We start from the raw sequence: 288,358 nt of genomic DNA on the forward strand, positions 1-288,358 counted from the left end.
ATATACAGCCTTGACATACTCCTTTTCCTATTTGGAACCAGTCTGTTGTTCCATATCCAGTTCTAACTGTCGCTTCCTGACCTGCATACAGATTTCTCAAGAGGCAGGTCAGGTGGTCTGGTATTCCCATCTCTTTCAGAATTTTCCACAGTTTATTGTGATCCACACAGTCAAAGGCTTTGGCATAGTCAATAAAGCAGAAATAGATGTTTTTCTGGAACTCTCTTGCTTTTCCCATGATCCTGTGGATGTTGGCAATTTGATCTCTGGTTCCTCTGCCTTTTCGAAAACCAGCTTGAATGTCAGGGAGTTCACAGTTCACGTATTGCTGAAGCCTGGCTTGTAGAATTTTGAACATTACTTTACTAGCATGTGAGATGAGTGCAATTGTGTTGTAGTTTGAGCATTCTTTGGCATTGCCTTTCTTTGGGATTGGAATGAAAACTGACCTTTTCCAGTCCTGTGGCCACTGCTGAGTAATGCATGAAGCCTCTACATGAATGGGGCTGCTATGCATCTAAACTTCATGCTGGCCCTAATTGTTCCGTAGATTGTTAAAAAGTGGAACAGTGAATGATGAACGTATTTTGGGGATGTTCTAAAATGAAAGCCTTAGTTGCTCAGTCTTGTCTGACTCTTTGCCACCGCATGGACTGCAGCTTCCCAGGCTCCCATGTCCATGGAATGCTCCAGGCAAGAATACTGGAGTTGGTAGTCATTCCCTTCTCCAGGGGATCTTCCTGACCCAGGAATAGAATCCAGGTCTCCTGCTTTGCAGGCGGGTTCTTTACAGTCTGAGGCACCAGGGAAGCCCCTGGTGTAGGGCTAAATTCATATATTCTCTTCCATTTTAAGATCTTGTTTAAGATGATAGAATATACAAGCCTTAGATCCACTGATCTAGATTTCTATGTTTTAAAAAATATTAAGAATTAAAGCTAGAAAACTAAAGTGACTATTTGAGATAAGAAATAAAGTCAGGCTTTTATTGGATGACTACAAGTAAAATTAAAACTTCTTAGGATCTCTGAGATAATTTCAAGGAGTTTTTAATTAAGCAGTAAGCTACTAACAGACTTTTCTCGAGAATTTTAAAATTTTGTGCCCAAGGCAAGTTTACCATTGGAAATGACATTGCTGAATTATTTTTCTTTAGGGTAACCTATTCTGGATCCCTCCTTAAATGTTCCGATTTTCTTTTTCTTCTAGGAAGCACAAAGTTGAGAGCTCCTTTCATTACAGCAACTATTCTTAGGCTTAGATTTTCTAAAGTAACTTTTGATTTTTGTCTTTGTGCTTAAAATCTCATTTCCATGCTTCATCTTTAATTTCAAATAACTTTAGGTACAGAAAAATAATATTTTTAAAGTAGCTCACATATTTCTATCACGTCAGTTCAGTTCAGTCTCGCAGTCATGTCCGACTCTTTGCGACCCCATGAATCACAGCACACCAGGCCTCCCTGCCCATCACCAACTCCTGGAGTTCACTCAAACTCATGTCCATCGAGTCGATGATGCCATCCAACCATCTCATCCTCTGTCATCCCCTTCTCCTCCTGTCCCCAATCCCTCCCAGCATCAGAGTCTTTTCTAATGAGTCATCTCTTCGCATGAGGTGGCCAAAGTACTGAAGTTTCAGCTTCAGCATCAGTCCTTCCAATGAACACCCAGGACTGACCTCCTTTAGGATGGACTGGTTGGATCTCCTTGCAGTCCAAGGGACTCTCAAGAGTCTTCTCCAATACCACAGTTCAAAAGCATCAATTTTTCGGTGCTCAGCTTTCCTCACAGTCCAACTCTCACATCCATACATGACCACTGGAAAAATCATAGGCTTGACTAGACGGACCTTTGTTGGCAAAGTAATGTCTCTGCTTTTGAATATGCTATCTAGGTTGGTCATAACTTTCCTTTCAAGGAGTAAGCGTCTTTTAATTTCAGGGCTGTAATCACCATCTGCAGTGATTTTGGAGCCCCCAAAATAAAGTCAGCCTTTGTTTCCACTGTTTCCCCATCTATCTGCCATGAAGTGATAGGACAAGATGCCATGGCCTCTTCACTTTCTGCCATAAGGGTGGTGTCATCTGCATATCTGAGGTTATTGATATTTCTCCCGGCAATCTTGATTCCAGCCTGTGCTTCCTCCAGCCCAGCGTTTGTCATGATGTACTCTGCATATAAGTTAAATAAGCAGGGTTACAATATACAGCCTTGATGTACTTCTTTTCCTATTTGGAACCAGTCTATACATTAATTAATTTGATTCTTGTCTTGCACAAGTATCAGTTCAGTTGCTCAATCATGTCTGACTCTTTGTGACTCCATGGACTACAGCACACCAGCCTTCACTGCCATCACCAACTCCAGAACTTGTTCAAACTCATGTCTATTGAGTCAGTGATGTCATCCAACCATCTCATCCTTTGTCCTCCACTTCTCCTCCTACCTTCAATCTTTTCCAGCATCAGGGTATTTTCTAATGAGTCAGCTCTTTGTACCAGGTAGCCAGACTATTGGAGTTTCAGCATCAGTACTTCAAGATTGATTTGAACTTCATCAAATCAGTATCAGTACTTCAGGAATGAACATTCAGAATTGATTTCCTTCAGGGTTGACTGATTTGAACTTCTTGCAGTCCAAGGGACTCTCAAGAGTCTTCTCTAAAACTGAAGTTCCAAAGCCCAGTATTGTGGTGCTCAGCTTTCTTTTTGGTCCAACTCTAAGAGCCATACTTGACTACTGGAAAAACCACAGCTTGACTAGACAAAACTTTGTCAGCAAAGTAATGTCTCTGCTTTGTCATATACTCTCTAGGTTTGTCATAGCTTTTCTTGCTTGGAGCAAGCATCTTTTAATTTCATTGCTACAGTCACCATCTGCAGTGATTTTGGAGCACAAGAAAATAAACTCTGTCAGTTGCCATTGTTTCCTCATCTATTTGCCATGAAGTGATGGGACTGGATGCCATGATCTTAGTTTTCTAAATGTTGAGTAGTAACCCAGCATTTTCACTGTCATCTTTCACTTTCATCAAGTGGCTGTTTTTCCCTCTTTTTCTGCTATCAGGGTAGTGTCTTCTGCATATTTGAAGTTATGGATATTTCTCTCAGCAATCTTGATTCCAGCTTGTGTTTCATCCAACCAGGCATTTCACATGATGTACTCTGCATATAAGTTAAAAAAGCAAGGTGGCAATGTACAGCCTTGACGTATTTCTTTCTCAATTTGGAACAAGTCCATTGTACCATGTCTGGTTCTAACTGTTGCTTCTTTACCTGCATAAGATTTCTCAGGAGGCAGGTCAGGTGGTCTGGTATTCCCATCTCTTGAAGAATTTTCCATAGTTTTTTGTGATCCACACAGTCAAAGGCTTTAGCATAGTCAATGAGGCAGAAGATGTTTTTTTCTGGAACTCTCTTGCTTTTTCTATGATCTAATGGAGGCTGGCAATTTTATCTCTGCTTCTTCTGCCTTTTCTAAATACAGCTTGAACATCTGCAAGTTCACTGTTCATGTACTGTTGAAGGCTTAGAGAATTTTGAGCATTACTTTGCTAGAGTGTGAAATGAGTGGAATTGTGAAGTAATTTGAACATTCTTTGGCATTGCCCTTCTTCGGGATTGGAATGAAAACTAACATTTTCCAGTCCTGTGGCCACTGCTGCATTTTCCAAATTTGCTGGCTTATTGAGTGCAGCACGTTCAGAGCATCATCTTTGAGGATTTGTAGTAGTTCAACTGGAATTCCATTATCTCCACTAGTTTTGTTCATAGTGATGATTCCTAAGGCCCACTTGACTTCGCACTCCAGGATGTCTGGCTCTAGGTAAATGATCACACCATCATGGTTATCTGAGTCATTAAAATCTTTTTTGTATAGTTCTTCAGAATATTCTTGCAACCTCTTGTTAATATCTTCTGCTTCTGTTAGGTCCATACCATTTCTGTCTTTTATTGTGCCCATCTTTGCATGTAATGTTCCCTTGGTATGTCTAATTTTCTTGAAGAGATCTCTAGACTTTCCCTTTCTATGTTTTCCTCTGTTTCTTTGCATTGATCACCAAGGAAGGCTTTCTTATCTCTCCTTGCTATTCTTTGGGACTCTGCATTTTGACTGGTTTATGTTTCCTTTTCTCCTTTTCCTTTTCTTCTCTTCTTTTCTCAGCTATTTGTAAGGCCTCCTCAGACAACCATTTTGCCTTTCTGCATTTCTTTTTCTTTGCAACAGTTTTGGTCACTGCCTCTTGTACAACGCTGTGAACTTCTGTCTGTATTTCTTCAGGCACTCTGTCTCTCAGGCCTGCCATATGGTCAGGGCACTGAATACAACAGTCAATACAACAGGTAGCCAAGGAGTGCGGGTGTAAGTCCTTTTGAAGGAGGTTGCCATTACTGTCATCATCCCCATCATAGTTTAGCCTCAGGCAAAATGGTAGGGAGGGAACACATCCCCACCCAGTAGCAGAAAACTGAGTTAAAGATTTACTGAGCATTACCCTGCCCATCAGAGCAAGACCCAGATTCCCCCACAGGCAGTCCTTCCCATCAGAAAGCTGTAACAAGGCATCAGAGGGCAGATAGAATTAAAACTACAATCACTGAAAACTAACCAAACTGATCACATGGACCACAGCCTTGTCTGACTCAATGAAACTATGAGCCATGCCATGTAGGGCCACCCAAGACAGCGGGTCATGATGGAGAGCTCTGACAAAATGTGGTCTGCTAAAAAAGGGAATGGCAAACCCCTTCAGTACTCTTGCCTTCGGAACCCCATGAACAGTATGAATAAGTATACTCATTCTTATTTTGTTACAGAAGAAAATGAATATTTAAAAATTAATAACTTTGCAAAATAACATAGGCAATAAATCAACTAAAATATTTTCATTTAAATGCAATATATTTTTTTGCTATATTACTCTCCTCTATATTAATTGATTAAAAAGTATTTTCTCTAAGAGTAACAAGGGTCATATTAATAGTTCAGTTCAGTTCATTTCAGTTGCTCAGTTGTGTCCGACTCTTTGTGACCCTGTGGACTGAAGCATGCCAGGCTTCTCTGTCCATCACCAACTTGTGGAGTTTACTCAGACTCATGTCCATTGAGTCGGTGATGCCATCCAACCATCTCACCCTCTGCCATCCCCTTCTCCTCCTGCCATCAATTTTTCTCAGCATCAGGGTCTTTTCAAACGAGTCAATTTTTTCACCAGGTGGCTGAAGTATTGGAGTTTCAGTTCCAACCTCAGTCCTTCCAATGAATATTTAGGACTGATTTCCTTCAGGATGGACTGGTTGGATCACCTTGCAGTCCAAGGGACTCTCAAGAATCTTCTCCAACACCACAGTTCAAAAGTACCAATTCTTTGGTGCTCAGCTTTCTTAATAGTCCAACTCTCACATCCATACATGATTACTGGAGAAAACATGGCTTTGAGTAAACAAGACCTTTGTTGGCAAAGTAATGTCTCTGCTTTTTAATATGCTATCTAGGTTGGTCATAGCTTTTCTTCCAAGGAGCAAGAATCTTTCCATTTCATGGCTGCAGTCATCATCTGCAGTGATTTAGGAGCCCAGGAAAATAAAGTTTATCACTGGTTCTGTTGTTTCCCCATTTATTTGCCACAAAGTGATGGGACCAGATGCCCTGATCTTAGTTTTCTGAATGTTGAGTTTTAGGCCAACTTTTTTACTCTCCTCTTTCACTTTCATGAAGAGGCTCTTTATTTCTTCTTCGCTTTCTGCCTTAAGTGTGATGTCATCTGCATATCTGAGGTTATTGATTTTTCTTCGGTAATCTTGGCTCTAGCTTGTGTTTCATCCAGTCCAGCATTTCTCATGATGTTCTGTGCATATAAGTTAAATAAACAGGGTGAGAATATACAGTTTTGATGTACTCCTTTCCAGGTTTGGAACCAATCTATTGTTCCATGTCCACTTATAACTGTTGCTTCTTGACCTGAACACAGATTTCTCAAGAGGCAGGTCAGGTGGTCTGGTATTCCCATCTCTAAGAATTTTCCACAGTTTTTGGTGATCCACACAGTCAAAGGCTTTGATATAGTCAATAAAGCAGAAGTAGATGTTTTTCTGGAACTCTCTTGCTTTTTCGACGATCCATAGTTTAGAAGATACTTTAATACCAGTCACCTAAGAGCAATTTTGGGATTATAAATTATGATTCAGAACATGCATAGGACTGTTTACAGCTCATGTTGGGAAATCCAGAGAGTAACTTATAGATATGATCTCTTATTAAAATATATTATTTAGCACTTCAAACGGACACACAAGCAATCATAGTCTAGCCACACACTTGCCAGGTAAAATAGAGAATTGAATGATTATAGTTTTGACATTTTAAATTAAATTCCCAGGAATCTAAGGTTTTATTTGTCCTCATTAGGAACCAGAGATCAAATTGCCAACATCTGCTGGATCATCGAAAAAGCAAGAGAGTCAAGGCTGTATATTGTCACCCTGCTTCTTTAACTTCTATGCAGAGTATATCATGAAAAACGCTGGACTGGAAGAAACACAAGCTGGAATCAAGATTGCCGGGAGAAATATCAATAAGCTCAGATATGCAGATGACACCACCCTTATGGCAGAAAGTGAAGAAGAAATAAAAAGCCTCTTGATGAAAGTGAAAGAGGAGAGTGAAAAAGCTGGCTTAAAGCTCAACATTCAGAAAACGAAGATTGTGGCATCTGGTCCCGTCACTCCATGGGAAATAGGTGGGGAAACAGTGGAAACAGTGTCAGACTTTATTTTGGGGGGCTCCAAAATCACTGCAGATGGTGAATACAGCCATGAAATTAAAGACGCTTACTCCTTGGAAGAAAGTTTTGACCAACCTAGGTAGTATATTCAAAAGCAGAGACATTACTTTGCCAACAAAGGTCTGTCTAGTCAAAGCTATGGTTTTTCCTGTGGTCATGTATGGATGTGAGAGTTGGACTCTGAAGAAGGCTGAGCGCCGAAGAATAGATGCTTTTGAATTGTGGCATTGGAGAAGACTCTTGAGAGTCCCTTGGACTGCAAGGAGATCCAACCAGTCCATTCTGAAGGAGATCAGCCCTGAGATTTCTTTGTAACGAATGATGCTAAAGCTGAAACTCCAGTACTTTGGCCACCTCATGCGAAGAGTTGACTCATTGGAAAAGACCCTGATACTGGGAGGGATTGGGGGCAGGAGAAGAAAGGGATGACAGAGGACGAGATGGCTGGATGGCATCAATGACTCAATGGATGTGAGTCTGAGTGAACTCCAGGAGATGGTGATGGACAGGGAGGCCTAGCGTGCTGCGATTCATGGGCTCACAAAGTTGGACACGACTGAGTGACTGAACTGAACTGAACTGATGTCAATCGTGACCCCAAATGGATCACACAACCTTCAGTTCTTTGATAGTTAACCATATCTTTCACTGCTTTTCATTTCAATGTTTCTGTTAGCTCCATCATAGATACCATAAATCATTTTTTAAAAAGATAAACAATAGAAGAAATGGGCAAATATATTAACAGGCAATTACCAGTATTATTTTACATTACAAGAAATATATAAGTGCATGCTTAACCTCACTAATAATCGAGTGAGTATCCATTTATTTCTTGACCATCAATTTGAAAAAACAAAAGGCCCTTAGTATTTGATAATATGAAGAGTTGTTAGGGTCTTGAAAAATGAGCATTTAGCTCTGTTTTGAACTCCAAACTGTGTTTGTCAAAATATATTGTGGAATACATGTATATATATGGCTGAGTCTCTTTTCTGTCCACTTGAAACTGTCATTGCATTTTTAATTGGCTATACCCCAATATAAAATAAAATATTAATATGACTAATAAATTTATAAATAGATACTATTTATAATAAATAATAAAATGTATTAATAAAATATGTATATATGTATATATGTGGGGCATAAATATATATATATATATATGAAGCATATAAGATTATTCTGTCTCATATATAAGGGTTATTTTTTAATTTTTGAGGTCAGCTATGAGATTCATATCTGAACCTGGCATTTTAGTTGTTTGTTTAATCTTCATGTCTTGACTGTAGAAAAAGTTGCTTGGCTGTTTCTCAGATGGGTGAAGAAAGATTAGCTCCACTCTGTTTCAATCTGCATTAGAGCCAGAGTCACAGGAAGGGCACAGGGCAGCCAGGCCTCTGAGAGCTTTTGTGTGCAACAGCAGGAACTCACGCCCACAATTTCATTTTGTTTGGTCTGAAAGGGCAGAGAGAATCATCAAATCGCCTGAATAGAGGGAACATTTTTATTGAACCATCTACTGGGCCAAATTAATTGAGCAGTGGAACATGACAGTTCAGTAGGTGAGATTATCAAAAGAAAACTGCCCCCCTTGGGCAAAAGCCACAGATAGGTGCCTGAGCTTTTCTGAGAGTCGTGATTGCTTCATGACAAAAATATAATTGCCCCCTATTGCCACATCGCCCTTTAATGAGTCCCATCCAGCCCCTAAATATGACAAATAGGAAGGGATGGTGTGCAAGAGGGTTGACAGTTACATCTGATTTTAGACTATATGAGGTTACACAGCTTTGAAGATAAACTGTCCTTTGTCTTGTAAAATCAAAGAATTATGTTTTGGTTGTTTCAGTGAGACTTTTGATTAACAGAAAATTTGAACATTTATTTTCTTTCCAATGGTCCAAATAAGTTAAATTAATCATGGAAGAACAAGAAGCCAAAAATAGTTTTGGGGAGAAGAATGTTTACCCTATTAAGCAGAACGAGCTTTGCAGTTTATTTAATTATTCCTTTATTAATTGACCAAACTTTTAGTACTTACTAAAGGATCAGACAAAATGATAGGAGTTGTCATTGGAGAGAATCACAGTTCTAGTTTGGTGTAAAATATATCTTAATTTTTAATATTTAAATGGCTTAACTGTCTAATCAGGATTCTTCCATGTGGAAGGAATTGAAAGCTGAGCTCAAATTGGCTTAAACAACAACGGACTTATTGGTTCACACATCTGGAAGTCCAGAGGTAGGGCAAGCTTCAGGGTTGATTTAATCTCACGTTTCCAGTGCTGTTTCTTTATGATTCTCTAGGCCAGCACTGTCCAATAGAACATTCTGTAATAGCAGAAATGTTCTATTAATATATTAGCATAATACCATGGTAACCCATAGCCACATGTGGCTATTGAGCACATAAAGATTTCTACTGTAATTAAGGAAATGAATTTTCAGCTTAACTTAATTTTCAGTAATTTCAGTTCAGTTCGGTTCAGTCGCTCAGTCGTGTCAGACTCTTTGCGACCCCATGAATCGCAGCATGCCTCCCTGTCCATCACCAACTCCCGGAGTTCACTCAGATTCACGTCCATTGAGTCAGTGATGTCATCCAGCCATCTCATCCTCTGTCATCCCCTTCTCCTCCTGCCCCCAATCCCTCCCAGCATCAGAGTCTTTTCCAATGAGTCAACTCTTCACATGAGGTGGCCAAAGTACTGGAGTTTCAGCTTTAGCATCATTCCTTCCAAAGAAATCCCAGGGTTGATCTCCTTCAGAATGGACTGGTTGGATCTCCTTGCAGTCCAAGGGACTCTCAAGAGTCTTCTGCAACACCACAGTTCAAAAGCATCAATTCTTTGGCGCTCAGCCTTCTTCAGAGTCCAACTCTCACATCCATACATGACCACAGGAAAAACCATAGCCTTGACTAGACGGACCTTTGTTGGCAAAGTAATGTCTCTGCTTTTGAATATACTATCTAGGTTGGTCAAAACTTTTCTTCCAAGGAGTTAGCGTCTTTTAATTTCATGGCTGCAATCACCATCTGCAGTGATTTTGGAGCCCAAAAAGTAAAGTCTGACACTGTTTCCACTGTTTCCCCATCTATTTCCTATGAAGGGATGGGACCAGATGCCATGATCTCAGTAATTTAAATTTAAGTAGATTCATAGACCTCGTGGCCACTGTATTGAACAGTGCAACTCTACACTATGACCCCTCACTCAGAGTGATTACATCACCATAGGCTTATAGTATGTTGGTTGCAGATAAACATAAAATCATTCAAATCAGAATGATTGATGATGAGAGCTCACTCAGAAAAACAAACATCCTCTTTTTACAATGTTGTTGCTGTCATTTACTAACTAAGTCATGTCCAACTTTTTATGGCCCCATGAACTACAGCATGCCAGCCTCCTCTGTCCTACACTATCTCATGGGGTTTGCTCAAAACCATGTCCATTGAGTCAGTGATGCTATCTAACCATCTCATCTTCTGCCACGTCCCTCTTCTCTTGCCTTCAATCTTTCACAGAATCAGGGTCTTTTCCAATGAGTCAGCTCTTCACATCAGGTGGCCAAAGTATTGGAGCTTCAGCTTCAGCATCAGTCCTTCCAATGAACATTCAGTATTAATTTCCTTTAGGATTGATTGGTTTGATCTCCTTTCTGTCCAATGGACTCTCAAGAGTTTTCTCCAGCACTACAGTTCAAAAGCATCAATTCTTCAGCACTCAGCCATCTTTATGGTCCAACTCTCACATCTGTGCATGACTGTTGGAAAAACTATAGCTTTGACTATATGGACCTTTATTGGCAAAATGATGTCTCTGCTTTTTTAATATGCTAAGTTTGTCATAGCTTTTCGTCCAAGGAGCAAGCTAAAAATTAAAGGCTTTTAATTTCATGGCTACACACCATCTGTAGTGATGTTGGAGCCCAAGAAAATAAAATCTGTCACTACTTCCACTTTTTCCCTTTCCATTTGCCATGAAATGATAGAACCAGATGCCATGATCTTAGTTTTGTTTTGTGTTTTTAAACATTGAGACATTAATTTTTTTATTTGTAAAAGAAATATATCTCCCTCACAAAGCTCTGTGAATGTAAATGATAAAATATATGTGAAAACATTTTTCAGACTGTAAAGCAATTCATAAATAATACTTAAATTGAGTGTGACTGCACAAGAGTAAGGACTTACAATACTTGGATAATTGGATTCATCTTCCTGGTAGTACTTGAGATGGCCTTTCATGTTCAGATTTTCTCTTGCATACATGCCAGTTTTAGGTCATCTTTCGAAAAACTCTCTTTATTATTGGTCAGTCTCTAAGCCATATGCGACTCTTTTCCATCCGTGAACTGTAGCACACCAGGCTTCCCTGTCCTTCACTGTCACCCAGAGTTTGCTCAGTCTCATGTCCTTTGAATCACTGATGCTATCTAATGATCTCATCCTCTGACCGCCCCCCTCCATCCTGCCTTCTCCTTCTGTCCTCAATCTTTCCCAGCATCAAGGTTTTTCCAAGGAGTTGGCCCTTTGCATCAGGTGGCCAAAGTTTTGGAGCTTTAGCTTGAGCATCAGTCCTTCCAATGAATATTCAGGGTTGATTTCTTTTAGGATTGACTGGTTTGATCTCTGTACTGGTCCTGGATAAGACTTGAGAGTCCCTTGGATGGCAAGGAAATTAAATCAGTTAATCTTAGGTTTTTGAATGGTGTTTTAAGTCAGCTTTTCCCCTCTCCTCTTTCACCGTCATGAAGAGGTTCTTTAGTTCCTCTTCACCTCTGTGATTAGAGTGGTATCATCTGTATATCTAAGGTTGTTATTTCCCCTGTCAATCCTGATTACAGCTTGTGATTCATGCAGCCCAGCATTTTGCATGAGGTACTCTGCATATAAGTTAAATTAGAAGGGTGACAGCATCCATGCTGATGTACTCCTTTCCCAATTTGGAACTAGGGGCATTATTCCTCATCCAGTTCTAACTGTTGCCTCTTGATCTGCCTACTCATTTCTCATGAGACAGGTAAGATGTTCCAGTCTTCTCATCTCTTTAAGAGTTTTCCACAGTTTTCTGTGATTCCTCACAGTCAAAGGCTTTACCATAGTCAATGAAGCAGATGTTTTTCTTTTCACACTACATTGACTAAAATTACATCACAAGCTCATTCCTGAACTGATCACTGGTAGAAAGGTGATATAATGATTAGTCAATCCCTGAGTTCATTCTTCTTTAGAGGGAAAGGAATGGTTTCTGCACTCACAGGGTGGGTGGGATGTATGACACCTAAATCATATTGGTATATACATAATAATGAGAGGGAAAAGTGATTGGATCCTGGGAGGGCAGCTAAGCATATCTCTGCTCACTCTCACTTTTTTTAGTGAAGTATAGTTGATATACAATTTTGTGTTAGTTTCATATATACAGCAAAGTATATATTTTCAGATTATTTTCCCTGATGGCTCAGATAGTAAAGAATCTGCCTGCAATGCAAGAGGCTCAGGTTCAATCCCTGTGTTGGAAAGATCCCCTGGAGAAGGAAATGGCAACCCACTCCAACTGTCTTGCCTGGGACATTCCATGGCGAGAGGAGCCTGGCAGGCAAAAGTTCATGGGATCGCAACGAGTAAGCCATGACTGAGTGACTAATACTTTCTACTTGTCCCTTATAGATTATTACAAAATATTGAGTATATTTCCCTGTGCTATATGCTATGTACTTGTTGGTCATCTATTTTATATACAGTACTATGTGTATATTAATCCCACACTCCTAATTTATTTCCCCCTCATTTGCTTCTCTTTTGGAACCATATATTTATTTTCTATGACTGTGGATCTATTTCTGCTTTGCATATAAGTTCATTTGTATCATTTTGTTAGATTCCATATATAAGCGATATCATTTATATGTCTTTGTCTAGTTTATTTCACTTAAGTATGATAATCTCTAACTCCTTCCATGTTGCTGCAAATGGCATTATTCCATTGTTGTTATAGCTGAATAATATTCCATTGTAAATATAAGCCACATCTGTTTTATCTATTCCTCTGTTGATGGACATTTAGGTTATGTCCAAGTTTTAGATATTGTAAATATTGTTGCAGTGAATACTGGGGTGCATGAATATTTTTGAATTAAAGTTTCTATGGATATATGCCCAGGAATGGGATTGCAGGATCAACTCTTACTCTATTTTCAGTTTTTTAAGGAGCCTCCATACTTTTCTTCATAGTGGATGTTCCAATTTACATTTCTATCAATCGTATAGGAGGGTTCCTTTTTCTCCACATACTGTCCAGAGTGAATAATCTGTACGTTTTTTAATGCTGGACATTCAGACTGGTGTGAAGTGATACTCATTGTATGTTGGATTTGCATTTCTGTAATGATTGAGAATACTGAGGTCTTTTTCATGCACCTTTGGCCATTTATATGTCTTCTTTGGAGAAATGTCTGTTTAGATTGCTTGCCCAATTTTGATTGGGTTTTTTTTTTTTTTTTTTAATTGAGCTGTATGAGCTGTTTTTATATTTGGGGGATAAATCCCTTGTCAGTTGCATTGTTTACAAATGTTTTCTCTGATTATGTAGGTTGTCTTTTTATTTTGTTTATGGTTTTCTTTGCTGAACAAAAGCTTGTAAGTTTAATCAGATTTCATTTCCTTATTTTGATTTTTGCTTTCATTACTCTAGGAGATGGGTCCAAAATGATGCGATTTATGCCGAAAAGTATTCTGCCTATGTTTTCCTGTAGGAGTTTTATAGTATCCAATTTTACATTCAGGTCTTTAATCCATTTTGAGTTTATTTTTGTGTGTGTAGAAAATGTTCTAATTTCATTCTTTTCCTTGTAGTAGTCCAGTTTTCCCAGGACTATTTTTTGAAGACACTGTCTTTTCTTAATTGTATTGTCTTGCTTCCTTTGTCATAGACTGATTGACCCTAGGTGTGTGTATTTATTTCTCCTCTTTCCATTCTGTTCCATCAATCTACATGTCTGTTTTTGTGCCAGTATGATACTGTTTTGATTACTATAGCTTTTTAGTATAGTCTGAAGCCACGGACTGGCTCCATTTTTCTTTCTCAAGACTGCATTGACTATTTTGGGGCTTTAATGTTCCCATACAAATTATTTTGTTTTTCTTCTACTTCTGTGAAAACTACCATTGGTAATTTGATAAATATTTCATTGATACCCAGGTTACCTTGGGTAATATATTCATTCTGACAATATTGATTTTTCCAATCCAAGAACACTATATTTGTTCCCATTTCTTTGTATCATCTTTGATTACAGTTTCTTAGATAATCAGTTTCTTAGTGTCTTACAGTTTTCAGAGTACAGCTCTATTCCTCCTTAGGTAAGTGTATTCCTCAGCATTTTTTTTTTTTTTGGATGTGATTGTGAGTGGGATTGTTTCCTTAATTTCTCTTTCTAAACTTTTACTGTTAATCTGTAGATATGCAGCAGATTTCTCTGTTAATTTTATTAATTTTGTATCCTTCAGTTTATCAAATTCATTAATGAGTTCTAGCAGATTTCTGATAGTGTCTTTAGGCTTTTCTATGTATAGTATCATGTCAACTGCTATCAGTGAGAGCTTTCTTCTTTTCCAATTTGGATTCTTTTTAATTTGTTCTTCTCTGATCACTGTGGCTAGGACTTCCAAAATTGTGTTGAATAAGTTGTGAAAGACGAAATCCTAGTCTTGTTCCTTGAGGAAATGCTTTCAGCTTTTCACCCTTGAGTATAATGTTAGCTGTGGATTTGTCATATAGGGGAATCTAACACCCACTTACATCAATGGACAGATCATCCTGACAGAAAATCAATAATGAAACAGACCTTAAATGATACCTTAGTCCAGATGGACTTAACTTATATTTATAGAATATTCCATCTGAAAGCAGCAGAATGTACATTGTTTTCAAGTGCACATGAAACATTCTCCAGGACAGATCACATGATGGGCCACAAAGCAAGCCTCAGTAGACTTGGGAAAATAAGAAACCATGTCAAACATCTTTTCCAGCCACAGCACTATCAGGTTAAAAATAATTATAAGAAAGAAAATTGCAAATAACAGCAACAAAGCCAGGCACATCAATGTGGTACTAAACAACCAGTGGATCACTGAAGAAATTAAAGAGGAAATAAAAATTGCTTATAGATAAATGAAAACAAATATACAATGATTCAAAACATATGGAATACATCTACTCATTCTTTAACCTGCATTTCTCACTAACTAGGCAGAATGAAGCAAGTGTCTGTGTTCTGGTTTATATCACAGCCTCATACCTAAACTCCTTATTCTATTACTCTGCAAACGGTATTGGGGTAAAGTTTTCCTTAAAATTTTTCTTCTCCATACTTGGTAGGGTTGCTAATAGGGACAGCAAGTTGCCCTGGCTCTGTGGTCCAGTTGTGTCCTCTGGTAATCAAAAAGAAAATCCAGAATTGAATTCACAAAAATCTCTGCACTCTTATCACAGTCTCATAAAGTTCCTGCTTTTTTTTTTTTAGAGCTGTACTTAGCTTTTTGGAATTATTTACCATACTAATCAGCTTAAATATTCCATATGCATGGGATTATTTCAGCATGGAACTGCTTGCCATGCTCTAGGCCTCAACTTAGAAATCTCTTCTAGGAAATCTCTGATCTATCCAAGTCTGGGCTATGTGCCCTGTTTTGTGCCTCTATATCATTCCACTCTCCTCATATCTTAGTATTTTTCATACTCTATTTTTTCACTGTTCTTACTTGTCTTAATCTTCTATTAGACTGAAAGATCTACAGTGGCAGAGTTGATCCCATTCACTTGAAAATTCTAAATGTCTACCCCTAATATCATAAGGATGTAACAACAATTAATAGCAATTTTGAATTAACATATGATACATGCTGAATAAATGAACTGGTTAAAAAGTTAAAAGGTGCATAGTCCTACATTCATCATACTATGTCACATAATGCGCATTGCTCTAATCCTAATAATATATTAGTTTGCACACATATACCATGAAGAAAGCTTTAACTGCTATATTTTAATAGTCTTCATATTCTGAAAATACCTTTTTTCTAAATTAAATTAGTTCTCAGTTTTTGATTTATCAACATTAACAAGACGCTCTTGGCTTAGAAGTCTTGTGGGACTTTGATCTTTCAAGAAACTAAAGAATTTAATTTTCAGCATCTCTCTGCAACATAGTGGAAGCTTTTTTTCCAGCTAACTCACCTCATATGAATGGCTGAAACTCATTTGAAAAGTAGAACAGCCATTGACATAGGCACTGAATGACCAGATATAAGAGTTCGACAGTGACTCTTACTCAGTCTTTATTCAATATAAGCATGCCTTCTTTATCATGATTTGCTTTGTACTGACTGCAAAAACCCAAGGCTTTCTCTGTATCATCAATTAAAAGCTTTAAGAAATTAAGACAATACAACAAAATAAGCTGGTGCCACCTGATGTGAAGAACTGACTCATTTGAAAAGACTCTGATGCTGGGAAAGATTGAAGGCAGGAGGAGAAGGGGAGGACAGAGGATGAAATGGTTGGATGGCATCACCAACTCAATGGACAAGAGTTTGAGTAAACTCCAGGAGTTGGTGATGGACAGGAGGGCCTGGCGTGCAGTCCATGGGGTTGCAAAGAGTCGATGTGACTGAGAAACTGAACTGAACTGAATAAAATAAGCTATGATTTATTGTTATTTATTAGGCAAGTCTGCTGGGTTATATGCAGTCAAGTATTTCTAGTGAAAGAAACAACAACTCTTATTAAAGTTCTTCATCTATGAAGAGGAAAGTTCACTTCTTACATGCAAAAGTAAGAATAGTTATCCTCCACCTCTCTCTCTCTCTCTATATATATATATATATATATATCCATATAAATATATATATATATGTATATATCTTGAAGACTCCTTTACTCTCTACTCTCATATAAAATGTGTTCGAGACACACCAAAGACAATAGCTGAGCATACAGAAACATAAGCAAAAAAGCTTATATTTGTCTGTAACGATCAGAAAATGTGCTGATGTAACAAATGTGTTGTTCCACCTATAGCAACCTATAGAGCAGTTACACTACAAATTCACAGGCAACAATTTTTTGCTTATGGGCTAACTAATATACATGTCCTGATGCTTAATAAGCATGTTTAGGAAAAAAAATTTCAGAAAAAATTTTTTTGTTAATTTTGCCCACCAATTGCACCGCACAGGCTACAAATTCAGCCTTAGAGATATAATGATTAAAATATAGATTACTTTGTACCAAAAAAATAAAGATAATGTATGTAAAGGTATTAACATTGACTTGAATAAGATTATGGAAGGTAGCTTCCCTTTAATAACAGAAAGAAGGGACCCTGGAAAATGAAGTTATCATTTAGTTACAAAATTCAATGCTTCTTCATTTATAAAAGCACTCATTCATTTATTCACCAACACATTTATTTCACAACTGTAATGTTCCAGACATGGAATGATCTCTTTCCACAAACAGGTCATGGTCTGCTAGAGGGAACAGCCATTAACAAATACTAATTATATCATAGAATTCATAGTATTTGATAGAACTGTATACCAAACACACATATTAGAAATAAATCATAATGACTAATCTTAACTTTCAAGCTAGGGAAGAGAGAACATTTTTGTATGGAACATGAGAGTTATATGAGTCTGTCAGGAACAGGTGATGGGAAGAATCTCTTAAGGAAGAAGATGTGTAAAAGGATGAAGGCACTCACTGCGTGATCTACTTAGGTAAAAAGAGGAGACATATGCAGAAATATATACTTGAAGATAATAGCTAAAGGATGGATCTGAAGATAATTTGGACCAGAATGTGAAGAACTCATTATAATCTATGGATCTTGAACTTATTCTACTGATAATAAAATATGTTTTGTGCAGTGTATGACAAGATAAAGTGTATATTGTAAAACATTTTTCTGGCAAAAAGGAAGACAATGATATGAAGGAGGAAGACACTGGGGAAAAAAAAGGATGGGTAATTACTTTGGGGGAAAAAAAGGATGATTACTTTGATATCATCACGGGAAGTGAGAAGCATTTGGATGAAGGTATATCAGTGGGGAATAAACAGGGGATACAGACACAGAGGACGTTTGGGAAGTAAGCAGTCTTTGTAGATTGTGTGAGGTTACGGTAGTTGGAAAGGACCCGGAGATGATTAACGGATTTGGTTGAGTGATAATGATTTTATACTAGATAGAAGACCCTCAAGAAAAGTATAGTTGAATAGAAAGAAATTTAATTTTAGATATGCTGAATCTGCCATATCTGCAGGACCTCTAGATGGATTTGCTCAGTGAGCTATGAAAATGTTGATCTGGAACTCAGGAAGACAGAGCCAAATAAACAAAAACTGAAGTGATAGCTGTAAAGATGAGGGCTTATTCTCTGCAAATGAGATTTTCTAGTGAGAGAGTGTGAAATGAAGAAGGAAGACCTAAAGTTCAAGGTACACATCTGGAGTTCACTCACTAACAAAGTAATTAAATATTAAACAAACAGTGGCTGTAGAGCCTCAGAGGACCATCAGAATGAATAAGGTTTGTTTGTTTCTAAAACTGAGTAGAGACCTCTGTAGGGCCAGTTAACAACAACAACAAAAAAAAGTGTGATTAAATAAGGAAAACAAAATAAAAATGGGCTACAGCTCCCAATTATAGGTAAGGAGAGGCTTCTCTTGACTTTACTGAGACAGTTTTCCAGTTCAGGCGATGGAGACATAAGCTAGAATGCAGTGAGTTAGATTGTTGGCCACTATTCTAAGAAGACTGACTATAGATAAAGGGAGGAGGCAGGAGGGGTGGGCGCCACAGAAAGCCTCTGGATATCACTGTGAATAAATGAAATACCTTGCTGTTCTTTTAGTTGCTAAGTCGTGTCCAACTCTTTTGGGACCCCATGGACTGTAACCTGCCAGGCTCCTCTGTCCATGGGATTTCCCAGGTAAGAACACTGAAGTGGGTTGCCATTTCCTTCTCCAGGGACTCTTCCCAAGCCAGCGATTGAACTTGCATCTCCTGCACTGGCAAGCAGATTCTTTACCACTGAGCCACCTGGGGAGCCTCAAAGGAAATATACCTGTAACAGATACTTAAATGTCAACCTTGGACAAGAATATTACTTTCAACATTGTTATGCTTGTTGTTGTTCAGTCGCTTAGTCATGTCCAACTTTGTGACCTCGTGAGCAGGGCAGCTGCAACCGACCAGCGCACTAAGCATGGCCGAGAGGAGCTACCCCACGTCCGAGGCAGGGTTGGAAGCCGGGAGAACCCCATGTGCGAAGGGCGGCGGCTAAGAGGAGTTATCCCACATTTGAGGACAGGGGCAGTGGCTGACAGTGCCAGGCTGTGACAGCGCAGGAACGGCTGAGAGGAGCTACCCCACGTCTGAGGTCAGGGGCCGGGGGAGGGGGAGTGGGGGGAGGAGTGGGGGGAGGAGTGGGGGGGCGGGGGGCGGGGGGGGGGACTGCCGAGAGGAGACATCCCGCGCCCGAGGCCAGGGGTGATGGCTGGGAGAAGCCACCCCATCCACATCCAAGCAGCGGTGGCTGCATGGGCACAGGAGGGCCTAGAGGAGCTATCCCACGTTAAAGGTCAGGAAGGGCAGCGGTGAGGAGATACCCCTCGTCCAAGGTAAGGAGCAGTGGCTGCATTTTGCTGGAGCAGCCGTGAAGAGATTCCCCATGCCCAAGGTAAGAGAAACCCAAGTAAGATGGTAGGTGTTGCAAGAGGGCATCAGAGGGCAGACACACTGAAACCATACTCACAGAAAACTAGTCAATCTAATCACACTAGGACCACAGTTCAGTTCAGTCGCTCAGTCATTCATTCGTGTCTGACTCTTTGAAACCCCATGAATCGCAGCAATGCCAGGCCTCCCTGTCCATCACCAACTCCCAGAGATCACTCAGACTCACATCCGTTGAGTCAGTGATGCCATCCAGCCATCTCATCCTCTGTCGTCCCCTTCTCCTCCTGCCCACAATCCCTCCCAGCATCAGAGTCTTTTCCAATGAGTCAACTCTTCGCATGAGGTGGCCAAAGTACTGGAGCTTCAGCTTTAGCATCATTCCTTCCAAAGAAATCCCAGGGTTGATCTCCTTCAGAATGGACTGGTTGGATCTCCTTGCAGTTCAAGGGACTCTCAAGAGTCTTCTCCAACACGACAGTTCAAAAGCATCAATTCTTCCGCGCTCAGCCTTCTTCACAGTCCAATTCTCACATCCATACATGACCACAGGAAAAACCATAGCCTTGACTAGATGGACCTTAGTCGGCAAAGTAATGTCTCTGCTTTTGAATATGCTATCTAGGTTGGTCATAACTTTTCTTCCAAGGAGTAAGCGTCTTTTAATTTCATGGCTGAAATCACCATCTGCAGTGATTTTGGAGTTGGACTGTGAAGAAGGCTGAGCGCCAAAGGAAGGAATGATGCTGAAGTGGAAACCCCTGTACTTTGGCCACCTCATGCGAAGAGTTGACTCATTGGAAAAGACTCTGATGCTGGGAGGGATTGTGGGCAGGAGGAGAAAGGGACGACAGAGGATGAGATGGCTGGATGGCATCACTGACTCGACGGACGTGACTCTGAGTGAACTCCAGGAGTTGGTGATGGACAGGGAGGCCTGGCATGCTGTGATTTATGGGGTTGCAAAGAGTCGGACATGAATGAGTGACTGAACTGAAACTGAACTGAAATGAGCTGCAGCACACCAGGCTTCCCTGCCCTTCACTGTCTACCAGAGCTTTCTCAAACTCAAGTCCACTGAGTCAGTGATGCCATCCAACCATCTCGTCCTTTGTCTCCCCCTTCTCCTCCCGCCCTCACTCTTTCCCGGAATCAGGGTCTATCCCAATGAGTCAGGTGGCCAAAGTATTGGAGCTTCAGCTTCAGCATCAGTCCTTCCAGTGAATATTCAGGGTTGATTTCCTTTAGGATGGAATGGTTTGATCTCCTTGTTTTCCAAGGAACTCTCATGAGTTTTCTTTAGCACCACAATTCCAAAGCATCAGTTCTTCAGCACTCAACCTTCTTTATGATCCAGCTCTTACATCTGTACATGATTACTGGAAAAACCAGAGCTTTGACCATACATATATTTGTTGGCAAAGTGATGTCCCTGTTTTTAATATGCTGTCTAGGTTTGTCATAGCTTTTTGTCCAAGGAGCATGTGTGTTTTTGTGTTTTTGTTTTTGTTTTTGTTTTTAATTTCATGTTGCAGTCACCATCTACAGTGATTTTGGAGTCCAAGAGAATAAAAATCTGTCACTGTTTCCATTTTTCCACATTTATTTGCCATGAGGTGATGGGACCAGATGCCATGATCTTAGTTTTTTGAATGATAAGTTTTAAGCCAGCTTTTTCACTCTCCTATTTCACCTTCATCAAGAGTACCTTTAGTTCCTCTTTGCTTTCTCCCATTAGAGTGGTCTTATCTACGTTTCTGAAGTTGTTGGCATTTCTCCTGGAAATCTTGATTCCATCTTGTGACCATCCAACCCTGTATTTTGCATGATGTACTCTGCATAGAAGTTAAATTAGCAGGGTGATGATATACAGCCTTGACACACTCCTTTCCCAATTTGGATCCAATCCATTGTTCCATGTACATGTCTAACTATTGCTTCTAGACCTGCATACAGGTTTCTCAGGAGACAAGTAAGGTGATCTGGTTCAGACATTTTCAGAAATTTTCCATAGTTTGTTGTGATCCATACAGTCAAGGCTTTAGAGTCAATGAATCAGAAGTAGATGTTTTTTCTGGAATTCTCTTGCTTTTTCTATGATCGAATGCATGTTGGCAATTTGCTTTCTGGTTCCTCTGCCTTTTCTAAGTCCAGCTTGTACTTCTGGAAGTTCTTGCTTCACATACTACTGAAGCTTAGCTTGGAAGATTTTGAGCATTCCCTTGCTAGCATGTGAAATGAGCTCAGTTGTATGGTAGTATGAGCATTCTTTGGCCTGCCTTTCTTTGGGATTGGAGTGAAAACTGACATTTTCACCATTGTTGTATGCTTCTAATTTCACCAGTTTTGTCAGTCTCTCCTTCATATTCTCCACCCAATAATTTGAAATAAAAATATCAAATGAATAAGTACCTGTGAGTAGACTGGTGTTTAACATTTTAGCATTATACCCTCAAATGTGCACCATCTATGACAATATTTAATTACATATTCGAGATGTTGGTACTGGGAAGCAGACTATCAACAGTACTTACCCATGATCATTAGAATTATTATCACAGAGATAATATGAAATAAAGGGGATATGGTTTTATTCTGAAATGGCCTTATTTTTCTTTTCCTTTTCTTTCACTAGCTGGATACATCATTTAATTACTGAGGGTACTACAAAAATAATGTCTGTGAGCTATGCCATAATTGCCTCCCAATTCCGTTGAGAATCAATTATGTTTTTCCTGAAATTAAAATTGAAACTAACATGTAAGAGAAATGGCTCATGTATAAGATCAAAGCCATGTAGTATGTTTTTCTATTCTGAATACATCTGTCCCCTTTAAAATGAAATAGCTTCTTTCAACTTGAACTTGTACTTGCATCTTTTAAATATTCCAAATCCATTCTCTGCATCTGCAATGGAAGGCAAATTCTTTGCTACACAGTTGACAATGTTCTTTTTAAAGGAGTGCTGAATCATTAACAGTTATGTAATTATTGATATGTTTGAATTACACATTTTGTCATTTGCTTTCTACTTGAGCTATCTCATCTTTATTTCTCTTTGTATGACTTCTTTTGTATCAGCTGAGTGTTAAATTTTAAGATTTGATTTTTGCTTCCATCATTTAGTTTATTAGCTACATTTTAACTTTTTGGAGACTTCCCTGGTGGTTCAGAAGGTAAAGTGTCTGCTTGCGATGCAGGATACCTGGCTTTGAGCCCTGGGTTGGGAAGATTCCCTGGAGAAGGAAATGGCAACGCACTCCAGCACTCTTGCCTGGAAAATCCAATGGACAGAGGAGCCTGGGAGGCTACAGTCCATGGGGCCCCAAAGAGTCAGACACGATTGAGCGACTTCACTTTCTTTCTTTCAACTTTTTAAATTTTTAATGTTTGCTTTACTGTTTACAGTGTATATATTTAACTATTGCAGCCTCCTCTAAAATATTGTACCATTTTACACATGGTTTACCAACTTCACATCAGCATATATCAGCTTTACTCCCCTTGATCTTTACCAAGTTTCATATATCTGACACCTGATTATGGTAGAAAGCTTTTTTATACATATCTTTGCTCTAAGCAATCGATTCTCTTTTAGAGGTATTACAGAATGGAAACAATTTTTTAGATTAACACATTTTTAAAAATTTCTTGGATATCTATTTTTTTAATAGTCCAAATTTCTATCAGGCGTCACTTTTTTGGTCTTGAAAACATCCTTGAATCTTTGTTGCAGTGCAGAAATTCTGGTTATAAATTCTTTGAGCTTTTGTTTTAATGGAAAAAATCACTACTTTTTATTTTTGAAAAGTGATTTTACTGGCTCAAGAGTTCTGTGCTGACTTTTTTCCCCAGTGTTTTAAAGAAATACTTTTTCAGCTTGCATCGTTTCTGACAACAAGTTTTCTATCATTTTGTTGTTCTTTTGTTATTGCAGTATCTTATCTCTTGCTACCCTTAAATTTTTATCAGTGAAATCACTGTTATCAATCATGATATGAATCTTCTTCACTTTCTTCAGGTTTTTCTATGCGGATTCCATTTTCTTCTGTCTTCAAATTTTCTTTGTGTATAGTTTCCTCTTCTTTTTTTGGTATTTCAGTTGTACATACATATTAGGCCACATAAACTTATTCCATAGATTTCTAATACTCTGTTCAATTTTCTTCATTTTCTTTGCATTTTATATTTGATAGTTTACATTTCTATATCTTCAAATTCATAAATATTTTCTTCTATAATCTCCAATTTGCCCTTAATTTCATCTAGAATTTTTTGCTTTCAGACATCACAATTTTTATTTCCAGAGGTTTGATTTGGCTCTTTGATTAAAATACATTTACTATCTCTACTCAGTGTTCAATCTTTCCTTTAACATCTATATGTTTACCATATAGAATACATTCATAATAATGATTCTAATATCCTTGTCTACTAAATTTATCATTGGTGTAGTTTGTGTTTCCTTTTCATTTCTTGATGTTTCCCTTCCTGTTAAGTTGCATTTTTCTGCTTATTTTCATGGCTGATAATATTTGATTGGCTGCCAGATATGATTTTATCTTGCTGGATTAGAGTATGTTTGTATTAAGTTTTGCGCTTAGATACCGCTAAGTTACTTGGGAAAAATTTTTATCCCTTTTGACCTTGTCAGACCAGGAGCAGAATTTTGACAAGGGCTAATTTTCCCTATTACTGAGGCAAAGCCATTCTTCAACGGCTATCCAACACTTCATGAACTAAGAGGTTTTCACTCTTCCTGATGGTTTAAAAAAAAAAAAAAAACAGACTTCTGTTATCAGGGTTACATCTGATTCTTTCAGTGGTTATTTTTCTAGCCCTGGTTGATTTCCCCACACAAATGGATTTATCAGTACCCAGCTGAGAGACTTGACACCTTCTCTAGACCTCTGAAATTCCCTTAGTATGTTTCTTTCATTTTCAGTACTCTATCGTGCAAATTCTTAACTATCTTGGCCTCCTCAAACTCCAAGTTCTGTGACTTCAATTTAGGGAGATGGGCTGATGTGAACTGAATTCCCGTTGCTGGATTATGGTCTGAAAATTATCACCAGGCAGTTAACTGGAGCATAACGGGCAAGAGGGCCTCACCTAACCTTTTAACTCCATCTCAGAGATCACTGATTTTCATCTCAAGAGGTCCAATGTCTTAAAACCACTTTTTAAAATGTATTTCTGATTTTTTCTTTGTTTCAGATGAGAGGTTAAAGCTACTTCTTTTAATTCCATCTTGGCTAGAAGCATAAGTATTATCTACTTTTCCTATGTTGAATAAAATAAATGGGGGCAAATTTCTTAATATTCTGCCTTCAGCATTGAGGGAAGTAGTATTCAATATTAGGCCAAGTTTTCAGGCAATGCTAAGTATTTCCTCATATGTTGAATTAAGTGGATGAATAAAGTGATTACTTGGGATTTCATAGTAATTAATTAATCTTTAAATATTAAATGAAAAAACTGATTTAAATGTACTCATGATAAAATATAATCTTCAACCAGTTGAAATATTGTGTACTTTGAAATTAATAGGGATTGGGAAAAAAGAATTTAGAAAATAATATTTTCACAAAAATAAAGAGGAACAAAACCTAGAAAACAGAGTAAACAGCAAATCAAAATAAACTGAAATTCCATTTCTGAAGTTCTCATATTTCTTATATTGAGCTAATTTCCTCCAAAAACAACTTCCTAAGTTGAATTTTTAGATGATAATAATTTAACAAACAAAAGTAAAAAACTAAGGGATTGATTCCAAAAGATGAAATCAACAAATGACACACCAATCATAGCAAACACCCTCTTCCAACAACACAAGAGAAAACTCTACACATGGACATCACCAGATGGTCAACACCGAAATCAGATTGATTATATTCTTTGCAGCCAAAGATGGAGAAACTCTATACAGTCAGCAAAAACAAGACTGGGAGCTGACTGTGGCTCAGATCATGAACTCCTTATTGCCAAATTCAGACTGAAATTGAACAAAGTGGGGAAAACCACTAGAGTATTCAGGTATGACCTAAATCAAATCCCTTTTGACTATACAGTGGAAGTGAGAAATAGATTTAAGGGACTAGATCTGACACACAGAGAGACTGATGAACTATGGACGGAGGTTCGCAACATTGTACAAGAAACAGGGATCAAGACCATCCCCATGGAAAAGAAATGAAAAAAAGCAAAATGGCTGTCTGAGGAGGCCTTACAAATAGCTGTGAAAAGAAGAGAGGCGAAAAGCAAAGGAGAAAAGGAAAGATATACCCATTTGAATGCAGAGTTCCAAAGAATAGCAAGAAGAATAAAAAAGCCTTCTTCAGCAATTAATGCAAAAAAATAGAGGAAAACAACAGAATGGGAAAGACTAGAGATCTCTTCAAGAAAATTAGAGATACCAAGGGAACATTTCATGCAAAGATGGGCTTGATAAAGGACAGAAATGATATGGACCTAACAGAAGCAGAAGATATTAAGAAGAGGTGGCAAGAATACACAGAAGAACTAACCAAAAAAGATCTTCACGACCCAGATAATCACAATGGTGTGATCACTCACTTAGAGCCAGACATCCTGGAATGTGAAGTCAAGAGGGCCATAGGAATCATCACTAAGAACAAAGCTACTGGAGGTGATGGAATTCCAGTTGAGCTGTTTCAAATCCTGAAAGATGATGCTGTGAAAGTGTTGCACTCAATATGCCAACAAATTTGGAAAACTCAGCAGTGGCCACAGGACTGGAAAAGTTCAGTTTTCTTTCCAATTCCAAAGAAAGGCAATGCCAAAGAATGCTCCAACTACCGCACAGTTGCACTCAACTCACACGCTAGTAAAGTAATGCTTAAAATTCTCCAAGCCAGGCTTCAGCAATATGTAAACCGTGAACTTCCAGATGTTCAAGCTGCTTTTAGAAAAGGCAGAGGAATCAGAGATCAAATTGCCAACATCTGCTGGATCATCGAAAAAGCAAGAGAGTTGCAGAAAAGCATCTATTTCTGCTTTATTGACTATGCCAAAGCCTTTGACTGTGTGGATCACAAGAAACTTTGGAAAATTTTGAAAGAGATGGGAATATCAGACCACCTGACCTGCCTCTTGAGAAAACTGTGTGCAAGTCAGGAAGCAACAGTTAGAACTGGACATGGAACAACAGACTGGTTCCAAATAGGAAAAGGAGTACATCAAGTCTGTATATTATCACCCTGCTTGTTTAACTTCTATGCAGAGTACATCATGAGAAACGTTGGACTGGAAGAAGTACAAGCTGGAATCAAGATTGCTGGGAGAAACATAAATAACCTCGGATATGCAGATGACACCACCCTTATGGCAGAAAGTGAAGCGGAGCTAAAAAGCCTCTTGATGAAAGTGAAAGAGGAGAGTGAAAAAGTTGGCTTAAAACTCAACATTCAGAAAACGAAGATCATGGCATCTGGTCCCATCACTTCATGGGAAGCAGATGTGGAAACAGTGTCAGACATTATTTTTGGGGGCTCCAAAATCACTGCAGATGGTTATTGCAGCCATTAAATTAAAAGACGCTTACTCCTTGAAAGGAAAGTTATGACCAACCTAGATAGTATATTGAAAAACAGAGATATTGCTTTGCCAACAAAGATCCATCTAGTCAAGGCTAGGGGTCATGTATGGATGTGCGAGTTGGACTGTGAAGAAAGCTGAGTGCTGAAGAATTGATGCTTTTGAACTGTGGTGTTGGAGAAGACTTGAGAGTCCCTTGGACTGCAAGGAGATCCAACCAGTCCATTCTGAAGGAGCTCAGTCCTGGATGTTCATTGGAAGGACTGATGCTGAAGCTGAAACTCCAATACTTTGGCCACCTCATGTGAAGGGTTGACTCTTTGGAAAAGACCTTGATGCTGGGAGGGATTGGGGGCAGGAGGAGAACGAGTCAACAGAGGACGAGATGGCTGGATGGCATCACCAACTCGACAGACATGAGTTTGAGTGAACTCCAGGGGTTGGGGACGGACAGGGAGGCCTGGCGTGCTGTGATTCATGGGTTCGCAAAGAGTCGGACTCAACTGAGCAACTGAACTGAACTGATGAAGGTGCTGTGCTTAACTCCCATATAAAACATGGAGAGGTCAGAGGAGCTTTTTTTCTCATTATGTATTTTTTAAATTTATTTGTTTAATTAAAACAAAGTTGTTTTACAATATTTTATTAGTTTCAGATGTACACATTCTGACTCAGTATTTGTATAGATTATACTTTCTTTAAACTTATTACAAAATAATGGCTACATTTCCCTGTATTCTGCAGTTTACCTTTTGGCTTATTTATTTTGTACACCATAGTTTGTACCTCTTAATCCCCAGCCCTATCTCAGTCCTCCCCATTCTCTATCTATGGATCTGTTTCTATTTTGTTACACACATTCATTTGTTTTATTTTTATATCCCCCATATACATGATAATATAGAGTATCTATCTTTCTCTGTCTGACATTTCACTAGACAAGATACTCTCTAGGTCCATTAACATTGTTGCAAATAGAATTTCATTTGTTTCTTTGACTGAGTAGTCCTGCGCTTTCTATCTGTGTGTGTGTGTGTGTGTGTGTGTGTGTGTATTTAACATCTTCTTTATCCATTCATCTGTATTTGGCAATTGGTTTCTTTCATATCTTGTCTATTGTAAATAGTGCTGCTACGAACATTGGGGTACATGTATATTTTCAAATGAGTTTTTTTTTTTTTTCCTTCAGATGTATACTGGCTGTGGAATTGCTAGACCATATGGTAGAACTATTTTTAGTGGCTGTACCCGTTTACAAACCCACCAACAGTTCTGCACATCAGAAGAGTGTTTCTGAAACTGAACAGACAAAAGCTGAGAAAGGAAGGCTCAGACAGGGAGAGTAGCATTTGTTAAGTACGGCACAGAGTCTTAAGAAAGAACGCCTCATTCAAGGCTGAAAGTACAGAGTTAAATCAGTGTAGTAGCCACATTGGATGCTCTCAGGAAAAATGACTCTGAAGAGATAGGTAAGGAGACAGATCAGAAGAGATTTTTAGGCTTGCCAGATCCCTTAGATTTTTGTCTTGACAGTGAGGAGGCAGCATGTATTCCTGTACCAAATAGGCTTGGTTTCTGCACTACTTATATTCACTAGTTATGACAGCCTTATGCAATTACTCAAACTTTCTGATTCTCAGTCCTTTTACGACTAGATTGGAGGTAAAAATACTCAACTTTCAGGTTTCCTGTGAGAGCTATGAGTTATGTAGTATGAGGTATATTGTCGCTACTTAGTATTAGCCAGTTATAGTTTTGTATATATAACATATAAACTAGCTCTCTATAATATTAACTGTTCTTTTCAAAGCAGAAGGGTAGCAAAGTTTTTTCCTTTAAAAATTGTTTTTAAAACAATTTTGCATTTGAGTTGTATGAAATACCAGAAACAAGATCAATGGAGATCCTTTTAATAATCAAAGTGAGGAATTTTATGGCTCTGAAGTACTGCAGTCTTGGGAGTGAAGGGACACGGTGACTGAGTGTATGCTGGGGGTGATAAGGTAAAAGGAGAACTGTAGGCTGATTTCAAGTTTTCTTTTTGTTGATTGCCTGGAAGGGGGTTCCATTAGCAGAAGCAAACTTGGGGGTAATAATAATAGCATCACTTACTTTGCCAGAAATCTAGGAATTACTTTCAAAGTATAACTATCATTCAGTCTTCACATTAGCATAGCTGGTTAAGTGCTATTTCAATTTTAAAATAAGAAAAATGAGCCATAGAGAGATGAATTTACTTATCCAAGATAATCCCAGCTTGCAGATAGTAGGACTAGCATTCAAACCCAGACAGATATGTTTCATTTGCAATACTTTAATCACTCTGTTGCTTAATCATGAAAATGTTATAGCCTATGTAGAGTGAATGGGGGCTTTCCTAGGTGACACTACTGGTAAAGAACCCATCTGGCAATGCAGGAGACATATGTAGACTCTATCTCTGGGTCGGGAAGATCCTCTGGAGGAGAAAATGGCAACCCACTTTGGTATTCTTGCCTGGATAATCCCATGGACAGAAGAGCCTGGCAGGGTTCAGTCCACAGGGATGCAAACAGCTGGACACAACTAAATCACTTAGCACCCAGAGTGAATGAGTCAATGTTCTAGATTTTTGTATTAAAACATTTAACTGCCCCCTCTTGAAACAATTTTCACAACAGAAAAAAATGACAGTAATCTCTCTTGAAGATTTTTTGGTTTTTTTTTTTTTTGGCCACAAAAGCTCACAAAAAATGTATAGTTACTTTTTTTGAAGAGCACAGTAAAATAAAATTAAAGAAACAAATATCCTGTGAAATAGTCCATGAATTTTGGAATAAAAAGCTGCATAATTACTACAGTGTTTACACCATGGTTTTTCTTTCACTGGTATCTGTCTCTTTTCTTTGCTCTCTATGATTCATACTTGGGAAGGACATAGAAAGTATGAGACAGAGAAAGAAAGGGACTGCTGAGAAGAGTGAAACTAGCTGTTAGAGGAAGCCAAGGGACAGAAAAGAAGGCAAATGGAAACAGGAAAGGGAAAGCTGACAAAATGGAAATAAAAAAAAAAAGAATAAAAAAGATTAAAAATGAGTGGAGTGAAAAGACAAATACTGTGTTGTGAAAAATAGTATGCCCTCAATAAATTGCAATCTTAAAAATAAGAAAATGAGTACAGTGTTAAGGTGTTTTAAAAATAGGTGCTTATGTGTCTATTTTATGTACGTTAAGAAGGATTTTAATAACATCACTTGAATACTCCAGACTCTGCACCATCAGGGCAAGAATAATTTATGAGAGTGCTGTTGCTGACCCGCCTTTGTATTCATTGAAATGTACACAAGATGATTTTTATGCAAATTAGATGCAAATTAATCCATTGTGACTTAAAGGCAGGAGCCAGGGATGACTCAGTGCTATGCATCCGAGTAGGACAGGCAGTTAGGAAACAGGAAACAGCATTAATTATCCTGTGTGTTACAGAAGAGGCCAAGTTGATGGTGATTTGACTCCTCTGGATGCTGTTCAAGGTGGATCTCTTTTCCAAATGCAATTTATCTGTTCTGTTGCGTAAACCTACAGTTAATTTATCTTTTGCCATCAAGATCCAAATCACACATAATATAATTGCCTTTGTAAGTAGACTATCCATCATGACTAATGATGCAAAGATGAACCAATGGCCAAAGGTCTGATGCACTTATCTTTTACAAAATGAAAGAACATTTTACTTTTTTCACAATGTGTAAGTCTCTAAGAGAGAAAAATGTTTTGAATTCTCAAAATAGTTCAGCTTTAATTAGTATACGCTGAACATCTCTAACTTTCAAATTGTTTGGATTTCAGCCACATATATTAATTAATTCAGAATGTGTTTTCCTACATGAGAAAGTTAAAACTGGAGATCAAGTGCCTAGGGCCAGCCTGCCTTAATTCTTTCAGTCCTCCCATATTATGGGCACCCTTTATGCACCAGGCAATATTGCATGTGCTTAGAATACTGCAGTGAACAACAAGGATGCGTCCTTGATCACAGAGAGCAATAAATAAACAAATAAATGCATAACACAGCCTTAAGTGCTGCGAAAAAAGAAATATCAGACAAAAAGTATTCAGAATCAAAGGAGATACAAGTTGGATAGATTTAAGATAGATTCTGTGAGATATTAAGCAGATACTGAGAGAGTCTGGGACTCAAGATGCTTATTATTTATTAATACTTGTGAAATAAAGGAGATGGCAGTAGAAATGGGCAGAGAAAGGAGTCCAATTGTGATATAGGGCAGACAAAGCTTCAACTAACCTGTTTGTGAAACTCTTGAGTGAACATTGCCCAGTAGAAGATCCTCACAGATGGAAAATCACAGGGCCTTTTTATTCCTGCCTTACCCTGTCCATGAATGTGGACTGCCACAGGAAAGGAATGAGCTTCTGTGAGAGGCAGACCTGTAAGGGAGGCAGGCCTTGGAGGAACTGAAGGCTAGAAGCTGGGGGTCTACTGACTATACTCCCCGAGCAGCATGTTCTTCCTTGAAATGGGATTTGGTGATGCATCTTCATATTTACAATAGGAGAACCAGGGAATATTTTTTTTAATGGAAATCTTCAAGAATAAAAAAATTGAACTTTAAATAGAAAAGGGTTCCCCAAGTGGCTCAGCAGTAAAAAATTCACCTGCAATGCAGGAGACATGGGTTCAATCCCTAGGTAAGAAAGATCCCCTAGAGAAGAAAATGGCAATTCCGTTTCAGTATTCTTGCCTAGGAAATTCCAAGGACAGAGGAGCCTGGTGGGCTACAGTCTGTGGAGCTGCAGAGTTGGACACAATTTATCAGCTAAGTAACAACAACAAAGTATAAAAATATGCTTTGCAGCTCTGGGAGATAGATAGCCGCTGCAAAGACCCTGAGATTAGAGCATATTTGATGTTTGGAGAACAAGAAGAGGCATAGCCAGTATGGCCTGAATAAAGAAAGACAGACAAATAATATATGAAATTGAATTGAAGATGTGGGCAGGGTCAAGGATTACTTGTATTAATTATGATTGGAGGGTTTTCACAAAGGGAATGAGCTCACATTTTAAATATCTCAGTGTAGAGAATAGAGTCAGAGAAGAAGCAGGGAGATAGGGTTGAAAACTATTACCATAACCCACCAAGAGATATTGAAGGCTTTGACTAGGGTGGTAGCTGCTGAGGTGGTAGGAATTGGTTAAATTCAGTTATACTTTGGAGTTCAAGCCAACAGAATCTGATGATAAAATGAATGTGGAAATTTCTGTATGAGAGTCATCAATGGCGACCCCTAGTTTTATGGCCAGGAACCCTAGGGGAAAAGGAAGTGCCCCATTTGCAGGTGGAGAGCACGTATGATGAGCAGTTTTACGTGACAATTAGAAATTAAAGTTGTTAGGCTTGGCAGATTTGAGTGGAGATACTGAGGCAGCTAGTGAACATTCAGATGAGATTTCACAGAGAAGTCACAGCTAAATATATAAACAGTATTTAAAGACATTGAAGCCTCCCTGGTGGCTCAGAGGTTAAAGCATCTGCCTGCAATGCGAGAGACCTGGGTTTGATCCCTGGGTCAAGAAGATCCCCTGGAGAAGGAAATGGCAACTCACTCCAGAATTCTTGCCTGGAGAATCCCATGGATGGAGGAGCCTGTTGGGCTACAGTCCACAGGTTGCAAAGAGACATGACTGAGCGACTTTCACTCACTCACTCATTCAAAGACATGGAACAAGGCAAAATCACAACACCAAAACAGTAAATGTTAATAATAAAAATAAGGACATGATGACTAACCCCATGGCTTTGTGTCAAGATAGGCTTGGTTATAGTGCAAAAACAAACAACTCCGTTATTTCTCACTCTTTACATATTTAGAGTGACTAGCTGGGGTTTATTTCTACCTTGTCTTTACTCTAGGATCCTGATAAAAGAGATGCCACTAATGTGAAATGTTGATGGTTACCATGGCAGAAAGAGAATGTGATAAAGCATGTACAGACTCTTAAAGCTTCTGGTTACAAGTAACACATGTTGCCTGCACTTAGGTTTTAGGTTTCAATGGCCCAAAGCAAATCACCTACCTGTATCTAATTACAAGTGGCTGGGAAGTGAAATCTTATCATCTATCCTGAAGAAAAGTAAGTTAAAATATTTATGCACAAGCCTAATAACTTCACAGGCACTTCAAAGTTTTAAAGTAGATAAAAGATGATCTGGCAAAGGATATTGAATAGAAATGGCTAAATATGTAGGAGGAAAGTAAGAAGCAAGGTAGAAAAAATATTTAAAGAATAAGAACAGAAAATATTTTATCATACTTCGCATCTAAGAAACAATAGCATTTCTTGTAAGAAGATGCGAAGCAGACTTGCAGCTTCTGGCTTCCTCATGTGAAGAACTTCAAAGTCACCATCCTCACACAAGTAAAAAGTTGAACAGATGGAAACATCAACAACTCATCTCGGATCTGTAAGAAAGAGGGAGACATAGGACTAACTACTGCCTCCGAGATTGAAGAAACAGGCAAATTCCAGGAGTCACAGCTAACCAGAGCAGACACACAGAATGGAAACCACTGTGGGGATCAGTGCTGGGTAGAAGCTGAACTGAAATTGACAAGTCGTGAAAGGCTAAATGTGGATAAGTCTGCGAGTTAAAATCTCCCAAAGAACAAGTCATAGGAAGGCCCCTACAGTCTTGTGAGATTTACTCCAGGGGCTTGACTAGAATATGTGAAACAAAGGAGAGACGGTCAGTGCAGAGCTCAAGGGAAAGACTTCAGGGAGTCTGGAGAGTGATGATAAAGATGGGCATACAAGGGAGAGGAGACAAGATACGAATATATTAGCCATGACAATCAGGGTGTTCCCTGGGGCAGCATCTCCTAACAAGCTGTCTGAGGCAGCCCACGGGGGCCATACGTGATCCAAAGCCACTCTATACCCACCTTGGCACTGCTGTCTGGAGCAGGCATGCACATCTCAGCCCTCCAAAATGTTAACTACACAGGACAGACAGCACTTACTCAGCATGACACAGAAATAATACTGGTCAATCAAATGACTGAACTAGAAAATTTGGCTTTCCAATATGAAAAGAACAGAGAAATTAGAAAGTACTGAAGTCAAGAAGTAGAAAGAAAATCCAGAGGCAGGATGGTTAAGAGAGAACTAATATTCAGACAGAGAAGCTCCTTTTAAACTGAATTTTGAGTTAAATACAAGATATATAATGTAAAAGAGAAAAAAAAAAAACTTTCAAATAGTTAAGGAGGGAATTTGTACAAAAGCTGAAAATAGCTGAATAGGGCTAATAGCAGTCAAAGTGAAGATGACGGGGCGCCTATGTACCTAGTCCCTGCTGTGAGGCTTGGCTGAAGGGCGTTTTCTGTTTTGTGAATACTGTGAGCTCTGTTTCCATGCCCTCTGTGTGTTCTAGGTGCCGATATAATTAGGGGCCTTTCAGAACAGGAGGGTAAGAATAGGAATGGTGAAAAAATCTTCCATGGACTGTGGGATCAGTAGATAAACGCAGCGGTGGCTAGATGCTTCTTAGTCATCATTGTTCTCCTCCATCCTGCCAGCTTTGTGTCCTTACCTTATTTACATTTGTATTGGAAAGGTCACTGAAGGCTTAGAAGAAGGCCATCTAATCACTATTTTGACATGGGATCAAAGCCAGGTTCTTCCCATGATCACTGCCATGGTATGACTTTAGACCCCCTTTTCCCTCTCCTAACTTCAGACTCAAGAGGCTCTGAATCCCATTGTGAGCTCTGTCTTGTAGCTGTATGATTTGTGATTATCTCCCCATTTAAAAAAATAAAAAATGTCCACTATCTTTCAGTTTGGATCTTTGTAGGTATTTGACTCATTGGAGCCATTTGGATTAACAACTGGAAAGCTTTCAATTCCTTTCATGTCTCCAAGGCTTGGGAGAAGGACAGGTGTGGGGTTGATGAGTGAGATTTTCATTCTGCCAGGGAATCAACTGAAGTTACTGTTGTGGAGGGAATATTTCCTCTCCCCAAAAAATCCTCTCTCTGAAAAATACTCCTCAGAAAGGAATTCTTAATATATTAAGAGTGAAGCATTTACTGTGCTTAAGTGTACAACAGAACCGCCTGTCTTTCAGACTCTACATAGTTCAAACAGATTTTTCTTGACACTTTGTTTGCTCAAGAGTTGAAGTCTTTTAAAATTTACTAAGGAAATAAAATTAACTTTTAGTATTAACTGAATATCACAGATAATTTTTGCATAGGCAAAAATCAGTTTACTCAACCCTTAAGTAATTGGTTTCCCCTTGAAGAGCTTAGTAGTAATTAACTGAAAAATATACAGTATTTTTAGCCATAAAATTTTAAATATGTAGTAGAACAAAGATAGGCAACCTTTATGGAAGATCTTATCTTTTTCATGTATTACAGCATATTAATTATTCAGGAAGGAATTGACTTACTGAAAATATTGTACTTCTGAGGTTTGCTAACCAGCATGTTCTGCTGTCTATGAATAATTTGATATTTTGTATATGAGATTTTCCTTCAGAACCAGAATCCTCAAAATTTCCAGGTGTTTTTCTTACTCATATCTTATTTTGAACAATCAACAAACACATTCCATAAGCTTGATCACCAAACCTAAGTCACAAGACTTGGCTACATATTTGGCCATCTCTGTGTATCAAATCAACTTCAAAAGAAAAGTAAGGATCAATCCTGAAGCTATTTAAAAGCACATGATATGTTCTGGAAAACACTGCTGAAGATGAATTTAAAAATATTATGAACAATGGAAATGCTGTTAGAATGAATCCTCTAAAAATGTCAGCTTTGAAGGAGATGATGTTCATTTTGTTAAAGAAATCCTAATGTTTGTTTAAAAACTCACAAATGTTAGAATGGAATTTTATAAGTCACCATTTTTGTATAATCCTAATGATGATGAAAGTCCCTCGGTTGTGTCCAACTCTTTTCGACCCCGTGGACTGTAGCCTGCCAGGCTCCTCTGTCCATGGAATCCTCCAGGCAAGTAAACTGGAGTGGGTAGCCATTCTCTTCTCTAGGAAATCTTCTCAACCCAGGGATCAAACTTGGCTCTCCTGCATTGCATGCAGATTCTTTACTATTTGAACCACCAGGGAAGCTCCTACAATCCTAAAGAAGATGCCTATTATAAATGATAAATAGAAAAAGTAGCCAAAGCATTTCAATGTGCAGAGGAAAAAATAAGCAGGACTCAAAATACCAAAAGTGAGGACCAGCAATATTTGGAAATGAGAATTTCTATACAAACTCGCTGTCTAAATGAACAAATTTGGGATGTACCATGCAATACACATATAGAGGAGTCTATATGTTTCAAAGTATACATTGGAAGACAGACCATTTATCTAGGATATTGGTGTGTGTGAATATTAAAAAAAAAAGAAACAGCAGTATATTAAAAATATTTAGAAATCCAAACCTCAGAATATTTCATAGTCCACCATTCCTTCTAAGTATGTCTATAATTAATAAGAAAAGTTTTTATTTTTAATATGGCATGTGTCTAGGGAAGTCATAAAGTCCAAAACATCTACAAGGAACAGTAACCCTACTCAGGACTCTTGGATGACATAATTATAAATGATGCTGAATTTCATTAAGTGCCTGCTATTTAGTAAACAACAGAGGAAACAACTCTGTTTCCTTTAATGTTTCCATTTCCTTTCCTTTAACATTTGCCAAAGGAGAAAAAAAGCTTTACTTCACTCCATCCAGAGATCTATTTTCTTACCAATCAGCTTTTTAAAAACAGCTAATGAAGGCACAATGTAGTGGGGCTGAATTATTATTTGCGTCTTTTTCCTCTTGTTCTCTAGTAGTTCACAATAACAAACGTTTTGATTTTACCCAAAGGTTTGAAAAGTATACGAGAATTTACTTCAATTAGATAATATCCCTATTTGGACTTGGCTGAGTGATAATTTTATAATGTAATATTTTTTCCCAACTCCCTAGAATATTAGCAACTAAAAATATGGAAACCAGAGATATTTTCTGTCTTAACTCCTAAAGGGTAACAGATATATAAAATCTTCAATATTCATTTTAATGTAGTGTGGGAACATCTGTTAAGCATGGCATGGCCCATTGTCTTTAGGCCTGGCCCAATGTAAAAATATGTAACCCTGTGTAGAATTATCCAGGGAAAGACTGGCCGCATAGGCAGAGTCCCATGATAAAGTAGGAGAGTGTTTTAACAGGTGGCAGGGAATAGTGAGGGCTTCCCAGGTATTGCTAGTGGTAATGAATCCATCTACCAATGCAGGAGACGTAAGAGACCTGGGTTTGATCCATGGGTCTTGAAGATCCCTTGGAGGAGGGTATGGAGACACACTCCAGTATTATTGCCTGGAGAATTACATGGAAAGAGGAGTCTGGTGGTCTACAGCCCATAGGGTCACAAAGAGTCAGACACAACTGAAGTGACTTAGCACACCTATAATAGCAAGCATAACAATGGGTCAGATTAGACAGTCAAGCCAGGGGCAAGCTTCCCCTGGACCATGATTCCCTTCAGTATCAAGTTCACTTCAGACATGTCTGTGGTCTCAGATATGAAGAAAAAATGTTACTGGAATGAAAACTTAGAGAAGGAATCCTGGATCAAGCATAGATATATGATCTGAAGTACTAGGTATAAACTCCTCTCTGGAATCAGGAAGAAATATAATTGGTCTGGCTATGCAGAGGTGACATAACTATCAAGCATACTCTATACTCCCCAAGCCAAATCAAACATCTGAATGATGCTTTGTATTTAGCCATGATCCCTTCTTGAATTACCATCATCTCTCTTCTTCCTCTCCTCTCCAAACATCTTAATTCATTGAAATCTTAACTTTGACTCTAATTTGCACTCACCAAGATCACCAACACCTTGAAAATTCTGATGTCCAATAGATCATTTCAGTGTTCACCTTGAAGCATAAGTCATTATAGAATGAAAAAGAAAAAAAATGAAATCGCTCAGTCATGTCCAACTCTTTGCAACCCCATGGACTGTAGCCTACCAGGCTCCTCCATCCATGGAATTCTCCAGGCAAGAGTACTGGAGTGGGGTGCCATTGCCTTCTCCAGGGCATCTTCCTGACCCAGGGATCGAACCCAGGTCTCCCTCATTGCAGGCAGACCTTTACCATCTGAGCCACCAGGGAAGCCCATTATAGAATAAGCCCACCTTATTTAAATCAACTGCTCTCTGAGCACATTTTTCTCCCTGCTTTTCATTCTCATTACTTTTCATTCTCAATTTCTTCATTGGCCCATTTCCTAAATTTCCAAGATTCCCCCTAGGGTTTTGGTAGTTCTTTTCTATCCCTGTAGAATCTCAAAGGGCAATTTTATTTGTTTTTATCTTATGGAGAAACAGCATTTTGTTTGAGACCTGAAAAGGACAAAAGCTAGCCGATAGTTGTCAAATACGTCATGCTCTGAAATGAAGTTCTATACCGCCTATTTAAAAGAGGCAATTTTGTGGTAAAACTTTTGATTAAAAATTGTTACTCTATCAACTTCCTGGAGGATATGAAATGTTGAAGTTGAAGAATGAGAGAAAATAGAGTTTATCTGAAGTGAGCATTCATTAGAATTCTATTTAATTTACTCTACTTGATGGTAGAGGGGAAGGGTCAGTGTTCCCCTTACTGCAAGCATCCAGTGGTTAAAAATGGTCTCCTAAAGTTTGCAGGAACACAAGTGCATGCTGCATGACTAAGGCATTTAAAGATTAGAACTGGCCACATTATCATAGCCTAAAGAGGTGGCTGCAATGCGAATCAGATGTGATTTCTCAGATGCTAAGAAATAGCTGTGTTTTTCCCAAGATGCAGAAAGCAAGGCAACCTCACTGGGAAAGGCCTTAGAATCAACGACTAGAGGTTTACATTTGTAGAATCTGAGGAGGGTGTAGTAAGTAGCCAGTGGGAAGAGAGCATCACCTAAGTCAAGGAAGCTCTAGTCATATGCTCTTGGGAGGATAGTCTTCAAGGAATCCATGGAAGTGTCCATGGGACTCATCTTGGAATATGATCCAAATCCTGAAAGCACAGATTACATGTCACTATCATCAAGTAAGATATATGGCCTCTTCTCCTTTCTGTCCCTCAAGTCCTGGATGAGGGCAGGAAGGAAGGGAAGTGCAAAATGAGTAAATGTAAGAAGTCCATCCCAACCAGGTAAGAGGAGGCACTCTGAGGTTAAACGAAAGCTGAAACTTGAGAATTATTTAGACTAATCATTGGTATGTGGTGGACTGAGTGAAGGGCATCCCAGGCGGTACAGTGGTAAAGAATCTGCCTACCAATGCAGGAGATTAAGGAGGTATGGGTTCAATTTGATCCCTGGGTCGAGAAGATCCCCTGTAAGTGGAAATGAAAACCCACTCCAGTGTTCTTGTCTGAAAATGTCCATAGACAGAGGAGCCTGGTGGTCTACAGTCCATAGGGGATCCAAAGAGTTGGACACAACTGAGCTAGCACTGAGTCTATTTTGGAAAAAAAAAAAAAAAGATGAAGTGCTTTTTTATTATCAAAAGGTGTTGTAGAGAGGAATCTGTTGAAAATATCATCCAGTGAGTGGGGAAAGAGCTTCCTGTAATTGTTTTAAGAGACAGTGATGGAAAAAAAAAAAAAGTTATTTTTTGCTTGTAAATAATGGAGTCTGACATTTGGATGTGAGTGATTACACTAACGACTCTCAGGACTCTGTCTTCAGCCCTCATCTCTCTTACTTGTATTTCTAGCTTCTTACGGAATATCTTTACCTCTTAGTCTCTATATTTGGAAGCACCTTATCCTAGCATATTCAAAATTAAATTCTTCTCTATAAATCATGCTTATTTCCCTATATTCTCTCTCAGCAATGAAAACATTATAATCCATCTAGGCTAAAATTTTAACACCCTCAAATCAATCTGACCCCTACTTGTTTCATATTCCTGACATTCAGTTCAAGTACTTCTTTTGTCTGCCTCATGAACAAGTTTCACCACAAATCATCTTCTTCCTTCATCTCCAAACCGTTGAAATTCTATTGATCAACATTCTTTGCCTTTGCTTCTGAAATATTTTTTTATCTGTGTCTCAGCCTTTAATCTGGTTATATTTTGTCTTCCAAACTACCTCTCTAGTTTCATCCTACTAAAACAAATGTGGGGATTGCATTCTTTGCCTATGCATTTTGCACAAGATACCTCAACCAGAATTTTTTTCTTCTGCTGGAGAGTTCTTAAAATCATACAGTAAGTCCTCATCAGTTCCTGTGCAATGAATGGGCAGGATGAGTCCTTAACTCTTTCTCAACCACAGCCCCTTCTCAACCACAGCCTTGTACAAAGAGCTTTCACAATACGCATCACTCTGAATTGTAATTATGCATCTTTACTACTCGTCCTTCCTCTGGAGAGTGAATTCCTTAAGCGCGGGAATCATTTTTCAGTCATTTTTGTTATTCTAATTTATGGTTCTTGGATGAATAAAGCCAACAGTGGGCTACCATACATAATGCTAGGAATTCTTACTTCACTTTGGGCTCAAGCTAGGGTTAGTCATAAGAACTGGAGGTAAAGTTAAGCCGTATACTTGATCCATTGACCCCTTTTAGGAATGGGTAAATGAGGGAAACGAGGGAGGCTAGAAACCAGAGAGATCTAAATAAAGACCTGCATTCAGCAAAACTAAAGGCCATTCATTTATGACAGTTTTGTTTTTCTTTTTCCAATAGTTTATCCTTTGAGTACTTAAAACTAGTTATTAGTTTAACACATTGTTATGAAATCATTATATGTCTTCATTATTCATCGGATTGTTTAAACATCCTTGCAGTTTGTTAATAGAAATCATTTGCATTATAATTTGTTGCTTTGCTTTAGCATACGCTCATGCCTTAAGAATATAGAGGAATGAAGCATTACATGAACGTTCAGTAAGATTTAAACAGAAATCTTGGCATGAGGACCTCAGCTCAGCCATGTGTAGAAATCAAACAGGGACTGCACTGAGAGATAATCCACCACAAACTGCAGTAATTCAAACACATATATAATTGCTTTTTACAATAACTCTATAGCTTTTATTTGGGATATCTCTGCAAGGAAAATTTATTTATGCAGTTTCCAGAGTCAGCATCTGGAAATGAAGCATTTATATTTGAAGAAAGAGTGAAAAGAGAGATAGAGAAGTTTTCTGTATATTCGACTTTTTTTTCGTTTTTGTTTGTCCTCACTCAATCGTGCCAACTCTTTGCAGCCAGCCCTCTTGACCCATGGAATTTTCCAGGCAAGAATGCTGGAGTGGATTGCCATTTCCCCTTCCAGGGATCCAACCAGTGTCTTTTGTGTCTTCTGTGTTGGCAAGTGGGTTCCTTACCACTAGCGCCACCTGGGAAGCCCCCTGTATATCCATATCTATTTGTATATCTCACACTGCTGCTGCTGCTGCTAAGGTGCTTCAGTTGTGTCCGACTTTGTGCGACCCCATAGATGGCAGCCCACCAAGCTCCCCCATCCCTGGGATTCTCCAGGCAAGAACACTGGAGTGGGTTGCCATTTTCTTCTCCAATGCATGAAAGTGAAAAGTGAAAGTGAAGTTGCTCAGTCGTGTCCGACTCGTTGCGACCCCATGGACTGCAGCCTACCAGGCTCCTCCATCCATGGGATTTTCCAGGCAAGAGTACTGGAGTGGGGTGCCATTGCCTTCTCCGGAGTTTTGACGTATATGTGAATCCCTGATTACACATTTGGCCCCAACCCTAGGGAGTATCTGGAAATATAATTCCTAATGTTATTAGGTTATCATTTCTATGAATTTCAGTCAGAATGTAGAGATTTCATCTAATATTCTAATAGAAAGTGTGTCTCCAAATGGCCCCCACACACTCCAAATGGTATGCAGTGGCAACAATCGCTGATGCATGAAGCAAAATGTATAACAGTAGCCTACGCAACACTGTTTCAGATTGCTGTAGGTATAAGTTCAGGTGACAGCTGTAACCTAATCACTCATATACAATTAATGCCAGTAATTTTATCTCTACAAATGAGCTAGTTAAGAACAGAGATTCTGTCCCCATACCTTCTAGAATGCCTAGCACAGTGATGAGAAAAACAAACCTGAAACAACTGCTTGTCTTTTAAAAATTTGCAAAATTTTGTGGAAACATAGTTAAGGACATGTTCTTCTCTTGAGTATTACAATTTCTTCTTTCTGTGCTTCTTTACTGCACTTTCTGGCATCTTGGTCATTTATTTACAACATGTGACTCTTGTTTCTTATCATTGCAGAGACCTTTTCTTATTGCTGTTGCTGCTGCTGCTAAGGTGCTTCAGTCGTGTCCGACTCTGTGCGACCCCATAGACGGCAGCCCACCAGGCTTCCCCGTCCCTGGGATTCTCCAGGCAAGAACACTGGAGTGGGTTGCCATTTCCTTCTTCAATGCATGAGAGTGAAGAGTGAAAGTGAAGTTGCCCAGTTGTGTCCGACTGTTCTTGCTGCTACCAGCCCTCTTTTATTTTTTTTAATTTTAATTTTTACTTTATTTTACTTTACAATACTGTATTGGTTTTGCCATACATTGACATGAATCTGCCATGGGTGTACATGAGATCCCAATCCTGAACCCCTCTCCCACCTCCCTCCCCATATCATCTCTCTGGATCATCCCCGTGCACCAGCCCCAAGCATCCTGTATCCTGTATCGAACCTAGACTGGTCATTCGTTTCTTACATGATAGTATACATGTTTCAGTGCCATTCTCCCAAATCATCCCACCCTCTCCCTCTCCCTCAGAGTCCAAAAGTCTATTCTATACATCTGTGTCTCTTTTGCTGTCTCACATACAGGGTTATCATTACCATCTTTCTAAATTCCATATATATGTGTTAGTATACTGTATTGGTGTTTTTCTTTCTGGCTTACTTCACTCTGTATAATTGGCTCTAGTTTCATCCATCTCATTAGAACTGATTCAAATGCATTCTCTTTAATGGCTGAGTAATACTCCATTGTGTATATGTACCACAGCTTTCTTATCCATTTATCTGCTGATGGACATCTAGGTTCTTTCCATGTCCTGGCTATTATAAACAGTGCTGCAATGAACATTGGGGTACATGTGTCTCTTTCAATTCTGGTTTCCTCGGTGTGTATGCAAAAATACCAGCCCTCTTTTAGAGCGTTACACGGAGGACGTCGACTGCATGGAATTCACAGTTTAAGAGCTTGGGGCAATCAGTTCTGTTTGCCTGATTTACTTGACAATTGGACTTCCCAGGTGGCACTAGTGGTGAAGAACCCACCTGGCAATGCAAGAGACCTGGGTTTGATCTCTGGGTCAGGAAGATCCTCTGGAGAAGGAAATAGCAGCCCACTCCAATATTCTTGCCTAGAGAATTACAGAAGAGCCTGGTGGGCTACAGCCCACGGGGTCTCAAAAAGTCAGACATGACTGAGCATGCAAAGTAACCACAATAGAAAGCAAGCATTTTAGTCAACATGTAAAATATGTATTTTTTAGGATTAATGACTAGTGTGAGCCCCAGCTTTTCAATGTCCACCTTCTCACCTCTATATCCCTATCTATTTCCCTCTACCAGTCTCCAATCCCTATTCCCTCTTAATTCTGTTTTTCCTACAAAATATACAAGCACACATATTCCCTATTCAGGCGTGCATGCACACGTGCACAAACACGTGTATCTAGCCACAAAATTATCATACCTGGGGACTTTTATATAAACAATGCCTAATAAAATTCACCAGCAGAGATCATTAGAATTGATAATTTTAAAATTATCAGGTGTAGGAAAAAAATGAACTGATGTGAAATCAAAACACTGTAAGAGGTAGCATATTTTTAGAAAGAAAATATCAGGATGATACACACAGCACTGTTCCAAAAATCTTTTATGTTTACAGCATTGACTGTTTTAATGTATGCTTTACTGATTTAATTACAATTATTGTGATTAGTACTTAAGCAGAGCTTGAAGAGTGTGAAAATAATCTTTTGCAATTTCTATTCTGTATTCTATGATCTCCACCTTCCTTTGAGGTTCTAACAATGTTCTACCAATTTCTGCTCATATTCACTACTGCCTTGATTTTTGTCTTTTATGCCTGAACAAGACCTGCCCTTCTATAATGCCCCGTATGCTATGAAATTTAGCTCCTGCTAATATCAGTATGTTTCATTCTTTGATTTTTCTTCTAGTAATCTTAATGGTTAATCTGAATAGACCAGGAATTTCCAAGACCATGGGGAAGTACATAGAATTATAAAGTAATAAAGATTTAATTTAACTTTGAATGGTGAGGACTGAGGCAAATTGTAGACATTCAGCTCAGTTCAGTTAGTCATATCCGACTCTTTGCGACCCCATGGACTGCAGCATGCCAGGCCTCCCTGTCCATCACCAATTCCCGGGGTTTACTCAAACTCATGTCCATCCAGTCGGTGATGACATCAAACCATCTCATCCTCTGTTGTCCCCTTCTCCTGCCGCCTTCAATCTTTCCCAGCATCAGGGTCTTTTAAAATGAGTCAGCCCTTTGCATCAGGTGGCTAAAGTACTGGAGTTTCAGCTTTAGCATCAGCCCTTCCAATGAATATTCAGGACTAATTTCCTTTAGAATGTCCTAGTTGGATCTCCTTGCTGTCCAAGGGACTCTCAAGAGTCTTCTCCAACACCACAGTTCCAAAGCACCTATTCTTTTGGCACTCAGCTTTCTTTATAGTTCAACTCTCACATCCAAGAGACATTAGACATGTCTAAAATGGAAAGCCATTATTCAGTTATACCTTAATGGTGTCATGTGAAAATGAAAGCCAAGTGTTGTAAGATCTTTAGATTTTTTTTTAAATACAAGTCAGAAATGTATTAATAGGTTTTCATGTGAAAATTCCAATCCTTTTGAAATACTGTTCCGGTTTAAAACAAAATGTACCTGTAGGCAGAATTTGACTATGTGTCACTAGCTTGCCACTCTATGATCGATGATTTTAAATAAAGAAAATACTTAAAGTATCTCTAAAGTTTAGTGAAAGAGACTAACACTTGAAGATAATTACAGTTCTGTAATGAGTGATAAAAACTGTAGAAACAAAGGATCAGAGGAGCCTAGAAGTGAAGGAATGGGACATTTTCCTGCGTATGGTATTCTCAAGAAGCATATCCTAGAGGAGATGAAATTAGATGAACAGAAGGTGTTTACGAAGGGAAGAACATGCAAGGTATTCAGAGAGTTGTCAAATGGGAAGAGAGGCAAGAAAGAGCCTGCTGTATGTATGTGCTTAAGGAAAGACAAAAATTTGAAGTTCTTTCCCCAAAGAAGTGGAATTGGAAATTCTAAACATGAAATCTTGTTTTCGAGGGAGATTATTTTATATAGGCCCGCCTCCTGAATTCTTCTTAATAACTTCAAAACATAAACTCCACTCTATTTTCCTCTGTTTTCCTTTCCAGGTGATTTTAATGTGACATTGCTGCTGCTTTAGATCAAAGGATACTCATCACATAGTTTTCTAACAAATTTTATGGTCAGAAAAATTAAATGTTTATATTTGGAAGATGGCAAGTTTATTCTTAGCAGATACTTCATTTAAAAATATGTTACTTATTGTTCTAACAATTCTACTATCTTAAAAAATATATTTATCTTCCTTGCAAGTTCAAGTGAGATAATTGAACATGTGGCTGTCTTAGTCACAGGAACACGCAGCTGTAGAAATGTAGTCAGCCAAGCTGGAATCCCTTCAAAGCCTTCACTGAAAGCTGTTCACATTGATGGATGGTTCCTTCTCCCTACAAAACCGTCTGCAGAGGCTAAGAGTATCTATAAATAGAAGAACCCAGGTGAAATCATATCACATATTTTACCAGGAGTAATATACACAAGTAAAAAGTTTTATGAAAATATCTAGTGCAGGTAGAAACCACATGTATTAGTAAAGAAGAGGTTTAGAGATAAAAGCTTGGAAAAGTAAACGTAGTGAGTAGATATTTTGAGCCAAACTTTTCACTAATTATGTTTTATATCTATATTGAAAGATTTCTGTATATATACAAACCTATTCACAGTCAAAAAGGCTGTTGCTGAAGTGTATAGCACATCACTGAGAAAAATAAGATTTATTCATTATCTATGGCCTCAAGTGGCATGCATGCAGTCAATGTGTTGATTTTAAAAACAGCTATTGTTTAACAATTTTAGAGTTGTTTGCAGGGACTGTTTTTAAAAAAGATGTATTTATTTATCCTTGGCCATGTTGGGTCTTTGTTGCTGCAGGGGGACTTTCCCTAGTTGTGTAGGCTTCTCTTTGTGATGGCCTCTCTTGTTGCAGAGTGAGGCCTCTGGGCATGCAGCTCATGGGCTGCAGCTGGCCACTGGTCAGTAATTGTGGCTCACAGGCTTAGTTGCCCTGCTGCATGTGGGATCTTCCTGGACCAGGGATCAAACCTGTGTCCCCTGAATTGTTGGGGTGATTCTTAACCACTGGACCACTAGGGAAGCCCTGCAGAGACTCTTTATCACACAGCATGTTATGGAGGATACCTTTATTAATGATACTGTCCTAACTGTATCATATACAGATTTACAAGAAAAGTCGGTTTTGGTTCATCTGCTTGTCTTTCTTGTGCTTTTCCTACCACGTTCCTCTTTTGTGAGTGTATGAATTAGCCAGTTGACTTCTATTTTGTTAGGAGTTTTTTTTTTTTTCCCCCATGGGATTTCCAGCTGATGGATTGATTATTTCCATTCTTGACAAAGTCTAAGCATGCTGATCAATACTTGCTGAACAGAATTGAACGAGCTGCGCCAGATAAGGGAAACAAATGCATACTCTGTGATGTTTTTCTACAGTGAAGAGGGTATTGAGTGATTTGTATATGTGGGTCTATTTCTCAGGGGATATGATGGTATAATCAATATTTCCTGTTGAAGACAGAATCCTCACGCTGAGTGGCTTCATCTAAGCTATGGCGGAAAGAAAGCAATGGCACCACCATTCCAGAAAAGATATATGAGTCGATCTAAGTGATAATGGCTTGGACTGCATCAACATTTCGGGGTGAAACGTCTGTCAATCAGCATCATATTTAATTTACATATCTGGGTGAGGGTAAGGTGAGCAGACTTGTGTGGCCTGAAGAGGAACTGCTCTGAGCTTATTTTATTTATCTATTACTCCAAGGTTACCCCACTTGTTGAATTCCATACTTTTCATTTATGCAAAAATGAGAGGGACAGGGGCAGCAGGGCTAACATCAAATGGCTGAAAAAGGAGAAAAAATCAGAAGTTTAAAGTGAAAAGTAGATGATGTCACGTATAATTCAGAATATCATAGATGAATTTTTTCAGTAACATAAAAAACCTTTCTGTTCATGAAGACCCATAAATATAGCTCGACAACTACAGCAGAGAGAGAAAAAGGGCATTTTCTTGGTCTTCTCCATTTCAGCCAAGACAAACATCCTGCTTTAGAAAATTAATAAAATAGTAGTTACGTTAATTTTTTTTCTGAGAATCTATAACTTTGCAGTGAATTTTCCTTCTGTACCAAATTCTAATGAAATTTAACTGAAACAGTTGTATAAGACTGTCACTTTAACAAACCGAAGAGAAAGAGAATAATGTAGTTTGGAAATATAAGGTGTTTTTTCCTCTTATCATTCTTCGCCAAAGCATTTGAAGGAACCCCAGACGTATTTAGATAGGTGAAATCCCTTCCCCTCCAATAACGTGTGCGTGCTCAGTCCTGTCCGATGGTTTGCGACCCCACAGACCCCCAGTGTTCTGTCCATGGAATTTCCCAGGCAAGAATCTTGGAGTAGGGTGCCACTTCCTACTCCAGGAGATCTTGCTGACCCAGGAATTGAACGCAACCTCTTGTATCTCCTGCATTGGTAGGCAGATTCTTTACCACTGCGCCCCGTGGGAATCATCCCACCAACATATCTCTAAGCCATTCAAAGGTTACCAGTTTAAAAGATTACAACTAAAAAAAAAAAAGCTAATTCTCTGCGTTTCTATTCTTTTAGCTTTTGTATCCGAGAGTTGATGCTCCAGTTCAACACTTAAGAGTTTCATGCCTGTGCATATTTATGCTGATAATGTTGTCTGCAGATAAGGGAATGGATATAAGAACTCGAATGTTCATTATTCTGATGTTAAACTGCAAATTACATTTTAAATAGATCTCAGATTGCTACGTGAGGTGACTTAGAGTCAGAGGTAGCACTGTTCAGATTGTCCATAGTCGATCGCGGCAGCTGGAGTTGAAACTTGCACCAGTAATTGTAAATGTGTTCTTCTAGAACAGGACTGAATGCCAGTGTTCAGAGTCATTGTTTTGATTTCAAGATCAAAGTCACCTTAAACATAGGGCATGTTCTTTTTGAACAGAATTAAGTATATAACATAAGTGGAACGAAGGTTTACCTATGAAGTTATCTCTGCAGTGAAACATTTTAAGTTATGGAATCATTCTTGAGCATTTATGTTTTCTTAGGAGTTGATGGAATAAACTACTTGTCCTTTGGAGGACCAAGTGCTAAAGCTGTATAATTACAGCTAGTAATCAAGGAAAGGTGGAGGCAGTTATATCACTCTTAGAAAAGTGTTTGTAATTTATACTGAGTTACAGTGGGTTGCACTCTACCAGCATTTCCAAATGAAACCTCTGTGGCCTAGCATTATTGAAAATAGACAAGGGCCTTGAAGAAAGTGAGGTGGGGAACAAATGGCTTACAAACTCCACCCCCCGCCCCCAATCTGAGGTCTTTTATTTACTCACTATCCTAGGCACTTATTCTACAATACTATGCATAAGATGCTGGACATAGGAGCTCACGTCTTTACTCTGAAAGATGATTTCTAATAATACATCTAACACAATCAGCCTCATTTCAAACATTTCTTTGGAGATATGCAAAACCCTTGAAGATGGAAAAAAGTATCATAAGAAAAAATTATTCTTCTACTCCTCCTCCAAAATGGCTGTTTTTTAAATCTATAATTCTGAAACTGAAATGTGCAACAAACATACCAGAAAGAGTTGATAAAACACAACTTGCTTGGTCTTAAGCCAAAAATTTGCATTTGTCATGAGTTTCCAGATTTATTTTCTTTTTTTTTTTTGCTTTTGATCCAAGGAGCATACTGTGAGAACCACTAGAGTAGAACAATACCATTTTAATTCAGGTTAGTTTTATGATAGAACCATAGGATTATGTTCACTTTATGCAATGTTTAATGATAATCTTTTTTTAAATATAAATTTTATTTTAATTGAAGGTATGTGACAGCAATGGCAGTTCAAGGAATATATCATCATACAGCTGATCGCTCTGCACATATATGTACATCTCCACGTTATGCAATAGGAGGAACATTTTCTCCGAGGCAAAATACTTGGGTATTGTTTTATTGTTTGGAAAATTTCTTGGAAAAAGTAGTCAACCACTCTGTGTCTCAATTGCAGCAGCATTACAATGGAAATAATAATAGTTTGCCTACTTTGAAGCATAGATTTGGAAGTGGCAATATCTTGAATTTTTTCTAAGTCTATAATCTAGATCATATAAATAACTTTTACTTACTTGATAATCCATGAATAGCATTTTTCCATTTGGTAAACATCAGTGGCCAAATATTAATAGAGACCAAACTATTAAAATTTGCTATTCCTTAAGGTCTTCAGCTGCTTCTATTAATTGATTCTGGGATTATCTCTTCTGTGCTTATAGATGTGTCTACTAATTATAATATTCCAGAACTGGAAAAAGAAATAAATATTAATTACATTCATATATGTTATCACTTTATGAAGGTAATCCCTCCAACTCCACTCTTACCCTCAAATTTTTAGCTCTTTAAATTTCATATCTTTTTGAAAAAGTTACACACCTTTTTCTTAGTTGTTGTACCTTCTCTTGAATCTGTTTCTAAACTACTTCTTCTCTCTTAAGGTATGCAATATAGGAACACATTCAACATTCTTATTCAAATGACTAATACGTCACTCAAGGATAAAAACATATTTATAGATTAATTTTTTTCTTAAGTGCCTTCCCAATGATTGCCATAGCTCTCTGTGGCCTTGTGCTTTTCAGAGAATATTTTTAGGAATGATACCCCAAGAGGAACCATTATCCTTCAGTATCCTTTGTGTATCTGTCTATGATTTCTATTTGCTAAATGAATCATAGTAGTTGACATAGGTACTTAGTTTACATTCTTCTGCCAACTCACGCATGAAATAGTTGTAGTTTATACTCCTCCACTAGACATATCATTTTCTTTAAATATCTAGGGCTATTTGAAAGTCTTGAAAATTCCCTAATTGAGCCTCTTTCAAGTCACTGTAGAGACTGTTCAGATAGATCCTGGTGGATTACCAGTTACGTGATACTTTTTGTATTAGTCAGAATTTTCCAGAGGAACGGAACTGGAAGCCAGTGGTGCAGTTGAAGGGTTAGAGAGAAACAATGAAAGAGATTTTGTAAATAATTGACTCATGATATGGAAGCGGGAGAGTCCAAAATCTGCAGAAGGCCAAAGATTTTGAGTCTGAAGGCTGGAAGGCTGCTGTACCTAGGAAGTGTTGATATTTCAGTTAGAAGGCTATCACACTGGAGACTTTTTTTCTTACTTGGGAAAGTCAGCCTTTTGTTCCAAACAGGCCTTCAACTGATTAGAGAAGGCCTGCTCAAAGGATGGAGGGCAATGTCTTTTATTACATCTACTGATTCCTCTCAGAGAAACATTCAGAATACTGTTTGACCAACTATCCAGATAAGCTATCCAGATAAGCTACCCCATGGCCCTGTCAAATTGACATATAAAATTAACCATGACACCTTGGTATCATTACCTCAGAACTGAAAAAATGCCTAACTCTCCTCAGCTTTATTTATTTTATTTTGGTCTGCAAGTCACTCTCTCTTCTAAAATCTTCCTACTTCATGTTGACCAACCATTGTTAACACTTTTAACTATATAATTTCATATCATTTAAATTTTGAGTAAAATATATAACCTGCTTCTTTCTTGGTAGGTTCTGTCAAATAATCATAATAATTGATAGGAATAATTTTTCTTTAGACAATACCATATTGGTCAGTTGGTAAAGAATCTGCCTACAGTGCAGGAGTCAGCCTGCAATACAGGATACCCAGGTTCAATTGCTAGGTTGGGAAGATCCCCTGAAGAAGGAAATGACAACCCACTTAGTTTTCTTGCTTGGGAAATCTCATGGACAGAGGAGGCTGGCAGGCTACAGTCCATGGGGTAGCAAGAGTCAGACACAACTTAGCGATTAAGTTCAGTTTAGCTGTTCAGTCCTGTCTGACTCTTTGAGACCACGTATACACCAGGCAGCACACCAGGCTTCCCTATCTATTACCAATTCCCAGAGCTTGCTCAAACTCATGTCTATTGAGTCGGTGGTGCTATCCAATCATCTCATCCTCTGTTGTCCCCTTCTCCTCCTGCCTTCAATCTTTCCCAGCATCAGGGTCTTTTCCAATGAGTTAATTCTTCGTATCAGGAGGCCAAAGTATTGGAGTTTCAGTTTCAGCATCAGTCCTTTCAATGAATATTCAGGACTGATTTCCTTTCGGATGGACTGGTTGGATCTCCTTGTAGTCCAAGGGACTCTCAGGAGTCTTCTCCAACACCAGAGTTCAAAAGCATCAATTCTTTGGTGCTCAAGTCTCACATCCATACATGACTACTGGAAAATCCATAGCTTTGACTAGATGGACCTTTGTCCTGAGCCACCAGGGAAGCCCAAGAATAATGGAATGGGTAGTCTATTCATTCTCCAAGGTATCTTATTAATCCAGGAATCAAACCTGGTCTCCTGCATTGCAGATGGATACTTTATCAGCTGAGCTACCAGCTAAGCCCCAAATGCTACTCACCTAATTATGACAGTCTATCAGGTATAATACTTTCAATCTGTTTGTCAAGGGATTAGATCTTATAGACAGAGTGCCTGAAGAACTATGGATGGAGGTTCATGACACTGTACAGGAGACAGTGATCAACACCATCCCCAAGAAAAAGAAATGCAAAAAGGCAACATGGTTGTCTGAAGAGGCCTTAAAAATAGCTGAGAAATAAGAGAGGCAAAAGGCAAAGGAGAAAAGGAATGATATACTCATTTAATGCAGAGTTCCAAACAATAGCAAGGAGAGATAAGAAAGCCTTCCTCAGTGATCAATGAAAGAAATAGAGGAAAACAATAGAATGGGAAAGACTAGAGATCTCTTCAAAAAATTAGAGATATCAAGGGAACATTTCATACAAAGATGGGCTCAATAAAGGACAGAAATGGTATGGACCTAACAGAAGCAGAAAATATTAAGCAGAGGTGGCAAGAATACATGGAAGAACTAACCAAAAAAGATCTCATGACTTAGATAACCATGATGGTGTGATCATTCATCTAGAGCCAGACATCCTGGAATATGAAGTCAAGTGGGCCTTAAGAAGCATCACAATGAACAAAGCTAGTGGAGGTGATGGAATTCCAGTTGAGCTATTTCAAATCCTAAAAGATGATGCTGTGAAAGTGCTGCACTCAATATGCCAGCAAATTTGGAATACTCAGCAGTGGCCTCAGGACTGGAAAAGGTCAGTTTTCATCCCCATCCCAAAGAAAGGCAATGCCAAAGAATGCTCAAACTATCGCGCAGTTGCACTCATCAAGCTAGCAAAGTAATGCTCAAAATTCTTCAAGTCAGGCTTCAACAGTACATGAACAGTGAACTTGCAGATGTTCAAGCTGGATTTAGGAAAGGCAGAGGAACCAGAGATCAAGTTGCCAACATCTGCTGGGTCATCAAAAAAGGAAGAGAATTCCAGAAAAACATCTACATCTGCTTCATTGACTACACCAAATCCCTTGACTGTGTGGATCACAACACACTGTGGAAAATTCTTAAAGAGTTGGGAATACACCAGACCACCTGACCTATCTCTTGATAAATCTGTGTTCACGTCAAGAAGCAACAGTTAGAACTGGATGTGGAACAACAGACTGGTTCCATATTGGGAAGGAAGTAAGTCAAGACTCTTTATTGTCACCCTGCTTATTTAACTTATACGTGGAGTACATCATACAAAATGTCGGGCTGGATGAAACACAAGCTGAGATCAAGACTGCTGGGAGAAATATCATTTATCTCAAATATGCAAATGACACCACCCTTATGGCAGAAAGAGAAGAACTAAAGAGCCTCTTAATGAAAATGAAAGAGGAGAGTGAGAAAGGTGGCATAAAACTCAACATTCAGAAACTACGATCATGGCATCTGGTCCCATCACTTCATGGGAAATAGATGGGGAAACAATGGAAAAAATGAGTTACTTATTTGGGGGTGGGGCTCTAAAATCAATGCAGATGGTGACTGCAGCCACGAAATAAAAGACACTTACTCCTTGGAAGAAAAGCTATGATCAAACTAGACAGTCTAAAAGCAGAAATATTACTTTGCCAACAAAGTCCGTCCAGTCAAAGTTTTTTCCAGTAGTTATATATGGATGTGAGTTGGACTGTAAAGAGAGCTGAGCACCAAAGAATTGATGCTTTTGAACTATGCTGTTGGAGAAGACTCTTGAAAGTCCCTAGGACTGCAAGGAGATCCAACCAGTCCATCCTAAAGGAAATCAGTTCTGAATATTCTTTGGAAGGACTGGTACTGAAGCTGAAACTCCAATACTTTGGCCACCTGATGTAAAGCACAGACTCATTTGAAAAGACCCTGATGTTGGGAAAGATTGAAGGTAGGAGGCGAAGGGGATGACAGAGGATGAGATGGTTAGATGGCATCACCAATTTGATGGACATGAATTTGAGTAAGCTCTGGGAGTTGGTGATGGACAGGGAAGCCTGGTGCACTGCAGTACATGGGTTCGCAAAGAGTGAGACATGACTGAGCGACTGAACTGAATTATGATGGTAAATAATGATATGAATAATACAAAAAGTTACAACATTTTTAAAATTCCTTGACTTTTTAAATTTTGAGGGTTATTTGGAACTAAATATTCATCTAATATTTTTTATCCTAAAAATTGAGATAAAGAATCCTTTGATTCTTTTGTCAGATCCATTTAATTCCAAGGGTCAGCTTTTTCACTACCATCATTGTATATCATGGGGGTTCTTGACCTAGCACCTTGCTGTTGCTCTATTTTTCGTTACATAAAGCTTGTAGATTTCTTTGGAATATTGAGTGTGGTGTTTCTTAAAGTCATTTTTAGTTGGCCTGAATTCCTTACTTTGTGAATTTTCTTGTTTTGCTCAGGAGGCCAATTGTACCATTAAAAATGCTACTCGCCCCTCTCACCCACAATGACCTCTTTTGCTTTGCCAGTTAGCCGTACAGGAATTTTGTTTGAGCACCTGGGTTTCTTGATCCTTGGCACACATTTTGCCCAGGCTTCTATTAATAATAAGGTGTTTTAAACAGTCTCCAGGTTTCTGGTAGATTATTTGCTTTTTTTTTTTCCCCCAACTCTTTGCCATTTTTCCCCTAATATCCACATTTTGATGTAGGTCTCTTTTATAAAATTAAGTTAGCATGTGTTCAATGTTTCTTGGCTTTCCCACTCCCAGCAGAATGTGAAACTTAATCATATACTGATCACTAATACATAGTGTTTTATATAATTTCTGATTCACTCCCTGTCTTTTATGTAGAACTCAGTCAATGCATTTCCTTTCCATATGGATTCTAAAATTACTTGACCGAAGAAGCCAATGTATTGGAGTTTATTCTTCCCAAAATGTTTTCTTCATATCTCTCCTTAGTGAGAATAACCTTGACATCCCAATGTGAATAATTAAAGTTCTATTTTTCATCTGTCCTAATTTTGAGCATGCACACTTATGGTTAATATTTTAGCATTGCTGCTGCTGCTGCTGCTGCTGCTGCTGCTGCTGCTAAGTCACTTCAGTCGTGTCCAACTCTGTGCGACCCCATAGATGGCAGCCCACCAGGCTCCACCGTCCCTGGGATTCCCCAGGCAAGAACACTGAAGTGGGTTGCCATTTCCTTCTCCATTTTAGCACTCTGTATATTTAAGCATCAGATGAAGAGAATTGAAGTAATCACAAATCTCAGTTGATGGAGCATTATCTTAATTTATCTCTCTTTTAATTGACTAATTAGTTGATCATTTCTCTTCCTTCCATAACCCTTTATCTTCTTCCTCCAGACAGGATATGATGTCAGGAAGTTTAATAAGTATCTTTTTGTGTATTTGTGTTTTCATAAACTGTATTGTTTTGTGTTTATCAAAAGTATATTTTGATACATGTTTCATTCTGCTTCTTGATTTTTCATCAGTGCTGTGTTTTTGGATAGTGCTGTTCATATGTTTAATTTGTTTCTTCTAAGTGTAATATAGTATTCCACAGTAGACATCTCTCACTTTCTTCTTATCTCCTTTCCTACTGATTGTGACTCAAACTGCCTCCAACTCTCCAACATCATTTAGCCCTGGCTTAGGTAGCTCAGAGGTTAAAGCATCTGCTTGCAATGTGGGAGAGCTGGGTTCAGTCCCTGAGTTGGGAAGATCCCCTGGAGAAGGAAACGGCAACCCACTCCAGTATTCTTGCCTGAAAATCCCATGGACAGAGGAGCTGGTGGGCTATAGTCCACGGGGTAGCAAAGAGTTGGACGCGACTTCACTTTCACTTTCACTATGGCATCATCTACCACTGATTTCTTGGTTGCAATTCATTTAGCAAAGAATTGTTGTGAAACCTCAAAGTGAACCTCAACGTGGTTTCACAGTAAAAATTTTCCTTTACCTCAGTGTTTCTCACCCTCAGCACTAATAAAATTTTGAACTGGATAAATTTTTGTTCATTTAGAATATTTGTGCATTGTAGACTCTTTAGCAGCATCCCTGGCTCTACCCGTAAGACAGCAGTGAAAGCGAAAGTGTGAGTCACTCAGTCATGTCTGACACTTTGCAACCCCGTGGTCTGCGGCCTGCCAGGCTCTTCTGTCCATGGAATTTTCCGGGCAAGAATACTGGAGTGGGTTGCCATTTCCTCTGCAGTGGATCCTCCCAACCCAGAGACTGAACTTCAGTCTCCCACATCACAGGCAGGTTCTTTACCCTTTCTGCCACCAGGGAAGCCCAATTAGGACAAGAAAGGAATCTCCAAGTGTTATCAAAAGTCTCCTGGGGGAGGATGGAATACAAGGTTCTCCCTTGTTGAGAACAACTGATGCAGACTCTCCAAATATTTAGAAGATACTTTTGGTAAATCTTACATAGCCTTTGTTGTCCATTACAGCCTGTGACTCAGGGACACTCTAACCTGGTTCCTCTTTCTGCTCATCCACTGTTGTTGTTCACAAAGCTAATTGCATATAGTTACTCATTTCTTGACAGACATTCCATTCCTCCTATCTGCTTGATTATATAATTTTTATATAGCCACAGGGAAGAAAATTTTGGCTTCTCTAGCAACATACTTTTCAGCAACCAGTCATTACATGTTCTTTATATATAATAATTGTTCTTATTCTTTTTAATTATGAATAGAAATTTTAATTGGCCTGAGGTTAAACAGAAATTTTAATACTTATCTTTAATTACGTCACTTCAAATTTGTAAATAGGAAACAAAGAAACAAGTCTATGATTTTACAGCCATATCTTGAATTTAATTATAAGCAGAATTATCCAATTATTTTACAGATTTGGCTTTAAGCTACTTTGATCTATGTTAAACACCTAGCCAAAAAGTCCTCAACTAAGTGGCAGATTTATTGCCAAAAGAATCCAACTATTCACAGATGCCTTCTCTTCAACTATCATCAAACACAAACAAGTAAAGTACATATTTAGGGTCTGAATTAATGTTTTCTCTCAGTGACTCCTAAAAGATATGGAATGTTACGGTAAATCTCCAACTCAAAATTTCTGAAATCATGTAAGTGTAATATTTTTAAAAGTTTAAATGAGCAAAAAGGTCACTGGATTGAGTCAAAACAGTTGACAAAATATTTAATAATTGAATTACCCCTTATGCATTACATGTTTTTGGCTTAAATTCTCTAGAATTTCCTTAATTGAAAAAAGGCAGATTTTCTTTAAAGATAAAATTAAAGTGAACACGACTCAAAGATATCAAAAGAAGGAGTTATTTGCAGAATTTTGACAAAAGTTTGATTCTCCTCATGTTAAACGTGCTTCTTGCAGTGGCAGGCTGTGATTTATTTAGACAATTTAATTTGAACCCCATGAGGCTTCTGGCAATAACTGGTGTTGCTGGTTTTAGAATATATATGTATTTTTTATCTTATTTATTTATTTGTCTGCCCCAGAGTGGGATGTTTATCACAGCATGTGGGATCTAGCTCTCTGACCTGGAACTGAACCTGGGCCCCTTGCACTGGGAGCAAGTCTTAGCCACTGGGCCACCGGGGAACCCCTAGAATTATCTTTGATCCCGGTTTGTTGCCTGTCCCTCGGCTCCTGCCACGGTACTAGCTTCCCACTTCTAGTTTGTCACTTGGCTCTCCTCCCTTTATTATCCATCCATTCCTGGGGAATACAAAAGACTTACCTCCTGACTTTTGGCCCAGCCTCCCTCCAACTAGCCCCGCACCCCTCTCTGGTTATCAGATTTTTCTTTTTAAGTATTCCATTAGTGGACCTAGTCACAACCTCTAGATTCATGGTCTTGTAAAGGGAATCCAGAATATATATTGCCTGTAATGATTCAGCTCATAGGTGAGTAATATCCATGACTAGAGAAGAAGCAAGTCCAGATAGTATGTGATTCTCAGCTCATGAAATCCCTCTGAATGGTATCCTCCACTGGGTTCCCATTTCACTAATATAATGAAATTCAGTGTCCTTGCTGAACACCCAATGCACTACATGATTTAACTGATCTGTTCCATCTGATCTCATCTTCTACCACTTAACCCCAGCACACTTAGCTCTAGCCGCACTGATCTTGTTACATGCTCATAAGTAAAAATAGACCTTGTCAAGTTGCTTTTCTTTCTGCTTAGAATATGCTTCTTTCATAGTAAATGTTTAATAAAAAGTTTTAAATGCATAAATATACTTTTCTCTGCTTCTATGCCCCGCTCATACCTCTATAACAGTTTTTGAGGGCTAAAAATGAAGTCACATACTCCACTGTGTGACTTACAATGCCACTCCACCTAAATGCTATGTCTATTCCTGGTTATTTAGTGGTTGTTTATCAACCTCTCTCCAAGAACAAATACATAACTGGGCATTAAATGAATATTTGCATAAACCTAAGAGGAGATTAACATGCAATAGTATATATAGTATTTTGAAATAGAGTATAAGAACCATGTGCTTAGTCGCTTAGTCATGTCCGACTTTGTGTGAGCCCATGGACTGTAGCCCACCAGGCTCCTCTGTCCATGGAGATTCTCCAGGCAGAAATCCTGGAGCGGGTTGCCCTTCCATTCTCCAGGGAATCTTCCCAATCCAAGGATAGAACCCAGGTCTCTGGCATTGCAGGCAGATTCTTTACCATCTGAGTCACCAGGGAAGTCCAGAAACAACTAAAATGACTCATGTATTTTGTACTATATCTATTTTCCAGTTAAATAAAATGAACTGTTGAGTCAAAAATGTTAAGAATCTGTGAATAATTTATTTTGCTATTAATTTTGTTAAAGTTAATAAACCAGTGTGTTTATTTATTTCTAAAATATAGATTAATATGTATAGAGAGATAAAATGGACACTTGGATAAAATAATAAATGGAAACATTTACAGCATTCAGAGTTGAAACCTATGATACGAATAGTGTATGGCTTTTTTCTTTAATAATTACAGGAAGTTGATGGACCCTTTAGAAGCAAGCTAAATTAATTTTGATTTATTCTTTTGATTCACGCTGAACTTTGCTAATATTGTCTAACACATGAGGAAGTGGTGAGCTAAATCTTTGCCCTAATCAGAAAGCATAATACTGATAGCGCATTGCAGACTCCCCTAGGGTCATAATGCTTCCAGCTAGCCACAGCCTTTCTCTCTGGTACGCAGATGGGCAGAGACACATCTCCCATAGGATGGAGATGAGAGAATACACTTGATATTCCAAGGGACGGTGTGTCCAATATAAGCATTTTCCTCAATGAAAAAGATACACACTTTATGATCATTTTTTCTGATGTTTTCATTTCTGCATTACATGGTCTGGGAGGAGAATGTTGACCACAGATTCAAACCCTGAGTTGTATAAACTACCTAAATAAAGAATTACCAACACCTGAGTGTTAATAGACAACAGTTTTGAGTCATACATGCTCCTAAACCTCAGTTCTGCCATCATAAGTAACTTTGGGCAAATTATTTCATTGCTCAGAATCTGGTTCATCATCATCAGTGAAATGATGGTAGATATTTAACTCATAGTGCTACCTCGGAAGATTATAACTAGGATATAACTGCATATTCTAATCAGACAAATTTAAAGTGCCTAGAAGAGTTGTTGACACATAGGGGGCACTCAGCAAAGTTAGGCCTTGAAAGATCACATCAACTATTATACAACTGCTGATAGATTCAAAGCCAAACAGGCAGTCCTGCCTTGAAGGATTTTGGTGTGGTGTAGTAGTTAGAAATCATGCCTTGATTGACTTTGCGGGATGAAGGTCTTGTTCTGTGCCTCCCTAATAATTGGTTCTTATTAAATGCTGATTACTGAATGATATTCAATGGTCCCAAGTACGGAGGAAAAGGATAAGGAAGAAAAGGGAAGGCCAGTCACATGCATTTCCCTTTCCATTTACTCACTTGTTGTTGTGCACTGGGAAGCCTTTCTACTGGAGAATTTGTTGATTCTTTCTATCCTAATGACTTGAGGGTTTTCTCAATAGCTATTACTTTTCCAACAGCTATGAGTTTAGCAATCGGAACCTTTCCTCTTTGTCTACTACCAGCCAGATTCTTAGTTAACTCTCCAACCTCCTGGGTTATGCCCTGGGTCATCACCACAGAACCCCTTTCCTCTAGATGTCTTCCTCCAATGCCATGCAGAGCGCTTTAGAAATGGAAAGCTTTGGAGAAATGGTTTCATAATAACTTATCTGTAACAAAATTTTGCTATGTGCTTCTCTGAAATTGTTACACTAAGGAAACCGGGTTCAGTATTTTTTTTTACTTTTTTTTTCCCCACAATCTCTCTGTAAGGCGCAAGGTGAGATGCTCAGAACATATTGAAACAATTTAAATGGAAAAGTCTGTCCTAGACCTGAGTGTTTTATCTCCTCCTCTGACCTGTATTCTTTTTCACAGAGGAAGGAAGAGAAGCGGGAGAGGAGATCAGCCCAAGCCACACATTGCACATTTCAGATATTCTTAGACCAGAGCTTTCAGAACCTAGTTGGGGGACACATTGCCCCGCACAATTAAATCAAGGGTCACATCCTGTGCTGCTCCCGGGGCAGCTGGGGCTCTGCCTTCTGTCTGCAGTGCTTTCACTCTGATTCGTGTGTGAAGAAAGGAGTCTATACCCTTAACAGCAGCAAAGGCAGACACCAAGTAAGATAAAATTACATTTTAATAGGGTGAAGTCTAATAGTAAAATGGTTTCTTTGGCAGGGAGGGGTGAGCGTGAAGGTGAAGGAAATGATCCCGCCAGTCTCTGTCACGCTGAGGTTGAAATGGATTTCAGGGATTCCCTGTTATTACTGTGCACTAGGAAGCTTTTATTCAGCTTCCCATGTGGGGATTTAGTCTTTCTTTCATTCAACACTGCCAGGGAGAGAATATTAATTTATGAAAGAGCAGTATTCTTCATATCATCTCTTAAGGGCGTTTTTCTTCCTTTTCAAGAGACCCTGTTCTTTTGCATCAATTTTCTTTACTATGTACTTGTTGGTAGACAGCCCTAGGAGAGTCTTTGCTTACAGTATCATAAATGTATCATAAATGAGTATCCCTCATTTTCTTCCAGTATCATTGATCAGAATGTCCCCTTCTAAACACATTGTCATGGTGGTGTGTGTCTCTTCTCCAGGTTGGGTTTTAGAGTGAGTTTGCTTTCTATTCCATCTCTGAAAATGTCCATTAACTTGAATGCCAGTTGGATTAAAAGGGGAAAAAATTCATTTTATGATTTGTACAGCTGTTTCTGAGTCCAGATTCTTATTAAAGGTACCCCAGTGGCATTGCTTCACCACAAGATTGACAGACTGGGGAAAGCTAAACATTTTCTTTTCTAAAGAACTGGTGGAAAACAGACCTATTTTCAGGATTGGCTTGTCCTTGGTAAAAAGTTTGAAACCACTGAGTTGCATCGTGGCCATAAAGCAAAAAAGCTGTTCCAAAGTCTTAATTTCTAGTCAGTGTTTAAGCAGCTGCAACAGGAAAAAAAAAAAAAAAAAGAATTTCTTCTGACCTTCCAAATCACTCCCAGAAAACTGATTTTGCTGAGCAATTTTACAATACTTATTTACTTTTCATTTTCAAACAGAGGCTCAGTGTCTTTAAAACCCTGTCTCTGAATGTCATGTGGTATATGCAGGATAATTTAGATGGGTATATAGCCTTGGTGGTAGGCTTTTGTTGAAGGAGACATTAAAAAAATTCAGAAACTAAGAGAAGGGGAACTTTAGGATTTTGGGGGGGAAATGCATACACATATGTTTCTCAAGGAGCTGACATAATTGAGATTTAGCAGTTGGGGTATCACTTAACCTGGCTCTTTCTTTTCCATTTTTCCTGCATTCCTCAGTGGGTTTCATTACCATTTGAGGCCAGCTCTGCAAGGAATGAAGAGGCATCATCTGCTCCCCAGGGAGGGATGGAGACTAATATAACATAATTTCTAGTGTATGAACAAGAGTGTAGAAACACAAGCCTCCCATGGACTGTGGGAAACTAGAAAACTTTTCTTTTGAAATTATTTAAACTCCAAATCTAAGGAGAAACACCATAAAACTGCATGTTACAATCCAAAAGTAATCTCCCCTTCCAAGAGAAAAAGGCTATGCTATGGTTCTAATTGATAACATACTTGTACTTTTTCCCACAACCAAATCTTCATCCTTCTAAACCTATTGGTTGTAGATTATCCTACTCCTGATGGTTTGAGAACACCTCAATTTCTTCCCAACCAAATGATTACTCACCCAAATAATTTGCTTATAAAAATTAAGTTTTTACACTTAATTTCTTAAAATGTTCTAAACAAGGTTTGTTTTCTTTTTTTCTGCTTTCTTTGCTGACGAACTGCTTATTAATCTATAATATTCATCCTAGTTTCTTCATGATTTAACTTTCTTGTCTATGCAATAGAAATTATAAACAGCTAAATATAAGTCTCAACAAAAATAATGCATTTTCTCCTTTTATGCTAATGAGTGGTAAATTCTGGCAGATAAAAGACGAAAATGGAGAGAAAAACTTGAAGTTGGACTTACTGAAAGTTTAGCAAATTGTTGACCTGATAGAGACCAGAAATTGAGGTAAGGATATAGAACATTAAAAGAAAGAGAAGTTACTGCAGAGAATAGGGAAAAGGGTGGGAAGTGGCTGTAAAATAGTACGAATTGCCTTCTATAAACCATGTAAAACCCCCACCTCATTACCCTATAGACATTGGGTCCACACACAATAAAATTTTTGTAATCTGGCATTTGAGAGGAAATTAGGTGCCAGTTTAATGTCAAGTTATGTTTAATAAAGACTTAGCTCATGTTGTCTCAGGTGGTATCCTTCTTGGTTTTTCCTTATCCTCCCATTTAAGACTTAGACATAAAAGGGCAGTGATTTCTATGTATAAATCATCATTGTTTAAAACAAAACAAAACAAAACAAAACCTTGGCATCACAGAGCTCTACCATCCCTCTCTTCACCAGAATGACCACACAGCAGAGTGGTCCTACCACTTGCTGTATTCCACTTGCAATCAGCATCCTCATCTTTGAATTACAAGAAAATATCTACTTTTATCTCTTACTAATGGTGAGGCAAAAGGATCAGTAAGCATGTATATATAATCTGACAATGTGAAGAAAAATGAGGAATAAACACTATAGCCACTCATTCATGTATTTAAGTCCAGCGTAGGACAGCTCTCCGACTTCCATGTCCTTGACCATCTAAGTTTTGGTTCAAACCTCACGCAGTGTGAAAGTGGATGGTAAACATCTAGCATCCCTCCCCTAGTCATTGTCTCCTCCCAGCTACATCAGTTCAGTTCAGTTCAGTTCAGTCGCTCCGTCATGTCCGACTCTTTGTGACCCCATGAATCGCAGCACGCCAGGCCTCCCTGTCCATCACCATCTCCCGGAGTTCACTCAGACTCAAGTCCATCAAGTCCGTGATGCCATCCAGCCATCTCATCCTTGGTCGTCCCCTTCTCCTCTTGCCCCCAATCCTTGCCAGCATCAGGGTCTTTTCAAATGATTCAACTCTTCGCATGAGGTGGCCAAAGTACTGGAGCTTCAGCTTGAGCATCATTCCTTCCAAAGAAATCCCAGGGCTGATCTCCTTCAGAATGGACTGGTTGGATCTCCTTGCAGTCCAAGGGACTCTCAAGAGTCTTCTCCAACACCACAGTTCAAAAGCATCAATTCTTCGGCGCTCAGCCTTCTTCACAGTCCAACTCTCACATCCATACATGACCACAGGAAAAACCATAGCCTTGACTAGATGGACCTTAGTCGGCAAAGTAATGTCTCTGCTTTGGAATATACTATCTAGGTTGGTCATCACTTTTCTTCCAAGGAGTAAGCGTCTTTTAATTTCATGGCTGTATTCACCATCTGCAGTGATTTTGGAGCCCCCCAAAATAAAGTCTGACACTGTTTCTCCACTGTTTCCCCATCTATTTCCCATGAAGCGATGGGACCAGATGCCACGATCTTCATTTTCTGAATGTTGAGCTTTAAGCCAACTTTTTCACTCTCCTCTTTCACTTTCGTCAAGAGGCTTTTTAGCTCCTCTTCACTTTCTGCCATAAGGGTGGTGTCATCTGCATATCTGAGGTTATTGATATTTCTCCCAGCAATCTTGATTCCAGCTTGTGTTTCTTCCAGTCCAACGTTTCTCATGATGTACTCTGCATATAAGTTAAATAAGCAGGGTGACAATATACAGCCTGCAACGTCTGATTCTGTGGGCTTAATCATCATCCTTTTCCCTCTTTTCACTTTTTCCCTGGTTCCTCAGACATTTTCATGCTGAGGGTGGCCTCTCAAATCAGGCTTATGAATCATAAACCTCTCAAATTAAAAGTGGAAAAGACCCAGTGATTAGTTATCTATTCACTAATAAGAATCCTTTTGTGGGTTTGTGCTTCTCTGTCCTTTACTAAGTTTTGTTTTGTTTTGTTTTAAGTATAGATGCCCAGCCTTCTGGGGTGCCGTGTGCTTCCAGCTACCTCTGAGTGAGGGATCCTACTGAGTAAGGCTTCCTGATGAAATGCAATGACTGCTGGATTTCGAGTTGACTTCAACTCAAATATTCCAGTGAGCTTGTGAAAGTCTCTGTTGAGTTTATGTTTTCATTGTTGAAACGATAAAGTAGAATCACATAGTATTTGAAATTCTTCTTACTTTATACTTCTATGTTTCCTTCTAAGAAGTCTACCTTCTCTATTTTGACTTAGCTCTCATATATTTTATTTAGTTATTTTCCCTATAGATTTATTTAACCAAGTGAGGATTTTTTTTTCTTCCTTTCTTAAGGCCAAGAAGTTTCTATTCAAATCTCTGCAGACTGATTGCAGAAGTATCCTGAAGAAAACTTAAGCATTGACCAACATTTATACATTTCTGGCAGCACACCAAAACTGGTTAAAGAAGTAGGATGCATTATCTCATAGGCTTACCTAATCTCAAAGTTATGGACCATCTCTGGACATGAGGGCTTAATATGGAGGCAAGCTGTGGAGTGACAAATTAAAACTGATAAGTCTGCTGTTCTGCCTCATCCTCCAAATATTTATAAGTTTTGAACTGAGCCTCTCACAGGAAGTAGGAGTCATTAGGAAGAGATGTTTTATATTACACTTGCTTGACAAGCATGTGTGAACATGAAGCATAGGAAATACTGGAAAGCATTAAAATCACCTGTTGTTCAAATTAAAATGAAATCTGGGTTCAGAAATGCTAGTTTTAATTTAATTATGCGGTGGGACCAAGTTTTTCTCACTTAGGAACCAACTAAGTGGGTGACATGATGACATTTTCTAGGTAAAATCAATAAAATGAGTAAAAATGTGTATGTAAGCTTTTTGAAATAATTCACTGATCCCACACGATCATTTGTTTCATTGATTCTCAAATGAAAAAGAAAATCCTCAAATGTTTTCAGAATTAAAGAGATGATAAGCATCTTTGTTGAATTCTCTCACATTTTCATTTTTCTTAGCTTAGTATGAAATGAGTGAGGTCACGACAAACTCTCTGCATAGTGATTTCCAGCTCTCCAGCTTTGTAGTAAAATAGAATCTTAACATAAACAAGCAAGGGAAAAGAACATATTGTGGCCTGGTTTCTCTTTTTCAAATATTTGAGATCAAATATGTATCTGTGAATATAGAAATCTATGAATATATACATGCGATTAATTGCATATAATCTTTCTAAATGCAGCGCAAAACTAAATTATGATTTTTAAGGATTGAATGTTTAATAATAGTTTTTCTTTTGAAAATGATAAGCCAAATACATAATCCTATTGTTGTTTATTGCAGTGAATGCCAGAGAACTTGTTACTGAAGAAATTAATTTCTTCTTTATTTTTGATATTGGATTAAGGGATCCTGCTCAGGGTGAGGAGAAAAACCTAGAAAAATAAGCGATAGTTTTATCATGAGCTGAACAAAGGCTTGTAGACAACCTTCATCAGGGCCTGTCTGTTTCCCTAACAAATAGATTGGCTGTAGGTGCAAAAGCAGTGGGAGAAAGCCATCTTCATGGAGCAGCCGATAAAGAAAAGTGTTCATTTATTTTTTTCTTTGTTACTTTCAACTCATGCATAATGTTGTTAGCTATTTTAGAAAACCATATTTCATACCCTTAGGAGTATCATTCAGTGCTCTTAGGATGGGGCAGCAGAATGGAAATGGCGTGACTCTGTTGAGTCAGTGACTCTTCTACAAAAATGAGTACTATGCTTAAGGAGCTCAATTCTAGGAGTCTCAACTTATGCCCCTACAACACAGTGTTAAAACGTCACTTCCTCTGGTGGATTACAGTAGGGAGTGTTGTTGTAAAGCCTGTGGCTCAGTGCTGGCACATGAAGATGTTAGTGACAGTGATGATGGATATCTGCTAGATACCAGCCGTTGGCCCAAGCGCTTTATGTGCATTTTCACACTTAATCCTTTTCACATTCCCTGAGGTTAGTCTTGCTCTCATTTCTCCTTACTTCCCAGAGTCGTCACAGAGCTCCTAAATAACAGAGCTGGACTCAGTACCCAGATTAGTTCAATCCAAAATCTGCCTTCTTTACCACCAGACAGTACCTGTTTCCTAGATGGCCATAGTATTTCTTGAAAATGAGTTATTATTTACTCTTCTCATTTTATCTAAAAAAAAAAAATAGTAGATTGAGTGAGTACAGAGATTCTCAAGCATAAAGGGGGGAAATTATACACATATCCAACCAACACACTCCTCAATCATCATTAATTTGCCAAATAAACTATCAAATGGAAAGATTATGGGTTTTCCAACTTTAATGAAAATGGACAAAGTGAAAACAGATCTCTTTTATGTTTGTGTTAATGTATTTTCTCTAATGTGGTTAGAATTGGAAGAGATTCAGAGCCTGGCTTAAACACAATGTAAACTGGTCATAAAAACCCACATGAATGTGGCTATATATACTGCTGACATGATGTTGACCAGTTGTCATATAAATTGGCTGCCTTATGTAGAGGGTTGGGGAAAAGTGCTCCATATGGCCTATATTCCAAAGTAGTATAACATTTCAGGATGACTACAGTCGGGCTCTTACAAAATCCCAGAGGCTAATCGATTTGGAGGAATGACCTCAGAAAATTCCAGCAAACTTGAAATAAGATATAAGAATCACTAAAAGATATGGGGTCTATAAATGACCCCTGCGAATAAAACATACCCTTCAGATTTAAGGATTTGTGAATATTGCTTATAATATTAATCATGAGGTATGTGTTGTGTTTATCAACTCTGGTCCACTTAAACAATTTCAACCTTTGCCCCCCATTCCTCTCTGGCGATTATTCCTGGTGTTGCTACCTGCAGAAAGCTCATGATCCAGTGCCTCCTGCCTCTTACAGGGTCAGTCATTACTGAAAAGGTGTGTTAAAGGGCAGATGAAAAAAAAAAAAAGAAAAAAAAAAAGGGCAGATGAGCTTCCAAGGTTTCTTCCTGGTGTAAGAAAGCTTGAGAGAATTTGAAAAACTGCAAGAAAATAGTTTATGCATTAATAGGAAAAAAAGGTTTCCCATAGAACAGTCAATTAAAAAGGAGTCCAAAAATATATGTGTGTATAAAAAGTCTAACAGTTCGTCATAGTATGTATTATTCTTCAAGAACACCATGATGTTTTTGCTGCTATCTTGGTATTGAAATTTACTGTTTCTATTCCTAGCATGAAATTATGAGAAAGGAATAAAGTAATAGAAGGGTATAGCTGACCCGGGCAAGGGGTAAGATGCAAGGACTTCTACTGAAGAGTGAGGATATGAACTTGTTAGTTTCAGAAACAAGACAATTAAAACAGGTGTGCATAGACCTGTGGCCTTTTCCTACCCTATGTATCTCCTTAATGGTGATAACTCATCTGGGGAATATTGATGAGTAATTTAAAAAGGAACAGAAATATTAACAAGAAAAAAGGTAATGGTAAGAGCTATTCCCCCAATATGAACCAAACATTTATAGTCACATTCTATATATTATTTTGTGTGAAAAAGATTGTTTCTCTTTTGCTTTCAGATATCTGCTGCTGCTGTGGCTAAGTCGCTTCAGTCATGTCCGACTCTGTGCGACCCCATAGATGGCAGCCCAGCAGGCTCCCCCGTTCCTGGGATTCTCCAGGTAAGAACACTGGAGTGGGTTGCCATTTCCTTCTTCAATGCATGAAAGTGAACAGTGAAAGGGAAGTCGCTCAGTCGTGTCCAATTCTTTGCGACTCCATGAACTGCAGCCCACCAGGCTCCTCCGTCCATGGGATTCTCCAGGCAAGAGTACTGGAGTAGGGTGCCATTTGCCTACTCTGTTTAGATATCTAGGTGTACCATATTCTTTAGGCTCTTTTGCAGTTTTTTTTTTTTTTTTTTTTTTTTCATTTTGGGCAGTTTTTAAACATCCTTGGAAATGAGTTTTAGCCATTGGAATGGAGGTGGAAATGATGCATAACACACAGTCTTTCCTATAAAAGCTTACTGTGTGAGATACTCTATGATTTATATTCATCTGCCTCACAGATACCTCAGATGATGTAGAGAAGGGCAGAACAACAAGATCTTACATATCTAAATTACTGCTACAAACATCACCACCAAATCAGGAACACCACTTAGACTTCTTTATGAATTACATTTTGTTCAATTAGTGGTATTTTGGAGTTTCTTTAATAATATTTAACCTCCCTTTATAGTTACAATAGTATAAACAATTATAGGTAAACCAAGACCCTTTGAAATTCAGTAAGTGATAACTGGCTCATGGCTCTTGAAAATGTGTGCAAAAAGTAACAATTATAATCCTTGTTAAATTTTATTCAAGTGTATCCAATGATATGAACTCCTATACTAGATTATCTAATCTCTGTACAAAACGCATGGGGACATCCACAAATGGGGTAAAGTGGTAGTCCAATGCAAACGTCCCAAGAAGCAGCAGGTGATGCTGGGAGATTTGCTCATAAAAGCAATTGCATTTAACCATCTGTAGTATGCCAGGCCCTACATGGAGTTCGGAACTGATGTTAGTATTCTAGCAACGCCATGAGGTATTGGTCCCTCCCTATTACAAATACGAAAACTAATATCTCAGGAGTTATATACTTTGGCCGTAATTAAGCAATTGATAAACGGAGTGTTCTGGATGCTAGGCTGGTTCTGCATGGCAGTTGGGAATACTGCTACTTGGGAGCTATAACAATATCAGAATTCACTTCTAATATTCCAGCTCTCAGGATTGTCTGCTCATGAAAGACGTTCCAGGAAGCATGTGGGAGCTTCGTTGTAGGAACCTGATTACTCAGTCTTCTCAGATGAGGAGGAGGAAGGCCTCGCTTCCAGCGAGGGAGAGGATGAGCAGGCATAGGGCGAGAGGTCACCTAGGACAGGGAGCCAGAAGGAAGAGCTCTGAAGAGAAACTCAGGTTATTCTGAAAAGGGAGGGATTTGGAGGTTCTCTCACTCTTAAATTCCCACTGAAGAAAAACCTCGACCTATTTTTTATCAAACGAATGTGAACAGGATTTTTCTCCAGACTGGAAACCCTGTCTTTTATGACTTGGAATATATGCAGATACTCTGCAAATTGCAGTGGTTTGACATTAATCTACAGTTACAGTGTCAGCTGGAGGCACACTGGTTAACTGGTCAGCTTAGGAATTGATAAATGATGCTTTGGCATACTACGGTAACTTGTCATTATTAAAAAGTGGTCAGAAATTGTATAACTTTACCCCCAAATGGTAATGATATGAAAACCCTGCAAAGCCTGAGGTGCTCAAGAGGGCTTACACAGTAATTGGTATGTTTTTCTCTTGGATTGCCTTGAAATTCTGCCACTGTTCCCTAAAGATAAAGAACAGAATATGCAATATGACTTTGGTAATTTTGATTGAATGTTCTCTGAGAAGCGCTCTCTGTAGGAAGAATACAACCCTCTTTACCATACGAACAGTTCCAATCAGGACTTCATTAGGGTAGTTAATGAGAAACTGACCTAATCTGGGATATTAACGTGTCTGTTGTTTGCTTTTTCTGAATCATCTTTGAACCATGGCTTAAAAATGTTTGTTAAGGATAGGGGTCAGAGGATATTGTTGGGGTTCTTGTATGTGTGTGTCTGTCCCAGCAGAGCTGTGAACATTACAAATGAAAGGTCATGGCCAAATTATCCTAGGCCTTAGTTCATGAGAATTAAGAATTAATTGGAAGGCTAAAAATAAGTAAGCAAAGCCCACTGGATGTACTGGCATCGTCTCACAAACTTTACTGAACACCAAGAAAATACATAAGAACAAGACACTCCCTAGTAAGCCCAAACTCAGCATCTGTCTTTTGTTTCTCTCAGGGATGTGTTCATGATGGTTTAGAAACCCAAATGAGGTGATAAAGCTCCCAGAGCTGAAAAGTTCCTAGCTTTTTCTTCCTTCTCCTTGTTACAGGGGCCACAGAGGGCCTTCATCTGTAAAGGTCAAATAGAAGCCTTGAGCCAGCTCATCCTTTACCTTCTAGACACTAATTTCCATAATTTCTGTATATGCTAAGTAGCTTCAGTGTCTAATCTTCAGTTGTGTCCAAGCCAGTCTTTGTGACCCCATGGACTTCAGCCTTCCAGGCTCCTCTGACCATTGAGATTCTCCAGGCATGGATACTGGAGTGGGCTGCCATTTTCTTCTCCAGGGGATCTTCCTGACCCAGGGATCAAACCCACGTCCCTCATGTCTCCTGCATTGGCAGGCAGGTTCTTTACCACTAGTGCCACCTGGATACTCCATGCAGATCCAAATTCCCTCATGGGCTTCATTCAACCCAAGGTTTTAGGCAAATTTGTATTTGTGTCGTAAGGCATGATGGCACTTAGTTGAGGCTAGAATGTAATGGTCCCTCCATCATTCCTGAAACCCTACTACTGTGCTCTCTGAAATTTAAAGTCTATCATTAGCAGAATTTCCTAGATTCTCAAAACCTTCTCTGGCTGCTCCCTTTCTCTCTGGCTCCAAGTGAAAACAACTGAGCATCCCTTGAAGATGATGCTTTCCTCGCAGTTCTGTGCAGTCACAGATTTTTCTTCTTCTCGAGCCCTTTACTTCTGGGCCTTTGGGCGGGCTAGCAGTCCTCTTTGCCTCTCATTCTTGCTTCCAGAACATTCTGTCTCTTCTCCCTCTCTTCCCCACCCCAGGTTTGAATCTTACCTCTTTTCACAGAACCCCACTCACCCTCCTTGTTGCTCTCACTTATCAATCCATAAGTCATGTCCCCTTGATTCTCAAAGACTCATTGCCACTCTCTCCAAGAGTACTCTGCTCTAATTCTTGGAGGTTTTAACGCCTGTAACACCCTAATCTCTTAGGACTTGCCCCCTTGCTTACTTTGTTTCACTTGCACTGGTCTTTGTTTTATTCTTGAAACATTCTCCTGCCTCAGAGCCCTGCCCTTGATGCTGTTTCTGTCTGGAATACTTTTCCTCTGGTAGCTATATTCCTCACCAATATCATATCATTATTGAAATGGCAACTTCTATTGTGATCTTCTGTGACCACGTATTAAAATTAACCCTCCTTCTCACCATACTTCCTATTCTCTTTTCTGCTTTAGCGTCTCAATGTAATATGCTATTCATTTTACTTATTTATTTGTTTATTGACTGATCCTCTCCCAGAATGTACGCTCCTTGAGGACAGAGATTTATTTCTTATGTTTTGTTCATTGCTAAATGCTCAGCATCTTTAACAGTGCCTGATACATATGTCACTAAGATATATGCTGAATAAATAAATAGTCTTGTTACTCATCAAATGATATCACCTAGGCCTAATGTATGGGTTTTGAGCCATAACTTTCTTCTTGCATGATCACTTGGTTGAAATTCCTACTGTGTCATAGAACTTATATATGTTCACCTGTCTTTCCATGAGCAGACATGAGCATGGCTTACCACGAAAAGATTTGTGGAGAAAATAATTAAGTGGGAGGGGTCTATATTAGTTTTCTAGGCTGCCATAACAAAATACCACAAACTGAATGGCTTAAACAACAGAAATTTATTGCCTCACAGTTCTGGAAGGTAGACATGCTAAATTAAGAGGACATTAGTATTGGTTCTCTCTGGGGACCGTGAGCAAGACTTCATTCTATGCCTCTCTCCTTGGCTTCTCCTGCTTTGCTGAGGATCGTCAACATTCCTTGGAATGTAGCTGCATCACACGGACCTCTGCTTTTGTCTTCACATAGCACTCACTTTCTATGTGTGTGTGTCTGTGTTTCCAAACTTTTCCTTGTTATTAGGATACCAATGATATTGATTTGGTGGTGCCAGTGGTAAAGAACCAACCTGCCAATGCAGGAGATGCAAGTTCGATCCCTGGGTTGGAAGATCCCCTGGAGAAGTACATGGCAACCCAGTTCAGTATTCTTGCCTGGAATATCCTATAGACAGAGGAACCTGGCATGCGGTAGTCCATGGGGTCACAAAGAATCGGACATGACTGAGTTGCAAACACACACACACACTCTTAACATCCAAAATGTATATCTATCTATATCTATCTATATTGGTTTAGGGCCCATCCTAGTGATATCAATTTTAACTCGATTATTTCTATAAAGGTATCTCCAAAGAAGGGCACATTCTGAGATACTGAGAGTGAAGACTTCAACAGATGAATTTTGAGAGGACAGAACTCAAGCCTTAACAGAGTTTATATCCCCAGTATGGAGCAATATGCTACTGGAAAGGATGCGTGTTTAATGATATTGAAAGTTTCATGGACAGCAACTAACTTAATGATTTAAAAAAAAAAAATCCTCTAGTTTAGACTCCCTGACTGCCTCACCTACAATTTCCACCACATTGCCCTCTTGAAAAAAGCTGTAATGAAGATGATTAAGATATGTAAAAATTAGTAAGAGACTCGGGTCAATACAGTATAATTTTATTGACTTCACTTCAAAATTAAGTCATCAGAGTTAAAGCAATTCACAGACAGGAAAGAAATTGGAATATTTTAATCCAATTTAACACAGTCCCCAGAGAGGTCTTGAGAGAGAAACCAACAGATGTCAGGCTGACCACGCTGACCAAAGGGGAAGCACCCAGGGGAAACGTCAGGGACGACGGGTAGCGAATGGCACGCTTGTTTTGTCCAAAGATACGGACTTTAATTTCTTCAAGAACATCCAAATATTAAGTTTATTTATTTTTTTCCCCAAGGCTGAAAACATATAACAGCTGCTGCTACCTCTGAAGTGGCAGAGAAATGATCTCTTAAGGCTGGGAATGTTTTATCAAAAGCCTAAATATAACAGTGAAAATAAGATGAAGCTCACATTACTTATATAAAATTATAGCCACATACGGTGAACAGATTTCTATGGTTGAGAAAAAATAGATTCTGATTTTTCTATGGTTAGACGATAACGATCATGCATTTGTTGTGCTAACATTAGTTATGCGTCATCTACGTATTAGATGCAAGCTATTTTCAGATGAGCAAGACACAATTCCTTCCCTTAAACTGCTCAAAATCTGATGAGACAGGAAGATTAAGCCTTTTAATACACTGAAATAAGTGACCTAAATAGGGCATTAGGGAAGTATGATAAAGGAGCATCCTTCTCACCTTAAACTGGAAAAAAATCAGGAAATACATCTAAAACGCCCAATTTAAAGTGAGTCACCAAGGGATGCTTACTTGGCCAAAGAAGCGTGGGCAGGGACTTTGAGGTGGGCAGGAGAAGCAGAAGCCAAGTCACGTGGGCACAAGGTAGGCTGGTGGGCACACAGGGCTAGAATTCATTTTTATATTTGACTCTATTCTAAAGACTACAGGAAGTCACTGAAGATTTTAAAACAGGAGAAAGATGTGATCATATCTGCATTCCAGAAAAAGTGTACCCCTGGCATTTACACGGAAAAATGAGTTGGATGAGAGTGAAAAAATAACCAGGAAGGGGAGAGCAGAGTGATCCATTTGCAACTGTTTTGATAGTGCAGATATTGTCTAAAACAGTAAAGGCAGAAGGGAAGAGAGTTACGAGACCTGCATGAGATAGGATCAACAGAACATGAAATTTGAGGAGGGTGAGTTAAGTGAGAAATATGAAGATAGCTCCCAAGGTTGCACTTCGGATCTTCATTGAGGATTTGCTGAGCTTGGTGTATTTCTCCTAGATCTATATAAAGATTTCTAACTATCATTGGATAGGTCTGAAACCCTGAACAGAGGCCATGGCTGTAGGTACAGACTGGGGAGTCATCTTAAAAACTGTTGATTTTGACGCAAAGAACAAAACCATCTACATTTAGATTAAAAGAATTCATTTGAATCAGTTCTGATGAGATGGATGAAACTGGAGCCGATTATACAGAGTGAAGTAAGCCAGAAAGAAAAACACCAATACAGTATACTAACACATATATATGGAATTTAGAAAGATGGCAATGACGACCCTGTATGCAAGACAGGAAAAAAGACACAGCTGTGTATAATGGACTTTTGGACTCAGAGGGAGAGGGTGGGACGATTTGGGAGAATGGCATTCTATCATGTATACTATCATGTAAGAATTGAATCGCCAGTCTATGTCTGACGCAGGATACAGCATGCTTGGGGTTGGTGCATGGGGATGACCCACAGAGATGTTATGGGGAGGGAGGTGGGAGGGGGGTTCATGTTTGGGAACACATGTAAGAATTAAAGATTTAAAAAAATAAAAAATTAAATTTTTAGTTTAAATAAAAAATAAAAAAATAAAAAAAATAAAAATAAAAAAAACAAGTAAGAGAAAGAACATAGTCTTTTTTTTTTTCCAAGATTGAAAATAAAAAGATAATGAAAAATAAGAAGGACAGTATTATGAAGCAGCCTGTTGCCAAAGGAGAAGAATGTTTAATAATATTGATTGTCTCTGAGAAGGCAAGTAACAATGATGAAAACATTCACAGAGATTGACACATAGGAGGTCACTGAAAACCCTGGTAAATGAAGTCATTCTCAAAAAATATCTTAAGGTAGCTGAATATAGTTAGTCTGTACGCTGATGTTTAATTCATATCTTTGATAGTAAAATAATTTGAAAAATATCTTCCCTCAAAGCTTATGTTCTAATATGGGTGAAGTAGAGACACAAGAAAATTTAAAAGGGGGAAAGAAAAGAAAGCATATATCTGCAAGAGAAGAAAATTTATTGGGAATATATTTATATATATTTTTTTATTTCTGTAGTTCTTTGAGTATTATTATTGTAAGCAGAAGGGGAAGAGGAAGGGGAAGAGAAGATAGAATATGATGAGAATTCATGAAGTTATAAGTAATGCAGAGTATGTGTGTCATCAGATATAAATAGAGCTTCCCAGCAGAGAGTTCAAGCTATTTCTCCTCTCTGTCATCCATTGCTTAGTCTTGTTTACTCTGTCCCTTTATCTTCTCACCCTTGTCTTTTTCTATCCTCTGACAGATTCAGCAATAAAATAACACTGCCGGATTAGTGGGAACACGATACACTATTGTAGTTTGGGCAAAGACAAGGTTCCACTGTAAATTCAGTGTAAATACAATTGGTGGGGGTCCAGCTTAGACCCTACAGCCTGTGAATTTTGGTGAAGTACTTCTGTACAAATCAGTGGCAAAGCCTTGCAAAGTAAAGGTTTTCAGGTATTGAAATTTATGTGTAACTGCTCATGTCTATGAACTACATTGAGCTTTACAATGTTGGGGATATTGTTAAAGGTTGTTAAAAGCAAAGATCCATAAAACACAGTGCTGTCCTAGAGGTGTTTACAGACATGTAATGAGGTGTCAGTTGTACACTAATAGCTATTTTATGTGAAAATATTTCCAGTGTTAAATTTCTGTTAAAGTGAGAGCCCGTATTAAGTCAATTTAGATGTCTCTTTTATGGAATTGATGTCCCAAAGGACTGTGAAGTTCCATTTGCCCATGACATCATCACATTGAGATATCTTTCATCCACATTCTACTTTCATGCTGTTGATGCCATCTCAGATCCATAAACTCCACCTACCTTTGGCTACTTGTTGGTTGAACTGATTTATTCTTGAGTCTGTCAGTAGAAGAGGCATGTTTTGACCAGTTCTATTTCTCTACAGATAAATCCTGAGGTTCTCACCTCCATTTCCATAGTAAACTTCCAAATTCTTCTTGATAATGAAAGAAGACATCTAAGAAGATAATAGGTTTTCTATAATGGCATAAAATCTTATTTCAGGGCTCAAACACCCACAAATTCACTATCTTAATCTAAGCTAACTTTGTCTTTTCCTATAGCTAGAGGTGGAAGAAGGAAATTGTAGAAGTTTTGTTAAGAAAGGGGGAATCAAAAATAGAGCATCCTTGTTTTGTCTAGATACTCCTGTTCAGTTCAGTTGCTCAGTCGTGTCCGACTCTTCGTGACCCTATGAATCGCAGCACGCCAGGCCTCCCTGTCCATCGCCAACTCCTGGAGTTCACCCAAACTCACATCCATCAAGTCTGTGATGCTACCCAGCCATCTCATCCTCTGTCGTCCCCTTCTCCTCCTGCCCCCAGTCCCTCCCAGCATCAGAGTCTTATGAGTCAACTCTTCGCATGAGGTGGCCAAAGTACTGGAGTTTCAGCTTTAGCATCATTCTTTCCAAAGAACACCCAGGACTGATCACCTTTAGAATGGACTGGTTGGATCTCCTTGCAGTCCAAGTGACTCTCAAGAGTCTTATCCAACACCACAGTTCAAAAGCATCAATTCTTTGGCACTCAGTTTTCTTCACAGTCCAACTCTCACATCCATACATGACCACTGGAAAAACCATAGCCTTGACTAGACAGACCTTTGTTGGCAAAGTAATGTCTCTGCTTTTGAATATGCTTTCTAGGTTGGTCATAATTCCCAGTATAATTACTTAATAGCATCCCCTTTTAGTAGCCAGAGTGTCCCACTCTGGGCAATAAATTATATACTCATGCTAATTTAAGTCTCTTTCTAAAATATAAAGAATTACCCAGAGATTGAGGCTCTCATGAATATGTGAGACAAATAGTAGAATCTATTTCTAATTAACATCTGATAAATGGAAGGGGCAGCTCTTTTTCTCGCTGTTTTTCATTGTTAATCTATTTTTAAAAAATGTGTTATTGTGGACAATTTCAAGTATACACATAAGTGAATAGAATACTTATTAAATCACAGCCAAATAATATTTATTCTGTAATTCTATCCATTCTTCTACATGATGTTTTTAAGGAATTTTATTTTTCAGAACAGATTTAGATTTATAGAAAAATTGCAAAATGGTACAGAGAGTGCCTGCAGCTTCCCAGGTGGCACTAGTGGTAAAGAACCCGACTGCCTATAGCGAAGACATACGAGACCTGGGTTTGATCTCTCAGTCAGGAAGATCCCCTGGAAGAGGGCCTGGCAACCCACTCCAGTATTCTTGCCTAGAGAATCCAATGGACAGAGGAGCCTAATAAAGAGTCAGACACGACTGAGTGACTTAGCATGTGCACATACACACACAGAGTGCCCATAGACCTCACACCTACTTTCCCCAATTCTTGTCATTTTACATTAGTATGACAGTTTTATTGGAATGAATGAACAGACTGGTTCCAAATAGGAAAAGGAGTACATCAATCCTGTATACTGTCACCCTGCTTATTTGACTTATATGCAGAGTACATCATGAGAAACACTGGACTGGAAAAGCACAAGCTGGAATCAAGATTGTCGGGAGAAATATCAATCACCTCAGATATGCAGATGATACCACCCTTATGGCAGAAAGTGAAGAGGAACTCAAAAGCCTCTTGATGAAAGTGAAAGAGGAGACTGAAAAAGTTGGCTTAAAGCTCAACATTCAGAAAACAAAGATCATGGCATCTGGTCCCATCACTTCATGGGAAATAGATGGGGAAACAGTGGAAACAGGCTTTATTTTGGGGGGCTCCAAAATCACTGCAGATGGTGACGACAGGCATGAAATTAAAAGACGCTTACTCCTTGGAAGAAAAGTTATGACCAACCTAGTTAGCATATGCAAAAGCAGAGGCATTACTTTGCCAACAAAGGTCCATCTAGCCAAGGCTATGGTTTTTCCAGTAGTCATGTATGGGTGTGAGAGTTGGACTGTAAAGAAAGCTGAGCACCAAAGAATTGATGCATTTGAACTGTGGTGTTGGAGAAGACTCTTGAGAGTCCTTGGACTGCAAGGAGATCCAACCAGTCCATTGTAAAGGAGATCAGTCCTAGGTGTTCTTTGGAGGGAATGATGCTAAAGCTGAAACTCCAGTACTTTGGCCACCTCATGAGAAGAGTTGACTCATTGGAAAAGACTCTGATGCTGGGAGTGATTGGGGGCAGGAGGAGAAGGGGACGACAGAGGATGAGAGGGCTGGTTGGCATCACCGACTCGATGGATGTGAGTTTGAGTGAACTCCGGGAGTTGGTGATGAACAGGGAGGCCTGGAGGGCTGCAATTCATGGGGTCGCAAAGAGTAGGACATGACTGAGTGACTGAACTGAACTGAACTGAGTCAATATTGGAACCTTCTTAATAAGCAAAGCCTATACTTTTATTCAGATTTTCTTAATTTTCACCTAAAGTTCATTTTCTTTCCAGGATTCTATCCAGGAAACCACATTAAATTTAGTTATTCTATTTCTTTAGACTACTCTTATCTGTGACAGTTACACAGTTTTCTTGTATTTGACGATCTTGACAGTTTTGACAGTACTGATCAGGTGGTGTTCTGTAGAATCTCTCTTTAATTGAATTTTCATGATGTGTATCTCTCATGATTAAAACAAGACTGTCACTTTTGGAGAGGAAAGCCACAGGGTAAAGTGTCATTTCCACTGCATCATGTTAAGGAAACATACTATCAACATGACTTATCATGGTGCTGTTGACCTTCATCACCTAGCTGAGGCTGCATTTGTCAGGTTTTTTCTTTATAAACCCTACTGTTTTTTCTGCTTAACATGCTGTCCTCTTTGAAACAGATATATTATGCCCAGCCCAGACTTCAGCTGTGGAGAGGTGTGCTCTACTTCCTTGAAAGCAGAGTCATCTAAATAAATTCTTGGAATTCTGTTGCATGAGAGATGTGTCTCCACCATTAATTTTTTGCTCAGTTATTTACTTGTATCAATATGAACCCATGGGTATTTATTGTATGTATTATATTACAGCCTAATAGAACTTTATTTCGTTGCTCAAATTGTTATGGCTTTGACCATGGAAGCACTTTCAGTTGACTCCTGTGTCCTTTGCATTTTTATTTTATTATTGGAGTAAAATTGCTTTAAGATGAAGTGTTAGTTTCTGCTGTACAACAAAGTGAACCAGCTTTATATGTACATATATCCCCTCCCTCTTGAGTCTCCCTCCAACCCCTCCCAACCCACCCTTTTAGGTCATCACAGAACACAAATCTGGGCTTCTGATGTCCTTTGATCAATGGACATCAATATTTTTTTCTAGCACTTTACTTTATGGCGCTACATGATATTCCAGACTTATCTTCTTATCTTATCCTTCAAGTCCTAGGAATGAACTCTGGTCATTTTCACTGACAAATGGTAGCAAAAGTCATGTTATGGCCTTAGATGTGTTCATTGCTATTGGGATGTCATTGCCCTCTCAAATGGCAGAGCAAGGAATTATATGCGTGCGTACTAACTGGCGTGGGCTTCCCTGGTGGTTCCGTGGTGAAGAATCTGTCTACCAATGCAGGAGATGCGGGCTTGATCCTTGGGTTAGAAAGGTCCCCTGGAGAAGGAAATGGCAACCCACTCCAGTATTCTTGCCTGGGAAATCCCATGGACAGAGGAGCCTGGCAGGCTACCGTTCATGGGGTTGCAAAAGAGTTGGACATGACTTAGCAAGGAAATGGCAACCCACTCCAGTATTCTTGCCTGGAAAATCCCATGGACGGAACAGCCTCTTAGGCTACAGTCCATGGGGTTGCAAAGGGTAGGACACAACTGAGTGACTTCACTCTCACTTTAGCAACTAATCAACAACAGCAACATACTATACACTATCTATAAATATTTCTATAGGTAGCCATATTTAAGCAATATGAATTCATGTGGAAATCTCCAACTCTAATCCATTACTATTAATATGTGGGTTATTCTAGCTTCCTCCCCTTTTTTTTCTGAAAATTCTTACCCTAAAAACGAGATATCTAATACGCCATCTGCCATCATTTACTTGTTTAGTAAGTATCTGTGAAATAGTGTTAGAACTGGTAACCCCGATGCATGGGAGTCAACTTTATCAGCTAGAGTCCAGTGCATGGGTGTACATACATGTAATGCATATGCAATGTATTTTGCCTTTGTTCTTATAGACTCTGTTCATTTCCAAGTTACATGGGTCTGCACTTCCCCCCAATTTCATTAAATGAGATTATTTAAGATATTTATAATACAAGTCGATTATTTCATGATTCTTCACTCCATCCTGGAATCTACTGACTTTTTTTTTTTAATTTTCAAACAGTGAGGTTTCCTCCTTTTGCTGTAAATTTCTATGAGTTTTCACACATGCATAAAGTTATGTATCCTGTATGCATCCCATGCAGACCTCTCACCACTCTAAAAACTCCCCTGTGCTTCAACCGTTCATTCTTCTCCACCTATATCTGGACACCTTGCAAACACCGATCATTTTACTCTCCATAGTTTTGCCTTTTCCTAGATGTCATGTAACTGGAATTATACAATGGGTATCATTTTCAGGATGGCTCCTTTCACTTAGAAATATGCAGTTATGTTTCATGTGTATCTTTTTATTGCTTGATAGCTCACTTCTTTTTATCACTAAATAATATTCTAAGGCATCTACTTATAAAAGTTTGTTTATCTTTTTACCTATTAAAGACCATCTTGGTTGCTTCCAAGTTTTGGCACTTATGAATAATGGTGCTATAAATTCTCATGCAGTTTTTGGCATGGACCTCAGTTTTCAAGTTGGTTGAGATAATACCTAGGAGCACATGTTGTATGCTATAGTAAAAGTATGTTTAACTTTGTAAGAACTCAGCAAACTCTCCCTAAATGGCTGGACTGTTTGTCCTCTGAAGAGTCGTGTGTGTTCTACTGTTTTTCATTCTCACCAGCAACTGGTAAGGGGTATGTAGTGGCATTGGGGAAGGAAATGGCAACCGACTCCAGTGTTCTTGCCTGGAGAATCCCAGGGACAGGGGAGCCTGTGGGCTGCAGTCCATGGGGTCGCTGAGTCAGACACGACTGAGTGACTTCCCTTTCACTTTTCACTTTCATGCATTGGAGAAGGAAATGGCAACCCACTCCAGTGTTCTTGCCTAGAGAATCCCAGGGATGGGGGAGCCTGGTAGGAGGCCGTCTATGGGGTCGCACAGAGTCGGACACGACTGAAGCGACTTAGCAGCAGCAGCAGCATGTAGTGGTATGATATTGTTTTAATTTACAATTCCTTAATGTTATAAGACGCTGAACATCTTTCATATGCTTATTTGTCATTTCTGTGTCTTCTCTGGTGAGATGATGTGTTATATATATTGTCTGTTTTTATTTAAATTGGGCTGTTTTTTTCCTTGTTGTTAGTTTTGAGTATTTTATATAGATTGGAAACATGTACTTTATTGGGCACATTTTTCCTCATATCTTATTCCAACTATTTTCTGTATGTATCTTTAAAAATTTTTTTAAATATTTATTTATTTATTTGGCTGTGTTGGGTCTTAGCTGCAGCATGCAGGATCTTCATTGCATCATGCAGGGTCTTTCCTCGTGGTTCACAGACTCTCTAATTGTTGCACAATTGGTCAGTAGTAGCAGTGCATAGGCTTAATTGCTCTGTAGCAGGCAGGATCTTAGTTCCCTGACTAGGGATTGAACCCATGTTCCCTTCATTGCAAGGCAGATTCTTAATCACTGGACCACCAGGGAAATCCCTGTATCTTGTTTTTAAATTCTTTTCATAGTGCATTTCATAAAATTTTTTTAATTATAATTCTAGCCTCATAATTTTAATTTCATGGGTTATTCTTTTGGTGTTGTATCTGAAAACTCAGCATCAAGCCCAAGGTCACTTAAATTCTTCCTCTATTGTTTTCTAGTATTTTAATAGTTCTGTCTTTATATTTGGGCTTATGATCCATTGACTTAATTTTTGTGCAAGTTGTAAGGTTTCTATCCAGATTATCTGTTTTTTTTTTTTTAATTTGGGCAACCAATTGTTCTATCCTCCTTTATTGAAAAAAAAAAAAAAAAACCACATACATTCTCTGTTGAATTGCTTTTGCTCCTTTATGAAGAGCCATTTTATTTATGTGGGTTTTCTCTTTTGGGGTTTTCTATTCTATCTACGTATCTATGTGTGTAGTCTTTCATCAATACCACACTATCATGATTACTGAGATTTAGAATAGGTTTTGAACTCAGGTGATAAACAAATTCTCTAATTTTTTCTTATTAAATATGTATTGGCTATTATGGGTCCTTTACCTTGACATGTAAACTTTAGAATCCATTTTTCAACATCTCCAAAATATCATGCTAGGATTTTAACTATGATTATATTGAATCTATAGATCAAATGGGGAAGAATGAATATCTTTACAATGTTGTGCATTTCAGTTCATGTAAACAGCATTCCATTCATTTAGGTTTCCTTTGGTTCCAGAGTTCTGTGTTTTTTAGCACATATATTCTGTACATATTTGACTGTTCAGTCGTGTCTGACTCTGCGACCCTGAGGACTGCAGCATGCCAGGCTTCCCTGTCTTTCAGTCTCTGGGAGTTTGTTCAAACTCATGTCCATTGAGTCAGTGATGCCATTCAACAATCTCATCCTCTGTCATCTACTTCTCCTCCTGCCCTCAATATTTCCCAACATCAGGGTCTTTTCCAGTGAGTTGAGTCTTTGCATCAGATGGCCAAAATATTGGATTTTCAACTTCAGCATCGATTCTTCCAGTGAAAATTCAGGATTGTTTTCCTTTAGGATTAACTGGTTTGATATCTTTGCTGTCCAAGGAACTCTCAAGAGTCTTCTCCAGCACCACAGTTGGAAAGCATGAATTCTTCAGCGCTCAGACTTCTTTATGCCACTACTCTTAACATCCGTACATGACAACTAGAAAAACCATGTTTGACTATATGGATGTTTGTCAGCTAAGTGATGCCTGCTTTTTAATATGCTGTCTAGGTTTGTCAAAGCTTTCTTTCAAGGAGCAAGCATCTTTTAATTTTATGGCTGCAGTCACCATCTGCAGTGGTTTGGGAGCCCAAGAAATTAAAGTCTGTCACTGTTTCCATATTTCCCCATCTATTTGCCACAAAGTGATGGGACCAGAGGCCACGATCTTAGTTTTCTGAATGTCGAGTTTTAACCAGCTTTTTCACCCTCCTCTTCCACCTTCATCAAGAGGCTCTTTAGTTCCTTTTCACTTTCTGCCATTAAAATGGTATCATCTGCATATCTGAGGTTGTTGGTATTTCTCCCTGCAGTCTTGATTCCAGCTTGAACTTCATCCAGCCCAGCATTTCCCTTGATGCACTCTGCATAGAAGTTAAATAAACAGGTTGACAACATATAGCCTGACATACTCCTTTTCCAATTTTAAGTCAGTCCATTGTTCCATGTCCAGTTCTAACTGTTGCTTCTTTCCCTGCATGCAGGCTTCCCAGGAGGCAAGTGAGGTGGTCTGGTACTCCCATCTCTAAGAATTTTCCTAAGTTCTTCCTAAAGCCATAGTCTGAAGCTTTTGCCTGTGTGGATCACAGTTTGTTGTGATCCGCACAATAAAAAAGTTTAATGTACTCAGTGAGGCAGGTGTTTTTCTGGAATTTTCTTGCTTTTTCTATGATCTAACAGATGTTGTCAATTTGATCTCTGGTTCCTCTTCTTTTTCTAAATCTCAGTTGTACATCTGGAATTTCCCAGTTCACATACTGTGAGACCTTGCTTGAAGGAATTTTAGCATCATCTTGCTATCATGTGAAATGAGTGCAATTGTGCGGTAGTTTAAACATTTTTGGCATTGCCTTTCTTTGGGATTAGAATGAAAACTGACTTTTTCCAGTCCTGTGGCTACTGCTGAGTTTTCCAAATTTGCTGGCATATTGTGTGCAGCACTTTAAACAACATCATTTATTTTTTAGAATTTGAAATATCTCAGCTGGAATTCTATCACCTCCACTACCTTTGTACATAGTAATGCTTCATGAGGCCAATTTGACTTCCCACTCCAGGCTCTAGATGAGTGATCACATCATCGGGGTTATCTGTGTCATTAAGACCTTTTTTTTTTTTTTTTTTCATATTTCTTCCCTTATTCTTGCCACTTCTTCTTGATATCTTCTTCTTCTGTTAGGTCCATCCCATTTCTGTTCTTTTTGTGCCCCATTTTGCATGAAATGTTCCCTTGTTATCTCTCATTTCCTTAAAGAGATCATTAGTCTTTCCCATTGCATTGTTTTCCTCCATTTCTTTGCATTGTTCACTTAAGAAGTGTTTCTTTTTTTTTTTTTTTTTTTTTGGAGTGAAATTTTCAACTTTATTTTTTTTTCTCATTTAATTTATTTTATTTATTTATTTATTTATTATTATTTTTTTAATTTTAAAATCTTTAATTCTTACATGTGTTCCCAAACATGAACCCCCCTCCCACCTCCCTCCCCATAACATCTCAGTGGGTCATCCCCATGCACCAGCCCCAAGCATGCTGTATCCTGCGTCAGACATGGACTGGCGATTCAATTCTTACATGATAGTATACATGATAGAATGCCATTCTCCCAAATCATCCCACCCTCTCCCTCTCCTCGTTTCTTATCTCTCCTTGCTAGCCTTTGGAACTCTGCATTCAAATGAGTATATCTTTCCTTTTCTCCTTTGCCTTCAGCTTCTCTTCTTTTCTCTACATACTTTGTTAGATTCAGTTTCATTTTTTTGTTGCTTTTGTGGCATTGTTATTCTTATTGCTCAAATATAAAAGAATAATCATTAACTTTTGTATGTCAGCCTTGTATCTTATGACCTTACTCTATTTGATTTTAGCTTCAGGAATTTTTCGTTAATTCTTTGGGATATTTCATATAGATAAAGACAGTTATATTTCTTGCTTTACTTTTCTTGTCTTATTTCATTAGCTAGGACTTCTAGAATAATATTGATAGAAGTTGTGGATGAGTACCTCTTTGCTTTGCTCCTATCTTGGGTGGGAAGCATTCAGTTTTTCACCACTAAGTATACTGTGTATAGACCCCACATTATGTTTAACTATACTTTAAAAATACTTGAGAACATATCAAATTGTTATGATTTTTGCTTCTAATACCTTTCCTCATATTTTGCTACTGATACACAAATTAGTAGCCTCCAAAGAGATATGAGTTTGTTTTAAAGCTAGAATAAGATTGGAAAGAATGGAAGGATTTTCTTCAAAATTGCAGAATACTAAGGATAAGTAACATCTGATCAGAAGCAATAAGCTGAAGCTGATCAACCACTCTCTGGGGCCATATTAAAGAAAAAGGGGAATATTTAAGTTTGCTTCCAGACTAGGAGTGTCTTCCTGGCAACAGCTATTTACCTGATCCCCTTGGAGCCATAGCCCATTCTTCAGAGTACTTTAATTTAATTCTATCTCAGGGAGACATTGTCAGTAATTAGTAGTTGAGTCAGTGGGGATTGAGGGAGTTTATCTGTTACACAGAGAATCAGAAAATGAGGAAAGGGATTTCAACTCTCGTTTCCTACAAGATCTGTTTCTCATATTCCATTTTGGAATTATGAATGAGTTTTACCATAGTAACATATTTATATTCGGTAGTTATTTTTCTCTAAAACTCTTGGTGAAGTCCTGTTCTGTATTTTAGGTATTTTGTGTTCATTCACAAATATTCATTGAGTGAGCTCTCTGAGAGGCACTAGAAACCTGCCCATTACCTAAATTATCCCTCTGCATGTACATGCTCTGAGTTCTGAATAGTTGGTTTCCATGTCTTGTTTTGGAGCCCAGATATCTAAATCAGCGCAGGGTCATTAAGAGTTCTCCCTTTGTAGGGATAAGGCAAAAATCATCATCATCATCTCTCTCTCTTTAGTTGCTAAGTCGTGTCCGACTCTTGCAACCCCATGGACTGTAGCCCACCAGGGTCCTCTGACCATGGGATTCTCCAGGCAAGAGTACTGGAGTGGATTGCCATTTCCTTCTCCAGGGGATCTTCCCGACCCAGGGATCGAACCCAGGTCTCCTGCATGGCAGGCAAATTCTTTACCAGCTGAGCTATAAGGGAAGCCCTAAAACCATCATACAAAAGGTCACTTCCAGCCCTGTTGAGCACAATATCTCTGGGCTTTTCTTTCCTCTTCCTGTCAGGCCAATCTATTCTGACCTAATATCAACAGTGTTCATTTTGATTTGTGTTACCTTGTGTGAAAGGGATATAAGAAAATACAATAAATTGTAAGGCATCATGTATCTTCCTGGACTGATTTGCACATGAAAAGTCTTCTCCTGAAAGAAGAGAAGTGATAATGAGGGCCCAGAGGGGAAACAGAAGTAAAAAGAGGAGCACAGATGGTTTGGACCAGAAGGAGGAGAAAGAAAGGGAGAAGGAAAGGAGTGGGAGAGGGAGAAAGAGAAAGAATTTGTAGAAGGATAGTCATGGTGAATGAGATGCTGAATAGAGAGGAGAATAGGGGAATTCCGTTGTTTATTATACAACATAACCTCTTCATTGCATCATTTTGGCAATGTTTAATAAGCATTCTATTGATTTTAAAGGTTTTATTCTCAACATTTGATTTTTTAAAAATTTTTATTGTATTGTGACCCCACTTAGGTAGGTTATTGAGTTACACTACTTTCCTTTCTGCCTGACACCTTGCATGTCAACTTTCTAATCAGTCTGATTGTCAGGCTTACTTTCAGGCCTGCCCCTAGAATCAATGACTCGCCTCTCTTGATTCTATCCCATCTTCCTGCTGAAAAAAGCCCATGCTCATGCATCCCCAACCCACATCCCATATTCTCCACTCCTTCATGCCCAAGGAAGAGGCTTTGACAGTCACTTGTACCAGATAGCCCATGCCAAGGGTTTAAGTTAAGAGTACTTTATTTGGGGAATTAGTTTAAAAGGGTTCAGAGGGCTAAAAAGCAAAAGAAGCGGCAAAAATTAACAAAGCAGGAGCTGCTAGCATTACTAAGCATGCAAAGACACAGGGAGAAGAGGCTAATAAAACTCACAGACTATATGGATTAACTGGGACTATTGAAGAGGCGACAGCCCATGTCAAAGACTGCAGGGAGCAGAAGAGGTAGAAAGAAATACTCTGATGCCTTTCTTTTTGCCACCTCCTGGGTCTCCCACCCATGCTTCCCATTGATCAGGATTAGCCAGAAGCCAATGGGAGAAGGATCTATGAAAGCAACTTGCAGGATCAGCCACCTACAATGCAGGGCAGAGCAGGAAAAGGTCATGGAAAGGATCTGAAAGTAAACCAGAAGTTACAGTTTTCCCCTGAAGAAACAGTTCTTGTGTCTACCCCTTGACTCAGTTCTCAGGTTTATTGCTAGCAGACAGCTCTGCACTGTATCCTCATGTTATATGCATTCTGTTCCAGCTGATGAGGATGTGCCAGGGTTTTCCAGGATAGAACACTTCAATGCTATGCTGAGATCACTTAATCACCATAGACAGTTTATGCATCAAAGCTGAAACTAGATTGGTCTCTGAACTTGGGTCCATCACAGAGACATCACTACTGCTGGTCTCCCCACAAGGCCATCTTCCAGATAAATGTACATAGCAACTTCCTGGTCTCATACTACACATGGAAGCCAGGTAACTGGGTCATACCCTCCTCTTGCCAGAGAGTCTGCTTGTTGAAGATACCTTATATCCAAGTAGTGCTGAGCAACCCCTTTCACAGCTTCATCCCTGGATACAGCCAGATGAGTGACTGGGGAAGAATCAATGACCTGTTCCCCTGTGGAATTCTGGCCCTAATTTTAGGACACAAATGAGGAAATGACTCAGTTGTGCAGGCCCAGGTCCAGGAAGGCTTCAGGGAAGTTCTGCATGCACAGCTGGCTGAATTGCCTGAGCTTTCCAGATCTTCTGAACTGGGAGACCTCCCAGTCAGCATCAGAATCACTCTAGTAATAACTTTTCTATTCTCCTTGATGCTCTGCCATTAGACCTCACACTGATGATATGAACACAAAATAAAGCTTCATAGCTTTGCCTGCCCAAGCTAACCACCTGCTGATGTCCATGGAGAGAATAATATACTAGGTGGGGAAGCTCTGCTTCCAACTGGACTGGGTGGCCAACTTCCCCATGTGTGCAGAACCCATGGCGGTGGCTCACATTCAGTAGAAACCTGCATCTACCCTTTGCTGAATTTTAAACCATACAAGAAGACCATCCTCTTATCCAGAAGATGAAAACAGTCCAGAACTTCCTTCTGTATTCTCTTTCAAAATCCTAACTGCTCTAGGACACTACTCCATTTAATACTATCTTCCTCACACAGGATACAAGTTTTACCTCCCAGCATAACCAAACCATTTTTTTTTTCCTTTAGAACAGTTCTTGGAGCTTTCAAAGCCCTCAAAAATTGTAATACTTGTCCACTATCTGCCACTCTTCTACCCTACACCGCTGCTAACCTATAAATTGGATCATGTTATTAATGAGCTTGAGGAGACTCGAGTTTACATAATTTCTACTTGTAAGATTAGTGAATTCAGTTAACTCTTCACCACAGAATTGTCACTGATGACTGTCCACTCAAGGTGCCTTCATGGATAACAACTTTGCTTCCTAACTGGTTTGTGCCCACATTTCTCCTTGAATAATAGCTCTCCAGCAACTGACCATCTGAACAGAGTACTTACTAGTTCTTTGGGCCAAGAGGGATCATCAGGACATCCTTTGGTGGACCCAAAACTGGCACAATTCATGAACAGGCACCTAAGTAAGAATTGCAAACAGGAGAGTCTTTCCACAAGGCTTTCCTTGACAGGTGCACTAGCGTCTCTGCTGGGAGTTGGCTTCCATTTGGGTTACAAAGACCACCAATTCTTTCACCCCACAATATTCTGCCTCTATGTATGCCAGGACCTATTTGTTCCATCACTCTGTCCCCAGGCTGTCTGAATGATCTCAGTTTCTTTAACAGACTACTCCCTCTCCAACTAAGGAAGCAGGAAGGAAAAGGATCTTTTCCCTGCACCTCAGCACTTCAGGGGCTCAGCTTATATTTCATTTGCACTCTCATTTTGAATGCACGTCCTCTGTTCAGATGGCTCTCATTTCTACCCTCTTCCTTTCATCTGTTCTTTCTCTGCTCAAGCATTCACTGTGATGTGCGTTTTTGAGGTCTAGTTGGATAAGTGTTCTTTCTAGCTTTAGCTTGTGGATTTTTTTCTCACCATCTCACTCTGAAATTTGTGGGCCAGCTTTGACCCAACACTGCCCCAGTCAAATTCCCAGGAACAATGTGACCAGGGGCCAGAGCTTTAGTCCTTGCTTGCATAGAAGGTAAGGAGTTAGGTTAAGGCTTAAGTAAGAAAGGACCATATTTGGCTTATATCTATAAAAGGGTTTGAACTACGAAGAATTCTGGTGATTTCTTTGAATCAAGCTCTTGAAGAGAAGTGAAGATACAAATTATTTTCTCATCTTCAGTTTCTTAGCATTCAGATTCCAAATGTAGGGACACACACACACACACACACACACGATGTTTCCCTACTATTTCTTCTACTTATCACCCTGGGAGGTTAATTAAATAGATATTGGACTTGGTTTTCCTTAAGGAGCACTACGAAAGCCCTCAAAAGCAATCTTCATTGTCTGTGAGGACGCATAATAGATTTAATAAATAAATTCTCCTTCTTGAATATGAAAACTTTGTTTTTCCTTACCTATGGGGTGAATACTATAAATTCCACTCTTGAACATAAATTTAAAATCCAAAAGGAAACATTTTCTTATGAATTAAACACTTTCTTAGTATAATTAGAGTTGAACTATTAAGATCCGTCTAGTCAAAGCTATGGTTTTTCCAGTAGTCATGTATGGGTGTGAGAGTTAGACTATAAGGAAAGCTGAGTGCCGAAGAATTGATGCTTTTGAACTGTGTTGTTGGAGAAGACTCTTGAGAGTCCCTTGGACAGTAAGAAGATCCAACCAGTCCATCCTAAAGGAGGTCAGTCCTGGGTGTTTATTGGAAGGACTGATGCTGAAGCTGAAATTCCAATACTTTGGCCACCTGATGCGAAGAGCTAACTCATTTGAAAAGACCTTGATGCTGGGAAAGATTGAGGGCAGGAGGAGAAGGGGGATGACAGAGGATGAGATGGTTGGATGGCATCACCGACTCGATGGACGTGAGTTTGAGTGAACTCCGGGAGTTGGTGATGGACAGGGAGGCCTGGCGTGCTGTGGTTCATGGGGTCACAAAGAGTTGGACACGACTGAGCGACTGAACTGAACTGAACCATATATATACCTCATCATCCATGATGTAATAATAAACTAAAACCCAGGAAGGTGATTGGAATATACTGTTTTGTTTTACACCTGCCTTCTCTGTGTCTTTTTCTTAACCAGCAGTACCTTTATTTCCTTTGTGTCTTTCTCCTTCAATCCAAACTATCTAATCCAGTGTTTCTAAAATCCTAATTTAAGTACAGATCACTTGGGTGTCTTGTTAAAATACAGATGCTGAATCATGAGACATGGGATGGGGTTTGCAATCTTGTAATTCCAATAAGCACTTAGGTGATGCAGATGCTCCTGGCTGCAGACCACGCTTAAGTATTTAAGATTAAGTACTTAATCAGTTTTTATGTATTACCTTAAGGCGTCAGAAGTATCCTTTCCTCTCAGATGTGGGTGCTTTTTTCAAGGAATAAAGCAGACATCAGGTAAGAGATCTCTTCTGGAACTTCAGATAGCAGCTCTAGCCTCACGGGAGCCTAGAGACAATTGCAGTGGCAACGCTGGGCAGCACCCTGGACTTCCTCTTCAAGTGCTGTGGCCAGGGTGACAGATACCCCAATGGGCCAGTTTTCTGAGGTCATTCTGATATCATGCAGATAAAGGTGCTTTTGTAAGCTAAACGATATAATTAAAATGACAGAACTAAGATGGTCTTATCATAGCAACCAGTGCAGAGTTTTAACTATTTCGGAACAATTTGTTTCCATTTCATTGTTAGCAAACAGTCATTAAGTGACTGACTTTTCCCTGATTTTGGAAACACTATCCTTTGCATACTGATGCAAAGTAGAAAAGAAATAGCTGTAGAGCCTTGTGAAATGTAAGAAAAGTATACATATGTTTCCATATTCAGTTCTTTTCCTCAAGTCAAAATTGTAAACTTTGATGAAAAGAAACATGTTTCCCCACAATGGCCTAGGGTCAGCAGGACTTCCCTGTCAAAGGATCAGTGGTTGGGGCAATTTCAAAACCTCTTCAAGTCCTCTAGGTTAGATTAGTTCAACTTAAATCTTAAAAAAAAAATGCTTAAAATTCATCTTCTTTTCAATATCCTGTTTTATTATTGCACTTTTGCAGCATCAATAGCATGGTACACATGGGCTTGAATATCTCTCTTATCAGCATCTCCAGGAGAAGGAGAGCAGAATTAATCTCCCATGCAAGATACTAAGAAACAAACAAACAAAAAATGACGAGCAAGATTAAAAATGGAAATGTACTACAATATGCGTCTAAATACCATTCAGAAAATACAGTGAAGCATCCATGTTTTTCACACTGTACCACTCTGTGTTATGAAATTACCCAGGGCTTTCAGTGTACCAGCTACTTCTTTGTAAGTGGTTGAGTAAATTTATCATCTCAGTGTCATATGAGCTCACTGCTGGCACTGTTTCAAGAAATCTCATTATTTTTTGATGTCTATGATGGATTAAAAATGAGAATATTGCTAGCCTAAGGGTTCGTTAGCCTTGCCTGTCATATTTGTCAGCTACAAAGCATCTCTGCCAGAGGGTTAGGAGGGCGTTTGGGATAGTGGGCCATTAAAACACGGTTCCATTACTTACACTCGGTTAGACTGAGGAAATGGAGGGTAACAAGTGTGAGAGTTGTCCCATGGGATCCATTTTCTTTGTTACACACTCGAAAAGGGAAAAATCAAGATGACAGCAGAAACAGCAAGAAGCTCTCTCAACACGGGATGGCCACATCTTACAATTTCTCACTGTCGGTGAAAAGTACTTGTTTGGATAACCTCACAGTCAACTCTGAGAGTTCTGTGGCCAGGCAACATTTTGTATGACCAGTCCTAATTCTTACAGTGACCTGACCTTGGATGGCTCTCTGGCCTCTTAGAGGCAGAACCAGTCTGTCTGAAGTCTTCGGAGTTCCAAGAACAAAGAATGTCATAGCATATGTTGAGAATAACCAGTGATGCATTATGATTGTATGTATTCAAAATATTCTGAAGAATATTTTAAATGCATAATAGCCTAGTGTAAAAGGACCTTTATTATTGCAATTTTCAAACAGCCATTATGTTTACACATTTTCAGGAATGTTATATAGTACAAGGTAAAGCAACTGATATCTACAGTGTCATCTACTGAAAAACTGATGATCTTATTCACAGCAATGTTATTTGAGCTTATTTCTTTTCATTATTATATAGGGGGTATTACTTATGGGCCAAACTACATAGGGATATAGGTACCTTTGGAAGTTTCTTCCCTGAAGTCCAGCGTAACCATTTATTGCAGCAAGTACTCTGTAACCTGATAGTGGCAAAATAATAATAACAAACCCATTTCCTGCTTTTATGAAGTTTAGAATTCAGTATGGTGACAGACATTAAATCATCATACAAACAAATATATATCATTTAATTTGCTCAATTCATTTTAAAGTGTTTGTTCATCTGCTATTTTCAAGATACTGTGTTGAGAGTTCTGGATGAGATAGGCATTTAAAACAATCCCTTGGCCGGCATGACACCTGTAGTCTTATGAGAGAGAAAGACATATTAAGATGCTTTATAACACTTTATAATGCATTGTATAAAGCTAAGATTCAGCAGATTCCCTGCTCTTCCTTTCTACCATTCCCTTCCCTTGTTTCCTTCCTTCAATTTAATTTTCAATGAATTATTGAATAATATATATTGAAGGCTACATACTAAGTGTAGTACAGATAGGTTCAGCTTCTCAATGATTATGTGCCAGGCACAGTGTAAATTATTTCATGTGCATTAACTTAAGTAGCTTTAAAATTGATACTATTATTATTCTCATTTTATAGATGAGGAAATTGGAACTCAGAAAGAATGTATTTTGTCCAAATAGGCAAGTGGAAATGTTGGCTTTTGAGGAAGATCTGTGTGACTTCATAATGTGTATTCTTATCCTCTATAAAACTGTATAGAAGATCTGTGTTGTGAGATGTTTTTCAAGGAAAACACAACTGTTAGTAAAAACTAAATAAAAGAAATTATTTCTAAAAAATGAAAGTATTTACCCAATGCTTATTACTCAATTTTAACTCCTTAACAGTGTGCCTAAATTGATTAAATAACAGTAAGAATGTTTTTAAAGTGATATGTTTCAGGCCTTTCGTTAAATACTGCTATAAAATAGCGTGCTTCTGTATATATACGACCTATATGTGTATGTGTACACATGTGCTCAGTCGTGTCTGACCCTGTGACCGCATGGACTGCAGCCTTCCAGGCTACTCTGTCCATAGAATTTCCAGGCAAGAATACCAAAGTGGGTGGCCATGCTCTCCCCCTGGGGATCTTCTTGATCTAGGAATTGAACCCACACCTCCTGTGTCTCCTTCATGAGCAAGCGGATTCTTTACCACACAGCTATCTGGGATAGCTATCTAGATATACACACATGCACACAAAAAAGACTTCAGAGAAAACTTATCACTCAGATTTTATTTCTGGTCTTAATAGAAGAGCTATTCAGTTCAGTTCAGTTCAGTTGCTCAGTCGTATCTGATTCTTTGTGATCCCATGAATCGCAGCACGCCAGGCCTCCCTGTCCATCACCAACTCCCGGAGTCTACTCAAACTCATGTGCATCAAGTTGGCGATGCCATCCAGCCATCTCATCCTCTGTCGTCCCCTTCTCCTCCTGCCCCCAATCCCTCCCAGCATCAGGATCTTTTCCAATGAGTCAGCTCTTCGCATGAGGTGGCCAAAGTATTGGAGTTTCAGCTTCAGCATCAGTCCTTCCAATGAACACCCAGGACTGATCTCCTTTAGGATGGACTGGTTGGATCTCCTTGCAGTCCAAGGGACTCTCAAGAATCTTCTCCAACACCACCGTTCAAAACCATCAATTCTTCAGTGCTCAGCTTTCTTCACAGTCCAACTCTCATATCCATACATTGGGACCCACTAATTGGCTGCGCCAAAGCCATCGCTGTAACAGTGCAGCCCTGAGAAAGTATGACTTTGGAGGGGTAGTGACAAGTACTGGGAAGAACATCCACTGCAATCTCTGTCCAACTTGACATGCACACCCAGGAGGATGGAGAGAGGCAAGTTGAAGTTTGTTAAAGATCCAAAGTATCTGCTTCCTTCTTTAAACCTTCTTTGAGGCAGCAAAGCAAGAAAGAAAGATTATGTTTCCTATTATCTTAGTTAACATGGAGGTCACATACAACTCTCTAAGTCAGATTTTCAGCCTGTATTAGTCACGCAACTGTGAAATATGATGACTTACAGCTCTTTCAGTGATGTTTTAGGCAAACAAAGCTGCAAATGACTTGCATAAGCCATGAGTCCTCACATACTGCTTCTGAGGGAGAAAGTCAGTGGAAAATAGTTTAGGCTCTATCTTGGGAAATGTACACAGTTTAGAAGGATGGACCTGTCACTTGGTACCTCTGAGGACCACACTCTGGCTGAGTGTGGACTGGCCACAGTAATAAGGTCAGGCATTCATCTGTATTTGAACGCTAAGAGCCACCATGGCTAGGCCTGTTTCTCTACATGGGCTGCAGACTGTACCTTAAGAAACACGTCACTCACACATACATCCCACAGCACAGGCCATTCACAGCCCTTCACTCCCTCAGGCTCTTGCCAAGAAAACAGAACTACTCACCTGAAGGAAGAATTACATGTCTAACCCTCCCAAGATAAGTAAGGTAATGATCTCTGCCTTAAAGCCTTCTTGGTTCCTAGACAACAATTGTAAACAAGTTTAAATGTGTCTTCCTCACCCTTACAGAGGCATCGTGAAACAGTTGTATACCCTGGATCCAATTTCATCCATCCAATGTTTCAAAAATTTAATTCCACTATACCAGCCTCCAGATTAATCTTCCTAAAGTTTCGTTTTGCTCATCTACCTGTTACTCAAATCTATTGCGGGAGACCTGGGTTCAATCCCTGGGTTGGGAAGATCCCCTGGAGAAGGAAATGGCAACCCACTCTAGTATTCTTGCCTGGAGAATCCCATGGACGGAGGAGCCTGGTAGGCTACAGTCCATGGGGTTGCAAAGAGGTGGACACAACTGAGCGACTTCACCATCACCATCACCCCATCCCCAACCCTTGCCTTCTTTATGTGTGACCCCTGGCTATTGGATAAAGTATAAAAGATCAAAGAAAGAGTATTCAATCTAAGTTCCTAGAATTGTTTCCCATAATATTCTCATGAGTTTGAAGACTCCTGAGTACAATGACCATGTTTTATTTCTTTGGACTGACTGCAATATTTGCATGGTACCTTAAACATAATATACCCTCATTAGCAATTGATATTTATTATTTGTATTATCGAAGTCACAGTATTTAAATACCATTAGTTATTTAGAAGCAAAAATATTCAGAAATTAGGATCATTCACTCCATCATTTAAAAAATAATGTACTTTTTTTTTTTTTACTTTATTTTGCTTTACAATACTGTATTGGTTTTGCCATACATTGACATGAATCTGCCACGGGTGTACATGAGTTCCCAAACATGAACCCCCCTCCCACCTCCCACCCCATATCATCTCTCTGGATCATTCCCGTGCACCAGCCCCAAGCATCCTGTATCCTGCATTGAACATAGACTGGTGATTCATTTCTTACATGATAGTATACATGTTTCAATGTCATTCTCCCAAATCATCCCACCCTCTCCCTCTCCCTCTGAGTCCAAAAGTCCATTCTATACATCTGTGTCTCTTTTGCTGTCTCACATACAGGGTTATCATTACCATCTTTCTAAATTCCATATATATGTGTTAGTATACTGTATTGGTGTTTTTCTTTCTGGCTTGCTTCACTCTGTATAATCGGCTCTAGTTTCATCCATCTCATTAGAACTGATTCAAATGGATTCTCTTTAATGGCTGAGTAATACTCCATTGTGTATATGTACCACAGCTTTCTTATCCATTCATCTGCTGATGGACATCTAGGTTGTTTCCATGTCCTGGCTATAAACAGTGCTGCGATGGACATTGGGGTACATGTGTTTCTTTCAATTCTGGTTTCCTCAGTGTGAATAAAATTCCAAGCTTCAGTAAATCCACTAGTACCAAACACAAGAGGCATTCTCCTATTCTTGGAAAAGTGTGGAGAGCTAAAAGTGAATTTTGAAAATGCAATAAAACATGATATTACATAGAAAAAGCATAGATGTTAAATGTACATTATTAAATGCACTTTAATGTACATTAATTTACATTAATGTACTTTTAACATTTATAAAATAAAAAGGTACTTTAATGTACATTAATTTATATTAATGTACTTTTAACATTTATAAAATAATGTACTTTTAACATTTATGCTTTTCCTATGTAATATCATGTTTTATTGCATTTTCAAAATTCACTTTTAGCTCTCCACACTTTTCCAAGAATAGGAGAATGCCTCTTGTGTTTGGTACTAGTGGATTTACTGAAGCTTGGAATTTTATACAGCAGAAACATTGTCTTTTTTCTCCCCTTAAACAACTCGACTGTAGTTTTTAAATAGAATCCAGTCACACCACCCTTTAAGTGGCCTAGAAATGTCCCTTCAGGGATGTTTTCTCCTTGAGCATATTGAGAATACAGTAATTTCCTGTAATTTCCTCTAATTGGTACAACCTGTCTTGCCATTTTATTAATTCTCCATTGAAAATGAAAACTCTTATAAAAATCTGAAGTGTTTCTTAATTTGTTTACTTTTATAAAGCAAAATGCAATTTTATTAATATCTATGACACAGTATTATAGATATAAGAATACAAGGAACAACAAACTGAAAATTTGTTGAAAATAGGCTGAAAATTTTTCATACCAAGATGAATATGGCAGTAGCCGTATTTCTGAAAATATTTGAATGAGGAAAAAATAAAGAGTTTAGCAACAGTCCCTGGCATTATATGACAAAAAATACAGGGGAAAAAATAAAGAAAAGGAAAAAAGAGGGCATCATTCTGCTTCAGTGAAGCATTTTCATACAATGACATAGCAAAGAAATTAAGACTCTTTGAGCCTGAATCTTAATTTTTTTAATAAAAAAATTAAAAAATGTTAAATAGTGGAGGATGGAACTGTTTTATACTCATAAATTAATGTGACCAGAACAATCATTTCATTTTATATGAGATTATTTTAAAAATATTACCCAAATATTCAATATTTATAATTATATAATTATTATGAAAGTTATTTAGTTAAGACACATGAAAAATGCCTGTTATAATAATTGCATCTTATTTATGAATATTATCTATACTGGACACATGCCTGCATGCTAAGTCTTCCAGGGGATCTTCCCGACCCAGGGATCGAACACACATCTGTTACTATCTAACCTGCATTGGCAGCTGGGTTCATTCTTTATTACTAGAGCCACCTGGGAAGCTCAGCTGGACACAGTGTGCAGTTAATAAGCTTCCAAGAAATCCTGATTGGCAAGATAAGGTCTTGAGCCCTTAATTCAAACACAAAAATAAATTACTACTTTCTAAAGCTGAGATCATTAAAACAGGGAGTAGCTATTTTTTAATAATTGAACAGATGCATAAATAAAGGCATGAATGAAGAATTCTGAAGCTTACTCTCTTTTTGTACATTTCATACAAGTTCTACACATAAATCTCATGCACAATACAACATATAAATCCTTTTAAAACTTTGATTCTCTCTTTGTATTTTATGGCCAAATCTGTGACTTTATTTATGACATCTAGAAGCACTATGAAAACAATGTGAATTAAGCCACACAATTGTCTACAAATCCTTCTGCAAACTTATTGATTAAAAGCCAAGTGGTGATTTATCCAAATATATTGGGAAATAATTGTTCTTTTTCTTATTTTGTGGCTGTAATGACTCTGTAGTTACTCATAAGACTCCAGAATGTAAATATTTAATTTATTATTCTCCATTCTAATATTTATTCTTGAGTAGTAATATAAATCTGATTATTTTTATTTTCTTTGTATATGTTATATTTTAAGTGTATATAGTAATAGATCAAAATATTAAAATACCAAGTGAAATATATAAAGTACACAAATGGTAGTAGCAATCAATCCTGCTAAGAGAGAAAAGTTGCAGAAAATCTGAAAGGAAAGGAAAAAAAAATTAAATAGGACTGATAGATTTCACTTCAAGCTGTCTAAATGAGTAATGAGTGTAATGAAATAACCCTTAATATACTCAGTGAGTTTTCATCAATCACTTCCTAAAGTCTCTGTAACTAAAAGTCAGTAACTTATTTCTGATAGCAAATTGTTTGAAGGACCAGGTCCACAGTGCGACATGATAGCACTTTAAAACCAGCATAATAGCAGCTTACTCTATATAGATGTGGATGCGTCTTGTGTGCAGACAGCATTGATGAAGCTGGGGAAATGTGTCTGAAGGAAGTGATTGATCCAGCAAAGGAAGTTTCTATATCTGGCTAAGTTATATCCTAGGTTGTGTGAAAACCTTGGAGTGGCATCTTACTAAAACCAAATCTTCAAGGATGTCAAAAAAGATGGGAAAAAGATATTCAAAAATGGGGAAGAAAGATCACAAAGATACAATTTTCTAAGTGATGCAAAAAGTAGATACTTGACAATGACTCTACCCCCAAAATATTATAATAGACTCTGACAAATAACATATTTAGTTCAGAACCCTCTCTTGGATCACTAAGTAAGTAAGTGTAAGTGAAGTCGCTCAGTCATGTCAGACTCTTTGCGACCCTATGGACTGTAGCCTACCAGGCTCCTCTGTCCATGGGATTTTCCAGGCAATAGTACTGGAGTGGATTGCCATTTCCTTCTCCAGCGGATCTTCCCGACCCAGGGATCGAAAGCAAGTAATTTCAAAATCATTTTACTTCCTCCTTTGTTGAGTTTGGTTGAGAGAAAAGCAGAGCATGATTAGCAGGTCTCATTTGACATTTGGAGTCAGGAAATCTGACTCCAAAAAAGACAGACTGACCTCTAAGAGACTGCTGAGCAGATGAACTCAGACACTTTCTGAGTGAAGATCAGATGTAAGTGCTGTCTCAAAACTGAGAGCAAGCATTTCACAAAGTCACTCTGGAGATCACAAGTCACTCTTCAAAGAACTCTAGTTTAGTAACATGTCTGGAAACTAGTCCATGAAGTCCTGTTCCTGATGAGGTTTAAAAGCTAGTTATTTGTTCTTTCATTTTCCCCACTAAATATTTACACCTTTTAATAAATTTATAGCAAAGGTTCATTACTTCATAGCTTATTTGGTAAAGAATCCTCCTGCAATGTGGATTGAATTATCGAAAAAGCAAGAGGGTTCTAGGAAAACATCAATTTCTGCTTTATTGACTATGCCAAAATAGTTTGACCGTGTGGATCACCACAAACTGTGGAAAATTCTTCAAGAGATGGGAATACCAGACCATCTGACCTGCCTCTTGAGAAATCTGTATGCAGGTCAGGAAACAACAGTTAGAACTAGACATGGAACAACAGACTTATTTCAAATAGGAAAGAATTCATCAAGGCTGTACATTGTCACTCTGCTTATTTAACTTCTATGCAGAGTACATCACGAGAAACACTGAGCTAGATGAAGCACAAGCTGGAACCAAGATTGCTGGGAGAAATATCAATAATCCCAGATATGCAGATGACACCACCCTTATGGCAGAAAGTGAAGAAGAACTAAGAGCCTCTTGATGAAAGCGAAAGAGGAGAGTGAAAAAGTTGGCTTAAAGCTCAGTTCAGTTCAGTCGCTCAGTCGTGTCAGACTCTTTGTGACCCCATGAATCGCAGCATGCCAGGCCTCCCTGTCCATCACCATCTCCCGGAGTTCACTCAGAGTCACGTCCATTGAGTCAGTGATCCCATCCAGCCATCTCATCCTCAGTTGTCTCCTTCTCCTCCTGCCCCCAATCCCTCCCAGCATCAAAGTCTTCTCCAATGAGTCAACTCTTTGCATGAGGTGGCCAAAGTACTGGAGTTTCAGCTTCAGCATCATTCCTTCCAAAGAAATCTCCGGGTTGATCTCCTTTAGAATGGACTAGTTGGCAAATAGATGGGGAAACAGTGGAAACCGTGAGAGACTTTATATTTTTGGGCTCCAAAATCACTGCAGATGGTGACTGCAGCCATGAAATTAAAAGACACTTGCTCCTTGGAAGAAAAGTTATGACAATCCTAGACAGCATATTAAAAAGCAGAGACATTACTTTGCCAACAAAGGTCCATCTAGTCAAGGCTATGGTTTTTCCAGTGGTCATGTATGGGTGTGAGAGTTGGACTATAAAGACATCTGATCACTGAAGAATTGATGCTTTTGAACTGCGGTGTTGGAGAAGACTCTTGAGAGTCCCTTGGATTGCAAGGAGATCCAACCAGTCCATCCTAAAGGAAATCAGTCCTGAATATTCATGGGAAGGACTGATGCTGAAGCTGAAACTCCAATATTTGGCCACTGATGCAAAGAACTGTCTTGTTTGAAAAGCCCCTGATGCTGGGAAAGATTGAAGGTGGGAGGAGAAGGGGATGACAGAGGATGAGATGGTTGGATGGCATTACTGACTCAATGGACATGAGTTTGAGTAAGCTCCAGGAGTTGGTGATGGACAGGGAAGCCTGTTGTTCTGCAGGGCATGGGGTCACAAAAAGTCGGACAGGACTGAGTGACTGACTGACTGACCCACTCCAGCGTTCTGGCCTGGAAAATTCCATGCACTGTATAGCCCATGGGCTTGCAAAAAGTCAGACACTTACAGTTCAATTTTAAATTTCAAGAGTCACCTTTCTTTTACAAACAGCATCATCTATAAATATTTCAAGATGACTTTTGCTGACTTCCTACTAGTTTTGACTGCTGTAGAAGCCAGAAATGAGCACTAATCATTCTATGATGTTTATATTCCAGTTTCTTCTCAGTCTTTATTCTGGATCAGTTACAGAGGTTTTGGGAATTCTAGATCGCTGCAAATGATTTCTAACATATATGTGTGTGTGCACACAGTTGTGTCCAACTCCTCATGATCCCACGGACTGGAGCTCACCAGGCTCCTCAGGCCATAGAATTTTCCAGGCCAGAATCCTGGAATGGGTTGCCATTTCCTACTCCAGGTCATCTTCCCAACCCAGGGATCAAACCTGTGTCTCCGGCATCTCCTTCATGGACAGGTGTGTTCTTTCTCACTGTACTACTTGGGAAACCCCATATTCGTATATGAAAAGAACTAATTAGTAGAGATCATGAAAAGCATGCTGAATGGAAAGTGTGCTTTAAAATAAAGCAATTAATTCACACAAATTACCCCTAATTTTATCTATATAGGAAACATAGTGTCATCCTTTTGATTTTCATTCGCTTGATTAAATTTTACTAAATAAGATATATGAGCATGAAGAATTTCTTCAGGAGCATTTTAATTTGAGGAAAACATGAATATAAAAAGACTGGATAAATGAACAATAATCAAACCCAAGCTATTTGCATTTAAATAATGGTAAATGCCTTAATTTTTGAATAAAATAGTAAACATGGTGAATAAGTACCTACACATTAATCAAGCTTTTTTAAAGTAAGACTATTCCATTAACTCAAATTTATCATGTTACAAAGACATGGAAATGTTAGACACTAACTGTATTTAATTTGAAACTCCTATTTCTAGACTTTGTCAAAGAATGTAAGTCTAATCATTAATTACCATGTGTGCATAATATCACTACTTGTTGCTTAGGCTGTGATCAAAATGCAGGGTAAGGGAGTAAGATTGGACTCACTCTTAAAATTAACAAGAACTGTTTGGGAATGTCAAGAGTCTAGGCCTGTGGGCTTCGTTAGCCTTCATTTTACTGTGATTGGAAGAGATAGAACACCTCTGCTTTTCCTCTGGTTTTGGGATAAGTATTGACAAGAATATGGAGCAGCTTGAAGCAGTTATTAGAAGGAAAGGTAGAACTTTAATCTGCAGAAGAAAAATTATAGCAGCTATACTAAAGAGTCATAGCCCATTAAATATCCCTTTAAAGAGCAAATAGCTTAGTCTTCTCAGATAATCTCTAAGGAGTAAGAGGTACTGCCTGAGGTCTTGCTTATTACTCTCTTTCAACACATTAATGTGATGAGTCAATAGGAGAGATGGAAAATGGCAGAAAATGAGACTGTATCATTAAAAAATGATCGGTGTTTCACTTGACTTTCTCTCCCTATAGAACCTCACTTTACACATATTTCCCTGTCTCCCATCTCTCCCTAAATCCTGAAATCCTTCACCTTTGCCTTCCATCATCCATAGTGCATTATTATTAACTAAACCCCTCAATCTCTCCTTTGAACATTCAGCTCATCCTCTTAAATCTGCTGGAAAATTACTTCAACTCTAAGGACATTGTTTCCCCTGCAGACCCAAGAAGTATCCATTTTCCCTCAAACCACTGGGCCTAGGGGCAAGGTACTGTTTTTCCAATGGTCTATTTCCCACTTTCACTGGAAACTCTTAGATCATAAAAGTATATCACTTGTAAAAGTATATCACCTCTACTGAATCATACCCTACATTTCTGGGGAATATTCTTTCACATCACTTTCCGTGAATTTTATATACACGTTGCTTGTCCCACCTCACTGGTTTATCCACTCAGTGCTACAGTCATACTCCAAACTTCATTACCACCACCCATGCCTTTCTGAAATTCAATCTCATACATCCTGCTCTTTAACCATCCCACCTATCTATCCATGCCACTCACCCTGGTACTCTTTTCACCCTCCTTCTGTAGTTGAAATTCCATTGTCAGTCACCATATTCACTCCTTTCTGTAAACTGTCTCTTTTGCCCAGTCTCCTTTCATGGCACTCTCTTGGCAAATTGCTGCTGCTGCTGCTAAGTCACTTCACTCATGTTTGACTCAGTGCGACCCCATAGAAAGCAGCCCACTGGGCTCCCCCATCCCTGGGATTCTCCAGGCAAGAACACTGGAGTGGGTTGCTATTTCCTTCTCCAATGCATGAAAGTGAAAAGTGAAAGTGAAGTCACTCAGTCGTGTCTGACTCTTAGCGACCCCATGGACTGCAGCCCACCAGGCTCCTCCTTCCATGGGATTTTCCAGGCAAGAGCACTGGAGTGGGAGTGGGGTGCCATTGCCTTCTTCGTGGCAAACTGCAATCCTCTTTAAATCAGTCCATGTATTTCATACCTGTGAGGCTAAATATCATGAAGGAAAACTCAGAACAATGTTAACTGTTCTCTCCCCAATGTTAGGGCCACAAATCCAAAGTTGGCTCTTAATACTACCGTACAATCATGTTCCAGAAGTCCATATACTTTCTCACTTTCTTAGATGACTATTTCATACCTCTTTTCTCTCCAAACCTCCGACATCTTCTTTCCTAGCTTCACATTCCCCAATACCTTGGTTTCTAACCACAGCCAGAAACGTTCACGAGAGAACTTCTATAGACTCCCCTCACCACATACACTTACCTTTCTGCATCTGAAGCCATATGTCTTCCTTACTGCATGCTACATAGGAGAATATCCATGACCGTAATTGGACCCAGCCCCACCACTTTTATACCACATCCACCCCCATTGCCTCATCAAGAACATCAAACTAGGACATCAAGCCCACACCTCTCTCTTCTCTTTCTATATCACCAATATGTTGCTCTCCACTGACTCATTCCTCTTAATCCACAAACATTTTACAAGAAAAAATACTTCTTTTGACACTTCTTCCCAACCATTTTGTTGTCGGTTAGTCACTAAGTTGTGTCCAGCTCTTTTGTGACCCCAGAAACTGTAGACCTCCAGGCTCCTCTGTTCATGGGTTTTCCCAGGGAGGCATTCTGGAATGGACTGTTTCCTTCCCCAAGGGATTCTCCCAACCCAGAGGTGGAACCTGCCTCTCTTGCACTGGCTGGTGGATTCTCTACCAGGGAAGTCCCCCCCAACTATTTACCACCTTTTTCTTTCAGTGAAATTATTTTCAGTAAAATCCTTCAGAAGAGTAGTTTATATTTCCTAATTCCTGTCCTTTGATTCTCCCTACCTTACCCTAGTCAGGATTTCTCTTACAGTCACAGAAGCTGAGCTTCTCTCATGTTTACTGATCCCCCCACAGTGTTAAATCTAATGGTTAGTATCCAGATCTCAGTTTACTTTGTCTATCAGCTGTATTTTCCAGAGCTGATTATTTCTTACTCCTTGACATACTTTCCGTCCTTGAGTTTTAGGACATCACAAACGATTGGTTTTCTCCCGACACACCAATATTTCCTTCCCTGATCTGCTTTGCTGACTCCGTCTCTTCTCCCTGATCTCTACGTGTTCTAATGCCATAGGACTGAGCTCTACGATCCTCTCGTCTCTTACATCTGCATTCATTTCTTTGGTCACTCATCCAGTCCCAAGGGATTGCATCTCCAGCGCAGCCATCTCAAATCCTAGACTTACACATTTGACTGCCTACTGGACTTCTCTATGTGAACATTTGATCAACACTGAAAACCCGATAGGGGCAAAACAGAACCTTTAGGTTGGACATCCCCATCTCAACTCATAGCATCTCTTGTCTTGCAATCACTCAGGTCAAAATCATTGTGTCATCCTTCTCTATCACATCCCAACAACACCTGGTGACTACTTTCAAAACATTCAGAGCTTGACCCTCACGCACCCCCCAGCTGCTGTCTCCTTGGTACGAGTCACTGTATATACTCTTGCTTGGATTACTGTAGTAGTTTTCACTGGTCTCTTTACTTTAACCCTGACTTCTTACTCTCTACTCTCAATCACACGGTCAGCATGAATGTTTTAAAATGTAAATCAGACCACAACAGGATTTTGCCCAAATATTGTTAATGGTCCTCTATTTCTCTCTGAGTATAAGTCAGAGTCCTTATGGTGGCCTGCAGCTCTGTATCTCTTGCCTGAACTTGCCTATACCCGTACAGATACGTTCTCCAACCTCCCCCACCTCATACATATGTATTATCCAAACTCATCTCTTCCTACTTTCACCCTCCCTCTCTCTCTTCCAGACAGTCATAGCCCTCTCTGTTCCCCCAGTTTTTCCTCTCCCATTGCATTTACCCCATTGCATTTATTAAACAAAGATCATGGCATCCTGTCCCATCACTTCATGGCAAATAGATGGAAAAACAGTGGAAATAGTGGAAGACTTTATTTGCGGGGGCTCCAAAATCACTGCAGATGGTGGCTGCAGCCATGAAATAAAAAGATGCTTACTCCTTGGAAGAAAAGTTATGACCAACCTAGACAGCATATTCAAAAGCAGAGACACTACTTTGTCAACAAAGGTCCGTCTAGTCAAGGCTATGTTTTTTCCATTGGTCATGTATGGATGTGAGTTGGACTGTGAAGAAGGCTGAGCACCGAAGAATTGATGCTTTTGAACTGTGATGTTGGAGAAGACTCTTGCAAGTCCCTTGGACTGCAAGGAGGTCCAACTAGTCCGTCCTAAAGGAGATCAGTCCTGGGTGTTCATTGGAAGGACTGATGCTAAAGCTGAAACTCCAATACTTTGGCTACATGATGCAAAGAGTTGACTCATTGGAAAAGACCCTGATGCTCGGAAAGACTGAGGGCAAGAGGAGAAGGGGACAACAGAGGATGAGATGGTTGGATGGCATTATTGACTCAATGGGCATGAGTTTGAGTAAACTCCGGGAGTTGGTGATGGATAGGGAGGCCTGGCGTGCTGCGATTCATGGGGTTGCAAAGAGTCAGACACAACTGAGCGGCTGTGTAACTAAAAAGGCTATGTTATTTAACTGTTTATTATCCTATACACTTAGTTGAATCAGAACCTGAGACAAGTTATCTATGGACATTTTTGAAGGAGGGGAAGGAGGAGGGGGTGGACGAGGGAAGGAAGGCAGGAACAGGAGTGGATCAAGTGGAAGACATATTATGAAGAAGATACCCCTGTGGGTACCTGGAAACCTTGAGACACAGCATTAAACATTTGCATAAGAAGCATGAAGGAACTGGGGTGCTTTGTTGCCAACTCCTACTCATTGGTGTTTAAGGGCTGCTCCTGGTGGAGCCCAAGAGAGTCCCCAGAGAAGAGGTGGAAATAGTTGGAAGATAGGCAGACAGTTATGGGAAATGTCAGTGTCAAGGGGCTACAGCAGGGCCTTAAGAGCTTTGTATGTTTCGGCATACTGTCTGTGTTTCCCCCCTTTAATAAAAATAGTCTCAAAGAGAGTATTAATGTTCATTCTTTAAATTCACGGATGTATCCGAATGACCTAGAACAGTCCCAGAGGCATTCAGAAAAGATGTGTTGAATGAATTTGCCTGCTTCCTGTATGTTGATGACTTTCTAGTCTATTTCTCCAACCTTTTTCTAATATCCTCATTAATGTTTCCAAAAGCCTCTTGACTATGTCCAAGCAGAAGTCTTCCATGCACTTCAAATATTGGAAATATGTTGCAGAACACATCTTCACACCACCAGTATCAGTCTCAGACTTAGTTATTCTACCACAATCTCTCTTCCTCTTATAAACAGAAATCATGGTGTCAGTGAAACTTCTTTCCAATTTGCAATTTACAATATAAAATTGACAATTTCTATCACTAACCTATGTCTTACATCAGTAGTCTCCTTTTCATTAATATGGCTTGTATTTTACAGTAGACGTTGGTGAATCTTCCTATGGAAAATTATAACAACCTCTCAAATACCCTGGGGCTTCCCTGGTGGCTCAAGTGGTAAAAAATCTGCCTGCAATTTGGGAGACCCAGGTTCAGTCCCTGGGTAGGGGAAATCCCATGGAGAAGGGAATGGTGGTGCTAGTCGTAAACAGCCTGCCTGTCAATGCAGGAAACATAAGAGATGCTGGTTTGATTCCTGGGTCGGGAAGATCCCTGGAGGAGGGCATGCCAACCCACTTCAGTATTTTTGCCTGGAGAAGAATGTGTGCTAAGAGTGTGTGCTAAGCCCACTCAAATACCCTGGGAAAAACTCTGAACTCTCGTTAACTTTAGATCTTCAACTCTATTATAATATTTCCAGAATGATACTTATAAAACATGAATCTAATTGGGTCATTTTCTTGCTTAAAAATTTTGGGTAACTTTAAATCATGTAAAGTACATATTTTAAATTAATTATTGTGTCAGGCAAGATCTTTCCTTTCTGTATAACCTTTCTTTCTCAGCCAGTCCCTAGTTTAATTCATTTATCAATATATTTAATTAATATATGCTGAAGTGACCACCATGTTCTACATCCTGACTAACCACCAACTATTACCTAGGTATCTTTTTTTTTCTGGAGTAGGCCTAAAGTAAACTCTTAAAAATATATATATTAAAATATTAATACTTCTATACTTGCAAATATATATATATATTTAAATGTATTAGTTATATATATACAACTTAATCAGAGTTTTCTACTATTTCTTTATTCATAATAATAAACATGTCATATTTTAGCTATGCTGATGCTATTATTTCAAAGAAATCACAACTTTTTTAGCTCACCTTATTACCTTCCAGGTGCAGAAATGTTTGGTCACAGTGAGGCTGGATCAAAACACCATTACTTCATTTGAAATGTATTTGATGATTCTATCCCTCTCTATACTTCAGTAATATCAATATAGTATTTAAGGATAAAATGTTTCATTTGTCAAAATGTATGTACTTTATTTTTGTGAAATCAAATAGACCTTAATTTATCAAAAATAATAAAAAGTAATACTTTTCTAAAAACTTCATATGAGAGAGAAAAAATAGTAATCTTTTCTTTTGGGGTGGGTTCAAGTCTCTAAGGTGAAGGCAATGGCACCCCACTCCAGTACTGTTGCCTGGAAAATCCCATGGACAGAGGAGTCTGGTGGGCTGCAGTCCATGGGGTCACGATTGAGCAACTTCACTTTAACTTTTCACTTTCATGCATTGGAGAAGGAAATGGCAACCCACTCCAGTGTTCTTGCCTGGAGAATCCCAGGGACGGGGGAGCCTGGTGGGCTGCCGTCTATGGGGTCACACAGAGTCAGACACAACTGAAGCGACTTAGCAGCAGCAGCAGCAGCAAGCCTCTAAACAGGGATTGGAACAAGGGCTTCTTTCTCAGAATGAATAAGCAGTTGTGAAGCAAGAAGACACATGTTCTTCCTTATGGAGCACACTTTTCAGTAGAAATGAGTGATAACAAGCAAACAAATACATATACAATTGCAGAGATTAATTATAAAAATGAAAAGAGCCTACAGAGCAGATCTTTCTGGGGATGGGTTTGATCTGAGACCTGATGTGGAGAAGGAGCAAATTTGTGAAAAACTAATAAGTGAGCCTCCGGGGCAGAGGAAATAATACTAAAAGGCACTTAGTTGGGGAGAGTTTACTGTATTCAAGGACTTTCCTGGTGGCTCAGACAGTAAAGCGTCTGCCTACAGTGCAGGAGACCCGGGTTCGATCCCTGGGTTGAGAAGATCCCCCAGAGAAGGAAATGGCAACCCACTGCAGTATTCTTGCCTGGAAAATCCCATGGACAGTAGGCTACAGTCCACAGGGCCGCAAAGTGTCGGACATGACTGAGCAACTTCACTCACTCACTATATTCAAGACTCAGAAAATTCTCATAGCTGGAGCAAAGCGGGCCAAGGAAAAGAATAAGGAAACTAATTTGGAAACAGAGACGGAGACTGGATAGGGGAAAAGTCTGCAAACTTTGGTAAGGAGTTTGCACTTTATTGTTGGCGCTCTCAGAAATTTTCAAAAGGGCTCCCAAAATAGAATTATTTCAGCCAGGTATATAAGCCTCATTGCTGTGACTTCTGTGTGAAAACTGACTTCAGAGAGATGAGAGTGAAAGCAGAGAGACCATTGTGAGATTACGGGATTATTTACAGGTGGGGGTGCCAAATGAGAAGCTGGACGTTCATGTCTGGAGTTAAATGTTATGCTAGTCTGCTTGGGATGCCATAAAAATGCCATACATGGGTGGTTTCAACAACAGAAATGTGTTTTATCGCAGTTTTGGAGTCTGGAAAGTCCGAGATCAAGGTGCTGTAATGTAGATTTTCCTCCAAGGGCTTTTCTCTTGGTCTGTAGGTGGCCACCATCAGACTGTGTGCTTGCCTGACCTTTTTATGTGTGCATAGAGAGTGAGCTCTTGGGTACCTCTCCTTACAAGCACACTAATCCCACAGTAATCATAATTATAATCTAATAATCTAATTATTATAATTTAATTATCTCCCAAAGACTCCATCTTCAAATGCCATCACCTTGATACCATAGCTTCAGCATGTGTATCTGGGGACAAAGGGAGGTGCAATCCAGTCCAGGATGAGGTCTGACTCAACACGTGAAAATGAGAATGAAATTTTAAGAAGGAAATCAGAATATAGAATATACATGGTTTCCAAGGATGAAAACATGAAGGCTTTTATCTTTTCATGATTTTGTGCAAACTCTTTCTTCCTTAGAACCTGAATACACTTTCTGATCATTATTTGAGGGCTATACATGTGCCAGGCACTTTTTATTCATTAACTGTAAACACAAAATTATGGGGTAGGTATTCAAGTTTTTCATTTAGAATAAGAATATTCTTCCATCGCCTTTTTCCCCATTTATGTATCAAAAATAATGAAATTATTAGTATGATTTCTCATACAAATTATCCATCTTGTTTTACATAATTTCTCTTTAATATCCTGGTCTTTGGGGTGTGATTTTCCGTAAAATCTCTGATGCACCGTGCTTAGTCACTCAGTCGTGTCTGACTCTTTGCAACCCCGTGGACTGTAGCTCACCAGGCTCCTCTGTCCATGGGATTCTCCAGGCAAGAATACTGAAGTGGGTTGACATGCCCTCCTCCAGAGGATCTTCCCAACCCAGGGATCAAACCCAGGTCTCCCCCATTGCAAGCGGATTCTTTACCATCCATCTGAGCCATCAGGGAATCCAAAGAATACTGTAGTGAGCACTCTGCCCCTTCTCAGGGGGATCTTCCTGACCCAGAAATCAAACCAGAGTCTCCTGCATTTCAGGTGGATTCTTTACCAGCTGAGCTACCAGGGAAGCCAGGAATCTCTGATATCTATATATAAAATGTGTATGAGTTTATCTGTATATATCCTATATCCATGTGTGTATGTTTGTCAGTGCAAGATAATGTCAGTGCAAACTGCTCCCATCGTTGCATTTACCATCGTATAATTCTTATTCTTCCTCTTACTTTATAGTAAACTTCCTCTCTTCAGTAACTTGTGTCAAGAAAAAAATATATTGACGTGTAGCTCTTGACTGTATTTATGCCCAGGAATGTAGTTTTTCAGCCACCCATATTCAGAGTTGGAGAATTCATACTGTATTTGTGGAGACATATATTGACATGTATATATCTCTATCTATTTCAAAATAAGTACATGTGTGTATACATTTTATATACTTGTCTGGGAAAATTAGGAAATAACTGTTTTCTGAGTTTACCTCTGTAGTGAAAATTCATTATTTGTCATGCACCTGGAAAATAACATATATTCTTGGAACAGTGTCCTTTATTATCTCCTTATAACCATAATATAGAGGTTTCCCAGGTGGCTCAGTGGTGAGGAATCTGCCTGCCTATGCAGGAGACGCAGGTTCAATCCCTGGGTTAGAAAGATCCCCTGGAGGAGGAAATGGTAACCCACTCCAATATTCTTGCCTGGAGAATCCCATGGACAGAGGAGCCTGGCAAGTTGCAGTCCACGGAGTCCCAAAGAATTGACACGACAGGCTTCCCTGGTAGCTCAGAAGGTAAAGCGTCTGCCTGCAATGCGGGAGGCCTGGGTTTGATCCCTGGTCAGGAAGATCCTTGGAGAAGGAAATGGCAACCTACTCCAGTACTCTTGCCTGGAAAAGTCCATGGATGGAGGAGCCTGGTAGGCTATAGTCCATGGGATCACTAAGAGTCTGACATGACTGAACAACTTCACTGGAGCAAGTACACATATACATATTATAAATTACGCCTTACTCTCCTGTTTCTAATTTCCATGGAGATACAAATCTTCCCACTCTCACTTTCTGATTTGTCTCTTTGTATCTTTTCTTCTTTAACCTCAGTACAGGAAATATGTTCAAATAATATTTCTGCTTTACAAAAGCTACCTCCAAAGAAGTAGGCATGATGTTTATATATATATATATATATGTATATGTATATATCGAATGCGATTAAACTCATCAGGCCAGTCTGTCAATTCTCAATAAGCTCTCAGTGGCTCAGGAGCTCATAGTCTGTGCTGAAAAGGTCACGTCGTGTTTCTAGTCATATTCCAGTGTGCCACGAGTCCTTTGAATCACAAGATGTTTTCTTTATATTGCTTTTTCCCATCTAGTTAAATCATATTCCTGGCATATGGGCATAAAGTCACATTTTCAGTAAATGAGAATGTTCTCCTTCACCTATCTTGTACGTTATTGCTAAGAATGTATAAGGAGGAACTGTGGGTCTATTTCACTGAAGGTGTCAGCCTGTGTCCTTTTACCAAAACAGCATAAATGACAGTGAGCGGAATTAGGAATCACATGTGGGCAGGTGAAAATGTAAGTACACTCAGGCTTTTAATTGATGATTTGTGTATTAAAGCAAATATTTACAGATAGATTTTTTTCTTCTCTTTAACATCCTTCCTCTGAAGTAAATTACTGAGCAAGGAAAAAAAACAAAAACAAAAAAACTGTTACAATGCTTTTCTAGCCCCATTGTGTATTACCAAGCTGGGGAAAAAAACAAGTGGAGAATAAACGAATCTCAAATACCCCTGCCTTACTGTGTTTTCTTACTTTGAAAGGACCCTTTCACTCATCTCTCTGTATCTGTAGGTCGCAGGTGTTGTTGAGATTTAATAAAGACAACTCCAGGCACAAGGAGTCTTTCTGAGCATGATCAGTAAATGTCCTTTGCTTTTCTGGGTAGACAGTGTATAGTCAGCCAATTTAGGGCTGCTCCAAATGACCTCCACATGACCTCCACAGCCCTCTGCAATCCTGAAATTCTGTAATGAGGAAACAGTTAAACAGAGCAAGTCTCCCGTGTGCACACCTGCTCTCTTTATCCCGAGGGAATGGCAGGATGATATATCTCAAAGAGGAACAGACTAGGAAACAGACAAGTTGGAGGTGGTGTTGGTTCAACATTCTGAAGGATTTGCCTCCAACTTTGGCTATGAAGATGCAGCTAGCAAAGAAGGGAGACTGGTAAGAATATATGTTTTGAAATTCAGGTTTGATTTACATGCAGTGTGTGAAATCATTTCAGATCTGTATATACAGGACTGTCTATAGAGTATAAACAAAGATGACGTGATGTCCCTGAAGAAACATTTACATTATTGTTAGAAAGAGATATTCTATTACTAGAACTATAAAGCACCTGGAACTTTACGATGAGATAATACTTTATATTTTAATAGTTGGGGCAAAAATTGCTTATCTCTTCACATGTGTAAACTGAACCTAGACCCTGAGGAATATTTCTTAGACATGGATATGCCGTATTCTGTGCTTGCTTTCTGGTTGTTAAATAAAACATGCAAAGTAGATTCAAATGATGAAGGCCTATTTTTATCTGATGAGCTGCTTACTTAATCATTTGCTTGGATCCAAAGGTGCAAAATACAAAATTCAGGCCAAAAGGATTTATTAAAGCCAAACTGTTTCTCTCCACTGATATTGTAATTTGTGGAGCTGAATATTTCTGAATAGTGAAACAATCATAGCAGAGATGACTTAAATGCATAGCACTGAACAATAAGATAGATCGTTTCTCTAATTTTTAATATAAACTTTGGTCCAGGAATTGGCTGACTATCAGGCAGCTGGAAAAGGGAAATGGCATGCTGTATTGTTGCTCTGAAAATCAGTGTAAGTGGACCCTTCAGAGAAATGTTTGCAGGCTGGAAGCTGGGACATCTTGAGAGCTTTTCCACTTGTAACCTTTCACTGTGCCCATTATGGACAGCGGGAATGTCAGGATGTACTAAGGGCAATTTTCTAGAGAAAAGTCCAAGGGGGTTGATAGAGGGAGCTAACCTTTCATATAACACCATTCCCCTGTCAGAGCTTCATAAATGCAACTCCACCAACCTGCTGTCCTTTCTTCAGACACTTGAGGGATGGTAGGGGGAGGGAGGTGGGGGGGTAGTTCAGGATGGGGAACACGTGTACACCCGTGGTAGATTCATGCTGATGTATGGCAAAACCAATACAATTTAAAAAAAAAAGAAAAAGAAATGAAGAAATAAAGAAGATAATTTTCACTTTAAATTTCAGCCCAGAGTTCTCAATCCTTTGTGAGGGTTAGTTATGCCAAGATGTGCATTAAAGTCATTTGTATCCTTCTAATATTGTCATGCGTATTCCAGAAGAGAAAAGAAAAGATAAAAATAAAGTCAACTGTTTTCACCAGTTTTATGTTTGCATACCCCCTGCTTATTCACAGCTACAGATGGTCCCAGTATTACTCTCAGGTGTTAATTTCTCTCTTCCATTTGTTCCAGCTGTTATTTTCTAGGCGGGCAGAAAGTCTCTCAGAAACAAGTGCTACTGAGACGTGTCTTCCCATCTGCAATACATAAAGGTTTATTTATCTTGCTATTGTGTGCTGTTTTAGTTAGCGCTTGTAAACTTTGCATTCTTCTGGGAGAGAGAGTTTTCTTTCCCATATTTCATTTGCTCCGTTACAATCTCTAATTCACTAAAGCAGATAATATTAGAGTGACAGCTATAAGGTAGATAGATTATTCTGGCTAATATGGTACGGAACTGAAATAGCCAAGCGTTATTTCTATCACTACAGGTTTAAATCTATTAGGTGAAAGATATCTTTTTATGCATAAACCTTCATAAATATTATTTTGACATCAGAATCATAAATTCTCTGTTTCTTTAATCATGTTTCTAATGAATTAGTGAGATTAATGAAGCCCACAAATAAATATTCTTGGTCTTAGTGCATCATGAAATGCAGATAATTCTCAATAATGGCCAAATGGAAAATTCATTTTCCTTTTACAGAAATGGAAAAGCAAAAAAAAAAGAAATGGAAAAGCAGAAAGCAAGGCTGGAACATCATCTCAAGGTGTGTTTAAGAAAACGGGCTTATCATGAACCCTAGCTAGCACTGTTTCCTGCTCCATTAATGCTTCAGGATGAAAATCTTCGATGTTCAGTCCCATTTTACGTCATCCCTATGCCAACTACCTACTGTAATGGCAGGCTCCAAAATGTATTCTGAGGAAGAATGCTGCCATTCAGGCTGCAACATAAGTGACATTTCCCCTTAGAAGAGACAGGTAGCATCGTATCAGTAATTATCGACCATGGGCAGAGTGGTGAGCACCCAGATTCTGGCTGTGTTACTTTGCTAGGCTGCTAAAACAAAGTACTACAAACTGTGTGCGCATGTGTGCTCAGCTGCTGAGTTGTGTCTGGCTCTTTGTGACCCTGTAGCCTGTAGCCCGCCAGGCCCTTCTGTCCGTGGGATTCCCCAGGCAAGAATCCTGGAGTGAGTTGCTGTTTCCTCCTCCAGGGGATCTTCCTGACCCAGGGATGGAACCAGCATCTCCTGCGTTGGCAGGTGGACTGTGTGCCTCACAGCCTTACAACAACAGAAGTTTATTATCTCACAGTCATGGACGCTAGAGCTCTGAAGGTTAGATGTTATTGGGGTGGGTTCCTTCTGAGGACTGTGAGGGAAGGATGTGTTCCAGGCCTCTCTCTTGGTCCTGTAGATGGCCATTTTCTCCCTGTATCTGTTTACATAATTCTCTACCTATGTATGTTTCTAAGTCCAACTGGTGGTTTCTATAAAAACACCAGTTATATTGGATCTGGGGCTCACTCTAGTCTAGGATGACCTCATCCTTTACGTCTGTACCAATTCAATTTTCTAAATAAGCTTGCATTCTGAGATATGGGGATCTAGGACTTCAACATATGAATTTTGGGAGAATGATTCAACCCATAACATGTGCTTTATGGACATTTTTTTCCACTTGCAAAAGAATATGAGAGGGATATTCAACATAATATATCCTTTTAGGGAAACAAAAATGGAAGCCCCAGAGGAATCCCATCACACTCTACCATAATGGATAAGGACTCACATGTCTTTCAGTAGTATGCAGATACGTGAATTATATCTATTCCATATCATATAGACTAGACATATGAATTATAAAATATTTATTTTAGAACACTATGCAGCAATTAAAAACAGAAACTACTGCCACTTTAACATACAAGTTGAATCATACAAATTTTAGTGAAGTTACAGAGCAACCAGACTCTCATGCATTATTGTAAAATGGCCCAGCCTTTCTGAAAAGCTTCTTGGCACTACCTACTGGCATCACTTGTTCTATAATACAGAAATTTTTCCCCAGATATCTGCTAAAGAAAAATTATGGCATTTGTGCAGCAAAATACATGTACAAGAATGTTCATGGAAACTTTATTAATAATAGAAAAAACTGCAAACTACTAACTTGACCTTCAAGATTAGAATGGACAAGTGAATTTTGGCATGTTCATAGACGAATATTACACAATAGATAAAAAGAGCAGACTACTGTGAGATACAATATCATAACTAAGTCTTACAGACACAATGCAGGCCAAAATATCAAAAATAAATAAATATATACCATAAAATTCTACTTATATGAAATTCAAACATGATTAATTTAATAGTGATAAACATAAGAATAAAAGTGAATAATTTTAGAGGTATGTTATTAACTGGGGGTAGATGCAGGCATGGGAAAAAACTTACAGTACATTTCATGTTCTGTACTTCATCCAGGCCATGTGAAATGGGTAAATGTGTATGTAAAATTCCAGCAATTTTTGTGTATGTGTTAACCTCAAAAAAGTTTAAACCCCACAAAAATTAAATAAAAATAAAAGAGATCAGATAACTTGTAAAGCACTTTTCCCATGAAAACATTTGGGATGTGTTCAGTCGCTTAGTTGTGTCTGACTCTTTGTAACCTCATGGACTGCAGCATGCCAGGCTGCAGGGTCCTTCACTATCTCCCAGAGTTTGCTCAAACTCCTGTATATTGAATTGAGGATGCCATGCATCGTCTCATCCTCTGTCTTCCCCTTCTACTCCTGCTTTCAGGCTTTCCAACCACCAGGGTCTTTTCCAATGAGTTGGCCACCCGCATCAGGTGGCCAAAGTATCGGAGATTCAGCACCGGTCCTTCCAATGAATATTCAGGATTCATTTCCATTATGACTGACAGGTTTAATCTCCTTGCCATATAAGGAACTCTCAAGACTCTTCTCAAGCACTTTCAAAAGCATCACAACTTTGGCACTCAGCCTTCTTTGTTGTCCAACTCTCACATCCATACTTGACTACTGGAAAAACCATAGCTTTGGCTATAGAGACCCTTGTCAGCAAAGTGATGTCTCTGCTTTAAAAATTCTGTGAAGGTGTGTCATAGCTTTTCTTCCAAGGAGCAATTGTCTTTTAATTTCATGTCTGCACTTACCATTTGCAGTGATTTTGGAGCCCAAGAAAATAAAGTCTGTCACTGTTTCCATTTTCCCCCATCTATTTGCCATGAAGTGATGGGACTGGATGCCATGTTCTTCATTTTTTGAACGTTGAGTTTTAACCCAGCTTTTTCACTTTCTTTCACCTTCATCAAGAGCTTCTTTAGTTCCTCTTTGCTTTCTGCAATAAGGGTGGTGTCATCTGAATATCTGAGGTTATTATTGCTATTTCTCCTAGCAATCTTAATTCCAGCTTGAACTTCATTCAGTCTGGCAATTGTTGTACTCTGCATATAAATTAAATACAGCCTTGACATACTCCTTTCCGAATTTTGAACCAGTTCATTTTTCCATGTCTGGTTCTAACTTTTTCTTCTTGACCTGCATACAGGTTTTTCAGGGGGCAGGTAAGGTGGCCTGGTATTCCCATCTCTATAAGAATTTTCCACAGTTTGTTTTGATCCACACAGTCAAAGGCTTTAGCTTAGTCAGTGAACAGAAGTAGATTTTTTTCTGGAATTCCCTTTTTTTTTCTATGATCCAACAGAGTTGGCAACTTGATATCTTGTTCCTCTGCCTTTTCTAAATCGAGCTTGAACATTTAGAAGTTCTCGGCTCAGAAAACTGTTGACACTTACGTTGAAGCATTTTGAACATTTCCTTGTCAACATGTGAAATGAGTTCAACTGTATGGTTGTTTGAACATTCTTTGGCATTGCCCTTCTTCAGGATTGGAATGAAAACTGATCTTTTCCAGTCCTGTGGCCACTGCTGAGTTTTCAAATTTGCTGGTGTATTGAGTGAAGCACCTAAACAGCATCATCTTTTGGGATCCAAACTAGCTAGCTGGAATTCTATCACCTCCATTAGCTTCATTTGTAGAGATGCTTCTTAAGTCCCACTTGACTTCACACTCCAGGATGTCTGGCTCTGGATGAATGATCCCATCACTGTGGTTGTCCAGGTCATTAAGACCTTTTTTGTATAGTTCTTCTGTATTTTCCTGCCACTTTTTAATATCTTCTGCTTCTGTTAGGTCCATACCATTTCTTCATTGTGCCTATCTTTCTATGAAATGTTCCCTTGGTGTTTCTAATTTTCTTGAAGAGATCTGCAGTCTTTCTCGTTTTATTGTTTCCCTCTGTTTCCTTGCATTGTTCACTTAAGAAGCCTTTCTTAGCTCCCATTGGTATTCTTTGGAACTCTGCATTCTGATATGTTTATGTTTCCTTTTCTCCTTTGCCTTTCACTTCTTTTCTTTTCTCAGCTATCTGTAAGGCCTCCTGAAACAATCATTTTGCCCTTTTGCATTTCTTTTTCTTGGGCATGATTTTGATGTCTGCCTCCTGTACAATGATATGAATCACCATCCATGTTTCTTATGGCACTCTATCTGATTTAATCCCTTGAATCTATTTGTCACTTCCACTGCATAATCATAAGGGATTTGACTTAGGTCATACCTGAGTGGCCTAGTGGTTTTCCCTACTTTCTTCAATTTATATCTGAATTTTGAAATAAGGAGTTCATGATCTGAGCCACAGTCAGTTCCCGGTCTTATTTTTCCTGGCTGTATAGAGCTTCCCCATTTTTGACTGCAAAGAATATAATCATTCTGGTTTTAGTACTGACCATCTGGTGATGTCCATGTTTAGAGTCATCTCTTGTTGGAAAAGGATGTTTGCTATGACCAGTGTGTTCAATTCTGTTAGCCTTTGCCCTGCTTCATTTTGTACTCCAAGGCCAAGCTTGCCTTTACTCCAGGTATCTCTTGACCTTATGCTTTTGCATTCCAGTCCCTGTTAATAAAAAGGACATCCTTTTTTTGGTGTTAGCTCTAAAAGGTCTTATAGGTCTTCACAGATCCATTCAACTTCAGCATCTTTGGCATTAGTGGCTGGGGCATAGACTTGGATTACTGTGATACTGAATGGTTTCCCTTGGAAACAAACTCCAAGATCATTCTGTCATTTTTGAGATTGTACCCAAGTACTATATTTTGGATACTTCTGTTGACTCTGAGGGCTACTCCATGTCTCCTAAGGGATTCTTGCCCATAGTAGTAGATGTAACGGTCATCTGAATTAAATTCACCCTTTCCTGTCTGTTTTAGTTCACTGATTTCTAAAATGTCGATGTTCACTCTTGCCATCTCCTGTTTGACCACTTCCAGTTTATCTTGTTTCATTGACCTAACATCCAGGTTCCTATGCAATGTTGCTGTTTACAACACTGGACTTTACTTTCACCACCAGACATGTCTACAGCTGGCCATTGTTTCTGCTTTGGCTCAGCCTGTTCCCTCCTTCTGAAGTTATTTCCCTTCTTCTCCCGTAGCATAGTGGACACCTTGTGACCCACGGGCTTCATCTTTCAATGTCCTATCTTTTTGCCTTTTCATGCTGCTTATGGGTTTCTCAAGGCAAGAATGCTCAAGTGCTTTGCTCTTCCCTTCTCCAGTGGACCACATTTCATCAGAACTCGCCATCATGACCCATCTGTCTTGGGTGGCCCTACTGGGCATGGCTCATTGTCTTATTAAATTACACAAAGCTGTGATCCATGTGATCATTCCGGCTAGTTTTCTGTGATTGTGATTTTCATTCTGACCAGATTAAAACAGCAAAGTTTTAAAATTTTATGTTTGAAAGTTAGTTGAAGTAGAATCTTCTACCCTCCAGTTTAGAGATCTTATACTTCTAGTTGTCAGACAGTCAGCTATATGAAGTAATTGGGGAATTCCCACTTAACATGAAAAACATTCCTTGCTCCCTACTGGCTTAAATTAGGAAGCAATGGTAGTAAGATGGCTGTTTTCTCACATTCTGCCCCACCCCAATTTCCTCTCAGACATCAGGCCCACACTACACTCTCCTCATTCAAGACACATAGGAAATTCCCATTTTATAATAGGTATTTATGGAAAATATTGGGCTCTGGGGAATGATTAAGACATTTCTATATGTTACATTTATTTTTAATCTTTTACATTTGAATCCAAAGTCAAGGCCCAGGCCTGGGGCATTTTCAGTTCATGCCAAAATACCTAAAGAAGAGATATTTTGATTTGAATGACTCAGGCTACTCACCAAATATTTACAAGTCCTTTCACACCCTTTACTCTGCAATGAAGAACTTGTAAATTTGGAGGCATTCCAGAATCATATAAATCCCTCTATTCTGAATTCCAATTCAAAGCTCTTGAAAGGAAAAACTAATCCCTAATTGAAAGTATTGGGAACATTGTTTATAAATGTCAGGGAATTCTAAATATTTTACCTAACATTTCCTATGGGTCTTCATAGAAGGAAGAATATATACAGTCACTAGGTTAAGAAGTTGAAGCTTGAGAAATTCTACATGCTTTTAACACTGAATTGTTATAGAGGAAGAAAACTCTTTTGGGATCCATCAAATAATACGCAGATATATATTCTGAGAAATAATACAGGGATTTATCCTTTGTCTTTATTCTCTTAATCAGTTGCTTAATTGCTTGCTTTCTTAGTAAGCAGCCACCTTCCAATGCATGTAACTTGTAACCTTGATTCCTCCTGATCGCTGCTCTTTTAAGTCCAAACCCACTCTGTCACTTTTTAAGGAAAAGAGCTAAAGTGCCAGGATATTTAAAGGATGAGAAAGAATATCAGAAAGAATGGGTCAAAGATATAAAGAATGAGTCAAAGATAATAAAGAATGGAAAAAGTGATTAAAAGTATCAGTCATTAGGCCCAAGGATTAATTAAATATGTCAGTTATTAAGCTGTTAACAACTTCTAATAAATAGTTTTACAAGAATGATATTGAAATAAAAACATTGTTTTATTAAAAAATGTAGAAATAACAGATGTTACAACTAAATTAAGTATGGATTCCCAATAGTCATTTCAAGTATTGCTGTAATATTTTTTCATATTTTTCTCCTTCAAATCAGTAAACTGACTGTTACTACCATTGACAAATGCCTCTAGCTGGAACTCATCCTAGACAATGATGGAATGATGGTGAAGTTGGGTCCAGTTACCCTTCTATTTGGGGTTTCCCTGATAGCTCAGTTGGTAAAGAATCCGCCTGCAATGCAGGAGACCTTAGCTGGATTGCTGCTATCCTCTGAAACATCAAATGTTGCTAACCTAGAGGGATTTGGAATAATGTGATGGCATCCTAAAAATTTATGAAGTCAATTCAAATGATCAGCCTTTTATGAAGGTACTTTAGGAAGACTTTAGTATTGAAAAGTTCAAACAACTTTGAGAAACAATGGGAGGTGAGTGTCCATCTCTGTATCTCCTTCTAATCATGCCACATAAATCTTTGCTGGCTCTTCTTTCATCCTGTTGGTTTTGTCTAGAGTATGAAAGACAAAAATGGTAAAAGTGTAGTGCTGTGGTAAGCATCTGCTAATACATACTCCGCTGTTTATGAATCCAGGACACAGGGCTGTGATAGTCTGCTGTGTTTCCAATTTTTCAGCAGCTATGAAAGCACAGGTGTATGTCTTCATGATACTGAGAAGTAGATATGTTATTAAATCAACTCCTTCTCTAGGGGTTTCTTCCCTTGAAGTTTCCTGTGACATATATAGGAGTTTTATGACAGGAAACAGTATAGAATTGGGCCCAGTGGGAATACTTTTATTAGAACCCAACATGCATTGAAATAAAGTCCTATAGCAGGTGGGAATGATTTGCAGACTCTCTTACTTTCGAGTGCCTCTCTGATTCCCAAGCGCTCACCTCATTCCTGCACACAATGCTGCCTGGGGAAGTCACCTGACTTATATAAGTAAGCCCCGATTGTGTTTTATTGTGCATGGCCAGTCTATTAAGGGGTAGATTCATTACGTACTAGAGACGAAGGTATTTCCCCCATCTCTCAGTAATCTGACATCTGAAGCACTAACAAGGGTTTTTAAATAATATATGAGCAAAGACTGAACTCTCTCCTCTCCAGGCCCCTCCTCTTTGGTTCTCAAGTCTGATCCTTGATATGAGAGCATGTGGAATTCCCCGCTGACTATTAATAAGTCCCTGGACTGCATGCAGAGTGGAGCATTGCTGAAGTCACTTTCCTCTGCAGCTGCAAAATGATAATCCCAGAATAGTTTATCAGAGAAAAAGAAAACACTGGACTTACGAGAGCACTTGAAGGGAAACAAAATTATTCCCACCATGTCAGAACTTTCAGTTAAAGAAAAATATTAGACAATTAGTGATGCATTAATTTTCTACCCTCAAATGCTAGTTTTTTTTATTCCTTTGTTCATACTGATATTTTCTCAGGACCCTTTGTGCCTTTGTGACTTAACATTACAAATATTTTTGTTTTTATTTCCTACCATGTGCTTGAGAAATATTGAATAATTTAGTTCAGAAAGTGTGAACTCTTTATTTACTAATTGAATTATACTTTGGAAATTTAGTTTGCACATTATTATTATTATTTTGGCTAGGTACCAGTGCTTGGGGAGGAGGAGTAAAAAAGGCAGTACTTCTAACAGTTGTCCCTTTGGTGGGTAGGAAACACCTTTCTAAGTTCTTATAGTCTTTGCTAGTAATTTGTATATGGATAATTGTCACTGTGTGAGATAGCTTGGCACATAGAAAAGTGAGAGTGATGTGGGAAGCAATCTGACTACTTCAACATCAAAGTTTTAGGTGAGCCTATATTTAAAAATAGTGCATGAGAGCAGCGGCGTTTCTCATATACTTTTCTGAGCTATCAATTTAGAAATGATTCATGTGAGTTTAAACAAATGTTCCTTTCCTTCCAAACAGAGGATAACATAATTAGAAAAAATTTAAAGCCAACAGAAGCACAGTAATAAATTTGGAAACAGGTCCATTATCTCACAGAATCTACATTTGACATGTGCCATTTGCACATAAAACAAAGCCACATAATTAGTGGCTGAAAAATACACAATACCAGAGATAGAAATGATTTAGTACAATATTGCGCTAGTAATGAGAATAATGATGATGTGCCATAAATAATTATGTAAAACCTACAAAGCTAGCTATGGAAGTTAATGTTTTCCCCAGAGTATTAGTCATACACTGATTACTATAATGTTCTAGCTTAGAATTGTGGAATATAAAAATTAATAAAGCATGGAAGCCTTCTCAAAGCACATTCGAGGAAACTGTTACATTCTGAACTTTGGAATACTGAGAAATGTAACTAGAAGAAAAGCGAAAAATGAAAACAAGTAGGAATCTCGAGGACAAAATGACTTGTTTTCTTTAATGCAAAATGAAGACAGAAAAAGCTCTTCTCTTAGAGCATTAAGTGTTTGTTTCTCAGAACATTAGTCCTGAAAGGCATTATACAAAAATAAAAAGTTAAAAACTGTTTATATACATATTCAATATTCATGGTTTCAGTAATTGTAATCATGCAGTCATTTTATATTCAAATTCATTTACTTCTTAATATTGCTTTAAATAGTACCAAAGTAAAGCAGAGTTTAAACTGTGACTGAAAAGATAGAAGTAAATCTTATGCCATTTTGTGACTTACTCTGTGTAAAGTAGCACACGTTAGGGAGTAGCATCATAACATGTAAAAAACACATTTGACACATACATTTATGTTTTGGTATGATCTTGCATCAACAAAAGTTTGTTTTATAATAGAGAGAAGCTCCTAGTTCCAGATTCTATCTGTAGATTAATTAGTCATAGTTTTTTACTGCCCTGTAACGGGAGAGACATCTGGGTTATTGAAGCAAGTTTAGATTGATCACCTCTGGGTGGAACTTTCTTTCCAAGTCCTCTATAAATCAAGTGCACACCCTTGTCCTGAATTATTACAGAGGCATAATCCTCATAACATAATTATAGTGTGTAGATCAATGAGGGAAATGGAAATTACTCTCAACTTACTGTTGAATAAATACTGAGATTATCACCTTATTTTCAATTATAACTTTTTTTCCATAAATTCAGTAATCATAGAATCTTCATGAAGAAAGCAATTGCAAACTTGCTGCCACCATTAAGTGAAGAATTGCCCTTACATGGGGTAAGAGGTCTCTCAAAAGAGTGACTGCTCATTTAGGAACTCTGAATTAAGTTTAAATTAAAAATGCATGTGGATACCATAGGAATGTTAAGCAAGTTCACTGTAAATATGCCATTATTTTCTTAGCTTTCTAAATTCTATTTACTAATATCTAATTCTAAAACAAACAGCAGCAGAGAAATATTTTAATATTTCTGACTTCAGCACACATTTTAGCTTTAGTTGCTTCCTTTGCCATGATTTTGAGTCAATTACCTATATTTTGTTTCATAATGGAGCAGAAGTCAAATCTTCAGAATTCTGTCCCTCAATCTTTCTTCATTTAGAGTTCTCCATTGACTTAAGCAGGGAGGTTCACAAATTTGTACTGTAAGTTAAATTTGATAAGCATATACCTAAAGACTTAATTCTTTGATAGGGTCACAAAGAGTCAGACGTGACTGAAGTGACTTAGCAAGCAAGATATTCAAATATGTCTACTTTATTTATTTATTTTTTAGTATTAATTAATTTATTTTAATTAGAGGTTAATTACTTTACAATATTGTATTGGTTTTGCCATACATCAACATGAATCTGCCACAGGTATACATGTGTTCTTAAAAACTTTGAAACAGTATCATTGTACTTCTTAAAATATTTAAACAATATTACATTTTAAAAAAATAATGCCCTTGAGCATTATTTATGTATGTCTTAAAGGGAAAGAAATCAGATGTAAAATGTGTTATAAAGAAGTTTTTTCTGTGATTTTTTTAAACCATGAAGTTTATATTTGAGAAAAGGTTCAGTTTACAAAGATCATTCTATCTATAACATACACCTCATTTTAAATGAGGTATATCCCAGATGGTGCTAGCAGTAAAGAACCCACCTGCCAGTGCAGGAGATGCAAGAGATGTGGGTCCCATCCCTGGGTCAGGAAGATCCCCTGGAGTAGGAAATGGCACCCCTCTCCAGTATTCTTGCCTGCGAAATCCCACGGACAGAGGAGCCTGGAGGGTTACAGTCCACGGGGCCACAAAGAGTCAGACACAACTGAGCACGCACACACATTTTAAGTCTGGATACATAGTAGACATGTCTTATTGCTTTCCCTTAAAGGAAGGTTTAACTTTCAACCTGTGTTTGCCCTGAAAAACACTGATCAATGTTTTGTTGACTTCATAATGGAGTAAAGCAATCTTTTTCTGCCATTTTTTCCCCCACGCTATGATGACATCGTCTAGAGAAATAAACCCCAAATTAAAAGAGTTTATGCCGTTGACTGAGCCAGTGCTGAGGTTCTAGGAACAGTCACATATTCATTCAAGAAATGTTTATTGAGCATCTACAGTAGAGCAGACACATTCTAGGTACTGAAGCGCAATAAGCAAAATAGACAAAACTCTTATCCTGATAGAGCCTGGATTCTAGTGAAGGAGATAGGTAACAATTAAAGAAAATATTTAGTATGTTAGATATAAAATTCCTAAGAAGAATCAAAAGCATAAAAATAAAAGAAGAATGTATGTGTGTGTCTGCCCATGAGTGAGACTTTACAGATATTAGACATGAAAAACTGCTTCCAAACAAATCAAGAAATGCATTGTGCTAATTCATTTTGTGCCCTGAGAAAAATACACCATTCTATTGAAAAATCAAAAGGAATGACTTTTGTTTCCATGAATTCGCATAAAAATGTAAGAATCATGGTATTCATGAAGTACCTTTGAAACTCATATAATAATGCAGCGTATAAATCTTTGTTATCTTTATTGATGTGTATAGGTTGGTTTTTAGTCTATCTTAATCATGATCTTCTTACAAAACTAGAAGATTCTGAGAAATTTCTGAGAACTAGAAATTCTGAGAAATTCTGAGTTGTTTCACCTAAGGAGGAAGTTTAAAATTGCAAATGAATTAAGAGTAAGGGATAAAAAATAATTTGGCTCCAAACTTGAGTCCACATGTGTTTGAGTGGATATACAACACACAGGAACAAGTGATCTTTCATACTATTTGGCAAACTAAATCTGAGCATCTTAATATGGGAACTGTAAAATATTATTGCATATTTTTGTAGCTCCAGATAGTACCTTGCATTATTTTTAAATAAAATTTTAATAAGTAATTTTAACTGCAGAGAAAAAAACTCATAGGAATGATATAAAATTTACCTAGGAAAATAGGGAACATTTGTCACAGAGAGACACTGGAAATCCATGCCTGCCTTTAAAGAGATGTCAGCATGTCGTGGCAAAGTCATCAAAATTTTAAGGAAGATGATCAGACTTCTTACAGTTTCTATATACCTCTAATTCTCCTACCATTTCCACTAGAATTTATAAATCTCCCAAATCTATGTTCAAGCCACTCTACCCCTATACTCTTTTAAAAAAAATCGGGTTAATTCTAGCTTCAGATGAAGAGAAGGACCCCTTTGAGCATAAATCCGGACTGTTATCTTTCTGATTGCATGAAGACATAAAGGGGAAAACTTTGACCTAGGCACTGCATCCAATTAAAGAGGAGTCAGATATTGAAGTAGTTGGCCCCTCTTTCAGCAGTATCTTTCCTGAAGATCTCTCTGCCTGAGATCCATTGGATTGAAAGTTTCTGTGAGGTGAAAGACTGCTCTTTGTTGCCTCCAACATTTGGGCCACTTCTCAACACGGGCCAGTGTTTCTGTAATATAACGTCTTTAAAGACCCTGGTGTTGTCTTAATAACTCTGGCAAAGAGTGATCTGTTTGCGAAATCTAGTGAAGTGCTTTGAACAACTGGCCCTTAAACCCTGGGGCCTACTGAGTGTGGTTGAGCTTCCCTAGCAGGTCACCGAGTCTCTGATTCTAAGAGTGTGACTAAGAGTTGTTTACAGTCTTACTCGCTACTTTTCTAAGAACCAGGGACCACAAGTTGAATATTTTTAAAAGTGTTTCATCTTTCAGACATGATCATTCCTGCTCAGCATATTGACCTCCCTCTTTAGAAATCAAAGGGAATTCCCGTGGGAGTTGCATTGCTTCCGCCAATCTCATTTTTCACTAAAACCAATCAAGAAAAGATTGTGTCATCCTTTATTTCTGAGCAGAGTTCTCTCTTCCTGACCGTGGTCTACTTAGCCAATTATCGTGAACAGATAGCTCTTTAATATATACGATTTAATATCAAGGATAATAATCTGTCCCTAACGAATTGGCTCATGTAGAAAAACAATCCTCTTAGACTTGTATTTTGAGAAAGGTAGCAACAGTTTGTTTCTGGAAGGAAGACATCCCCTCCAAGCTTCGTGCACTGATGTCTTTTCTAATTATGTGTGAGAAATACCCAGCGGTGCCTCACATCTTTATCGGTGGGGGAAGGCCCATTAGCGCTGAAATAGTGACCAGGGTCAGGTGGTTCAGGTAAGAAATATCAGGTGTACACACCTCAGGCCAGTCTCACGGGCAGCCTCTGTTCTAAATCTAGCTGAGAACAGAATGTCAGTGATGTGCAACCTTGAGGAGGCTAGTTCTAACAGTGCTGTGTATCCAAATTTATTGGAAATTACCCAGGGAAGCCTGTTTCAACAGGACTTCTAGCTGTAGGTTGTAGGTCCAGAAAGTTCAAGGGAGTCTTTGAACTTGGGGATGCCTATCATTCCCAGGTTTTGAAAGCTTCTAAGAACTTCTAGCTGCCAGTCACCAGGAAACAGAGGAAGTTACTGAGCTAACTCACTTTAGCCAGAATTTATTGCAGCTCATGTTTTTCACACATTTGGAATGCAGCTTGACCACAGGGAAATCTACCCCTCTGAATATATTTTGAATATTTCCTTCTGATCCCTGCTTCATAGAGTTCTCAAATCTCCGAAAATGCCTGCCTTTAGCTATTCTTGATAGTAATATTTGTATAACCACAACCAAGCTCATAGACATAGGTGTACATTAATAGACATGCCATATAATAGGTTCTTACCTACTATTCTAGCAGTGAACACAGACTGCTCACGGGATGACATGGTGAAAGAACCCAAGAACAGGGATCAGAATATGGAATATGAGGCCACATTCCACAATTGCTTCTTTAAGAGTTTTCAAACTTCTCTAAGCTCTGGTTTCCACATCTACAAAATGGACATAATAAGACATTCCCTGTACCTCAAGAGGCTGGCATATGAATCAAAGGAGATTATTTTAAAGCACTTTGTTAAGACCAGCACATTACAGAGTGAACAATTTGTTTTTGAAGACACTGATAATTCTGGGGCTTTCCCAAATTTGGGTTGTCTATTTTTAATATAGCCCATCTCTTGAGCCTTTTGCATCTACAAGATTACATAATATTCCTCTCTGGGTGATGTTTATACACATAAGAAGGGAAGCACTTGATGGAGGCAAATAGGAAAGAGAGAATATTTTCCTCTCCATTCTTACTCCCTGAGGGTTCATGGCCCAACTGACAGGGCAGAATAGAAACATGCAGTGCACATATATTGCAGAAATTCCTTCATGCTTTTGAGCTTATTTTAAGGAAAAAAAGAAAAATTAAAGCATTGTGGGAAATCTCCTGTCATGAGGAAGAAGACCCATTGCTTGAAACAGGAATGGAATATGTACTAATGGGGTAAACCAGTAAGAGGCATTTAGACAGTATTTTTAAAGCTCTTGATGTGCTAAATTCCATGGAAGATACATAAGATGTAGGAAACATGATTCTTGTCCTCAAGAATTATACAATTAAGCATGGCAAATCCCTCTGACTTTTCTGACCAGACAATGGCCAATGAAATGATTTCTAAAAAGCAAATGGAAGTTAATTTTAAGTTTTATTATATATAACTTATGAGTTAATTGGACTTCCTAAGTGGCTCAGACAGTAGAGAATCTGCCTGCAATGCAGGAGACCAAGGTTTGATCCCTGAGTCAGGAAGATCCCCTGGAGAAGGGAATGACAACACATTCCTATATTTTTGCCTAGAGAATCCCATGGACAGCAGAGCCAGGCAGGCTACCATCCATGGGGTGCAAAGAATTAGACACGACTGAGAGACTCACACACACACGTGAGTTAATTATGAATGCAACAAAGAGATATGACTGCTAAGTTTAACAATGCAGTTTTAAAATATTTCTATTAAAATATATCTATTTCTGCTTTATTGACTATGACAAAGCCTTTGACTCTGTGGATCACAATAAACTGTGGAAAATTCTGAAAGAGATGGGAATACCAGACCACCTGACCTGCCTCTTGAGAAATCTGTATGCAAGTCAGGAAGCAACAGTTAGAACTGGACATGGAACAACAGACTGGTTCCCAGTTGGGAAAGGAGTACATCAAGGCTGTATATTGCCACCCTGCTTATTTAACTTCTATGCAGAGTACATCATGAGAAACGCTGGACTGGAAGAAACACAAGCTGGAATCAAGATTGCTGGGAGAAACATCAATAACCTCAGATATGCAGATGACACCACCCTTATGGCAGAAAGTGAAGAGGAACTAAAAAGCCTCTTGATGAAAGTGAAAGAGGAGAGTGAAAAAGTTGGCTTAAAACTCAACATTCAGAAAATGAAGATCATGGCATCTGGTCCCATCACTTCATGGGAAATAGATGGGGAAACAGTAGACACAGTGTCAGACTTTATTTTGGGGGCCTCCAAAATCACTGCAAATGGTGACTGCAGCCATGAAATTAAAAGACACTTACTCCTTGGAAGAAAAGTGATTACCAACCTAGATAGTATGTTCAAAAGCAGAGACATTACTTTGCCAACTAAGGTCCATCTGGTTAAGGCTATGGTTTTTCCTGTGGTCATGTATGGATGTGAGAGTTGGACTGTGAAGAAGGCTGAGTGCCGAAGAATTGATGCTTTTGAACTGTGGTGTTGGAGAAGACTCTTGAGAGTCCCTTGGACTGTGAGGAGATCCAAACAGTCCATTCTGAAGGAGATCAGCCCTGGGATTTCTTTGGAAGGAATGATGCTAAAGCTGAAGCTCCAGTACTTTGGCCACCTCATGAGAAGAGTTGACTCACTGGAAAAGACTCTGATGCTGGGAGGGATTGGGGTCAGGAGGAGAAGGGGACGACCAAGGATGAGATGGCTGGATGGCATCACGGACTCGATGGATGTGAGTCTGAGTGAAGTCCTGGAGTTGCTGATGGACAGGGAGGCCTGGCGTGCTGCAATTCATGGGGTTGCAAAGAGTCGGACATGACTGAGCGACTGAACTGAACTGATGCTTTGCCGTAATCTTTGCATCATCTTAAAGTCATCTTATAACATCCTCTTGTTCATTTAAATGATCAGTAATTTGATTTTATCTTTCAACTATTTGTATTATGCTTCTTGTTGTTTGAGTTTCAAAATATTTAATTTATTCTCCCAACAATTCTTTCTAAATAGTTTATCTAAAAAGATGCTTTGAAGAATCTAAAATGTTTCTTCATTAGCTCAATTAAGTTTCTGAATTAAAAGACTTGTCTCCTAGCTTGTAATTATTTTCAGTTTGCAATTTGAGGTTACTTTTCACATTTAGGGACTATTTTTTCAGCTTTTGACTTTCAAGGGTATTTCATTCTAACTACAAGTTTCTCTGAAGATCTAATATTTATCCTTATTTTCTGTTTTCAAATATTTATAAACCCAAAAAGAATGTTGTGAATTCTGATTTTTTTAAATAATGAAAAGCTGGATAAATAAATATTAAAAAGTAAAATGATTTCCCTGGTGGCTCAGATGGTTAAGCGTCTGTCTACAATGTGGGAGACCCGGGTTCGATTCCTGGGTCTGGAAGATCCCCTGGAGAAGGAAATGGCAATCCACTCCAGTACTCTTGCCTGGAAAATCCCATGGACAGAGGAGCCTGGTAGGCTACAGCCCATGGGGTCGCAAAGAGTCAGAGATGACTGAGTGACTTTACCTTTACCTCTTTGAGAATAAGACCAAAAGTAAAGCTTGCCAAAAACACTACCTTATCTTAGCAACCCACTCCATCATTCTTGCCTGGAAAATCCCATGGACAGAGGAGCCTGGCAGGCTACCCTTGATGGGGTCACAAAGAGTTGACACAACTGAGGAGCTAAACACACACACACATACACACACACACACATACACACACACACATCCACTAATTAATGTTATTGTTGTTCAGACTCTCAGTTGTTGTCTGACTCTTTGTGACCCCATGGACTGCATCATGCCAGACTTCCCTGTCCTTCACCATCTCCCAGAGCTTGCTCAAACATGTCCAGGATGCCATCCAACCATCTCATCCTCTGTTGGCCCCTTCTCCTCCTGCCTTCAATCTTTCTCAGGATCAGGGTTTTTTTTTATAATGAGTCAGCTCTTCACATCAGGAGGCCAAAGCAGTGGAGATTAGTAATAGGCATCAAATTTATTATGTGAGATTTTAAAGTAATTTTAATATTCTTGGAGATAATAATGCTCTTTATATCAAACAGAAAGCTTGCCTAGTCAAATTAACTTTCAACTAATGAATAACAGTTGAGAATGTTATAAAATCTTTGAGATGTAACATGCCTCAGAGGTCATCTAATAATAACCCTGACTTTTTTCATAAATGGAAAATTAGTCTTAGGAGATGACATAATTCACCTATTACCACATGTTCAAATTAGCAGAAAAAGCCCAGCTCAAATGAACACTTTCAATTTCTCAATGCTCTATTTCTTCTGTAATAGAATACATTCCCTTGAAGATTTCAAGGACAATGTGTAAAAAATTAGTTGCTGGAATCAAACATTTCTGTAAGCCTAAAGGGCATTTAAATACCTTGATGAAACTATCACAACATTATTAACTGGCTATCAGTTCAGTTCAGTTCAGTTCAGTTACTCAGTTGTGTCCAATTCTGCGACCCCATGAACTGCAGCATGCCAGGCCTCCCTGTCCATCACCAACTCCAGGAGTCCACCCAAACCCATGTCCATCGAGTCCGTGATGCCATCCAGCCATCTCATCCTCTGTCATCCCCTTCTCCTCCTGCTCTCCATTTTTCCCAGCATCAGGCTATACCGCAATACAAAATATTTTTGGTGTTAAAAAAACCTAGATGAAAACAAATTTCTTAGAACTGTTAGATTTCTTGTAGATAAAACAGATTCATCCTAGTACTAAAATAAAGTGACTAGCATTTAAATTTCTCAAAAACTTGCATTAAATTTCCCCAGGAATAGACCCATTAATTGAATGTATTCTTTAAAATTGTTGACTGGACTTGTTAATTACCACTTCTTAAGGAAGATATTTCTTAAGTATACATCTGCTTTGGATCAAGAGTTCTAATATCCCACCTATCTAATAGGAGGCAGAGAAGCCTGTCCAAAGCCCAGTTTCCATTTATGGAGCTGAGTTCACTAAGCTTGGCTTTCATCCATGGAACAGCTTACACAGCACTATGGTGGGGCCACCCTTTATTGTATTTTGAAGGGTTCTCAAGTTCTCACCAATATTCAGGCCAGTGCGGTTAGCCTCTGAGCGCCTATTTTAGTTACTGTTGCCTTCCTTTTGCCCCATATGCCATTATTTTTGGCCTTAGTTAAATCTTCTGGACAAATATTACCATATTTACAACTTCATATTGAAGACCAAAAATTCTAACCCATGCAGCTGCCTTTGCAAGTCTTATTTGATCCTTCCGGTGACTATCTTTCACTGGGAGAATCTCAGAACAGTATGGGACCTCATCTCTATGTAAATCTCTAAAATTTCCAACCTAGAAAACTGTCTTCTATTTCCTTTATATACATCAATGCAGGAAACCCTACGGCCTCCCATGTTAGACATCACAGTGTGAGGTGCTATTTCTAAAGACATGGTTCAATGTTTCTCTAATATACTTGCCTTGCTCTTCACCGACTCCTTCAATTATTAAGGGAAATAAGTAGATCTATTATAAAAATGAAGTCAAAGACTCAGGTCTTATTTTCTTTGTTTTATTTTGTTTTGTTTTCCAGAACAGTCAGCCTCCAAGTCTCTTTCTTATATTCTATTTTAGTTATTAGTGGCTTCCTTTGACCCATTATGTCATTCTTGCCTCAATTTAATTTTCCTGGCGTCCAAGACCTGGGTTTGAATTCCAGCTACACCATTTCCTAGCTGTGAGATTCTCAGAAATGTATTTATTTGAACTTCATAATTCCAGGGTTCCTATTACACAAGTGAAACTAATAATAGTACCAATCTCAATGAATTATTGTTATAGCAAAATGTAAAACATACAGCACTGTGTCCAGTACAACGTGAAAACTTCAAATGTTATTTTTGTTGTTTTTACAATTGAAGAAAATTGCAATGATGAAGAATACTCAACAAATAAAGTGGGAGAAAGGGATCAGCTCCAATTCTGACTTCTATGACCAGTGAAAACTTTATTTTCTGTTCCAGTGCAAAAAGGATTCCAAGATTTCTAGTTAATTGTCTTCCATCACAATTTAAAAGAAAATTGTCCTTGGAATCAAATAGGTCAATGCTACCTACTCTGAGTTGAATGCACATTGACTCCATAGTATTTAAGCACAGATGATACTGTGCTAGCTACATGCTTTTGAAGTAACAAGAAGTTAGCATGGGAATGTAGAAAAGTGTAAAATGCTGTCAGCAGCTTTTATTTTTTAGGAAATCATGTATTTTACTCAACATCTTTGTCTTTCCTGAAGAACATGAATTTCTGGCTCTAAAAATCTTGTTCTCAGGACATATTCTCTCCTCTGCCCCAAGTGTTTAATGAATGTACACAGCAGCATGTTGTATCCAAATGGTACAAATGACAATACATTTCTAGGTTATACTTTTCTAGGGGGAAAAAATGTAACTAGTACATTAAGGACTCTGCTTCCTCTATTCATGTTGTAACCTCAAGTACAAAAGGAAATTTCTATATATTTTATATTCTTAATGTCATATAATAATTAACCAAAAATTATCCTTGGGCAGTAGGACGCCACTATACTGCACTTTGTTCCTTACATTTGAGAAATTCTACGTGGCTTGACATCTTCCACATTAGAGGGTTTGACATAACAGATACCTTCATCACGATTTGAATTCTACCACAAACATGTCTATACCATTCCTTTGCTGCGAGGTCATTTGAACAATTACAAAAATCCGATGTGTCTGTATGTTTTCTTACATTCGTCATAAAAAAGTAAAAGCCTCAAACAGGAAGACAAAGTGAAAGCATCTTTAATTAGAGATTAATATAATTAATTAGTATTGCTTAGCCTAAAACATAAATGATTTCTCAGTAAATGAAATATGACACAACCATATTAAGTTTTTACCTAAGACAAAAATTAAAAAGAACATCTGAGAAATAGTGCAGAAAATCGAGCTAGAGAGGGGTTCATCTCCAAGATAAAATAGCTAATCTTCTTTTATAATGCAACAGAGGAAGAGATTGCATCAGTTCAGAGATGAGGTCAGAAGTTCAAGAAAAGAGATAAAAATAAGATTTAGGTGGGATTCAATTTAGCTAATGAATGGAGAGAATAAAAATTTAGAGTTTCTCCTGATGGATATTCAGGCATCAAAATATTCTGGCACTTCAGACCAGAGACGTTCAGAGGTGATATGCAAAGGAGACAGTTAGACAGGTTTACCCAAGTGTGGGAAGCTTTGACCAAGAATTTGAAATCTCTTCATTGGTGAATTTTTAAGTAATGCAAGTAGAAAAAATTCACAATGATTGATAGCTTTGCTGTCATAGTTAGGGTGAAATAGTTGTAACATCAAGAGACCAAAATAAAGAAAGCACCATACATTTCTATAAAGTTTCCCAGGTTACAGAAATTTTCAAATACACTATCTTACTTGAGACTCTCAAAGATTCTAAAGTAGGCATGACAAGTGTCACTGTTCCAATTTTATAAGCAAGGAACTGAAACTTAGAGAGTTTTCTAAGGTAAGAATCAGAATCAGAACTCTGATTCAAATTGTTTTTGGCTTAAAGTCTTAAGTTCTTTCCAATATTCTCTGGAGGAAGAGAGGTGCAGAGCTTCCACTCTCCCAAAACATCTATGTCTTCACCAGCTCAAAAGTTCACTAAGGTATCTACATGTATATATTTTGGAATATTTGGCAAAAGTATAGACCTCATAAGTGGGCTTCAGTAGACTTCATAAATTCTGGAGAAATTCTCCTTTCTCTTTTTCTACCACCCCCTCCTCCCTGCATAAACAGCACATCCATCACTCAAGGGCTCTAGAAATATGAATGGCAGTTCTTTCACTTTTCCATATGGTAGAGACATTTTAAAATCCAGTTCAGACCTTGCTGATTCTGGGACTTCAATTCTACTCTTTTCTCCAAAGCAGGAACCTGAAAATATTCTGTCACAGTCACAAGAAAAAATAAATAAATTTAAAAAAAGTAAAAAATAAAAATATTAAATCTTCCAATTCATAAAAAAGAAAAAGGAGAATAAAAAGGAATTGAGTCTTCCAAATGCATGTTCATATCACATTAGTGTGTGTGTATGTGCTGTGTGTGTTTTGTACATGTATGTAGGTATGTGAGAGGGCACACATTATTAGATGAAATAGATAAATTCCAACTACCTAAAAGTAGTAAGTGAGGCAAATATATAGGATGCCATTGTGGTGAAATTTATGCGAAGGAAACTACTAACTAGCTGAGCACACTGTTCTAAAACTTGCCAAGTATATATACCAAAGCCATTTAAAACATTTAATAAACTAAACAATGTGCTTAAATTGATTAAACTATTTTACTTGCCTGACAGGAAAACACACACACATGCACATACACACACACATACACACACACACATGCACACACACACATGCACACACACGCACGCACACACACACACACACACACACACACACAAAGCTTGAAGGTTTTCACCTGCTCTTTTCTGCATTAGCTTACATTTACTGAGATGGAAGTCACATATGCCTGTTCTTCATTCCTACTTGAAAAAGCATGTCGCATTATTATAAAGCGCAATTACTACCGTGTTAGATGAAGTAGATCTTATTGCTTCACACTTTAAGATTCTAATGAAAGTCATGAACTTCTCCTGAAAAATAAAATTCATATGAGTATAATTTGGAATGGTTCAAAGACACTCTGCCCAGGTAAAAACCTCAGGCAGAAGTGAGAAGTATTACAAACAGCTTCCCAGAAATACTCACACTCAGGCAGACTACATCCTGAAATTATGACAGGGTCAGCACACCTGCTATGCTTTTCTCATTAAAGAAACTAGTGCAAAATATCTGTATTTCCCTTTCAGGCTACACAGAAATATCCAGTTTCTTAATAGAACTGTCTTATTTACCATATCTTAAATTATGTCATGAAGGGAGATTTTCATTTCATATCCTTAAACTTTTGATATACTTCAAACTGAGAAAAAGGAATTTAAAGAGATTTGTTCATGAAGTTGACACCTTCTTCCCTATAAGTTCATAAGGTGATTATTTTTTGCTTCAACGGAAAAAGAGAGGAATTATATAAGAATTGCTGTTGTTTAGTTTAAGTTGTGTATGACTCTTTTGCAACCCCAGAGACTGTAGCCCACCAGGCTCCTCTGGCCATGGGATTTCCTAGGCCGCTGAATACCTAGGCCAGAAGAATACTGGAGTGAGTTACACACGCACATCTCTTGCACTGGCAGGTGGATTCTTTACCACTGAGCCATCAGGGGAGCCCATATAAGAATTTTATATGTATGTAAATGTATTTTTTTACTTTATGTTAAGACTCCTGCCCTCCATTTAACTGGTAAGAAATATTAAAACAACCAGTTTGATGATCCCATATATTTAATGATTGATTAAATGGTGAATTCCCAATTTCAGGTAAATTCTAACACTCTCTAACTTTTGAGTGAATAAGATAAGGATTAGTAATATTTACTTTTAACATAGATTCCAAGTGATGGATTAGTCATAAACTGTGATATTTCTTCAAATTCTTGGAATGGAAACTTTGGTTCATCTATATTAGTTTAATATATTATCTGTATTGACCTTAAGGTCTTACTAAGGAATACAAATGACATATAGTTCACAGACTCACTGAACTGGACTCCAAGGTATGGAATCTGGAATCACCATTCTCAGGAAGCTCCCTGTGTTTTTCCAATTCACAGGAAAATTTGAGAGACCTCCTTCACGGGAGAGTCCTTCCAGCCCTATGGTTTTATGACTCTGGTTTGTGACTAATCAGCCTAAATTTTAGTTGGTAGACCACACAACTCCCTGCCAAACTTTTTCCACCAAATATAGAGAGTTGACAGATGCCCAAGTGGCAGTGGTCTTTGTGTGTGCCCATTCTGAAAGCAGCTGGGCCCGTGAGGCCTCAGCCCCAGCTGTCTGGAACTGGGCAGCAGGTGCTGGGATGGCCAGCTGCTCTCACAAGGCACGCCTGACAGCTCTGCTTACCCAGGTCTCAAATTTTCCCTTGGGTGGCCTTGCTTTTGTGGGTGGTCCAGCTCAACTCGAATCCTAGGGAGTGCATTCCAAAGCTGAAATACCCGGCCCAGAGCCTGCAGAGAGCGCATACATGCGTTTCACGTTCATAAATATGTGTTCACATATTGGACTGGAGACTGCTTAAAGTCCCTTCCAGTCTTAAATTCTTTCTATGTATATTTGGGCAAAATTGTTATACCGAATGTCCTCTTGCGTGATTCTTAATTGCAGATGAAGATGGCCATGTTCCAACTGTCTCTGATCTCTCTAAACCCTCTTCACTTTTTCAAAATTAAGCTTATTTTTAGGAATAATATTTAAAAAGGCAAAATTTAAGTAACTCCAGAACACTACTAACTTTCTTTTTTCTGACAGTTTATTAATACTACCTGCATTTAAGCAACCGTCACAGAAAGGAAAATTTTGTGGCAATACACTTTTCATGTTTCAGGAGCATAAAAATTTATAAAAATGTGGAGAGAGGAATAAAATTTATATTTTTGCAAGACATTGGTTTTAAATTACTATTCTAATTTTCATTTTTTAAAAATACAAATAACAAATTAATATATACTATAACCATATGATAGCATATTAAATGTGTAAAATTACTACAAAATTAGGTTTAAACTTAAAAGTGATATTTTTAGTATATCAAATTTAAACACTCTACCTTTGTGTTATCTTCATGGTTCTTTTTTTCTTGAAGTAATAAGGATGAAAAACTACACAATTTGATATTGTCAGATAATCTTTTGCTGAGTAGTTCTCACCACTTAAAAGTGAATTGATAGCTGTCTGGTGACTTTAAAGAATAATTCAGATATTAAGGTAAAAGAATAAAGTATGCAACCCATTAATATTCTGAGTCAATGCAGTTTTAATCTGCTTCATCCACACACTAAATAACATAACTGAATTAGTTTGAAAAACCCTAATTTTTTTTTTATTTATTTATTTTTTTTATTAAATTTTAAAATCTTTAATTCTTACATGTGTTCCCAAACATGAAACCCCCTCCCACCTCCCTCCCCATAACATCTCTGTGGGTGATCCCCATGCACCAGCCCCAATCATGCTGTATCCTGCATCAGACATAGACTGGCGATTCAATTCTTACATGATAGTATACATGATAGAATGCCATTCTCCCAAATCATCCCGCCCTCTCCCTCTCTCTCTGAGTCCAAAAGTCCGTTATACACAGCTGTGTCTTTTTTCCTGTCTTGCATACAGGGTCGTCATTGCCATCTTTCTAAATTCCATATATATGTGTTAGTATACTGTATTGGTGTTTTTCTTTCTGGCTTACTTCTCTCTGTATAATCGGCTCCAGTTTCATCCATCTCATCAGAACTGATTCAAATGAATTCTTTTTAACGGCTGAGTAATACTCCATCGTGTATATGTACCAAAGCTTCCTTATCCATTCATCTGCTGATGGACATCTAGGTTGTTTCCATGTCCTGGCTATTATAAACAGTGCTGTGATGAACATTGGGGTACATGTGTCTCTTTCAATTCTGGTTTCCTCGGTGTGTATGCCCAGCAGTGGGATTGCTGGGTCATAAGGTAGTTCTATTTGCAATTTTTTAAGGAATCTCCACACTGTTCTCCATAGTGGCTGTACTAGTTTGCATTCCCACCAACAGTGTAGGAGGGTTCCCTTTTCTCCACACCCTCTCCAGCATTTGTTGCTTGCAGATTTTTGGATCGCAGCCATTCTGACTGGTGTGAAGTGGTACCTCATTGTGGTTTTGATTTGCATTTCTCTGATAATGAGTGATGTTGAGCATCTTTTCATGTGTTTGTTAGCCATCTGTATGTCTTCTTTGGAGAAATGTCTATTTAGTTCTTTGGCCCATTTTTTGATTGGGTCGTTTATTTTTCTGGAATTGAGCTGCATAAGTTGCTTGTATATTTTTGAGATTAGTTGTTTGTCAGTTGCTTCATTTGCTATTATTTTCTCCCATTCAGAAGGCTGTCTTTTCACCTTGCTTATAGTTTCCTTTGTTGTGCAGAAGCTTTTAATTTTAATTAGATCCCATTTGTTTATTTTTGCTTTTATTTCCAGAATTCTGGGAGGTGGATCATAGAGGATCCTGCTGTGATTTATGTCAGAGAGTGTTTTGCCTATATTCTCCTCTAGGAGTTTTATAGTTTCTGGTCTTACATTTAGATCTTTAATCCATTTTGAGTTTATTTTTGTGTGCGGTGTTAGAAAGTGATCTAGTTTCATTCTTTTACAAGTGGTTGACCAGTTTTCCCAGCACCACTTGTTAAAGAGATTGTCTTTACTCCATTGTATATTCTTGCCTCCTTTGTCAAAGATAAGGTGTCCATATGTGTGTGGATTTATCTCTGGGCTTTCTATTTTGTTCCATTGATCTATATGTCTGTCTTTGTGAAAACCCTAATATTTTAAGTAGTTTGTTTATTTCCCCTTTTGAACTTTTTATGCTAGATGGCAGTTTTTAAAATATCACAAATCTTTGAAGAAACAATAATTTTGTAAACTATAATGTTTAGAACTATATAAAATATGACAAAAATACTTAATGATTCTTTTGGAGAAGAATACTAGATCTATACGCTAGTCTGCATCAAAAAAATATTTGGAAGAAAAGGCAAAAAGTTGTAGTAGGATGAATGATACTTTGTCTGAAGTAGAGAAGATTGTATTTTGAACATTTACTATCAAACATAAATGAGGTTAGGCACTTCTGTGGCAGTCCTGTGATTAAGACTTTCCCTTCCAATGCAGGGTGTGAGAATTCAATCTCTGGTTGGGGAACTAAGATCCCTCAGGCCTTTTGGCCAAAAACTTAAAATATAAAACAGAAGCAATATTGTAAAAAATTCAATAAAGACTTTAAAAATGGTCAACATCAAAAAAAATTTTTTTAAGTAAATGAGGTTTAATACATATATTTATATTTGTATATAATTTATAGTTGCTAATTAATGCCAAATTAATAGCTTACTTCACATGTCTATAAACCATTAGCATCATTGAGATAGGCGTATGTAGTTGGCCTATATATAGGTTATAAAATGAGGAGGAAATCTGGTGGTTGGATATTTAATTTGATCAATAAGTCATGCAAAGTGATGAGAATGAATTGATGTGTAACCCCGAATTACCAAGAGTATCTACATTGATCCACTTAAGTGATGAGCCCATGAACTTCACTCATTTTCTGGAAATTAGAGAATGCTTATCTGGCAAAATATGACAAAAGCAGGGCCTCCAATTGGATGTTCTAGGTCTTACCTTTTTATGCTCTGCTGGGCAAACTTCCCAAGTCCCTAAGCTTCTCAGCTCCCTCATGCTCCCTCTATCTACTGTATAAATGGATTCTTATCCTTAGGAAGTTATCTCAAACACAGCTACCAAAAGTATAAACATAGATTAATATATTTGATTGTGATTAAAAACTATATGACATGAGATCTACTGTCTTAACAAATGTTTGTGTACCATACAGACTCTTAACTGTAAGTATAATCTGTAAGTAAAATGGCAGATCTCTAGAATGTTTCCAATCTCCCATGACTAAAGATCTAAGCCCATTTGACAGCAATTCTATCTTCCCCTCTCCTGAATTTCTGGCAACCACGATTCTACTTTATGTTTCTCTGTGTTGAACTATTTTAGGTACTTCATGTAAGTGGAATCATATATTATATGTTTCTCTGTAATTGATTTCTTCACTTACTGTGATGTCCTCAAGGTTTATCCATGTTGTAAAATATGATAGAATTCCCTTATTTATGGCTGAATAATACCCCATTCTTTATGTACATATATTTATACATTCCATATACCATACTTTCAATGTATAAATGCATGCACATAAAGAATAGAATATTATTCATCCATAAAAAATAATTTCAAGGTTTCCCTGATAGCTCAGTTGGTAAAGAATCTGCCTGCAACACAGGAGACCCCGGGTTTGATTCCTGGGTCTGGAAGATCCCCTAGAAGAGGGATAGGCTATCCACTCCAGTATTCGTGGGCTTCCCTTGTGGCTCAGCTGGTAAAGAATCTGCCTGCAATGCAGGAGACCTGGGTTTGATTCCTGGGTTGGGAAGATCCCCTGGAGAAGGGAAAGGCTACCCACTCCAATATTCTGGCCTGGAGAATTTCATGGACTGTATAGTCCATGGGGTCACAAAGAGTTGGCACAACTGAGTGACTTTCACTTTCAGCATACTTTCATTATCCATTTATCTGTTGAAAGGTGCTCTGTTTATATTCATTCATCTGTTTAAGTAACCACCTGATACTTTCCTTTGTTCTCAGTGGTTCAGAGGAATCCAATCTATTCTGGTTCTGTTAGCACTGTGAATGAGTCCAGACAGAAACAATTTCCTTAGGCAATCCTACAAAACGTCGGAATGTTGGTGGTATGCCCCACTCTCTAATTTCCACCCTGAAGGAAAGATTGTGGACTGGGATGTTCTCTTCTAGGACTGAACTGTACAGTCTTAGGAGAGGGGTTAATGTAGCTTATGTGAAATTGGTTTTTTTAACCATTTCAGCGTAGCTGTTCCAGGCTTTGTGTTCACCTACAGCACTGAAATTTCTTAAATGGATTCTGGAATCTTCATAAAGATGCGTTGGTCCATATTATCTTGTGAAACCAGCATTTCTATGGGGGAACAAAGGCTGGGACTTTCCATTCTGTCATCTTGCTGATGTCACTCCTCCAGCCTAAATGAATATTTATAGCATTATCTTTATTAACATGTTCAGTTAGGTTTTTTTTTTTTTAAATCTTTAATTCTTATATGCATTCCCAAACATGAACCCCCTCCCACCTCCCTCCCCATAACATCTCTCTGGGTCATCCCCATGCACCACCCCCAAGCATGCTGTATCCTGTGTCAGACATAGACTGGTGATTCGTTTCTTACATGATAGTATACGTGTTTCAATGCCATTCTCCCAAATCATCCCACCCTCTCCCTCTCCCTCTGAGTCCAAAAGTACGTTATACACATCTGTGTCTTTTTTGCTGTCTTGCATACAGGGTCGTCATTGCCATCTTTCTAAATTCCATATATATGTGTTTGTATACTGTATTGGTGTTTTTCTTTCTGACTTGCTTCACTCTGTATAATCGGCTCCAGTTTCATCCATCTCATCAGAACTGATTCAAATGTATTCTTTTTAATGGCTGAGTAATACTCCATTGTGTATATGTACCACAGCTTTCTTATCCATTCATCTGCTGATGGACATCTAGGTTGTTTCCATGTCCTGGCTATTATAAACAGTGCTGCGATGAACATTGGGGTACATGTGTCTCTTTCAATTCTGGTTTCCTCGGTGTGTATGCCCAGCAGTGGGATTGTTGGGTCATAAAACAGTGTGGAGATTCCTTAAAAAATTACAGTTAGGTTTTTTAATAATCTTAAGAACCATGAAAGTTTGAAGAAAGCATCGACTGTAAGATTTCATTCAATAGATGAGAGAATAGGGATGCTAGAAGAATTTGCTTGAGAGAAGGTCATCTATGGATACCCCCACATGTACAGTTCATGGTCCATCTTCACATAAAGCCAGTCTTGGCATACTCATAGCTTTTGTGATGTATTCTACAAAATCCTACTACTCTAGGAATAACTAGGAATGTAGGGTTCCTTTATGAGAGATGATGTGATAGAGAGACTAAGAGCAAAGTTCTGGAGCCAACAGTCTAGATTCATGTCCTAGTTTTGCTACTGGCATTCACTTATGGTATTGACGCCCTTATGCCTCATTTTTCCCATTTTTATAATGGCAATGATAAAGTCATAACAATAGAAACTCACTTGGCTGCAATGAGTGCTAAAAATAATATTTATAAAGCTTTAAAATATAGCTTGGTACATGGGGAATGTTATATAGATATAGGATAATAGTATTATTTATAAAAACAGTTGCTTGAAAACATACTATGGAATAAAAATTAAATGCATGTCCATTAAAAATGCCAAGAACAAACTTAGAACAGAATATATACTGAGAGAAAATATTTTCAACACAATTAATAGATTAAGAGCTTTTACAAATCAGTAAGAAACAAGAAACATGAGAGAAAATTGTGACAAAAGAAAAGACAATTCCCAAAAGAAGAAATAAAAAGCAATTTTAATAAGCATATGAAAAATGTTAAAATCCACTGATAAATCATAATAATAGCCCAATGAATTAAAACAAAATTGAAACTCAAGTTTTCTATGATATTGGCAAACACAGAAATGATTTCCAGCATTAGCAAGGCATCTAATGTTTTCAAACATGGTGGTGTGTAAATGAAATGACCAGGAACATTTTAGAGAAAATGTATAAAAATATAAAAGTATCAAACTATAAAGTATCTTTACCTATTAAACTAGAAATCCTATCTTGAGGAAATCCTCCAGAAATGCCTAAAGTGCTCTTTATGTTTGTAAGAAAAGATATTGTTGTTCAGTTGCTCAGTCGTGTGCAACTCTTTGCAGCCACACGGACTACAGCGTGCCAGGCTTCCCTGTCCTTAACTATTTCCAGTAGTCTGCTCAAACTCATTTCCATTGAGTCAGTGACGCCATCCAACCATCTCTTCCTCAATTGCCCCCTTCTCCTCCCACCTTCAATCTTTCCCAGCATCAGGGTCTTTTACAATGAGTCAGTTCTTCAAATCAGTTGGCCATAGTATTAGAGCTTCAGCTTCAGCATCAGTCCTTCCAGTGAATATTCAGGGTTGATTTGCTTTAGGATTGAATGGTTTGATCTCCTTGCACCCAAGGGACTTTCAACAATCTTCTCTAGCACCACAGCTTAAAAGTGTCAGTTCTTTGGCACACAGCCTTCTTTATGATCCAACTCTCACATCCATACGTGACTACTGGAAAAACCATTAAAAAAAAAAAAAAACAACTGACTGTACAGACATTTCTTGACAAAGTAATATCTCTGCTTTTCAATACACTGTGTAGGTTTGCCATAGTTTTCTTCCAAGGAGCAAGAGTCTTTTAATTATATGGCTTCACTTCACTTTCACTTTTCACTTTCATGCATTGCAGAAGGCAATGGCACCTCACTCCAGTACTCTTGCCAGGAAAATCCCATGGATGGAGGAGCCTGGCAGGCTGCAGTCCATGGGGTCGCTGAGGGTCAGACACGACTGAGCGACTTGACTTTCACTTTTCACTTTCATGCATTGGAGAAGGCAATGGCAACCCACTCCAGTGTTCTTGCCTGGAGAATCCCAGGGATGGGGAAGCCTGGTGGACTGCCATCTATGGGGTTGCACAGAGTCAGACACGACTGAAGCGATTTAGTAGCAGCAGCAGCAGCAACCATCTGCAGTGATTTTGAAAACCAAGAAAATAAAGTCTGTCACTGTCTCCAATGTTTCCCCATCTATTCATCATGAAGTGATGGGACCAGATCTTATGATATTAGTTTTTTAAATGTTGAGTTTTAAGCCAACTTTTTCACTCTCTTTCACCTTCATCAAGAGGCTCTTTAGTTCCTCTTCATTTTCTGCCAAAAGGGTGGTGTCATCTACATATTTGAGGTTACTGATATTGCTCTAGGCAATCTTGATTCTAGCTTGTGCTTCATCAAGCCTGGCATTTCTCATGATGTACTCTGCATATAAGTTAAAAAGCAGGGTGACAATAAGCAGCCTTGATGTACTCCTTTCCCAATTTGGAAGGAATCCATTGTTCCATCTCGAGTTCTAACTTGCTTCTTGACCTGCATACAGGTTTCTCAGGAGTCAGATAAGGTGGTCTGGTATTCTCATCTCTTTAAGAATTTTTGACAGTTTTTTTTTTTTGTGGTCCACACACTCAAAGGCTTTAGCATAGTCAATGTAAGATATATGTGCATATATATTCACTGCAGCATGCTTTCAATAGGGAACATCTGTAAATAAACTGACACTGATTATCAAAGTTAGACTATGCTCCAATTATACTATTAAAGCTCAACATTTAGAAAATGAAGATCATGGCATCTGGTCCCATCACTTCATGGGAAATAGATGGGGAAACAGTTGAAACAGTGTCAGACTTTATTTTTTGGGGCTCCAAAATCACTGCAGATGGTGACTGCAGTCATGAAATTAAAAGACACTTGCTCCTTGGAAGAAAAGTGATGACCAACCTAGATAGTATATTCAAAAGCAAAGACATTACTTTGCCGACTAAGGTCCGTCTAGTCAAGGCTATGGTTTTTCCTGTGGTCATGTATGGATGTGAGAGTTGGACTGTGAAGAAGGCTGAGCACCGAAGAATTGATGCTTTTGAACTGTGGTGTTGGAGACTCTTGAGAGTCCCTTGGACTGCAAGGAGATCCAACCAGTCCATTCTGAAGATCAACCCTGGGATTTCTTTGGAAGGAATGATGCTGAAGCTGAAACTCCAGTATTTTGGCCACCTCATGCGAAGAGTTGACTCATTGGAAAAGACTCTGATGCTGGGAGGGATTGGGGGCAGGAGGAGAAGGGGACGACCGAGGATGAGATGGCTGGATGGCATCACGGACTCGATGGACGTGAGTCTGAGTGAACTCCGGGAGATGGTGATGGACAGGGAGGCCTGGCATGCTGCGATTCATGGGGTCTCAAAGAGTCGGACACGACTGAGCGACTGAAATGAACTGAACTGAACTGAACTGAAGTGATTTTATATATCACTCATAACATACCTTAAATACATGAAAGAAAATTCACCAATGCAGATCAAACTATTAACTCTGATTACCCGGGTTACCTCTAAAAGTGGAAATATTTTTAAGACTTTGATATATTTTTCTTATATACTATATTTTAATTTTTATTCTAGATATATTTTATTTTTAATTGCATATTTCAAAATAAAAGTAAGTTTTTTTTTATTACCTATCAATCAATAGCCAGGTACAAAGCATGTATGTAATACAATTCCAAAAGGAAAACAAGGTTAGTAAAATAGACACCAAATGTTGGTATTTACCCCCTAGATATGGGAGAGCAAGTAATTTTTATTAGTTCTTACTTAACGCTTTTGTAAAGTTTCCTAAGTGACTAAAATGAATTTGCATTATTTTCATATTCAGGAAAAAATTTTTTAATGTTCTTTTAAAAGTTTAATGACTCAAAACTGCATGATTAAAGACTTTATTAGAACAGAAGATGTTATGACTTTGATGTAACTTTAGAATGAAAATATTACTTCCTCCCACCATTTTGCCCAATTCAGTGGGACCTAGCCACTGTACATTCTTGTCCTTATTTACTTAGTGAACCAAAAACATAGGAGATTACAGGCAGTGACACAGAAACCTGTATTATTTGTAGACCCTGGATATTTCTGAAAAATATTGAAATAAAGCTATCAATCATTTGATGAAAGCTAAGATTTAGAAAATGTGTTAATAAAAGAAACCTGTCAAAATCAATCTTTGAAATTAATGTTAAATAATTGATCTATAATGTTTCAGGAAATGTATATATAACTTTTAAAATGACTGTAGGCTTTTGTTAACTCAAAAATATTAGTCTCTAAAATTATGTAGCTTTTTTTACCTTTCAATTTTCTTTTAGATTTTTTCTATTTCATCTGGCCAAAAACTTCTGAAATTATGTCAGAATTGTAGCTTTTGGAGGTTACATTTCAAATGACCAAATGAATCAAATCAAATTTAATATGATGTGATTTTAAATAGGCCAAGATACTAAATTTTGAAAATTGGTATTTATTCTGGAAATATTAAACAAATATTTTGAAAAAATTACTAAGGAAGCAACCTTTTTTCCCTTTGTACAGCTTCGTTACATTTGGCAATATTTGTTTTAGATCATTTTCTATAACTATACTCAATTTGATGAATATAGATCCAATAATTATATCATAGTGACATGGATGAGAAAGTACTGCTTATTAAAATTAACAATTCATAAATAACAACTCTCAATTAACACAAAATTTGAAATTTAGAGAGTAATATAAGCTTCATTTTAAACAATAGTTTGGAGCCTATAAAATGTTTCCTAAGCTTTAAACAAGTAGCCACATTTACTGATTAAAATTTTATCTCATTTCCTGGAACCCACATAGAAGGAAACAAAAAAACAGGAGAGAGAGACTATATAATGCATATTTAAAAAGGGAACATTGTCAGCACCCCAGTCTTAATCTCAAAGACTTCCCAAAGAGTCAACAATGAAGGAAAACTTCTATGAACATAAGTTATAAGAAGTGAAACTCTGTTCCCTCTTTGTGTTCTTGACATCAAAAGTATTCATTATAGTGAGAGTTCCAACGCCCTTACCAAAAAGGCAAAGTGAATCTGTTCTGCCCGGAATTCAGGGAGTAACAAAGTTTGGAGTCTGAAGCAACAATGATCTAGCTCTCATGACTCCAGAAATATTGGAAGAGGCGAATCCTTTCTTTTACAGAAAGATCGACCCCCTTTCCCACAATAATTTATGGCTTGAACAGAAAATAAATTGAAATAAGTGGAGTCCTCATTTATTTTTTGAAAACAGAGAGGGAAAATGAATGTAATAGAAAGAGAAAAGATCTAAAGCCTAACATGTACATTGTTTTCCAAAAGACTGAAGTGAAGTGAAAGCCATTCAGTCGTGTATGACTCTTTAGGACCCCATGGATAGTCCATGGAGTTCTCCAGGCCAGAATACTGGAGTGAGTATCTGTTCCCTTTTTCAGGAGATCTTCCCAACCCAGGGATCAAACCTGGGTATCCAGCATTGTAGGCAGATTCTTTACCAGCTGAGCCACCAGGGAAGCCCAAGAATACTGGTGTGGGTAGCCTATCCCTTCTCCACTGGACCTTCTCAACCCAGTAATCAAGCCAGGGTCTCCTGCATTGCAGGCAGATTCTTTACCAACCAGGGATCCAGTTGTTTATCGTGTTCTACCCACAAGCAGTTTTTCTCAAACTTCAATATGCATAAAATCATCTGATTAACTTATTAAAATACGGAGTCACATTCTGATCAGAAACAATGCCTAACATATACTTGATAATTATAAAGAAAAAAATAATAAAATACTTACTGATAAATTTAACCAACTTTCGAAGAACTAAACAGCTTCTTTGCCGACATTACTTTGCCAGCAAAGATCCGACTATTCAAAGCTGTGGTTTTTCCAGCAGTCATGTATGGATGTGGGAGTTGGGCTATAAAGAAAGCTGAGAGCCAAAGAATTAATGTTTTTGAACGGTAGTGTTGGAGAAGACTCTGGAGAGTCCCTTGGACAGCAAGGAGATCCAACCAGTCCATCCTAAAGGAGATCAGTCCTGAATATTCATTGGAAGGAATGATGCTGAAGCTGAAACTCCAATACTTTGGCCACCTCATGCGAAGAGTTGACTCATTTGAAAAGACCCTGGTGCTAGAAAGATGGGAGGAGTAGGGGATGACAGAGGATGAGATGGTTGGATGGCATCACTGACTCGATGAACATGAGTTGAGTAAGCTCCAGGAGTTGGTGATGGACAGGGAGGCCTGGCGTGCTGTAGTCCATGGGGTCACAAAGAGTCCGACACAACTGAGTGACTGAACTGAACCGACTGAACTGAAATTTAACCAATGATGTCAAGAGATCTCTATACCGAATATTACAAATTTGATGAAAGAAAGTGAAAGGTACTTATGTTGGTAGATCAGTGTAATTAAAATTGTTTAAATGTCCATATTACCCAAAGTCATTAATAGATTCAATTCAATGTCTATCAAAATGCCAATGACATTTTTCACAGAAATAGAAAAAAAAATCCTAAAATTCATGTGAAACTACAAAGATCTTGAATAGCCAAAGTGGAAAAAAAATAATCTTTTTAATAAATATTATTGGGGAAACTTGTAATCACATGCAGAAGAGTGAAACTGGACCCCTACCTTACAGACTCACAAAAACTAACTCAAAATGAATTTGACTTGGACATAAACCTGAAATCATAAAACTCCTAGGAGAAAACATAGGATTTTGTCATGAGTTTGAGACTATCATACTAAAAGCACAAGTAACAAAAGCAAAAGTAAATAAGTCAGACTTAACATCAAGCTAAAAATCTGCTGCACACAAAGAACTGATCAACAAAATGAAAAGGCAGCCTATGGAATTGGAGAAACGTTTTCAAACCTCATATCTAATAAATGATTAGTAACCAAAATATACAAAGAATTTATACAGCTCAACGACTGAAAATAAATGTTAGTCTTTCAGTCATGCCAACTCTTTGCGATCCCATGGAGTGTAGCCTGCCAGGCTTCTCTCCCTGAAATTCTTCAGGCAAGAATACTGGAGTAGGTTGCCATTCCCTTCTCCAGGGTATTTTCCCAATCTAGGGATGGAACCCAGACCTCCTGCACTGCAGGCAGGTTCATTGCCATCTGAGGCACCCAGGAAGCCCCCTTGAAAAATAAACAATATTTTTTAAAAAATGGTGAGATGACCTGAATAGACATTTTTCTAAAGAAGACAAATGGCCAGCAGGCATGTAAAAAGTTGCTCAACATCATTAGTTATCAAGAAAATAAAAATCAAAACCACAATGAGATATCTAGTTATATCTGTTAGAATGGCTATTATAAAAAAAAGATAAGAGGTAACAAATGTTGTCAAGGGTGTGGGAAAAAAGGAACCCTTACACACTGTTGGCAGGAACGGAAATTGGTACAACCTCTATGGAAAACAGAATGGAGGTTCCTCAAAAAATTGAAAATACGACTACAATTTGATCCAGCAATAACATTTGTGGATATATATAAAAAAAAAATGAAATTAGGATCTCAAAGATTTATCTGCACTCTTATGTTCATTGCAACATTATTCAATTATTCAAAATAGCCACGATATGGAAACAACCTGAGTGTCCATCAATGGATGAACGGACAAAGAAGATGTGAGATACACACACACACACGTGTAAACCTTGAGGCCATTATGCTAAGTGAAACAAGTCAGACAGAGAATAACAGGTGCTGTAAGATCTCACTTATAATGAAAGTGAAAGTCACTTAGTCATGTCCAACTCTTTGCAATTCCATGCAATTCTCCAGGCCAGAATATTGGAGTGGGTGCCTTTCCCTTCTCCAGGGGATCTTCCCAACCCAGGGATTGAATCCAGGTCTCCTGCATTGCGAGGAGTTTCTTATCAAGCTGAGCCAAAAGGGAAGCCCCAGAATACTGAATTGGGTAACCTATCCATTCTCCAGCGGATTTTCCTGACCCAGGAATCGAACCGGCATCTCCTGCGTTGCAGGTAGATTCTTTACCAACTGAGCTATCAGGGAAGCCCTGATATAAGCTCACTTATAGGTGGAATCTTAAAAAGCCAAACTCATAGAAACAGGGGAGGATAGTCAAGAGCTGGGGGTGGGGGTGGGGGGCAGGGGTAGGAGAAAGAGGGAGATGTGTCTCAAAGTGTGCAAACTTCCAGTTATAAGACAAATGCATTCTAGGGGCCCAGTGTAGAGTATGATGACTATAGTTAACAGTGCTGATTATATACTTGAAAGTTACTAAGAGTAGGTGTTATATTTTTTCACCACACCCACATAGGTAATTATGTAAGGTGATGGAGGTGTTAACTAAAAGCCTATTGTAGAATCATTTCTCAAGAGATACGTGTATCAAATCATCACATTGTACACCTTAAACTTACAAAATGTTATATGGCAATTATATCACAATAAAGCTGGAAAAAATGAAAGAAATTAAAAGTATACCCCCTTATCTTTCATTAAATTAATTTATATTATTACTATTAATAATATTGAGCTCTTCTTCCAGTGTTTCTAATGTAGGGAATCTTGTTCTAGTATCAATATTTTCCACATACCATGTTAATAATTAATATGGGTGTCCTTAGTGGCTAAATTTCTTTATAATCTTTTGGTATAAAAGTGGTGAACAGTTGAAAATGGCAATTAGTTGTTCAAGCTGTACCTTTCTTGGCCATTAACCTCATAGAAGAGTGTTTTAATTATGCTTGGATAACTTTCTTTCAAGACAAATGTTTTAAGACTTGATAAAAGTAGGCCTACTTTCTGTCATTTCTAAAATCCATATGAGCAGCTTACTCATTTGCTGCTCATAGTATATACATGTGTTTGTGTCAGGTAGTATATAGATTCTTGTTAAGTTTCACGATAACCCTTTAAAGGCCAATACAGTGAGTAAAACAGCTTGACTTAAATTCTGACCTTAACCAACTCTGACTATATATAAGTACGTTCATCTCTGAAATGAGAATAATATAATATTTACTCCAAAATCTAAAAGAAGTTTATAGACTACACATTGTGCAGGTACATGATGTGTCTTAAAAAAATAAAAATAGATTACTCATTTTAGATTAAATAATTATTTTATATATTTTTAATACAAATTCATTTATTTTAATTGGAGGTTAATTACTTTATAATATTGTATTGTTTTTGCCATACATCAGCATGAATCCACCACAGGTATACACGTGTTCCCCATCCTGAACCCCCCTCACTTCTCCCTCCCCATACCATCTCTCTGGGTTGTCTCAGTGCACCAGCCCCAAGCATCCTGTATCCTGCATTGAACCTGGACTGGTGATTCATTTCATATATGATATTATACATATTTCAATGCCATTCTCCCAAATCATCCCACCCTCTCCCTCTCCCACAGAGTCCAAAAGACTGTTCTATACATCTGTGTCTCTTTTGCTGTCTTGCATACAGGGTTATGACCATCTTTCTAAATTCCATATATATGCGTTAGTATACTGTATTAGTGTTATATTTTGACCAAAAAATTTTCAAAGCACAGCATAAAAGATTGAATGAAATGTCTTGTAAAACTTTAGAGACAGTGCCAGCTTACTCATTTGCTGGTCTAAATGGAAAAAAAATTAAAATTTAACAAACTGTTACACTTTCAAGAAATGAAACATTGATTAAAATTGTTTAACAAATATTATAACATATCATTAAAAAACTGCTCGGGGTTATGAAAGTATCAGATATTATTTGTTTCACATAAACTCAAATTCTTATCTTGGCTTTTTTATGAATTAACATTTAAATCATTTAAAAACCCAAAAGGCTGAAGAATTTTTAATTGTAAAATAAAAAAGTTATTATATTTTCTTCTAAAAACCATGTCACACCTGGTATGTTTCTTACAATATACCATTTTTTGATGAATGATTTGATTGATGAGTTACCTTCTGAATCAGGAAAAATGATACAATATTGGATTATGGCACAAAGGCCAAAAAAGAAGTTTCTTTCTGAAAGAAGTTTAAGGTTTTTATTTGAAAGAATTTTCTATTTGATAATTTATATGATTGATCTTAGCCAGGTTAGTAAAATGTAATATTTCATTGAATAATGAAACATTTAAACAGTTAAAGATATTCACGCTGAGAAAACATAATTTGTTTCTAAATTTTGGTAAAAATAAGAGTTTTCTTTAAACCCTGCTCTAGAGCTTCTACAAGATAAAGCAACAAGCTTTCAAACCTTAATTTTTTTCATTTATATATTTATACTTATAGTTCACATAATTTCTCATAAATGCATTGATGTCACTATACACACACACACACACACAAACACAAACACTATAAATTTAGGGACAATATAGAGAGATAAATATATCAAACATCTAGAATAATGTCACAGCTTAGACCAAAATAATAATAATAATAACAATGAGTGAAAGCTTTTGTTGAAGACATAGGTGGCACTATTAGTAAAGTGCTCGCCTGCCAATGCAGGAAGCATAAGAGGCATGAGTTCAGTCCCTGGGTTGGGAAGATCCCAGGAGAAGGAAATAGCAACCCACTCTAGTATCTTGCATGGAGAATGCCATGGACAGGGGAGCCAAATGGGCTACAGTCCATAGGGTCTCAAGGAGTCAGACATGACTGAACCAACTTACAATGCATGTACACATAAAGGAGAATTTAAAATATGGAGATTGAGTGGTCTTAAATATCATTTAAAGTTAATATGCATAAACAAACGGTGACCAAGACATGAAGCAGGAAGTTAAGCTAACAAGTTTTTATCTTTGGAAACTTCCTCAGTTCAGTTCAGTCGCTCAGTCGTGTCCGACGCTTTGCAACCCCATGAATCACAGCACGCCAGGCCTCCCTGTCCATCACCATCTCCCGGAGTTCACTCAGACTCAGATCCATTGAGTCAGCGATGCCATCCAGCCATCTCATCCTCTGTCATCCCCTTCTCCTCCTGCCCCCAATCCCTCCCAGCATCAGAGTCTTTTCCAATGAGTCAACTCTTCACATGAGGTGGCCAGTGTACTGGAGTTTCAGCTTTAGCATCATTCCTTCCAAAGAAATCCCAGGGCTGATCTCCTTCAGAATGGACTGGTTGGATCTCCTTGCAATCCAAGGGACTCTCAAGAGTCTTCTAGACAGAGTTAAAAAGGCAGGGGAAACTTCCCAAGTATCACTTATTTCAGTTGGTGTTTTAACAGTAACTATTTAATGCTTCAAACTTACTGTTGATGGTGAAAGCTTGAAATAGGGATAGTCTATTTGTGAATAAAAGAACAATTCGTATATTTTGGCTCTCTACATTTTTTCTTTAGATTCTATTTTTTTATTTTAATTTGCAATGTTGTATCATTTAGTTTCAGTTATACATCAAAGATATATATATATATATGATTTGCTTCACTTAATATGATAATCTCTAGGCCCATCCATGTTGCTGCAAGTGATATTTTTTTTTATATCTGAGTAGTATTCCATTGTGTATAGATACCACATTTTCTTTATCCATTCATTTGTGCATGAATCTAGTCTGTTTCCAGCTATTGTAAGTAGTGCCGCTGTGAACATTGAGGGCTTCTCTTGTGGCTCAACTGGTAAAGAATCCACCTGCAATGTGGGAGACCTGGGTTCAATCCCTGGATTGGGAAGATCCCCTTCATGAACATTGAAGTGCATGGATCTTTTCAAATTAGAGTTTAACTCCGGGTATATGCCCAGGGCTGCTAGATTATATGATAACTCTATCTTTAGCCTTTTAAAGGATCAACCATATTGTTCTCATAGTGGCTGCACTAATTTACTTTCCCACCAACAGTGTAGGAGGCTTCCTTTTCACCATACCCTCTCCAGCGTTTATTGCTTGTAGGTTTTATGATGATGGCCATTCTGACTGGTGTGAGGTGATACTCATTGACATATTTTGGAAATAAATTCCTTACCCAGAGCATCATTTGCAAATATTTTCTCCCAGTACAAATACTGTCTGCTCATTTAGTTAATGTCTTCCCTTGCTATGCAAAAGCTTTTAAATTTAATTAGGTCTCATTTGTTTGCTTTTATTTTTATTTTTATTACTCTAGGAGCCTGATTCAAAAAAAATATTGCTGAGATTTATGTCAGAGTATTTTGCCTACGTTTTCCTCTAGGAGTTTTATAGTATTTGATCTCATATTTAGATGGTCAATCCATTTTTTTTTTTTAATGTGGGGTTAGGGAATGTTCTCATTTAATTCTTTTACATGTAGCTGTCCAGTTTGTCCAATACCAGTTATTGAAGAGATTGTCTTTTCTCCATTGTATATTTTGACTTCATTTGTCATAGATTAATTGACCACAAGTGTGTGTGTTTATTTCTGGTCTTTCTATCCCGTTGCATTGATAGATATGTCAGCTTTTATGCCATATGTCTGCCTCTGTGTCAGTAACCATATTGTTTTGATTCCTATAGCTTTATAGTGTAGTCTGAAGTCAGGGCATGTAATGCCTCTTCTTTCTCAAGATTATTTTGGCTATTCGGGGTCCCTTGTGTTTCCATACAAATGTTTTTGTTTGTTTTAATTCTGTGAAAAAGGCCACTGGTAATTTGATACAGATTGCATTGAATCTGTAGATTGCCTTGGGTAGTATGGTCATTTTAACAGTACTGACACTTCCAATCTATGGACACAGTATATCTTTCCATCTGTTTGTGTTGTGTTCAGTTTCTTTCATCAGTGTCTTATAGTTTTTAGAGTAGAAACGTTTTGCCTTGTTAGGTAGGTTTTTTCCCTGTATATCTTATTCTTTAGTAGGATTATTTCCTTAATTTCTATGTTTTATATTTATTTGTTAGGATATAGAAGTGCAACATATTTCTGTATTTTAATTTTTTATCCAGCAACATTACTGAGTTCACAAGGACCTCTAGTCCTTCAATGGTAGGGTGCTTAAGATTTTCCATGCATAGCATTATGTCATCTGCAAAAACAGTGGCAGTTTCACTTCTTATTTTCCAGTTTGGATTCCCTTTATTGATTTTTCTTCTCCAATTGATGTGACTTGGACTTCCAAAATTGTGTTGAATAAAAGTGGCAAGAGTAGACATCCCTGTCTTTTTCCTGATCTGAGAGGAAACACATTAAGTTTTTCACCATTGATTATAAATGTTATCATATATGGCCTTTATATGTTGACCTCCATAGCCACTTTTTGAAGAGTTTTTATCATAAATTGATGCTAAATTTTATCAAAAGCTTTTTATGTATCTGTTGAGATGATCATATGGTTTTTATTCTTTAATTTGTCAATGTGGTGTATAACACTGACTTATTTGTGGATACTGGAAAGCTCTTACATCTCCGGAATAAATCCCAGTTGAGTATAGTGTATCATCCTTCTAATGTACTGTTGCAATCAGTTTGCTAGTATTTTGTTGAGGATAATTGCATCTGTATTCATTAGTGGTATTGGCCTGTATATATATATTTTTTTAATTTTCATTATATCATTGTCTGATTTTGGCCTCTGGGTGATGGTAGCCTCATGGAATGAATTCAAAAGTGTTCTGAATGTACAGTTCAAAACTCTCACTCCTATGGGGGAATCTTGGTAATATAATTATTCTTCAGTTTGTGGGTCACTGAACTGGGGAGGGGAGTGTGTGTGACATTTGATTATATCTTGAGTCTGCACTCCCCCACACACCAGTCTCATTTTGGTTTCTTTCTTATGTCTGTAGTTGTAGAAGATCTTTTCTGGTAGGTTTCCAGTCTTTTCAATGATGGTTGTTCTGCAGATTGTTGTGGGTTTGGTATGCTTGTGAGAGGAGGTGAGTGAGTTTAGGGTCTTCTATTCCACCATCTTGGCTACTCTCCTCCATTCGGAAAATTAAGGCACTTGATCAAGTTTCCCAAAATGTAGTTCTATAAAAAGTAATGATAGACCTCTGATAAGAAGTTTTTCACGGCCTGATTAAATATAACTTCATTTAGATAGTAAATGTTTGTGTACAAACAATAATAATACACAGCACAGAGGCAGAAATATGGCAGCTAAAAGTGAAAGTCACTCAGTCATGCCCGACTCTTTACGACCCCATGGACTATACAGTTCATGGAATTCTCCAGGCCAGAATACTGGAATGTGTAACATTTCCCTTTTCCAGGAGATCTTCCCAACCCAGGGATTGAACCCAGGTCTCTCGCATTGCGGGCAGATTCTTCACCAGCTGAGCCACCAGGGAAGCTCTGGAATAGTAGAAGAGGTAACCTATCCCTTCCCCACCCAGGAACCAAACCAGAGTCTCCTTCATTGCAGGCAGATTCTTTACCAGCTGAGCTATCAGGGAAGCCAATAAGGCAGCTAAGTATCTGCAATTTTCTTTAAATTTTTTAATTTTAAAACTTCTTTAACATTTTTAAAATTTTCTTTAAAAAACTCATTGCGTCTAAGTATTCAAAGTAGAACTCAAAGCAGTCCTTCTTTCTGGCTTTTTCATGCACCTACCACAAATAACCAGTGATTCAGTGCTTAACATGTGGAAGAGATTATTTTATCCTGGAAAATTTTAACACCAGGTTGCTTTTATCAACTTGCTTGGTCATAAAAATCACTAGGAAGCAGCTTAAAAAAGGTATAGTATAGGGTAGTACTACCTCAAGGAGACCCCATAAAAGAAAGAGTTTACTGAAAAGGGTATTCTCAAGGTAACTGAATGAATTTACTTTCCAGATTGGTTTATTTAGTGTCATTGGTTTGGATACTTGAGAACATCTGTCAAAAAACTGATGTTGGTTTTAGCACAATTAATATTAAACTGTTCCTTCTGGGTGTATTTGAACAACAGTATCAATTGCTTTTTGTAGGTATTTCTGACTGCCAATAGTAAAATTATGTAATAAAAAATGATATTTATTTCCTATTTTTTCTGGCAGGAGAACATGCTTTAAGCTCATATAAATGTGACATTAAGCCCCTTAAATGTAAGCTGAAAAATTAACTAAAATGTAGTGGAACCAACACAGTTTTGTTTTACACCAATTGGGTGTGAAATTTGAGTGTGGTGTCATGAGAATATTTCTGCATAATCTGATTCTCACACTGGTGTTTTAATCCAGAGCATTGACATCACTGGTTAAGTTAAAAAAACAATAACAGAAAAAAGAAGAAAAGAAGAGAAAGAAAGAAAAGAAATCACACAAGGAAGATTAATAATTGAAAACCCCTTGAGGACTGGACATGTTTGGCTCATTCCTTTGATCCTAGTAAAATATAACATGCAACTCAACACTTAATGATCAGTTTTAATTATCATTTCCCGTTCACATCCATTGTGATGTGAGGTATTAGATGCATATGCCGATGAGTCCATGAAGGTCTTGTTTTATAAAACTGTTTCTCTGTGACTGAGTATGTGTACAGGAGTTCACCTCATGCATTCATGTGGATTAATTTCAGGGCTGTGAGAAAAATCTCTTTTGAATTTTGAATATTGATATACTATAAATATTTTGTGTTATTCTTGAATGTGTAAATCCCCTCAAACTCAGCTAATATAAAAGACAATTCACACACAGAGAAAATGAATTTTAACATGAAAGAAGATAATAGTAGATATGTTTTTGTTGTTGTTGTTGTTTCATGAATCCTATATTAGGGTACCTCAGTGCCTCCCAAGGGTGAAAAGTTTATCTTTAATCTAGTAAACTATTACATACATTAACATTAAATTTAATGGATTTAAAATTAGTTTTTAAAAATTGTCAACCATTTGATCTAAAAATCAATGCCATGTCATAAATTATAATTTTACTAAAGCTCAGACTTGAATTTCAAACAGTGGTAGGTTATTGGTACAATACACTGAGGCAAGAGTGAACCTAGGCAGATAAGACTGATATAAACTGTTAAACTTGTTCAAACTTCTACCACTTAAAAATGAACTCCAAAAGAAATCCAAGTGCTATTTTTCATCAAAGAGAAGAAAGTATGTATAGATCTCAAAAATTATCTTGTTTATACTTTAAAAATATGCATTTTCAGTAAAAGGAATGATTTATCTTTTAAAGATTTTTGGCCTCTTATATCTGTTTCCAGGAAAATTATATAGTGATCTTTTGATTGACATGTTACAAAAGTTAAAATGTACTTGCAGCAATCCAATAATAATGACCTTAACCTAATTTATTTTATTTTTATTTTTGTTCTTTTTGAGTTAGAGTATTTTGTTTCCTATTAAAATATAAATTTCTTGATATATATTTTTTTGGATGACTATTTAGTCAGGCTTGATCAAGTCTAGGAACAGCTATAAAAACTGCTAAATGAATAAGTCATTTTTTGAGGAAAGGTATCTGATTGAACTATTTATAACATACCTCTTAGCAGTACTATGTGGGTAATCCCAAAACAGATCCAAATTGAAAACACATATGCATCTCTGAATGTCCATTCTATGAATATAGAAATACCCTGTGGTATAAAAATTATTGTGGTATCTAGCCATCTCAAAAAGCATATTAAACAAGAAGAGTACATTAAGAGAATATGAGCTTTGCTCTGAATTTCTTTTCTCCACAGCATAATTGTCTGAAACTAATATCTTCTGACTTGTTGGGGAAAAAAATCATAATATAGTAAGAACTAAACCAGAAACTTAACCTAGAGGTAAATTTTTCTGTCTGTGAGTATTAGGAGGCTATTTTAGCCTAGATTCTTCATCCCTGAGCTGTCCTGCCCAACGCATACACACTCCGGGTGGAAACTGCTGTATCATTTCACCATTACCGCATGGATCATCATCACAGATATTGAAGTGCAGCACTACCCAAAGCCAGCCTGGTTTCAATCATGTGGTAACAGATACAATGTAAGATGCAATGAGCTTTGACATGCTTACATGATCTTCACTTAAATTACACTAACTGGGTTCCGTATCAATTGTTTTGACCTCCCAGGAAGTTAAAACATTCCATACTTCACATATTTATGTACCAAATCCATAAAGTCTTAAAAATCTTCTTGAATAGAAAAAAGACGGGTTTTAGAGTAGTTTATGCCTGCTATAATGGCATCTCTTCTACTTTCCCTTTTGGAGTTTCAGTCTTAGAATACCAAATCCACACAAGTGGAAAAGCTTTCCCAAACGATGATGATTGTCTTCTCCCTGAAGTGTTATTAATCATCACATCTTCAGGATTTAACTCCGCATGCTTCTGGTTGTTCATGCAGTGTCCACGTTTCACAAAAAGATCACAGATTTGAAGCTGACCCCCCAAATGTGGTCACAGAGTAAAAATACTATATGTCTGTTGCGTGAGATTTAGGGTTCATGCTCTAAAACCCTTTATTTAGGGTTCAGTATTGTACCTGCATATGGGGGCCCCCAGTGAAAGTGATCACTCTTGCGTCACTGGGTCCTAAAATGTGGCCCTAGGACTACTACCAATTCACAAGTATTTTCCAGGGTGACCAAGAGTCCGATCTCCGAGAGTGCTCAGTTTTATTATATATCAGTCTCTAAAGCTTTACTGTGTTATGAATTAACAATTCTAACATTTAATTAAAAGTAAACATCACCTCACATCACCTTATTAAAACAGCAACAGTCTTATTAATGTTAATGTTTACTTGAGTTTTGCTCTCAGTTGCAGTGAGATATTTGGTGTGCGATATATTTTCTTTTTCTGAGGTGACCTTTGATATGAAAAGCATCCAGTTGTGGTTCAAATGCTGATAGATCACTGTGCTTGTTCCTGTGTCTTTTTCACTGAAAGACTGTTTTCTTTTGTTTTTGAAAAGGCACCTTTGGTCAATAGCAACTCCTCTGACCTAAGCCTTTCAAAAAAAAATTCCTGTAACCAGGGTCAAAATTAATTGGTTTGATGTTTGTTATCCTGAGGTATACTTGAGTAAAATTAATAATGATTTTTAAATTCTTGAATATTAGCCTCTCTCGTTTTGTTTCAGTGGGAATATGTATCTTAAAATTTTAAAATAAAATTATATTAATATAGATTTCAAGTCAGATAACTTGGGATCAACTCTTTTTTTTTTTTTCATTTATTCACTGTACAAATCTCAGGACATTAATGAACCTTGCATAGCTTCAGTTTCTGTATTCAACAAAACCTAGAAAAGAAACCTAGAAAAATAAATTAAAAAAAAATCTATCACTCAGTGTCCATATGGAGATTAATAAGATAGCATGTACCACAATACAAAGCACATGGTGTGCATATATTCTCATTCAATCTCTCTCTCCCTCCTCCACCTGGCAGAGGGCATATTGAACTGATACAGACACCATGAAGGTCATATGACAGGACATATTAAATTTGAAAATGCATGAACCTATGACTCTATGATGCCTGACCATCAATTCCACTTACAAGTGTCTCCCTTAAAACAAACTCCGTTCATTGGATGTATCAAGACCATCACTGCCGTGCTGCTTCTATAAAGGGAGCAAGATAGCAAGTGACTCAATCCAGGCTCTGGAGTGTCTGCCTAGACTTGAATCTATGCATCTCACTAGTTGGATAAACCTGTACAAGTCATTTCACATGAGTGCTACGTCACTTGTCAAATTGGAAATAGTAATAGTACCTTCCTATGCTGTTTTTAAGGCTGAATAAATTAATATAGGTAAGACAAGTACAACAGTATCTGCCAATAATGCTAAATAAATGTGGGTATTATTGTGATATAGGAAAATTTGACAAAATGAAATCTAGAGATATGAAATATATTTACACATGGAAATTTAAGTGACAATTCAATGGGAAGGGACTGATTTATTAAACCACATAATTAACTATACATCCAGAAGAAAACAAAGCTCCAACTGCTTTTCATGCAATTTACAAGTGTATATTTCAGATGCCTTAAATATTTAAATCAAATTAAAAACCATTCAGTTCAGTTCAGTCGCTCAGTTGTGTCCGACTATTTCCGACCCCATGAATGGCAGCATGCCAGGCCTCCCTGTCCATCTCCAACTCCCAGAGTTCACTCAGACTCACGCCCATTGAGTCAGTGATGCCATCCAGCCATCTCATCCTCTGTCATCCCCTTCTCCTCCTGCCCCCAATCCCTCCCAGCATCAGAGTCTTTTCCAATGAGTCAACTCTTCACATGAGGTGGCCAGTGTACTGGAGTTTCAGCTTTAGCATCATTCCTTCCAAAGAAATCCCAGGGCTGATCTCCTTCAGAATGGACTGGTTGGATCTCCTTGCAGTCCAAGGGACTCTCAAGAGTCTTCCCCAACACCACAGTTCAAAAACATCAATTCTTTGGCACTCAGCCTTCTTCACAGTCCAACTCTCACATCCACACATGACCACAGGAAAAACCATAGCCTTGACTAGATGGACCTTAGTTGGCAAAGTAATGTCTCTGCTTTTGAATATACTATCTAGGTTGGTCATCACTTTTCTTCCAAGGAGTAAGCGTCTTTTAATTTCATGACTGCAATCACCATAAAATAAAATTATAAAGAAAATTGGTGCAAACTTGCATTCTTCCTTCACAGAAATTTAGACATTTCACAGCGAAGCCCTGGCTTAAATCATGGCATTACTAAAACCCATTCTGTCTGCAGTAGAGCTTACCTTCTTTTAGCTTTTCCATAGAGCTTTTAGTGTATTAGGAATTTAAGCATGTATATTACAATTTTTCCCGTCTTACACATTGTATTTTTAAGCTTTCTTTTTTCTTATATTTAACTATAATTTTTATGTAGTAAAATTATCAATTTTCATTTTATTATTACTGATTTATATGTCTTATTTGGAAAGACTTCTTCAAACCTAATTAGTATTTAAAAATCAATCCATAGTGTTTTTTGTTTAATTTTACATATTTGATTCTTTAATTCATATGAAATTTATTTTCCTAAAAAATGAAGTTTGAAATCCACTGTTTATTAAAAATATTTGACAAATTTTACCCATGTTATTAAATAATCTGGCTCTCCCTTGTTGATTTAAATTGCCACTTTTGTCTTTTTATATTATACAAAACTGTATGTATTTTATGTTTCCAATATCTATTCTGATCCATCACTTTGTTGCTAATTCTTGTACATCAGTGTCTTAACTTCTATCGTTTAAGGTATTATACAAATGTTTCTTTTAAAAGTATTTTTATGGCTAGCCTCTCATGGCTATAGTGCTGAATGTTTATTAGAAACATTGGTCTAATTCTACCACCACCCATTTCTACTCCTTCGTACTTATTTTTTATCTCCAGATGAACCAAGGATTTAATTGAATTTGTACAGTCTTTCCTCAGGAAGACAAATATTATTGACCCATTTATTTAAACCTTCTTTTATGTTCTTCAGTTAATTTTACAATTTTCTTTCTATATCGTTTGAAGATTTTGCTATGTGTGTTCTTTGGTATGGTAATTGTTGTAGCTATTGCGCTTTGTATTTGTGTGTTGTGTTGTTAAATGTTGTGGGCATTTAAAAAATCCATTGACTTTTATAAACTGATTTTATTAACAGCCACTATACTGAGCTGTCTTATAGTTTTCAGTATTGTATTTCGTTACTCTGGATATTCTGTCATAAGTAAATGATATGACTGCATCCTTCTTCCCAATGTTTAATTGATGGCCTTATCTAGTGGCAATATCCAGTAGCACAAACTGGATTTCAGTCCCTACTTGCCAGGTGTCTAGTGTCATGAGCAATTTGCAAAACCATATATGAGTACACTGTCCCTTTAAATAAATGCAGGCCCATGTGAAAAGTTATTTCAGGGACTGGCGCTCCAGTGGTTAAGACTCCAAGCTTCCACTGCAGGATGGGGAAGCTTCCACCCCTGGTCAGGGAACTAAGATCCCACAGGCGGCTCGACCGAAAAAGAGAAAAAAAACAAAAGCTATTTCAAAAGTTTATGCAAGGTGTTCGGGATGGCCAGATCAAAAGTAGTTGCTATATACAACCATCCTATCCTGGGACTCGAGGAAATACATTGCTTTTCCCCATATCCTAAGGGTCCATTTCCTGCATGGCTAAGTAGTGAGACTGCAAATCAGATATACTCAAAGTAAGCTGATTTCCAATATCCTTGCTCTACTGTACGTGTAGGCCATCTCTGCCAGGCAGCATCTTGGGTCTAAACAAAACAATGAAAAATCTCTTCCCACAGTGTAGTCTAGTTGGGGCATAGACAAATAGCAAACATCTGACTTTATTGATAATTATCAATAATCATTTAATATTATAGCAAATTATATCTTAAGATTATTGTATTTATATATTTAACATTGTAGTTAAATTATATAGATTAGATAGATATAAATAAGGATATAGTCTACCAGGAAAAAAATGGGGAAAATATGATGTTTCCATCAAGATCCAAAGAGGAAGAGAAAGAACAAACCATGTGGATAGCTGAGGTTTTGAATTCGGGCAAACAGCAAGTGAAGCCCCGAAGGAAGCTTCCAGGCCCAGCAGAGACGTGGTAACAGTGTGGCAGATTGAATTAATCTTTGTGGGCCTTTGTAAGCACTATCATTTTTAACCTGTGTGAGGTGAAGCCATTAGAGGGTTTGTGTTGAAAAGTGGCACGATCTGACTTAAGTCTTACTAGAAACGCTCTGGCGACTGCTATAAGAGTAACTTGCAGGGGAAGGGCTGAGGAGGAGTGGGAATCATTGGGTGGCTATTGCGTGTACTGGTCAAAAAATTAGTAACTAAGCAGTGCATATGTTGGAGAATGTTTGGCTTCTAGATATATTTTTGAGGTCCAGACAGTGAGATTTGCTGGTGGATCAGCTTCGGGCCCTCTTCCCTGAGCTCTACAACTGCTTTGATTTGTGTGTGTGTGTGTGTGTGTGTGTGTGTGTGTGTGTGTGTGTGTGTGCGTGTGTGTGTGTGCTTGCATGCTGAACTGTCTCTGATTCTTTGTGACAATTTGGACATTAGCCCACCAGGCTCCTCTGTCCATGGGATTTTTTGGGCAAGGATACTGGAGTGGGTTTGCCATTCTTTTTTTTCTCCAGAAGATCTTCCTGACCCAAGAATCAAAACGGTGACTCCCACACTGCAGGAAGATTCTTTACCTGCTTAGCCCCAGTTTGATGAGATGTGGGCCCTCTTTCCTGAGCCCTACAGCTATACATCAAACTAACTAATGTGCTTCTCTTTCATTCCATCATTCATGTATTCATTCAACACTGTTGAATCTTTACCCTATGTCAAATGCTATGGCAACACTATGGCTATGCTTTGGAGAAAATGACTAACGCATTTGTTTCTCTTTCTGAGGAGCACATTGTCTAGTGGAGCAAGCAGACACATAAACAAAACACGTACTCAAAGCATATTAATTATTACAGAACTGAGAAAGCGATCCAACCAGTCCATCCTAAAGGAAATCTGTCTTGAATATTCACTGAAAGGACTGATGCTGAAGCTGAAACTCCAATACTTTGGCCACCTGATGCAAAGAACTGACTCTTTTGAAAAGACCCAGATGCCAGGAAAGATTGAAGATGGGAGGAGAAGGGGATGACAGAGGAGAAGGTGGTTGGATGGCATCACCGACTCAATGGACATGAGTTTGAGTAAGCTCCAGGAGTTGGTGATGGGCACGGAGGCCTGGCATGCTGCAATCCTTGGGGTTGGACACGACTGAGCGACTGAACTGAACTAAACTGAGAAAGAAGTGACTGATTCTTCCTAGGAAGATTAGTGACATTGTCACAGGAAAACTGACATTTGACTCGGCATTTGAAGAATGAGTAAAAACTGGAGAATAGAAAGAAGGCTGTTCTCTGGTCCAAGCAGTAGAGCAGAGGATTTGAAGAGAAGTAGATGGACGCAGGGCTTTTCTGCTGGCTCAGACGGTAAAGATTCCTCCTTCTGTGTGGGAGACCTGAGTTCGACCCCTGGGTTGGGAAGATCCCGTGGAGGAGAGAAGGGCAACCCACTCCAATATTCTTGCTTGGAGAATCCCATGGACAGCGGAGCCTATAGACTACAGTCCACAGGGTTGCAAATAGTTGGACACGACTGAGAGACCAAGCACACGGCACAGATGGACTCAAGAAAGATATAGTGAGTAAAATTAGTAAAATTTGGTAAATAAATTGGGCATTGAGGGACAGGATCAGGGTGGAATTTTTTATGAAACATGTTCTAGTTTTGGTAACTATGTAAATGATTGCTTTTGATTACGATGGAAAAAAATTTTGGAAAAAGATAACTGTATTGACTTTAGAAATATTGTGGGTCGGTTACTTGCAGTGATCCAAGTGAAAGTATCCAGAAGGCAATGCAAAAGCAGGATTGTGCTGAGGGAAAATAGAAGGAATAAAGATGTGAAGGAAAGCAAATAGACGCTAATTAGAGCCCAAGGGATACGTGCTATTTATGACATGTGTACCAATACATTCGCAAAGTGAGTTCTCCTTCTGAAACACATAAGTTCATTACCTGCAGAACTCTCCAACATCCAGGCCCCAAACCACAAAATTGCCATTGGTATCCCATAAACTCTGCCTTTGCATATCCAATCATGCTTAGCTTGTTTGGTTTTTTTCCTGAGCAGGTCTATGTGTCTCTTTCTTCCACACACCTTAGTACTTTCTGTATCTCTCTGCCTCTCTCATGTAAATCTGTTGTGTGCTGCTCAAATCTTACCACATAAATTTTTCACATGCTACTTGAGGAAGTCATTCCAGAACCATGCATCCAAATCACTAAATTTTCTCTGAGCATCTTGTTTTCTTAATCTTTGAAATTGCCACAATACTTGAAACAACCTCATTGGATCATTGCTAGAGTTAAATGAATTAATATATCAAAATGCTTAAAATATTGTCTGTTGTGTAGTAAATTCTCAGTACAGTCTATCAGTTGTTTTGGAAATACAGAATAAATGGTTACCATGTGGGTTCTGGAAACTTTGGATTTGTCTGGGGATAAATCAAATGAAGTGAAGTCGCTCAGTCGTGTCCGACTCTTTGCGACCCCATGAACCGTAGCCTACCAGGCTCCTCCCTCCATGGGATTCTCCAGGCAAGAGTACTGGAGTAGGTTGCCATTTCCTTCTCCAGGGGATCTTCCCGACCCAAGGATCGAACCCAGGTCTCCAGCATTCCAGGCAGATGCTTTAACCTCTGAGCCACCAGGGAAGCCCTGGATACAAATTTAGCCATATAATGGCTGAATAGTTTGGGTCAAATTATTTGTCTCTCTCTCTAGCTTCATTTTTCCATCTGTAAAATCATGAATGCCATGGAGATGAATGATGGTACCTACTAAAATACTACTAGTAATTTTTTGTCATTTGATTACTTTAACTTTTAATCTTGAAAACATTAAAAATTATTAGCGAGAGACATGCTCTGTTATGTTACCTTTGTAATCTTTGATCATTTCTTGCATAAATTATATTTATCACCTTGAAAAAAAGGATTTTGTGAAGATTCTATAAGTCTGATTTGTCAAAGAAAAAGTCAGCTTGGTTTATTTTTTTCCTTTTTTCCCATTCTTATCTCATATTGAAGTGTAGTTGATTAACGATGTTGTGTTAGTTTCCTGTGAATAGCAGATTGATTCACTTATACATATGCATCTCTCTGTTCATTTTCAGTTCTTTTCCCATTCAGGTTACAGTACAGAGCACAGTGCCCTGTGCTACACAGTAGGTCCTTCTTGTTTATCTTTTTCTATGATTGTCATGCGAGGACTACCAAACCTATGCTGAATCAAAGTAGTGAGGGTTGATGTCCTTGTCTTGTCCCTGATCTTACAGGAGATACTTTCAGCTTTTCACTGTTGAGTATGGTGTTAGCTGAAGGCTTGTCATATATGGCCTTTATATTATGTTGAGATATATTCCCTCTGTGCCCACTTTCTGGAGAGTTTTTATCATAAATGTGTGTTGAATTTTGTCAAAAGATTTTTCTGTATCTATCGAGATGATCATACATTTGTTAATGTGATGTATCACATTGATTGATTTGTTGATGTGACTATCACACTGATTGGTTCACAGATACTGAAAATCCTTTTATTCCTGGGATAATCCCACTTGATCATGTTGTATGATCCCTTTTAATGTATTATTGGATCTGGTTTCCTAGGTCTTTTCTCCTCCCTTCCTCTCTTGTTCTCCTCTCTTCTGATTGGATGACTAACTTTAGTGTTGTGTTTGGATTCCTTTTGTGTATATGTGTGTGTCTGTGTGTATGTGTATTTTGTAGATTTTCGGTTTGCAGTTACCATGAGGTTTTGATATACCGTTCTATATATAGACAAGATTGTTTTAAGTTGCTGGTCTTTTGCTTTCAATGGCATTTCCAGTAGCCTGCATTTGTGCCCCCCTCCTTTCACAGCTACTGGTTTTGATATATTTGTGTGAAGATGATTTCCTACCTTTCTGTATATTTACCTTTACCAATGAGCTTTTCCATTTATGCATTTTGTTTTTGTTTCTAGTAAATGGCATTTTCCTTTCCACCCAGAGAAGTTCCTTTCGCATTTGCTGTAAAGCTGGGCTGGTGGTGTTGAATATTCTTAGCATTTGCTAGTTGGTAAACTTTTTGGTTTCTCCATCAAATCTGAATGAGTCTTGCTGGGTAGAGTATTCTTGACTGTAGATTTTCCTTTTATTCCTTTAAATACGTCATGCCACTCCCTCTGGCCTGCAGAGTTGCTGCTGAGAAATCAGCTGATAGCCTTACGGTATTTCCCTTGTATGTTACTTGTCATTTTTCCCCTGTTGCCTTCAGTAATATTTGTCAGTTTGATTACTTTGTGTCCTGGTACATTCCTCCTTGGATTTAGCCTGCCTGTGACTCTGCACGCTTCCTGAACTTGGGTAACTGTTTTATTCTCCATGTCAGGAAAACTTTCAGCTATTATCTCTTCAAATATTTTCTCAGGTCCTTTCTCTCCCTTCTCCTTATGAGACCCCTATTAGGTGGATGTTGGTGCACTTAGCATTGTCCCAGAGGTCTCTTAGACTGTCCTCATTTCTTTCCATTCTCTTTCCTTAGCTCCATTCCATAGCCGTGAGTCTCAGTATTCTTTCTTCCAGCTCACTTATCTGTTCTTCCACCTCAGTTATTCCTCTTTTAACTCCTTCTAATGTATTTTTCATTTCAGTTAGTGCATTGTTCATCTCTATTTGTTTATTCTTTAGTTCTTCTCTTTGCTAAACATTTGTGTCTTCTCAATCTGTGCCTTCATTCTTTTTCTAAGATCTTGAATCTTGTTTACTACCCTTACTCTGAATTCTGTGTCACGTAGATTTCCTATCTCCACTTCACTTAGTCATTCTTCTGGGGCTTCATCTTATTTTTTCGTCTGAAACATGTTCTTCTGCCTTGTCATTTTGTCTAATTTTCTGTGATTGTGTTTTCTGTTCCATAAGCTGCAGGGTTGTAGTTCTTCTTGATTCTGCTCTCTGCCCACTAGGGGATGAGCCTGTCTAAAAGGTTTATGCAGCCTTCATGGTGGAAGGGCTGGTGCCTCTGGGTGCCCCTCCTCCCATCTCCCCAGTCTGGGGAACCTCATGTCAGGCTCAGAATTTTCACTTCTGTGGGAGAACATCTGTGGTATAATTATGGGCTTTCTGACAGCTCAGTTGGTAAAGAATCTGCCTGTAACACAGGAGACCCCGGTTCGATTCCTGGGTCGGGAAGATCCCCTGGAGAAGGCATAGGCTACCCACTCCAATATTCTTGGGCTTCCCTGGTGGCTCAGCTGGTAAAGAATCAGCCTGCAATTCGGGAGACCTGGGTTCAATCCCTGGGTTGGGAAGATCCCCTGGAGAAGGGAAAGGCTAACCCACTCCAGTATTCTGGCCCGGGGAATTCCATGGACTATCGAGTCGGACATGACTGAGTGACTTTGACTTTCAGTGTTTTGTTGTGCCTTCTCTGTCTTTGAATTTAGGATATCTTTTTTGATAGCTTCCAGTATCTATCTTTTTTGTCAGTGGTTATTCAGCAGTTTGTTATGATTTTGGTCATCAGCTTGGCTTATAACAGTTCAAGAAAATTCATCTTAACTATGAATTTTGAAGAAGAAAAAAGAATTAAACTCACTTGGCTCAATATTTACTTTTTAAAGCTCCTTTTCAATGTTAGGTTGACCAAACTAAAAGAAAAAAACAAAACAAAACAAAAAACTAAGTTGAGTTTATTACATGAATTTAAGCTTCTGCACAGCATTTGCCAAATTTCAGGTAATTTGAGAACACTGAAGAGATAATTGAGGACCTAAACTGGTAAAATAAGAGAAACTCAAATCCAAGTTTTTTTTTTTTTTTCTGTATTAGATGGTTTACTTATCATATCCTCTATTCTCACTACAGTTTTAAATGATAATATACTTTGAATGTGAATGACAATCGATTTACAGAGATGAAGAGTTACTTAAATATAAATATAGCTAAAGAAGAAAAACATCAACTTCTGGAGAGTAATCATCTGCTAGAAATTCTCAGGAAATAGCAAATTCGCAAGTGGCAGAATGGGAAGAATTATGCTGAGAATACCAAAGTATTCAATGATCAAGAAAGTTTTTATAAGAACTCATTATGCCAGAATTTTTTAAATGCTTAGTCTGTTCTCCCAATCTATAAATATTCTTTAGGAAAAATAAAGCTTTCTTTAAACATTTCTGTATTTTATTTGAAAAAATAATACATGAACATGGTGAAAAAATTTAAATTATGCACATGTTAATGTTAGTCTCCTTATACCAGTGAATCTCTCAGTCCTCTTTCTCCAGAGCCAGTAACCATTCCAAAACTCATGCAATTATATGCAAGCTTTGCAAATTGAGAAAAGTCTGCTATCTACTGCTTTTTAAAACTTAACTTAACTCTCTCATTCTGTATCAGTGCATCTGGATTCACTTCATCTTTGTAATGTCTGTGTAACACTTAACATACCTCCATATATTGTATGGAGTTATCACAATAGAGGGTCCCTACAGATGGGCAATTGAGTTTTCCTGTTTTTAGCTTTAATAAGCAATATTCAAGTGAACATTCTTGCACATAAACTTGCCATAGTTTTCTAAATGCAAGTTGCTAGTGTGTAATACTATATATGTCATATTTAATCAGATTAAATATGACAGCTATTAGTAGCAGCTGACTGAAGAGACTGCTCAGTTTAAAATCCTACTGATTTCATGAAAGAATCTCTTTCCCTGGTGGCTCAGAGGTTAAAGCATCTGCCTGCAATGCAGGAGACCTGAGTTCGATCCCTGGATTGGGAAGATCCCCTGGAGAGGGAAATGGCAACCCACTCCAGTATTCTTGCCTGGAGAATCCTATGGATGGAGGAGCCTGGTGGGCTACAGTCCACGGGGTTGCAAAGAGTAGGACACGACTGAACAACTTCACTTCACTCATACACTCACCAACATGTACCCTGACTCTATAATATTAGACATTTGATAAAAAAAATTTTCTCTAGTTTGTAATTTGGCACTTGAAGTATTGGAGCTTCAGCTTCAGCATCAGTCCCTCCAATGAATGTTCAGGATTGATTTCCTTTAGGATTGACTGATTTGATCTCCTTGCAGTCCAAAGGACTCTCAAGAGTCTTCTCCAACACCACAGTTCAAAAGCATCAATTCTTCCATGCTCAGCCCTTTTTATGGCCCAACTCTCACATCCATACATAGCTATTGGAGAAAGAATACATAGCTTTGAATAGACAGACCTTTGTCCACAAAGTAATGTCTCTGATTTTTAATACAGTGTCTAGGTTTGTCATAGCTTTTCTTCCAAGGAGCAAATGTTTTTTAATTTCATGACTGAAGCCAACACCTGCAGTGATTTTGGAGCCCAAGAAAATAAAGTCTCTGTTTCCATTGTTTCCCCGTCTATTTGTCATGAAGTGATGAGACTATATGTCTCACCTTTTGAATATTGAGCTTTAAATGAGCTTTTTCACTTTCCTCTTTCACCTTCATTAATTTGCACTTTAGTTCCTGTTAGCTTTCGGCCATAAGGGTAGTGTCATCTACATATCTGAAGTAATTGATATTTCTCCCAGAAATCTTGATTCCAGCTTGCGCTTCATCCAGCCAAGCATTTCACATAATGTACTTTGCATACAAGTTAAATAAGCAGGTGACAATAAACAGCCTTGACGTACTCACCATGCTATATAAATCCCTGTGCTACACAGCAAATCCTTGTTGCTATCTAGCTTATGTAGAGATGTTTGTATCTGTTAGTTCCATGCTCATTTGTCCCTCTCTAACTCTGGAAATTGTAAATTTGTTATCTATGTCTGTGAGTCTGTTTCTGTTTTAAATTCACATTCATTTGTATCATTTTTTAACACATATATGTGATACCATATAGTATTTGTCTGCCTTATTTCACTAAGTATAATATTCTGAGGGTCCATCCTTGTTGCTGCAAATGGCAATATTTCAATTCCTTTTTAGAGCTCTGTGTGTGTGTGTGTGTGTGTGTGTGTGTGTACACGCATGCTAAATTGCTTCGGTCAGTTTTGAGTCTTTGTGACCCTATGGGTCAAAGCCTGCCAGGCTATGGGATTCTGTAGCTAAGAATACTGGAGTGGGTTGCCATGCCTGCCTCCAAGTAATATTCCTAACCCAGGAATGGAGCCCATGTCTCTCATGTCTCCTGCATTGGCAGGTGGATTCTTTAACACTACTGCCACATAGGAAGCCCCTTTTATGGCTGAGTAATATTCAAATATATATATCACATCTTTTAAGCCAATCATCTGTTGATGAGCACTCAGTTTCCTTTCTATTCCCAGCTATTATGAATAGAGTGACTATGAACAGCGGGGTGCTTGCTGCTGCTGCTGCTGCTGCTGCTAAGTCTCTTCAGTCGTGTCCGACTCTGTGCGACCCCATAGATGGCAGCCTGCCAGGCTCCCCCATCCCTGGGATTCTCCAGGCAAGAATACTGGAGTGGGTTGCCGTTTCCTTCTCCAATGCATGAAAGTGAAAAGTGAAAGTGAAGTCGCTCAGTCGTGTCAGACTCTTAGCGACCCCATGGACTGCAGCCTACCAGGTTCCTCCATCCATGGGATTTTCCAGGCAAGAGTACTGGAGTGGGGTACCATTGCCTTGTATCTTTTCAAATCAGTGTTTTTGTTTTTTCTATATATATAGTGGAATTGCTGAATCATATGGTAAGTCTATTTTTAGTTTTTGAAGAAACTTCAATATATTTTTCCATAATGGCTATACCAACTTGCATTCCTGTCAGCACTGTATAAAGGTTCCCATTTCTCCATGCCCTCTCTAGCATTTATTATTTATAGACTTTGATGATTGACATTCTGACAGATGTGAGGTGATACCTCACTCTGGTTTTGAGCTATCTAATAATTAGTGATGTTGAGCAGTTTTTCATACACCTGTTAGCCATCTGTATTTCTTCTTTAGAAAAATATCAATTTAGGTCTTCTGCCCATTTTTTGATTCATTAGTTTGCTTGTTTGTTTTGACTGTGAGCTGTTTACCTATTTGGGATATTAAATCCTTATAGACAACATTATTTGCAAATAATTTCTCCCACTCTATAGATTTTTTTTTTCACTTTGTCAGTGGTATCCCTTGCTGTGCAAATGCTTCTAAATTTGAGTATGTATCATTTATTTTACCTCTTTTACTTTGGGAGACTGAGAAAATATTGATATGATTTATGTCAAAGAATGGTTGTCTATGTTCTCTTCTAGGAGTTTTATTGCTCCATGTCTTACCTTTTGGTCTTTAGATTATTTTAAGGTTATTTTTGTTATAATATGAAGGGATGTTCTAATCTCGTTATTTTACATGTAACTGTCCAGCTTTCTCTATACCACTTGTTGAAGAGACTGTGTTTTCTCCATTGCATATTTTTTGTCTCCTTCGCTGTAGATTCAAAAGTTCAAAGTGAAGTTGCTCAGTCATGTCTGACTGTTTGTGATCCCATGGACTGTAGCCTGCCAGACTCCTCTGTCCATGGGATTTTCCAAGCTTGAATACTGAAGTGGGTTGCCATTTCTTTCTCCAGGGGATTTTCCTGACCCAGGGATCGAACCCAGGTCTGCCACACTGCAGGCAGACTCTTTACCATCTGAGCCACAAGGGAAGCCCCAGGGCAGCTTAACTGACCATAAATGTATGGTTTATATCTGGATTCTCTGTTCACCTCCACTGATCTGTGTCTGTCTTTGTGACAGTACTGTACTATTTGATTGCTGTAGCTTTGTAGTATAGTCTCCGGTCTGGAAGGGTTATACTTCCAGCTTTGTGTTTTTTTATTTTTTTCTTTCAGGATTGCTTTGGTAATTCCAGGTCTTTTGTGATTCCATATAAATGTGAGAATTATTTGATCTATTCCTATGAGAAACATCATGGTTTTGATAGGGCCTGCGCTACATCTATAGATTGCTTTGAGTACTATGACAGTTTTAACAATACTAATTCTTCAAAATCAAGAGCATAGAATATCTTTCAATTCAATTTCTTTAATTCCTCTTTAGTTTCCCTGGATCAGTCTTTTCTATTGCCAAGCCTAGTTGGTTAAATTTATTCTGAGGCATTTTTTTTCTCTTCCTGATATTTCATTAGTCTGTTGAGACACAGCAGATTCCTGTATATTAATCTTGTATTGTGCTACCTGGCTGAGTTCATTTATTAGTTCTAGTAGTTTTTGTGTGGAGACTTCCAGATTCTCTATATAGAGTATTTGCATATAGATATACATTTGCATATAGTGACAGTTTTACCACAAGAAGTTTTTTTTTTCATCTTCTCATTTTCTTCCAGTACTTTTATAGTTTTATTTTTCACTTCAACACATTGATTGAGCTGGATTTTATTTTACAATAAAGGGTGATCTCAATCTCAGTATTTTCTATTTTCCCCCACAAAGAATGAATGAATCATCTCAATACCACTATCATATGTTTCTTGTTTTCACTGAATAATCTGCCATGTTATCACCACCTCATATTACAAATACATTTTAGTACTTGTATGTGTCAAGCATTATATTGAGAAAACGGTGAACACAAACTCTACTACCCTTTGTTTCATGAAGCCTAACTTTTTATGGGGGATTTGCTTTTATAAACAATGAATAAAATACTGTATTATGTAATTTATAATAATGACTAACATTCATTGAGCACTGACATTCTACCTGACATTATTTCAGGGGTTGTTTTTCTGCTTTCCATCATCAAACCTAGTTAGCATCCTGTTTTCAGATAGCCAGTAACCAATGATTAAGTTTAAATTTTTGAAGCATTGTTTTAAAAAGCAAGGGAAAGGGGGAAAAAAGAAAACAAATGAGTGATAGATTTTATACTACTTGCAAAGCCTAAGGTATTATCTCTGGTCCTTTGTAGAACCAGAGTGTTTTAAACGATTTTACATTTTTTTTACTCATTTAATCTTCACATTAAACCTTAAAGCAGTTAATACTATTAAATAATATTTAAATCTGCTATTATTGCAGTGAGAAAACAAAAGCAAAAGAACTATCTCATAATTACCATAGATGAGAAAAACAGGGCACTGAATTGCTTATGGGGGTGGAAAATGAAAAAGATTTCTTATAAGGAAAATTAAAAGTCAGACATACAAAAAAGAGAAAGAATGCCACATAGATAGAGGAAGCATGTTTAAAGAACTTGCAGCAATTGTAAGTTTAGCATATTTAAGGATTCTGATGATGATTGGTGTGAGTAACATGCAACCAAGTCACCCAAGGAGACATAGAAAGTCTATAGATAGTAAAGGCCAGATCATGTAAGAATTTGTCGACCATCATATAAAATTTAAATGTTATTAAATAAACATGTGAGAAGTTGTTGAAATGCAAGATAAAGAGATACACTGCTACTGCCACTGCTAAGTCACTTCAGTCGTGTCCAACTCTGTGTGACCCCATAGACAGCAGCCCACCAGGCTCCCCCATCCCTGGGATTCTCCAGGCAAGAACACTGGAGTGGGTTGCCATTGCCTTCTCCAGTGCATGAAAGTGAAAAGTGAAAGGGAAGTCGCTCAGTCGTGTCTGACTCTTCACGACCCGATGGACTGCAGCCCACCGGGCTCCTCTGTCTGTGGGATTTTCCAGGCAAGAGTACTGGAGTGGGGTGCCATCACCTTTTCCGAGAGAGATATAGGATGGTCTTATATATGTTAAGGTGACTTTTATGGATGTATGAAGAATGGAATAAAGGAACACCAGTTTGATAGTACTGTAGAAACCAGAGGACAATGTCATGATGAGCTGAGCTAAATGGGTAGCACTAAATGAGAGCAAAGGGGTCTAGTAAGGAAAGGATCTGTTATGGAGTTATGTTTGGGATATGAAAGAAAGGGAACAATGTTAGGTTTCTGGCCTGAGTAGTTAACTGGATGAATGTGAGAGACGTTGAAGATAAAGGTAAGACACAAAAGGAAGAGTTCTCTGAGGAGACAATTAACTTTTTTTTCTTTTTTTTAAAGGTAAATGTCGAGATTACCTGTGAATCTAAGACAGAGGAGTAGAATCCTGGGCCTTATTGCTAAGAAGCACAAGCAGGCAGTGTTTGGACAGAGCCAGGAAAGAAGGTAAGAAGAAGCTGATAAAATTACAGAAAGAAAACCAGAATAAGTAAAATCCAAGAGAGGATCATGTTTCAAGGTGGGCAGAAAACATTTTCTGTTTTGGGGCTAGACAGAAGGGAATTGGGCCAGCACACCTTCTATTTCTAACCTGAAGACAAGACCAGCTGTTTAAGGCCAGCTACCTGTGTATCTTATTCTATCAAGTCCTCTATTAATATGAAGGGAGATATCAGGATGACCAAGTCCTGAAAGGGGTCTCAGAGACCATTTGCAGTGTGTAGAGATAATTTATACAACTTTCTAGATTGAGAAACAAAAATAAATTTAAAACCAAAATAAAGAAAAACCTAAATTTTATCAAAAAATTTCCCCCTACTAACAGGTTTCTATGAAGGAATTTGGAACATGACTTCTTATTGTCTTTCTCTTCTTTTCTAATGCTAGCTTCAATATATCTGACTTTTCCGAGTTAAAGAGCTTCTTCAATAGATAAGCAGCTGGGTGCCAATAAGTCCACAGGCTCAGTTAAGGTCTTAGTGGGGAAAACTGGTATGAGAATTTCTCTGACATGAGCAGAAGAACCCCAAACTAAGTTTTGGATTAATGTCAAATTCTGGCAAGAGCTTGGACTTCAGAGAACTCTGAATTCCTGAGAGGTCACTAGCTTCCTATGATGTGCTGGTTCTTCCTGGCTCCCAAGAGACCGGGGAGAAACGAAGTAGACCAAATACAGTTATCCTGGCCTCTAAAGCTGGGAGATAACTGGCAGTATTTCCCTGTGCATCCCAGAAGGAACTAAAGACTTTGACATCCTTAACATTCAACCTCTCTCTTTCTCACACACGTGTGCACATGCATGCATGCACGCGCGCACACACACACACACACACACACACACACACACACACACTGAGTATAGAAATTTGCTCAATTCTAATAGCCACTGCTGCTGAAGAGATGTCTAATGTCACTCTCATACTTATTTCTGCGCAGTTTCTCTTGCAGGAATTTTCTCTGTGTATCATGATGCTGTTATTACATTAAATGAAGTTTATATTAGTTTTTCCATTTGAAAATATATGTTATAGCCCAGGCAAATATGTTAGATTTTAACATTAGATGAAGATCTTACATCTGTTAGATCTTAAATGAGCCTTACCCCTTATGGTCACTATTCTCTTAAACTTCATGTTCGATAAAATCCACTGTTTCTGGATTTATTTGCCAGATGGCTTTACTTTTTAGCTCTTATTTGCTATCTTTTTGTCACTGTTTGCTATCTTTTTTATCTCTACGTCACTAGCTATTGACTGTGCAACAAACCACCCTAAGCTCAGTGGCTTAAAGCAACAGGGATTTCTGCTCACAAGCCTATGGGTCATCTGGACAGTGCTTCTGGTCTCAGCTAGGTTCACAGGTATTTCTGTGATCGTCTGTGACTACTTCTGGTCATCTGTGACTACGTCTAAGATTTGAGGTGGAAAATGTGCATGATAAGTCTTTAACAGTGTCTCATGTCCGATGTCAAGAAAGCTTTTCAAAACTAGGAGGATGTTTAAAACCTAGAGGGGTGGGATGGGAATCGAGATGGGAGGGAGTGTCAAAAGGGAGGGGATATATGTATACCTATGGCTGATTCATATTGAGCTTTGTCAGAAAACAGCAAAATTCTGTAAAGCAATTATCCTTCAATAAAAATTAAATTCATTTTAAAAAATAAAAAAAACTAGGAGGATATTTAGAAGGGCTTGGGAACCAAGTAGAAGACGTTCCCGATGGCCAAGACGAGATAGTGTGAACACTAGTAAAGGTGATAACTATGATGCATCAAAACACACTTAACATGTTTAAATCCATGAGTGTATAATGACACCAAAAATACTCCACTCCTGAATGTAGGAAATAACTCTTTGAAATCTATAAAAAAGTAGAGAATGAAACATTTATCACATTTTTCCTACACAAATTACAGCTCCATGTAACAAAAGAGTAAAGTGGCATTTCTCTTGAGGTCAGCATTCCAACAAATAAGTCGAGAAGAAATGGTCAATTAAGATATCACCATTTTGCAACTCTTAATAATGATCATCAGTGCTTGCTAACTTTGCAACCAGGAAATAATCAGGCTTCACAATAGTCTTGTCAACAAATAAGCCTCTAAGTTATACCCTTTAAATAGGAAATACAGAGGAACAGTTTGAACTATACCATAGGAACACAATCCCAAGTCCAGACTGTGAGAAAATTGACATGACACATGCCCCCATTTCTTCAACAAATAAGTTAGAAGAGAAAACTGAAAATGAGAGGAAGGGCAAACTAAATTATGACATTTAGAGCTGTACACTTAGTGATAAAATTGTAAAGGAAAGCAAAGAAGTATTTACCATAAAAGTTATCATGTGACCACTCTTAAAGGGAGAGAATTGTAGGGAGCATATGGAAGGCTTACGTAACAAGTGGCTACAAAAATCTATCCTGCGTGGGTATGGGAGAATGTTAATGCGTGTTCAGATTACAGTATTTACTTAAGCTGCATATGTGTTAGGTGTTTTATTTTTATATATCTGTATTAAAGTTAACAACGAAAGAGTTTTTAGAAATGTATCCAGTAAGTCTCCCACCTCCCATTTACAATGAAATAGCTTGAAGGAGAAAGATACCTTCTATCAAGAGTAACTAGAAAAGGCAATTAAAAAAAAAAATGCTGCCTAAAGGTGTCACATGGGCTAGAGCAATCAGGATTTAAAGGGCTGACAGTCCCTGGAGAGAAGAAAATATAATGAAGTTCAGCCCAGTTTTTTGGACACTGCTTTTCCTTTGAGGTATTTGCTGATTAAGCTAGAAATCAAATAACATATAGTTAAGTAAAAAAAAATCATAACTATTGGAATTGAAGTAATGAGCTTTAAAAACTGTTAAAAAGTTAGAAAAGAAACTGCACTGAAGATTTTAAAATGTATATTTTTAGCTGGATGAAGTATCAGAGTTTGCGGGATGCAGCTAACACAGTTTAAAGAAGTTCCATAGCCTTAAATACTTCTCCTAGAAATGAGGCAAGCCTACAGATTAATGCAGTTCAGAACTAAGCCCTGATGATCTGTATGAATTAGAGGTATCTGCCAGGGATCAATGCTTCCAAAGTGCTGATGGTATAGCAGATGTCCTAACAGTCTTATTGGGAAAACTCTGTTGAGTGTTACCTTTTCCAGAATACAAAACAGAAGTGTAATGATACATTTGAACTTAATGTAGAATGTTATCGATTACACAGGATACTTAAGAAAAGAGTTGCTTTAGGAAACAAATGGACAAGAGACATTTCCCAATCCTTTCCTATACTTTGCAAATACAAGATCCATGCCAAATAGAATCTGAAATCTTTCATATGCATCTATCTTTATTCCATACTGAATAATTCTCATGCATCCAAGAACAATGAGATAATAGCATTCATTTTACATGCAAAATTTTAAAAATATATTACCACCAGTAATCATTATTTTAAAAGTCCTTCTCTAGGGGAAGTTCATAAATCTTACTGCATTCATGAGCACTTCTTTTTCTTTGTAGGAGTATTCTGTACTGAAGCCAGAAGTAATTGTATAGATAATCATAAAGGATGACATTATTTCTTTTCTTAAATATGCATTTAGTCTGAACTAGGCAGTCTGGAATGAACATTTTCTTTTCCTAAATGAGGTCTGTCATCAATTAAAACTAGTAATAAGAGTATTAATCTCACAATACTATTTGTCCTTATGCCATTATCAAGTTACTTAATACTCTTTAGGAGAAATAATTCAATCTTTATTATTATTTAATGAGCTTTGAATGTTAGCTCTATTTTGAATGAGGAATTGGCATTGGGATACAAAAGACTATGAGAGGAAGAATCACAAGAGATAAAGAGGGGATTCTCAAAAGCCAACACCATAAAAAGTACCTTGATATTTACAAACTTAAAAGATCCAAATTGAAAGGGTTTTAATCTAAGATCTCAAGAAGTAGACAAATAATCCACTGTAGACAAAAATCAGGCAGAAAGATCAGCTGTCTCCTTCTGGCACTCCCGTTGAACTTTTTGTGAGTACCCTGATTTCTGATTTCTACATTAACAGAAAGAGAATAAAATTTAATCTTATATAATTATAATAATGATAATTTAATTTGCCTGCCATCTGGATGTAAAATTTGGAATTATTGGGATGGTTTTAATTAAAACCAAAAATACTGTTTAACATGACTAATGGCAACATTGGCTTATAAAACAAGGTCCAACTACTAGATTTGTACAAGAAGTATATTTAAAGAAATTAAAAGAAAAGTGGAAAATAAACTGCTGTGCAAATATCTAACAGGAAAAAATAGATGAGTCATATTAATATCAGATAAAATGTTATTCAAAGCTAAGAGTACAAATGAAAACATAGACAATATCTTTAAAATGTAATCTTTCCAATAATAATGTATAGATTTAATGTAATTCTAGTTAAAAACCAAATGCTGTAACTTCTCTTGCTCTTATTAACAATATTCTAAAATTTAACGTGGAAAACTGAATGAGTAAAAATTACCAAAATCATCTGAGGAAAAAAAGAGAAAGACTCATAAAGGATGACTTGCCGTATAAGATCATTGAAATATTTTATAAAGTCACCATAATAAAAATATAAATACAGTATTGGCAAATAGGTCATGACATAAAACTAGAGTCCAGAAATAGATGTGCTAGATATGGAAAACATAGTATATGATAGAAGTGCCATCTTAATTTAGAAAGAAGCAGATCTTTTCTCTAATAAATAATACTAACATAATTAACTATTCATTTAAAATGAATAAAAACTTAATACCCTATGTTTTATACCATATACAAATAATTCCTAGAAAGACTGAAATCTAAATGTAAAACATAATAAAAATGTTAAAATAAGTGTAAGAGAATATTTGTAAAACTTTGGAAGAAAAGAAACCTTTAGCAAGATACTGAATCCAGGAAGGAAGACTGATGATTTTGCCCCCTGAAATACTTGTAATTATCACACTGTAAACAAAGTTTAGAGAAAAATATAGAAAGATAATTCTTGCAAAATATATGATTTATTTTCTAAAGTACCTGCAAGATATGAAAATAATAGTAGTGTGATAAAAAAAAAATGGATAATAGAAAATGCAAGTCACCAAAACTTAAAAAATGGCTCAACCTTGTTAGTTGTAAATAAAATGCATATAAAATAATGGAGATACTGCTTTATAATATTTTCTTGGGGAAAAATTGTTTTGAATGCTAGCATCCAATATTGCTGAGTTTATGCAGAAATATTCACAAATAATAAGAAATGAGTTGACATTCAAAACTGAAGACCAAAGAAACATGGTATCTAAATTTAGAACATTATTCTGAATTGAATCTTTCTGATATAAAGGACATTAATGTGGCATGTAATGTGGCATGTGGTAAAAGTTTAATCAGGATTAAATAGTAGTATGAATGAGCATTAGCTTCTTGACGCTAATAGTTGTATTTTGGTTATGTCACAGAATGACCTTATTTGTAGGAAATACAGTTAAAATATATGGGGATATAGGGACATCATTTCAGCAACTTAATCTAAGTTCTTTGTTCTCTACATCAACTTGTCTCTAAATCTCAAATTGTTTCACAAATACGCAATACTCTTTAACACAGAAGACAAGTAGAAATCTATTTTACAAAAATGTAAAAGCAGAACTGCTATTTTCTAAGGAAATTTCAAATTAAATATTTATCCATTTCAAGGCTTACATTCCTGATTTTGATGTCATTGAAATTCAGACAATAAGAAAAAAGAAAACTTTGCTTTACAAGCAGTGACATAACCTGCTTATTGAGGTATTATGTTTATCAGGGCACACAAACACAGGACACTTTACATTCAGATAATATCATAAAGGAATGGGTAAAGGCCAGACTCAGCCCTCTAGGATCAGAAAATAATTTATAGAAACAATCTTAGCAATTTAAATTTAAAGATCTACTACCTATAAATTAATGAGCACATTCTATCACCTCATGTTTGCCTTTCTCTACCAAACATCATTTTGGAGTTTTCATGCACTTGAGCATATTTGTAAATTTGAATGAGAGCATGGGAAATACTGGATTCAAAGGACACGCCAAAGCCCTAAGAGCCACATAGCTTTATTTACATTACTCTAGATTGATTCTCATGCTCAAACTCAAGTATTTCCTGTAGTACACACTCTTGACAATGGCTATGAGAAATAGTGTCACCATGTATTTCAATCTAAGAAGTCTGGTCTATGGGAAAATGCTCTTCCACTGTGGGAAGAGACAGGATAGCAAAATTATCAGAGTAGGCACTGGATTTCTCTACCCAATTCGGTATAATCCATGTTGACTGGTAAAGAATCCGCCCGCAATGTGGGAGACCCGGGTTCAATCCCTGGGTCAGGAAGATCCCCTGGAGACGGGAAAGGTTACCCACTCCAGTATTCTGGCCTGGAGAATTCCATGGACTGTGTAGTCCATAGGGTCGGAAGAGTCGGACATAACTGAGTGACCTTCACTTTCACTTTCTGGAGAAGAGCTTGGATGCCCACTGCAATATTCTTTTCTGGAGAATTCTATGGACAGAGGACCCTGGTAGGCTACAGTCCATGGGGTTGCAAAAAGCTGGACACAACTGAGCAACTAACACTATCACATGTTATGTTAAGCAAAAGGAAATATGTAACAGAGTTCTGACTCTCAAAGAACACACCAGGAAGGCTTTCCAGATCACTCACTAACCCTGAACTTTCTTTTTAGGTATGTGAACAGCATGATTTTGTGCTATGTTCTGAGAAGATACATTTGGTGTTTTCTGCTCAAACCACTTAATATATAGGCAAAGGTTTAGTTTTTATCATTCTTCTTTTCAAATTATGTTGTAAATTCCTCAAAATGAGTTATTCAGTGTCATACAATGCTTTTATATTTCACTGCCTTAGCCCATCCAAAACGCAGTCACACGCACACACATACACACACCAGTAGCTCCTATTCTGATGAAAATACTTGCTACACAACGTAAAATGATTTTTCACTAACTTGGCCTTAAAGTTTTCAAACTTTTTACTTTCCTAATTTCCTTTATATGGGAAGTCATATTCAGATATGGGTTTTTGTTTTTGCTTTTCTTATGGATTGTCAATCTTCCCTCTAGTATATGTTCATTTAATAAATATGAAAATTCTTCAGTTCAGTTCAGTTCAGTTGCTCAGTCATGTCCAACTCTGTGTGACCCTGTGAACAGCATGCCAGGCCTACCTGTCCATCACCAACTTCTGGAGTCCACCCAAACCCATATCCATTGAGTCAGTGATGTGGTCCAACCATCTCATCCTCTGTCATCCCCTTCTCCTCCTGCCCTCAATCTTCCCCAACATCAGGGTCTTTTCAGATGAGTCAGCTCGTCCCATCAGGTGGCCAAAGTATTGGAGTTTCAGCTTCAACATCAGTCCTTCCAATGAACACCCAGGACTGATCTCCTTTAGGAAGGACTGGTTGCATCTTCTTGAAGTCCAAGGGACTCTCAAGAGTCTTCTCTGACACCACAGGTCAAAAGCATCAATTCATTAATAATTATTAACAAATAAGACAGCTACTCCTTGAAGAAAGGTTCTAACGCTCAACATTGATGATCCTTGGTTTTATAAATGAGAGGAACCTTATGTGCTCTCCCTATCTGTCATACTTCCTGCCCCAGAACCATAAGTGGTCACGAAATGTTTGCACATACTTAGGATAGTGAGTACAGAGAAGGTAATGGCACCCACTCCAGTACTCTTGCCTGGAAAATCCCATGGACGAAGGAGCCTGGTAGGCTGCAGTCCATGGGGTCGTTAAGAGTCGGACACGACTGAGTGACTTCACTTTCGCTTTTCACTTTCATGCATTGGAGTAGGAAATGGCAACCCACTCCAGTATTCTTGCCTGGAGAATCCCAGAGACAGAGGAGCCTAGTGGGCTGCTGTCTATGGGGTTGCACAGTCGGACACGATTGAAGTGACTTAGCAGCAGCAGCAGGGTAGTGAGAACAGTGGTGGTACATTCATGCCACCTTTCTTTATCACAGAATTTTGCACAATTAAATATAAAAATAAACACCAATACAGTATACTAACACATATATATGGAATTTAGAAAGATGGCAATGACAACCCTGTATGCAAGACAGCAAAAAAGACACAGTTGTGTATAACGGACTTTTGGACTCAGAGGGAGAGGGAGAGGGTAGGATGATTTGGGAGAATGGCATTGTAACTTGTATACTATCATGTAAGAATCGAATCGCCAGTCTATGTCCAATGCAGGATACAGCATGCCTGGGGCTGGTGCACGGTGATGACCCAGAGAGATGTTATGGGGAGGAAGGTGGGAGGGGGGTTCATGTTTGGGAACACATGTACACCCGTGGTGGATTCATGTCAATGTCTGGCAAAACCAATACAGTATTGTAAAGTAAAATAAAGTAAAAATAAAAATTAAAAAAATAATAATAATTATTGTACACATTGTATAGTAGTGGTCTAGAACTGCCATCACAAAATACCATAGACTGGATGGTTTAAGCAGCAGGAATTGGTTGGTATTTGCTTTTGTTTCCTCACAGCCTGGAGGCTAGAAGTTCAAGATCAAGGTGCTGGCAGGGCTGGTTTCTACTGAGGCTTTGCACCTTGGTTTTCAGATGGCCACCCTCTGGGCTTCTCTCCTGTGCAGGTACTTTCCTGGTGTCTCTGTGTGTCTGATCTCTTATAGGGACGGCTGTCATTGCATTAGCCCACCCTAACAGCCTCATTTTAATTACCTCTTCAAAACCTTATCTCCAAATAGTTACTTTTTGGAGTATTGGAGGGTCACATACTTCAACAAACGAATTTTGACAGACATAATTTAGTCCATCCAGCTCTTTGCACGACCATATGGACTGTAGCCTGCCAGGCTTCTCTGTCTGTGAGATTTTCCAGGTAAGAATATTGGAGTGGGTTGCCATGCCCTTCTCCAGGGGATCTTCCTGACACAGGGATAGAGCCTGAATATCTTATGTCTCCCTCACTGCTAGGTGGGTTCTTTACTACTACCATCACCTGGGTAGCCCCCACAACACCTAACTAGCAACTATCCAATGTAAATAAAAATGAGATAGTCCCTGGTTTTAACTAGAAACACCAATACTTTGGCCACCTTATGCGAAGAACTGACTCATTTGAAAAAACCCTCATGCTGGGAAAGATTGAAGGCGGGAAGAGAAGGGGATGTCAGAGGATGAAATGGTTGGATGGCATCACTGACTTGATGGACATGAGTTTGGCTAAGCTCCAGGAGTTGGTGATGGATAGGAAGGCCTGGCGTACTGCAGTCCATGGGGCCGCAAGAAGTCGGACACGACTGAGTGACTGAACTGATGTACTCTACCTAGGAAAGAATAAACAAATGATAATGCTAGTGAAAATGTAAGTCCATGAAAATGAAACATGCAAAATATTGAGTTTCCTTTAGAGGATAAAGAAAGAGTTCATGCTACATGTGGCATTGGAAGATGAGCCTTGAGGAATCCTCAGGATGGGAAATAAAGATCAGGCATTAATTAAATGCCTTATGAGGTTTTACTCTTCAACAGGTCCTTTACATTAATAGTTTTGTTCTCATTTTTAAAAGAGGAACATTGATATTAAGACCATATGTTTTAACATCAACATATGGCTTTTAAATGAAACATCAGGATTTATCTTATTCTATTTTCCCTGAGATGAAGGATTGAAAAAGGAATTTTTTAAAAGGAAAGAATAGTATAATGAACTATTCTGTTAAACAAGTTTGTTAAAGTATTACAAAAAGTACTTACCTGAAAATAAAATCTGTAAATATCATCCATCCAACAGTATGTTAAAAGAACAAATCACATGACCATTGTAAATTGATGTAAACAAAATTATTTGATAAGCCAACATTATTTAGAAAAACATTCTGGTAAAATATAAAATTTCTTAATTTAATAAAAGAAACACATAAAAAATATATAGCAAGCATTAGTCTGAATGATGAAATGTTGGAAGCAGCCTTTTTAAAATCTAGAGAAAACAGATTTCTATTAAGCATTTTACTGGGTGTAAATTCAGGTCAAAGCAGTTAGACAAAAACAAGAATTAAAAGGCATAAACATTGTGGGGAGGGAGGCCTGATGTAGTTTTTATTTTAATATCAAAATACATGTTACTGAAAGGGAATAGAGATATAGAATGAGGAAAGAAAAGAAAATGGACACAGCTGTTTTGTCAGTTTGGGATTTTGTTTTGTTTCACCATATCTTACATATACACTGAATACAATTTTTATACATTTATTATAACAAAGTAAAAAACTTAAAAATATGTAAAAAGTTATCTTTCATTCTAACAACAACAACCTAGTGTTTTTAAAAGTTTCTCCAAATTGATCTCCCATATGATGTCCATCAGTTCAGTTCAGTTCAGTCGCTCAGTCGTGTCCGACTCTTTGCAACCCCATGAGTCACATCACGCCAGGCCTCCCTGTCCATCACTAACTCCCGGAGCTCACTCAGACTCACATCCATCGAGTCAGTGATGCCATCCAGCCATCTCATCCTCTGTCATCCCCTTCTCCTCCTGCCCCCAATCCCTCCTAGCATCACAGTCTTTTCCAATGAGTCAACTCTTCACATGAGGTGGCCAAAGTACTGGAGTTTCAGCTTTAGCATCATTCCTTCCAAAGAAATCCCAGGGCTGATCTCCTTCAGAATGGACTGGTTGGATCTCCTTGCAGTCCAAGGGACTCTCAAGAGTCTTCTCCAACACCACAGTTCAAAAGCATCAATTCTTTGGCATTCAGCTTTCTTTACAGTCCAACTCTCACATCCATACATGACCACAGGAAAAACCATATCATACATGTGACCAAAATTTGAGCTTACACAAGCAAACCAGTTTTGTTAAATTCAACACATCTTTTTCCAACACTTAGTTCTGTTAAAAAGGAAATCACACAGCTGCTCAGTAACTATGAGCTGCTGAAGTAACTCATATATAAACAGTATTTCATACATAATGAAATGCCCGTGCTCTGTACTGTTTTTCCTGATTAATTACACTGGATCTCTGAACCTCTTTTTGGTCTTATTTTGATCTAGGAAGAATTTTTAAACGTGCTCTCTGTTCTCAGGACCATGTAAAAGGGGCTATTAGAAAGAAGGCACCACAGCAGAATGTTTTCTTGGGATTTTCTGCCCAAGTAAGTACGTTCTGTGTGCCTGAATGGTACAGTGACTACTGGAAACTAAGCCTTCCAACTGTTTGCAATGCCATAAATTGCAGCACGGCAGGCCTCCCTGTCCGTCACCAACTCCCGGAGTTCACTCAGACTCACGTCCATCGAGTCAGTGATGCCATCCAGCCATCTCATCCTCTGTCGTCCCCTTCTCCTCCTGCCCCCAATCCCTCCCAGCATCAGTGTCTTTTCCAATGAGTCAACTCTTCACATGAGGTGGCCAAAGTACTGGAGTTTCAGCTTTAGCATCATTCCTTCCAAAGAACACCCAGGACTGATCTCCTTTAGAATGTATACACTTTTAAAAACTGCATCATGTCTAGAAGGACAGACAAACAAACCAGCAACGGCACATTAAAGTAGGAAAAGTGCTGAGATGCAAGTGCTAAGGGAGCACAGAGAAGAGAGGCACCTCTATAAACCTGAGTTAAAGCAGAACTGCATAGTCTATTGAGATGTTTGCTGTAATAATTTTCTTTACGCTTGTGGCCAACACAATAACGTCACCCATATCTGTCCACTCCCTAATCCCTGGACTCTGGACCTGTTACATGGCAAAGGGAAATCAGGGTTTCAGATGAAATTAGCATTGCTAACCAAATGATCTCTTGTTTGACCACTTCCAATTTGCCTTGATTCATGGACCTGACATTCCAGGTTCCTATGCAATATTGCTCTTTACAGCATCAGACCTTGCTTCTATCACCAGTCACATCCACAGCTGGGTATTGTTTTTGCTTTGGCTCCATCCCTTCATTCTTTCTAGAGTTATTTCTCCACTGATCTCCAGTAGCATATTGGGCACCTACTGACCTGGGGAGTTCCTCTTTCATTGTCCTATCATTTTGCCTTTTCATACTGTTCATGGGGTTCTCAAGGCAAGAATACTGAAGTGGCTTGCCATTTCCTTCTCCAGTGGACCACATTCTGTCAGACCTCTCCACCATGACCCGCCCATCTTGGGTTGCCCTGTGGGCATGGCTTAGTTTCATTGAGTTAGACAAGGCTGTGGTCCTAGTGTGATAAGATTGACTAGTTTTCTGTGAGTATGGTTTCAGTGTGTCTGCCCTCTGATGCTCTCTTGCAACACCTACCATCTTACTTGGGTTTCTCTTACCTTGGGCGTGGGGCATCTCTTCACGGCTGCTCCAGCAAAGCGCAGCCACTGCTCCTTACCTTGGATGAGGTATATCCTCACCACCGCCCTTCCTGACCTTCAACGTGGGATGGCTCCTCTAGGCCCTCCTGCGCCCGTGCAGCCACCACTCCTTGGACGTGGGTTATTGGAAGTGGTCAAACAAGAGATGGCAAGAGTGAACATTGACATTCTAGGAATCAGCGAAATAACATGGACTGGAATGGGAGAATTTAACTCAGAAGACCATGATATCTACTACTGCGGGCAGGAATCCCTCAGAAGTAATGGAGTAGCCATAATGGTCAACTAGAGAGTCCGAAATGCAGTACTTGGATGCAATCTCAAAAATGACAGAATGATCTCTGTTTGTCTCCAAGGCAAACCATTCAATATCACAGTAATCCAAGTCTATGCCCCAATCAGTAACGCTTAAGAAGCTGAAGTTGAATGGTTCTATGAAGACCTATAAGACCTTTTAGAACTAACACCCAAAAAAGATGTCGTTTTCATTATAGGGGACTGGAATGCAAAAGTTGGAAGTCAAGAAACACCTGGAGTAACAGGCAAATTTGGCCTTGGAATGCGGAATGAAGCAGGGCAAAGACTAATAGAGTTTTGCCAAGAAAATGCACTGGTCATAGCAAACACCCTCTTCCAACAACACAAGAGAAGACTCTACACATGGACATCACCTGATGGTCAACACCGAAATCAGATTGATTATATTCTTTGCAGCCAAAGATGGAGAAGCTCTATACAGTCAACAAAAACAAGACCAGGAGCTGACTGTGGCTCAGATCATGAACTTCTTATTACCAAATTCAGACTGAAATTGAAGAAAGTAGGGAAAACCACTAGACCATTCAGGTATGACCTAAATCAAATCCCTTATGATTATACAGTGGAAGTGAGAAATAGATTTAAGGCACTAGATCTGATAGATAGAGTGCCTGATGAACTATGGACTGAGGTTCGTGACATTGTACAGGAGACAGGGATCAAGACCATCCCCATGGAAAAGAAATGGAAAAAGGAAAATGTCTGTCTGGGGAGGCCTTACAAATAGCTGTGAAAAGAAGAGAGGCAAAAAGCAAAGGAGAAAAAGAAAGATATAAGCATCTGAATGCAGAGTTCCAAAGAATAGCAAGAAGAGATAAGAAAGCCTTCTTCAGCAATCAATGCAAAGAAATAGAGGAAAAGAACAGAACGGGAAAGACTATAGATCTCTTCAAGAAAATTAGAGATACCAAGGGAACATTTCATGCAAAGATGGGCTCGATAAAGGACAGAAATGGTATGGACCTAACAGAAGCAGAAGATATTAAGAATAGGTGGCAAGAATACACAGAAGAACTGTACCAAAAAGATCTTCATGACCCGGATAATCACGATGATGTGATCACTCAGCTAGAGCCAGACATCCTGGAATGGGAAGTCAAGTGGGCCTTAGAAAGCATCACTACAAACAAAGCTAGTGGATGTGATGGCATTCCAGTAGAGCTATTTCAAACCCTGAGAGATGATGCTGTGAAAGTGCTGCCCTCAATATGCCAATAAATTTGGAAAACTCAGCAGTGGCCACAGGACTGGAAAAGGTCAGTTTTCATTCCAATCCCAAAGAAAGGCAATGCCAAAGAATGCTCAAACTACTGCACAATTGAACTCATCTCACATGCTAGTAAAGTCAGCTCAAAATTCTCCAAGTCAGGCTTCAGCAATACGTGAACTGTGAACTCCCTGATGTTCAAGCTGGTTTTAGAGAAGGCAGAGGAACCAGAGATCAAATTGCCAACATCTGCTGGGTCATGGAAAAAGCAAGAGAGTTCCAGAAAAACATCTATTTCTGCTTTATTGACTATGCCAAAGCCTTTGACTGTGTGGATCACAATAAACTGTGGAAAATTCTGAAAGAGATGGGAATACCAGACCACTTGACCTGCTTCTTGAGAAATATGTATGCAGGTCAGGGAGCAACAGTTAGAACTGGACATGGAACAACAGACTGGTTCCAAATAGGAAAAGGAGCACCTCAAGGCTGTATATATATTGTCCCCCTGCTTATTTAACTTCTATGCAGAGTACATCATGAGAAACCCTGGGCTGGGAGAAACACAAGCTGGAATCAAGATTGCCGGGAGAAATATCAATTAACTCAGATATGCAGATGACACCACCCTTATGGCAGAAAGTGAAGAGGAACTAAAAAGCCTCTTGATGAAAGTGAAAGAGGAGACTGAAAAAGTTGGCTTAAAGCTCAACATTCAGAAAACGAAGATCATGGCATCTGGTCCCATCACTTCATGGAAAATAGATGGGGAAACAGTAGAAACAGTGTCAGACATTATTTTTGGGGGCTCCAGAATCACTGCTGATGGTGACTGTAGCCATGAAATTAAAAGACGCTTACTCCTTGGAAGAAAGGTTATGATCAACCTAGATAGCATATTCAAAAGAAGAGACATTACTTTGCCAACTAAGGTCCGTCTAGTCAAGGCTATGGTTTTTCCTGTGGTCATGTATGGATGTGAGAGTTGGACTGTGAAGAAAGCTGAGCACCGAAGAATTGATGCTTTTGAACTGTGGTGTTGGAGAAGACTCTTGAGAGTCCCTTGGACTGCAAGGAGGTCCAACCAGTCCATTCTGGAGATCAACCCTGGGATTTCTTTGGAAGGAATGATGCTAAAGCTGAAACTCCAGTACTTTGGCCACCTCATGTGAAGAGTTGACTCACTGGAAAAGACTCTGATGCTGGGATGGATTGGGGTCAGGAGGAGAAGGGGACGACCAAAGATGAGATGGCTGGATGGCATCACTGACTCGATGGACATGAGTCTGAGTGAACTCCGGGAGTTGGTGATGGACAGGGAGGCCTGGTGTGCTGTGATTCATGGTGTCGCAAAGAGTCGGACACGACTGAGTGACTAAACTGAACTGAACCAACTGATCCAAATAACAATAATGAGTTTATCCTTTGTTTTTCAAGTGGTTCAGTGTAATCACAAAAGTCCTTTAAAGTGGAAAGTGAAAGAATGTGAAGGCATTCAGTTGTGTCTGACTCTTTGTGATCCCATGGACTGTAGCCTATCAGGCTCGTCTGTCTATGGGATTCTTCAGGCAAGAATACTGGAGTGGGTTGTCATTGCCTTCTCCAGGGGATCTTCCCAACCCAGGGATCGAACTTGGGTCTCCCGTATTGCAGGCAGACATTTTACCCTGATGGCTTCAAAGATGGCTGAGAGCCAAGGATTGCAGGCAGACTCTAGAGCTAGAAAGAGCAAGAAAATGGATTTTCCTCTGGAGTTCAACCTTTATTTTGATCCAGCTATACCCATTTTGTACTTGTGAATTTTTAGAGCTATAAGATAATCCAAATTCATCCTTTTAAGTCACTAGCTTTGAGGTAAGATTACAGCAGTCACAGAATACTACTAAAATGCTCTTTACAAGTGAAGGCAGTTTTCTTGATTCCTAGCTTTCTGAGAGTTTTGTCATATAGACATAATGAGTTACTTGCAATGGTAGATAACATAATATCTTCATATACCTATATAGATAGATAAATAGATAGATAGACTGGTTGATAATTTATCTAAATATAGATAGATACAATGTTTGCGTGAATGGATCAATAATAGATAAATAGATAGATCCTATATGTTTTATTTCTCCAGAGAACCCAAGTACTAAATATCAGGACATATCTATAGTTCCTTATAGTTTCTTTGTGATTACTGTTTTTGTTATCCCATTTTTATTTTGGTAAATATTTCCAACATAGGAATTTGAAAGTATGTGTCTGATACTTGCAGTTTTTGGATTTTTAGGCAATCTAGATATGTTGTTCATTGTTTTAATGATTCTCTTCCATAATGATTTGGATCCTTGTATGTCTGTTTACTTCAAATTGTGAGCTCATATTTTATTAATTCTATTATATGAATAATGTGCTAGCAAATTTAGTCAAGGAAATAAAATATAATTTTGAAATCATTGAAAACCTATAGAATTTGTTTAAAGGGGAAATTTCAATACATTAAATTTTGTTTAATACTTTGAACTTTCTTTTTAGTAGACTGTAAGAGAATTCCAGACTTCAATATAAAATAGAGGGATAGCTAAACAAAGCATATTTCTAGAATTCTATAAATTCAACTTTAGGTGATTTACCATTTCAAACGGCAATTTTTAGGGTTGTATTTATCACTTGGATCCTTACAGAGACAAAAAGTCTGCTTGAAATATTTTTATACTTGGAGGAATTTTATTTTTGGTGGCGGGGGTACAGAGGTTAGGAGGACCATCAGTCAAGAGATAAAACAATTTCTTTTATGTATGACTCACAGACTTTTGGAAACTAAAACTTTAAAATGACCCAACAAGTTATCCTATCCACCTCTTTGTCAAAAAGAATTGCCTCCAGAAGAATTTAAAGGGAAGGTCTTGTTCCATTCACTTTTTAGAACTCCCTTTAGGTCTGTCTTTCTCCCTTTAAACTATCCTAGTTATATTAAAATTTGTTTGGCATAGCAGCGCCAAGCAAATTTCAAAATGTCAGGAATTAGAATGATAATGTTCTGTAAAGATGTTTGGAATGACATATAAATCAAGAGTAGTTCTATTACATGAAATTCAGAAACTTTATATCAGCTGATTTTTATGAAGCATCATAAGTCCCCCCAAAAAAGAATACTTAATAAATGTCCTAAATAGAGATTTTTTCTTTTTAGTTAATAAATCACTTAAACTCTGCCCCAGCATAAGACATTTGTCAAAGTTATCATATATATTATATCTTAACTTCAGGATAATTGCAAGTGAGTGTAAATGTTATCTGCCCAGGTCATGACCAAAATAGCAGTTCATTAACTCATTTTCTCTTATGATTTAACTGGACTTTCTGATTCTGCCCTAATCACTATTTATATTTAGCGATTACATGTCCATCTAAAACATAGATTGGATCTTGTTGCGTGGCAACTCAAAAACCTCTGATAGCGCCAATCCCCTACTGAATAAAATTGGAATGACTCAGCCCAGAACTCCTCTTCTGCCCAACTTTCTGGTTTCATCTCCCATCTGTGAGTGTCCCTTTTCCTTTTTTTAGTTTTCCTGTGGTTTTCTTATCTCAGTCCACCTGCCAGTTCCTAAACATGCCCTCCATCGTCTAGACTCTGTCTATGCTTGAGTGTTCCCCAGTGAGCTCCTCACCCCCTCTAACTCTACAACCACCTGCTGGAGTTTTAAATGGGCTTCCCAGGGGGCACTAGTGGTAAAGAATCCACCAGCCAGTGCAGGAGACATAAGAGACATGGGTTCAATCCCTGAGTCAGGAAGACCCCCTGACTCAGTATGGCAACCCGCTCCAATACTCTTGCCTGGAGAATCCCACGGATAGACGAGCCTGGTGGGGCACAGTCCATAGAAGTCCATAGTCACAAAGAGTCAGACATGACTGAAGTGACTAAGCAGAGTTTTAAATATTCCCTCAATCTCATTTCAGTTTGTTTCTCCTTTGCAAATCACCCCAGATTTCTCTAGTTAAAATCAGTCTCTCCTCTGTATCCTTCACTAACATTAATTTCTTCCTCTATTGTAGCATTCAGCATAGCACCATATTTAAATTATAGATGTAAATGTGTTAGCTTATATTCTCTTGGGTTCTAAGGGTCACATAATAGTCATCTTTTGTTTCTTCTATAATACTTGCATTGTGTAAGTTCACTGAACATTAACATATTGTTACACTGGTTAAACTGTTTATATGACTTAGGGATTTGAACACAGAAAGTTTAGTGTACAAGTTATATATACAGTATCAAGAGTCAGAAAAGTAAGACTCACTTAGCCAAAAACTAGCCTTAGACAACTTATTTAACCTATCTTGGCATCAGTTTTCTTATTAATAAAATGAATATCTAACTCAAATATTTGTGAGGATCAAATGGCATAAAGCTATGTAAAATATTTTGCATAGCACCTGACCTAGTAAACAACTGATAAATATTAGCTGTCATTACGATAATGATCATTTTTATATTTTGCATGATTGCTATTTAAAATTTGTGCCCCAACCTCCACCCCCCGCACACAATTAATGAGATTTTTCCAGGTTTTTCCAGTAATCTTTATTGAGTGACTTTACCGCCTCTGTAATGGAGTTATCGATGCAAAGGACAGTTCACCAAGCCTCAGCTATAAACTGAATAAACACGAGCCTCGCACATACAGGCACGGCTATTCTTTAAATACATGTAAGTGCAAATGAAGAAGACCACGTGCTGATTCTCCACTGGGAGAGCCTATTCTCTGCTCATGAATCGCTCCTTTTCCTCCTAGTTTATTGAAGATCATAATGGAGTTTTTCAAAAGAAAGAGTTTTAGGTAGCAAAGTGGCAGAAGGAGCAAAAAACTAAAAAGAGAGAAAACATTTGAAAACGAAACCTTTACAATATAAAGAAGTTTAAATACATTAACCAATCAATCAGCTATTAAGCCCTAATGGATTTGCCTCACAGGGCCTTCTGAAACAAAATTCATAATATATTTCCTTACTCTTAACCAACTGAAACACTAGCCTTAGAGCTCCATCATTTCAATCCAGAACGATCTGGGATATAACGGGCATGCTTCCAGCTTGAGAGCAGTCTACGTGCTATAAAGAATTTGAAAGAAGCTCCCATCAACAGCAAACCCACATCAGAATATGGAGAAGGTTGTGTACTATGATCAGTAACAGCCCCCACACCAAATGATACAACATGCATGGAATAGGATAAAACATGTCATCCAGCTTCAAAGATGTAAATTAGTTCTTTTGAAGAAGGACAGATATTTGAGGCCATAAATTACCATGTCAAATTTGAAGGAAATCTTCAATATAGCTCAGGCACAAAATCATACAGGATTCTATTGGACTCAGTACTGAGAGAGATTGTATCACTTATGTTATGTTGAATAGAATAGCGAAATGTAGATAGTATTTTCCATATGAATGATAGGCCTGCACCTGGAATAAAGCATGCCATTTTGTGCTCATAGGTACTCAAAATATCTAGATAAATTGAAAGGAATTCCAGAGAAGGAGAAAAAATGTGAAATGAAAAATGCCCCAGATGGACTGAAGACAAAAGTGCTGCATCTGAGATTCCTCAGCAAAAACCTTGAGGAATAATTTCTTTCTGAGCAATGCTAAATGATACCAGAAAGCTCTACCCTTTGGATTGAGTGAAAAATAAAGACTTTGAGATTAAATCAATCTGTGGGATTTTGCACATACACTAAAATAATAAGATGAAATTATCATTAACCACACTGTGAGTGACAACTTCCCAACTTCAATTTAGTGACATTGTATGTTACTGAAAGGGTCGCCCAGAGAAAGGCAGCATCATCTTCTCCACAAACACAGAAACTCAGGTCCCCACCCAGAGCTCCTGAGCCTGGATTTACATTTTAACAAGATCTCCAAGTAAACTGAAGGATGAACGTTAACACTGGTAACATACCAAGAATAAGTTTTAGTTACAGCTGGCTCTAAATTTTGACTTTTACCACTTATTACCTATGTGACCTCTTGAGATTCTTTACCTGTAAAAGGGTTATAACAATATCAACTTCTCAGCATTATGTTGAAGATTACTGGTATAATATATAAAAAGTGTTTTTCAGAGTAAAGAGGGGCTGGTCAGTGGTAGGATATATAAACAATGTAGTGTTTGCAAAATGAAATTGGCAGAAAAGAAAAGGGAAGGGTGAAAACACAGTGAACGCTTATGTTCTGAGGAGCACTAAGAGCTTTTTCCATCTTTTATTCATGAATTTCAGTCTCCACACCCTTGAATGAATCTTAGCTCAATCATCAACTCTTTCTTGCTCTTTGAAATAGATATTTTTTCCTCTTATTCTGTGATTCAAATGTCCTTTCATTGTGTCACACCTATGAGACCTTTCAAAAAGGAATGAGAAGAGACATGCCTAAAATTTTGCAGTGGAGAAGTTGGAAAATCATTGACCCATTCTCCCTTTCCATATTCAAATCATTTGTAGCTCTGAATGTGTTGAACATGCATTCAATATTAGTGTATCCACCTCACTGTGCAAACTCCAGAGAAGATGCACAATAATAATCAGAAGATATTTATTCCCTAGAAATTCTACAAGATGAATTTCCAATTTCATTTGGATTCTTGTCATGAGACCAAGAGCAAGAATGAATGATTAATGATGGGGGTGTTAAAGAATTAATTATTCTGACACTTGTTAAAGTGGAAGAAATAAAAATCCTTTTATTCAGAACTGTTGTGATAGATGTCAAAGCTTTGTGGTAGGGGAGAGAGATCTGCTTAACTCCAGACACAGCAAAGACCATTGGGGATTTACAGCCAGTGAGCAGAAAGAGGGGAGTGAGTGGATGGAAGATTACTAAGAGAAGGCAACAAGTGTAGGGGAATTCTTGCTAAACAGACTTAATAGAATTCTTCCTGAATACAGGCCAGGATGATAAGATATCAAGATTGGGGATGAGAAATTTGACTGGATATCAAGTGGGGTATTCACTCTAAATTGACATAGTGAGATACTTACTAAAACTGAACTATGCAGGTGAAGGATTGCAGAATATGCCAGACCAAAGTATGCCACTTTGGCATATGGATTATTTAGAGCTGAAATAAACTGAAAAGAAGCAGATGCTAGAAAAACTCTCTTTTCTCCCCCATTCGCCTAACAGTAGAACATAAATCTGTAAAAGTGTCCTCCCTCCCGTCTCCTCCAGGAAGGACAGAAGTTAATCATTGGAGATTCTAGACCTTTATCATCTGACAGATGTTACAGAAAGAACCTGCTTAATAAACCTTACTAACTAGTCCCTACCAGCATCATCTTCTAGGATTTGAAATAGCTCAACTGGAATTCCATCGTCTCCACTAGTTTTGCTACTAGTGATACTTCCTAAGGTCTACTTGACTTCGCAGTCCAGGATGTCTGTTTCTAAGTGACTGATCACACCGTCGTGGTTATCTGGGTCGTGAAGATCTCTTTTGTATAGTTCTTCTGTGTATTCTTGCCACTTCTTAATATCTTCTGCTTCTGTTATGTCCATACCGTTCTGTCCTTTATTGTGACCATCTTTGCATGAAATGTTCCTTGGCGTCTCTAATTTTCTTGAAGAGATCTTTAGTCTTTCCCTTTCTATTGTTTTCCTCTATTTCTTTGCATTGATCACTAAGGAAGGCTTTCTTATCTCTCCTTGCTATTCTTTGGAACTCTGCATTCAAATGGGTATATCTTTCCTTTTCTTCTTTGCCTTTCACTTCTCTTCTTTTCTCAGCTATTTGTAAGACCTCCTCAGACATTTTGCCTTTTTGCATTTCTTTTTCTCGGGGATGGTCTTGATCACTGCCTCCTGCACAATGTCATGAGCCTCCATCCATAGTTCTTCAGGCACTCTGTCTACAAGATCTAATCCTTGAAATTTATTTGTCACTTCCATGATATCATCATAAAGAATTTGATTTAGGTCATACCTTCATGGTCTAGTGGTTTTCCCCACTTTCTTCAATTTAAGTCTGAATTTTTCAACAAGGGGTTCATCCTGTTAAGGTGCTGCACTCAATATGCCAGCAAATTTGGAAGAGTCAGCAGTGGCCACAGGACTGGAAAATGTCCATTTTCTTTCCAATCCCAAAGAAAGGCAATGCCAAAGAATGTTCAAACCACCACACAATTGCATTCATCTCATACTCTAGCAAAGTTAATACTCAAAATTCTCCAAGCCAGGCTTCAACGGTACATGAACTGTGAACTTCCAGATGTTCAAGCTGGATTTAGAAAAGGCAGCAGAACCAGAGATCAAATTGTCAACATTCATTGGATCATCGAAAAAGCAAGCGATTTCCAGAAAAAAAAAAAATCTACTTCAGCTTTATTGACTATGCCAAAGCCTTTGACTGTGTGGATCACAACAAACTGGAAAATTCTGAAAGAGATGGGAGTACCAGACCACCTGACTTAACTCCTGAGCAATCTGTATGCAGGTCAAGAAGCAACAGTTAGAACTGGACATGGAACAACAGACTGGTTCCAGATCAGAAAAGGAGTACGTCAAGGCTGTATACTGTCACCCTGCTTATTTAACTTATATGCAGAGTACCTCATGCAAAATGCTGGGCTGGATGAAGCACAAGCTGGAATCAAGATTGCTGGGAGAAATATCAATAACTTCACATATGCAGATGACACCACCCTTATGGCAGAAAATGAAGAACTAAAGAGCCTTTTGATGAAAGTGAAAGAGAAGAGTGAAACAATTGGCTTAAAGCTCGACATTCAGAAAATGAAGATCATGGCATCTGGTCCCATCACTTCATGGCAAATAGATGGGGGGAGAATGGGAACAGTGAGAGAATTTACTCTTTTGGGCTCCAAAATCACTCAGATGGTGACTGCAGCCATGAAATTAAAGACACTTGCTTCTTGGATGAAAAGCCATGACCAACCTAGACATCATATTAAAAAGCAGAGATATCACCTTGCCAACAAAGGTCCATCTAGTCAAGGCTATGGGTTTTCCAGTAATGTATTGATGTGATAGTTGGACTGTTGAACTGTGGTGTTGGAGAAGACTCTTGCTAGTGCCTTGGACAGCATGGAGATCCAATCAGTCCATCCTAAAGGAGATCAGTTCTGAATATTCATTGGAAGGACTAATGCTGAAGCTTAAACTATGATAATATGGCCACCTGACGTGAAGAACTGACTCACTGGAAAAGACCCAGATGCTGGGAAAGATTGAAGGAGGGAGGAGAAGGGGACGATAGAGGATGAGATGGTTGGATGGCATCACTGACTCAATGGACATGAGTTTGAGCAAGCTCTGGGGAGTTGGTGATGGACAGGGAGGCCTGGTGTGCTGCAGTCCATGGGGTCACAAAGGGTCAGACACAATTGAGAGACTGAACTGAACTAGTCCTTATCTTCTATTAGCCCCTTCATATAGTTGTCTTCCCAAAAACTGCCATCCCAAAAGCTCAAAATCCTTTTCCTTGATCTTGCCACTTTTCTACAAAACTATTGTTCCTTGCCAAAACATCATATGTGCTCATGTTCTAACCATCCCTTTAAGTACTCATCACTAAGTATTCCCACATATTTGCACAACAAGCATTTAATAAAGTTCTGTTGAATTTTAGATCTAAGGACAAGTTCTAGTCAGAAAGAGGACTCAGAGGAGCCTGACTACAGTCAAAGAAAGAGACTTCATCAGGGAACAGGGTTCAAGGTACACACACACACACAGACACATATACTCAAGTGCACACACACTCACATAGAGGAATCCAGCTCCATCAGGCAAACTCTATTCTCTAAGGGACATCCTTGCCACAAATGTAGCCAAATAAAGAGAAAGAGCTTTAAGACTTTCCTTCTGTTGAGAAATCTAAAAGAGTCAGGCAAACAACATACAGAATAATTTCCTTATCAAAGGAACGATTTGCTATCCTCGCTAGTAAACAAATAACACAAAGTGAAGTAAACAGATCAACAAAACACCATCATAGCTTAGAGAAAGTGATAGTGGGGTGATCATGTTAAGAGAAATGATACTGGCATGCGTGTATATATATTATTGTTTGTGTGTATGTGTGTGACAAAGGCAGAGCTATTGAAGAGTCCTTATAAAAGTTAAAATAAGCAGAATATATTTTTGTGAGTCATTTCTTTCAGGGTCATCAAGTTAAGAAAAATCGAGACAACAAAATAACTCCCTGATTCATTGTCACATTGAAATCCATCTTGCCTAACATCGAATAAATGAGTTGATCGTGATACTAAGCTTAATGCTGTCACTGTTTTTATGGGTACTTGAACCTCCAACACTAGAATCTCTAGGGTAATGGCTATTATCTCAAGGCAGAGTACTATAAAATTCTTATCAGAAAACTATAAATCTTATTATCACTTATAAAACATCCTTTTACTGATTAAAAAAAAAGTCCCTTTGCTATGTGAAACAGTAAAATGTATTCCAAAGCACATTTTTCACTCCAACAAGGTTGTTTTCTAAAAGACTCCCATTTGACTTGTATTTGAAAATGAATTTCCTTAAAATGATCCATGCTGTTATCGTAAATGCCTCTAGAATGCTAAAAAGAAGTGCTGGAATAGAATTCTCTGAGAGTAGGCAGTCTTTCAAAATTACTTCTTAATGAACAGGAATGTACTGTAGAGGCAGCAGTAATTTACATTCAAATAAAATTAAGAAACTTAGATTTCATTGGCACAGATCATTGTACTCCACAGATATGACTTGGACTTAAATACTTCCTTTCAAAAGAAGTTGATAAATGTAGCTTCCATATTTCAGATAGAATAAACCTTAACAAAAGAAATAGGCTAACAGCTGTTGCATAATGAAAACCGCATGTCATATAATAGTGAGAAAGGGCAACTAATGACACAAAAATGTAAATGTAATAGTCTCTTCTTCAAATAATAGTAGCTCAGTATTTGGTTCTCGATTGACAGTTATGTAACACAAACTCAGTATTCATTTTAATATTTGTAATATTAAATTTGTAATGTAGATTTGCATAATAAATGAGTTTATTTAAAATTTTAAATCACAGATTAGCGTTCAAACTGTTGGCTATAAATAATCTTGCTTTGGTGATCTATTTTTTCCCCACTGGCAAGATGTTTCAGTGGTTATTTTCTTTTCTAAAAATTCTTTAAACTTGGCTACAGTATATCTGAATATTTTTTGTTTCTAGTGAGAGAAAGAAAAAAACATGATTTTTATCTGAGGGTTCTAAATGAGCTGCTCACTTGAGTTCTGAGAAGAAATTAGAGGCAAAACACATGCCCATGAAAAAGACTCGGATTTATTCAAAAGCAGGGACATTACTTTGCTGACTAAGGTCCGTCTAGTCAAGGCTATGGTTTTTCCAGTGGTCATGTATGGATGTGAGAGTTGGACTGTGAAGAAGGCTGAGTGCCAAAGAATTGATGCTTTTGAACTGTGGTGTTGGAGAAGACTCTTGAGAGTCCCTTGAACTACAAGGAGATCCAACCAGTCCATTCTGAAGGAGATCAACCCTGGGATTTCTTTGGAGGGAATGATGCTGAAGCTGAAACTCCAGTACTTTGGCCACCTCATGCAAAGAGTTGACTCATTGGAAAAGACTCTGATGCTGGGAGGGATTGGGGGCAGGAGGAGAAGGGGACGACAGAGGATGAGATGGCTGGATGGCATCACGGACTCGATGGACATGAGTCTGAGTGAACTCCGGGAGACGGTGATGAACAGGGAGGCCTGGCATGCTGCGATTCATGGGGTCTCAAAGAGTCGGACACGACTGAGTGACTGAACTGAACTGAACTGAACAATCTGCAAAGACAAAACTACATGGAAAAAAGACTGAAAACATTCAAGGCGAGGGAGGGCAGGAAGCCCTCAAAAATGTATCTTTCATATCCACTTAATTCCATTGCTGCTAGAGACATTTTCATAGGAACAGTCTCTAGCAAAAGCAGACAGTGGCTTTATCAGGTATTAATGTTCATCAGCTAATTCATTTATATCCTGCTCTCCCATTGGGCACAGTGGTAATGTTTTTAAGCCTGTATGCGTGCATGGGGCGTGAGGCGTCAGCCAGACCTTGTAGTAGACGTAGGAAGAAAGGGTTGAGCGCAGAGCCCAGGAGGACAGGGTCTGAAAGGGGAGCGTGGAAGACAAGACGTTCATGCTTCACAGCAGAGACTAGAACCTGCCCTGTGAGGAGCAAGAATTAAAACATCTTCTCTAAGTAGTGTCTATTTTGACTTCTGTCTGTAGACCATTAACTTTGCTGATAATTTCCCAGAGATCACAAAAATACCTTATGCACTGAACAAAGCCAAGTTTATTATTTACTTACTACAGTAAGAGAGACCACCATCCTGACAGTCTTCGCATCTTGGAAGACCTGGGCCATCTGGAGGTTTGCAGGAGCTAGTTTGCAGATTTTTGAATACTGAAGACCTTTTAGGAGTTGGCTTAAGGTTGTGAAATGATAATTTAAGATTATTGACCACAGAAAAATTAAGGTTTGAAAGGAAACTTGGAGAGTAAAAAGCAATTTGATGATCCTACTTAAATAAACGACTGAAGAATAGTCTATTGTTCAGATAGATGGACTTTTCAGGAAGTATATGAAATAAGGAATATAATATGTGCAACTTTTTCTGAATAACAATATCCTAGAATAATTAAATCTTGTTAAATTAGAGAGTAAGCTAGTGGCTGTTTGGACTTAAAAGGCTAGTAGTATTGATATTAAGGACAGGACAGCAAAATCTGATCTGTTGCGCATCTATGCTGTTCTTTTTATTTTTTTTTTCTGATATGCATCTGGAATTTTTTTCTTTTCTTTTTTTAAAAATTATTTATTTATTTTAATTGGAGGCTAATTACTTTACAACATTGTAGTGGTTTTGGCCAAACATCTATATTGTTCTTATCTTTACAACCTTCCCAAAGTGATGTCAAGGGCTTGCCACTGACCCTAGCATCAGAGTAGAATGTATACTATTTGGATGCTGGTCATGATTTCTGGGAGAGATAGATAGAATTCAGAATAACAAGACAAAATTATTTCTCTTTACAATCTCCTCTTTTAACACGCTGCAACTCCCAACTCACTATTGTGCAAGATTTGAATTATGGAGCATATTTTTAAAGCTTTATGTTATCTGGTAAAAGTCATACTATTACAAATATTGCAGGTCTAATCTGACTTTGAAAGAAGAGTTTGACACAGGAGAACTACCAATGGCTTTAAACACAGAAGGAAAATTATTTGACTAAATGATAACCTACATGAGCAGGAGGATTTCTAAAGGGGGAAATCAAGAAGAAATGCAAATAACATATATTTTTTTAATAATATCATGACTCTTTTTATTAATGAACAAATATTTATTTTGGATAAGACAAACAAAAATACTGCAATGTATAAATCTTTGTTGAATAAATAATCTCACAACACATGCAGCTAACTGTGTGTGTGTTAGTCAATCAGTGGGGTCTGACACTTTGCGACCCCATGGACTGTAGCCCGCCAGGCTCCTCTGTCCATAGGATTCTCCAGGCAAGAATACTGGAGTGGGTTGCCATTTCTTTCTCCAGGAGATAACTACAGACAAACAAAATTGTATTGTGAAAAACACAAAAGATCTATGAGTCCCAACCCTCAATGTGGAAGTGTGGACCAGGCTTTCAGTTGTTCTTACTTTCTTTGCATAGGACAAATTATAAGGATAACACATTTCACAAGTTAGTTATGAGGATTAAATAAAATATGTAGAAGATATTTGAAAGTTATTTAAGTAGATAAATAAGCAGTTACTATTAAGATTGTGTATATGTGTTAGTCACTCAGTCATGTCTGACTCTTTGAGATCCCATGGACTGTAGCCCGCCAGGCTCCTCTGTCCATGAGATTCTTCAGGCAAAAATGATGGAGTGGGTAGCCATTCCCTTCCTCAGGGGATCTTCCCAACTCAGGGATCGAACCCAGGTCTCCCACATTGCAGGCAGATTCTACCATCTGAGCCACCAGGGAACCATTATTTAAATTAGTTCTGTATAATTATTCAACTTCTAAAATAAAGTCTAAGTTGATCATAATTATATCTGCTTGGTTTGAGTTCCTTTTATTTAATGCTAGTGAACAAGTAATTTAAAATTAAATAATGCTGACTTACCAAAAGAGTAATAATAAACATAAATTAGTTGAATGACTAACAAAATACTAATTAATATCAAGATTTTTAATTCACATTCAATAAATCAAATATATGCACTATACCCTTTCTTTAACAAGCAGATCAGAAAACTAGTGCAGGCTTCTTCCACTTTTGTAGTTCTCATACCTCTCTAATATATTTTTTATACAACATCTATGTCTTTTACTAAAGCTTTCCTTACATGAAATCCAGCACAATACAAAATGTAATTGTCATTTTTCAAGGAAGACTTGGGATTTGAGCTTTCTCCAACACATCAAGAGAAAAAAGCAGAATGCAAGAGGTACAGATGCATGAAAGCAAGTGGAAGCAAAGTTCTTTTTTACAGTTGTGACACATCTTCAGTCAGGCTTCTGTGAGTATTTTTTCAACCTGTGACCCACCAATTCATCCTTTTAAATATAATACTAGAATACAATCTTCAAAATTTGAAATTGTGTAAAGTTTAGGCCATAGTCAGCACTTTATTGTTCAGAGTAGAGTACAGCCCAAAGTTCTGTGTTTTTTTTTTTTTAATTTATTTTTTACTTTATTTTACTTTACAATACTGCATTGGTTTTGCAAGGGACTAGAAATTAGGGGCCTTGCTGTGGGTGAAGATTGCTGACAAGACAATGGAGAGGAGCTGATGAGAGACCTAAAGATGCCCAGGACTTAGAAGAAAGTCAATATAATTAAGAAGAAGGGAAAGAGCAGCCTAAGTTACCGAATTTTCCTTCCAACTCTGTGCAGTCTACCTGTGTCTCCTTTGCTCATCGTGTTTGCTCATAAGGTTTCCCTGAGCTTTGAATGGTTTTTATTTGCTGTTGCTGAAGACCTTAGATCCTTAATTGGAGGGAAAATTTCACCTCTGAAATGACAAATAGTACAAAATGGGTAGGTCCATGAGCGGGAAAATTGCTCATTCATAAAGATAACTGGAAAACTTGTGGATGACGAAGACTTGGCAGCACAAAGCATCAAGTAAAACGTGCGTGACTGGAGGACAGTCAGAGCAGAAAGCCTTTGCGTGGTGATTTTCCGAAGTAACTGTTAAATAGTCATATCTTATTGCTAGCAAGCAAAGAGTTAAGGAAAATTGGAAAAAGCTTGAAATTTCCGAGTTCATCCCCAAAGCATCCAGAGCAGAGAGTGCTCTGATTCTGCATGAGGTTTGGTGTTGAGTGTCCTGCTCCTTTTAAGAATCTATGACAATGAACTAATGCTGGAATTGTATTCCTTGTTTGAAGAGACCTTCACACTTGTCTAATGGGTCTCAAGAACATTACCTCACGGGAGTGCCACCACTCCAATGTACAATTCAGATTGCAATATTATTTCCATTTGCAGAGTTTACAATTTTAAGATCCAAAGCAGTTAACTTATCCAGAGTCTGCCAAGAGCTTAATGACAAATACGAAATGAGAACTCCCAGTCTTTCTGGTCTTCTAGATCGATGGTATGATCTGTTGCCTGCCAGAATAAATTCAAAGTATTCTTGCAGTGAAGATAACTGTGGTTGGTGGTTGTTTAGTCGCTAAGTCGTGTCTGACTCTTGTGACCCCATGGACTGTAGCCTGCCAGGCTCCTCTGTCCGTGGGATTCTCCAGGCAAGAATACCGGAGTGGGTTGCCATTCCCTTCTCCAGGGGATCTTCCCAACCCAGGAATCGAACCTGGGTCTCCTGCGTTACAGGCAGATTCTTTACCAACTGAGCTTTATATACTTTAAAACTTTAACAACAGATAAAGAGTATTTATTAAATAACGGTCAACCTCATGTTTTATACCATTGGCCTCTACAAGCAGCTCACTTTTTCTGGATCTCTCACTATACCCCAAGAGCAATTCTAATCTAGAAGTGCAGTGACAAGAGTAACTTTGAACCTTGGTGCTAGGTATGGACTTTTCTAGTAGATGAAGAAAAGGAGTGCTAAGCCATTAAGGCTATATTGCCCATTTCTTCTCAAAATCCACCCTCCTTGCCTTGTTTCTTGCAACTCCTTGCTTAACTGATGTATCTTATAAAGTAAGAGAAGCTTAGAACTGTTTCACATTTGGGACAAAGCCTCTCTCACTCTCCTCTTAGTTTTTAACAAAAAAAGTAAGTGGAGGTTTCCAAGATACTGTAGCTGGAAGAAGTTTTGTGCCCATCTTTGCAATGAAAAGAAGTCAGATTAATTTAAAATTCATGACTTTGTTGAACCATCAGAGACCTGAGATCACAGAGCAAATCAATGGCCCAAAATCTGACGAGAGATTGATACTTGCAAGGATAGGGGAGATATGAAGTGCTTGCTTCCTAGACACCACCTACGGCCAGATGCTGGTGAGAAGAATTGGTAAAGACTGAGTGTTGACTAGTAGGACACTGTGAAGTCAGGTAGAGAAAAAATTGAGGGAGATGGCATGCTTTTGCAGGCTTCTTCCATGAACTTCAACAGAGGCTCACAGACAAGATCCAAAAGAAGCTTAAGAAAGTGTTCTCTGTGGAACCACCTTGCAGGAGGTAAAGAAGCCTTGAGAGAAGGGAAATAAATTCTCACCCTTCATACACTAGGGAAATCTAAGGTCAGTTTGAGGAAGGAAAAGAGGGCAGGTGAAAATACCTACTCCTGGGTAAGGAGTAGGATTATGCCCTGAGCTCAGAACTGGAAAGACAGAAGGGAAGAGAACTGAGAAGACTCCATCCCCGAGGCGCAGGAATCAACACCTGCCTAAAACGAGACTTAAAACCGCAGAGAAGGTCCTGCCACAATGCCTGTCACTATCAAACTAACACACTTCAAATCGCTAATTATAAGCAAGAGCAGAATGCTGCAGGGAGAAGATAGACGTGGAACATAAGCATGCAAAGAGATCCTTTCTGAAGAAAAGCTTCCAGGGGCAACCTAAAATGCCTGTTCTGGCAAACAAACTCCCACACCAAACACAAGGTACAACCATAGAAAATGGAAGCCTGTGGTACACTGCGGGTAACAACAGCCACAGCAAACACAGTCCAACTTTAACCGGGTTAGCTAAAACAGAAACCATTTGACATGTTTTTTGATCATAATGGAATTAATAGAGAAATCAACAACAACACAATGATTTTGAAAAATCTCCAAATATTTGAAAGATGGGTAACACAATTTTAATTAATCCATGGGTCAAAGAAGACATCTCAAGGAAAACTTAAAAATAATTTGAAATAAATGAATATAAAAATTCAACATATAAAAATATGATATGTGTAACAAAAGCAGTGCTTGGAGGAGTAAAGGAGCTTCCCTGGTGACTTAGTGGGAAAGCATCTGCCTGCCAAGCAGGAGACACAAGTTCAACCCCTGGGCCGGGAGGATCCTCTGGAGAAGGAAATGGCAGCCCACTCCAGTATTCGTGCCTGGGAATCCCATGGACAGAGGAGCCTGGAGGGCTGCAGCCCACCGGGTCACAAAGCGTGGCACATGACTTAGAGACTAAGCAGCAGCGGGGGCAGGGGAGGAAATGTGTAAAAGAAAATGCACAGCATTAAATGTCAGCTTCAGAAAGGAAGAAAGGACTCAGAGTAGTAATCTTACTTTCTACCTTAGGAAACTAGAAGAAGAAATCAAACAGCCTAAAGGAAGCAGAAGAGAGGAAATAATAAAGATGAGTAGAAATCAATGAATTCGAACACAAAAAGAGATAAGTGAAAATCTGTGAAACCAAAAACTGATTCTTTGAAAAAAATAAAATTGACAAACCTCTGACCAGACTAACCAAAAAAATGGGAAAACGCGACCTACCATTATAAAAAATTATAAAGAACCATTACTGCTAATACCAAAGACAGTACCAGACTAGTACAGAAATATCATAAATAATTATTTGCTCATTAGTTCTGAATTTTCCATACATATCATAAATAATTTTTCAAAATATACAAACTATAAAAATGTACTCAAGGAGAAATAAATAGCTGGAATAGCCCTTTATTTAGTAAAGAAATTGAGTTCCATTCAAAAAGAACTCCATGCCTAAGTGATTTTATTTATGAATATTACCAAATATATAAGGAAGAAATAATAACAGGTTTATACAATAAGTTCCAGACAATAGAAGATAATACATTTATCAGATGATGTGGCCAACATTATTTCAACACCAAAACCAAACCAGAGTTTTATAAGAAACATGCCGAGAAGTATCTCTCATGAACACAGACACAAAACTCCTCAACAAAATATTAACTAATTGAATATATAATATATAAGATGGATAATTTATCTTGACCAAGTGGGATTTATCCCAGGAAATGTGGACTGGTTCAATATTTGAAAATCAATCAATATTTTTTGTTGATAGTCACAAACATTCTAAAATGTATATGGAAAGGCAAAGAAACTAAGGTAACATGAGTTTGAAGCAAATTAAGAAAGTTGCAGAGGACTCACACTATTTGCTTTTAAGACTTACCAAATGCTGCAGTATTCAAAATGTGGTATTAATGAAAGGATAGATCAGTGAAAGAAACTATAAAGACCAGAAACACATCTATTCTAATAAAGGAAAATGATTCTGACAAAGGTGCAAATGCAAATCAAGAAAGTAGTCTTTCAATAAATAGTGCTGAAACAATTCAGTTTCCAAATACAAAAATGTGAGCTTTGAAACATAGCTCAAATTTTACACAGACATTAACTCAATTTAATAAGTGTTAATGAAAACCCTAAAACTATAAAATTCTAGAAACAGATGCAAGAGAAAATCTGTGTGAATTGTTTTTGCACTTACTTTTTGAACAAGATTGAAAAGGCAAGATTCATAAAAGAAAACAATTATAACTTGGATAAATTATCAAAATTAAAATATTTTGCTTTGTAACAATGCACTGTTAAGGGGACTTCCCTGGTGGTCCAGTGGTTGAGAATCTGCCTTGCAGTGCAAGGGACACAGGTTCAAGCCCTCATTGGAAAACTAAGATCACACATGTTGCATAGCAACTAAGCCCGCCCAGTGCAACTACTGAGCCCCCATGGGCTCCAGAGCCCCTCTGCCACAGCTAGAGAATCCGTGTGCCGTAAGTAAAGATAATGCATGACATGGTAAAGATCCTGCATGCCGTAACTGAGACTCAACACAGCCAAATAAATGAATTAAAAAAAAAAAAAAACACTGTTAAGATAATAAAAAGGCAAACTTCATCCTGGGAGGAAATATATGCAAATCACATATCTGACAAGAGACTTTCATGCACAGCATATAAAGGACTTAGCAATTAAAAGAGAGAGAGAAAAGAGACATTTCACCAAAGAAAATATTCAGATGAAAAATAAGCATGTGAACATGACCAAGAAGGAGAGGATCAAGGAGAAAAGGGAAAAAAATGTCACCACTATTCTGTATTTCTCAGCTGTATATTTTTCCAATAAACTAATCTACTCTGAAAAAAAATACAATCAACATCATTCATCATTAAAGGAAATTAAAATTAACATTTCAATGAGCTACAACTGCACACATATTAAAATGACTAAAAAAAAAAAAAATGGCAGCACTGAATGTGAATGTGAAGAGCTACCTGATGGGAATGCAAAATGGTGGAGCAACCTTGGAAGATATTTTGGCTGCTGCTAAGTCGCTTCAATCATGTGCGACTCTATGCAGTCCCATAGACGGCAGCCCACCAGGCTCCACCGTCCCTGGGATTCTCCAGGCAAGAACACTGGAGTGGGTTGCCGTATCCTTCTCCAATGCATTTAGTCTAGGGAACTCCAATATTATGCTTATAAATACTTGTACACTTATGTTCATAGCAGTTTCATCCACAAGCTCCGAAATTGGAAATAACTCACGAGAGTGGATAAACACACGGGTGGGATATCCATGAAGTCGAATATTAACAAGCTATATAAAGAAAAATAATGTGGGTTCTCACAATATACAAGAATCTAAGTGTTTTTTTTAATTTAATTTTATTATTTATTTATTTATTTTTTACTTTACAATATTGTATTGATTTTGCTGTACATCAACATGAATCTGCCACGGGTGTACACGTGTTCCCCATCCTGAACCCCCCTCCCACCTCCCTCCCCATACCATCCCTCTGGGTCATCCCAGTGCACCAGCCCCAAACATCCTGTATCTTGCATTGAACCTAGACTGGCGATTTGTTTCTTATATGACATTATACATGTTTCAATGCCATTCTCCCAAACCATCCCACCCTCTCCCTCTCCCACAGAGTCCAAAAGACTGTCCTATACATCTGTGTCTAAGTGTATTTTTCTAAGTGAAAGAAGCCAGACTGAAAGAACTTCTTATTCTATGATTCCAGATATGCGGCATTCTGGGAAAATGCCAAATGGTAGGGCAGAAAGCAGATCACTGGTGCCAAGGTTAAGTGTCAGGGGAAGAGGGTAGCATGAGAAAATTTGGGGAAATGATACAATTGTTTGGTTATGATACTGCAGAAGTGAATATATGTGGTTCAGCACTTTAGTTTGCACCCGTAGAACTCTTCAGAGCTTCCCTTATAGCTCAGTCGATAAAGAATCTGTCAGCAATGCAGGAAACCAGGGTTCAATTCCTGGGTCAGGAAGATTTCCTGGAGAAGCAAATGGCGACCCACTCCAGCATTCTTTCCTGGAGAATCCCATGGACAGAGGAGCCTGGCAGGCTACAGTCCATGGGGTCACAAGAGTTAGACATGACTTAGCAACTAAACCACCACCATAGAACTCTCCACTATGAAGAGGGAATTTTACTGTGTGCGGATTTTTATTAAAGTGAGCTAGAATGTTGGTGGAATTAAAGATGAAATGTAGACCTTGACAACTGAATCTAACTGTTATGAATACACACTATTTGATGTTGTGGAGCTGTGGTGTTGAAGAAGACTCTTGAGAGTCCCCTGGACTGCAAGGAGATCAAACCAGTCAAGCCTAAAGGAAATCAGTCCTGAATGTTCATTGGAAGGACTGATGCTGAAGCTGAAACGCCAATACTTTGGCCGCCTGATGCGAAGAACTGACTCACTGGAAAAGACCCTGATGCTGGGAAAGATTGAAGGCAGGAGAAGAAGGGGATGACAGAGGATGAGATGGTTGGATGGCATCACCAGTTCGATGGACAGGAGTTTGAGCAGGCTCTGGGAGTTGGTGATGGGACAGGGAAGCTTGGCATGCTGCAGTCTACGGGGTCACAAAGAGTCGGACATGACTAAGCGACTGAACTGAAACCTAACTGAACGGGCTTTCCTGGTGGATCAGATGGTAAAGGGTCTGCCTGCAATACAGGAAACCTGTATTTCCTGGATCAGAAAAATCACCTGGAGAAGGGAATGGAAATTCACTCCAGAATTCTTGCCTGGAGAATCCCATGGACAGAGGAGTCTGGCAGGCTATAGTCCATGGTGTCGCAAAGAGCTGGACATGACGGAATGGCTGACAAAGTACGTGAAGTAGAAAAGAAAGGAGCCGCCTTATGTAACTTTGGAAAATAGAGTCTTGACTGGATAATGTAAGGCTAAAGGTGAAACAGTGGAAACAGTGTCAGACTTTATTTTTTTGGGCTCCAAAATCACTGCAGATGGTGACTGCAGCCATGAAATTAAAAGACACTTACTCCTTGGAAGAAAAGTTATGACCAACCTAGATAGTATATTCAAAAGCAGAGACATTGCTTTACCGACTAAGGTCCATCTAGTCAAGGCTACGGTTTTTCCAGTGGTCATGTATGGATGTGAGAGTTGGACTGTGAAGAAGGCTGAGTGCTGAAGAATTGATGCTTTTGAGCTGTGGTGTTGGAGAAGACTCTTGAGAGTCCCTTGGACTGCAAGGAGATCCAACCAGTCCATTCTGAAGGAGATCAACCCTGGGATTTCTTTGGAAGGAATGATGCTCAAGCTGAAACTCCAGTACTTTGGCCACCTCATGCAAAGAGTTGACTCATTGGAAAAGACTCTGATGCTGGGAGGGATTGGGGGCAGGAGGAGAAGGGGACGACAGAGGATGAGATGGCTGGATGGCATCACTGACTCAATGGACGTGAGTCTGAGTGAACTCCGGGAGATGGTGATGGACAAGGAGGCCTAGTGTACTGCGATTCATGGGGTCGCAAAGAGTTGGACACGACTGAGTGACTGAACTGAACTGAAAGGTGAAAGTCACTAAACAGAGACAAAAAGATAATGAAAACAAAGTCCAGGGGAAAGCAGCTAGGATTGGATGGCTCAGTCTCTGTGCTCCCTAAGCCTAAGAGATCGCTGCCCCTTTACTTACTTGACAAGTTTTCCTAGGATTTGCCTTGCCTTGATTTCTGCCTCTTCTCAACATGGAATGTTTGGGTCATAGACAAAAAGCCCAGGTGAAAAATGTTCTGCATGTCACTTGGTTTAATATTATCAAGGTATAGGCTGATCTATGTCAAAAAAAAAAAAAAAATCCATGTAGTTTCATTACCATTTCACAAATTACTCAAGGCCCCATCTAGTGAACTCCATTTGACTGTTTTTATATCTGTATCCAAATCCCCTTTTGGGGGCAACACTGATGGCTAGTTGATGAAGAGACTCTTATTCAGGATTTCATGAATTAATTCTCTCTTTCTCTACCTCTCTGTCATATTTAAAGACAAAATAGACATTTCGCATATATGACAGAAAATAAAGTTGAAGAAGCATATCTTTCTGTTTAAGTTAGGCTGTGTAAGAACATGGGCTTCCCAGGTGATACTTGTGGTAAAGAATGTGCTTGCCAGTGCAGGAGACATAAGAGAGATGGGTTTGATCCCTGGGTTGGGAAGATCCCCTGGAGGAGGGCATGGCAATCCACTCCAATATTATTTTCTGGAGAATCCCATGGACAAAGAATCCTGGCAGGCTATGGTCCATAGGGTCTCAAAGAGTTGGACATGACTGAAGCGATCAAGTATACATGCATGTGTAAGAACATATAAAATGCTGAACCTAAGCTATTTTGCTTCAACATTATTTTTTCATAAATCAATTCTATTCCGTCCATGTGCAAAAATCAATAGTATCACTGTGGCTCTTCTCCTCCAGATTAAATTCACATAAATTCAGTAGTACTTCAAGGGAAATCATATGGTAAAAAATATATATACAGTATGCCTGGAACTTTGTGCATTTAAGAAATTTAAAGGAAATTCACTCTTCCAGCAATGTGACCAGAATATTCCAAGTGTAATTTTAAAAATCATATTTGTACTCTTTATAGATATATAAGAACATTTCAGGAATCTAATTTTGTTCTTATCTCAATACTTATCTGTGTACTGTCAATTCAGTTTTTTTAAATATTTAAAGATTTAGTCAATTCATTCATTTAACCAAAAAATAAATGACTAGGGAAGAAAGACTGTAACAATTTCTGTTTTAAGATAACTATTACTACAATAATATGTACAGTAAAATCACGTGTGTGTGTGTGCACATGTGTGACTGAATGCATAGAATAAATGTGAACTTGATATTCCTGTAACAATTCTGTGTATTTTGACATGAAGATCTGGTAAACTGGTTGCAATAGCACACTTGAATATATAAATCTTATTTATTCATTAATATTATTTTCAAGCACTCTTCTAATTTTCTATATTGTATTTCTCCAGAAGTTTATTAACATTAAGGACTGTATATGCAATTTCTTTTGATTGAGGTATTGAAACTAGCATAGTCTTTGGCACACAATGGTCTTTATATATGTGTTATATGATACCATTAAAGAAACCATTTTGTAGAAATTACCTTATGGGTAGAGGAAAGGAGAACTAAAATCTACTATTCAGTGATAGTAAATTGTGGAGAGGCATTGAAACCCTGGTCTAAACATCACAAAAAGCTGGCTTGGTGGGAAGAGAAGAAAAGAAAAGCTTTTTCATTCAGTGGGATTTGTAGACCTTGAGTTATGCCTTATTGTTTTCTGATTCTAAGCTACACCCTTCAAAGACTTCAGTAGCTCCCTTATATCTCTATGTGCTTATGTCTATTTTCTTCACTGGACAGTGGGTTCTTTGTATCAGAAATTGCATCTTATTCACCAATGTTTCAACATAGCCATATCCCAGTGTCTTGCAAATAACAGACATATAGTAAGTAATTATTATTTCAGTTTGATTAGACTTTGTTAATGGTTCAGATTTTGCTTGCATGCTTGGCCCCTTATGATTACTTAGGAAATCCCTAAGTATTTATTATTTTTCCTAGATTCTTTTAAGTATCTTTGTTCAGTACTCTGTGTTTTGGTGACAGTTCCAGTTTAACAGATTTTGGCACATGAAAATCCCCCCAGGACAAGGTTTTTTGGATGAAAAAATACTTTGGGTGCAAAGGAAATCAGAGCCTTAACCTCATTTTGAATTAGTAGAGCCATTCAGTTTATCATCTCAGGCTCACATCCTCCTCAGTTTTCCACAAAGAAACCCATAGCTTCTCCTTCATCTCTTCTGAAGCAGTCGTTTTCTTTAGCTATAGGTAGGACTTTGTTCACAAATGATAATGGTTTTGTACTTTTGTACTTATCTCTGTCAACTGAGGGAGTGTTTCAGAAAAAGACTGTCCAAAGGCAGCTGTAGCCACTGAGCAGATTTTTTTTTGAAAAAAAAATTGCAAAATAGAAATATAGAAATAAAAAATAAAATAATAAACCATTTATTTTATAATAAATAATATTTAATTTATAATAAACAATATTTTAAAATAAATAAACTAAAATTAAATAAATAAATAAGCAATCTTCTTTTTGTTTATACTTTATAGAATTGAGTACCTTAATTGTTCTTTCAAGCTAAGTTTAGATATTGTCATTGAAAAGTTAGGGGGATAAATCAAAAAGCAAGAAGTAGGAGAAACTGAATTTGAAGAGAAAAAGGTTAGGTCCAGAGCTGGCAAACCCCTTTTCAAATTGAGTGTAAAGTAGTGTAGCCTACATAATGGTCTGAATGGTCTTAAGGAAAATAGAAGTTCTTTGCCCCAGAGATTAGCATCCTGAGGTCACTTTTTATTGTGCTATACACAGTGGAGAACCTTTTGCCAGGAAAAGTAGAATAAAAGAGGACTCAATTCTGTGTAGTTCTATGGAGTCTTAGTTTACTATTCGATTGCTGCTGCCTCTGCTGCTAAGTCCCTTCAGTCGTGTCCGACTCTGTGCGACCTCAGAGACGGCAGCCCACCAGGCTCCTCTGTCCCTGGGATTCTCCAGGCAAGAACACGGGAGTGGGTACTATTTCATTGCATCACAAGGCAAAACAGTATTTCTTTCAAGAGCTCTTTTTATTTACTCCTCTCAGCTAGAGCTAGGGCTTCTCTGGTGACTCAGACAGTAAAGAGTCTGCCTGTAATTCAGGAGACCCACGTTCAGTCCTTGGGTCCGGACGATCCCCTAGAGAAGGGAATGGCAACCTACTCCAGTATTCTTGCCTGGACAATTCCAGGGCCAGAGGAGACTGGTGGGCTACAGTGCATGGAGTCATGGAATTGCAGAGTCAGACAAGACTGAGAGACTCACACTTTCACTTTGAGCTAGAGCCATGTGTACCGTAACATGGTCACTTCTTTTCAGGGTAAATGCATCAGTCACTCAGTCATGTCCAGCTCTTTACGACCCCGTGGACTGTAGCCCGCCAGCCTCCTCTGTCTGTGGAATTCTCCAGGCAAGAATACTGGAGTGGGTTGCCATTCCTTTTTTCAGGGGATCTTTCCAACCCAGGGATCGAACCCAGGTCTCCTGCATTGCAGGCAGATTCTTTACCATCTGAGCCATCAGGGAAGCCCTCTCTTTTACATATTCCCAGCAAATCTACAACCAGCTCAACACATTATTACCTTAACTGAGAAACAGAAATACGTTGAGCTTTACAAATGAAAAAGTGGAAAGGACTCTCCTGGGAGGCTTGAAGTGTGCTCACTCTCAGCCAACTCAAACGGATGGCTCAACAGCAGAAGGTCACATGAAGAACCTGCTCAAAGTAGGCGTCTGCTTTACCTTCACGGCACAATAGGACCCCATCCAGGAAGACAAAATGTTATCTAAAAAAAAATCTATCAATAACTCATTTTTGTTTTCATGTCACTGAGTCTAACCAATTTAGCAAACAAGCATAGAAAATATTCTCAGATTAAAAGGCAGGTCTCATACCCATGTAGTCAGCATTGTCGACCTTTCATCATAATGGTTTATCTTTAACAATATTCAGGAGCTGCAAGATTTCTTATTTTACTTAGTCTCATACAGGAAAGACAGAAAGACTATTTGGTTGGAAAATAACTTATAACAGAATGTACAAAACAAACCAAAAAAAGGAAATGAATCACTATTTTCACACCTTCCAGTAATCATTGCAGATGTTTTCACAAGTCTCAGGACATCTGCTGTTTGTCAGCTGTCACAAATATACGGTGTCAATATAAAGCCAAAGCATTACTCTTGTATTTACAATCTGAGGTTTTCTACTTTTTTTCAATTTTTGCTTCTATAACTTAAAATCCTCAATAAATTAGTTATTTGGGGCAGGTTTTATTCTATAGTAGTAGAGATGGACCCCTTCAGTTCAAAGCATCAAGATGGAGAAAGCCATGTCTTTGATGAGCAAAAGAAGTATAAGATAATCTAGTTTTAATAGGCATCTATTTTATCTGCTTTTTTGGTTTTGTTTCTTTTTTAAATCTGATATTTATTTCCCTATAAGAAGTTAAGCAGCTAGCAATTAAGTTGGATTGCATAACCATTTATTATTAATAGAGAAAGCAACTTAAAGACCAAGAATTATTTGTTAAATCAATCTTCAATTTATTAGGTGTCACACTTTTAGCAAAACTATTCAGGATGGTTCTTTATACGTTTTGTCTTTGGAATTGCTTAACACTCAGAAATAAAAGAATCTATTTTTAATAGAAGATATTTTAGTTAGAAACAATGAGTTCACACATACTAGAAATTTTATATGCAGATTTTCATAGGTAGTTTATACTTAAGCCCCCAAACTTAAAATATCGTGTAGAGACATTAAAACATCTGAAGTAAAAACCAGTTTAACTTGTAAATCAATACAAGATTTGATATAGGGCTATACATACAAAAAGGGAAATCTTTAACTTTTCATTCATGACAAGAAAAAGAAAAAATAGCAAGGAAAGAAACAAGTCTGAGTGTTGATATGTAAATATAATTGCAAATGTGTTCCTCCATTGTTTAAATCACCCTATATGAATAAGTGCATTTGTTTTTCACATTCCTGTGGGATATATCAGGTCAAATGTCAGTTCTGGCCTCAAAATGTCCTCTTAAAATCCTGCTTTCCTTCTTCCAAAAGCAGGTGCATGAAATAAACCAGCAGGCAGTCAAAGCTGAAATTACATTTGTGTGTTCTAAATCATGACATTCAGTCTTGAAGAGAAAGAAGAAAGCACAGATGTCTTTTTACCAAAGGACCTATCTCTGTGGAAAAAAGAGAGGACAGGAAATCACAGAGACACACCACATTCCTGTTTGTTCCAGCTGAGCGCTTCCACAGACCTTCTTTGTATCCCACAGAATAGAGACCAGACTCTCACAAGTGTTCCGGCCAAGATTAGTGCTGCAAATGCTCAGTGATTCTCTGTGCTCCCCCTGCATTCCTTGAAAGACCAAAATATTAACATCATTTTATATTTGATCATTATGAATCTCATTTCCTGGGTAAGCAAGGAAGTTTTAGGGTATTAAGAGAGAGAGAGGGAAACCCTGCTGAGATATGCATGTGAGCTCCTTTAGGACCATTCCTTGAATACAGTGTCCATTAATATACTGCTTCCTTACCAATAAGCTCAGCAATTTCCCCAGAATGAACATTTGAATGAGTTTTAAAGGAAACTATTTAGAGATCTGCAAAATGTAATTTGAGTACTAAGATTGAATTGTATTATGCACCTGCATTTTTCTTCCATCTTTAAATGTAAAATCTAGGGTATTTCCAAAATTGTGCTGCTGGTTTATGTTTTAGTTAGTTTTGTTTCAGTTTTTTTTTATATAAAAAAATTAAAACAACAGGAAATAATGAAAATACAATTCTCACATAATTCAATGTCTTTCTTAAGGAATAAAATCTGGGAGAATCTAATCTCATCCCTACCCCACTTCTATCCCCCAAGGTGATGATTATTAACATTTGATTCTTAACTCTCTAGACTTTCTATTTCTTGCTTACAAGAATAAATGTATGTTTCTGTATAAAGTTACATATGTGGGCATATTTTAAAAATCATCATATATAATTATTTATATATATATATGTTAGCTTACAAATAGCTGAGAAAAGAATTGAAGGATAAAGGAGAAAAGAAAAGATATACCCATCTGAATACAAAGTTCCAAAAAATATCAAAGAGAAATAAGAAAGACTTCTTAAGTGAACAATCCAGAGAAACAGAGGAAAACAATAGAATGGGAAAGACTAGAAATCCCTTCAAGAAAATTAGAGATACCAAGGGAATGTTTCATGCAAAGATGGGCACAATAAAGGACAGAAATGGTATGGACCTAACAGAAGCAGAAGATATTTTTTTAAAAGGTGGCAAGAATACACAGAACTATACAGAAAGATCTTAATGACCCAGATAACCATGATGGTGTGAAAACTCACTTAGAAGCAGACATCCTGGAATGTGAAGTCAGTGGGCTTTAGGAAGCATTACTACTGGCAAAGCTAGTGGAGGTGATGGAACGCCAGCTGAGCTATTTAAAATACTTAAAGAAGATGCTCCTAAAGTGCTACACTCAGTATGCCAGCAAATTAGGAAAACTCAGCAGTGACCACAGGGCTGGAAAAGGTCGGTTTTCATTTCAATCCCAAAGAAAAGCAATGCCAAAGAATGTTCAAACTACTGCACAATTGTACTCATTTCGCATGCTAGCAAGAAAATGCTCAAAATCCTCCAAGCTAGGCCTCAACAGTACGTTTACCAAGAATTTCCAGATGTACAAGCTGGATTTAGAAAAGGCAGAGGAACCAGAGATCAAATTGCCAACATCCATTGGATCATAGAAAAAGCAAGATAATTCCAGAAAATCATCTACTTCTGGTTCATTGACTATGCCAAAGCTTTTGACTTTGTGAATCACAACAAACTATGGAAAATTCTTAAAGAAATGGGACTATCAGACCACCTGACCTGCCTCCTGAGAAATTTGTATGCAGGTCAAGAAGCAACAGTTAGAACTAGACATGGAACAGACTAGTTCCAAATTGGGAAATGAGTACATCGTGGTTGTATATTGTCACCCTGCTTATTTAACTTATATGCAGAGTACATCATGTGAAATGCTGGGCTGGATGAAGCACAAGCTGGAGTTAAGATTGCTGGGAGAAATATTAATGACCTCAGATATGCAGGTGCTGCTGCTGCTGCTGCTGCTGCTAAGTCGCTTTAGTCGTGTCTGACTTTGTGCGACCCCATAAATGGCAGCCCACCAGGCTCCCCCGTCCATGGGATCCTCCAGGCAAGAACACTGGAGTGGATTGCTATTTCCCTCTCCAAGGCATGAAGGGGAAAAGTGAAAGTGAAGTCGATCAGTTGTGTCCGACTCTTCGCAACCCCATGGACTGCAGCCCACCAAGCTCCTCCATCCATGGGATTTTCCAGGTAAGAGTACTGGAGTGGGGTGCCATTGCCTTCTCCAGATATGCAGGTGACACCACCCTTAAGGCTGAAAAGTAAAGAGTAATTAAAGAGCCTGTTAATGAATGTGAAAGAGGAGAGTGAAAAAGCTGGCTTAAAACTCAGCATTCAAAAAAGAAGATCATGTCATCTGGTCCCATCACTTCATGGCAAATAGATGGGGAAACAAAGGAAACATTCACAGACTTTATTTTTCTGGGCTCCAAAACCACTGCAGATGGTGACTGCAGCCATGAAATTAAAAGACGCTTGCTCCTTGGAAGGAAGGTTATGACAAACCTAGACAACATATTAAAAAGCAGAGGTAGTACTTTGCCAACAAAGGTCCATCTACTCAAAGCTATGGTTTTTCCAGTGGTCATGTATGGATGTGAGAGTTGGACTATAAAGAAAGCTGAGTGCTGAAGAATTGATGCTTTTGAACTGTGGTGTTGGAGAAGACTCTTGAGAGTCCCTTGAACTGCAAGGATATCCAACCAGTCCATCCTAAAGGAAATCGGTCCTGAATATTCATTGGAAGGACTGATTTTGAAGCTAAAACTCCAGTACTTTGGCCACCTGATGCGAAGAGTTGACTCGTTTGAAAAGACCCTGATGCTGGAAAAGATTGAAGGCAGGAGGAGAAGGGGATGACAGAGGATGAGATGTTTGGATGGCATCACTGGCCAAACGGATATGTGTCTGACAAGCTCTGGGAGATCGTAAAGGACAGGGAAGCCTGGCATACTGCATCCATGGGGTCACAAAGAGTCAGACAGGACTGAGTGACTGAACAACAACAGAAATATATATTAGAAAATTTTATCTGAAATTTGAACTTAAAATTCTTTACCAAAATATCCTGAACATATTTTCATGGAAAAAATGTATAAATTACCCCATTTAACAGCTACATTATATAGTGTTTTTTATTTTGTTGATGCTTGGCTGCAAATTTTGCTGATACAAATGCTGGGTATCTATAAACTACTAATATTTGTGCATAACTGCATGTTACTCTACGGTCAAATCTAAGAACAAAAAAATTTCTGTGTCAAAGTGTTCGTACATTTAAAAACTTTTATGCATGCTCCCTGATTGTTCTCTGTCATTGCCAGAAATAACGTGACAGTACTTCCTTCCCCATATTTCTAACTGGATATCACCAGGGTTTATAATTTATACTAAAACTGATAGAGGGGAAAGCATTTCAATTTGAGTATAAGTTGTTTTCTACATCTCTTCTCAACATTTAATCATATGTTGAGTAACCTTTTATATTTTCTTTTCTGTGAATTAATTGTATTTTAAAATTTTGAGTCTTATTTCTAAAGGTCTGCCTTTTTATTATCATGTTATATGCACTGTTCATACATTACAGGCCATAACATTTGACTTGCTAAATGGCTTGTAAATAGTCTGAAAGGCAAAACTATAGAGACAGTAAAAAGACCAGTGGTCGCTAAGGGTGCAGGGGTGGTAGGAAGGAGGAACAGGTAGAACACAGGTGATTTTTAGGACAGAGAAACTATTCTGTGTGAAACTCTAATGGTGGATACAAGATAGTATGCATTTGTCAAAACTAATATGCTATACAGCACAAAGGGTGAATTCCTAGGTAAACTTTGAACTTCGGTTAATAACAACCTATAATATTGGCTCTTTAATTGCAATATATGAACTGCACTAATGCAAGATGTTAATAATAGGGAAGTGTGTGTGTGTGTGTGTGTGTGTGTGTGTGTGTGTGTTAGAGGTAGGGAGTAATACAGGAACTCTATATGCTTTTGGCCTAATTTTTATGTAAAATAAAAACTGTTCTGGGCTTCCCAGGTGGTGATAGTGGTAAAGAACCCATCTGCCAATGAAGGAGACAAGAGACATGGGTTTGATCCCTAAGTTGGGAAGATCCCCTGAAGGAGGGCGTGGCAGCCCACTCCAGTATTCTTGCCTGGAGAATCCCATGACAGAGAAGCCTGGTGGGCTACAAAGAGTCAGATACTACTGAAGCAGCTTAGTACACACACATGCACAAAGCTGTTCTAAAAATTAAAGCTTATTTATTTAAAAAATCCCCAAATAGAAAAGAAGATGAAGTGCTGCATTTTCTATGTACATTTCTCACTGGAATTTGTGATAAATTCATACCCATTTTTAGAATTCTTCAATCAAATAAAACTGATGATCTGGTTTCCAGAATACTTTATTAAGTAACTTCCTTTGGGGTTGTTTTGGAAAAATGGAAGAGCAGAAAAAATTGGTCTGAATCAGTTTACAAAATTGGGTAAAGTTTGTGACAGTATAAAGGCGCAGGAGCAGAGAAGAGATTGTGTCTGAGAAGAGATGCTTTGCTGAGTTTTAGCTTCTTGGGTCTGTAGGCTTATTGGCATCAGCTTGTTCCATTTATAATATAGCTATGAAACTAGATTGCTCTGTGTAAAACATACTAGATACAGCCAAACACTTGAGGCAGACTGCACATCAGTAATCTCATTGCCTCTCAAGGGTTAGTGCTGAAATTTGGGTGGTAATGATGAGTCTCAGGCGTGTCTGAACTGGTGTCAAGAAAATGGATCAGAATCCCAGAATGCATCTTTATGTGAATAAACATCACAGTGGATGTGAGCCAGGGATAAGATACAGAGAATGAAGTGCAGTACAGGGTGTGTTTCATTTAAGAGAACTGTCAAGCTGGAGATTGAGTCTATGCTGTTCTGAGGTGTATGTTCCCCAAAATGTCCCTTGCTCTAAACCACTCAAAATTAACCAGAACCATCTTCTTCCCATACATCCCCACAAGCAGCAGGGCTCAAAAAGGAATGGCTGTTTTTAAAAATACATTTTCCTATTCTCATCGTTTCTATACGGCAAGATGTAATATTCCAGAGGCTTTTATCTTTCTAATATCACCCTGTGTGTGATTTTCTAGCTGAGGTAACAAAACAGATGATTTGTTTTTAATTAACCAAAAAAAACCTTACTCTTTTTCTTTGCTGAAAATCAATTTTTAATTTAACTCTTGCAGTTTTTTGCCCTCTTATCTAAGTTTATTTTTAAATATGAATGGCTTTGTAAATATTAGGATTGTGCTCTCTCAGCACTTGGGATAGCTGCTTCTGGGGATGAAAATTAAGATGACCAGATGTTGTCCTCATAGTTATAGCAATAACACATAAGTTTCTGTCCATTACCATTGAGGAGCCTCCTTTGAGTTGTAATTTCAAATTAGCTACTTTTCCCTAAAAGGTTCAAGAATCTGTCCAGAAATAGGTGCTACAGAAAAATATTAGGCCCAGTATACTCTGTAACAATCCCACACACGTGCTTTAAAGGGCACTCAGATTTTTTTCTCAGTCATAACCAGGGCATACTTAATGCTTCTGTTCAATGCTGTTAATTGAGGATGTTAAATTCAACATCAATTTAATTTTTTTTAATCCCAGCCATAAAATAAGTCTCAGGCTTTTATTGTTGGCACAGACTACAGTGTTAGTCTCAATCTCACCGGTTCCCACTAAACTGGTGCTTCCCACCTGGGGAGGTATTGACATTTTGAGCTGAGTAACTCTGTGTTGTGGGAGCTGTTCTCTGCAGAGCAGGCTGCTCAGCGGCATCCCTGGCCTGTGCCCACTTGATGCCAACTGTATCCTCCACCAAAATGTATCCAGACCTTGCAGAAATTCCCCAGGTGCTTGAGGCAGGGGAATAGGGAGGGGTGCAAGTCGTAGAGGGAGTAGGGCCCCGGAAACCACCTGAGTTAAGAGCTGCTGCTCTAAACCTTTCCCGAGCACTTTTCATCCAGAATCTGCTTGAACACATCAACAATATGGAAGGGAGAAGGAAATGGCAACCCACTCCAGTATTCTTGGCTAGAGACTCTCGAGGACAGAGGAGCCTGGTGAGCTAGAGTTCATAGGGTCTCACAGAGTCGGACGTGACTGAAGTGACTTACATGCATGCATGTATGCATTGGAGAAGGAAATGGCAATCCACTCCAGTGTACTTGCCTGGAGAATCCCAGGGACAGAGAAGCCTGGTGGGCTGCTGTCTACGGGGCCACACTGAGTCGGACGCAACTGAAGTGACTTAGCAGCAGCAGCAGCAGCAGCAGCAATATGGAAACAGATGTAAAGGGAGGCTTCCAATTAAACATTCATAACTTTGAACTGCCCTCAAATCACGGTAACTGAATGCCACCTGAATCATGGTTTTTCTTTATTCAACACCCTCTACTTCCACCTAAAAAAAAAAAAAAAATCACTCATCATCTTTTGAGACTCAGATCAAAGGTAAGATTTTCATGCAGCCCGTTCTGGCCACTCCTCAAATGTAAAAGTAGCTCTTCTTTCCCAGATGTCTCCCCTGAAACCCTTTATCTCCCCCTCCCTTCCTTCTTCTTTCCTTCCATTTTTTCCTTTCTTCTTTCTTTCTTTCTTCCTCTCTCTTCCCCCTCCTGCCTTCCTTTTATTTGGGAAACAAAGAGAATAATCTTTTGCATATGCCAAACACTCGTCTAAGATCTAAAGTGCTAAACAAAAAATATTTTAAAATTGCTCCCTCATCAGGTTTATAATCTACAATGAAGGTGGAGAATGATCATTACTAAAAGAGTGATAAACTCTAAGTAAAAATAAACTAAAAATTGGAAGAGTTGAAATTGTATAGAGAATCACCAAGGCAGGTGGCCTCGAGAAACAACAGGAAAGAGAATAAGGTAGGTCATCCAGAATCTGATGGAAAACCACGCCAGACTAAGAGAAAAGCAAGCATGAACGGAGTCGTTATTGTGCTAGGAGCTTCACACACAAGGAGTGGCTGAGCCAATAGTGTGGTTATCCACACACTTGGAATACCCTCAGTGCTTAATTTTTTTTCAGTGAATACATTTTTAATTGCCTATTCCAAGTATAGCATTCTAACTGCAAGAGTCAGAAGATTTCACTCAATTCAGATTTCTATGATTTGCAGTTGTTAATTTAGAACTTGGAAATGTCTTAACGTATGCTGTGGAATTCTTTTGCTGTCTATCTACATATCTATGTCACTCTAATATGTATCTATCATCATCTCTATAACATTATATCAATTTAACTAAAGAAAATACATAAAAATATGAAGTGGCATGCTGTAGGACTTTGGTATTAGGTTTGAGGGATTTTGGTTTTTGTTTTTTCCGTGAGAGATCCCTATGAGCTGTCACCGTGTGTGGTTTTTCTTCTGGCCCACGTGGGGCTACTCAGTTTTGTTGAGAAACTTTGCATCTTTCCACTTAGAGCACAGCATGACCCGGTGTGGACTTCTTTATATTGAGGGACTTATAACTATTAGTGAAAAATCCTCAGCCTCTTCATCTATGATTCATTTATGCTAGAGGTAAGCAGTCTTTCTAGGTGATTCACTCTGCATGCTCTTTCTTCCCTGGTAATAATTTTCTTCCTCTCCAGGTGATGCTGTGAGCGACCCCCATCCCTCCTTCTGTTTCAGTCCTCTGACTTGTGTGTCACTCTTGTTCGTCTGCCCTTTCTCTGGCAATTGGAGGACTGTCATGCACCGTGCCTTCTGCTCAGGGAGTAGACATTTCTGGTTGATGACCAAGACAGAAGAAGTAACTCTAACATCCGTCTCGTGCAATACAACAGCCGTCCTTCCCTGCTGCAGCAGCCCAGAGGTTCAGATGCCCAGTTAGGAAGTTGATGCCACACAGACTGAAAGCGTTTGCAATGATTCTAGTAAAGGACACATTTGCGAAGCGATGGTCAGAGTCAGGAAATCACAAGAGAAGTGCAATACCAAAGGGTCCATGGCATGGGCCAGGTAGGCCTGCCGGAGCAGGAGAGAGGAGTTACTGTGCTTGGGAGAGGGCTGACTGCCAGGGACCGTAGCCTGCAGTCAGACAGGCAGCCTGAGAAGTGACCCACGGGGAGGAAGTAAGGAGAATACATACTCCAATCCCGTTCTTCAGCCCTCCCTTTCTCCTGCCTTCACTCCAGCATCAAGGGGGCCTGTTGATGTCATCCACAGAGACCACGGCCCCCCGAACACAGAAGGGCAGAGAAGGATGGAGGGGCTGCAGCAAATGGGAGAGATTCAGGGCATATTGTCCCAGCAATTTCACCTCCGTTATCCTCTGGTAGGCATTCACATCTCACAGATAGACTTTTCCCAATTCCAAATACTCACCAAATGGTGACATTACAAACTATTGAAACAAACTCAGATTCTAGTGATCAGTCATTTTGTCAGAAAAATCCCCAAGCATGTGAACAAACTGAAGGCTTTCCGTCACATAATGCCATATGTGAGACAAGAAAACAGAGCTTCAGTCCAGTATAAAACATTCTCATTTTAGAGGCAAGCAGAAACCCAAAATGGCAAGTGCAGTTTAGACCTTCTTGCAAAATGTTATGTATGTGTGTTAACAGATAAATAGATGATAGAGAAAGATAAAAGCAGACATAGATAGAGATATTTATCAAAGCCAGAGTGGTCAGATAACATAGATGACATGTCAGAAGGTGTCACTGAAACCCACAGGCAGAAGCAGTTTAGTTGTGTTCCATTTAATTCACCACAGGCATTGGGCTTAACAGTATCACATGCTTCTAATAGTTTTCTCTTTTTGTAGCATTTAAAGCAGTATTATTATCACACCCTTATATTTGTTTCATCAAAAATTTTGATTTCAGTATAATTGCATAGAGCCTTTGGAAGTTTGCATTGTCTACACAATTGTGGTTGACTCTCTAGAAGAAGGTTATCAATTCTCTAATTTCTCAGCTTGTTGAGAGATGCAACTTCTTTTCCTACAAAGTTTTCTTTTTCAATAACTCATCAAAGTTAATGGGTACCTCATGAGCACTTCCCTCATATCTCAGTTGGTTAGGAATCTGCCTGCAGTGCCGGAGACCCGGGTTCAATCCCTGTGTTGGGGAAGATCCCCTAGAGAAAGAAATGGCAACCCACTCCAGTATTCTTGCTTGGAAAATCTCATGGACAGAGGAGCCTAGTGGGTGGCGGTCCATAGGGTCACAAAAAATCGGGCACAACTGAGCGACTAACACTTAACACTCATGAGCACTAAGAGTGAAAATAATGTGTTGGGTAAAATCAGAGCTTTACCTGCTACAAGAAGCTATGAATCCATGGGTTGGATGCCGAATAGGATCCTTCGCTCTGTGACTATTTGTGGAGTACCCGTCATGTCCCAGGCACTCTTCTAGCACAGGCAGTGCCTCTGTGAACAAAACAGGCAAAGATCACTGCCTTGAGGTGTTTGGATTTTTGTGTAGGGAGCAGAAAATAAACAAGAGCATTGTTTTTTGTTGCACTTATTTAGTATATGCTAGAAAGGAAAGCATAAAGTAGAGGAGGAAAGTACGTGTATGTGTCCATGTATGCACGTCTGTGTGTGTATGCTCTGCGGGATACCAAGAGCTTGGTTAGGCTGGCCAGGATAGGATTAGCTTTGGGGATATCTGAGGGAAGAGAATTTGAGGAATAAAGAAGACTAAGTGGGAAGACCTGAGATAGGCCCGCCCTGCAGCAGACCTGAGGAAAAGCAAGGAAGCCACAGAAGCTGGAGCACGGGAAGGAAGGGACGCACACTTACAGCAGATGGGGTTTAATAAATCTGCTTTTCCACAACGTGAGCTGAGAAGTCACAGGGGACTTCGGCACGGAGGAAAGACGTGATCTGGCTCTTGTTTCCATAGGATCACTCTCGCTGCTCAGTGGAGAACAGAGCCAGGGGCATGAGACGGAAGAAGAAACACTGCTTAGTAGATGCAATCATGACTCCTGAGCAGGATAATGGTACTGAAGGGAATGGAGATGGAGGCGGCAAGAAGTGGTTAAACTGTTCCAGACATATTTGAAAGCAAGACTGACAGATTCAAGTTTAAGGATGAGTGCCAGAGAGAGTTCAAAGATGTCATCAAGAACTTCTGGTCTGATCAAGTCTAAAAATGGAGTTGCCATTATTTGAGAATATGTACATAAGGGACCTCAAACTTAATTTGGGTGACGCTGGATTTTCAATCACCTGTCCAGGCCTCAAGATCCCCCAAAACTGAAAATAATCCAAAATACATTTTGATATATTATGTGTCCTAATTTATTTTGAAAAAGTTGCAAAATGGACTCATGTAATATGATGGGTAGTACATATTCAGTGGAAGGAAATAGCAGATATAATGGCTATTTGGAAGGTTTGTAATGAAGCAGTAAGACTAGTGATCTTTACCTTGAAATATAATTCTTACCATTGCCACTTAAGCAGATGAAAGCAATTGGTTAGAACTGGCTATTTTAATTTTCAGTTATTTCCCCATCCATTAGACCTTTTCCTACTGCCTACTTCCCAGCCTTCCATAACTATGCCTAGCAACTATTAACCAAATATACTTCAATGAATCTTTGCATAAGACCACGCTATGCAGAAAACATCCTGTTATGCCATTCTTGGCCTCGATTGAGGATTAGCTCTGAGGAGATCTCCTAACTCGAACAGTCACTTTTTCTGATTGCATGGCTAATGCCAAACCACTTAAATATCACATGTAAATTAAAATTAAATCAATTGCAAAGAGGTTTAGACTGTAATTTGATGGCTGCAAACTATTCAGAAGAGTTGGTTGGAAGGTAAATCAGGAGGGAAAATTATGCTCCTTTTATCCTAACTGCCTGACAAGTTCTGCAACAATATCTTGTTATGGCATTGTTTTTCTTGTCTCAAGTGGAAATTTATCACCATGCATCTGGTGAGGTAATCCTGGAATGGGAATAGCCATTATGAAGCAATTCCACTGAAATGTGCTATAGAATGATGACCATTTATTTCTTTCTGTTGCCAGCAAATATAAGTTTTTAATTAACTAAAAGATGATAACATAACACTCCCCCCTCAGCACAGCCTGTACTGATGGGGGTGGGGGAAACTCTTAAAAATGTTCTGTGATATGCTTCACTGGAATACGAGGATGGAAACATTGAGGTGTAGGTCTCTTCTCCTTTGGAGGAGATAGTCCATCTCCTTTTCACTGCTTGTGCCTGGTTAACATGCTGCTAGCTATTAAAGGCACACCTGGGATCATGGGGGCCTCTCTCCACCTCCTCTGACAAATGCAGCCAGACTCCAGCCAAAACAAAATATCAAGCAGGGATATGATTCTATTTTACGTTCAAAACAGCAGGATATTAACTACTTCTAAAAAATTCTGTGGCTTGAAACTTCTCTCTGAAATAAATGCCTACATGTTATGATTGGTGAAATGATAGTTTTGCTCTAAATAAGATTAACCTCTAATTGTGTCCTTCATTCATAACTTTCTCCACCAACTGCCTGGGCCAGAAGCTTTCTGTTTTATTTATTATTATTATCATTATCTCTCCATTTATCTAATTTCTTAAATTTTACTTCTAAAGCCAAAATTTCCTTTGTGTCTTTGGAGTTGAAATTAATGCACTTTTTCTACCTTTCTAAGTCTGCTTCATTAAAACATAATGTTGATATATCACCATGAAGGAAGTTAATCTGTCCTCTCCAATTAAAGTGAAAATGGGAGATGGGACTGGGTCTTCTTCTTGTCCCTTCTGAGCCACTTTTCTTCCCAGACACGAATCAATTTTTTTTTTTTTTCTGAAACAACACTTCCTATATATGTCACCAGGTATGTAGACCTCAAAGGAATGTTCAGTGAATATTCACTGGGCTCCTACTTGATGTGAGTCATTGTGTTAGACACTGAGGTGAATACTAAAAAGTATTGAAATACTTCTTGTCTTGAGAGAGCTCCAATCTGCTTGGAAGTCTGCGAAAAATAAGTCAGCAATGATATTGCAAAGACAGTCTGGGTATGGGTGAAGTGAGACTAAGTCCAGAAAGATCATAGCATATTTAGAAAGCATGATAATATTTTACACACTTTCTGTTTGAACAGCACGGTAGCTCTTTGCTTCCATTAGAACTTATGTTATCACCCCTATTTGACCTATGAAGAAACTGAGTCACAGCAAGCTATTTGCAGAATAACTACATGTAGGGACTAGGTTCCTGAATCTTGGTTTGTATGTTTCTTAAGGTAGGCACATAAAAGATTCTCCCAGGACTCAAAATGCAGCCCTTCTACCTTTACTCTATAAGTTTTTTACTTATTATTGGAATTTGAAACAACTGCATTTGTGTCTTAGTTCCAGTTTCCTAGGAAACAGACCCTGAGGCGGATACACACATGCAAAAGTTTCATGAGCGTGCCCACCCGTAAGGGAGTGAGAGAAACAAAGTTGGCGGAGGGAGAAGTTGAACTTAAACGCAGTTGTTACAGGGAGCTTTGGTGCTCCTTTTTCAAAGCTGTTCCCCATCCAGACAATGGGATTGGGTCTTTATACTGCCTCATTTACCCGTCATTGAATGTAAGCTGCTCTGTTCAGAGAATGAGACTTGGGACAGAAACTCCCTTGAGCTAGTGCAATTCCCAGAGAACTATTTTATCAGCAACCACTTCCTTGAGAAGTGAGTGAATTTTCCAGCAGTGGAGATCTAGGTGATACATCATAGTCCACTACAGCTAGTCAAGAGAGGCTAAATTACACCATGAGAGCAAGTTAAGCTCACCATGCCAGTGACTTAAAGGACAAAATGGATTTCTTGTTCACAGGACATACCCAGTGAACATCAGGTAGGTCTCCTGGGCAGCTTGTCCTCAGGGCAGTGACTTAGTGATCCATACTCCTCCTTCTAGGGTCTTCACCACGCCCACGTGTGGCCTCCACAGTTATGCAGGGGCTTTCACCGCCTCAGTCTGAAAGTGACAGATCACGTCCACGCACTGTGTAGAGGCCAGAATTAGTCACAGTTTCTTCGAGGACTGGGCAGTGTGTGCTCCCCCGTGTCCAGGAAGGAGAGAACTTTCAGAGAAAGATCAATTCTAGAAGTATCTCCATGTACTCTTTTGGGGTGCCAGGATAAATTACACTGAAACATCAGCCCCATCAGTCAATACGAATTTATGGATCACATTGTACGTAACGGTGCTACATTAGGAGTTTTGACAAGCAATATAGCTGAACAACAAAATATAAAATATTTAGATAAGAGGAAAGATAATCACATCAGCAAAATACAGGAAGGTATCAAGGCAGTACTTACTTGAGAGTTAAATCATGATCATTGGCACTAAATGTTATAAAGAAAGCTGAGCACTGAAGAATTGATGCTTTTGAACTGTAGCATTGGAGAAGACTCTTGAGAGTCTCTTGGACTGCAAGGAGATCCAATCAGTCCATCCGAAAGGAAATTAGTCCTGAATATTCATTGGAAATACTGATGTTGAAGCTGAAACTCCAATACTTTGGCCACCTGACACGAAGAGCTGACTCACTGGAAAAGACCCTGATGCTGGGAAAGATGAAGGCAGGAGGAGAAGGGGACGACAGAGGACGAGATGGTTAGATGGCGTCACTGACTCCATGGACATGAGTTTGAGTAAGCTCCGGGAGTTGGTGATGGACAGGTAGGCCTGGCGTGCTACAGCTCATGAGGTCGTAAAGAGTCAGGCAGGACTGAGCAACTAAATTGAACTGAACTGAACTGAAGGAGGAGATGTCAGAAGGGAGAGAAGTCAGAAAAGACTTCAAAAAAAAAAAAAACAAAAATTGAATTGGGCCCTGAAAATTGAAAACCACGTGAAAAAGAAAGAACAGTTCACTGCTGCAATTTGAATAAAGTCTACCCCACGACCAATTTAAGATTTTTTAGATGATTTTTGTGAAAATCTCACATACTCACAACCCACTCCAGTATTCTTGCCTGGAGAATCCCATGGACAGAGGAGCCTGGTGGGCTGTAGTCCATAGGTTACAAAGAGTCAGACATGACTGAAGTGACTTAACATGGCTCAACACATTCTCGAGGATATGCTGCCATAATTAGTGCAAAGTATTCCTTAACATGAGGGAGGGTTGATAAATGGGGAAACAACCTACCTCTCGCAAACTAAGAAGCAATTTATGGGATAGTAAAAACCAGTGAGGGGCAAACGTGCCCATAACAAAAGGCACTGTGCTGAAACTGCCTGCTGAATGGCTTTCCTTCTGTTTCAAGACCTAAACTGCCAGCTTCATTGATGCTTGCAGTGCTCATCCCCAGCACTACTCGATTTCACAGTTTAACCGTGCTCTAATTCCTTCCACTCCCCAAATGATCCCCTAAAGAATGAAACTATGTGATCTTTTTTCTTTTTTTAGAGAATCAACGCAGAATATGTAGAAAATTTTCATCCAATTATATTTATTTGTTGAGGAAAGAGCAAAAATACATATGTGATATGTGTCTTGGTCATGTCAAGTGTTCCCTAACTTAATGCTCACAATCCCTGAGGATGAACAACTTTATCCCAGTTTTATATATGGTGACATTGAGGTTGAGGGAGCTTAAATCACTTTCTCCAAGGTTAGAGCTGGTTAAATTGCTTACCCAAAGTGTAATTTAAGCTTATATCTGACGGAGTCTAAGATCCACTGTTTTTTGACTATAAAATTTCAAGCAAAGGCAATAATTCTATCAAAGTCAGCCTGAACAAGGTCGCAGCTTTATTCTAAAACTTTTTTAAGGTGAACCCCATTTTGAATTTGATAGTAATTCAATTGCTAAGTTTCCTAACAGAGAATTTCCTAATGTCTCTGCCATATAGCAGCCCTGGGCCATGAACTCTCAGGAATCACATTTTGGAAGCTCAGACATAATTCTCTTGTGGCTGTCAACATTTACTCCACACTGGTATCTGTAAGAAATTAAGCTTAGACCACCCGGTCTGTGGGACAGCTCCTTCTTTCAGCTGTTTCTGAAGTTCACTTCAGCCATATTCATACCAATGACCGTAAGGAAGACCATGCTATGCCCTATTCTCACCCTGGTGGACAAGCTGCTCCTTTTGAACACCTTGAAAACCATGTGCTTTCAAAGCATCTGCCCATGTCACTACGCAACGGCAGTTTTCAATGGACCATGCTTGAGATGAACTAAACACAGGCTACATCTATCACATAGGGCAAGGCACTTGTGATCCTGAGACCAGATGGTCTCAGGAATTGTGATAAAGGAACCAGGAAATGTTGCTCTGCCCTTACTGCTGACCCCCCTATGCTCTGCTCACATTTACTAGAACAAACTCCATAATTTGATCTAGTACATCAGCAAAGTTGCTCCAAACAATTCAGAAAGTGTATCTGAGTTGCTAGGTAACCATATAAACAATCTAGGACCCGAGCAGGGAATTCTAATCATCTGTTTTATCAGCTTGATTAATAAAGAAACAAACAAAATGAGCAATCAACAACAAATAAAAAAAATGAAGAGGAAAAATGACCCTAATCCATATGACCTCAAAAATATAGTTTTTAAAACTCCATATTTGTTGGAGGTGAGAGGATCCATTAAAAAAAAAATGCAAAGAAATCTGTATTTTAAAGTCAAATGAACAGTGATTAACTTAAATCCAAAGCACTTATTTTGCTTTGTGGTGCCTGCTTTGGTAAATGCCCTGAATGTGGCCTTGCCCTTGAGAGGATGTCTTGTCCTTAAATTTCCAGTGAAAGGAACCTCCCTCCTGAAGCCCAGATTCCATCCAAAACAAAGCAGTTCTCCCAAAGGGCCAAGTCAGAGAAGCTATCAATACTCACCTCTCAGCCCCTGCATAGCTCAGAAGCCAAAGGAAAGACTGACTGGGTGAGGAGGAAATGCAATCACTCCTCTCACCACGATGATCAAAATCCCTTCCATGGTTATCAAACAGGCAGCTGCTGGGGAAAAGTTCATTTAATCATTTAATCCAAAGTTCACTGTATACATTTAATGTTATGTAAACCACAACATTCTGCTGATGGTACAGCCTTCAGGCCACAGAGGGGAAACGTGTCATCTTCTTACCTTTCCCTTTCCTGAAAATGAATCATTGTGTTCAGCTTTAAGTCATCAGCATACTCTGTTTTCACTTTCCCAAATTGATAGGGTTAGTTGCTCAGTCATGTTCAACTCTTTGTGATCCCGTGGACCATAGCTTCCCAGGCTCCTCTGTCCATAGAATTCTCCAGACAAGACTGGAGTAGGTTGCCATTCCCTTTTTCAGGGGATCTTCCCAACACAGGAATTGAACCCACAAATCATCCACTGCAAGGCAGATTCTCTACCATCTGAGCCACTAGGGAAATCCCTGGTGGCTCAAATTGATAATTTGATAAGATAAAATTGATAAAACATCTGTAATTTTGACTGAGAATGAACACCCTTCAGATATGATGATTTGTGTCAGATAATTCATTTGGTTCTAACAGTGTGATGTGAGATCACAAGCAATGTAAACAATCAATCTGCAAAATAGAATGTCTTCAGGTCCAGTTGTTTTTCAGGCACTGAGTCATGCCCGACTCTTTGCCACTCCATGGACTGAAGCACTCCAGGCTTCTCTGTACTTCACCGGAGTTTGATCAGGCTCATGTCCACTGAATCAGTGATGCCATCTAACTGTTTCATTCTCTGTCAGCCCCTTCTCTTCCTGCCTTCAATCTTTCCCAGCATCAGGGTCTATTCCAATGAGTCAGCTCTTCGCATCAGGTGGCCAAAGTGCTGGAGCTTCAGCTTCAGCATCAGGCCTTCCAGTGAATATGCAGTACTGATTTCCTTTAGGACTGACTGGTTTGATCTCCTTGCAGTCCAAGGGACTCTCAAGAGTCTTCTCCAGCACCATGGTTTGGAAGCATCAGTTCTTCAGTGTTCAGCTTTCTTTATGCTCCAACTCTCATATCAGGTCCAACACTATTCACCAGCTGCATACAGAAAACAGCTCATGCACAAAACAACTCTAACCACAGGCAAGCAGCTCAGATTACGATTTTCATTTGTTGATAGTATCACTGTGATTGTTGTATCCAAATGTAGATGCTGACCTATGAAGAGACTACAATTTCAGTGTGAAGAACTTTTAGAAGCTGTTTGAAAGGAACTAAATCTGCTATTCAGAGGACATCTTCTCAGTCCAGTTCAACCACAATGTTAGGAAAGTCATCTGGTTTTTTTCTGAAAATTTTACCTGAGTTCTTACCTAGAATATTGCTTTACACTGAAACCATGAGACTTAAACTGCCAAAACTTGTTATGTTGTCTCTCTTCTCCTTAATAAATGAAGCTTTCTTTGGAGAAGCTCTTCTCCCAATCCTGATGCTTCCTTCCATGAAGGTCCCACTGGTATAAGCCTGGACTTGCGTCACCCATTTGAGTCATGGTGGAGACTGGTTCAGTTCAAACGCCTGAACTAGGCATAGCAGGCTCAGTTCCTCTTCTCCCCTTGGGCTGAGTAGCTTGCAGAGGATTGGCACTTTCTTCTGATGCTCCCTCTCTTACTCTTCTCTGGGACAGTCCCTCTAAGTGCAAAGAGGTTCCGTGACTATGAAAACAACTCTTTCTTTCCCTTCCCTCCTCTCTTCTTCTTCCTCTCTCTTTCTCTCTCCATCCTTCACATCACCGGCTCCCCCACAGGCAGCAGGAATTCTCTGCAATGCCTTCAGGATCAAATATCACGCCTGGCACGTCTATGACTATTAAAGCTGTCCAATTCTGGGGTTCGGTATTAGGAAATTCATTTGCTTTTCACACTAAGCTGCACCTTACATCCTACCTTTGTTGGCAAACTGAGGTATAGTCGCTAAGTCATGTCGACCCTTGTGATATCATGGACTGCAGCCCACCCACCAGGCTCCTCTCTCCATTAAATTTTCCAGGCAAGAATACTGGAGTGGGTTGCCATTTCCTTCTCCAGGGGATCTTCCCAACCCAGGAATCGAACCCTGGTCTCCTACATTGCAGGCAGATTCTTTACCGACTGAGCTACCAGGGTCAGCAAAGTAGGTGATATTAGTATTTAGATTTCACATCTGCTTTTTTTTTTTTTTTTTTTTGCCTTATTTCTCAATGAATTATCCAGTTAGGGAAGAAATATATGTTTTATTGAAACCCAGAAATCTCAAGACTTATACCTTAGTAAAAAAAAAAAAAAACTATATGAAAACACTGAATAAGAAATCTATGCTTTTGATTAGTGATATTCTATTATAAACGGTCACATGCCTTAGTTCTCTAGATTTCCTTTGCTTTGCTGCTCTCGAGACCTTCACTTTAAGGAAACAAAATGAGTTGGTGTTGAACTCAGTGACCTCTAAATGGATGGTCATTTAATTTGAACCAGAAAATATTTGATAATTAAGGGATTGGGGGTTGGGAGAGTTAATAATGACTCTGGGACAAGTCATGTACACCACAGATATCTCAGGAAATAGGGCCCTGCTTATATGGAAATTTCCAAGCTCACATTCTATGAATTCTTCATCATTTGTCCTTTTTACCTTTTTTTTTTCATTCCTCCTAATGAAATTTTAATGCAGCTGCCTAAATTAAATAAGAAGTTTTATTAACATAGTTTTTAATTAATTCAACATGGTTTCAAGTGGATTAAAATATCTGAACCATGTCTTTGTCCATGCATTTATTTATGTCACTGTCCTTTCTCTATGAAAATTCCCTAAAAGTGAGTATTTGACTTGTCAAGAGGGGCATTTAAAAGGTTGGAGGTCCCATGCAATGTCAAGATAACTGTGTCCCAGGCTGTTTTGTAATTAACATATCTGGAAGGCTGTCTCAGTCTCCCAGTCCATTCTGAAGCTGACACAGCCATCATGTGCGGTTTTGAGAACATCTGTTCCCATAATTCCCAAGAAGAAAATGTCAGGAGTCACTGATCTCCCAAAAGATTTGCATTTTGCTAAAAGTTGAATTCAGTTTTACTTGAGGTCTTAAAAGTCTCAAAATATATTTGAAATTCACTGCCAGGGAATTTGCGGTAAACAATTGATGTTCTATAAACAGCACAATACTGATAAACGTTACCCTGTTGTTTCAGAAAAGCAAAATCAATGGGGATTTTCTAGGGCAGTGGGTTATTATTTCATTCTCCCTCTCTGAAGAATCAATATTTTTTGAAAGTTCCCAGGGAATCTGAAACTCAGAAAAGTTATTTTATGTCATCAATGAAGTTCTAGTTCTCTCTTCTAAAGAAAGTTGAGGGAGTGAGTGAAAGTTGTTCAGTCATGTCCAACTCTTTGCGACCCCATGACCTATACAGTCCATGGAATTCTCCAGGCTAAAACACTGGAGTGGGTAGCCTTTCCCTTCTCCAAGAGATCGTCCCAACCCTGGGATTGAACCCAGGTCTCCCACTTTGCAGACAGATTCTTTACCAGCTGAGCCACAAAGTTAGAAATCTTTAAAAAGAAAAAGACTCTATATTTTCATGTCCTTGAAAAAGTTTATCTTATTTCATGGAAATAAGAGATGCAATACTCCATAAAGTTTGGTAATCTAATAATTTCCTCCATTCTTTGGGTAAGAAAGAAATATCTTCAGTGAAAATATTGTCTGTATATTGAATTAAAGTGGCAACACCAATGAGCCAAAGCAGGTTGCTTAGATTTTGAGGACTTAATATGATGTGGGATGAAAAAGAAGTCTGTCTTTAGTTTTCCTTTCCCCTGCTATAATTTCCTTTCTAGATTAATTATAGACAGTGTCATTTAATTTGTCTAGCATCAGACCCTTATCTGATATAGAAATGTAGCAAAATTAAAAACAAGATAATGTAAAAGTTGTTCTGCCCAGTTCTCTCCATATATCTGTCCCCAAATAGGATTGTTATTTTCATTTCTTCTATTTGTTGATGCCACTTCAAATTTTCTCTAATTTTCAGGAATTATTTTAAATGGAAAAGTGAAACTTTTACCCACTTAATTTTTATAGAACTTTAATATTTGGAATAGTCTTATAGTTCTATGAATTTGTTAAGATAGTACTCAGTGTTCATGTATAACCTGCCTGAATTTTGTCTGAAAGGAAAGTTATGACCAACCTAGATAGCATATTCAAAAGCAGAGACATTACTTTGCCAACAAAGGTCTGTCTAGTCAACACTATGGTTTTTCCAGTTGTCATGTATGGATGTGAGAGTTGAACTGTGAAGAAAGCTGAGCACCAAAGAATTGATGCTTTTAAACTGTGGTGATGGAGAAGACTCTTGAGGGTCCCTTGGACAGAAAGGAGATCCAACCTGTCCATCCTAAAGGAGATCAGTCTTGGGTGTTCATTGGAAGGACTGATGATAAGCTGAAACTCCAATACTTTGGCCACCTCATGCAAAGAGTTGACTCATTGGAAAAGACCCTGATGCTGGGAGGGATTGGAGGCAGGAGGAGAAGGGGATGACAGAGGATGAGATGGCTGGATGGCATCACTGACTCGATGGACGTGAGTCTGAGTGAACTCTGGGAGTTGGTGATGGACAGAGAGGCCTGGCGTACTGCGATTCATGGGGTCACAAAGAGTTGGACATGACTGAGCAACTGAACTGAACTGAACTGAACTGAGACTCATATGGCATATTTGATATAACTTATAATACATATTGGTACATTACTCTTAACTAAGCTCCAGGCATCATTTGCATTTTATTTAATTTTCTTCCACTACCCTTTTTTCTGTCCCACAGTCCCATCAAGATATCACATAGTATTTTTGTCTTGTCTCTTTAACCTTTTCCAGTCTGTGACAGTTTCTCAGACTTTCCTTATATTTGATGATTTTGCTAAGTCAATGACTTTGGGGCATTCTGGTCATATGTTTTGTAGAACGTTCCTCAGTTTGGGGCTTCTCTGATATTTTCCCTATCAAGAAAGGAAAGGGTTTTTGAAAGGAAGACCACAAATGTGAAATGCCATTCTCTTCACTTCACATTAAGGACATAGATCATCAACATGAGATATTAACCTTGTTTATCAGGCTGAGGTAGTATTTTTCAGATTTCTACACTGAAAAGTTAATCCTCCTCTTTTTCATACTCTGCCTTTTAGAAGGAAGTCACTAGGCACAGCCTATACTCAAAAGATGGAGAATTAAGCTTCACCTTTGTGGGGGTACCATGGGGTCACAAAGAGCTGGACACAGCTGAGCAATTTTCATTTCACTTCTTAGACTCATGAATATTTGAAGTTCTTAATTATAGGAGATTTGCCTCTTTAATTCCATTTATTTATTCCATCAATCATTTGTTTCTATGGGTAATGATTCATGGGTAGTGATTTTGTAATCTGAGTTAAAATCTAATAAAATGTATTTACACTGTTCAAATTCTTTTATCTCTCACCATTGTGACTCTATTCAGTTCAGTTCAGTCGCTCAGGCGTGTCCAACTCTTTCCGACCCCGTGAATCGCAGCACGCCAGGCCTCCCTGTCCATCACCAACTCCCGGAGTTCACTCAGTCTCACGTCCATGGAGTCAGTGATGCCATCCAGCCATCTCATCCTCTGTCATCCCCTTCTCCTCCTGCCCCCAACCTCTCCCAGGATCAGGGTCTTTTCCAATGAGTCAACTCTTCGCATGAGGTGGCCAAAATACTAGAGTTTCAGCTCAAGCATCATTCCTTCCAAAGAAATCCCAGGGCTGCTCTCCTTCAGAAAGGACTGGTTGGATCTCCTTGCAGTCCAAGGGACTCTCAAGAGTCTTCTCCAACACCACAGTTCAAAAGCATCAATTCTTCGGCACTCAGCCTTCTTCACAGTCAAACTCTCACATCCGTATATGACCACAGGAAAAATCATAGCCTTGACTAGATGGACCTTAGTCGGCAAAGTAATGTCTCTGCTTTTGAATATGCTATCGAGGTTGGTCATAACTTTTCTTCCAAAGAGTAAGCGTCTTTTAATTTCATGGCTGCAGTCACTATCTGCAGTGATTTTGGAGCCCCAAAAAATAAAGTCTGACACTGTTTCCACTGTTTCCCCATCTATTTCCCATGGAATGATGGGACCGGATGCCATGATCTTCATTTTCTGAATGTTGAGCTTTAAGCCAACTTTTTCACTCTCCACTTTGACTTTCATCAAGGGGCTGTTTAATTCTTCTTCACTTTCTGCTATAAGGGGGTGTCATCTGCATATCTGAGGTTATTGATTTTTCTCCCAGCAATTTTGATTCCAGCTTGTGCTTCATCCAGCCTGGCATTTCACATGATGTACTCTGCATATGTTAAACAAGCAAAGTGACAGTATACAGCCTTGACATACTCTTTTCTCAATTTGGAACCAGTCTGTTGTTCCATGTACAGTTCTAATTGTTGCCAGGAATGAGTGAATTTAATTCAGATGAACATTATATCTACTACTACGAGCAAGAGTCCCTTGAAAGAAATGGAGTAGCCCTCATAGTCAACAGAAGAATCTGAAATGCAGTACTTGAATGTAATGTCAAAAATGACAGAAAAATCTCTGTTCATTTCCAAGGCAAACCATTCAGTATCACAGTAATTCAAGTCTATGCCCCAACCAGTAATGCTGAAGCTGAAGTTGAACAGTTCTCTGAAGACCTACAAGAACTTTTAGAACTAGCACCCAAAAGATATGTCTTTTTCATTATAGGGTGCTGGAATGCAAAAGTAGGAAGTAAAGAGATACCTGGAGTAACAGGCAAACTTGGCCTTGGAGTACAAAATGAAGCAGGATAAATACTAACAAAGTTTTGCCCAGAGAAAGCACTGGTCACAGCAAACCCTCTCTTCCAACAACAAGAGAGATGACCCTACACATGGACATTACCAGATGATCAAGATTGAAATCAGATTGATTATATTCTTTTCAGCTGAAGACAGAGAAGCTCTATACACTCAGCCAAAACCAGATCGGGAGCTGACTGTGCCTCAGATCATGAGCTTCTTGTTGCCAAATTCAGACTTAAATTGAAGCAGGGGAAACCACTAGACCATTCAGGTATGACCTAAAACAAATCTCTTATGACAAATAGATTCAAGGGATTAGATATGATAGACAGAGTGCCTGAAGAACTCTGAACATGGCATGAACAATGTCATGACATTGTATAGGCGGCAGTGATCAAGACCATCCCTGAGAAAAGGAAATGTAAAAAGGCAAAATGATTGTCCAAGGAGGCCTTACAAATAGCTGAGAAAAGAAGAGAAAAAGCAAAAGGCAAAGCAGAAAAGGAAAGATATACCCATTTGAATGCAGAGTTCCAGAGAATAGAAAGGAGAGATAAGAAAGCCTTCCCCAATGATCAATGCAAAGAAATAGAGGAAAAGAACAGAATGGGAAAGACTAGAGATCTCTTCAAGAAAATTAGAGATACCAAGGGAACATTTCACGCAAAGATGGGCTCGATAAAGGACAGAAATGGTATGGACCTAACAGAAGTAGAAGATATTAAGAAGAGGTGGCAAGAATACACAGAAGAACTGTACAAAAAAGATCTTCATGACCCAGATAACCACAATGGTGTGATCACTCACCTAGAGCCAGACATCCTGGAATGTGAAGTCAAGTGGGCCTTAGAAAGCATCACTACAAACAAAGCTAGTGGAGGTGATGGAATTCCAGTTGAGCTGTTTCATATCCTGAAAGATGATGCTGTGACAGTGCTGCACTCAGTATACCAGCAAATTTGGAAAACTCAGCAGTGGCCACAGGACTGGAAAAGGTCAGTTTTCATTCTAATCCCAAAGAAACGCCATGCCAAAGAATGCTCAAACTACTGCGCAATTGCACTCATCTCACATGCTAGTAAAGTAATGCTCAAAATTCTCCTAGCCAGGCTTCAATAGCACGTGAACCGTGAACTTCCTGGTGTTCAAGCTGGATTTAGAAAAGACAGAGGAACCAGAGATCAAATTGCCAACATACTATGGATCATAGAAAAAGCAAGAGAGTTCCAGAAAAACATCTATTTCTGTTTTATTGACTATGCCAAAGCCTTTGACTGTGTGGGTCACAATATACTGTGGGAAATTCTTCAAGAGATCGAAGTACCTGCCCACCTGACCTGCCTCCTGAGAAATTTGTATGCAGGTCAGGAAGCAACAGTTAGAACTGGACATCTCCATCATAGCGTGTCCTAAAAAATGGCTGTGCACGTGTGCTAAGTCACTTCAGTCATGCCCAACTCTTTGTGACACTATGGACTATAACCTACCAGACTCCTCTGTTCATGGGATTCTCCAGGCAAGAATACTGGAGTGGGTTGCCATGTCGTCCTCCAGGGGATCTTCCCAACCCAGACGTCAAACCCATGTCTCCTACAACTCCTGAATTGCAGGCAGATTCTTTACTGTCTGAGCCACTGGGAAAGCCCAAAAGATGCCCATTACTTAGCAATAATGAGGAAGTGGAGCCCATCTGGTGAAATGTTAGGAACCCTCTCTTCCAAAGTGACAGGTTGTGCAGGTAGCCCATATAATATTTTACAACCATTTCTTATCCTTTTCAAGAGCATCAGAAGGAATAAAAAGAGTTGAGGAGCAAGTGACCAGACCACCTGCAACTTGAAAGAGCAGGGATAGTAGAATTTAGTTGTAGGACTATAGAATTTAGTGTAATCTCCACATCTTCCAGAAAATAAGACAATGGTGTGAGAGTATGGCAGTCAATTACAAACAGGAACCAGCTGGCTGTTTCTCAGCAAATGAGCAGGTAAGACCCCAAAACTGTGGGAACATTCCTGGGAGAGGTTGAAACTGCAATTAAGTCTTTGTTTGCCGTCCATTTTAGGCCCATTGTTTCTCTTTTTGTTTGTTTGTTTGTTTTAACATGAGAAAATGAATTATTTCTATTGCTTAAGCCATTCAGTTTGTGGTACTTCGTCATGGCAGGCCTGGTAAACTAATATCTATGAATTCCTGAGAAGAGTACCAAATTAGGTTCCTGGACTCAGTTCCAGTGTGCGTGTGTTGTATGTGTGCATAAGTTGTAACTTTCTCCTAACCACCAAGCAATTTTCAGACACCTGGAGATGACACTAGATTCCATAGGTAAAGGCCTCAGTTCTACAAGACCACCCTCCACTTTAGATGCCAGCCCCAAGGCTCTACAGGTTGTTACTTGTACCTCTGATGGTTACAAATCAGAGGTTTCTACAACCTCCCTGGTCACAATTAATTTTCCAGAACAGCTAACAGAACTCAGGAAATCTCACTTACTTACTAGATGACTAATATATTATGAAAGATATTGTTGTTCAGTCGCTAAGCAGTGTCCAGTTCTTTGTGACCCCATGAACTGCAGCAAACCAGGCTTCCCTGTCCTTTACTATCTCACATAGTTTGCTCAAACTCATGCCCATTATATCAGTGATGCCATCCAGTCATCTCATCCTCTGTCGCCCCCTTCTCCTGCCCTCAATCTTTCCCAGCATCAGAGTCTTTTCCAATGAGTCAACTCTTCACATCAGAGGCCAAAGTACTGGAGCTTCAGCTTCAATATCAGTTCTTCCAATGAGTATTCAGGATTGATTTCCTTTAGAATTGACTGATTTTATCTCCTTGCTGTCCAAGGAACTCTCAGAATCTTCTCCAGCACCACAATTTGAAAGCATCAATTCTTCAGTGTTTTACAGTCCAACTCTCACATCCACACATGACTACTAGAAAAACCATAGCTTTGACTTTGTGGTTCTTTCTCAGCAAAGTGTTGTCTCTGCTTTTTAATATGCTGTCAAAATTTGTCACAGCATTCCTTCCAAGGAGCAAGTGTCTTTCAATTTCGTGGCTGCAGTCACCATCCTCAGTGATTTTGGAGAAGAAAATAAAGTCTGTCACTGTTTACATTATTTCCCCATCTACTTACCATGAAATGATGTGACCGGATGTCATAATCTTAGGTTTTGAATGTTGAGTTTTAAATGAGAGTTTTTCACCCTCCTCTTCACCTTCATCAAGAGGCTCTTTGGCTCCTCTTTACTTTCTGCCATTAGGGAGGTATCATCTCTATACCCGAGGTTGTTGATTTTTTTTTACAGCAATTTTGATTCGGGTTTGTGCTTCATTCAGCCCAGCATTTCACATGATGTACTCTGCATGGAGGGTAAATAAGCAGGGTGAAATATGAAGGGTATTAAAAGATATCCCCAAAGATATTCGAAGATAGTCCCCAAAAAGGGGGAAAAAGGCTAAAGGAGATGATGGCTTTCTGCATTTTGCCTGAAATTTAAAAAAAAAAAAGAGAGAGAGAGAGAGATCTGCATGGATTTGAAAAGATTATTTAGTTTTATTTTTTAAGCCAAAATAGTGTTGAGAAAAATATGAAACTTTTATTCTATAATTAAACTTTAAAAATGTGTCAGCAAACACATGACTATTTTAAACTATCCAAAATGAGCTTAGAATAAATCATTTAGGCAAAGGAAATAGGATTACTGTTTAATACAGCTATCAGGAAATTGTTTTTTATTATCTAGAAACTAAATTCTGAGTGACACAAACTTGGAATATATCAAATATTCAATCAAATGAAAATGCTATAGCTTCAGAGAATATTCTTGTTGGCACTTATCTTTCCTGACCAGCATTTAATCAGGTAGGATTATTTTTAAAGAAATCATGTATTGCAGTGAACAGATCTGTTACAAGTTTAAATCTCAGGATGCTTCCTCCCGGGCGTAGCTGAAGTTCCCATCACCTTTCTTATCTTATGCAGAGCCTCCCTATGTGGCCTGCTTAACGCTAGTATTCATCTTGTTCTTCCACCATCATTCTCTCTATCCACAACCCTCATTCTTTTGAATAAGAGGCTATTATTTTCCAATTTCTTCACCTGATTTATTTGTCTGAAGCAAAGCTCAACCCTTTTACATTTTTGAATAATATCGTTAAAGTTCCAAAGGCAAAGAAAAAAATAAGTAGTAAGCAAAGTAGAAGTTATAACAAACTGTTAGAAGTCCTGGTATTAATGGTCCCTGGCCTCTATGTAAATTGGAATGGGATAAGGGGGCTTCATTTGAGGCTGCTTTTACCATCTTCCAATTATATACTTCCTTTCTACCTTAGATGCTAACCCAGTCCAGACTGAAATTGGCACAGGCTCAAGGTACTTCAAGGTACTGAGTAGAACTAAGGACCTCCAGTCTCTTCCTCCTAAGTCTTCTATCTGCATTTCATTCCAAGGAAACCTCCTCTGAACTGGGGTAGGCTGCATGTCTCTTATGCCAGCATTTGGTACTCTTAGCTCCTGCCTTAAAGCCCAAGTTCTTAGGAAAAGAAAGGCAATTCTCTGTTGACCAACTAAGGTTCCTGGCTTGCTTTTTTTTTTTTAATTATTATTAAGAATTTACTTTATAAAGAAGTTTTAGGTTTACAGCAAAATTGAGGGGAAGATGTAGAGATTCCCCATATACCCCCTGCCCCCATACATGAATAACCTCCTCCATTGTCAACATTCCCCATCAAAGTGGTCATTTGTTGTAACTGATGAACTTATATTGATACATCATAATCAGAGTCCATAGTTTATGTTTATGGTTTATTATTAGTATTGTACATACTGTAGATTGGACAAATGTTCAATGACAAGTCCATTTTTATGATGTCATACAGAATATTTATTTTTCAAAGCAAGAGTCCTTTGGACTGCAAGGGGATACAACCAGTCCATCCTGAAGGAGATCAGTCTTGGGTGTTCATTGGAAGGACTGATGCTGAGGCTGAAACTCCAATACTTTGGCCACCTATGCAAAAAACTGACTCATTGGAAGGGACCCTGATGCTTGGAAAGGCTGAAGGCAGGAGGAGAAGGGGATGACAGAGGATGAAATGATTGGATGGCATCACCAACTTAATGGACATAAGTTTGAGTAAGCTTCGAGAATTGGTGATAGACAGGTAGCCCTGGTGTGCTGCAGTCCATGGGGTTGCAGAGTCAGACACAGCTGAATGACTAAGCACACAGGCACACATACATGAACTTGGTACCTATGCCCTCATCCATGATATCAGGCTACAGTAGTCCTTTGAAAATGCCAATAGCAAGCTCTGCGTCCCACTGTTCTAAAGATTTTACTTCTAATAGACCTCTACTGAACTTTGTTTCTAAACACAGAGGCATGCGTGCTGCTGCTAAGTCACTTCAGTCGTGTCCCACTCTGTGAGACCCCATGGACGGCAGCCCACCAGGCTCCCCTGTCCCTGGGATTCTCCAGGCAAGAACACTGGAGTGGGTTGCCATTTCCTCTCCAATGCATGAAAGTGAAAAGTGAAAGTGAAGTTGCTCAGTCGTGTCCGACTCAGACTCAGCTCATTTTCAGAGCAGACATTTTCGAACCTTTCTTGTTCAGGTTGACAGCTCTGCCCCCTCCCCTTTCCCTTCCAGAGGACTTAGGTCCAAGGACCTGTCTACGGTGTCAGCCAAAAATTGGAAAATATGAGCGACACTTTAAAAAGCAGATTTTTGCGGAGAAGTAAATATACATTTTAACTTGAAAAAATCTTAGTTTTCATTTCTTTTGGAGAAGATTGTTCTTATTGCTATATATTAGTACTTATAATAGAAAATTTAATTAGAGCACAGCAGCTATGTCTCGTGGACGATAGTCTAAGGACTCGGTTTTTTCGCTCAGTAATTTCCCTCCAGCGTATGAAAACTGAGTTATAATAAAAATTTTGAGTGTCACAAAATAGAATTTCAGAGTGACAGAAAAGCATAAGAAAAGATAGAAAAATATGGTTAATGAAACTAGAATTGTTGATTCAGTTTGAAAGTGGATAATAAAATGTTTAAGTAATCAGTAAACACAAAGGGTATTTTTCTAATTCTTCTTTGTGAAAATGTCAAAGAATATGTCAAATATAGAGACAATCTTAAATTAGAAACAGAGTTAGTTAACAGGGGTGTTCTTATAAACTTATTCTAGAAATTCAAGTGAGTCATATCTAGAACTACTGGCACCTTAAAAATCCTGTTAATGCTAGCATCAGTGATGCTGGCATATTTATATTTAAGAATGACACGTCTCAGCATAAAGCGTGAATTTTTGCATTTCATGTTTATGAGTATTGGTTTCTGTAGTTCCTCATGCCTAGACTATACACAGATGCTATCATAACAGAGTGAAACCCTAAAGAGATTATTGATTAATTAGCTTTTTCTGTTTATTTGTAAATACCAATTTTGTTTCCAAAATAGAACCAGATTGAGTATGCTTACTAAATCTCTGAAACTGAGGAAACATGATTTATAAAATAGCTACCTTTGTATACATGTTTATTTGAAAATGAATGTACCATTCTTGAAATAGTTACTTCCTATAAAATTGAAATACGAATAGGTTGTTTCCAGATTGAGTATATTTCCTTAAAGACTCTTTATGATTAAGACTGTAAAAATCTCTTAAATTAGTTAACAATGTACAAGTTATACATGAGGAATGGGATGACAGGAATAGCACTCATTGGCAGAAGGAAAATATTCCTGTAATATTGTAATCAGGAAATTTTCTAGACATGCCAACCTAGGTCATAAACACTGCTTATGTGCATTTAAGTTATATTTGATGACTGTATAAGAGCTTCCCTTGTGGCTCAGACAGTAAAGAGTCTTCCTGCAATGCAGGAGACCTGGGTTCGATCCCTGGGTTGGGAAGATCCCCTGGAGAAGGAAATGGCAACCCACTCTAGTAATCTTGCCTGGAAAATCCCATAGCAGGAGGAGCCTGGCAGGTATAGTTCATGGGGTCACAAAGAGTTGGACTCGACTGAGTGACTTCACTTTCACTTTGATGACTGTATGTTTTCCTTCTGTTTTTTGGGCTGGAAGCCCCTGTCTTTTGCTTATTTTTTATTTTTTAAATTTGGCCTTGCCAAGTCTTAGTTGTGGCATGCAGGATCTAGTTCCTTGATCGGGGACAGAAAAGACCCAGGCCTCCTGCACTGGGAGTGCAGAGTCTTAACCACTAGGACGTCCTGGACGCCCCAGTCTTGAAACTAACAATCTTGCCCCAAAGTTGAGAAACCCCTTGACTATCTCACGTGCCAGTTCTAAACCTGAATTACAGTGGAGGTGATTCCTATCTCTATGTGTCTTCATATGAGTTTGGTCTCCATCTTGGGCTGCTTTCTTCTCTGGTTTTCATCTGTTTTTTATATTTCTGATTTGTGGGGATTTTTTTCCCACACACAGCACATCATTTTTTAAAGTTCCCCTTAATCCCAAAGGTTGAGACAGAAAATGAAAATATGTGACTTTTGACAACTCACTAGGAGCTCTGATTTTATTGAAAAAAGATTTTCATATGGAAACGGAAGAAGTGAACAAGATACAAATTACTCCCCGTTTCCCGCAACCAAAAACCATGAGCCTTTCTCTGGCTCCCTGCACACTCCTTGAGGCAGCAGACTCTGTGTGCTTAAGAGGTTTAGACCTTCCATATTAGAGGGGAAGACCCAGCAGAACAGCACTGCTGAAGCTGACACAGCACATGTGGTGGCCTCCTGGCATTACTCACTAGATGTCTGCGGCACCAAATAATAACACACACATTAAAAGCAGGTTCACCATTGAATGAACTTTGTGAAAAGATGAATAGGATTCATTAATGAAGATTCTGGTATCAGTTCAGTTCAGTTCATTTCAGTTGCTCAGTCGTGTCTGACTCTGCGACCCCATAAATTGTAGCATGCCAGGCCTCCCTGTCCATCACCAACTCCCGGAGTTCACTCAGACTCACGTCCATTGAGTCAGTGATGCCATCCAGCCATCTCATCCTCTGTCGTCCCCTTCTCCTCCTGCCCCCAATCCCTCCCAGCATCAGAGTCTTTTCCAATGAGTCAACTCTTCGCATGAGGTGGCCAAAGTACTGGAGTTTCAGCTTTAGCATCATTCCTTCCAAAGAAATCCCAGGGTTGATTTCCTTCAGAATGGTCTGGTTGGATCTCCTTGCAGTCCAAGGGACTCTCAAGAGTCTTCTCCAACACGACAGTTCAAAAGCATCAATTCTCTGGCACTCAGTCCAACTCTCACATCCATACATGACCACAGGAAAAACAGCCTTGACTAGATGGACCTTTGTTGGCAAAGTAATGTCTCTGCTTTTCAACATGCTATCTAGGTTCGTCATAACTTTTCTTCCAAGGAGTAAGCGTATTTTAATTTCATAGCTGCAGTCACCATCTGCAGTGATTTTGGAGCCTAAAAAAATAAAGTCTGACACTGTTTCCCCATCTATTTCCCATGGAGTGATGGGACCAGATGCCATGATCTTCGTTTTCTGAATGTTGAGCTTTAAGCCAACTTTTTCACTCTCCTCTTTCACTTTCATCAAGAGGGTTTTCAGTTCCTCTTCACTTTCTGCCATAAGAGTGGTGTCATCTGCATATCTGAGGTTATTGATATTTCTCCCAGCAGTCCTGATTCCAGCTGTACTTCTTCCAGCCCAGCATTTCTCATGATGTACTCTGCATATAAGTTAAAGAAGCAGGGTGACAATATACAGCCTTGATGTACTCCTTTTCCTATTTGGAACCAGTCTGTTGTTCCATGTCCAGTTCTAATTGTTGTTTCCTGACCTGCATATAGGTTTTACAAGAGGCAGGTCAAGTGGTCTGGTATTCCCATCTCTTGAAGAATTTTCCACAGTTTCTTGTGATCCACACAGTCAAAAGATTTGGCATAGTCAATAACGCAGAAATAGATGTTTTTCTGGAACTCTCTTGCTTCTTCCATGATCCAGCGGATGTTGGCAATTTGATCTCTGGTTCCTCTGCCTTTTCTAAAACCAGCTTGAACATCAGGGAGTTCACGGTTCACATATTGCTGAAGCCTGGCTTGGAGAATTTTGAGCATGACTTTACTAGCATGTGAGATGAGTGCAACTGTGCGGTAGTTTGAGCATTCTTTGGCATTGCCTTTCTGTGGGATTGGAATGAAAACTGACCTTTTCCAGTCCTGTGGCCACTGCTGAGTTTTCCAAATTTGTTGGCATGTTGAATGCAGCACTATCACAGCATCATCTTTCAGGATTTGAAATAGCTCAACTAATTCTGGTATATAATCTATCAAATCAATGAACAGCATGCCTGGGGCTGATTATCCAAGTAATCATTTGGTCACACCTTCTAGGCTGCAGAATTCTACCCAATGTCTATTTCCAGGATGGCAAAAGGTCTTCAATACTCAGAGCAGTCTTGGCAGTACCAGAGCCTGGATTTGACTTTATACCAGCTGTGAAAAGAGTTGATAGTCACATTTAACCTTTCAGAGCCCTAAAATCTGCTTGCAGTTTTGTAAATAAGACTTACTCATCTGTAATGCAATCATCTCTGACCCCAGCACTTCTGATCCTTCTGACTTCCCTCCACATCAACTTTATTTACCAATTATATCACCCTCATGCAAATACTGAGTCATGGTTTCTCACATTTAATAGCCTAACACATAATTTGAGAAGTTGGAAATAATTACAACTCTAAGGCAGAGTTTTAGGATTTACACTATTTAGATAGCTTATAACAAGCCCATGAAATTTGAGAGTGCGTATTCTGAGGTTGATTGAGGGAAAAGGTATGCCTCCAAGCAACAATATCTTAATTCTAGACCTGTAACATGTGACATCATTACAATTTAAATGACTTCCAGTGTTATAAATCTCAAGGGCTTATAATCAAAATTAGTTAATGCCATCAATTAGAGAATCTCTTGCCATATTTTCCTCTTTTGAAGGGAAAAGCTAAATATTTGTGAAACATCCAGGATAGCATTCTATGTGAGGTTGCTCCTAGACACATTCCTATGCAAAAATCCTCGCTCTATCATTTATTAGCTGAGTAATCATAATTATCAAAGGCTTGGATTCTTTGGATTCCTCACTTGTGAAATGAAAATAATAAGAGTGTTTGCATCACAGGTTTCTAGGGTGAGTGAGTCAATATAGAAGAATACTGGGTTCATACCAAACACTTAACAAATGTTATGTCAGCATCAATATTTGGAAACATATAATGCTATGTATTTCCACTTCTCAAGTGGCAAAATAGTGTAAGCACCTGTCAATCAAAGGCTCTATAATTGTGTGCCTGATATCAGTAAGAATAAATTAAAGATGGCAATCAGGAAGTTTAGAGTTTAAAAAAGTGATTCGTGTAAATTTCTAATCTAAAAAAATAGTTAAAATATATAACATGGGATTTAACAAATGGCTGACATGTTATTGTTGAGGAAGGCATCATTTTGTAAATATCTAAACTAAATTCCCTGCAGGTAAGATGGAAAAGCTCTTTAACTTCCATAATATCTTCTCATTCAGAGGAAAGCTGCTGAGTTTTCTGTTCAATGCGTCTCCACTTTTCAAACAATAAACAGGAGCTGGAGGTATCTCTGTCATCCTTCTCACCTTGCCTTGTCCTAGCTTCCCCCCTTCCACAGCAATGACTCTGCTTCAGCAACAAGTCTTTCACATTTTGGAAATGTCTGACTCTTTGCGGCCCCATGAACTGTAGCCCACCAAGCTACTCTGTCCATGAGATTCTCTAGGCAAGAATACTGGAGTGGGTTACCATGCCCTTCTCCAAGGGATCTTCCCAACCTAGAGATCGAACTCAGGTCTCCCCCATTGCAGGCAGATTCTTTACTCTCTTAACCACCAGGGAAGCCTGATACATATTATTATAACTGGCTTATCTTATGAAAAAACATATTTTAAAACCAAAAATATTTAGCAAGAAGAGTGTTATATTTTTCCAATCTTGTCAATGTGTAGCTAATAGACATTTAGCTAGATTTTCAGTTCTGCTTAACATTTACTCTGTTACAATATTACTAGTTATTCAGCATCTGGAAAACTCCACAGAAACTTTAAAAAAGGCAAATGTTTTATTATTACTCTAAAAATTATTTTGAATTCTCAGGTCTCCTCCAAGATTTCATTCAGTTCATTTCAGTTCAGTTGCTCAGTTGTGTCCGACTCTTTGCGACCCCATGAATCGCAACACGCCAGGCCTCCCTGTCTATCACCAACTCCCAGAGTTCACTCAGACTCATGTCCATTGAGTCCGTGATGCCATCCAGCCATCTCATCCTCTGTCGTCCCCTTCTCCTCCTGCCCCCAGTCCCTCCCAGCATCAGAGTCTTTTCCAATGAGTCAACTCTTCCCATGAGGTGGCCAAAGTACTGGAGTTTCAGCTTCAGCATCATTCCTTCCAAAGAAATCCCAGGGCTGATCTCCTTCAGAAAGGACTGGTTGGATCTCCTTGCAGTCCAAGGGACTCTCAAGAGTCTTCTCCAACACCACAGTTCAAAAGCATCAATTCTTTGGCGCTCAGCCTTCTTCACAGTCTAACTCTCACATCCATACATGACCACAGGAAAAACCATAGCCTTGACTAGACGGACCTTAGTCGTCAAAGTAACTTCTCTGCTTTTGAATATGCTATCTAGGTTGGTCATAACTTTTCTTCCAAGGAGTAAGTGTCTTTTAATTTCATGGCTGCAGTCACCATTTGCAGTGATTTTGGAGCCCCCAAAAACAAAGTCTGACACTGTTTCTACTGTTTCCCCATCTATTTCCCATGAAGTGATGGGACCAGATTAGCTTCATCTTAAAAACCACTATCCTTGAGGATTAATTTTTTCTCTCCTTGAGAATTAATTTGTTCTCTAACAAGCATTTACTAAGCAGTGCTGTACAGTGTGGGGTATACAAGAAAAGTGATACATACAAAACCTCTTCAGATACGTATATTCTTGCTAAGGAGATTCAAAACATACATTTTCAAAGCAAATAACTTTTTAAGATCATTCCTCTTCTTCGTTCCTGTTCTATAATATACTAATTAATTTATATACAATTTTCCCTTCAATTATATTATCAATATATGCCATAAAATTAGGGGTAAACCCATAATAATTCAAAGTAGAAAAATATCAGTGAGGCCAGAGGAGACTTCAGGAATGGAGAAAGAATCTTAATTTAGACTACAATAATCAGTAAGAAATAAATGAAATTAAAGCTTGGTAAAGAGATTTCAAACAGCATGGCATAACATGGTACATACTGTATACTTTCAAGAAAAAAGGTTAGAAAGGAAAATGTAGATAGAGGTAAAATTAAAGATAAGATTAATCTGAGACCTAGTTGTGGAAAGATTTGAGTTTTACAATGAGAATATAAAGGTTCCCTTATGTAAGTAATGGGACTCACACATGCTTCTGAGCAAAGGCATACTATGAAAAATGTATGTGTAGATGGGAAAGAAAGAGAATTGGAAAGTAAAAGAACAAGTTGAGAGGGGATGGAGTAATGTAGGCACTGCACAACCACTGTAGAACATTTTAAGGAATTTTAGATTAAGTGGAATAAAGCTGGATGAAATATTCCACTATCAACTCACTCCCCTCTACCAGTATCCCTGAAAAGCCCCTTGCTATACACAAGGCTGAGAGACACTAGAGAGTAGGTATCACAAATACCCACATAAATTCTGAATGGCAACAGTTTGAAGAATCCATGTACCACCCCATAATTTAGTCCTCACTGCTTCTTCATCAATCTGAAAATGCCACAGCGAGTTAAGGCTTTAGTCCTTGCCGTGAAACTTCCCTGTCTAAGAGGGACCAGATCTCCTTTGGGAGACTCGCAGTAAGACTGGTTGCAGTTGGCACCATCTGCTAGTTTCTATGACATGCTATCATTAAAGAAAATCTATGCGATGATTGTGGTTTCCATGGCAGGCGATGTGTTTTGGATCCAAGGAACAAGTGGGAAATGGAAAGCTAACGCTAGCAGTCATAGCTTTGTTCTACGTTCTCTGATCTTTCAATAATGAAATTATTATTAACTATCATGTATTGAGTGTTTTCTGTGAGTCAGCCATTACCCTAGGCACAGGGAACCAAAACCACCTTCTTTTTTAAAATGTTTTTACAGACATACTATCTACTGAGTTTTTTTATATCCCATCAGCTGAAACTCAACACATGCCACTCCTAACTGCAAGAGAATCTAGTAAGAATGAATCTTCTAGTTTTGAGCTTTTCAAATACAGTTAATCAGGGGAAAAGGTGGCTGTGAAGGACTTTTGTGACAACGATCGCAGAGTTTATCAGAGGACAAGGGAAGGCCACATTCTGATTTTCGTTTTTGTGGGTCTCTTTTTATATGTCAGTAAATAAGTAAAATTATATTTTGTGAGTACATTGGTACAAATATAATAATATTGTACATAAGTATAATTTTTCAACCTAAAAGTTTGCTTTCTTTCTTAATTGTAAAAGAAATTAAAAATTTTTGTGAGCTCCTGAAAGCACTGTCAGTCATAAACCTACTATATTTAATGTAGCTGATGCATTTATGTAACTTACTCGCCAATATCTTCCTCCCTCTCATCTCCTAAACACTCTACTGTTTACCTTTATCCCAAATTCCTGCTTTTCCCCCTAGTAGGAGATAATTTGAGCTTCCCTGATGGCTCAGCAGTGAAGAATATGCCTGCAATGCAGAAGATACGGAATGGATCCCTGGGTTGGGAAGATGCCCTGGAGGAGGCAATGGCAACCTACTCCAGTATTCCTGCTGGGAAAATCCCATGGACAGAGCAGTCTGGCAGGCTTACAGTCCATGGGGTCGCAAAGAGTACAACACAACTGAGCAATTGAACATACACATTTGATTTCCAACTTTGTTCTGGAAATGATACAATCTTATCTAAAAGGAGCTCTAGGTCAAAAATCAAGCATTTTGTTTCTTGTCTCATTCATTTCAATCCTAGCTCTGTTTCTGTTAATTAGGATTCTTTCTTATTCTTAAAAACAAAAACAAAAACAAAAACATTTGATCCCGGACCAGTTTGGCTGTTATGATTGGTGGATAATTCTTTGGTCCAAAGAGCCATATTCTCAGTCTTTACAGAATAGAATCTGGTTTGCTTGTTCTGCTCCCTCAGTAGTAACAAACCTGACCTTCCTGACCCTGGGCCCGTGATTTCTGCTGGCAAAGTTTTATGTTGTTGTTGTTCAGTAGCTCGTTTGTATTTGACTCCTTGTGACCCCATGGACTGCAGCAAACCAGCCTTCCCTGTCCTTGACCATCTGCCGGGGCTCGCTCAAACTCATGTTCACTGAGTCAGTGATGCCATCCAATCACCTCGTCCTCTGGCCCCTTATCCTTGCCTTCAATCTTTCCCAGCATCAGGGTCTTTTCTAATGAGTCAGCTCTTTGCATCAGATGGCCAAAGTCTTGGAGCTTCAGCTTCGGTCCTTCCAATGAATATTCAGAATTGATTTCCTTTAGGATTGACTGGTTTGATCTCCTTGCAGTTCAAGGGACTCCCAAATCTACTTGACCAGGTCTCCAGATACTGCAAAATATATTGTTGGCAAAGAATCTGCCTGCAGTGCAGGAGATGAGTTTGATTCCTGGGTCTGGAAGATCCCCTGGAGAAGGTAATGGCAACCCACTCCAGTATTCTTGCCTGGAGAATCCCATGGACAGAGGAGCCTGACAGGCTACAGTCCATGGGGTCATAAGAGTCGGACATGACTTAGTGACTAAACCATCACCACCACCACCAGATACTGCCTTATTCTAGATTTGTCTGCTTGTGCACTTGTTTGAAAAACTAAGACAGAATTCTTGGCTATATTTCACTTAAATTTAAAAAGAGGATTTACTGGCTAAAGTCAACAGATGAAATTGACATTAGGTTAGCTAGTGCTAGGAAACTTAAAGGATTTCATCTACATATGACTTTCTTTTCAACTCTTGGCTCTCTCTGTTTCTTTGATGGTTTTATTCCAAGGCATGCTCTCTCTACAAGGAGCTTATAATCCATGAATTTAGCAAACCAAGCAAAAAAAAATTATATCAAAATCCAGGATACTTGTATTGGTTCACCAAGGTCACAGGGCCGTGCCCAAATCAATCAACATCCCTAGGTAAGTGTGGTACTTTTGCTCAAGCCTGAAAGCAAGATAAAGGTCATCTATCTGCTTCTCCATGAATAGGGAGTGTGGATAAGATGGTTCCACAAAGGAATATCAAGTAGATACTATTACCATAAAGAGGACTCTCATTAAGCCAAAAAATTCACACACAGAGCTATTTCTTCTTTTCTCACTTTCTTACCTGGTTACCCATCTATTGTCTAACACTGAATTCTCCAGATGCTTATGCTATCTATTTGGTTAGATTTCCTTTTGTAACTTGCAGATTTATCTACCTACAATGTTTTCTGCCCTAGAAAAGCTGGTCCTATCCCCTTCAGGTCTCTACAGTTCTATAGTGATCTTAACTTAGTTTTATGATAAGAAAGAATACGTATAAATTTCCTTATTGCTTTGAAGAAGTGTGCAGAAGTGCCATACATTCATGGCATAATTCAGCAGGGTGGTCCTGGTCAAAAAACAGTGAGGATTACAAGTATTCATTATGAACAATAGCAATCATTGTGGAAGCTAAATGATGAACACATCCTGGGAAAGATGAAGCTTGTCTGTGGCACCAGCCATCAGATCGCAAGAAGGATGACAGAGAATGAATACAATTTCTGAAATTTTGAGAGTTGAGTTGTAAAGGAGGTTGGAGATTTATGCCCATAACCTAGATGACACTTTTGCAAAAATTAAGTGGGAAGCTTTTATTTAATATATCTATAGAGTGTTATATTAAAATTCTGGGTTTCCCTGGTAGCTCAGCAGGTAAAGAATCCACCTGCAATGCAGGAGACCTGAGTTCAGTCCATGGGTTAGGAAGACCACCTGGAGAAGGGCATGGCAACCCATTCCAGTATTCTTGCCTGGAGAATCCCATGGACAGAGAAGCCTGGCGGGCTACAGTCCTTGGGGTCTCAAAGAGTCAAACACGACTGAGCAGCTAAGCATAGCACAACATATTAAAGTTCTATGGAAAATTTTCAAGAATGAGTTGTTACATTTTATAGACTACATTGGGTTTACTTTTTTATCTTTTGATTAAGTCTAAGGCTCATGACTCAGGAGTCAGACCAAAGACTTTAGGTGCCAATAGACCATGCCCTCCACCTGCAAGGTCCATGGAGGAATGTGCCCAGCTGTTCCAGATTTTCTCATCAAAGAGAATAAGAAACACAGTGTTGCTCAGAGGTCAAAAATGAGTAATAGATCAGCCTCAGTCATATACATATTTCACAGAAGTATACTTTAAAAGGCTGAAATAAAATGGATAATATTAGTGCTTATGAAAAAGAAAATTTTCTGCACTTACATGTACACTCTCAAGTGTCATCAGGCAGAAAGAAGCATGAAGGGAGTAAAACCATGTAAAGTACTAAGCCATCGATTCAAACTCAATATTTTGAAATCAGGCAAAGCCCTGATGATGACAGTTGAATAAAAACTAACAACTGATCTTCCTCTAAGTTTGCAAGCTATTTGAGGACAGAGGAATGTGTTAAATGACAACTGAAAAAAAACTGAGAAAATTGGCCGCAATTGAACACTAGGTAACTTTAAGAAATTAATGTTAAGTCTGATAATATTTTGCTTACAGTGAAAATAAATGAAAGGACTTCCCTGATGTGCAGTGGTAAAGATGCCATGCTTCCAGTGCAGAGGCTCAGGTTAGATTCTTGGTCTGGGAATTATGATCCCACATGCCTTGCAGCATGGCCAATAAATAAATGAATGGATGAGTGAAACAGAATCTCTTATATTTTAGAGACTCATACTGAAGTATGCACAAATAGTATTATGCAGTCTTGTATTTACTTTAAAGTCATGCAAGGGGGCTGACGTGAGTGGAGGTATAAGAGAAACAAGAACAGCTGTGTGTAACTACTTTTTGAAGTTGATAGGTACCTAGAAATGCTTTATACTGTTCTTCCTTCTGTAAATGTTTGATACTTTTTAAAAACATCATTCAGTAAATGTAAAACTCTAGGCATTCTGTCTAGCATGGAGTAAGCAATCCATAGATGTTAGCTAATAAAACCCACTCCCCCCCCAAAAAAAAGCACTATACGAGTGACATTTTCATGGACCTGTTCATTTTGTACATGTGTATGTATATATATAATGCATCTTCATTTTTAAGAGTTTACATTTATCTACTGGTAATGGCAGAATAGCTTGTATCATTGACATAAACTCTGAGCAGTATACTTTTTCTAAAAAAGAAGTTTAAATGTGCTGAAAGAAAGATAACAGAGGGCATATACTGGAGGGAACACAGTCCTTGAAAGAAGGGAAGTAAATTAAATGGGCACCACATTTAGCCACAGTTCCTCTGAGAGACCATCCCAGTTCCCCATGAATCCAGTGGAATAGAGCTCATGCAGAAAGCAATGCCCTAATAGGCTAAGGAGAAATCAGTTGAGCTGATAGGAAAATTCTAGAAAGGACAAAATCAAAGAGGAACAAAATCTGCATTTAAATTGCCTTCAAATTATTGACTGATTGTTTAGCTGCTTATGTATAAAATATGACTCAGAACCTCTCCCCTTAAAAAATCAACAGCAATATGTCATCATCTCTGCAAATCAAGGAACATATTGGGTTGGCCAAAAAGTTCATTCAAGCTTTCCATAACATCTTACAGAAAAACCCATACGAACTTTCTGGCCAACCCATATGACCCAGCAATCCCACTGCTGGGCGTACACACTGAGGAAACCAGAATTGAAGGAGACACGTGTACCCCAATATTCATTGCAGCACTGTTTATAATAGCCAGGACATGGAACCAACGTAGATGTCCATCAGCAGATGAATGGATGAGAAAGCTGTGGTAGATATACACAATGGAGTATTACTCAGCCATTAAAAAGAATACATTTGAATCAGTTCTAATGAGGGGGATGAAACAGGAGCCTATTATACAGAGTGAAGTAAGTCAGAAAGAAAAACACCAATACAGTATACTAACGCATACATATGAAATTTAGAAAGATGGTAACAATAACCCTGTATGCGAGACAGCAAAAGAGACACAGATATATAGAACAGTCTTTTGGACTCTGTGGGAGAAGGCTAGGGTGGGATGATTTGAGAGAATAGCACTGGAACATGTATATTATCATATGTAAAACAGATCACCAGTCCAGGTTCAATGCATGAGACAGGGTGCTCAGGGCTGGTGCACTGGGATGACCCAGAGGGATGGGATGGGAAGGGAGGTGGGAGGGAGGATTCAGGATGGGGAACACGTGTACACCCATGGCTGATTCATGTCAATGTATGGCAAAAAACCTCTACAATATTGTAATTAGCCTCCAATTAAAATAAATAATTTTTTTAAAAATCTATCAAATTAGAGAGGCTTGATCAAGACTTCAGACTTTCCATTAAAACCACACCTTAGAAATGAGGCCAGGACTAAGGACTATGTCCTAAGACTGAGGACAAAACCAAGAGGTCAAGATGACTGTCAACAACATTGAAAAAGCAAGAAAGTTCCAGAAAAACATCTATTTCTGCTTTATTGACTATGCCAAAGCCTTTGACTGTGTGGATCACAATAAACTGTGGAAAATTCTGAAAGAGATGGGAATACTAGACCACCTGACCTGCCTCTTAAGAAATCTGTATGCAGGTCAGGAAGCAACAGTTAGAAATGGACATGGAAAAACAGACTGGCTCCAAATAGGAAAAGGAGTGCATCAAGGCTGTATATTGACACCCTGCTTATTTAACTTCTATGCAGAGTACATCATGAGAAATGCTGGGCTGGAGGAAGCACAAGCTGGAATCAAGATTGCTGGGAGAAATATCAATAACCTCAGATTTGCAGATGACATCACTCTTATGGTAGAAAGAGAAGAAAAACTAAAGAGCTCTTGATGAAAGTGGAAGAGGAGAGTGAAACAGTTGGCTTAAAGCTCAACATTCAGAAAACAAAGATCATGGCATCTGGTTCCATCACTTCATGGCAAATAAATGGGGAAACAGTGGACACAGTGGCTGACTTTATTTGGGGGCTCTAAAATCACTGCAGATGGTGACTGCAGCCATGAAGTTAAAAGATACTTACTCCTTAGAAGGAAAGTTATGACTAACCTAGGCAGCATATTAAAAAGCAGAGACATTTGCTTTTGCCAACAAAGACATTTGCCAACAAAGGTCCATCTAGTCAAGTCTATGTTTTTCCAGTAGCCATGTATGGATGTCAAAGTTGGACTGTAAAGAAAGCTGAGTGCCAAAGAGTTGAAGATTTTGAACTACAGTGTTAGAGAAGACTCTTGAGAGTCCCTTGGGACTGCAAGGAGATCCAACCAGTCCATCTTAAAGGAGATCAGTCCTGGATGTTCTTTGGAAGGAATGATATTGAAATTGAGACTCCAATACTTTGGGCACCTGTTGTGAAGAATTGATTAGTTTGAAAAGACCCTGATGCTGGGAACAATTGAAGGTGGGAGAAGAAGTGGTTGACAGAGGATGAGATGGTAGGATGGCATCACTGACTCAATGGACATGGGTTTGGGTAGACTCTGGGAGCTGGTGATGGACAGGGAGGCCTGGTGTGCTGCAGTCCATGGGGTTGCAAAACGTCAGACATGATTGAGCAACTGAACTGAACTGAAGCATAAAACTTAACACCTTTAGAGAAAGATGAGAAAACTGAGACTGACTGCAACATATCAATCATAATATCCAGAAGATAGTCAAATAATGCAAGCAAGCAGCAAAATCTGACCCAAAATCAAGAGAAAAGAAATGTTAATAAAATCCACCCACTAAATGGCCCTGCTGCTTTAATTAGCAGGCAAGAAACTTAAACTGTCTGTTATAATTATGTTAAAGGATTTGTAGGGAAAGATGAAGAAATGGCAAAGAATTGGAAACTATTTTGAAAAATAAAATTGTATTTTATTCACTTACGAGTATAATATACTGATTTGATTCACCAAGATTAACTTACTGGTTAACCAATCAGTAAATAGATATACAGCACACTGCATATGAATGGCCATGTATGGCAGCATATGCAGAAAACAGGACTGAATAGAGAAGTTACACTGCTGTATCATTCAGCCAGAGGAGCTTTGATTCCCTCTTCTCTTCCTGCCAGGCAGGCTGGTCTTAAATAGGACTGGGACAAATCCAGGTAGATAATAGCTTATGAGTTCCAAACCAGGCAGGTGGCCTTTATGCAACTGTAAGTGATTGAAATGAAATATTAACTATATCATTGTTAAATTATAACAATAGAACCTTACATCCTTATACTACTTTATATTTAGCAAAGGTATCATATACATCTGCCCAACGTTCCTAGAGAAACAGACATAAGTACCATTGTCTCTTTATAAAACAACTATGTCCCTCAGATCAGATGGCTTCAAAAAACTGTTCATGTCTTCAGTATCCCCAAAGGATCGCTAGACAATTAACTGGTCAGAAGCCCGAGCTTCATTATAAAGAATGGCATTAGCTCTGAGCTTGGGGACCCTGAGCATATGGGGGAACCAGGTGATCTATTTACTTTGCAATTATCCAAGAGTCCATTGCTAAAAGGTAATTGACAATCCCCCAGGCATTAGATGTTGATTTACTTCACAATTTTAACTATAGAAGCTGGCCTATTCCCAGCTCTGATCTCAGAAATCATGGAAATAATAAATCATTATAAACTGACCTACAAATCATCACATTTCAGAATCTGAATTTTACCATCTTCCAGAATTTCTAAGCCCATTTAAAAAATTTTTAATTATTAAATGCTTTTTAACAAGACAATTATTAAAATTTAGTTTCATTTGTAAAGAAAAACATACAGTTAACAAAATAACACCTCTTATGATGCCTTATGGATGTGAGAGTTGGACTGTGAAGGAGGCTGAGTGCTGAAGAATTGATGCTTTTGAACTGTGGTGTTGGAGAAGACTCTTGAGAGTCCCTTGGACTGCAAGGAGATCCAACCAGTCCATTCTGAAGGAGATCAGCCCTGGGATTTCTTTGGAAGGAATGATGCTAAAGCTGAAGCTCCAGTACTTTGGACACCTCATGGGAAGAATTGACTCATTGGAAAAGACTGATGCTGGGAGGGATTGGGGGCAGGAGGAGAAGAGGACGACCCAGGATGAGATGGCTGGATGGCATCACTGACTCGATGGACGTGAGTCTGAGTGAACTCCGGGAGATGGTGATGGACAGGGAGGCCTGGTGTGCTGCTATTCATGGGGTCGCAAAAAGTCGGACACAACTGAGCAACTGAACTGAACTGATGATGTCTTGCTTTGCCATTATGAGATGAAAGGGCATTCTGAGTTAGATTTCTGGTAATAGTGACAGCACATGAGGAAATCTAAAAGACAAAATGTCACATAGGCTGATTATATATATATATATATATATATATATATATATATATATATATATATATGTATATACGTATATAAAGTGAAAGTGAAAGTCCCTCAGTCGTGTCTGACTCTTTGAGACCCTATAGACTATACAGTCCATAGAATTCTCTGGGCCAGAATACTGGAGTGGGTAGCCTTTCCCTTCTCCAGGGGATCTTCCCAACCCAGGGATCAAACCCAGATCTCCTGCATAGCAGGCGAATTCTTTACGAGCTGAGCCACAAGGGAAGCCATGCATATATATATGTGTAGGTAAAGCGCAAATGAATTACAACTGAGAAAAATAATGTACAATGAAACTTACTACATTAGAGAATGACAAAAAGAGCATTGCCTGGGAAAGATCCTGTTCTTTTACACGGCATTTGTAACTGGCTAGATATAGTTTATTTGTTCTCTTTGTAATGGGATAAGATGTTACTCAGGATGTATCTTTCAATCCACGTGCAATATCCAGGTTGAAATGAAATTATGTTTGTCGACCTCAGGCGGGACAAAGAATGGCTGTGTAAGAGGTAACGCAGGATCTACATAGAGTAATGGCTGCAGCATTGTCGGTCATATCTCTGTGTTGTTTCCAAAGAGGAAGATATAAAATGAAGTTGGGACAGGGGGCAGGAAGAGACATAAAATCTAGAAATGGCCAATCCTGCTACATGTTTGGAGGGCTAAGTCTGGGAAGTGATAAGACGCAGATCAGGCAGATAAGAAGGTAAGAAAGTATTCTGACCGAGGGGTTTCTTCACCCTGAAAATTTGAAGAATATTTAGAAACTTGGGGCATTCATTTTCCCACATCTTCCAGCAAACTGGAATTCGATATAAAGGACAACAGTTGGTAACAAAATAATAAACTCATACCTAATATGTGGGTGTCTGTACACACATTTAATTTCACCTTAATTCTTACTCTGTTTCTGTAGTTTATTAGTTTCCTATTGTAAAGATGAGGAAATTGGAGCTTGGAGAGATTAAATGATGACTGAGGGACATAGAACTGATAATCAAAAGGCTTAAAAACAGAACTTCTCTTTCCAACTTCATATTCAGTGCACCATAGCATAGCTGCCTCTTAAGGAAGGGAAAATAAAAGACTCAAACAGCTTTTCTTCTCATTTTTCAATCAAATTCAACTCAATAATTATTTATTAAGATCTATTAAGCAACAAATAGATTTTAAATATGATGTTATACGCTGCTGCTGCTGCTGCCAAGTTGCTTAGGTCATGTCCAACTCTGTGCGACCCCACAGAGGGCAGCCTACCAGGCTCCCCTGTCCCTGGGATTCTCCAGGCAAGAACACTGGAGTGGGTTGCCATTAATATATTAATAAAACATAGTCTCTTTCTTCTTTTAAAGACCTTGAAAATAATTCTGAAAAGAGGAAAATACAAAGAAATTAATATAAGCATAAATGTAGACATAAACACCAAATGTAAGCATGAAATATATACATACATATTAAATGTAGAGATTTGTTTTTATAAACTTTACAAACTTATAGAGAAACTCAAATTTTGACTTAATTGTAAAGAAATTTAAAATATATTTCCCAGACTTCCCCAGTGATAATAATTACAATAATAACAATGGCTAATATTTATCAAATGCTAACCATCAACTCATTTAATCTTCACAACTCCCTGAGGATAGCATAAGACTTATAAGGGAAGAGGTAAAATAATTCGACCAAAATTGCTGTCAAATTCATTTGAGTAAATAAGCTCAGATTTATTTTGAGTCCAGCATTCAAACCCAGACAGAATGATGGTTTGTTTCATAGATGAGTTTGTCTTACAAAATATGAAATCCCAATAGCCAGGAACCTCTAACGTTTTAACAGTTTCTCTTCTCTTACTAAAAGCAATGATGTAAATCTTTATAGCCTTGTATTTAAGAAAGACTGAAGGCCTGCCAGACCCCACTCTGGGGCAGAAAAAAATCAGTCACATTATTTCCTTTTTTATTTAAATGACCATGCTTTGTAACTTGGGGGTCAGTGCTCTGACCTGTGATCGCAACTGAATGGACGATATTTGGTGGCTGTGTGACTAAGGCTGTGTCAAAGCTGGCTATTGGTGAGCTAATGGCAAGAAAATCCTGAACACTAAGCATGCCCGCTACTGGATAATAACACAGGTGCTTAAATGAGAAACGTTATGAGAAAGTGGTCAGGAGAACAATAGTATGTGGATGGACTTACCAAGGAATGAGAGCTATTCTTTTGCTAGAGATTATTTTTGAGGACTTTCCCTTGCTACTTTACTTCTTCATACATCCTTAAAATACATCCTATAACTTTGGAGACCAGAAATGTGTTTCTTTCCTTGAAATCTGAAGCATTCCAAGTAGCATAACTTTAAGAAAACTATTCCAATAAGACATATCAATTTTTTCTCAAGAAAACACTATTTCTTTTAGGTAAAATTTTATTTTAAATGGACCTACATTACTCAGTATACACACAATACTGAGAATTATAGATAGACAAAATATAATGCATACACAATATTACATATTTCACTAGAATACTTTCATTTTTTGAAAAAAAGATATTCTCCAAAATAATAGAAAATAAATTATCCCTCATTTGAGAGAATGCTAATCCAATTTCTACTCCTGTTTATGAATTCTGGAGAGAATAAAGAATAAGATCCAGTCACTTCTCAGGCCTAGTTTTTGTTTCCGTGTCTTCGGTCAGGGCCACACGCTTCTGCTTTTCAGTGCTGGAGTAACCTACCTACCATACTTGGTCATTAGTCTCTAAGTCATGTCTGACTCTTGTGACCCCATGGACTATATAGCCTGCCAAGCTCCTCTGTCCATGGGATTTTCCAGGCAAGAATACTGGAGTAGATTGTCATTTCCTTCTCCAGGAGATCTTCCTGACCCAGGGATCAAATCCGGTCTCCTCACTCCAGTACTCTTGCCTGGAAAATCCCATGGACAGAGGAGCCTGGTAGGCTGCAATCTATGTGGTCGCTAAGAGTCAGACACGACTGAACGACTTCACGTTCACTTTTCGCTTTCCTGCATTGGAGAAGGAAATGGCAACCCACTCCAGTGTTCTTGCCTGGAGAATCCCAGGGACAGGGGAGCCTGGTGGGCTGCCGTCTATGAGGTCACACAGAGTCAGACACGACTGAAGCGACTTAGCAGCAGCAGCAGCAGCAGCAGCATCATTGAAGTCAGATTCTATCCAACTGAGCCACCAAGGAAGCCACCTACCATACCTGCACTTGCTTCTTACTGCAAGGATGCCTTTGATGTTGTGGCTTCCTGCAGAGGTCATAGCGAAGTCTCTGAGAATCCCAGCGTTACACACCTCTTTGGTTTTTATGCACAGTCCAATAATTGTTCATGAAATACATCAGCTGAACCAAGAAGTTGTATCAGCAGAAGCTTTCCAATTTATTTACCTTTACATAGAGGAAATTTAAAAAGGCTACTCAAGTAATTCCTTACAAGACAAAGAAGTGTTCCAAGGTGATATGAAATTTCCATCGAAAGAGAGAAGAGTCTGGTTCTTCTTGCTTAACCAGGTTCTACCTAACTGAAATTCTGCTATTCAAGGATGTCCATGTAACAAGGAGTTATTTTCACAATTGTGGTACTTATGAAATACTAAACTTGACTCACTGAACTCTCAATGACAGATATTTCCACAGCAAAAAGAAACTTAAAATGCAGAATTTACTTCCACTGTAGCCACAGTGTGATAATAGATACTGGACTTATCGCCTGAAACAACCAGAAAACTAAATGAGTTATATGAAATCGTAGTTTTCAGGACACTGGATACCAGGCAATGAAAGATAGTCTTCTCTGAGAGATGGGAAATGAATAAGGCAATCAGTATGACTGCCCTAAATCCTTGCTTTGGGAGAGAATCTAGGCCTTGACACAGAGACGGATAACTAAAATGGAACCTGACAGACACCCTGAGCTTGAGGACGTGGACCTGAGAATCTGAGAAAGAGGCTAGAGTCTGCAAGACAGGATACCTGAGAAGACAGAAGCACAGAGGGCTCCAGAGACCTTTTCTTTTTTCCCCTTGTGTTTCATTTTGGATAGCTTTTATTGCCATGTGTTCAGACTCACTGACCTTTTCTTCTGCTGTGTTTAATCTGCTGTTCCCGTGTTGTCCATATCAGACACTGTTGTTATCTTTTGTAAAAGCTTGATTTCAATCTTTTTTCTGAAAAGTATCCCATGCCTCCACTGAAATTGTTGAATATGCAGACTACAATTACAAAATGTATTTCAGTGTTCTCATCTTATAACATCTGTGTTGGTTCTAGGGTGGTTTTGATTGACTGTTTTTTCTCCTTATTATGGATCATATTATCCTGCTCCTTTGTATGCCTAGTAATATTTCACTGGATACTACACACTGTAAGTTTTCCTTTTTGAATGAGATATTTTGTAGTCTCACAAATATTCTTGGGTTTTGTCTTAGGGCACCTGTAAGTGACTTGAGAACAGCTTGATCTTTACCCACTCTGTTTTTAAGATATGATGGTTGAGACCAGAGCAGTTTTCAGCATAGGGGTAATTATATTATTTCCCGTTACTGAGGCAAGACCATTTTGAATACTGTATTCATTGTCCTATGAATTATGAGGTTTTCCATTCTGACATATAAGAAAAAAGTACCATTTTAGCTCTGCATGGATATCAGGTACTGTCCTTCTTATCATTTCTTGTGGTTCTACTCTCTTTCATGGGCTGTATCTTCATAGGTATATGCTAATAGGTAAATATCAACACTCTTCAGAAAATATAACAGATTGCAGAGTTTCCACAGTGCTTGCCCATGATATAATCCAAAATTTTTCAACATACAGAGAGCCAGAAAAATGTGAGTCTCAAAGAAAGGCAATCTTGAGAGGTCAACCTTGAGAAAACTCAGATGTTGCAGTTATCATATAAAGACTTAAACCAACTATTCTAATCATACTCAGTGTCCAACTCTTTGTGATCCCATGGACTGTAGTCTACCAGGCTTCTCTGTCTATGGGATTTTCCAGGCAAGAATACTGGAGTGGGTTGCTATTTCCTTCTCCAGGGGATCTTCCTGACCCAGGGATCAAACCCAGGTCTCCTGCATTGCAGACAGACGCTTTACCCTCTGAGCCACCAGGGAAGCCCCTTAATCACACTCAGTGAGATAAAGTAAAATATTCACTTGGTGAAAAGGATCAGAAATCCAGAGAAATGGGAAACATAAAAAGGCAAATGAAAATTTTAGGACTGAAAAAATAGAATGGATAAAATTTTTTAAAAAACTGCTGAAGGAGCTTTGTAGCAGAATGAAGATGTCAGAGGGAAAAAATCTGTGGACATAACAATAGATCAAAAGAAATCCATTCTAATAAACAGAAAGAAATATAAAAAATAAAAGATTCTATGGGGCAATAGAACCAATAGGGTAATTAGAGTTCTAGAAGAAGAGAGGGGTAAACTAAAAAGAAATTCAAAGAAAGAAAAGAGCTAAAGACTTTCCAAATTAGGGAAAGACAGGAATTTATAAATACAAGTTCAAATCTCATAACATCACAAATATGAAGAAACCATGCCTAGATGCATTAGTCAAATTGTTGAAAACTACAGATTCGAGGAAATTTTGGAAAGACACAGAAAATCTAAAACAGCATTACATACGGGGGAAGAAAGGCATGAATGGCCTCAAACATTCTCATCAGAAAGCACAGAGGCTAGAAGACTGGGAACAACGTCTTTAACGTACTGGGAGAACAAAACTGCTAACCCAGAATTCTACATCAAATGAAAATATCCCTCAAGAATGATGGTGAAATTAAGACATTTTCAGATGAAGAAAACTAAGCAAATCTGTCTTTACCAGACCTGCACTGTTAGAAATGCTAAATGAAGTTAAAGGAAAAAAGGCCAGAAGGAAATTGAACCTTTGGCAACAAAGATCACTGGGAATATTTATTGTTGGTAAATTATACTTCGATAACGTATGAAGAGAAAACCTTATGAAAGAAATTAGCTAAGTTATCAATAACATGGCGGTACAAATTAGAATAGCAAATATTAGAGGAATGAGATAGAAATATTCCAGCTGTTTCATATAGAAATAATTCAATGAGGTTGAACCTAAGAACGGGTCTAAGCTTTCTTTGATTCATTGCTTCTTAAAGCAACATTAGTCTTTCTATGCCAAGAAGAAACATATGAGTTGAAATGACTGTTATGATCTAACTAGTCAATAGATTAAATACATCCCATCTTGGAGAGGTTTTCAAACCCTAGTGAAATTTGGCCACTGGAGAAAAATTAGAGGAAAGCTGTGGCATTCTGTCGCACCTGTGCAAATTCTAGTTCTTTGCCTCCATTGCTTAACAAAGTGCAAGTGAGACTTAGTTCTGCGACAAAAAGATTTTAAATATTACAGATCCACTGGAAGAGCTAAAGAAATAAGTTGTAAGCTGTTGGCAACCAAAATTTTTGAAATCAGATTTTGCAAAGAAAAGCCTAGAAGGTTAACATATAAGAACTTGGAAGAAAAAAGTCTGATATTAGGAATTGAAGAGGAAATGAGCTGAGGATGTGAATCAACAAAGCACTATGAAACCAGTGAAACTGGACCCAGTTTTTTGTTGCTAATTCTAATCATTATTTCGTTCAAAACCAAAGGTTATGTAATTTGGCATGCCAGAGACTCTGCTTGAAATAATATTAGGTGTTATTTCTAAATGAAATTTCAAAACGTTTCCTGATAGGAATGGTTTACTTTTATTGTGTTTTAAATTAAGTAGTTCTGATATCCATCTGATCCCATGCATCAGTGTGGGACAGCCCCTTTGTTCACTGGCAAATCCCCACACCTCCAAAATGAACAAAAATGCACTCCTCTGAAGTTGGGTTTTTAAATTATGAATATATATTGCTCTGCAAATTAGTTGTTCATATGCGTAGCTCCCTTGTTAGGAGGAGAGCCTAAAATGAGGAACAGTTTCTATAACCTGTGAGTTACCAGCCCCAGCACAGTGCCTAGTACATGAATTGTTCAATAAGTTATTGTCAAATATAATGAGTTCTCTTTCTATTTATATAGGACTTGTGACATAATTTGAGAGTCCACGGCACAATATGGGGTCACCTATTTTTTTAATTATTAGGAATTTTGAGATGGTGACTGCAAACCCAGATTCCTTGTGAACATGGGGCCCTTTCTCTTGCATAGTCCACTTATCCACTAAGCACACTGGATATCCATGCTGTCAGTTACCCATGACTTTTATTTCTGCTCCTGAGTATGAAGTTATTTAGAAATGACTGTTTCATAATGGTCTTTTTTTTTTTTTTTTTTTTAATGTTGACAAACATGCAAAAACAGCAGAAGACAGTAGCTTTTGGCTTCTTTGTTACCTTAGCTCAGTTCAGTTGCTCAGTCATGTCTGACTCTTGGCAACCTCATGAACTGCCTACAATGTATTAATAATAAGGAGCAAAGAGAGTCTCCAAATAAGGTTAGTACAAAACAGTGTAAATTTCAATGAGTTAGCAGGAATAAATGTTCAACATTTCATTTGCAAGCTTTATAGCTTTTTTCTTCCTTAATCTACCTATTTACGAATACTTCATAATTCACTGTGATATTTGATTCTTAAACATTTTCAAATAATTTAAAATAAGTTGCCTATATTCAGATACAGTAATCTAATGTCAAATATTTAGTGTATGATAAAATGGCACTGATACTAAACACACTTATGATATCTTGGGTGGTTCGAAAGGCCCTTCAGGCTCTTTCAAGGTCATTATTATGAGATATCATTTTCCCTTGACCCTCAGATGCAGAGGACTGAGTTAATCAAGCTCCATCGTTCATAGCATGTTATTAATGCTGGGCTATAAAGAGGCCTCTTTTGTTTTATTCATTTAGTTCTTTTTATTCCCTTACCTGCCTCACACTCACTACTTCCTCTCCTGGAAGCCATTCCATTCCATTCAGTGTATTTTTTCTTTGTATGTCTTATTCTAAAAATGTGATTTTTGTTTGCTTGTTTTGAGCGGGTTGATTCAAATAATGAATTCAAATATAGGAATTCAGATAGGCAAATAATTTTGTGTTCCTCAGATTCTCATTTCACTAAGCCCTGTATTTTAAAAATCCTTATATATTTGCTACGTGAACATGGTTTCTAACCACTACATGGTATTCTGTGGTATGCACCCACTACCTTATGTTTTAAAAGCATTTGTTTATTTTTGGCTGTGCTGTACTTCCCTGCTGCGTGGGCTTTTTTCTAGTTGCAATGGGGGGAGGGGGGTACTGTCTAGGTGCCGTGAGCAGGCTTCTCATTGCAGAGGCTTCTCTGGCTGCAAAGCACAGGCTTTCGGGCATGCAGGTTTCAGTAGCTGTGATACATGTGCTCAGAAGTTGTGACTCCCAGGCTCTCGAACACAGGCTCAATAATTGTAGTGAACAGGCTTAGTCGCTCTGAGGCGTATGGGATCTTACCAGATCAGGGGTCGAATCCAAGTCTCCTACATTAACAGATGGATTCTTTACCACTGAGCCACCAGGGAAGCCCTACCCACTATATTCTATTATTTCTTCTCCCAGTGATGGGCACCAAGGTTGGTTCAGCTCCCACCACTACAAATAATGCAGCAATGAACATCCTTGTACATGTTCCTGATGGATCTCTGTGAGACTTCCCTTGGGATATATATTGAGGAAAAGAAGAGGTTACACATAAGGTATGAGAAGGTTTATTTTAAGTAAGTCCACTCCGATTGTTCTTTTGAATGACTGCATCAGTTTCATCCCCCACGAGCAATAAATACAGACTATTCTATTCCTACAACCCTGACAATAGTTGGTACTATCTAGCTTTCTAATTATTTCCAGAGTTGTAGTTATGAAATAATAGTGCATCATGCTTTTGATCTCCACTTTCAGTGTTGCAAATGAATTTGAGAATCTTTTTGTTACTTTCTTGAGTTTCTTTTTCGTAAACTGATTTTCAAATCTTATACCCATTTTATTGGGGCTTCTGTCTTCTTGTTAGTTTGCAAAAGTTTCTTTGATATTATGGATATTAACCCCTTATCAGTTGCAGATGTTATAAAGATTTTCCCCCTTCTGCCCTTCTGTTGGTGGTGGTGGTTTAGTTGCTAAGTCATGTCCGACTCTTGCAACTCCATGGACTCTACCCTGCCAGGCTCCTCTGTCCATGGGATTCTCCAGGCAAGAATACTGGAGTAGGGAGCCACTCCCTTCTCCAGGGGATCTTCCCAACCCAGGGATCAAACCTGGGTCTCCTGAATTGCAGGCAGATTCTTTACCACCCTTCTGTTACTTGTGCATTATTTTGGTCTATGATATTCTTCACTGAGCATATCTTTCATTATAATAAAGATATGTTTTCCTCTTATGCTTTACAGTTTAAAAGTTTACCACCAGTAAACAATCTATTTTTTCCCATTGATTTGTGTGGCAACATCAAAATATGATTGCATTCATTAAATGCTAGAATGTACAAAAATTAAATTTCAAAGTGGTCTCTACATTTCAGATAAAATAGTGTATTGCTTTCTGATTTGCTTCTCACTGGGAAGGAACAAATTTTTACTTTGTAAAAGGAAAATTTGTGTAGCAATTTAAAGCATTCAAATGTAGGGGTAGGAGCCACAAGGAAATTGAGCTCTCTTTCACCAGAGATGTTTAAGCAGATGTTGTGCATGTATGGAGCCCATATAATAAGTGTGTGGTAGATCGCTTCCTCGTTCTCAGTTCTCGGTTCTTTCGTGTGCAAAGGAAGAGGATCAGGCTGTCTACTGTCTAGAGTCCTACAGGAGATTAACTGCAATGATTCTGTAATCCTGTGCCATTTAAATTTTCTTCCATCCTAAAGAAACTGTTAGGTAGTTAGAATAGGAAAAAGGAGTCCAAAATGGTGGTGGCTAAAAGATAAGGTCCGTCTAGTCAAGGCTATGGTTTTTCCTGTGGTCATGTATGGATGTGAGAGTTGGACTGTGAAGAAGGCTGAGCGCCGAAGAATTGATGCTTTTGAACTGTGGTGTTGGAGAAGACTCTTGAGAGTCCCTTGGACTGCAAGGAGATCCAACCAGTCCATTCTGAAGGAGATCAGCCCTGGGATTTCTTTGGAAGGAATGATGCTAAAGCTGAAGCTCCAGTACTTTGGCCGCCTCATGCGAAGAGTTGACTCATTGGAAAAGACTCTGATGCTGGGAGGGATTGGGAGCAGGAGGAGAAGGGGATGACAGAGGATGAGATGGCTGGATGGCATCACTGACTCGATGGATGTGAGTCTGAGTGAACTCCAGGAGTTGGTGATGGACAGGGAGGCCTGGCGTGCTGCAGTCCATGGAGTCGCAAAGAGTCGAACACGACTGAGCGACTGAACTGAACTGAAAAGATAAGGAAGGAAAAAGCCCATGGAAATAGAACAAAAGAAGGTCCAGGACTGGAGTGAGGACCTCTGGTGAAATAGACAGCATTCCTGGCTAGCCCAATTTACATAGGACAGACTCAGAGGGAGGAGAAAAAACATATTAAAAGAGAAGCCAAAGGGCCGGTTGCCTCTCTTCGCATCTTTTGGGTCTGCGTGCCCTCATGCCTCGAGGCTGTATTTCCCTTTATTTTCTAAATAAAACTGAACTGTAACATGGAGCTGTAACACTGGTCCAACTGAGGGCTGTAATACTGATCCATCACTTCAAATTTTTGTTGTGATGAGACAGAACCAAGGAAATTACACACTCTCTCGACAAAAGGAAAAGGGGTTTGGGACTTCTTGGAGGAAGAGGCAAGTTATAGGAAAGTAAACAGGAAAAGTGCAGCAAACAAAGGTTGTTTAATGGAGTTTGCTATGCCTTTTTATTAAGGCCCGCCTTTTTATTAAGAAAGCTCTTCTTCCTGGTTCTGGAGAAGACATCTTTACAAATAGAAATTTCCTTTACAAAAGGAAAATGTGTGACCTGTTTTTAGAGCTTTTTCTGCAACTGATGATTTTCAGTGGGCTTTAGCCCAAAATAATCCATATGGCAAAGAGACATAATTCATAAAGAAGTAGTATTATTTTGGTATCTGCCTCACATATCAAGTACCCAATAAATATATCCTTATTTTACAATTTTTTAGGTTGTTAAAAAAAAAAAAAACCTGACTATAGGCAATAATTCTATATACCATGGCAAAGAGAAAAGTCCAGTTTTAATTTCAAATGTTATTCCTGGGTCAAAAGATATCTCTCACAAGTTGATGTCACTAGCATGAAGGTCATGCCAAAATATTGCCTGATCTGCCTCTTCCAAAAGAATTCCTTAATGTAGTATACTGAAAATTACATCCAAATTAAAACTCACATTATTTTGTCTCTGCCAACAACCTTAAGTGATAAACAGCTCATGCTAGAGAGGTGTCCATAGAAAACTGACATTTCCAGTTAAATCTAAGGAAATTCTGAGGACAAAGAACCCATTACTAATGAATAAGTGCATTTGCACAATAATTGTGTTGAGGAGGTTGTATTATAGCAATATATTACTCTGCAGCACTATTTAAGCCAGGGTTACTATATTGCATCGAAATGACTAGAACAACAGTAAGATGCTGCTTGATTTTCTAATTATTATTGAAAAATGCCTCCTGAGCCCAGCCTCAAAGCCTTCTCTTTTGAATCATCTTCAACTCACACTGCTTCTCATGCATTATACATTAAACACATATGGCCATTTGAGGTGGAAGGTCTCTGGAGGGAAGCTCCATACTGCTCTTTTCACGGTAGGAGGGAGAAAGGTAGAAAAAACAAGAAAGAGGGGAGAAGGATGGGACTAATGAGACAGAAGGAAGAAACATCTCTGGGCAAAATTCAGAAGTCAGACAAAGGTGAGTCAAATTAATAAACATTAAAAAGAGATGGGAATCACGTCCAGAAGATTTTTTATATGTTTAGGGTTTTGTTGCTAAGCTTGAGGGAACTCCTGAACAAGATTGCTGTTTGAATTTGTTAGCTTCTAGTAAGTACCTCAAGCCTATAGTTTGCTAGGATGAGAAAGAGATGGAACAATTTGGCAAAATGGATCTATGCAGGTAGAGCCTGATTTTTATAGAATCATAATAAAATTGATATTTAAAGGTATCTATGAAAAAAATTTTTAACACTGATCAAATATATGTAATTTCTTTTAAAAAGAAAATGTAAAACTTTTCCAGTATGCTCAGAATATCCCCTACAGCTCTCTTTTTAGAACACATATTATTAATTTCTCAGAGATAAACTGCAAAAAAAAAAATTCCTTCAGGTATTCTTAACAGAGTAATGCATCTAAACTCTATGAAAATCTGGAAAGTTACACCTATTCATTAGCTATATTCATCTTTATCTCTCTGCCCTGGAGTTTGTTATATTTTTCAAATTTCTTAGACTTAAGCACTTACCATGTATAAGACACAATGCTAAGTATTTAAAATTCATTATTTTATTTATTGTAAAAATTCTATCAGATAAATGTTTGTATTACTCATTATTTCCACTTTATGGATGAGAAAACTGAGACTCATAAAGCTTATATACTTATATAACACTCTGCTCTGAATATTACATGTTATCATTTAAATAGTAAGGATTATAAAATGCAGGTTTTTCTTTTGCTCTTGCAACTTGATACATGGATTGATGTAATTCTACTTTACTTTGATTAGTCGAATTTTGTCTACAGAAATAAACACAGCCTTGAAAACTTGATAGGTCGTTTTCATGTTCTTTTCTTTTTCACACAAGAAAAGCAGAATCAAACAACTATAATTAAAATAAAAACATCTCTGTGAATTAAAGTATTAATGATATTTCAGCCAATGAGGTCTTAATGTCATCCAACCCACATTTTAATTATCAATGCCTCTTTATACATAAATTGGTTAACTTTGTTTCTTGCCTGCAAATGTTAATTTTCCAATTAAATGTCTGCCATTTAAAAAATACTTTTTAAAGAATCTGATATTAGTAAGCACAGGGTTGATGGAAGAGAAGCCAGCAAATAGCTCTGAACAGTTTCTCCATATTTTGAAATGGAGCAGGAATCCAAGGAGACATAACATTTTACTGTTTCCATAAAGATGGTATTTTCTCTTTACAATTCTGGCTTCTTGCCCCTGTGCTTCTATATAGTTAGGAGCCTAAATGAGCTCCAGACCTCATTTTCTCACCCTGCCTTTTGTCAATGACAGACGAGGTCTCTCCCTTATGGCCAGTCTATGATTCAATCTGTGCCTGATGCATCATCTACCACTTATTATTCAGGATGAGACATGCATCTGCTGCCCAACATCACCAAGTATACGAATTACAAGAGTTAAATAAAAACTGAAAATAATCATTTAAAATATTAAGCTGTCTCCTATGCAAAGCCCTAAGCACTTTTTCTTTTGAAATAATATACTAGAAATGTATTTATTTGTTTCTTTCACGTGAGGTCAAATGTTCCCCAGAAAATATTAGCTCAATTACAATAAGAAAAAATAAATAAAATTTTACAAAAAAGTATATACATTTTCCACAGTTCCACTTTTTAAATTAGGAAACAAGAGCTTGAAACTCAATTTAATCAGTATAATTATATGAAATTGTAGGGGAGGGAAAGCAATTTTCCCTCCACCCTCAGTTCTTAGCTGACTTAATTTCACTGGCCATGCTTTCTACTATTCCACACTTAAACTCTGAAGTATACCCAATGAACCCTGTAAGAAAAGTCAGATTAATAAGAGAAAAACAACAGAAGTTTATTAGTGCATATATCTCCTAGGTACAAGAGATACACCCAGGGAAAAATGATTATCTCCCTGAGGTGGCCTAAACCAGTAGCTTAAATGTCATCTTCAGTTAAAGACAAAGAGGAAAAGGGGTGTATGTTTGGGTTATACGAAAGCGAGTTTTGAGGTTACTGGGAAAAGCATGAATAAACAAGGTTTCTTATGCAAATTTAAGTCTTTGCTTCCTGCATTAATAATTTAGTCATCCTTCCTGGTAATTCAGCTGGTAAAGAATCTGCCTGCATTGCAAGAGACCTTGGTTAGATTCCTGGATAAGGAAGATCCCCTGGAAAAGGGATGGGCTACTCATTCCAGTATTCTTGGGCTTTCCTGGTGGCTCAGATGGTAAAGAATCCACCTGCAATGTGGAAGACCTGGGTTCCACCCCTGGCTTGGGAAGATCCCCTGGAGGAGGGCATGGCAACCCACTCCAGTATTTTTGCCTGGAAAATCCCCATGGACAGAGGAGCCTGGTGGGCTACAGCTCATGGGTCACAGAGTCAGACATGACTGAGCGACTTAAGCACAGCACAGCTCTTCCTGATACACCACCCTTATAATTGGAGGTTTCGTTTATAAATGTAAACTTCCCTTACAGAAGAGGAACTTGCATTTTATTTTCCAGACTTATTCTGTGTCCATTGTTTCTCAGACTTGTTGTTATTGTTCAGTCACTAAGTCGTGTCCAACTCTTTGTGACCCCATGGACTGCAGGACGCCAGGCCTCCCTGTTCATCACCAACTCCCCAAGTTTACTTAAACTCATGTCCATCAAGTCGGTGATGCCATCCAACCATCTCATACTCTGTCATCGCCTTCTCCCGCCTTCAATCTTTCCCAGCATCAGGCTCTTTTCCAGTGAGTCAGCTCTTTGCATCAGGTGGCCAAAGTATGAGTATTCAGGGTTGATTTCTTTTAGGATTGATTGGTTTGATCTCCTTGCTGTCCAAGGGACTCATAAGACTCTTCTCCAGCAACACAGTTTGAAGACATCAATTATTCAGTGCTCAACCTTTGTTTATCATCCAGTTCTCCTATCCATGCATGACTACTGGAAAAACAGTAGCTCTGACTATACCAACCTCTGTAGGTAAAGCAATGTCTTTGCTATTTGCCGTGAAGTGATGAGACTGGATGTCATGATCTTAGTTTTTTGAATGTAGAGTTTTAAGACAGCTTTTTCACTCTTCTCTTTCACCTTCATGAAGAGGCTCTTTAATTCCTCTGCTTTCTGCCATAAAGGTGGTGTCATCTGCATATCTGAGGTTATTAATATTGCTCTAGGCAATCTTGATTCCAGCTTGAGCTTCATCAAGCTTGGCATTTCTCATGATGTACTCTGCATATAAATTAAAAAGCAGGGTGACAATATACAGCCTTGCTGTACTCCTTTCCCAATTTGGAACGGATCCATTGTTCCATCTCCGGTTCTAACTGTTGCTTCTTGATCTGCATACAGATTTCTCAGGAGGCAGGTAACGTCATCTGGTATTCCCATCTCTTTAAGAATTTTCCACAGTTTGTCATGATCTACACCGTTAAAGGTTTTAAGGTAGTCAACGAAGCAGAAGTAAATGTTTATTCTGGAATTATCTTGCTTTTTCTATGGTCCTGAGTACGTTGGCAATTTGACATATGGTTACTCTGCCTTTTCTAAATCCAGCTTGAACATCTGGAATTTCTCAGTTCACATACTGAGAAAGCCTAGCTTGAAGAATTTTGAGCATTACTTTGTAGCATGTGAAATGAGTGCAATATTGTCACCCTGCTTATTTAACTTATATGCAGAGTACATCATGAGAAATGCTGGACTGGAAGAAACACAAGCTGGAATCAAGATTGCTGGGAGAAATATCAATAACCTCAGATATGCAGATGACACCACCCTTGCTGCAGAAAGTGAGGAGGAGCTAAAAAGCCTCTTGATGAAAGTGAAAGAGGAGAGTGAAAAAGGTGGCTTAAAGCTCAACATTCAGAAAACGAAGTTCATGGTATCCGGTCCCATCACTTCACGGGAAATAGATGGGGAAACTGTGGAAACAGTGTCAGACTTTATTTTTTGGGCTCCAAAATCACCGCAGATGGTGACTGCAGCCATGAAATTAAAAGACACTTACTCCTTGGAAGAAAAGTTATGACCAACCTAGATAGCATATTCAAAAGCAGAGACATTACTTTGCCGACTAAGGTCCGTCTAGTCAAGGGTATGGCTTTTCCTGTGGTCATGTATGGATGTGAGAGTTGGACTGTGAAGAAGGCTGAGTGCTGAAGAATTGATGCGTTTGAACTGTGGTGTTGGAGAAGACTCTTGAGAGTCCCTTGGACTGCAAGGAGATCCAACCAGTCTATTCTGAAGAAGATAAACCCTGGGATTTCTTTGGAGGGAATGATGCTGAAGCTGAAACTCCAGTACTTTGGCCACCTCATGCAAAGAGTTGACTCATTGGAAAAGACTCTGATGCTGGGAAGGATTGGGGGCAGTAGGAGAAAGGGACGACCGAGGATGAGATGGCTGAATGGCATCACGGACTCGATGGACATGAGTCTGAGTGAACTCCGGGAGATGGTGATGAACAGGGAGGCCTGGTGTGCTGTGATTCATGGGGTCGCAAAGAGTCAGACACGACTGAGCAACTGAACTGATACTGATACTGATACTGATACTGAACATTCTTTGGAATTGTCTTTCTTTGAGATTGGAATGAAAAATGACCTTTTCCAGTCCTGTGACCACTGCTGAGTTTTCCAAATTTGCTGACATATTGAGTGCAGAGTGCAGCACTTCAACAACATCATCTTTTAGGATTTGAAATAACTCTACTGAAATTCCATCACCTCCACTAGCTTTGTTCATAGTGATGCTTCCTAAGGCCCACTTGACTTTGCATTCCAGGATGTCTGACTCTAGGTGAGTGATCACATCATCATGATTATCTGGGTCGTGAAGATCTTTTTTGTATAGTTCTTCTGTGTATTCTTGTCACCTCTTCTTAATATCTTCTGCTTCTGTTAGGTCCATACCATTTCTGTCCTTTATTGTGCCCATTTTTGCTTGAAATGTCCCCTTGGTATCTCTAATTTCATGGAATTCTCTAGGCCAGAATACTGGAGTGGGTAGCCTTTCCCTTCTTCAGAGGATCTTCCCAACCCAGGAGTCGAACCGAGATCTCCTGCAGTGCAGGCAGATTCTTTACCAACTGAGATATCAGGGAAGGCTGAAGAGATCTCTAGTCTTTCCCATTCTATTATTTTCCTCTATTTCTTTGCATTGATCTCTGGGGAAGGCTTTCTTATCTCTCTTTGCAATTTTCTGGAACTCTGCATTCAGATGTGTATATCTTTCATTTTCTCCTTTGCCTTTAGCTTCTCTTCTTTTCTCAGCCATTCATAAGGCCTCCTCAGACAACCATTTTACCTTTTTGTGTTTCTTTTCTTGGGAATGGTCAGTGATTAGGCAAATGTAGATTCCACCCCTTGATGGAGGAAAGGCAAGTCATGTTGTAAAAGAATTTATCCTGGGGGAAGTATTCTGTAGCCAACTCTGAAAAATCTAATCAGCCACACAGAAATGTCTTCCACAAGTGACACTGTGTACACATTGGCAGTAACTGTGTTACAGCAGAAGGGCTACATACTTTATCTGAAATCAAGGCCTAGCTCCACTTTTTAATAACTTTATAACTTGTCATAACTTCTTAAATAATTTTTCTTGACCCAAATACTTGACAAAAATAATATTTTCTTGACAGAAAATACTGGCTATGCAATAATTTTGAAAATTTAAAAAGCTAAAATAAATTTACCTCTTGGCTCTAATCTTAATAAATCTCAATTTTTGCTGTCTCTTTCCAGAATGAACTCACTTATACTATCAGCTTAGTAATATCACTGTCATGCTAGTGAGTTACTCTCAAATCTACATTTATAACAATTAATTAGTGCTCTAGCTTCATTTCAGAATCCCAATATGGTTGTCCTTCCAGAAAAATAAAAGTTATAAAAGACATTATTGAGAATATTGGGGGGAAATGTATACATTATATGTTAGTATAATAATTAGTGCATAATTAGTGTATTAGTCGGAGAAGGTGATGGCACCCCACTCCAGTACTCTTGCCTGGCAAACCCTGTGGATGGAGGAGCCTGGTGGGCTGCAGTCCATGGGGTCGCGAAGAGTCAGACACGACTGAGCGACTTCACTTTCACTTTTTACTTTCATGCACTGGAGAAGGAAATGGCGACTCACTCCAGTGTTCTTGCCTGGAGAATTCCAGGGACAGGGGAGCCTGGTGGACTGCCATCTCTGGGGTCACGCAGAGTCGGACACGACTGAAGCGACTTAGCAGCAGCAGCAGTGTATTAGCATTGTGGTATTAAGAATACCATAATATTATTTGATAGTGATAACTGTGTTTTGACTGTGTAAGAAAGTGAACTTGTTATTAGGAGATATATACCAAAATATTGAGGGGTGAACCTTCTGTCTGTGTGTGAGAAAGAGAGAGAGAGAGATTATATAGATAAAACGTTGACAATAGGTGAACTAAGTAATTGGTAATTTATGGATATTTATTATACTAGTCTTGTAATTCTTCTTCTACCATTTGAAATGTTCAAAAATAAAAGGGAAATAATAATGCTGTCTCTTTCCTTTCTCCTCTAAGCATATGGCTCAAAAATGGATTCTTTAATTTTTCTAGGTTTGATCAGTAAAACCATCATCTCTCACTCCTCAAAGTTAACTAGTCACCAAACTCTGATGACTGTTTGATCCCCACTTTTGTTGCCCTAACAAATCTACATGGTCATTCACTTGGATTATTGATGTTAACCTATTTTAAATCATTTTCTCATTCTTCTTTATCATCCTAGATTGCTTTAGTAAAATGGAAATCTATTTATTACTCTCTCTTTCAGAAAACACACACACACACACACACACTGTCCCGCATATGTTTAAAAGAATAAAATCTATACTCACATGCCTCCTTCTACATCCCTCCCTCTTAGTGTATGAACTATCCAATCAATCAATATCCATATAGATAGACAGATAGATTTGGAAGTGCCTTCTGCTTGATTCTGTGATAAATTCATGTAGTGCTGTTACAATGAATCAAGAACCAGTGTGTTTATGTTTCTTTTATGCATTAATAAACACTTAAGAAAAATTAAAATTCAAACCAAGAAAATCCATTTATGTGCCTGATGGTTGCTTAGGAAATCAAGGTAGTACAAACAGTTTGCAATCTGAATGAAGGAAGGCACAGATTTCTGATATGCTACATGGGATTAGGAAATATGGCCTGGTAGCATCACTAATCAAAGCTAAAAAAATTACCTAACAGGACCCAGAAGTCCCAAACACCAACCATCTATTCCTTTACTACTGTTGTTTAGTTGCTAAGTTGTGTCTGACTCTTGTGGCCCCATGGATTATACTGTGCTGTGCTCTGCTTTCCTATAAAAGCCTGCACTGTGAATCTGATTAACATGTTCCTCTAATCTCTCTGTTCAATTCTACCACCTATTTTATAAATTATTATTATTAGCAATTAGAGGTTAGGATTGGTTTTTCTGTTCCAGGTAAATAGATGCATGGGGAAGGGTTTCAGACCTAATAATATGTTTTCCAAACAAGTGCACCCATATATTCTTATGGACCTAGCAAGGTTTTTCTTGCCTATAAATTGTGATGTTCTGATATGCAGTAAAAATATTTCACTTTGAAGTAACTTTAGATTGAGTCGTTTATCTCTGAACATCAAGTGCTATCTTAAAAGTCAAAATGAATTGTGGCTCAATTGTGTAATTAATTTCCTAAAAATGGAAAGCCCTTGTCAGTCAGGATTACTCATACACACACCTAGTCCCCTTCAACTAGACTCTAAGCCTCTGAGATTAGGATTACTACCACATTAAATACACACACACACACACACACACACACACAGCTCCTAGCCTAGTGCCATGGACATAGGAAATGCTCAATACATATTTAATAAATAAAGTTCTCCACCTTGTTTTTTTCTTGAGTACTTGCTGGATATTTTCCCCTAAATTATTAAGTTCAATTTTACAGTGAACTTTATCTGTCAGGTCAAAGCATGTTGGAATTGTGGAATTATAGAGCTCACAGGCAGCTTTGGGGTTCGAAGGATGCAGCTCTTTATTTTCCAGTTGACAACACTGAAGCTATAAGAGGCTAAGATTGTTATCTAAGGTCATGCACCCAAAAAGTACCAGCTCTGGACCTGCCTAAGTCCTGAGCCCCAGTGCTCTCTGCTACACTACACTCAACTATCTCTGATCAAAGTAGTCTAATTAATTATACAGATAAAATGCAACCATACAAACCTCAGAATGTGTGCTGATTTCTGTTCAGAAAATGTCTCCTTCTCCTTCAGATAGAAAAAAATATGAATAGTTGTCTAAGACAGACTGAATAATCTGAATATATACAAAGAAAATCATTGACTGAAAGACACCAACAACCTTTGATATTATCACCATAAATAACAGAGAGAGAAAGTCCTTGGAGATTTTTCCTGACTTTTATCAGTATGAGGACTTATTAGGCAAATTTATTATCTTGCATAGAATTTTGATTGAGTGCAAAAACAGGATGGTAAAGAAAAAATGTGTACACTGATTTCATTTAATTGTTCAGATACCTTAATTGAGAACCACCGTTGCTAGGCTATCCAGAACGTAGGTAAAGAAATAGGTAGGCATCTTCAGAGGTTTAACAACCTGGCAAGATGAAATCGAGTAGCATTTCTTCCCTGTGAAGTACATAATGACTTTCATCACAGCCCACAAAGGGGAAGAGTGACATTTGGATAGCCACACCTTAAATGCATAATAGCAGCTGAAAAATAAAATTGTCTATGTGTAAATAACTAATAAGCACCCCCATACCCCTTAAAAAGTGTTTAGCAAAGAAGAGAGAAAAAGAGCATTTTCAACTATAGTTACAACAATTAAAAAAAAAAAATCAAAGAGCAATCTTCAGAGTCCCTTGGGCTGAAAATCATAGACAAAACAGTCTTCTGATGATCAGTGGTATGACCTTTGTATGAATAAGCAAGTGGTCCTTCAGAGAGGCTTTGGGATATTGGGATGACAACCTAGGGCAGTTTATAGTGAAATTTCTGAATTTAGGAAGAGAGGAAAAGTGATGGTGAAAAAAAATTTCTAGGGGGAATCAATGAAGTTCGCTTTGTTACTGACCTTTCCGAGTCTGTCCCCAGCAAGTACCAGTGTACTTCCAACTGATAGTAGGAGACCTCATTCGGAAGCAAAGTTTTATGCTTTGATCAAACAATGGAGAGGTGCCAACCAAGCTCTTAAACACTCCCTGACAGGCCTTAGGTTGCTGCTAAGTTGCTTCAGTCGTGTCCGACTCTGTGCGAGCCCATAGACGGCAGTCCATCAGGCTCTGCCGTCCCTGGGATTCTCCTGGCAAGAACACTGGAGTGGGTTGCCGTTTCTTTCTCCAATGCATGAAAGTGAAAAGTGAAAGTGAAGTCGCTCAGTCGTATCCGACTCTTAGCGACTCCATGGACTGCAGCCCACCACGCTCCTCCGTCTATGGGATTTTCCAGGCAAGAGTACTGGAGTGGGGTGCCGTTGCCTTCTCTGGGCCTTAGGTTGGGCTGCTTCATAAGGTCTCCTCAATAGGAACCAGAGGGGGTGGAGTTTCTCGGATCTGGTGCAGATTGGCTCATGCTCCTGCCGGAAGTGCCAGGTGCAACATCTCTGCACAGGACTCGCTGCACCTCCCGCCGCCATCTTGAATTGCAGTGTCCTGCTCAGCTCTTGTGCGCTCAGCCACCCAGCTGAGGTGTTGGGAGCAGCTGTTTCACTCTAGGAGCTCTGGTCCTGACTACAAAGCCTACAAAGCTGACTACAAAGCCTCAGCACGCTGCACCCTAAGTGAGTGAATGTTGGTCAGTTCAGTTCAGTTCAGTTGCTCAGTCGTGTCCGACTCTTTGCGACCCCATGAATCGCAGCACGCCAGGCCTCCCTGTCCATCACCAGCTCCAGGAGTTCACTCAGAGTCGTGTCCAGCTTGCTGCGACCCCATGGCCTATTCAGTCCCTGGAATTCCACAGGCCAGAATACTGGTGTGGGTAGCTTTTCCCGTCTCCTGGGGATCTTTCCAACCCAGGATTGATCCCAGGTCTCCCACATTGAGGGCGGATTCTTTACCAGCTGATCCACACTGGATGCCCAAGAATACTGGAGTGGGCAGCCTTTCCCTTCTTCAGGGGATCTTCCAAACTCAAGAATCGAACCAGGGTCTCCTGCATTTCAGGCAGATTCTTTACCAACTGAGCTATAAGGGAAGCCCTGTGTGCTAGTGAAACTCCATGATGCGTAAAGGAAAAATAAAAATAAAAAGGTTAGACTCCCAAGACTTGTTAATGGGGTTTGCTGGTGTCAAATCTCTTCAATGTCTTTTGTCGTGTTCCTCATTCTTGACGGGTGCAGCTCTGCCTCCTGAAACTGCTTTGACCTGAGTCTGTGCATCCTCAAATCCCCAAGTCCAGGAGCAGAGCTTCTCCCAGCTGCCATTAGCTTTGTTTGCTCTTCACCAGGTCTCAATCCAAACTGCTCATATCCCTGCGACACCACCATTTGTCTTACCTTTTGGAGACAAAGGGCAGCAGATAATTTAAGATATTGAGTTGTTATTCAATCACTGGTCATGTCCAACTCTTTGTGACCAGATAGACTTCAGCACACCAGGCTCCTTTGGACTCCGCTGTCTCCCAGAGTTTGCTCAAACTCGTGTCCCTTGAGTCGGTGGCCATCCCACCATTTCATCCTCTGCTGCCCCCTTCCCCTTTTGTCTTCAATCTTTCCCAGCATCAGGGTCTTTTCCAATGAGTCAGCTCTTGAAGATAATAAATATGCTGCCCAAATATTAGCAAGAGAATAACTGTGACACGTAGGATGGCATACATCTACTGGGAATCTGTGTAAACACTTAAGATCGTCCCTGTCCCACGCTCTAGGCTCAGGTGAGAGCTGTCAGCTAGGCTTTTGGGCAGATGTCTCTGGGGTTAGGCTTCCTGCCTCTATGGCTTGAGTCTGAGAACTCACTGTGTGTCTCTCTGGTCTTTTTCTCTCCCTCATAAAATCACTTATGTCTGTGAACCATTCTTCTTCAGTGTTTAGAAGAGGCTCACTTCCCAATTTCCTAGGTCAGGGCAACTGAAATAGATCATATCTGTAGTTTCTATGCAGTCATACTATCCAGCCATACTCTGTTTCTTTGGGTAGGAGGGTGGCAGAATTGAGCTTGGGACAGGTTTCTATGGTAGCCACTGGGTTGTCTAACATCATAGCCTGACTTAAATCGACCTTCCAAGGATACTGCTCAATTCCCTTAGAACTTACTAAAGCCTGAACCTGGCATGGGGTCCATGTAGTGATTGGCTGGCCAAACATTAACTTTTCAGGCTTCTTTAGCTGGTCTGTAGTAGCTGCTTCTCCCTTTGGGCAAGGAGGCTATTCTCAGCAGTTTGAACTAATGGTTTAGAGGAATAAGCAGTCACCTAAGCAAGGGATCCCAGTTTTTGAGCTGATGGCCAAAGGGGGATTCCCCTTCTTTCATGAATGTAAAGGTCAAAGGGTTTAGTTAAATCTGGGAGGGGAAGGGCAGAGGTCTGAAGTAATTGCTTTTTCAATTTTTAAAAGGCCCCTTTGCATTCTAAATTCCATTCAAAAAGATGATCATCATTTTAATTTTTCATTTAGAGGCATAGCTATTAGACCATAGTTAAGGATCCAGATGTGGCAACAATCGACCATGCCCAAGAAACCCCAAAACTGTCTTCTAGATTTAGATCAGGCAAAGCTGCAAATAGCTTCTTTTTGTTACTGGGGTAGGCTTCTCTCACCTTCTGTGAGAATGAATCCTATGTAGGTCACCCTAGTTTGTGATATTTGAATCTTTCTCTTGATACCTTACATCTGTCAACTGAAAAAATAGATGCAACCTAAAAGTTGAGAGTTATGTTTTATTTGATGGGAATTTTTAGGACTTAAGACTAGGAGGCAGGATCTCAAGTAACCCTGAGAGAACTGATGCAAAGAGGTTGGCAAGGAGGAATCAGGTTGTATAGAGGTTTGCAACAAAAGACAGATTATGTGAACATTAAAAGTATTTTTGTGGATTAAAGAAAACCAGATATCCCAGGTTAAGTAATTTAGCACTTTTCTGTGTATGGGAAGATGTATGAGTCTGGACTCACTGGAATCATTCCTTTCATATGCATCTCAGCTAGCTGGGGCCAGTATCCTGTATTTTTCACATCTGGGAATCCTCAGAGTTCATCCTAAGGAGTCACTGCAACCTGGTGGCTGCCAGGTATTCACAGGTATTCTTCTCCTTCCTAAGTAACCTTAGGGCTCAGGAATTCACATTTGGAAGCCTGGAATCACCCATGACCATGACATGCTTGTTGCTGATATGGCAGGAAATACTCCATGTCTCATGTCTTGGATGGTTCAAAGTGGTTACAGTATTTTTGAGGTATCCCTAGGAGGACTACCCATCAGAATGTCATTTTTATACTGGAGGATGGCTAATATTTATTGAGATGACTGGAGAAGGGAATGGCAAACCACTTCAGTATTCTTGCCTTGAGAACCCCATGAACAGTATGAAAAGGCAAAATGATAGGATACTGAAAGAGGAACTCCCCAGGTCAGTAGGTGCCCAATATGCTACTGGAGATCAGTGGAGAAATAACTCCAGAAAGAATGAAGGGATGGAGCCAAAGCAAAAAAAAAAAAAAAAAATACCCAGCTGTGGATGTGACTGGTGATAGAAGCAAAGTCCAATGCTATAAAGAGCAATATTGCATAGAAACCTGGAATGTCAGGTCCATGAATCAAGGCAAATTGGAAGGGGTCGACATTCTAGGAATCAGTGAACAAAAATGGACTGGAATGGGTGTATTTAACTCAGATGACCATTATATCTACTACTGAGGGCAAGAATCCCTCAGAAGAAATGGAGTAGCCTTCATGGTCAGCAAAAGAGTCCAAAATACAGTACTTTGATGCAATCTCAAAAACAACAGAATGATCTCTGTTAATATCCAAGGCAAACTGTTCAGTATCATGGTAATCCAAGTCTATGCCCCAACCAGTAACGTTTAAGAAGCTGAAGTTGAATGGTTCTATGAAGACCTACAAGACCTTTTAGAACTAACATCCAAAAAAGATGTCCTTTTCATTATAGGGGACTGGAATGCAAAAGTAGGAAGTCAAGAAACACCTGGAGTAACAGGCAAATTGGCCTTGGAATGCGGAATGAAGCAGGGCAAAGGCTAATAGAGTTTTGCCAAGAAAATGCAGTGGTCATAGCAAACACCCTCTTCCAACAACACAAGAGAAGACTCTACACATGGACATCACTACATGGTCAACATCGAAATCAGATTGATTATGTTCTTTGCAGCCAAAGATGGAGAAGCTCTATACAGTCAACAAAAACAAGACCAGGAGCTGACTGTGGCTCAGATCATGAACTCCTTTTTACCAAATTCAGACTTAAATTGAAGAAAGTAGGGAAAACCGCTAGACCATTCAGTTATGACCTAAATCAAATCCCTTATGATTATACAGTGGAAGTGAGAAATAGATTTAAGGGCCTAGATCTGATAGATAGAGTGCCTGATGAACTATGGAATGAGGTTCGTGACATTGTACAGGAGACAGGGATCAAGACCATCCCCATGGAAAAGAAATGCAAAAAAGCAAAATGGCTGTCTGGGGAGGCCTTACAAATAGCTGTGAAAAGAAGAGAAGTGAAAAGCCAAGGAGAAAAGGAAAGATATAAGCATCTGAATGCAGAGTTCCAAACAATAGTAAGAAGAGATAAGAAAGCCTTCTTCAGCGATCAGTGCAAAGAAATAGAGGAAAAGAACAGAATGGGAAAGACTAGAGATCTCTTTAAGAAAATTATAGAGATACCAAGGGAACATTTCATGCAAAGCTGGGCTCAATAAGGGACAGAAATGATATAGACCTAACAGAAGCAGAAGATATTAGGAAGAGGTGGCAAGAATACATAGAAGAACTGTACAAAAAGGAT

The sequence above is a fragment of the Capricornis sumatraensis genome, chromosome 9, assembly GCF_032405125.1.
Source record: "Capricornis sumatraensis isolate serow.1 chromosome 9, serow.2, whole genome shotgun sequence".
Taxonomy (NCBI): Eukaryota; Metazoa; Chordata; class Mammalia; order Artiodactyla; family Bovidae; genus Capricornis; species Capricornis sumatraensis.